This window comes from Pinus tabuliformis, chromosome J (assembly GCF_031772625.1).
Source record: "Pinus tabuliformis cultivar Carrire ecotype Pingquan chromosome J, CPIR1, whole genome shotgun sequence".
NCBI lineage: Eukaryota > Viridiplantae > Streptophyta > Pinopsida > Pinales > Pinaceae > Pinus > Pinus tabuliformis.
This window is the reverse complement of record NC_142295.1, coordinates 202,312,510-202,600,867: the sequence shown is the minus strand read 5'-3', so window position 1 is coordinate 202,600,867 and position 288,358 is coordinate 202,312,510. Positions and strand designations below refer to the sequence as shown.

The 288,358-nt window shown below is 36.6% G+C and overlaps 1 long non-coding RNA gene across 1 annotated transcript; it reads left to right on the top strand.

Moving 5' to 3' along the window:
* The first annotated feature begins 103,518 nt into the window (after window positions 1-103,518).
* On the top strand, window positions 103,519-107,113 carry LOC149226372 (uncharacterized). The gene is made up of 3 exons (XR_016247025.1): window positions 103,519-103,598; window positions 103,771-104,115; window positions 106,143-107,113. It is a non-coding gene; the product is annotated as an uncharacterized LOC149226372 (long non-coding RNA).
* Window positions 107,114-288,358: the final 181,245 nt, after the last annotated feature.

Here is a 288,358-nt window from a genome sequence, read left to right as displayed (position 1 = left end):
TTTTGAGACCTTTGACTGTGATTCACATGTGTGTTGACTCAAGTGAGCATTTTATGGGCTAAAGCAACCACCTCGTGATTGGTACACCAAGATCGATAGCTACTTCACTGGGTTGGGCTTCACCAAAAACGAAGGAGATGCGAACCTGTACCACATTGTGGTGGAAGGTAAATTGTTGACCATTGTTTTATGTGTCAACAATTTGATTTTGACTGGTGATGATAAGCTGATCAAGTATTGCAAGGAGGATCTTGCAAGAGAGTTTGAGATGAAGGACTTGGGGCTCATGCATTACATTCAGGGCATGGAAGTATGGCAAAGTGATGGGGAATTTTTTTCTCTCAGGGTAGGTATGCCAACGAGATACTAAAAAGGTTCCACATGGAGAGAAGTAAACCCATGGAGACTCCTCTAACATGTAACTCGAGGAAGGAGGATGCTACTTCGAGTGCAGCAGTGGAAGCTACCATTTACAGGAAGCTTGTGGTTTCACTCATGTATTTGGTGAACATGTGACTGGATATGTGCTATGCAGTTAACCAACTTAGTCAAGAGATGGTTAGGCCTACCAAGCTGTATTGGTTAGGCCTACCGATGTTGATTGAGTAGGGAGCCCATCGAAAAGGAAGATCACATCAAGAGGGATCTTTAGTATTGGGTCAACATCTGTTTCTTGGTACAACAAGAAATAGATATCGGTTGCACTCAGCTCGGTAGAGGCAGCGTACATGGCTGTAAGACAAGTAGCACGTGAGTCCATTTGAATGAGGAATATTTTGGTTGTTTTGTTTGGTCAGCAGATGGATCCAATTGTGATTCACTGTGATAATTAGAGTTGTATCAAACTCTTTGAAAATATAGTTTTTCATGATTGGTCCAAGCATATTGATATCTGATATCATCATCTTTGAGATTGTGTATTGAGGCATATTATGTTGTTGGAGTACATTCCCACAAAGGAGCACGATGCTGACATTTTGACAAAGGTATTGTCAAAATGTAAATACTAGTTTCACAGAGACATGATCGAGGTAGCTAATAATCCCTTTCTTGTTGAGAGGGAGTGTTGAGAAACGTTCATAAGAAATTCCAGTTTAATTTGTCCTTGAATTAAATTGTGAATTAAAATCTAATTCTATTCTCATAGCAACATGTAAATATTTAGTTAAGTTTAATTGGCTTAATTAACTTAGGAATTTCGAGTTGGAAGTCTTTTTGTAGTCATGTATGTGTGATCTATAAATTTTAGGGGTACAGGATGGTTTTATTTGAGTTGTAATTAGATAACTCAGTTTGATGATTTATAGTCAGCTAAACTAGTTCTAACTTTTGGAGGAACTAGTAGAGGTATAGTAGTGAGTTGGTGCACTAGTGCATCCTCAATGATACTCCAACTAACAGGAGATTCACTTAAGAGAAACTCATGCATGTCAGTCCAGAGAAATACCTAGTTGAGACTAGAGTGTAGGGACAATGTACTATCAATTATATGATTTTCCGAGTTGCACAGATCATGCATGCAATCAATTATGGACCTAAATTTGGATTGTTTTGTTTTGGAAGAAGGATTTTCCAATTAAATATGAGCTGATGCTCTCAAGAAATTCACAAGGAAATAGGGGCTTGGAAGGAAACATAATTAGCTAAGTGTTGGCTAGAGTGGGCTTGTGAGGCAGAGAGTTGAATATACTTGTGTAGGGATTGTTCTAGTGAGAACAAGCATTTTCATCTTGGAATTCTGATTAATGCAATATAGATATTCTGGGTTTTGAGAAGTTGCTTTCCCCAGAGAAATATTGTGTTATGTGTCATTGATTATCTTCCTCTTGCTGATTATGTTTTTCATCAATCTAGTTTGGCTTCCACTGAAGAGTAGAGTAGATTCTTGTGTTATGTTTTAGTATATCACATGAGCTATTGGATTTACAAGTAAAAATATACATAACCAAAGTTGGGCTAAAAAGAACTCTTTAAAAAGGCTTGGTAATATTACTTAAATCAATCTGAGGAAAATGTCAAATTGGCACTCAAGGGATTGCAGAGGGCAGAAGTGAGATTAATTCAAATCCAAAGTCAAGAGCCAAGAAAAACTGGAAAAATCTAAAAACAATCATCCACAAAAATCAAATCATAAGATAAACAATACTCAACTTAAACAAGTAGAAGAATGATCTTGACATAAGAAATTATGTTTTTTTTTAGAAGAATGTCAAGCATGTTGATGTTGTCTTTATTAGTAAGTTAGTTATTATTTAAATAAGTTTCTAATCTAATTGGCAGTTGTGAAAGAAAATTGCTTATAAAATTTTAAACAAGGTTAATTTCCATTTATAAGTTTAGCTTCCAAACAAAATATAAATTCTTCATAATTAATCTTTTATAATAAATGAAAGATTTAGAAATGAGAATGAAAATTGCCCTGAATGCGTTTTGGCAATTGTCCTCATTAAATTTTTCACAACTTCTTTATTGATCTTCCAAATTATTCCAAAGAAAACCTGCTGGAAGACAAACAAACATAAGGAAGAAACAACTAAAGGAAAGGAAGAACAATCTGAAATAAAAAAAAATCAGATAATGCATACCTTTGGAAGAATTTGGTAATAATTTTACCTCATTTATCTTCATCTTCTTCCATGTATTTTTTAAGAATGTTTAAAATCATCTTTTATTCAATCTAAAAAACATTAACAAAAAGAAATCTAATCTATCCCTAATCCTAATCTAAAAAGTAGATTAAGACTAGGTGAAATCAAACTTCTAGTGTAACCATGCTCTCAACTTTATTTCTGCATGCATGCAAACAACAAATGTTAGCAAAAATAAAACTGTAGTTGAAACATTAAAACAAAAATGAAACACACTACGTACTTTTAAAATTGAAAAAATAAAAATAAAAATAAAAATATTTACAAAATACTTCTCTTGAAACTCTTCCAAATATTTTTCTATAGGATCATCAAGATAAGGATGTGATTCAGATGTTTGAAAAGAATTCAAAGAAGGAGGAAAAAACAAACCAATATTAAATGTTAAATCTTTCCAAATGAAAGGTAGCTGTAAAGGAAAAGAAAAATCATAAATCTTCTTTTCAAAAGAATCGGGTGGATAGAAATGAGGAAGATTTCTAAAAAGAATGCATGGTTGGTGAAAATGTATAGATGTACTCTCGAGTGTTATCATTCATGTAAATGGATTTGGAAATCTGAAATCAACTGGCCAATCATAAGATAGAACCTCAACCTAAGAAGAAATTCAAATAGATGATTGAAATTTTGAAATTGATTATTGCATGTACTAATTAATGCATTTGACAAGAGTGTGGAACTTTGTTGCTCAAGATGCCAATGTACTATGTGCAAAAGATAAAAAATAAAATTGAACAAAGAAAGAAATTGAAAAGAAAGAGAGAAAGGTAATTTGTAACATAGAAAGAAATTGAAAGTGTAGTGGAAGCACTTTGGGCCCGAAGTGCTTCCACTACACTTTAAATTTCTCTATGGCTATGTTTCTGAGAATGAGATGCTTCCACTGCAATATGCACTAAGGCTCCAACTAGAATTCTCCTTCTTTCTCCACCTGCAATACAGACCAATCAATTACATAATCAACATCCCTTATATACCTCTTAAGCAATGAAACATGGAAAACATCATGGAATTCCACTCTTGCTGGAAGTGCAAGTCAATAGGCCACTAGTCCAATCCTCTCAAGGATCTCAAAAGGCCCACAATACTGTGGTGCCAACTTGGCACATGATCTGATCCTCAAAGATCTCTTCATGGGCTTGATGTGCAAATAAACATCCTCCCCAACCTAAAAATTCTTGAATTCTCTGTGCTAGTCCACATAACCCTTCTGTCTATCATGTGATTCCTTTAGGTTCTTCTTTATAACCTACATTTCCTACTCCATGTTTGCCAGCATATCGGATCCAATAAGTACCATGTTCACTAAATCACTCTAGCTGATGGGAGTATTACAACTCCTCCCATACAGTGCCTTGAAAGGACTCGTCCTCAACGACTCCTCATAACCATTTTTGTATGCAAACCCAATCAATAGAAGATACTCCTCCCATTTTCTCCATTGGTGCATCACGTACATCCTCAGCATATCCTCCAAGATCCTGTTGACCCTCTCCATTTGTCCATCTATCTATGGATGATAGGCTGTATTGAAGACCAACTCTGTGCCCAAACCTACAAATAGTTGCTTCCAAAACTTGGAAGTGAAATTCGCATAATTATTTGACATGATATTCTTCGGAACACCATGTAATATGAGGATATCCTTGATAAACACATATGCCACCTCACTAGTTGAATATGTAGTCTTCACTGGAATGAAGTGAGCTACCTTGCTCAACCTATCAACCACGACCATAATAGAATCATGTTTTCTCACTGTCTTTGGAAGACCTGTAATGAAATCCATGGAAATGACCTCCCATTTCCATTCTGGAGTCAAAATAGGTTGTATCAGACAACTTGGATGCTTACATTCTACCTTTACCAACTGACAATCCAAACATCTAGCCACGAAATCTTCAACTTCCTTCTTCAAATCAAGCCAATAGTAGAATTTCTTCACGCCGTCAATGTCTTTTGATATACTGGGTGACCTGAGTATGGCTTCACATGAAACTCCCTCAAGATAAGCTTCTTGAGCTCACTGCAATTCAACACATAGATCTTTTCCCTGAATCTCACCAAACCATCTACAGTGGGACGATAATCTGCAAGTTGATCACCTGTGCCTATACTTTGCTGTAACCTATGCATAATCTCCATATACCTATCATCCCACTATCCTACATGAAAGATCCTATCCTGTAACTATGTCCCATAATAGCTCATAACTACTATATGATTCACCTGTACCTTCATGCTAAGAGAATCTGCAACCCGATTCTCCTTTCCCTTAATGTATTTAATATCGAAGTCAAATTCACTAAGGGTAGCCAACCATCTATCTTGTCTGACATTTAGATTCGACTAGTCGAACAAATATCTCAACCCACTATGATCGCTCATCAATACAAATCTCCTACCAAGAAGAGAATGCTTCTACATCTTCAAGGCGTGAATAATAACTGCCAACTCAAGATCAAAAGTCACGTAGTTCTACTCATGCTTGTTAAACTTCCTAGACTCATAACACATTACCTATCCCTCCTACATGAGGATGCCACTGAGTCCTCTTTTACATGCATTTGTACACACTACAAACTCCTTATCCAGATCTACAAGGACTGGAGCTTTGGTCAACAGTTGCTTCAGCTACTCAAAACGAGTTGCACATTCTTCTATCCATTCAAACTTCTTACCTTTCCTTTGCAAGGATTTCATAGGACATGGAGTGCGTGAGAAGTTCTTGATGAAACTCCTGTAGTAACCCGCCAATCCCATGAATGATCTCACCTCATGCACATTCTTATGAGCTGTCCACTCCATGATGGCCCTTATCTATTCTGGATCTACTGTTATGCCTTCCGTGGAAACAACATGTCCCAAGTAATGCACCTCTATCTGAAAGAAGCTGCACATGCTAAGATTGGTATACAACTTATGCTCTCTTAGAAATCTCAATACTACTTCTAAATGCTCGGCATGCTCTTCTTCATTCTTGGAGTATATCAAGATGTCATCAATGAATACAATAACAAACTTGTCCAAATAAGGATGCAACACACTATTCATCAAACACATAAATGTAGTTGGGGCATTAGTCAAACCGAATGGAACTACAACAAACTCATAATGCCCATACCTGGTCCTGAATGCGGTCTTGTAGATATCCTCTTCCTTGATGCATACCTGATGGTATCTTGATCTCAAGTCAATATTAGAGAACACTATTGCTCCCTTCAACTGATCAAATAAATCATCAATCCTCGATAATGGGTACTTGTTCTTGATCGTTACCTTGTTCAACTGCCTGTAATCAATGCACAATTTGAGAGTACCATCTTTCTTCTTTACGAACAACATTGGTGCACCCCAAGGCGATACAATTGGCCTACTGTATCGCTTGTTAAGCATCTCCTTTAACTGCATTTTCCTCTCTTCTAGCTCTGGAGCACTCATCTTGTAAGGTTCCTTCGATACTAGTGCTTCCCCTGGTACTAACTCGATGGAGAAATATACTTCCTTGTGAGGAGGTAAATCTGAAATCTCTGCTGGAAACACATCCTAATACTACTACAATATAGGGTACCTCTTCAAGATTTTTGCATCCTCAACATATTTACCCTTGTCACTAGATATATGTACTACAAACATCACACAACCTTTTCTGGAACTACTCTTAGTTTGCATAGAGGTAACCATCCTTACTGATGTTGCCTTCTTCTTACCCTGCAAAATTCTCTGCTCTCCATTATCATCCAAGCACTCAATGGATTTTTCATAACAATCCACTCTGGTCCTGTGAAGGTATAACCAATCCATACCCAAAATCATGTTAAATGATCCCAATGGTAGTACATTCAAATGTGCTACTATAGGCATACCATTTAAATCAAATGCACAAGATCTTACCCAATGGTAAACTCTCTTCTTTTTACCTATAGCCAACTACACCGACCAAGATTCTGCATGCAATTCTTTTCTCAAACCACACTTATCCACTAGGTAAAGATTAATATAACTATAATTAGATCCATGATTAATCAAAATAGATACAACTTGATCACAAATCTTACCATCCATTTCAATGATAAATGCATGATGATCCACCTGCCTATTGTCCACATCTGCATAAATCCGAGGAATGATATGGCCAACATCCCCAACTGTATGCACCTCCTGAGCACTATAGATCTGGGGTCTACCACCTTGATACTGTGGACAATCCCTCTTACAATGATCCTTGCCACATATCCATCACTACAATGGTGATCTACCATCGCCACTAGTTTGCTGCTCTCCATGTCCCTTCTCAACTATATTGAACTTCTTATAAGGGATTACATTTTCGTTCTCACTTGCATCTTGAGGTCTTCCTCACTTTGGTGGCCATTTTCCTTTAAATTTATCATTTCCTTTCAAGTCATGCTTATGCGCAACTTTGCGCTTCGACCACAAAATGTTTCAGCTTTTAGATGGCCTCCTCAAATGATCTAGGCTTATCAAACTCAATCTGGAATCTGTATGCAACTGGAAGTCCACTGATGAATCTCTAAACCTAACCCTTCTCCTCCTTGAGGTAAGGAACATATCTTAACAACTCCAAGAACCTGCTAGTATACTCATCATCTATCATGGAACCCATCTGCAACTCAGAAAATGCCTTATCTTTGTCATCATAGTACATTGCTGACAAATAATTCTTCTTTAAGAGCCTCTCAAATTCATTCCAAGTCAAGTCATATTCTCGAATACCTTTAATATTCTTCACATCCTCCCACCAGATATCTTCCTTCCCTTTAAGACTGAAAGTGGTTATCTTCGCTTTCATGATTTTTGAATAATCATGCAATCTAAAGAACTTCCTCAGACCAAGCAACCGTGCCTCTGCATCCTGTGATTTCTTCATCTCTCCATCGAATGTAGGTGTCTTTTCTTTATTAAATTCAACTGAAAAATATCCCTTGTCACTCCTCTTGTAAGGATGATAACGATGACGTCATAATGTTTGTCAGAACCATAACTAGAATATTACATGTGTCTATCACCCCTCCTATCTAGAGTATCCAAGGACCTACCATCTTTGATTGTTTCCTCTCCATCCAACTTGTATTCACCATGAGACCTACTATCATATGCCCCATTAGTTATGTCCACTTGCTCATGGCTGATCCAAAGTGGTCCTTGTCACTGCAATTCTGACAAACTCTAAAGTATGACTGCATTAATCTTTGCTTGTTTCTCTTGTTCCTGTATGATTCTGTCATTGTCTTCCTTGCAACTCCTTATTTATGCCTTTAAGCTTCTCAGTGTCTTTGCCAAATCAGAAGAATTCCCAATACCACACTGCTCATCTGATCCATAGGGGAGTTTTAGAAACTATAGTCTACCATCTTGCTAGTCATCTTTGATATTCTTCCTACAAGGTATATCACGTCAGCTAAACCAAATCACAATAAACCAATAGACCTTAGCATAATTCGGGGAGGATACCTCGTCTGCAAGATCAACCAGTCAGTGTAATACATGTATAACATAATCATGAAAACATATAGAAATATAACAAATAAGCATGTAACCATATAACCATCATTCAAGCTAGAGTCCATTCATCAATTCATGACCATATCAACTACACATACCATGACCTCATGCATGACAACAACCACCACATCACTGTACACTTGACCACATGTGAACACTAACGTGCATAAACAACATGTAATCAATTATACACTCATGAAGACAAAGTTCACAACAATAACATCCTGCTTCACATGGCGACATCACTACAACCATGACCAACACCATGAATATGAAAAAACATATAGACGACAAGGATGATTAACATATGTGCAACCGACATGAATGCATGACAAACACATGACCCATCTAGCCCAAGGGGTGAACCATGCTCTGATACCAATCTATAATACCCTCCTCCCACATCTATCCAAGTAATTGGCTAGCCAGGGTAAACATGCAATGAGAAGTTACTAGTATATGATTCAACCTCCTAAGTGACCTTAAGGAAGTGGAATCAACAAAAACACACCATACAAAACTTCCACATCAGCAACAAGACTCCCAAGAACCATCCCAACCAATTAGGTAGCCATCCCCTTGGTCCCACTGATATTTTAGATCACTAAACACCTGGATGCTCCCTTGAGATGGACAAGGGTGCATCTGAGGACATCTGGATGCATGCACAACATGGGTATGCCAACATCCCAGGACTTTCCTACTCAGACTTGTGTCTGTGACTCCAATATTTGTGCCACTTTTAAAGCCCAGATCTAGGACACTGCCTAGAAACCCCTGTATCTTTCAGAATCCATAAATTACATAATGACAAGACTTACGAATAAAAAACTAACTCTAGGACTAGGGTTGACCATCCCCAACAGGGACCGACATTCTATCAAACACTTGGCATCAATGTAATCTATAGGAAATGAATACAAGTCAGAGCATAAATGACTAATAACTCATATGGAAGTTGAAAAGAAGGAACACCACACTCTTTCCTTAACTATTTTGACATCAACTAGGTCTTGCATCCATTATCGTTTTAGTTACAAGTAAATACATGGAATAACCATGATAATAACCAATCATATAACCATGCTTATAACCAACATTAAACCATGAAAATAAAAATGAGATATTAACCGTTAAATCCTTATATTAAAAAGTGAAAAAGCAATAGGACTTAGCTTTTATTAATCATAGGAAAAGTAAATCAGGTTTGGGACTTCAACGTACCACCCGACCGTAGACATCATTGAACCAAATCTTTCTTTTAGCTAGTCACCCCCGTGCCATATTCTAAGCATGAATGTCAGATCTCATGGATAAACCAATCCAAAAAAAATCAAGGGAATGCATAAGTTAAACCACCTCCACCTTCACCAAACCGTGATCTCACCAAAATCGGCCTTTGGGAATTTTCTTAAGACCACCTCCGCCCCAGATTCCAAAACCATTGGGAAATTCCAAATCTCAACACTGAGACAACAATCCCATAACAACATGGCTACCTAAAAAAAGGAAAGGCTAGGCTAAAATCGACTGCCATAACCTGACAAAACCATGCCACTGCAACAAGAGAACCATATCCCAACGTGCAAAGCCATGCATGTCAAAGCCCGCTAGGAAATCACACATGCAATATGTTACCTGCAAGTATTCCTATTGAAGATGTTTGATCCTACTCTTCCTTGCTTGATCTTTTCTTTCCTTCCTTTCCTTTACTTGCTTTTTCCTTTCTCCAAAGCTAAAGTGCTCCAAGAAAACTCTAAGTGTCCAAAAGTGAGAGAGAGAGAGAGAGATTAATGAGAGAGCTCCAAGCCTAAAGTAACAAAAGGTTACAAACTGATCCTTAGAAGCCTTTTTATCAATTAGGCCTCCATTTTCTTCATTTTCCATTTTTTGCCTTCAATTTCCTCCTCACATGCAACATGTGACCTTTCACCTTACTTTTCTCCTATATTCCTTTATTTTCATCAATAAATGTGCCAAAAAATGTCTTTTTTCCTTTTTAATGCCTTAGCCATTGCCTTTGCCAATTTCCTTTATCCATAAACACATCTAGTGATGCTCACTAGGATATCTTTTTTGAACATTCAACTTGGAATAAGTGTCCCTTAAACATGGTCTTATTTTTGCCTTTATTAAATTTTATTACATGAACTTTTAACCAGGGGTTGTTACAATGCCAATGCAAAGAGATTTTTCTTTTCAATTCCACTTAATTCTCAAATATGATGAAAACTAAGATGCATGCCTAATCATTGATAAAATAAAACTTTCCAGAACGATGACTAAAACACCAATTCATTCAAGCACCCAATGATCAAACAAATCATTTTTCTAATGACCTAATGGTAAGAAAAAATTAAAATATAAACAAATCCTTATCACTGGAACTTGAAACCAAAAGAAAACCAAATGCAGGCTTCTGAGAGACCACAAGACACTCAGGGACTCAAGGAAGAGTAGCTGGAACAAAGTTGGAAAAAGAGAAATTCAGAAAAAATCAAATTTGTGATGAACAGGGACCAATGCAAGTCATAAAGGGGCACTGGTGCTCTACAATGCAGGCATAAAGAAGGTTCATGAGTGTTGCAATACTCTATCACAAGACTAGAGGGAGCGCTGATACGCAGATGCAAGGTTCTGACATAAAAATTGTAATTGAAACTCAATGAAAGGTCTTCCTAGGTCTTTTCTCAATTGAGTAAGACAATGAAGGCCTGAAGAAGAGATAAAACAAGCACTAGGGACAAGGAAACCACTAAGGGAATACACCGCTCCCCAGTATGGTCACCAATGTTTTAGAAAGAATCTACGAATGCAGACAAAAGTATCTTCCCTAGACTGGGTGGCCTAGTATAAAACAACAGAATACAAAGAAACTAATGTTTTCCTTAAAGCAAAAGGACAACGAGATGAAGCCTACCTGGAATCTAAATATTTTTCAATTATTGGTTTCCTTGTCATAATATCTCCAATTTTTCCTACCAATTGAATTTTTTTAATGTATTTTTCTTTTCTTTTTGGTTTCTTCATACAAAACTCCTTTCTTGTGTTTACAAAGATAGGTATTTCCTTTATAGCTTGAAGAATGAAATGTTGATGCAAATATTTTTCAACTCATCTAGTATATTATAATCAGGTATAATTATTTGCCTCTCTATTCCTTTATTGATTTGAAGTCTCTCAGGAAAGGGAGGTTTTTTAAAGGAAACAAAGGGCCTTTTAGCTAGAGGAACCATAAGAGTTAATTTTATTTGGTTTTCATCCATTTGTGTAGGAATATCTTCTTTTAGAGTGATCTTTTCCTAATCAAGAGATGACTGTTCAAGAATTTTCTCCTCTTTATATTCTTGGATTACAATTGGGGGTGTTTTTTTTGCAAAACTCAACCAAATCTAAGTTGGACATCATTTAAATCCAGTGGAGCTAGCATAAAGGGTTGAAAAGCTTGAGCCTCAACATTATAGATTGGTTGTTGTTGAGTTGTTTTATTATTGGGATTGGGGAATGGTCATGTAAGTAGTTGATTAGATTTCGGAGGAAATGAATTGGATGGTAGTAGAAGTGGTTGACTCGAGGGAAATTGAGGTTGGAATTGTGGTTGGATAGATTATGATGGTTGGGGTGGAGAGTAATACTGATGTTGGTCTTGGAGATATGATTGTTAGAAAGCTTGCGGATACTCGGGATTCCTACCATTTGCCATACTTGTGACCAAGATGGATTTGTTGGTTGAGGTGGCCAAGTTTTCCATGGTAAGGGTTTATTACAATTACTTTGTGGTTGTTCATAAGAATGATACTACGCATTGGGATCTTGTTCCATACCTGCTTTTCGAGTCTGCTAAGTTTATCTAGGAGAAACATAGTAAAGTGGTTCTATTTGACTTGTCCCAACTTCTTCTTGGAAAGCAAATTTAAGTCTAGGTATTGAAGGTCACTACTTTGTATCATAATTTTCTACACATATGACATAACTTTCCACGTTGTTAAGAGGACATTCTCATAATGCATTTTTTTCCTATATCTAGGATGGAAAATAGATAAAGCAACATTTTTATCTTTTTGCTTTTTTTGCTCTCTTAGCACATCTATTTGTTCACTAAGATTCCCAAGAATGCCAATTTTGAAATTATCAAGAAAATTACCAATTTTTGTTCTACTTACCATTCCATATGCAAATTTTCTTACCCTTGATATAATTGGGTCTCTCAGATTTCGGCCATATTTTGATTTTCTTCTTAAAATGTGTTTGCATAATTCATAAATATCTTGAAATGACAATTGGGAAACATCTCCTTTATCCACAAAGTTAATAAGATCAATACGTTCATCCCTTATAGCTTTTAGTAAGAGAGTTTATAATGTTTGAAATCCTAAGTTATGAAATTTAGCTCTTTTAACGTTATAAGAAAATCTCTCTACTAAATCTTCAAGACTTTCATCCTCTTTTTGGGTCATTTTTAACACTTCATCCCTAAGGTCACGATGTATACAATAATCCTTGTATTTTTCTAAAAATATTATTTTCATATCATCCCATGTCCTTATAGAGTTTGTTCCTAGACCCATGAACCATTTAAGAGGCCCATATTTTAATATAGTAGGAAACAATTTCAAATTTTTAGTATAAGTAAATAGGCATAGGATCTACATAATACCTCAAACTCATTTTTTTTTTAAATGGATCCCCAGTTGCTATGCCAAGAAATTTAGGGATAATAGATGGAGAGATGTTTTTCATGGTGAAAATGGTATATGTATCTGTAATAGGGGACCCAAAAGGATTTTTATCTTCAAGAAAACCTCCATATTTTCCTTTTCCTCCTCTTCCACCACCTCGACCACCACCTCTACCACCTCCGTGTCCTTATCCTCTACCTCCACCAATTCATGGTCCTTCTCCATTATGTACTTCTCCTTGATCTGCCATTTTAGATTCCTTATAGCTTATATAGGGTTCAATGAGAGGGTTTCCCTCAACTAATTCCTCTTCCTCTAGTTATTCTACTAATGGTTGTTCTAGAGAGGTTTCCTCTTCTTCTTCTTCCTCTTCACTAGGTATGTCTAACTCTTGTCCAATGAGTTTTTCACTTGTTGAAGAAAGGAATATGAATCCTTCAGTTTGGAATGTAGGTTATTCTACCACAACTTTAATAGATGAAGTCAGTGATTCCCTAGGTTGAATTTTTGACCTATGAACTTCAGGAAGTCTTGGTCTACCTATAAATGATGTAATGCATGTATCAAAAGATGGTGTGGCACTACGTGGTCTAGTGGGGGTGGTTGGTGGTGTGGCACTGTGTCCTCTACTTACAATTCTACCCCTATAATCTTGTTCTTTACAGATGCATCCTAAATGATTTTGATATGAATTAATCATGCATATAAAGAATGAATGCAACTACAATGAAATGAAAATTGTGACAAATTTAGTTTAGAAATAACCCCACAATTGTGATGTGTAGGTTCTTACCTCCTATCTTACCACTCTTTCTAAGAAAAGTTGTATAAACAAAAAGGCATTCTAAATTAAAAGTGAACACCTCTGTATACTTCCCCAACAACGGTGCCAAAAATGTTGGATAATTTAATTTTTGATTAAATTACTTACATTGAACCATTAATCTAGAGTTTGTGATCTTGTAAATTATACTTGCACTATATATGCCATACTATCAACTTTTAATTGAAATAAAACTATTCTAATTTCAAGATGAAAGTTAAACCTATTTATGATGATAACTCAGTAACCAGACACACATGCTCTATCTTAGAGGCCACAATTAAATTGAAAACTTGAAAATTAAATGAATTCAAAGTAAAATATGCTAATGTGAAAGCTTCAAAATCTATTCTATGGAACAAGGAAATGAAATATTATTCTATTGAAATTTGAAAGACAAAATTACTCTACTATGCTTTGAAAATAAATCTAAACTATTGACTTTGGAAAAGAAACCTATTCTATGAAACCTTGAAGCAAATTTAATCTATGAGGCTTGAAATAAAGTCTAAACTATCAAACTTCTGAAAGCAGAACTAATCTACCAAACTTGGAATTGAAACTATTCTAGAAAGCAGTAACCAAAGGGAAAGGAAATATCGACAGAAATTTGAGTGCACAAGAGATTACTAGTTTGCATGTCATGAACAGAGCTAGTCATAAGCATCTGACCATAAATATGAGACTAAGCTCAAAATTCAATTCAAGGTATACCTTTTTGATGTTTTTGGTTTATTGTCAAGTGCTTGACCTGTAACAAAACAAAAAGAAATGAGTAAAGTTCTAATTTTAAAATAGAGCATTCCAATAACAGTGAATATCTAAATGAAATTGATCTAAATGCAGAGTGAAGGAAAATTCAATACATTGATACCAATCTCACATGTCCTCAGGGGGCCATCCTAATGAGTGCAAGGTGTTAAAACCTTAGATCACGAGACTTGAATCACAAATACAATCATAGATATGCCATGAACAAATCTTGTAATACTTGAAGTCTAAAAAAATAGTTCACAATAGGAAATGATAATAACAATAATTCTGAACTTAATTGGTTGTCTTTCACTTTCATACTGAAGTGTTTTTATAATTCCTTCAAAATTAACAATTTGAGGAAATACTGCATATACACTAGAACTAGAATCAACATCTAAGCTTCTAAATCAAAATAGGAATTTTTCTTCTCATGATTTAATAATGAAGGAGAAAATCATGAGAATAATGTTATTGACACATCATCAACTTAAATCATGGTCTTTAGATCTTGATCGCTTGCTATTGTCCATGCTCACTTGATTGTAGAGTCAGTCTCTTGATACTCTGTGAAAAACAAGTATTCCATTGCCCTGTTGACCATAAGTTTGACTAATGAGATATGCTTATCCTGTGAGCTTCCATCTGTAACCATTAGGTGGACATCCATGTTGATGAAATTTGACAACTTCTCATGTGTCCTTCTATGTTCTCTAACATGTGGGAACTTGATAAAATTTGGGATTGGTTGCTGAAATTCAATATAGTTGTAGCAAGTGCACATTTCGGTAGCTGTAGTATAGTTTAAAATAGTTTTGTAAAGAAAAAATATATTTTGAGCTAATGATGGATGATTACCTTTTCAACGTAACTTGCATAACTTGAATGAATTTTAATTCGTGTATGAGATGGGATGTAGTGAAAATGTGTAGAAAAATGGGTGGAAAAAGGAATGATGAATTGTCAAAAGGAGGACAATTTAGAGGTTTAATAAGGACCATATTTACTGACTTAACCTAGTTTGGAAAAACAAGGTTTGAAACCTTTCAGGAGAATTTGAAGGCATAAAACAATGGTTTTCAAGGGTAATTTTTTTTATCTTTAGTGTGAAACCTCTTTATCCTATTCTACAAACAAATACCTTTCTAACTAGACAAAAATCACGTCAATCAGAGTCCATATGCAAAAGCTATGTCACTTAGAAGTTGACCTTCCTGTTCTCACCACCATAATTTGAGAGGATGCCATGTCATACCCCAATATGCATTAAAACTGGGCTAGCCATGTAATTATGATGAAGAAAACTCTAGAAGAGTTTATTTTGTAACTTTGGTTAAGAGTTGAGGTAGTTAAACCTAACCACTAGTAGGCTATCAGGTTGTGTTATAATCAGACTACTAGGAGGAAAAGGGATTCCATTATTTTAAGTGTATTTGTTGCATAGATGAGAAAAAATAGTTGAGATGGGTAGGAGATAGATCACACAAAGAGGATTTTTGTATTGTATTAGCCCATGGGCTATAGACCATACTTATTTATACTCACAACCATTTTTTTTAGAGAAAGAGAGCAGAGAAACCTCACCTATCCTTGGTCATATCTTATGTCAAATATGTGTGTGACATTTTATTTCACCGCTCTCTATGCTCTACATAATTTTAATCACATGCATACACTATTAACAATAATATATAGAACATAAATCTAAAAAGAAATAAAATTGTATTATTGTATAATTTTAGATTTTGAATATAATTTTATCATATTTGTTATGAAAAATATCCAGTGGAATATCCATGACAATTTTTGGATCAAAATTGTTGAGATCATTCTAATATTTTGAATGCTTCTTCACATTTTTCAATCCAAACAAACTTCTTAATCTTTCTTTGGAGTTCAGTGATGGGGGTTGCTATCTTTGAAAACCCCTCAACAATTTGTGATAATAAGAAACCAAGCCCATAAAGCTATGTAATGTGTGAACATTGGTCCGTGTTAGCCACTTCATGACAGCCTCATCCAGGTCTACTACGATACCTCCCTCATATATAATGTGTCGAAGATAGTGAATTTTTTATTGTTAAAAGGAGAACTTTGATAACTTTCCATATAACTAGTTCTATCTCAGACACTGTAAAACTAGTCTTAAGTCTTAACGTGGACCGTTGGATCATATACTTGATCAATGACGGATATTAATTCGCATCGAAATGTTTCATTGATGGGTGAACTAACCTCGGGCACAAGCGATCGTCGATTGTGATTAGTGGAGTGATCGCATCACAACATTCAATGATGTTTTATCGGCGGAGGAATAATGCGACATGTGAAGGAAGCGGATCCGACAAAGTTATAGATGCAGGTTTATAATATTTGAGGTCCGGCTTAAGTGTTCGGAGCGGGTTTTCCCATGTATTCCATGTGTTTTGATAAAGTTATGTTGTTCTGGGTTTAAAGAAGAAAGCACGCAAATAACGCTTCCGATAGTGTTATATGGGCACAGTTTACAAGTCCAGCGTTATTGCAAATCGAAAGTGGAAGGGTTCATGAGTAGTGTGACCACAGAGAGCGATATCCGATTGCGATAAAGGCATACATTGATAATTGTGCAGAGGCCGTATGATGGGTGGAAAAGGTATGTTTTATAATGAATTTCTATTATAAAGGGTTTGTAATGGATTAAAGCGCTGATAGAAGGTTTTTATGGGTTGAGTCGAATATAACTATAGATAAGTGTGGGATTGGTTATGTATGCGGGCTTAAGGTTTAATGGAGGTTTAAGGTGTGGCATTAAGGATAATAGAGGGGCCTTAAAACCATTATTCAATTAAGAAGATTTGACTCGGTTTCTGAGTTAAAATTCCTGGGGATATTGGAATTCTGTGTATTCGCATGTTTCCTGCGTCATTTGTGGTATCAGAGCTAGCTCAATGCTCTGTAAAGAATGGTTTGGAAATTGAATTGTAGTCTCAGCATATGCATAATTTTCACTGAAGTGAATTTGATACAGATGGGGATCAGACTACAAAGGACACTGATATCAGAATGGGGGAAGCAGTGAATCTCTGATGAAGGTCTGGTAAGAATGTTTATTTTGATGGTTTTGCAGAGATGTGTTTTGAACATCTAAAGAGCAACAAGGAATTGAAATTTCAAAGGAGAAGATGTTTTCCTTTCAGGAAAATGAAATTTCTGTGTAAGTTGGTTGCATGATTGATTTTATTTAAAAGGTAAATTGGAGTGAAAGGTTTAGAATTTAAAGTTAAATTGAAGAGTGAATGAAGATTGCTCAAATTATTGTTGAAGGCAATGATATCGATGATTGAAAGAACAAAGATTGGGTTTAATAGGATTGAAAGAAGAACCACTACAAGGAATGAATTTTGGAATTTATAGAAGCAAGACATGATTTGCTTACAAACAGGTTATTAGAAGGAATTGGTAGTGTCTATCATGAATTGGTAAATATAATTGAAATTCAGATCTAATCTTAATTTATCTTGAAAGCTGAAGAGTCCATTGTGAAAAGTAAGAGGAAAAATAGTTGTTGACTGTATGAAGGCTTTTGAATGGAAATTTTAAATGAAATAGTGAACAGATGAATCATTTGGCAAAGATTTAACTGATGGAATGGGAATTAGTTTTAAGACATCTTTGAAGAAATATTGCAGGTTTGAAAGGTACTTTGATGTATCTTGAGACAAGATTGTGCAGGTCAGTGGAAGCAGTGGAATTGCTGAAAATGAGTTGTACCAGCATCATAGCATATGAGCTATGTTAAAGAAGATAGAGCAAGAAGAACTCTCAGATGAGTAAAGGTGATAGTACCCGATAGTAAATGAAATTACTGAATGAAAGAAGGAGGTGAGAAATTGAAGATGCAGAGCCTAAAGCAAGGAGTGTTCTAGAGAAGCTGAGAAAAACTTCCAACTGTGGTTGGTAGAAGTTGTTGAGGCAGCTCCACAATTGTGATTGTGGATAGGGGATAACAATTCCAGCAAGAGGAGCGCTGGGTAGAATTGTTAGTCAGTGAAAGGTTCGAGGAAAGAACCAATAGGTGCCAAAAGGCTAAACTCAGGAAAGTTTGGTGAGGCATGAAGGAGACTTGTTACCAATGAAAAAGGCTAGTTGTAGCTCACTAGTGAACAAGGAAAGTTCACCAGAGGAAGAAATGGAATTGACTATTGATAGTCATGATAGGGGTACAGAGGAAAGTCACAAGATAGAGGAAAAAGAGTGTTGAAGCAATTGGGCTCAAAGGAATGAGTAAAGAAGAAAGGAACATAGAGTTGGCTGAGATGAAGGCAAAACTCAGTCGTTTGAAGAAGCTGGTATTGAAAGGAATTAGAGAAAAATGGAAACAAGGATTTTATGTGGGAAGAAGAGTTAAATGGCCTGTCAGAGAGTTGTTTGCTGAGAAATTAATACTCCGAACAGTTGAGGATGAAGGAGTAGAATACATCTGTGAACCAGAGAAAGGATCTCTCCTTGGGGAAGGAGACAGTGAAGACAGTGATGATAGTGATGAAGAACTGATCTATGCAGATCAGAATGAGAGAAATGTGTTGGTGAAAGAGGCAAAGGCAAGAAAAACACAAAAGGAGATGCATAAAGACTTTCAAGACTTCAATTGGTGGAGTAAATTAAAAGGTATGGCTGAATGGTTGTGTCTTCTCTTAGTGAAAACTTATTGGATCATATTTGAAGGAATTTTAGCATGGATAGAAGATCAATGGGAAATGGAAACAGGAAAGGAAACAAATGCATTGCAGATTTATGAAGTGAAGAGAAGGAAAGCTGACACAGAGAACTTAGTTGAAGAAGTTAAGTCAAGGAAATCTTTGAAAGATCAAAGTCTTATCATAGAAGAGGAGGAGACATTGTTGTCTTATTTGGATAAACTGAGTGTTGGAGGAAGTTGTGTAGAACAGAAAGGTATTCTACAAAATTATGATGAAGTTGCCAAGCATAGTCAGGAAGTTGCAGTCCCAGAAGTTTTCTTTAATGAGGAAGAAGTCAAAGATGTTCAGGAAGAATTTGTCAATAACTTAGTGAACTATCAGAATAGTTCAGAGAAGCATGAGGAGCTGATCACTGAGGCTCTAAATGAAGGGCCTTGTATTTTTGAAAGTGACATGTTGTGTATGTTTTCAGGTTTGATAGGTGATGAACAGAAATTGGACAATGTGCTTATGCATGTTGATGAAGAAGTGAGATTACTGGAAGAGATGGCTGAAACAGAAAGATATTTTGAGCATGTATTTAATAATCTTGAGAATGATGGTATTGACAGGGAAATTGTCATGATTAAAGAAGCTGAAGATAAGAAAATGAAAGTTTGTGATGATAACCAGAATGAAATATCTTTAGTAGAGAATCAAAATGAAAGTATTATAGAAATTGTGAAGGAATATATGATGATGTTGACAGATGCAGAAGTTCAAGAATTCTGTGATTTTAAAGTGGATTATTTTTATGAATCTATAAACCATGAAGAAGCTTTAGAAAACCAAAATTTTGTTTCTGTTGTAGGAGAAGATAAAACAACATCATTTTGTTGCAATGGTATAAGTATAGAAGATGAAAGGATACTTCACAATGATATGCTCCAAGAAATCCTAGCTATTGAATTGTTGAATGATAGTCTTGTGTTAGAACAAGGAACACCGTATAATACAGAGGAAAGTATGGAAATGAAAATTGATGAAAATTTCATAACTTATGCAGAAGGACAGTATAAATATTTGATGGAAAAATTACCTATGGAAAGTAAAAACCATATTTATTTTGAATCTGACAATTATGATGGAAATTCTGTTTTATACAGGAAGGAGGAGTCATATGCAAATGACATGCTTATTGAATATGAAGGAATTTGTATTTTTCTGGGAAGGTTATTAGATGAACCTGATAACATAGAGGAAAGGATTATCTTTAATGATAATGGAAGGGAAGCTGTAGAATACAAACAACAGTTTGTAAATGATAGAGATGAAGAAGAATTGGACAAATTTTTTATAATTTGTATGGTAAAGGAGAATGTACAGTAGACAGATGTCAAAGGAGTTTAGTTAAGAACAAATGGTAAGGAGGAAATTGAGAAATTGTGGAAGATGAAGTCGGTGAAGAAGAGGGAGAACAAGAAAGAGAAATTAACAAAAGAAATTTGTATCAGTAAGGAAAGAGGACAGCATCAAAATAAGATTTGGAATCCTAGAGGAATAGAAGTGACAGTGGCAGAAGAATTGAATCAGTGGCATGATGAAAGTGATGACCAGTTACATAGTAAAGTTTGGGATATTGGATGATTAGCAGAAGAAACACATGACCAAGAGGTCATGAAAGCTTTCAACTTTGGGAGTCTGATGCAGGATAATTCAGGCCTAGTCAGCAATGTGATGGCATGATCACATGTTGTGACTAGCAAAGGGTTGGAAAACAAGATTTTAGTTAATCTTATTTATTTAAATGTGTGAGAGTGTTTATTTATTATCGAATATGAGAAAAATGGTATAGTGGATGAGTGGTCCTCCCTCTGTGGAGATCAGGCCAAACAGTTAGATTTATTTGGTTTGAATAGGATATGAGGAATTTGAAAGCTTGATTTAGTGTTTGTTTAGAAAAGAGTGGAGTTGAAGATATTCTTTAGGAGAGAGTGAGAGACTTCTGGATCTAAACCAAAATTGGTTCATGAATCGATTCTTGTATAAAATATGATTTATTTTCATAATTCAGAAGCTAGCGAGAGAAAGGATAGAGAGGTTCGCTAAGTTAGAGTCGAGTAAGAGAAAGAAAGGATTCAAGATAGAACATGGTCCTTTTATTACTGTAGTCAAGCCAGAGGGAGAGACTCTGTAAATATTACTATATTGAATAAATGTTTCAGTGTGTGTGTGTTAATGGGTCGTTTGTATTGAAATTCTTTGCTTTTCTTTGCACATTTGCCTGCAGAACAAACTAAGCATTCTTCTCTGTTTTTACGCCCTGAAGTTATAAATCGTAGTGTTCAAAGTATAATTGAGGTCCTTAGTGTAAAGAAAAATGTTTGAGCCGCTTTTAAAACCAATCATCGATCCAAGAGTAAATAGAGGAACCATTGAAGAAACAACGAAAAAAACTGAAAGTATAGAGGCGGATGAAAGGATAAAGGGAAGGCACAATGGCCATTGGATCTCTAAGATAAATGGACCAGATCTAATCGAGCTGTGCAGAGCCACTTTATCACATCGGCGAAATTCATGTGTATGCGGCAGACTTCAGGCCTTAAGCCTATGCGATGAGCGATAGCCGATCTATCACATCGGCGGAATTTTGTGTAGATGGACCGGACCCTAACCACTTGCCAACTTCGATTGTGACATTACAATATAATGTGGATCATTGGATCATATACTTGATTAATGACAGAGATTAATTCACATTGGAATGTTTCATTGATGGGTGAACTAACCTTAGGCATAAGCGATTGTCGATTGCGATCAGTGGAGTGATCGCATCACAACATTCAATGATGTTTTATCAGCGGAGGAGTAATGTGACATGCGAAGGAAGCAGACTTGAAAAAGTTCTAGATGCGGGTTTATAATATTTGAGGTCTAGCTTAAGTGTTTGGAGAGGGATTTCCCATGTATTCCATGTGTTTCAATAAAGTTATGATGTTCTAGGTTTAAAGAAGAAAGCACGCAAATAACGTTTCCGATAGTGTTATATGGGCATAATTTACAAGTCTGGTGTTATCGCAAATCAGAAGTGGAAGGGTTCATGAGTAGTGTGACTGCGGAGAGTGATACCTGATTGCGATAAAGACATACATTAATAATTGTGCAGAGGTCGTATGATGGGTGGAAAAGGTATGTTTTATAATTAATTTCTATTATAAAGGGTTTGTAATGGATTAAAGCGCTGATAGAAGGTTTTTATGTGTTGAGTCGAATATAACTATAGATAAGTGTGGGATTGGTTATGTATGTGAGCTTAAGGTTTAATGGAGCTTTAAGGTGTGGCTTTAAGGATAATAGAGGGGCCTTAAAACCATTATTCAATTAAGAAGATTTGACTCGGTTTCTGAGTTAAAATTCCAGAGGATATTGGATTGATGTGTATTCGCCTGTTTCCTGCTTCACTCAAGTACAATGGACTAATGCTTAGTTTGGTGATTGTTCATTTCTACATGGATCTAATGAGCCTTCCCCAGATATCCCCTATGGATTTTGTTTAAAATGTGTTCGAATTACTTGTTTTCTAAGGGAAATCCCTCCCAAAATTTTGACCTTCACAAGTCCAACACCCCTTCTTAAGACCTTAGCTCCTATTACCGGTTGAATTGGGGGCTAGTCTGGAACCTTTTTTAGTAAGATATAGACAATTGTGCTATTGCATAGGAAGACACTGTGATGGTTGATGATCCTGTTGAGATACAATGTGTGGCTATTAAGCTAGATACTACTATGGTGTTATTCGATTTACTATTGACTAGTTTTGATGAATGTGTACCAGTCATTTTTGAAAATTTTTGTGGTCCATATTGTTCCCACTAGACACTCCTTACCCTATGGGTTTTGATGGCCTACTTGGTCTACTATTCAATATATCTTCCTAAATAATGATGGTCTATTGAATTGTCTCGTGCAAGGTACCTATTTAAAAGAATATTCCTAGAATTGAACAATTGTGAAAATTTATATATTTATCCAATGCAGTATACCTTGTTACACACAAAAGAGGTGAAATAACAATATATTAATATAAATTTAAATTTGAATGCACGAAAAAATTCCAATACAACACCATATCATGTTCATATGAACCCAAATTACCTCAATACATGTAAAATTCAGAGGTAGTTATAAAATTTTTTCACTTGAGATAGAAGAATAATAATAAGCATAAATCTAAAATTTAGATGGCAATTAATGGAAAGTAAGGGCATATAAATCTAATAAACAAAATAAATAAATCCTAGACATCACTATGGAAAATATAAGAGGAAAACCAATGAACACGATGAATGAAGTGTAAAATTACAACACTAACTTAATTTCCACATCAATAAGAATTCTTCGTTCCTTAATTGACTAGTTTATATTTGTTACACCCAATTATATATTGAATTGGTTTTCATTAATATAGAACCACGATTTAATTCTTTTCCTAATTTGAGTTTAAAATCTTAACAATATTGAGAAAATGCAAATTTAATTTGTGGTAAAATCATGTCTACTTCTAGAATTTTACTAAAATCCTTAATAGTTCACTTCTAGAAGCCTTAATTTGGTTTTGGAAAATGAGGATTCATAAGACTCTTAGGCCCCTAAGAATGATGCTCATGCATCTAAAATTTTACTTTTGTAGTTTTACATGGGGGCTTCACTAAATGAACCTATGACATATCATGTGTGTTTATGGTATACTAAACAATACCCTTAATTTGATTACATAATGGAAAAAAACTCTAAAAATCACATTATTTAACCCCATACCAATACAAACCTATTGACAATGATCTATTCTACCAAAATGTAAGGGGATCTCCCCAATGTAAGGTCCCAACTAGACCTCACATCGTTTGATGTACAAATCCCATCTGGCTATATAGTCCGGCCACCATTGGAAAGGTTTCAAGGATATGCCTTGATTACAATCACACACAAGAGATCACAACACCTCTTTGGGGAGAAAGTATGTAAGCTTTGTGATACACCCATTGTAAGGTGCACAAGGGAAATTCGACAACTGGTAAAGGAAAACAAGCCTTTGGTTAGAGAACTAATAGTACTATCCTAAAGGGGGACCCGGAAAGGAAGTGAAAGGCTTGTTGATTACCTGCAGATTAGTCGACATAATAAATAACAATAATGAATGCATAACCACACTTATTCAATGATAACCATAGCCAAGAAGTGAATTAGATCATTAAACTTAGTATGTAAATAAGACAACATATACCGCAAATATAAAAAGAATAATCCTACAATATCTACAATACATGTATGCAGAAGTGACAACTCATAGAAAGATCCCAAGTACAAGGTTACATAGATGAAACACTATATCCAGCAATGGAACATGGAGCCACAACTTGCTTCTCTAAAGAGTGATCTATCTCCTATGCACTGCAAGAGAAGCAAAACAAGAATCCCATAATCCAAGCCATTATCTTGAGTTATGAGGAGCTATTTATAACTAATGACAATGACCTTTGAGATTCCCCATGACTCTTCAACTCATCCAACTTTTCATATTCTATACATGAATCTCTAAATTACATATGTGGCCATTCACATTCCACATGTGTCCCTTCAACTTCATTACATACCATTTATTACAAAAGATAAACTACATACGAGACAATGGATATATAAGACAAAACATATAATAGAACAAAGTATGGAGCTCATTGGTGATGTAAGTGTGCTATGTGCTGAACTCCATTGAGATGACTTTAATCTAAACTGGAAAGTTCCCTACATAACACATCTTCACCTCTAGTGCTTCTATCAATAGGTCTTAGAGTTTGACTGTACATTATTCCATAGCCAATTGAGTTTCATATAAGCTTTGACTAGTGCGATGGCATATTGCAGAATAATGTCTTTGGTGATCTCCAAGCCTTCCTATTCCGATGCTTGCTTGATCTATTCAATGTACTGCTTGATCTCCTAGAATATTATTTCCCTGCCTCTGATTTCTTCAAGTGATCCTATTGAGGGCATGCCATGTTTATGTGCTAGAGACTCGAAACCATTGTGCAGTCGATTATAAGTCGTAATAGTGTTAATTGACTATTCTCCAAGAGGCATGTATTTATAATGGTGTTTTTCAACTGAAATTTGTCTATATAAGAGACAATCCTACCTTTTCTTTCCAAATGTTGCAGACCATCCAAATACTTGGTAGCCCATTCCTGAAGCTGGTCAATTGCTTTGTTTTCCACTTTCAGGATTTTACCAATTCTTGTTCTTTCTTTTGAATTCCAGTGAGAGGATCCACCAATTTTTATATAAGGGTCATCTCATCATATAACAGTGCCATGGTGTCTTCTGTTGGCTCTAGTTCCTTCTTCATGGCTTACTACCATTCTGCGGTGTTGAAGCTTTATGAAGATAACATTTGCTTCTCTACCAGAAGATGTTTCGCCTATTGCTTCACCATAAATAGTTCTCTCCTTAATTTAGCATTCTCATTCAACATATATTCAAAGTTATCTTGTGTTGTTGTAGCGAAAACAACATTTGGCACGATGATTTCCCTAGGATTCCTTATGGTATTGGCAGTTATCACCCTCTCTGTAGACACCAAGATTGGATTATGAGGATTATTTTGAGAGCATCTATGCCTCTGCTACATGATTCTCTTCTTGAGCTGATCAAACATGACACTGCACACATCCATGACTGTTTCTACAGGTGGAGGTGTGGTTCCCATTTCTCCAAATGGAAGATGACGAACTATGAGAAGAGTTTCTTTTGGAGAACCTGGTGTTTGGTCAATTTTATCACTTCCTAAAGCAACTAAATCACAATCATTAATTATCAACCAGGGTAAGTACTTTTATTTCAAAGGCGTCTGCACTATCTGTGATGATAGATGTAACAACTAGGTAAATTAGAAGAAACATTGTTGAACACGCTTGAAGAAATTACAACTCTTGCAGAATGGAAATATACACTTGCAGGAAATAAAAGACACACTGCAGAAATGAAACACATTCAGCAAGGAAAGAATCCACACTTCATAAAAATTTTAGAATAAATATAGGCGTGCCATACACTATCAGCTAAAGATATAACAAGAATTAAATAACATGGAATTGATTAACATGTGTAACAACGCACAATAAATATTAAATCAGAAGTGTATCTATCCCACAATGAACATGTACAACAAAAATAATAAATCCACACTTAACACATGAAAGAAACAAATATCCTATCAAATTTTCGATCCTTGCTAAAGAAGAGGGCCCTTCCTCCCTAGCAGGGTGCAGGAGTAATACAAAAACTTAGTTAAGAATTCAACACAAATTTTGCAGTAACATCACCAAATATATGCTTGTATTAAAAATAGTTCAAGAGTACAAGACCAAAATGTCGGTGTTACCTCTGTTTTATCCCCCTTCACATGAGACTAAGCTCTTTTATAAAGTCTTTACAAAGCCCCAAAATTAGGAAAATGAATCAGTCATGAGAATCTAAGATTATCATGCTAATTAAGGTAACATAAATAATAGAAAGATATAAATTGTTATAATTTGGTTTTAATAAATATTTGTTGTGGTTACACAACTCTTGTTTAGACACAATTCTAACCACTCAGATCTTCTTACATTCCCGCATGAATTACTTTATGCATCCCTTGACAACTGTCCTTGAAAATGGTGGCTACAGTCTTGAAAATTCACAGTGTAACAACAACTTTGTGGTGTTACAATAGAAAATGGAAAACCCAGGGTGTAACATCAACTCACACCGTGTAACAACAAAAGCTCTTCAGACATGGCTATCAGTGGTTATGGCAACACCTGAAAGAAAAACATTCAAAAGAACTCTTAGAAAATACCCTAGTTAGTTATCCCAAAGAAAGCACCATTTCATTCAATACTTAGCAAAAAATAACATAATAATATGTCAAAGAGAAATATTGCTTCTTTATGAGAGAGAGTAACATTGTACTAGGGAAATTATACATTCAATGAGGAAAAATTGCAAAAAATGGGGAAAAGGATGTCTGGAATATCCTTAAATATTTCACCCAACACATGGTTCATCATCCATGGATTGGATGGTATCTTCTTCCTCCAACTCTTCTTCTATCTCCTGAATCAACTTCTCTTCTTCTAGTCTCTATGCTTCTTCTTCCTCCTGACACTGCTTTTGTTTTTCTTCGTCTATTCTTCTCCTTTCCTCCTCTTCTTCTTATTTATTCTAGAGAAATTTATCTTGCTTCCTCTTCTCCTCTTCTTCTGCTTCTCTCCTTTCCTGTTCAGCTTGAGCAACTCCTATGTTCAAAGGATAAGCTTTCCATTTTTGGCTACTTTCTCCTTTCGAATCATACTTGATCCTCTTCCTAGGAGCTACACTCTTTTCTTGAGGGGTTATATGTTCTCTCTCCTTCACCTGCATATCTTGAGCTGATTGATCCTTGGATGAACTAGTCTCCATACCTGGATGCGTCTTCCTAACCGCATTGTACTAGTTCTTCACCTTATCATTTCTATGGTAGACATTGATGAATATTCCCAATTGAAACTGATCCTTTAAAAATTCTTCCTACACACTCTCTTGGGATAATATCCATGAAAGTATTTAGTTGTGAAGTGCAAGTGATCCAACTCTTGTATTTATATTGTTGTTGCCTTGTGGCTCTTCAACTCATACAATTTGATCCTCAAAGGGAAGATAGGCCAAGGGGTTTCCTCCTCCTATGAAGGACTCATGACAATCCCTTGTCCAACTGATATGCTACTTCTTGTGTGACCACCTTATTGGTCACATATTGCTGCATGAGATAAGGAGATATCTGACATCTAAAACATTGAATGTATGTGCCCTAAGGCATTGCAAACCAATCCACGATATCTTGTATTTACTCCTTCACCAAATCAGTCATTCAAGGAGGACCAATCTCGAATATCATATAAAATATAACTGCAAAGAAGTCTTCAACCAATCTATTGTATGCACCTATGAAGCTTGATTCTAGAACACTCTAAGAATCATGTTCAAGTACACTACGGATGGGTGGGGATGAAACTTAGCAATCTCTCAAAACCATGATTTAATGACATCGCTTGTGTTGAGGTTGGCCCAAATTATATAGAAGTCATTATTTGCGTATTATGTGGGCCTAAGAATCTTATAATAAGTCTACATATCTTCTCCATAATAAATGGCAAGCTGACCACCGATTTCACTATGAAGCACAAGATGCGAGTCATCCATGTGTGTGATAATCCACTCAATCACTTCAACGCAAGGGATGACTGGGAATCTGCATGAGATCATATGCATCCTAGACCTCTTGATATTGATGTATACTAGAAAGTCCTCCAAATTATCAACAAAATTTTCTACATGAATGTGTCTCTAATCCCGCCCCATGTGACCTCATTAGACTTATCAATGAAGCACTATGTGTCTTCATATATGGGAATGGTTGGCTTTGTCACTTCAATAAATTCCTCAGTGTTTTCTTTTGAGGCTTCTTTGGAGGCCACTTTATGTGTAGCGGGAGGCATGGCTCCAAGAGATGATGAAAGAGTGACAATACTTGTATCACGAAAACCTATTTATGGTAGCACACATGACGACAATATTAGCTTTATGAAATCCTAACTATGAAACAATATCTTAGCAATTCATATTCAAAAATCCATTAGATGTAACTAAAAATGTAAATCTATCAATGACAAGACATAGCTACATGCATGGGTAAAAAATATACATGCAAACAAGGAGGGAACACTTTTAAAGCATGAAGGGGGTTCAAGGGTCATTTGGGGCTTTGTAGTGTTCTCATGCACTCACGCAAGAGAAGGAAAACCTCAAGGGAACACTAGTGCACTCTGAAGAGCTGAAGGAATGAGTCCTTGGGCCTTTAAGGTACACTCACGTGCTCAAAGAGAAAGATATGGTGCATTGAGGCACTCTGTAGAGACAAAGGGTCAAAGCTTCGGGCATTTAGGCCTTCAAGGTACGCTCATGTGCTCAAGGGAAATGAGGGAGCACTGGCGCATGCTAAAGGGATGAAGGGAAAACAATCAAGTCTTCAGGGTGTACTCATTTGCTCAAGGAGGGTGCAATTCTTTGTGATGAATGAGTGCACTCAAGAGGAAAAATTGAATTTTCTAGGTGCAATTTTCAGAGCTAATCGGGCTTCGGGTTCCAGAAGTACGTTCTTCTAGAGAATGGCTTAAGGACAAGTCTAGCAGCAAGATTTTATGATAGAAATGAGAAGAAGAAAGATCTACAAGATTTTATGGATGTTGTCGCAATCATGATTAGAATATGAAGGGTCAAGGAACATGCAAAGTTTCAACATGCGACAACAAATTAACACTTGTAGAGGTAATATTGAATAACAATGCTAGTAAATAAATTGGAAAACAAAGAAACACATGTAAGGAAGGAAAGATCAATAGTGAAATCATGAAAGGAAATCACTAGATTAAACATGAAAAAATTATTTATAACACAGATCGACAAAGAGTTTCTTGATCCACAGATGTGTGCCCAACCTAGACGAGAATGATTATGAGAATGAATGATTAGCTAGGTTAATTTAAAAGAGATTACATGCAAAACTATCTCATGCATGCTCACCAATTTTTTATGATTGAATGAGTTAGTTTAGTGGTCTCCTATTTCCTAGGAGTGCACCCACATGCAACAAGGAAGTTCATGCACGCATTCAAGAAGGGTGCATGTCTTCAACATGAAGGAATGCACTCAAGGAGGGTCCACTTGTTAAGAATGAAGTAGTGCACTCAAGAAGGGTGCACCTCTTTAGCCTGAAGGAGTGTACTCAACACAAGAGCATGTCTTCGTTAACTTGAAGTGTGTTTTTCCTTAGAAGGCAATTTTCTTTCCTTTGTGTGCTTTTTGTTTTGCTTTTCGAGTGTGTGCATGGTGAAAAGGCTAGTTTCTCAGTCAAGAAAATTCATGATTCCACCTAACCATGGGCTAGAAAACAAAAGCACTTCTAGGGGTTAGGTGACAAAACTTAGGAAACATTGAGTTAGGAGGAAGCAATAGTAGGAGAAAAAATAATAATAACAAAACAAGAAACATGACAACACTAAGGGGATTGAAACGACAACTCATGTAGGCTCCAAAATTGACTTAGGAAAAAAATTTGGAGGGTGTCTCTCGTAGTGACAACACTTGGAGACACACTGGGAGAACCATAACTTCTATGAAATCATTTCATTTAGGCACAAAGTCTCAATTCTCGAAGAAGTATTGATTCAATCGGCAAGTTACCTTGGCTCCCCATTTTACCCTGTTAAAGATGTAGTTTTCCCTGTTCCATTACTCGGCATAGCACAACATAAAGTAAGTAAGTAAGAGTAATATAGAGTGACAAGTTAAAACAATCAAAGTATGAGTTTTAAATCTCTAACATTGCTTTGCTGCCATCATTCCTAGATAGTACCCTGACGAAGTTGCTTCAGAAACAAAAACATTGCTTCCCTACCAATTAGCATGGACACTACCTCAGTGAAGTCGCTTGCTTCACCTCCCTATGCAAGAAGCCTTTCTCTTCTTTCACCCTTTATTATTTTTCTTTATTTTCATATGCCTATGCATCGGCACTTATTATTTTCAATGGGCGGAAGAGGGATCCTAACTTGTTGAGAGAACAAAAGAGGTTGCTCCTTTAGAGACAAGTTTAATACTTTTGATGCGTTTTTCGCTAAAAGTTTTCCCCTTATATTACTCTACTCAGATAGATGGGCAAGACCACACTATTCATAAATAGGACCGAGTGTAGGAATGATAATCCTAAATGGATATGGGCATCATGGTTTGGTTATAGCTTCCTAGTTGAAGGATCATATTTTCCATCTGAAAATCATTGAATTAAAAGATGTTAACCAAAAAAGGAAGAGAGTACAGATAAGCCAAGGGTTGTGTGTTATGACAACTTGCCTTTCCAAAAATATTAGCCACATCATCTTGAATGTCAAAACCAACTTTATTCAAGGACAATTGAAACCGAAAAAATGGAGCGAGGAAAAAAAAACAAAACATGAATGTAATGCATCTAACTAAATGAAACCTATCCTATCCTAAACTAAATAGTACATGGTCAAATCATATGAAATGGAACTTCCAATGTAGCCATAAAAGTTTCTCTTGACCTTTGGGTCGAAAGATGTGATTGTGTAAAACCCAAATAAAATGTAGTATAGTGAATAGTATAAACATTAGAAACACACAAATTGACACATAGAAATAGGACATGCAATCAAAATGTTGTATCACACTTGAATGCTCTATCAAACAAGAGACTATAGAATAGCAGTAATTACTAGGTCCATCACCATAAAAGACTTGATAAAGCGCATGCAAGTACATGCCATGAGACGGTCTTGATTGGTAAGATTCCTCGAGGGAATCTGCAATAGGATCATGGAAAAAACCTTTAGGGAAACTTTGATAAGAAATATTGATCAAAGATAGATCCATATTGTAAGTGACATTAATAGGTTAACCACAAACCATGTTGTCATGCGAGTTGAAATCTTCGATGGATGATACAGAAGGTAGGTCAAATTGAATGATCTTACATTCATCAAGATCACTCTTTTTTTCAAATCACAAATTAAATATTTGCTTGAGGTGGGTTGTATATATTGGAGTTCCAGAGTCACATTAAAATTTCTTCCTTGAGGGTTTAAAAATTTTATGTGAAGAAAACGAGCATCCGTCAAGAGAGAGTTGACATCCCATGAGATTCCATTAACAACGAGGTCTTGTGAGAGAATCTTAAACTGACTGAAATAAAAAATGTCGTCAAGGCATTAGGAACCTGACATAACCATTAATGTAGGCTGACATGCCCTACTCACCTAACTTGACTTTGAATTCTAAGAAAACACGGTCAACTTCTTATTGAAACAAGGGTCATGATTCAAATCATGAGATTCAAAAGGAAATTGAGATTGACGAGACAAATTTTTGAGATTAACACAAAAATATTCAATGATAAGCATGTCATATTCTTGATCAAAAGGTGTCATACCTGAAAAAAAATCTTCAACGATTGCATTAGACTCGATTTGAAACTTTTGTGAATCCAAATCTTCTTGCGGGAACATAGATTCCATTATGATACTTAAACAATCATCACCATACAGTTCAGAAAAAAGGAAATCATCAGGGTCATTGTTATCCAAGGATTCAACATGATTAATGGGTTGAGGGTCTACGAGAGGAGTATCAAGATTCAAAGATGAATGATTGATAAGACGAGAGAAATAATCATCAGGATAAAGATTTGAAAGAAAAATCAATTCTTCATTAGAAAATGGATCTTCCAATTTTCTAATCGTTTGAGGTTCAAAACACATAACATCAAAAGGAGGGGGACACAGAATAAAAGGCAAATATGATTGTTCCTCAGGATGCTGAAATTAATTTGGATCGAGAGGAAATGATGAATCCGATTCAAAATATTTCCTTGAGATCATAACTAGGAAATGAAACTTTTCATCCAAAAATTGCAAGTCCACATCCTCATTCGGAAATGCATAAGACAGATGAAGGAACTGGTCAGCAAAATGCTCAAGAAATTCATTTGATTTCATTATAAGGTGATCAATTTCATTAAGAACATCTTGATATTCATATTTGTCAAAAATGTGACGAAGCTCATTAACTAATTATTTAAATGATGAGATAGAAGCAATGCATAAAGAATAACACGATTGCTTTGCATGACCATCTAATGTAAGGGTAAACAACCTCCATTTTTAACTATTTGTCTTCCAGTCTTTCTGTTGTTTCTTCCTCCCGGGACTGCCTTTGTTGTTCCTCTTCTATTCTTCTCCTTTCCTCTTCTTCTTCCTATTTCTTCCTGAAAAACTAATCTTGCTTCCTCTTCTCCTCTTCTTTTGCTTCTCTCCTTTCTTGTTAAGCTTGAGAAACTCCTGTGTTCAAAGGATCAACTTTCGATTTTCAACTGCTTTCTCCTGTCGAATCATAACTGATCCTCTTCCAAGGAGATACACTCTTTGCGTGAGGGGTTATCTGTTCCCCCCCGTGCACCTGTATATCTTGCTCTGGTGGATCATGGGGTGAACTAGTCTCCATCCATGGACGTGTCTTCCTAACTGCATTATACCAGTTCTTCACCTTCACATCTTCTACCATAGACATTGATGAATATCCCCAATTGAAATCGATCCTTTGGCAATGCTTCTTGCACACTCTCTTGGGATCATATCCATGAAAGTATTTAGTTGTGAAGTGAAAGTGATCCAGCTCTTGTATTTCTAATGTTGTTGCCTTTTGGATTTTCAACTCATACAATCTGATCCTCAAAGGGAAGATGGGCCAAGGGGCTTTCTTCCTTCCATGAAGGACTCCTAACAATCCCTTGTCCAATTGATATGCTACTTCATGCATGACCACCTTATTGGTTACATATAGTGACATGAGATGAGGGAATATCTGAAATCCAAAACATTGAATGTATGTGCCCTCAGCTGCTGCAAACCAATCCACGATATCTTATTGTGACTCCTTCACGTGATCGGTCATGCAAGGAGGATTGATCTCGAATATCATATGGAATATAATTGAAAATAAGTGTTTAGCCAATCTGTCGTATGCACCTCTAATGCTTGTTTCTAGCAACACTTTGTAGTGAAAGTAAATTGGGAGCTTGTTCTAAGGGGTCCAATTCCAATACATTGTTGGGAACACATATTGTGCACAAATTCCATTTAAAAGAAATGCAAAAATGTAGAATTCTGGTGCCTAATTCGCCTTGAAAGATGATTTTGTTAGACCCACATGATGTAATGACAATATATCTGCCCAATTGAAGAATTTATCATGGGTAACCACCATATTGAGCATATATATATCCAATTTTCCTCAAACATCTTAGCATTCTTGTGCCCATGCAACCGTCAGCACATGGAAATAAAGTACTCATATACATATATGAGAATCCTGGTCAAGTACACTATGGGTGGATGGTGATGAAACTTAGTCGGCTCTCAACACCATGAATTAATGACATCACTTGCATCAAGATTGACCCATCTTGTGTAGAAGTCATTATTTGCATATTTTGTGGGCCTAAGCATCTTATATTAGGTTTTCGTATCTTCTCCATAATAGGTGATGAGCTAACCAACAATTTCACTACAAAACACAAGATGAGAGTCATTTATGTGTGTGATAATCCACTCAATCACTTCCGCACAAGGGGTGACTGGGAATCTACATGTGATCCTATGCATCTTGGACTTTTTGATATTGATGTATACTTGCAATTTCTCCAAGTTCCCAGGAAAATTTTTCTGCATGAATGTGTCACTTATGCCACCCCATGTGACTTTAGTAAACTTATCAATGAAGCACTGTGTGTTTGCATATATGGGAATGGTTTGCTTTGTCACTTCAAAAACTTCCTTAGTGCTTGCTTTTGAGGCTTCTTTGGAGGCGACTTTACACGTAGCAGGAGGCATGGCTCCAACATATGAGAAAAGAGTGATAATACTAATATCTCAAACACCTGTTTGTGGTAGCACACTCATGACAACAAGATTAGCTTTATGAAATAATAACTATGTAGCAATATCTTAGCAAATCATATTCAAAGAGCCATTAGATGTAACTGAGAATGTAAATATATCAATGACAACACATAGCTACATGCATGGGAAAAAAAATCCACATGAAAACAAGGAGGGTGCACTTTCAAAGCACGAAGGGGTTCAAGGGTCATTCGAAGCTTTGTAGTTCGGTCATGTGCTCAAGCAAGAGAAGGAAAACCTCAAGGGCGCACTAGCGCATTTCAAAGAGATGAAGGAATGAGTCTTTGGGCCTTCAAGCCTTCAAGGTGTACTCATGTGCTCAAAGAGATAGAGAGGGTGCACTGGCGCACTTCGAAGAGATGAAGGGTCGAAGCTTCCAGCCTTTAGGGTTCGCTATTGTGCTCAAAGATAAGGAGGGTGCACTAGTGCATGCCAAAGGAATGAAGGGAAAACATTCAAGCCTTCATGGTGCAGTCATACACTCAAGGAGGGCGTAGTTCTTCGTGATGAAGGAGTGCACTGAAGAGGTAAACTTGTCTTTTCTGGGCACAATTTTCAGAGTTGATCAAGTTTCTAGTTCCATAAGTGGGCTCTACCAAAGAATGGCTTAAGGACAAGTCGAACAATAAGATTTTATGATAGAAATGAGAAGAAGAAGGATCTACAAGCTTTTATGGATGCTTTCACAATGATGATTAGAATATGAAGGGTCAAGGAACATGCAAAGTTTAAACCTATGGCAACAAAATGATACTCGTAAAGGCAATATTGAATAAAAATGCTAGTAAATAAATTGAAAAACAAAGAAAATATAGTAAGGAAAGAAATATTGACTGTGAAATCATGAAAGGAAATCAATAGATTCAACATGCAAAACTTACTTGTAATGCAGATCGATGAAGAGTTTCTTGATCCACAGATGTGCACCCAACCCAGATGAGAATGATTATGAGAATGAATGATTATCTAGGTTAATTTAAAAGAGATTACATGTAAAACTGTCTCATGCATGCTCGCTACTTGTCGATGAGTGAGTGAGTTAGTTTAGTGGGCTCCTATTTCCTAGTAGTGTATCCATATGCAACAAGGAAGCTCATGCTTGCATTCAAGAATGACACGTCTTTAGCACGAAGGAATGTGCTCAAGGAGGGCACACTTGTTAAGCATGAAGGAGTGCACTCAAGGAAGGCACACTTCTTTAGCCCAAAGGAGTGTGCTCAACACAAGAGCATGTCTTCATCAACTTGAAGTGCACTTTTGCCTTCAAGGGCATTTTTCTTTATTTTTGTGTGATTTTGAGTGCTTTTCGAGTGTGTATATGGTTAAAAGGTTAGTTTATAAGTCAAGAAAAATCACGAGTCCACCTAACCATGGGCTAGATAACACAAGCACTTATAGGGGTTAGGTGACGACACTTAGGAATCATTGAATTAAGAGGATATGACACTAGGAGAAAACATAAGAATAACAAAACAAACAACATGATGACACTAAGGGGCTTGAAACAACAGTACATGTAAGCTCCAAAATTGACTTAGGCCAAAATTTTGGAGGGTCATTGTCAAAATTATAATAGAATCCAATACAACTTCCTAATTTAAAAAACCCTTACTTTCATTAAATATTATAGGTATCCATTTTTTCATTAATTTTTTTTACCTCTTTATATTTTTTCATTAACTTTGAGTTGCATTTTTTTATACCTACTAATATAAAGACCCCTTACCCCTATTATATGCTCAATATATTATGTCATTTTTTCCTCAATATATATCCTCTAATATGAACACACGTGGTACTATATTTCTCCCCTAGTGAAGCCCACATATATTTTCGATTTGACCCTAATTCAACTTTCCCACTCATCCTTTTTGGGTCTGGATAGATGATAGTAATGTCCAATCCTTTTGTTAAGTTTCCCCACATTTGCAGCCTACGGTGTAGTGGTAAGGAAAATGTGTAGTTACTTATATACATAATCTTGAGTTAGATATATATTCCTTTTAAGAAGCTTACCAGAATGGGGAGCTCATCTTTAAATATTTAACTCAACTTAGATTAAGCTGCAAAATATAGCTATATTGCATAATAATTGTGAAATAAGTTATATTTGATCATGTCTAAAAGTGTATTTTGCAACCCGTATAAGGGAAATCATATCGTTTTTAATAAATGGAACTAGGATCAAGCTGATGGGTGTTACACTAAATTATGGTTCTTATTTCCCCCCAACCATACCTATCACCACAGCAAAATTTGAGCGACCTCTCTTGCAACACGAAGACTTTGTATATGCCCAAGAAGTCCTCGTCCTCAAGTTTTGGCCTTCAGAATTTGAAAACCATGTCACATTCAACTGTTTAGATGTGTGCCTTCCCATTGGCCTTCAGGCTTTAGTGGTCGTTGGCCTATAGGTCTTGGGATTTTTCCGGTTGTCTTGTCATGAGAACTTCTCGGATTTCAGCCTCCTCACTTTTTCGCGAACAACCGAGATAGTCGACCGTTGCATTGACACCCCAATCCTGAGATGGGATCTTAACCTCGAATCTTACTGTAAGTGACGGGACGGGATACATCACAGAAAATTGACATATCCTGATATCAGGATCTTACCATGTTGAGGAGACTCAGAGTTATGGTATCAGCTGAGATGTATCATCCGGAGATGATATCAACTGAGTCCTATCGACCCGCAACTGTATCGACTCGAAATGGTATTGATCGGTCCTGACGTGATTCCAGCCTGAATTGATATTGATTGGGTTGACGTTGGCCTGAATTGATATCAGCTAGGGTGATGTCGGCCCAATATGATATCGCCCGGGGAGTATCAACTTGAAATGACATTGGCCTATTTGCCTTTGGGCTACGCCCGACTCCCGAGTGACCAGGATATCGTCTTCAGCTATGCAGGTCATTTCCCTATCATCCTTCGAATGTGCCTGGTCATAGGTCTATTGACCTTCATATGACTATTATAAATTGATAGGAATTCGATCAGATATTTTCGTCAATCGAAAGAGGTCAATTGCTGGAATGGTTTTGGAGAAGGGTTCTAATATTATAATTGTACAAATCTAAATTCATTTTTGAGTGCGCTTAATGGTTAAGAGCGTGTGTTTCCTCTTAAGAGGTCACATGAAGGGGTAGAGTATGTATGTTTTCGTAAATTTCGCAGTTAAACGTTGCGCGGAGGTGGGTCCTTTGTCCCACAAACAAGGGGGTCTCATACACCAATTTGGTGTTTGGCTTGGTTGTGACCTTAAAATTAGATAATAATAATACTAATTTTAAATTATCATTGATTGAATAATTTTTTAAAATTTCATTGTTAAGTCCCTCCTAAATCAATGAGAATAAGAGTTGATAGAATTAATGGAGAATAGGCTCTTATGGTTACGTAGTTGTGATTTTCCTTTTCTTAGTTATTCAGTTCCTATTATTCAGGGATATGATTTGCTGTCCCTAACAAATTGTATCTATTTATTATTGGAGATTAATGTGAAGTTTGTGTGGCGTTTTGCTTGAAGGAGCTCCTGGTGATCCGCACCTATGAGCTCCTCTTGTGTTGGTTTGCCATTTCATGTCTTCCCTGTGCAACTCTTGACATGGTATCAGAGTTGCAGGACTGTTAATCTTGTAAATTGAGTGAGGGCACGACTGTAGCGGAGTCGTCGCGAGATTTGGGTGGACAAGTGCAATGACCACACTCTAACACTTCAACCGTTCGTATTTTGGAAGCTCGATGCGAGCTTTGGATGGAGCATTGCAAGTCCGAGCTATAAAGCTGCAACTAGCTTTGCGACTTCCCTGTGGATAAAAACACCGACTGTGCACTGCACAAAAGGCTGCATGGAGGCCTGCGTGGAAGCCGAGGAGGCTGGACTTGCCCGAGGTGTGGCTATTGTGGTCAGCATGGAGCATGGTTAGCGTTTGACTGTGCGTTGAGCAATCTATTGTTACCTGTTGCAAGTGAGGATGTCAATTTATCTACGTGTACCTGCAGTGAGTTGTTCACTGGTGTGAAGACGGAAGAACTGAAGAGCACAAAGGTAGCGTAAGTGTGGCTTTTTGAAGCTGTGGTAAACACACCCCCGTTTTATAATTGAAATTTGATAAGGAGTAGCATGTTTCATAATTGGAGACGAGGCACCGTGGAGATTGTTTGAAAGCGCACAGTGAAGCCCTGAACTACGCAGAGGTGAGAGTGTGGAGATCGTGGAAATCGAGAGGTGACCTACAACATGAAGCTACACAGGAGATTCAGTGAGCGTGAATTCCGTAGAGGTGTGCAGAGGGTGTGAAAACTGAATGTGCCATTTTTTTTAATACTGGCTGTGGTGGCCCCTTTAACTTAATTAAAGTTTTTTTGTCCCTAAATCTTTAATTAAAAAAAATGGAGTTTCTTTAAATTGAAGAGCTCTGTATTATTTTTTTTGAAGGGATTATTATTTGATATTAAGGGGGCATTTTCCTTTAGAAAAAGAAGAAGAGGAATTTGGGGTCAACATTTTTTTTGGAGATCTGGGGTTCGTTTAAATTATTGAAGATTTTATTCATTCAAGATGAATAATCAAATTGTTGAAGCTTATTTCAATGAGAGTAATAAGCTTGATGGTTCCAATTACACTAATTGGAAGTTTAAGCTCCAGACTCTGCTTGAGGGACATAATGCTTATGGCATTGCCACCGGTGATGAGGTCAAGCCGACTGCTGTCACTAGTGGATCAAATACAACAATTAAAGACTGGGTAAAAAGGGAGATGAAGGCAAAGGTTCTCCTCAAGTTATCAGTCAAAGATTGCATTATCCCTCACATTCGGGAGTGCAAGACAATGAATGATATATGAACGATTCTAAAAGAAATGTACAAGATCAAGAACACCAACTGAACTTTGTAGCTCAAGAAGAAGATTCTCTCTGCCAAGATGGAGGAGAATGAGTCTGTTTCTTCATTCATATCCCGGATAAAGGAGGTTAAAGATAAACTAATTGATATCAGTCACACTGTGGCGAATGATGATCTGGTGACAATTACCATGAACAGCATGACAGATGATTATCAGATGTTTATAATGGGATTGAATGCAAGAGAAAAGCCTCCAGGCTTTGAAGAGCTCACTGGGATCTTGCTACAAGAAGAAGAAAGGAGGTTGTCTCTCAAACCTCAAAATCCAGATCTTGCATTGATGACAAAGTTCAAGCCAAAAGGGAAAGAAGTGGTTGATCACAGGAAAGACAACATATCACAAAAAGGGACACCACAAGGTATGACCTTGCATAAACATGACTCTGCTTCTAAATTCTTTTATTATGGTAAGACAGGCCATATTGCTAAATTTTTCCATAAGAAAAAGGCAGATGGGAAGAGGTACAAGTAGAGAAGACATGCAGGTCATTTGGCTGATGCAGATTAGAACCAGGATGTCAGATTATTTATGGTTGAAGCTGCACTAGCCACTAAGGAGGATGAATCAGATATTTGGTTCATAGATTCTGGAGCCTCCTCACATATGACAGGTTAATAGCAATGGCTCAGAAATTTTAGAGAATCCAACACTAGAGTAAAAGTATACCTTAGAGATAATAGAGGGTACGGGATCAAGGGAAATGGAGATGTCCTTGTCACTCTGCCTGATGGAAAGATCAGGAATATATCTGATGTGTGGTATGTACCTGGTATTAAGAAGAACCTGATTTCTGTACCAAAAATTGCAGATCAGGATCTCAAGGTAGAATTATTTAAATCTTATTGTATTATTAAAGACTTGTTGGGCCGGATGAAGCCTATTGCTACAGGTATTCGTATAGGAGGACTCTACAAACATGATGTGAAGAGTACACCACAACAAGCATTGATGTCATCGGATAAGTCTGCTGAAAATTTGTGGCACATCAATTTCAGTGACCTTCTTCTGTTGCAGAACAAAGGTATGCTAGATGGTCTTCCTATTTTGAAAAAGTTGCATATTGATTGTGAAGCATGTGCATTCGGTAAACAACATAGAGATGAATTTCCTACTGTTAAAGATAGGAAACAGAGGGATACACTCGAACTTGTACACACTGATTTATGTGGGCCTATGTAGACAAGATCGTTAGGTGGGGCCTACTGTTTTCTAATCTTTGTTGATGATTGTACAAGATTCACATGTGTGTATTTTCTTAGACAGAAAAGTCATGCCTTTGAGTATTTCAAGCAGTTCAGGAACATAATTGAGAAGCAGACAGGAAGGTTCATCAGGATTCTTCGATCAGATCAAGGTGGTGAACTCAAGAAAGGGAATTTCAACAAATACTGCAAAGAGCATGGGATACAACAGCAGTTTACAACACCTTACACTCCTCAATAGAATGGAGTAGTTGAGAGAAAAATATAACATTGGTGGAGTGTGCTCGCAGTATGTTGAAAGGTAAGAATCTAACTAATGGCTTTTGGGCAGAAGCTGTCAATACTACAATATATTTAAAGAATAGGAGTCCCACTAAAAGTCTTGATTATAAAACTCCTTTTGAAGCGTTGTTTGGCTTCAAGCCTGCAATAAGTCACCTTAGAGTATTTGGTTGTAAAGCTTTTGCGCATGTTCCCAAAGAGAACAGGAAGAAGTTAGATTCAAAGGCCATTAAATGTACCTTCATTAGATACTGCAGTGAGTATAAGGCTTATAAATTGTTTGATCCTTCTACTCACAAGGTGTTTGTTAGTAGAGACATAGTATTCCATGAACAGGTTGATGATGGAAATCCTATTCAAAACAATGAAGAATGGCATGTACCCTTACTTTCAGATGAGGATGTTGAAACAGGGATCAGTCAACAACAACAGCAGCAGTAGTAGCAGGAGGATAAAGAGGAGGAAATTGAGTTCAGTCCACAAAGAGAAGAATAGAGTAGAATAGTTGACACCCTACCACTCAGGAGATCTAGCAAGCCAAAACAATTACTAGCTCAGTATAGGGATTGTGCACTCATGACTGGTATGTTAAACATTGCAGAACCTTCTAATTTTCATGAAGCTAGTAAGAGTTGTGAATGGAAGGAAGCAATGAAGGAGGAATATGAATCTATTATTAAGAATAATACTTGGGATCTAGTAAAGCTTCCTCATGGTAAACAACCCATAGGTTGTAGATGGCTATTTAAGTTGAAATTTAAAGCAGATGGGTCTATTGATAAGTATAAAGCAAGGTTGGTTGCAAAGGGGTATTCCCAGAAAGAAGGTATTGACTTTGAGGAAACATTTGCCCCTGTTGCAAAATTAAATACTATTAGATTGATTATTGCTTTAGCCACTAAGCATCATTGGAAAATACATCAATTAGATGTTAAATCTTCTTTCTTAAATGGTGATTTAAAAGAAGAAGTATACTTAGTGTAGCCTAAGGGGTTTGTTAAGAAGGGAGAAGAGCATTTAGTATGTAGATTAAAGAAAGCTTTATATGGTTTAAAACAGGCTCCTAGATCCTGGTACAACAAAATTGATTCATTTTTCCTCATGCATGGTTATAAACGGAGCAAAAATGATCCTAATTTGTATACTGTGTTTAATGATGAGGGGCAGATAGTGTTGATTTATTTATATGTAGATGATCTGATCATGACAGGGAGTGTAGACAATCTCATTGAATAAATCAAGCAGTAATTATCACATAAGTTTGAGATGAAGGACCTTGGAGAAATGCATTACTGTTTGGGTCTAGAAGTTTGGAGAGATTCAAGCCAAACTTTCTTGTCCCAGGGTAAGTATGCTATGAGTTTGTTGATAAATTCAAAATGGATGAGTGCAAGGTTGCATTTGTGCCTTTACAACAGAAAAACAAACTTCAGGTGAATGATGGTTCGAAATATGCAGATGCAACATTGTACAGACAGTTAGTTGGTAGTCTTATCTATTTGACTACAATGAGAACAGATCTAGCTTATGCAATGAGTGTTTTGAGTCAGTTCACGACTCAACCTTATGAGAACCATTGGCTTGTAGTGAAAGGAGTACTGAGGTATCTGCAAGGAACTTCAAACTTTGGTATTTTGTATTCCGACTCATTTGATGTTAGCTTGACAGGTTATAGAGACTCCAATTGGGCGTGAAATTTAAATGATAGAAAATCAATTACAGGGTACGCCTTTAGCATTGGGTCCGGGGTCATCTCTTGGTGTAGCAAGAAGTAGCATACTATATCCTTATCCTCAGCAGAAGCAGGATATCAAGCTATGTGTGCAGCAGCATGTGAGGCAGTTTGGTTGCGCAGACTTCTCCAAGATGTAGGGGAAGAACAGATAGAAGCTACAGTTATCAATTGTGATAATCAAAGTTCTATCAAACCGGCTTACAATCCTGTGTTTCATAAAAAAACTAAGAATATAGACACTCAATTTCATTTTGTTAGGGAAAAGGTGTAGTCCAAAAAGATTTGTGTTGAATATTGTAATTCTTGTGATAATATGGCTGATATATTTACTAAGCCTCTGGGAATATTGAAGTTTAAGTTGTTTAGGGACATATTAGGTGTGTTTAAGAACCCTTTCTCCATTAAGGGGGAGTGTTAGAATTAATGGAGAATAGGCTCTTATGGTTACGTAGTTGTGATTTTCCTTTTCTTAGTTATTCAGTTCCTATTATTCAGGGATATGATTTGTTGTCCCTAACAAATTGTATCTATTTATTATTGGAGATTAATGTGAAGTGTGTGTGGCATTTTTCTTAAAGGAGCTCCTGGTGATCCGCACCTGTGAGCTCCTCTTGTGTTGGTTTGCCATTTCATGTCTTCCCTGTGCAACTCTTGACAGGAGTTTGGAAGAGAGACTCACTCAAAGAAAGTGTGTTATATTCCTTTTATGTGATCAAAATATGAAGTGGACTTATAGGCTCTGATCTATAATTACTATTTTTGATTGGAATTTAGGTGAATAATCAATTAGGTGAGATCGATGGCATATTTTACTACCACGGGAAATTTTACAATAAGATCCAACTTATGGGAAAATTTTACATACTAACCTTTATGGGACATTTCACTCATTGGTTTGATGCTATGATTTTGCACTATGGATTTGGGTAATAAGATTTAAGTTGTAAAATTTAATCATGTTTATAATGGTGGATTTGATACAAGGATTCAAACGAGAACTAGGAACAAATTCATCAATTTTCTTTATTCTAATGGTTAGCTTATTTTTATTTGTACATCATTAATATTAGTGATGTTTGGAATCCATTATGACTCATTTTGTCAACAAATTAGACAAATCAATTTATAAAAACCTTGATTGTACATATAACTTCTTACTGGTGCAATTTTTAGTAGTGACAACAAAGAAAGTTTTGATTTAGGAATTGGAGTTATACAAGCTATTAGACATGAATCTTCAGGCCCAAATTTACCCTTTGATAGATATTTATTGTGAAGTTACTTAAGATATCGAAATTTATTAACAATGAATCAGGGATTTAGGATTCAATCTCTTGGTGGGAATACAATCAATAACATTTTATTGTTGTATAATCACCATTCTGCACTCTAAATTACTTTACAGAGTAAATTTTAAGGATAAATAAGATAGCGCCACAATAAAGGGGCACATTTACAACTAGTTTGTATAAGATGTCATAATATGTTGAAAAAAACACCTTCTCCTCACCAGGGTATTAACACCTAACAATCGTGTATCCATCTATTTATATATTTTTTTGGAGGGAAGACTAATGACACTACAAATCATAGTTGATAATATGAAGTTTATTATTTCTCGAGTTGTGTTACCCACTTGGTGATAATATGAAGTTTATTATTTATCGAGTTGTGTTAACCACTCGGTGTAATGATTTTCAATAGACAATGTTGTATTTTAACCTTTTCATTAGAGTGGCCCAATTAAAGTGTTTTGTGTTCATGTTTTCTAAGCTTTTCACCTGGAACTAACAAGGGCTAGTCTCATCCTTTGGTAAAGGTTATGTGTGTGGCACCTTGATAAAGGCAAAGCTTATTCATTAGTACCATGAGAGAAGGGAATTTAAGAGAAAAACTAAAAAGGTAGAGCCATGGTTTCATTGCAAAGTAACAATCCTATAAGGAACAAAATAACATAAAGCATATCACAAAGGTTATTTATAGATTGATTTGCATATCAAAAAGGTTATTTATAGATTGATTTGTATATCATGGATAATTAGCAGATCCCCTTTGTACTTATAAAGTAAACTCAAGAATACACTACAATGAGTTTTATTCATAATTTAACAACATCAAATCAATGAATATTCGAGGCTAAATTAGAATGTGCCTATCAATTGATCTAGCTATTTTCTAGATTTGTTTGACCATGGAATAAATGCCCCCTTCTAAAGGATTTGTTGTGATATACACTAACAATTGTGGATTATGTACTTAAATTTGCAATAGAAATTCAACACAAAAAAGTTTAATTAGAAGCTTATCATGTCACTCATGGAGATTAAACTTCAAAGGGCCTACATGTCCTAGAATTTGAATTGACACTCTAATACCAAGTGTAGTAACTTTCCTAAATATGCACTTTATTTTTATTTTTTTTAAATAATAAACATATTATTGATACACATAATTCCATGCCCATTTTTTTATCAGCAAAATAATTTATGCATACCAAGGTCACAAAATTATAAAAAAAATAATAAGTAGTAGTAAATTTTCTTTGAAATTTAATTCATTCATTCAATAATAATAACCAAAATAATGGATTACATATAAATAAATAAGTGTACATATACCAATAGCCAAGGATTTTGCAACTACACAACATTTCTTTAACCACTACAATCCAGTAATTTATTACAACCAATAATAATACATATAGGAGAACATTTTCTAAAACCATTAATGCCATGCACCAAGCAGATGGAACAAGTCAAATCTGTTGATTCCTTGCACTCTTTTGATGTAGTCCTTGTATACATGTGAAAATTCTATGTCCTGACTAAATGTTATTGACTCACCAGTTGACTTCCCAGCATTTCCATAAGTAATCTTCTTCTTTGTAGACCCCCAAGTTGCGATGGGGATATATGGAAGAAGAAGCAAACACTAGCAAGTAGAGGAGAGCACTTTATCTCAATATTTCACACTCACGGAGTCTCCACTTGTATCAAACTCACCATAGATCTCAATAGTAACTCTAAGTACACATTAACATTACAATAGTTATCCAATAGTGGGGTTAAAGAGGATTTATTTCTCATAGCTTCATCCTTCTTTTATAGAAGGTTTTAGTGATGAAACTTGTCACTTCATCCAAAAATAATTGTTTTTATTAATCCAATATTATGATTATTAATCTATCCATGAGTTAGCACCTCATCCAAGCTATTATAAATTTATTTTTTGAACTTCTTATTAAAAATGTTATTTTTGTCGCCCCCACATGTCTCCATATTTCTTCTCCTAGCTTTCCCTGAATCCCAATTTATACTCCCCATTTTTTTCATTAACTTAAGTCAATAGGCAGGTCTTAGATATTTTCCCCCAACTACCCCCTAATTTTTCTCAAGTTAAAATCATATTTGGATATTTTTTACTGTTATTCTCTTGCCACATGGAGGTTCTCTCATGGAATTCCATTTCTCAAATTTTAAATTATTTTTCTTTAATTTCATGCACAACCTTCTTTTCTTAATGAGAGTAAATTCCCATTGGATTAATGTTTCTTATTTAAATCTATGCCCCCTTTTCCCTTAGCTATTAGAATAATTTAGTTAATTAGGATTTATTTAACTATACATTATATATTTAAGATTTTCCAAGAGTGGGGAGGATAGGGTTACTTATTTAGTTCAAATTTTATAATTATACTTATTCTCCATTTCCCCAAAGTTTGCTTTTTATTTTAGTTTTCAAATCCACTTGCTAGGGAAAATTTGAAGGATATAAATTTATCTTAACGTTTAGAAAAATTGGTGACTATTAATAGTCCTTAATTTGGAAACTATAAGATATTTGGAAACAATTTTGTAAATATATTCAAGTTTCTAATGATTTAATATGGAATCTCTAAAATTTTGATGATTCTTAAGGTAAGATAATTTTATCCTATAAAACTTGGGTGAATCATTCCAGGAAAAAATAGATTGGCAATTTTTGTTTTGGAAAAAAACATGAAAAATTATCCCATCTACAAATTTTAGCCCCTAAAATTTTCTATGCCTATTTCTTACATTGAGTGTATTAGTTCTTATAATTACACGTGCATGAAACATTATTTACATTCCACTTTCCCTCATGCTAAGGGTGCCAAATAAGTTGTTCCCATCAAGAAATTCCTTTCAAATTTCCAAGGGTGCCATGTTGCTTTCCCTTCAGGCATTTGTCACTAGAGGGGAAACTAGGCACAATGATGGGGACAACTTTCATCTCTTTTATCACCCTCTATGACAAGACTAATGGTGTTCGGGATCAAGGAATCCACCTTTATGTGCACCCCATAGTAAATACTTCTGAGAAACTCAATCTGGGGACTACCCTCATGGCATCATGAGATTTAGGGTGAAGGAATCCCAATACCTTCTAGCCAAATTCGTGGTGGGAGTTATAGCAGGTGGAATTAGGGACATTATCCCACCCCTCCCGTAAAGTTACATCTATCTTGTATAGCCCCATCACCCATGTGTGATTCATTTAAACAAGAAACTAACTTGCGCCTACAACCACTATCATGACATTAGTAATCATAATATAATTTTAGTAAAAAATTAAATAAAAATGTCAATATTATGTGTTATATGTCATTTTTTCACATCTGGACAATAGGCATTCAACTGGATCAATCAGCATCCTTTGACCTCCTTCTCATCATCATAGCACAAATCCCTAAGAATGACTCATTCTTATCCTTGAGTTTCTTCCTGAAAACACCTTTCTTTAGTCATTTTAAGGACCAACGCTCCCTAGCCTCCTACTGGATAGCGTTGACAACCAGGTTGCTCCATTATGGATTGCGTTGATCATCTACAGGTTGCTCCACTATGCACCTACGTTGGTTCTAGAAATTTAGGAAAAAGACAGAGAATCACGAAGCCTCTTTTTCTAGAAGCTTCCAGGATCTATTGTAACCATTTACCTCAGATATAAGTCTCGAATCCTATCCTATCCTACCTTGGAGTTTTCATCCCTTATCCCTTGATCTCATCCTCCTATCAAGAGTGGATCTCAAGCCCTAATGGTTAAAAGGATAAGAATTCATGAACTATCTCCTTCACCTATATATTTACGACCATCTATAGGTAAGGGGTTGGATTTTCGAGAGTGACTCTACCCTTATGATGATGATGTGATAGATATCTTCCCATGTATTAGGGTGATTAGAGGTTCACTTTGTGACAAGGAAAGGCCAAGTCAACTTGGAGGAGCTCTTTTATAGGATCAACACCTATTTTTTGTTGTAACTCACTCCATTTATATTAATGCAAAGAGTTCTTTTTTTCCTATATATGATGTTATGGTTTCATATATTTCAATACCATGTTGATCTATTGAATAAAGTGATTAGTTAATTCTACATAGATTTTGTGGATCGTTGGCTTGTGTTATCTGACTGTGTAGGTTCTAATAATAATGATTGGAGCTAGGATTCGAACATTCAAGCCAAAGAAGGAGCGAAACATACTACAGATTCTAGGTAGGATTCATCTTGCTATCTATTTATTTTAAGGAAAACATTGGTTCCTTTGTCTTTCTATTGTTCTAGGTCAATCCACCAGGCCTAGGGAAGATACTTTTTCCTGCAGTTGTAGATTCCGCATAAAACATTCACGACCATACATGGGAATGATGTATTCCCTTGGTGGTTTCTTTGTCCATTGTGTTTGTCTTACCTCTTTTCACTACCGTCATTGTCTTATCTAGTCAAGAACAAACCTAGACTAATCCAACCTCTGGTCCTATGACAAAGCATTGCACCTTAGTCTATCTTTCTCTGTGCTTGTGCTGCATAGCATTGGCACCTTCTCTGCACCTGGGTTGGCCCTTGTTCATTCAAAAGTTTTTCTTTTCTCTGATTGTCTCTCTGATCCAACCTTGATTCTTACTGCTCTTCCTTGAGTCTTTGTGTGTCTTGTGGTTGCTCTAAAGCCTCCATTTGGTTTTGTTTTGTCTTGATACCTTTGGTAAGGATTCTTTTGAATATTTTCCTTTTTTCTTATAATAAGGTTGTTTGCAAACTGATTGTGTTTGGTCATTGAGTGCTTAGATGAATTGGTGTTCTAGTCATCATTCTAAAAAGCTTATTTGAATAAGTGATTAAACTTTTCATCTTAGTTTTATTCATTTTTGAGAAATAAGAGACTTGAAAAGGAAAATCTTTGCATTGGAATTTAGAGTTGTGTATGTGCATTCAAATTGGAACAGTTGGATTGAAAAGGGAATTGCATTTTTCATATTGTTTGTTGCATACTCCTTGTCTCTTCCCTTAAATAGATTTTCATTGAACGAGAAATATTCCATTTCCTCTTGCTAGTTTGCATTTTAGAATATTCAGGTGACATTTGTGGTGAGCCATAAAACTGAAACTTAATTGAAGATAAACAGTAAAATTTATTGAGTCAACCTAAGGAGCATTTGTAACATTAACGCAAACATTTAGAGGTCTAGGCTAGAGACGTGCTTCGACATTGTTAAATGTAGGAGATGTCATTGTTTTCTAATGTTGTATCCCGGGGGTGAAATCTCATTCCATGTACGTGAGTGTATATGATCATTCTCCACGTACCTTTGGGTATATTATTCAATGCTCCATGCACATAAAGTATATGGGAATGATCTCATCAAACAGTTATGCATTAGACAACACTACTACAGACTGTACTCCTAGGTACCGTCAAGTATATTTTGGGAGTCCCCTATAGGTTGCTATCCTTTCCATAGGTAACTAAGTCAATAATTTTGTATATCGTAATACACCAAACACAACATTCAGAGAGATTTGTTGTTTTACGTTAAGTCCTTGGTTCACTAAGGTGTATATTGTAGTTGACGGTTGCTTGGTAATCTTTTATGCCTAGATTACCCTCTTTTTGATTTATTTTTGTGTTAATTTCTAAAATTGACTATCCAACATGGAAGAAAAAATCCCTCACTCCATCATTCACGTAGAATCCAAAATAAGCCTCCACTTCCACCAAATGGTACCCCTGGTCGTGGTCAGAAGCATAAGAAGATGTGAACTACTGAATCGGGAAACTCAGACACTGCTTCTAGTCATCTTTCTGAATCTAATCAATTAGGATCATCTTTCCCTTTGAGTACTAAACCCGAGATCACCTCTACTCTTGCTGGTGAATCTGACACAATCGAAACTAAAGCCCCTGAGTTAGATACTTTACTTCCTAAGGTTGTTGAATCTGATGAACCTCAACCATCTTCACCTGTTACTTCAGGTCCTTCTCCTTCTCTTCATTTGTCTTAGGAAGAACCTCCAACTATATATCTTGTACCCGGAAATGAACTTCTTTCGTATGTACTTGTGAGTATTGAAGAGATTACCCAAGAAAAGCCTCGTTTGTCTACTCCTATTCATTGGAGTGGACTTCATTTTTATCAAAATGATCCTCTTCCTCCTCTTCAGACTCCGATACAAAATACTTTACCTGATTTTTTTGACTTACCTACATATTTCTCTTGGAAATATTCACTGGGATTGTTAACCATGACTAGATCTAATTTGATCTCCCAACCCATGTCCACCACTATGGTTGAGACATCAAATGTTGATTCCTAATCTATGTTTGCAACATAATTAGAGGCACATCCGTATGGTGGCCTGTCTATCCCACCTGGCTATTAGTCTTTATATGGTACCTTCTCTGGTGTAGCCTCTAGTCCTTGGACTTCTCCCATGTCATCCACTTTGGTAATTCCATCTGGTACTTCTCTTGTGAACGCTACACAACCTGGTCCTCGTCTGCCTACACCTATGATTGGAGAGAAGGTTGGCCCTTATGTTAGTGGGAAATGTTATCTTCAACAACCTAACTCTCCTTATGTTGGGTACCCTCCATCTGGATCACAGTTGCCTCCATCATCCCCTCCTCTTATGGTAGGGAGGGAAACCTATTGTTGGTATACCTCAAGTTGGTTATAATCCTCATCCTGGAATGATTACTAGTGTTTGGAAACCTACTTTTCCCATCCAACCTAGTTCGTTTTGGGACCAATTTTTGAATCCTCAACCTGTTCCACCTTCATCTCAAATTCCTACCCATCCATTTGTACCTCAACAAGTTCAAATACATGTAATTCAACCTTCACAAGTTGTCATTGCATCTCAACCTATTCTATCGCTATCTAGTACCCCTCAAGTTCCACTTACCCAGCCTTTACAAGGTAGCTTAGAGTCTCAACAACTTGGGTAAGGTACTCCTCAAATTTCGAAAAGACATAATGTGTATAGTATGGCACAATCCCAATCGAACCCACCTTATGTCAGGATGGTGCAGAATCCTGCAGGGCAACAATAAAAACCTTATCAAGGTGTTCCTCAAGTGCCTTTTCAAGGCAAACATATCCAAACTCAACCATTCCAACCTTTGCAAGGTTATCCTTGTGCTGGTCAACAAGGTTACACATATGTTGGTTAATATAATCCTCCTTATTTTGTTACCCAAGCGCCTCTTTACTAGAACCCTCCTTATTCGAGAATGCAAGTACCTATTTCTCACGCTATTCCTTCTTATCTAGGCTATCCTCCACTGGATTTTAATTGGTAATTACCCTTCGTGGAAAATCTCAAATTTCCATATTTGAATCAGCTTACCAACAATCCCATTTCTCATTCACCTTGGTGGCTGATAATTCCCACCAACTTGCCATCCGATATCCCAAAATTCAATGGGAATCCTGGAGAAAACCAATTGACCCATGTCATGATGTATCATCTGTGGTGTTGTTTGAACTCCCTTAATGATGATTCCATACGATTACATATTTTTCAATGTACTCTTACAGATGCCACAACTAAATGGTACAATGAGTTACCTAGAGCTTCGTTTCATGATTTTAGTTCCTTGGCTGCCACCTTCCTTACACATTTCTAGTTATCCATCCAATACGAAACTGGAACAAAACTCCTGACCATTTTCAAACAAAATAAAGCCACTCACATTTCAGATCACATTCATGGGTGGCGGTGTCATCGCCGATTGGTTAAGAACTATCTTCCAGATCAATTTCTAGTGGAATGGTTTATTAAATCCGTGTTTCCATATATCACAAAGGATGTAGCTAAAGGCAGAGTCATGACTAAAGAGAAAGTAATTGCTCATGCCAGTATTTGGACCTCATCTATACCCAAACTGGAACGCTCTATGAAAATATACTAGATACTCCGAGAGATTTTAATGTTATTCCTTGCACTCTTAGTAAATAATCTCATGTTGTTGATGGCATCATTGGTTTTGCCAATTCACGGAGAGTGAGAAAACCATTTAGTAATGCTCTTTTTGTTTCTGCCCAAAAATCTTCGTCCAATCCTCCTGCAACTTCTTCTTCTGAGATAAATTTCGTTTCATCTAAAAAAGGAAAATCTCAACAACAACCAGGAAGCAAGAAGAAAAGAAATAGTAAAAAGAATAAAGATTATTCACCATAGGATAAACAAAAAAAGCAGTCATCTGATGAGAAATGAAAGCCTCTTTACCCATGCTTTATCTACAACGAGGAGCACTTTACTCATGACTATCCTCACCACGCTGAAGTGAATCAGTTCTTGAAATCTTCCACTTCTCCCACTGTGTTGACTGACCCATTTCCAAATCAGGAGACCCATATGGTTGCTTGGGACCCATCTTCCTCTAACATGGTTTTAACGCTCTGCTCCACGAAGCATAAATCCAATGTTATGGTGGCTACTTGGAACAAGGACTATGGTAATGTGAATTCTTCAAATGGTCAGGCTACTGATCAACTTGGCAATTCGGTATCACCCCATCCGATCCTCCTCCACCCGTGATTCCTATGGAGTTGACTATTAAGCCTCCAAAGGGCATTGTTGATAAGTTTTCTTTCAACCATCGTGCTAGGAATGCTCAAAATTATAATGTAGTTGAGGACTTGGCTCAATCTCCATTAGCTATGTCGACCCTCGAGGTGTTGCAAAACTCCCCTACCTAGAAAAAGGTTTCTTTTTCTTCATCTATTAGATGTGTAGATCCATTGAATTCCAACCTAGTTGTTTTCAGTCATGAAAACTATACTCCTCGCCTTCCATCTCAATTGGCTTTTATCATTAAAGTTATCATCCATGGTAAGAACATTCATCACTCTATTGTGGAAGAGGGATCCTTGACCTACATTATATTTATGCCTTGTTGGAAAGAAATTTGTTCACCTCAACTGAGTCAGTCACTTACCACATTGAAGGCTTTTGACGGGAGAACATATAAGCCTTGTGGTATTCTGAATTCCTTACGAGTTGAATTAGGGGGAAAAACTGTATCCATAGAAGTGGAATTTTGTTGACGAGTCTCTTGATTATAATCTTCTATTGTGTCATACATGGGTTTATACCATGGCTGTAAACCTCTTGATTATAATCTTCTATTGTGTCATACATGGGTTTATACCATGGCCGTAGTTGTTTCAACTTATTTCTGTATGATCACCTTCCTCATAAGGGCGAGATTTTGGCCATTGACCAACTCACCTTTTTTTCCTTTAATTCTCATGTTACAGGAAGTGTCCTGCTTGTAGGAGAAACTCTACATTCTATCAGCATATAGGGGTTGGATTGTTGAGGGATTCCCCACTCATGTGAACCTTTTTTCTTCCTCCTCATCCTCTTCCTGACAGCTCATCTACGGTTTCTTACATCAATATGATATCATCTTCTACTTTCCAGGTCGATCCATGGATCGTCGCAGATGAAACTAGCATCCATAGTTTTGGCGACCGAATGTCGCTTAGCCCTATTGAACTAGATTACAAAGCTATCAATTCAGGTTGTGTGGCTCATAACTTTTCCTTGATCAATTAGGTTGATTGATCATTGGATTATGGAACGTCTTCTGACCCATTCTACTATGTATTCTCTACCAATGAGAGAATCATGGAGTTCATGATTCTAGATGATGTGTCATGGGAAGAACATCACAATCGTTCCTCCTTACCAGATTCCATCGAGGATAATCTCAATGATGTGTATCTACCCAATTTCGTCGAATCCTTTATGATTTATGTTTCTATCCATGAAGTTGATTTAGAGAAGAATCTCTCAAATATCGAAGAGATGATACCTCTTGATATCTATGTTAAACTGGGTATTGTAAAAAATCTACACATTGGTGCATCTTTCTCTCCATCCGAGATTGAGACTTATAAAGCCCTATTTCAGGAGTTTTGTGATGTCTTTGCCTGGAATTATGAAGAAATTCCAGGTATCAACCCAAATATCGTGGTGCACGAGATTAAAATGTATCCCGATGCTAAACCAGTCTGGTAGTACCTCCATCTAGTCCATCCAAAGAATGTTTCCGAGATAAAGAGTGAAGTTGAAAAACTCCTTCGTGCTGGTTTCATCTACCCCATTCCTCTCACTGATTGGGTGTCAAATATTGTCCCTGTCATGAAGAAATAGGGGAAAATCCATGTATGTGTCGATTATTGGGATGTGAATCGTGCTTGTCCAAAGGACAATTACTCAACCTCATTCATCAAACATATTGTTGATGATTGTGCCAGTTGTGAAATCTATTCGTTCATGGATGGTTTCTCCGGATATAATCAAATCAACATTCTCCTAGCGCATGAACCTAAGACTTCATTTATTTGTCCCTGGGGTACATTCGCCTACCAGAAACTCCAATGTGGTCTGAAGACTACTAGGGCCACATTTCAATGGGAAATGAATTGCACTTTTCATGATATTAAACATATCATGCAACCGTATTTTGATGATCTCCTTGCTCATTCCAAGTATCAGACACATCACCCGATGCATCTCAGGGCTATTTTCGTACAATGTAGACACTATAATATTCGACTAAATCCACAAAAATGTGTGTTCTATGTTATTTCTGGTCAGATTCTTGGTTTTTTTGTTTTGAAACATGGAATCCATATCAATCCTTTGAAAGAATAGGAAATCATTGAATTTCCTGTAACTTCTTCACTTGTTCAGTTACAACAACTTCAAGGGAAAGCTAAGTTCTTGCAACGTTTCGTCCCAAATTACACTAAGTTAACCAAAGGATTTACTCACCTGCTTAAGAAAGGGGTTCCCTTCCATTGGGATTTTGTAGCTCAAAAAGCGTTTGATGCCCTAAAAGGTGTTCTAATTCGGGCATCTTTATTATATCCCCGGGAGTACCAAAGTGATCATTTCCTGTATCTTCTGACCCATTCTACTATGTATTCTCTACCAATGAGAGAATCACGGAGTTCATGATTCTAGATGATGTGTCATGGGAAGAACATCACAATCATTCCTCCTTACCAGATTCCATCGAGGATAATCTCAATGATGTGTATCTACCCAATTTCATCGAATCCTTTATGATTTATGTTTCTATCCATGAAGTCGATTTAGAGAAGGACCTCTCAAATATCGAAGAGATGATACCTCTTGATATCTATGTTAAATTGGGTATTGTAAAAAATCTACACATTGGTGCATCTTGCTCTCCATCCGAGATCGAGACTTATAAAGCCCTATTTCAGGAGTTTCGTGATGTATTTGCCTGGAATTATGAAGAAATTCCAGGTATCAACCCAAACATCGTGGTGCACGAGATTAAAACGTATCTCGATGCTAAACCATTCTAGTAGTACCTCCATCTAGTCCATCCAAAGAATGTTTCCGAGATAAAGAGTGAAGTTGAAAAACTCCTTCGTGCTGGTTTCATCAACCCCATTCCTCTCATTGATTGGGTGTCAAATATTGCCCCTGTCATCAAGAAATAGGGGACAATCCATGTATGTGTCCATTATTGGGATGTGAATCGTGCTTGTCCAAAGGACAATTACTCAACCTCATTCAACAAACATATTGTTGATGATTGTGCCAGTTGTGAAATCTATTCGTTCATGGATGGTTTCTTCGGATATAATCAAATCAACATTCTCCTAGCCAATGAACCTAAGACTTCATTTATTTGTCCCTGGGGTACATTCACCTACCAGAAACTCCGATGTGGTCTGAAGACTACTGGGGCCACATTTCAATGGGAAATGGATTGCACTTTTCATGATATTAAACATATCATGCAACCGTATTTTGATGATCTCCTTGCTCATTCCAAGTATCAAACACATCACCCGATGCATCTCAGGGATATTTTCGTACAATGTAGACACTATAATATTCAACTAAATCCACACAGATGTGTGTTCTACGTTATTTCTGGTCAGATTCTTGGTTTTTTTGTTTTGAAACATGGAATCCATATCGATCCTTTGAAAGAACAGGAAATCATTGAATTTCCTGTACCTTCTTCACTTGTTCAGTTACAACGACTTCAAGGGAAAGCTAAGTTCCTGCGACGTTTTGTCCCAAATTACACTAAGTTAACCAAAGGATTTACTCACCTGCTTAAGAAAGGGGTTCCCTTCCATTGGGATAATGTAGCTCAAAAAGCGTTTGATGCCCTAAAAGGTGTTCTAATTCGGGTGTCTTTATTATATCCCCGGGAGTACCAAAGTGATCATTTCTTGTATCCTGCTACTTCCATTTCTACTATAGCTATGTTATTGGTCCAAGAAGACGACGTAGGGACAAAAAAGTCCATTTATTATCTGATGTAGAATCTCAATGATAGCGAGATCATGTATACCCATGTAGAAAAGTTAGCTTTGGTGGTCATTCAAGTCGTTCAAAGGTTCCACCATTACATTTTTCTCCAGAAAACTACGATAGTTTCATATTGAAACCCTATGAGATAAATTTTGTCACGTCAATTTCTTGGGGGGAGGAATAATCTAAATGGATCGTCATACTGTAAGAGTTTAACATGGAATTCATAAATTCCAAGTTGAAGAAATCCTTAGTTTTTGTTGAGCTTATATGTGACCTTCCTTCCCCTGATTCTGAATCGATATCTGGTGATTCTATCCTTGACGAGTCATTATTTATGATTTCATCATCTGACCCATGGTATGGAGACATTGTGATTTATCTCCAGACCCAAAATTTCCGGTTTGATACCTCGTGCTCCGAGCAATGACATATTGGATACGAAGCCAAGAATTACATCATCATTGGTGGCACTCTTTATAGACAGGGTATTGATACGATTTTACAAAGGTGCCTCACGCATGAGGAGGTTGAAAAAGACCTGAATGAATCCCACTTGGTGGAATGTGGGTGTCATTAACTGGCTACACTATTGTGCAAAAGATCTTATGCGTTGGTTACTTTTGGCATACCATTTTTTGAGATTGTATTCTTGCTGTACAAAAGTGTTATGCATGCCAAATTTATGATCGTAAGACTTGTGCTTTGCCCCCTCCATTGCATCCCGTTATCACCGTTAGTCCATCTACAAAATGGGGTATCAACTTCATGACATGTTATCCTCACTCAACTAGGGGACATGGTTATATAATTATCGTAGTAGATTATTTTACTAAGTGGGTAGAAGCGATGCCTACATTTAACAATAATGGTGAAATGGCTGCATACTTATTTTTCAATCACATCATCACATAGTTTGGTGTTCCACAAGACATAGTTATGGATCATGGAAATTATTTCTAGAATCATATGATAACTAAACTAACTGTTAAGATGAGAATTTCCCATGAAAGTTCCACTCCCTACTATCCTCAGACTAATGGAAAAGTTGAGGCTATCAATAAAGTTCTTAAAACTATGCTTCAATGTATTGTAGGGGTCCATAAAAAAAATGGAATCTGCTCCTTTATGCTTCCTTGTGGGCATACTAAACCTCAATAAGGACTACTACTAGATTTACAGCCATTCAGTTGGTTGATTGTCTGGAAGTAATCCTTCTAATCGAATGCAAGATTCCATTGTTGAACCTAGATGTCAAACTTCTTCCTGTCACTTTTGTAGAAGAGTAACGTCTTTTACACTTGACTTGATTATATGAGACGTGGTGTGATGCTGCTATAGCTAATAAAGCTCATAAATGACGTATCAATGCATAATACGACAATAGTATCAAGGCTCATGTATTCTTAGAAGGAGACCTTGTTCTTTTATATGACCAAGAATCTAATAAGTTAGGCTAAAGAAAGTTCAAACCTATGTGGCCAGATCCATATGTTTTCAAGTGTGTCCTTGCAAATGGGGTCTATGAGTTAGTCGATTTCGATGGGATTCCACTAGCGCAACCTAAGAATGGGTTGTACTATAAGAAATACTATTCTTGATCTCATGTGTAGTAAAACTATATACATATTGTCTATAGGTTTGTTGAGTGTGTTTGCGGTGTGTCACTTTAGAGTTTCCTAAATTTTATGTTGATTCATTTTATGTTTGGTTCACAGATGTTGGCACCCCTTGAACCATACTTTGGTTATGCTGATGGTGCTAGTCATAGTAATTAGAAACTATCCTCCGCAACATGGGATATCTTTGCTCCAAGTGGAAAGTTAGTGAGTCTACAAGGGATTTATATTTGTATTAGTTGCTGAGTATAGCGCAGTGGTCGAGCTACTGTCTGATGTTATTTCACATGGTATCCGTCGTTTAGTCGTGAGAGTTGACTCACAACTTGTGGTACTACAAATCGCTAATATTTATTTAGTTAGAAGTCCTACCATATTGCGTATGTTTTTAAGGGTTTTCCTTCATTGATTTCATATAATATGAACACATTTCTAGACATATGAATATATTGACAGATGTTCTTGCTAATCATGTTTTAGATAGAAATTGCAATGAATGTATATAAATTTCAATACACATCACATAATTGAAACTATTATAGGAACACGGAAAAAATATATATATAAAGTTTTGTTTGACAAAATTTGTGCCTGAGACACATATGGCCACACGGCCCATATACAAAACTACATGCAAATATCTAAGTATACTAATAAAATTTCTCATGATAACAAGCCACTTCATGAGATATGTTGCGTAGTAGCCGACCAATATGGCTAGGCACTCTAATGGTCTGTTGTTGAATTCATAAGGGAAGCTAGTCTATCCCAGTCTCATCTATCTTGTGAGTCAACCCCTCTATGTGACGCTCCACCTCAGTTAGGATCTTGGCTACATTTAGATCCCATAGCGCATCCCATCCTACTGCAACAACCTCTTTTGGTTCTACTACTGCATATGGATTTTATCCTACATGAAAAATATATGAAGCACCTATCAGTCGAACATGCATAATATATGCATGAAAAATCAATAGTTTAAGTCTCAGAAACATAAAAAGACACAAAAAAATTGTAAAAATTTAAAAAATTCAAATGGTCAAAACATCTTACCTATAAAATCCCATTTCTCACCCTCAGTAAGCATGAGCTCAGGATCATCACGAAAATCTATCCTTGTGTATGGATAATCATTGACCATAATGAACTATCTGTGCAACCACCCAAAGAGGCTAGTGAGAAGTTGATTGTCAACAATCCTGCATGTTGGAACATACGATCTATCTACCTCCTCATCCGTGGTGCCCTCGGATCAATGGGATCAAGCGTAATCTGCTAAGGCTGAAGTAGTAGAATCTGTTCTAGGGAAAAAGCGACTAAGATAGAGCTGTATCCAAAATTTTTCAACTTTTCCTCTCTTTATTTAGTAAGTTGTCCTTCCATATTGACCAATACTCCGTCACTCCAGTTGAACACAGTTGGCTCTAAGCACTCCCCATGGTACTGCATGTATGATCTGTTGGCCACGTGTAGTGTTGAGCTACTCGCCAATCTAGAAATAATGAACAAGATCGTTATTAAGGGAAATCTGGTTACATATTTTATACTGATCTTCCCATCTCTAGTTGGTTTGGATTGAGGTCTATAATAAGTAATGATATAGTCTTTCACTGTTTCTCCACCCCTTCTTCCACCTACGAGAGATATGGAGGCACCTCTCCTGGATAAACTGGTCAAAAAATATATGTCATCTACTATGATCTCGATAAGATGTTCTCCAAATATGAATGGTCGTGCTTTCACATCCCATGCATGAACAATATATTCTAGTAGCTCCATCTGTTGCCTCATACCAGGAAGCCAAAATAATTTCAACAATCCACAATCCTTTAGTGCCTAGATGGTAGCAGGATCATTAGATGCATTTAAATCATGTTCTTCATGTTCTCTTTCTCTCCAAATGAAATCCATTTTATGCTAATGAAGACCTAAAACATAAAAGGGAGACTCATTAGGATCCTTTCTATGCAAAAAAACTCATAAAATTTGAAGGGAAACTAGCAAAAAAATTTGGGATTTGCACCCAACATACCCCCAAGGAAGGAGACAGAGGATTGTACCCATGCCTAAAGTTTATCTTAACTTAGGTGCAAAGCAGTTTTCGATTCCCTCAGCCTGCGTTGGTCCTAGGGAGAAATTTTAGAACCTCAGGGCCCTCAAAAATACCAAAAATTTACATGAAATCATAAAATGAGACCATGAATTGAAAGAAAAAGATCTTAGACACTACATGGAAGTGACGACACCTAAAACAATCCACCAGATTGAGTGCAATCATCTACAGAAGATCGAGGGAAAATAGTATCCATAACTCTCACTATTGAAGGTAAATGTTAAATGGTAGATATGAATAGTCATTTTGGATATTTATGGATGTTTATTCCATTATTTTATTCACATTTAATGTTTTGACTTAGTAACAAGCTATTTTTACCATGAAACATGTATGTTTAATACTTTTATGATGTTTTGAGCAAGTCGATAACTATTTTATGAATTTTTCCATGTTTTGAACAGATCATTTTGACCAAGGAGTATACTTTTATAACTTTTCCGACTCCGTAAAATTACGAAAAAGGAACCCCCTAGAGTCTTCTTTTAGCTCTTTTTAGACTCCCAAAATATGAAAATATTGTTGAGAACTTGTCGTTTCGAACTTGTAAAAGTAAATGAAAAGACATCTACTCAGTATAAGTTTAACCCTTTTCGGGACTGAGATAGTCTAAATACGAAAAAGGAATACCTTAGTTGAACATGGCTGAGAGGTTCTCTTGGGTATTATTTTCTACCTTTTCAGACCTGAGGGACTATCTACGAAAAGGAACATCTGGAGTTTTATTTTTCGCCTCCTTTTTCAAACTATCTAAACATGAAAAAGATGATGAGTTATACCTTTGCTAGACTTGTTAAAACCTGAAACAACTATGGATTTGTCATTCGTGATCGGACTGAACCACTTCTTCTTTGGTTTTGTTAAGTATTCTCAGAGGGATTCATTCGAAGGATGAACTTATAGATCAAGAATATGCTATCTTCCTCAAGCTTGTTAAAAAATAAAGAGGTACTGACCAGTATGGTTGGGGAAATTGGGAAAATAGAGTACTGCATTTTGCTAATGGTAGTGAGTCTCTCTTGAACACGACACTCTTCCACCTCATTTCCATGGCTGTTGGGTTGGGAAATATTCTTGTCTTTTGGTTTATCATATCATTTAAAAGCCTCTGCTTTTGGTTTTGGGTCAATGCTTCCAACTCTATTTAGTGTCACCACTGCGTTAAAAAGAAGTCATTAAGTTAATATATTCTATAATACTCTTAAGACTTTATTCCATGTATGCCTTTCCTGATCCAGTTTCGTATCAACATCATTCTGATCATTCTGTCTCAAATCATCATACTTGTTTCATGTCATTGATGGGGGATACATTAAGGCCCTCTTGTGACAGGTTGCTTCTTGTCGACATCAGCTCATTATCTAGGAAGTTGACTTAAAAACACCCCTTGGTACCTTGGTTATTGCATACATCAATGGAAAGTTTCCTCATTCTCGGTAACATGTTTACATCATTGGCCTTTGACTGAAAGATTCTGTGTGCTATTCGATATCAACTCATTTATTCACACCATGCAGATTGTAGAGTACCTTTAGAGCCATTAACATCATTGGTGGTTTCTCTTGCATCTGTTAACAACTCACATCATTGGATAGTAATAAGATGGTATCTACCACATTTGAATTCAGATCATTCATTCACATGGTTACACTCATACATTGGTTGGTCATGTGAACGAGATAGGAGACCCTAGATCTAGTTTCATCCATTTTAGCCGTGATTTAAGGAGTAATACAAGATCATAATGTATGATGGCTATAATCATACAAGCAGTCATCCAGTCATGGGTCCACCATCAGTCATATGTGGACATGTATTTTGATCATTGTACATGTAACTTTAGCTTATGTGTTGAGCATGGGTATGCCTCCCTCAGCAAAGATATCATGATATAAATGCATTGTAATAGATAATTATCTTGCCGATTGTTCTTGATCTCAACTTGTCACAAGGTAAAGCACTTCAATCATCAACTATTATTTCTGAATCTACGCTTTAAGGGGCAATTTGTTATAGGTCATTTTTTCACATCTGGTCAATAGGGCTTAAACTAGATCAATCAACATCCTTTGAACTCCTTCTCATCATCTAAGCATGACTCATTCTTATCCCTAACTTTTTTCCTAAAGACACCTTGTTCAGTCATTTTAAGTACCAACACTCCCTAGCCTCCTACTCGAAAACGTTGACAACCATGTTGCTCCACTATGGACTGCGTTGATCACCTATAGGTTTCTCCACTATGCACCTGTGTTGGTTCTAGAAATTTGGGAAAAGAGAGAGAATCCAGATGCCTCTTATTTAGAAGCTTCCAAGATCTGTTGTAACCATTTACCTCAAATAAAAGTCTCGAATCCTATCCTATTCTACCTTGGATTTTTCATCCCTTACCCCCTCATCTCATCCTCCCATCAAGAGTGGATCTCAAGCCCTAATTGGTAAGAGGATAAGAATTCATTAACTACCTCCTTCACCTATATATTTACTGCCATCGATGGGAAATGGGTTGGATTTTGGAGAGTGATTCTACCCTTATGCTGTTGATGTGAGAGACATCTTCCCATGCATTAGGGCGATTAGAGGTGCACTTTGTGAAAAGGAAAGGACAAGTCAACTTGGAGGAGCTCTTTTATAGGATCAACACCTATTTTTGGTTGTAACTCACTCCATTTCTATTAATGCAAAGAGTTCTTTGTTTTCCTATATATGATGTTATGGTTTCATATATTTAAATACCATGTTGATCTATTGAGTAAAGTGATTAGATGATGCTACATAGATTCTGTGAATCGTTGGCTTGTGTTATTGGACTATAAAGGTTCTAATAATAGTGATTGGAGCTAAGATTGGAGCATTCAAGCCAAACAAGGAGCGAAGCATGCTACAAATACTAGGTAGGCTTCATCCCGTTATCTATTTACTTTAAGGAAAACATTAGTGCCTTTTCCTTTATATTTTTCTAGGTCAGTCCACCAGGTCTATGGAAGATACTTTTGTTTGTAATCATAGATTTCACATAACATTATGCAATCAATCAAACCAAATGTCATTGAATCATCACATAGAGGTCCATCTGTGTGACCCTTTCTACACTCAATAATCATCACTAACATATACTCATAATGTTAATTATTGATAATTGCACATGCTTAATTAACATTATTCCATAATCATCAACATAATCACTAATTTTAACCAAGAAGCTAGTCCTCAAAATATGTAAACAAGATCAGATATAATGAATTCATCAACGTGATTAAACATAGTCATCACATAGATCAATCAAATCCATCATCAAAACCAAATAACATCAAATTGGTACATCTCAATTATCATCACATCCACTAAGAATGAAAGTAAAATAATCATATCCTCGACCTAAGGTCCTCAAAGAATAATGTATAAGGATATATCAAGGTGAGTCAACCAAAGTGGGGCACTAAAATATTTGTTTATCATCTTTAGAGATGGTTCCTTGGATTCTTGCGGTTGATAAATTTGCCCCTAGGGACCGCACTTCACACAAGTCTATCATTCTCTCATTGTTTTTCCCCAGGTTGGGGGAACCCCTATCCACCACTGGTTCTTATCTCATTAAATTCTATTACTATGCCACATTTGAGGGCTTAGTTTTTCCATGGGGTGGAATGTTACCAAGAATGATGGCACACTCATGTGCAAGTGATGGTTGAAAGTTATTTTGCATGGTTTTTATAACTCATTGCTCAACTTATTCAAGATGAAATCATCAAGTTGAGAAAGAAATGGAAAACCAAAGACGCGCCCTCAAAGACACCAAAGTAGTAGTAGAAGTTGTTGACTGGGTTCCTAATGTTAGGCACACTCGTGGGAATATATCTATATATATATATATATATATATATATAGATATGAAAATTATTAGCACCTCAAGTTCCTTCTTGGTAGGGTCTTGTTGGAAAAAAAGAGAGCATGGGGGAATTATCCTCTCTTTGGATCACATGCAATGATAAATGATAGTTCTAGATCATAGTTTAGGATGCATCAAGAAATATATGGGTATCCCTCATGAATCATACTATTCTAAGGAAACAAAAAGAAACCCATTCTAGTTAAAGCCACACATTCAAATATATCCTCTTAATTGTCTCTTTGTTTCTTGTCCTTATCTCTCTATGTTTTAGTTTTGTGTTTCTTAGTCTAAAAAGCACTTGGGAGGTTCTAGTTCTAACATATATTTTATTATTTTTGATGTTATAGGCAACAACTTGTCTTCTACAATTTTGAAAATAATGATTTTTTTTGTCTGCTATGGTCTTCCCAATGACCAACTAAGTTTGAACGTGGCTTAGAATGTACTCCTTAATTTTAGGCAACATAAATTGTTTACTGAAGAAAAAAATGATGATTAATAATAAAATATTAAATATATAAATATTAATGCCATATCAAGTTATTAAACAAACTAACAATAATAAACATTGATACTTTAATTTAAAAATGGAACAAAAATACTATATAATATAAGAAGAATAAATAGTTTATAAAATATAAGTTATAGAATTTGAAATTAAAATAAGGTTTTAATAACATATTAATAATTAAATTAACATATTAAGATATTAAGAAGTATTTATGATATTGTTAATGGGTCTTTCTGTTAACAACAAATAGATTTACTTTAAGGTACTCTGTATTATAGGTCATCGATTCAAATTCCTTAAATTATTCGACCAAAAATATTATAAGTTAATATAAACTATTGATATAATTAATTTATTAATTATAATAAAAGTTAATACAATATTTTTAAAATATAATTAAATATTGTATATATATATATATATATATATATATATTAAAATAATAGATATTTTTTGTGAGTTAAATATTTGTATTGCCCAATATCAAAGATTTCCATTCTAGGCATAACATTTCCATGTTGGTGTACAACTCAGAAACTTGACCATACATGAAACTTCAATTGTTGATTGAGGATTAACATTAAAACTACAAAACCAAGGAATCCTAAGATACCTATGCCTAAGAGGACTACTAGGCTTCAAAAGTGGGATCACCTTGAGGGTGACATTATGTTATTGGATTGGCTTGATGTGAGGAATAATTCTCATGTCTGTGAAAAGGTACGAATTCCCAGAAAATCATAGTGCCAAGAAAATGACCACTAATGTCAGTATGGGAAGAAGAAAAAACTTGGTTGGGCTATCCTTTCTCATCTAGACGCGAGGCAAGAAGAAAAGCTAAGCCACTGAAAAATACCTAAAATATGACACTAAATAGGGATCCTATGATGAGTTGTAGCTAGCCGAGCAAGAGGGGAGGCCCCATGAAGAAGTATAAATTTGAATTTCCAAGGAGACCCATTGTCGATGTCATTCATACCCATGAATGCAATGAAAGTCCTTGTGTAGTGTGTAGAGTCCCCTTGAGATAGCCATTGATGTATAGATGATTGGAAATATTGTGTTTATCATGCCAATTAATAAGAGTTATACTATTGGTCATGGAAAGCCTCTACAAATCTCTTTAAATACCCTTTGCAAAAATAACTAGACTCGGTAATGGATGTAGAGTAGGTACACCGGGTGGTGCATTGTGGCATCCATAAGAATTTCATGCAAGAATTAAAATGTCTCTCGGGGTGGGGAGGGGGGCATATTTCCACATCCCCTTGGTTCTTGTCCTAGTGGGGCAGTGGAAAAATGCTCCCCGCCTTTGCTATAATGGTCACCCCATCTTGGGATAAATTATATATATTTATCTCTCTCTCTCTCTCTCTCTCTCTTTCTCGCTCTCTCGATATATATATATATATATATATATGAATGAGTGCATTCCGCTTAGTGGAATCTGTAACTTTGTACATATAGTTTTGTTGTAGCTGCTACAAAACCCTTCAAAAATTTTTGTGCACTCGAATTTTGGAGCTTTTCGTGGATCTTACAATCAGTCATTCCATAGTCACTTCTTGGTTAGCAGATGCTTTTGAGATCCCTTCTTGGACTGAAAGTGTTGAAGTCGCTTACTCACACATGCTTAGTCTGTAACAAGTGCATGAGCACATTCTTTTATGCAAGCATGGAAATGCATAGCACTCTCTTATCAAGATTGTACCTATGCGATGTCCAATCCATGTCAATAGTTAGTGCACAATGACAACAAAAATTTCTCACATTGTAACTGCATTTATACTTCTATTTCAGTGATTTTTTCACACACTCCCATGCACTTTTGTTTTTGCGAGTGTTTCTTTCTTTTTTTTCAGTTTTCACTTTTGCTTGCTTTCTCTCTAACTAGTGTCATTTTCATGTTATATTTTCTCTGACATGTGTTTTTTCACCGTTGTTCATGTATAGCAAGTGTCATTCACATATTTTATCTTCATATAGTAAATGTCATCTTTTGGCATGGGAATTGCCCCTTATCATGCAAAGTGGAGTTTTGGTTTGTTTCAAGATGTAATATTTGTGAGAATGAGTTTTTATTATCATGTAGGAATGTTTCACACTCATTTCCAAAGATTCATGTACTGTCACACAAGTGTCGTCATTATCATCGCAAAGTCTATCTTCAGTGTCACACTTGTCGTAAGTTGCCGCAAAGGTTGTCATACTAAGGGAAGTATGTGTTCATATGTTCTCTATGATATATATTGTGTTGCCAAGTATCTAAGTGTGTGATAACTATCAATTTGTATCACTGTTCACATTGGTTTCACTAATGCCGCACTTAGCCAAATTTCGGAAAGTTTCCAACGACTTAGCCTCATCTAGCCCTCCTGAACCGCACATTGTGCAGTCTCAACCCTTAAGAAACAACCTTGTCTCTTGGAACTATGCAATCTGCAAGCCTAAATCCTAGAACTGTGCAACCATCCAGTCCCCTCTATCTTCCAGAACTGTGCAGATGGCTGAACTAGTGCCCAACCCCTCAGCCTAGCTCACTTAACTCTCAAACTACGCAATATTCTTCCTCAACCTAGTTTGAACTACGCATTGTGCAATCTTAGAGACCAAGATCTACCCATGAATTCCTAAGTTGCAAAACTGTGTAGTCACTGGGCCTTTCCCTTGGCCCACCACTAGTTCTGTCTCAGTTAGAGGATCTTCATGCAACATCTTTGATAGGAGTTTATCAAATTGATGTCGCCTTGTCATGAGTTGATTGCAAACACAGGAACTCTACCATGTTATGGCAAGATGATAAATAAGGAGATGGAAAAGAAAGACATGTTAGATGACAACTAAGGAGCCAAGAACAAAGGATGATCATCAGGAAACAAGACGAAGGAACACTAGAATATGATCAAGGCCACATGAAGACCCCATCTAATTTACAACATTTTGGAGGATAGATATGAGAAGAAAAGAGAATATCTGATGAAGTTTAAGTAATAAGAACAAATTATCATTGCCACATCATTATGTCTTCAATGTCATGTATTGTCGCAAACATTGAAACTCATTTCATGTATTTTCTTTAAGTGTTTTGGTCCCGTCTCCAATGTAGGAAAAGTGCCGTCTTATGATATTCTGGTTGTTGCACAACGTGTAAAAATCCTATTATGATGGTTTCAAGAGTCTACCTTGGTGTATCTGTATTTTCCTAACCATGTAAATACTGATCACACTCATTCACAAAGTTTTGAGGACTATCCCACAAGTGTCATCATAGTCCTCGTAAAGTGTACCTTACGTGTCTCACTTGTCATAGTTGGTCATAATGTGGTCACACGAAGGGAAATGTGTTTTTCATGTGTTATGGATGATCTATGTTGCTATGTCATCAAGTATTCTAAGTGTGATATCACATTCAAAGTCTTATCACTATTCACATTAGTCTAACCAGTCTTACACTTAGTCATATCTTAAAAGGTTTCTCGACCAAGCAACATGGGTTCACCCGACTTCCTTGAACTGCGCATTACACAGCTCCGGTCCTCTAGCTGATACCTTTCCCCTTGACACAACGTAATTTTTAGTTCCTGTCTCCTAGGACTGCTGCACTGTGTAGTTTCTGTTCTTAAGCTCTGTCCTTGACCTCTAGGATTGCACAATCATTCCTCCCAGCTCAACATTCATTGTGCACTGCGCAATCACAAGCTTCAAGCTCATCCCCCAAGCCTATGAATTACATAATTGTGTAGTATCTCAGTCTCCCTTGCCTCCTGAAACTATGCATTATGACCTCTCACTGTCCATCCCCTCAACCTACCTCACTGACACCTAGGACTACACAAATTTTTCCCTCGGTCTGGCCTAAAATATGCACTACGTAGTCTCAGTGATCAAGCCTCACCCCTAGCTACTTGAACTGCACAATTGTACAGTCACTGATCCCTCTCTCCTGACTTGTCACCCGATCTTGGCTCAGTTAATGGATCCAAATACACTATCTTAGACTAGGGGGTTTTAAGACTGATTTCATCTCCCCATGAGTGAATTGTAGATGTAGGTACTCTCTCACACCATGATAGGATGATGAAGAAGGATAAGTAGAAAGGAAATATGCTAAAAGACATATCTGCAGCTGGAAATGCAAGTTGATCAATCGAGACAAATTAAAGGGACACAAATTTGCGAACACAATCCAAGACTTGAGATCATAAAAGACTCCTTATCACCAAGCCATGAGGATGTGGAAGGAAAACACATTCTCAAGTAGATATCAAAGACACATAAACAATAGTGGTGTGACATTGCCACATCGTCAAGCCGTCCATGTGTTACACAACATTTTGTCACTGTCCCTATACTCCCCATTCCTTGATCTTGGAGGACCCCTACAGTGAACCCCGCATGCTTTGCCTTCATGAAGAAACTCCCATTGTGTCCCTCTTCATGAGCAGATCACTTCCATTTTACACCATTTCCCTTGAAACTTCTGTTTTTCCCAGTTTACAAGATCGATGCTAATGGCCTTCTTCTTGTATTATTTATAACCCTGTTGATCTCACTGGGTCAAGCAATGTCCAGTACCAACAGGTTCAGAATCCACTGGCCTATCTAGATCGAGCAATGTTCAGTATCAGCGACCCTATGGGGCTCAGGTCTAATACCAAAATCCTTACATTCCATATGGTTCTCAAGGATTGGTTAATCAACCTTACACCCCCCAATCTTGGCAGTACATCTAGCCTGGCTATGGCCAGATTCAGTTTGGTAATTTCCTGGGCACTATTCAAGTACTCTTGAAACAACAAGGACAACCTTTACAACAACCAAAACAACCCTTGTTCCCTCAAGGGAAACCTTTGTTGCAGCAAGGGCTCTCTGCACAACAGCAAGGGCAAATTATCCCGCAACAAGGTCACCTGCAACAACTACAAGGTCAATCCTTACAACAGTTGCAGCAAGCCGCACAATAGCAGATGCAATATGCCCCACACACCTCTCAACCCATATCCTCGCAGGGCCAACCTTTGCAACCCCAGGGACAAATTTTGCAACCGCAAGGTCAACCCTTGCAACAACAAAACCAACCAGAGCAACAAAAACCCTTGTATACATACCAACAAGGTCAACCTTTGCAGGGGTAGGGTCAAGGTCAAGTCCTGCAACAGCAGGCCCGAAACCCTCTTATCCTAGGTAAACAAGTCCAGAATCCTGTCAGCCAAGGGCACTAGGTACAAAACCCCTACGTCCAAAGGCAAAGCTAAAGCTGATGCCCCAAAATAGGGTCCTCCCAAATCATCTACTGGTGAATCTTCGCAACGGAAACCTAAGTATCCCCGCCTCATTTGCAAGGAGGATCACTACACCAAGGATTGTCCTTGACGATCTGAAGTTAGTTGCCTACTCAAAGGGACCCCTGCTGTCCTTAAAGAGCCATTTCCATCTCAACAGACCCAAATGGTAGACCAACCCTGATCTTCTTCCTCTGGATCTCAAGTGTTCATGATGAGCACACCTATTAATGTGGCTACCTAGTCAAAAGATTATCAAACTTCAGCTCCAACAACTGGGAAAGAAAAAGAAGTTGCACCTTCTTCTTCTACCCTGAGTTCTGGCCCTTTGCAAATTGAGTGCCCTAACCCTGATTTCGCTACGCGGCCATCCTCTCAAGGTGTGATGCAGAAATCCTTGTATAATCCTAACGTCTGAGCCGCTCAACACTACAATATTGTTGAGGACTTGGCTCAGGCACCGTCAGCCATGTCGGCTCTCTAGGTACTCTAAAGCTACCAATCGCAGTGAAAATATTTGCTGTCGACTATCAAGGGCATCAATCCCACTGATTCTAATTTGATATGTTTCTATCTGGAGAACCTTGTTCCACAACTCCCTCATCAGATTGTCTTCCTTATTCAGGTAGTCATTAATGAGAAGACCATCCACGACACTGTCATCGATGAAGGTGCTTCCACCTGCATCATGTCAACTGCATGTTGGAAGGCTATTGGTTTCCCTACACTGAACCAGTGTCTGAACACTTTGGAAGCTTTCAATGGGCGCGATTCGTGACCCTTCAGTGTCTTACCTAACCTTGCCATCACCTGGAAGGCAAGACAATGTAGGTCAAAGTAGAAATTGTTGACCTCAATCTCAATTATAATATTCTACTCCACTAAAGTTGGACTTATGGCATGCATGCCGTGGCCTCCTCCTTGTTTTGCATGATCTATTTTCCCCATCAAGGGAAAATTGTCACTATCGATTAGCTGTCTTTCTTTACCTCTTCCTCCTCAGATGGCAATGTTCCATAGGTTAAGCACTCTGGTGCTCCCTATGAGAGTTTGGGGGTAGGTCTCTTCAAAGATTTTTCCTTAATGGGAACTTTTTCACTCCCACCTCCTCATGTTGCCTTTGTTAACATGGTCTTGGTCAAATTTGATCCTTGGGTCATACCTGCACTCCGGTAACACTCCGGTGTCCTTCTGTGTTGATTGATTACCCGAGTCCCAGCATGGATTCATACCTCAAAAAGTACTATGCTTAGGTCATTTTGCATGGTTACTTATGTACATTAGTGTGTGATTCATTTTTGTACAGCGTGGTTTCTGTGTGATAGTTTTCAAACAAATTTCCTATTTACTATGCTTTTTTGCTTTGCAGATGTCTGCAACTCCTCATGTTGGTTTTGCTGATGGTGCTTGCCGTAGTACTCAGAACCTATCATCCGTGGCATGGGCTATATATGACCCTAACGCTGAGTTGATTGACCTTCAAGGTATCTGCCTAAGTCATACAACCAACAACATTTCCAAATACATTGTGGTCATCGAACTGTTGTCAGAAGCCATTGCTCTGGGCATCAGAGAATTGGTTGTGAACATGGATTCACAGCTTGTCGTCCTTCAAATAAACGAGCAATATTTCGTAAGGAACCCTCAAATATTACAAATGTATCTCCATATCCATCTAATGGAAAGACATTTTGATTATATTACATATCATCATATTCCTAGATGCATGAATACATTGACAGATGCATTAGCTAATTACGTGTGGGATAGACATATATGAAACATGTAAAAGATAAGGCAAACCATTTGTACCATAATAGACAGGAAAATAAAACATATATATATATATATATATATATATATATATATATATATCATGAGAATTTTTGATACATCAGAACCCCAAAAAATAATATGTGTGTCTACAATAACATCAGTGGCTCGTAGACCTCATACATCCGTGGCACGCAGGCCTAAAAAACATGTAAGTGATGGACCTAGGAACTAATCAGCATGCTGGTCATGATAGCACAAGACAGCTCATGCAACGCGACTCTGCACTTGGTAGATCTAATCTGAGACCCCCATCGTGTGCCTCTGGTATCATGAGAATTTTTGATACATTAGAACCCCAAAAAATAATATGTGTGTCTACAATAACATCAGCGGCTCGCAGGCCTCATACATCCGTGGCACGCAGGCCTAAAAAACATGTAAGTGCTGGACCTAGGAACTAATCAGCATGGTGGTCATGATAGCACAAGACAGCTCATGCAACGCGACTCTGCACTCGGTAGATCTAATATGAGACTCCCATCGTGTGCCTCTGGTACCGACGGGGCATGTCTCCTATTCGAGCATACTCCGGGATACCATGAGTTAACCCCTCAAGGTTCCTCGTGATCTCCTCCTCATTGTCACTCCATTCCTGATAAGGGGCAACAACATCAATAGGGCGGGGGATGCACCTGGCTATCGGGGACATCTTGGCTAGCCGCTCTAGTCCAACATTTTCATAAACAAGAGAAATGTTATAAGCATGCATATACCAAAAATAATTAAAAAACCTCAAAATTAAAAATTTGACTTTTTACCTTCGTCATCGAAGTCCTCTCCGTCTGGTAAGGGCATATCTAGATCTCCACAAAAATTAGTGCTGCTGTATGGCCAATCCTCCACAACGATCTTTTATCGTCGTAGCCATGAGAAGAATGCAGTTCGGTATGACATGTGCTAACCCCCAATGATCCTAGGCATCAAACGACTCCAGCTGGCCATCCGCGGATCGCGTGGCGCAGGAGGATCTACCTTAGTCAACTGATATTGGAACAATGGCACTCATTCCAAAAACAAGGTCACAAGTACAAATCCGAAACCAAATTGCTTCATATTCCATGCCTTGGCCTTGGAAAACTGGCGCTTAATGTTCATCTTCATGGCCTTTGCCCAGTTGAAGATCATAGGAGCTGTGCAGTCAATAGCGTAAAGGAAATTCTACTTGTTAGTCTCATGTTTCGCCTAGGACCCTACCACTCTGTTGATGGTCAACAGAAGCACCGTCAGTGTCAAATCCCACACACTGGAAATTTCTATCTTCCCACTCTTGGATTTCAAGGCCTCAGGGCAGTGTTTGGCAAGCAGGGAAGATATGCTTGCCCTGATTGGACGTGACCCATACAAGTTCATTGGCTCACCTCTGTGAGATAGTCCAATAATGAAGTAGATATCTGAAGTTGTCAACTCTAGCTCCTAGTCCCCAATGACAAAAATCTCTCGATTAATGTCCCAAAGGCTTATCAGGTATCGAAGCAACTTGGGCTGGGCCCGCATCCCTAGTGTAAGGAAGAATTTGAGGATCTCGCAAGCCCTCAAAGCCTCTAGGCAATTTGGATCATTCATTACTTGGGTGTCAACATCTTCATGTTCCCTTTCCTTCAAATCCACCATTTTCGGCGATTCTCTCCTACAAGAGCCATTAATCTAAGTCAATAGTCATCCTTGACACATAAAATTCAATGTTAAACGGTCAGTTTTTGAGAACATAAGGTTTTTCCCTATCCACGGTGCTAACGTGCCTGTTTTAAAAACAGTTGCACCGATCAGTGCGGATGGCTTTGCAAATCACCCTCGGCCAGTGTGATTCCATGCCCAGAAATCGTGCCGACCGAGGGCAAAAGATATTTTCAAAAACCTCCCTAAAAATTAAAAGAAAAAGGCTAAAAACAGAAATAAATAGCATGAAAATGGAGCTCAGGGCTTCGACTATTACCTGGAACTGATGGCTCGTCGATTGACCTCCTGGATCTCCTGAAATCTCCTTAGGAACAATTAGGGAAAAAGTGGGTAAAAAGTCTTCACAACAAAGGTAAAATGGTAAATGGTAAAAATATATTTACTTTTTCCCTTTTTATTCATTTTTTCATGAAAATATCAGGTTTTGTAAATATTTTTGACCTATTTTGCCTCAAGGACTCGATAATACACTTTGCCTTACTTGTGCAACAATAGGTGATGGATGTTCAACGATGATGATGAGTCACGTTTCAGCTCTTTTCTCAACTTGTTAAACTCATATGAAAATATTGCCGAGTATTTTTTCCCTTTTTGACTCGTTAAAGAGAATAAAAATGGGGGGTCCGCTTTTAGCTCTTTTCCGACCCTTTAAAAGTGAAAAGATGGCCGAGCCCTTGTCATTTCAAAATCGTTAATGGATGTGAAATGTAGTGTGCCCAGTTTAATTTTACCCCTTTTTCGGGTTGGGAGGCACTATTTACGAAAAAGGTACTCCTTGACTGGAATGGTCAAGTGGTTCTCTCAAGTATTGTTTTCTACCTTTTCAAGCTCGAGAGACACAAATGTATGAAAAGGGACCATGTGGAGTTTTCTTTTACGTGCACTTTTCAAACTCTCTAAACGTGAAAAAGATACTGAGTTACACCTTTGTCAGACTCGTTAAACTATTAAATGACATCGGATTCGTCACCATGACGAACATGAGCTTCTCCTTCCTAGGGCTCATTAAACTTACTAGGTCGGATTTGTCCTAAGGATGAACTTATAGTGCAAGCATATGTTATCCCCTTCAAGCTTGTGATTAAAAAATAATTGGGGTACTCACCAAAAATGGTGGGGGAAAATTTGGAAATCTATCAGTCGTGTTGGTAGCTCACTCTTGAACATGACACTCTTCGCTTCGTGTCGGGTTGGGACATCCTCCTCTGTATCGTTGACCTTCCAGGGTTGGGCCATTCATTTTTTCCTTCCATTTGATCTCTGCTACGTTATCATGACCATCGATCCTATGGATCCAAAAGCTACCTAACTTCCAGTTGTGTCGTCGATATGTTTAAGAGTTTTCCTTCTACAGTTACACTTACCTCTGATTCTCTGTATCATCCAAAATCATTTTGCATCCTCTCATCTCACGTCAATGATATGGGATTCATTATGGCCCTCCCTTGACATGGTCCATTTCCATCGACTTCAGCTCATTATCCGAGAAGTTGACCGAGGGACCCCCTTCCAGTACCTTAGAGCTTGCATTCCCTAATGGTAAGTTCTTCGCACTCGATGACAAGTTCACATCATTGGCTTTTGATCGAGTGATTTCACGGGTGTTCGACTTCAGTTCTTGTATTCACATTCTGTGGATTGTTTTGATAGTACCTTGAGGACCATTGTCATTATTGGTGGTTTCTCTCACGCTTGTTAGTAGTTTACATCATTGACTGGTAATCAAGAAAATTTCTAGCATGTTCAACGTCAACACATCCATTCGCATGCTAGGATCTGTACTTTGATTGGGTTGTGTTGGAGCATAAGACCTTGGACTCATATCACAAAAAGTCTAGGTTACGAAGTGGTGTGACATGGTTATGATGATATAGATGTCTCTATCAGATGGATGGCTGTGACTAGACCATGAGTTATCATATGTGTGTAGGTTTTAACCTCGTACATAAATTACCTACATACAAATTCTAAAACACAGAAAATAAACAATGCGAGAGCATAACACATAAAACACATATACATAGAGATTTTCCCCTGGATCCCAAAACCGGGACTACCAGCTTGATTTTTCATTATGTTCCTTTCAATGTTACATTACATATTTATACATGCCAAAGCATCCAATACCATGGACCGAAAACCATCGCGTCCAAAACCATGGACCGAAAACCATCACATCCAAAACCATGGGCAGAAAATCATGAACAAAACCATAGGTAGGTCTGTCCAACCTAACATAGGGTCCAAAACCAAAATTTTCCAGGGCGTTGCCCCGAACCCCATAGAGTGGGGTTACCTGCACCCCTCAAACCCCGTGTGACTCCCCCCACTACACAATTAGGGCAACGAAGGGGGGGCTTCGGCCCCCTTCTAACCCCCCGGTTAACTACGTGGGCTAGTCATGGAAAGAATATAACACAACCCAACATTCTCCCAGTTGTTGTTTTCTTTCCACAGGGAGCCACAAGAGAGCTTAGTCATTTATCCAATCCTGCAACACCCATTGTTTCTCTACACCAAGAGAACTTCTTAGAACTCACAGATTTTGTCAGTGCATCTGTAGTATTCTTCAAAGTGTCCACCTTTACCAGCAACACCTTTTTGTCTTCTATCATATCCCTCACAAAGTGATACTGAACATCAATGTGCTTTGTCTTTGAATGATATGCAGGGTTCTTTACCAAGAAAATTGCACTTTGGCTGTCACAGTCTATCCTTATAGCTCCCTGTACTAACCCCATACTTGAACACAATCTCTGCAACCAAACTACTTCCTTACTTACATGAGTGGCTACCATGTATTCTGCCTCTGTAGTTGATAGTGCCACTACAGATTGTTTCTTACTCATCCAACTGGCTGCACCTCCAAATAGGTTAAACACATACCCACTTGTAGATCTTCTCTAATCCAGATCTCCAGCCCAGTCTGCATCAACAAAGCCACGAATATCCAACACTCTATCCAATCCTAGTCTTCCTTGGTAGCACAAACCATAATCACTAGTGCCATGCAAATACCTAAAAACCCGCTTCACTGCTATCCAGTGCTGCTTCCCTGGTTTTGACATAAACCTGCTCAATACTCCCACTGCATGTGCAATGTTTGGTCTAGTACATACCATCGCATACATCAGGCTACCGATTACACTTGCATATGGAACACGGGACATGTCCTCTTCCTCTTCTTGTGTCTTGGGACACTATTCAACAGATAACTTTACACCTACAAGAATAGGAACTTCACCAGTTTACTATCCTGCATATTAAACCTCTGCAATATTGTCTTGACATACTTCCTCTAGTTTAACCAGAGCTTCATATTTGTCCAATCTCTTTTTATTTCCATGCCCAAAATATAGTTTGCAGCACCAATATCTTTCATGTCGAATTTGGCAGGCAAATGGGTCTTCAAATCCTGGATAATTTCTTTGTCCTTTCCAACCAGCAACATATCATCCACATACAAGACCAGATAAATAACACGGTCACCAATTAATTTAAAATACACACAGTGATCTGCTTTGCTTCTAGTGAAGCCAAGTCTTCGTATAAATGTATCAAAATTCTAATACCACATCCTTGGTGACTGTTTTAACCCATATAGAGACTTCTTTAACTTGCATACCAGTTCTTTCTTACCCTTCACCGCAAAGCCTTCAGGTTGCTTCATGTAGATCTCCTCTTCCAGATCCCCGTGAAGAAATGTTGTCTTCACATCCATCTGTTCTATCTCAAAATCAAAAGTAGAAGCAACAGATAAAAGTAATCTAATAGAAGTTACCTTAGCAACAAGAGAAAAAATATCATCAAAATCAATTCCTGGCACCTAGGAATAACCTTTTGCTACCAACTGAGCTTTGTATTTCTCCACCTTTCCTTCTACATTTGTCTTCTTCTTGAACACCCATTTGTTGCCAATGGGTTTCCTTCCAGCCGGCAACTCCACCAGATCCCAAGCCTCATTTTTGTGCAAAGATGCCATTTCATCAATCATGGCCTCTTTCCAGAGTTTTCCATCCTCTGGATCTACTACTTCCTTCACAGTTCTAGGATCATCATCAGTAATAGATAAGGAAAAATTTGAACAGAAAGCAGATGGACTATACCTTTCTAGCCGCCTTCTTTCTCGAACTGATCTTCTCACACCTGGAGTTTGTGGCTCTTCATATTTTGATTCCTCCTCTGCTGTAGAGTCTGATTCTTCCTTCTTTAGCTCAAACTCTATCTTATCAGGTTCCTTTGGTTGGACTTCATGTTTAATATCATCTTTTACATCTCTGAACACCACATCTCCGCTGTACACAACCTTCCTTATTACTGGGTTCCAAAGCTTATAACCCTTTAAACCATCCTTATACCCAATAAAGATGTACTTTTCAGATTTACAATTCAACTTGGTTCATTTCTCCTTTAGAACATGTACATATGCATCACATCCAAATACCCTCAGATGTGAAAGAGAGGGTTTCTTACCAGTCCATACCTCTTGTGGAGTCTTATCCTCCAACGCTGATGAAGTTGATCTGTTGACCAGGTAACATGCTGTCTCCACCGCCTCTGCCCGGAATTCCTATCCTAACCCGACACCACTGAGCATGCTTCTTGCCCTTTCCATCAACATCTTGTTCATTCTTTCTACAACTCCATTTTTCTCAGGTGTGTATGGAGTAGTCTTCTTCCGTGTTATATCACACTTCTTATAGAATTCTTCAAATTTCTTACTACAAAACTCTCCACCGTTATTTTTCCTCAACACCTTTATCTTCTTCTCTGTTTGGTTTTCCACCAGAGCCTTAAATTCTTTAAACCTATCAAATATTTTAGATTTCTTCTTAAGGAAATATATCCATGTATTCCTTGAGAAGTCATCTATAAAGGATACATAGTACACAGACTTACCCAGTGATGGAACCTTCACAGGTCCAAACACATCACTGTGCACAAGCTCTAATATATGTTTCGCCCTCTTACTACCAGAGGGGAAACTCACCCGATTTTGCTTTTCGTATACATAATTTTCACAGAAATCAAAATCCAGAGAGCTATTACTCATACCTTCTACCATACCTTTAACATGAAGTATTCGAAGGCCCTTCTCTCCAATATGTCCAAGCCTTTGATGCCACAGCATGGTCTTCTCTCCAGAGACCACTAGATTTTCTACTCGACTTTTAGGAACCATAGAAATGTTGCACCCATCAACAACAGTGCTACCTTGCAGCTTGTACAGAGTTCCAATTCGAACTCCCTGCATCAATACTAGCGCCCCTGAACCATCTTGTAGGTATCCTTCTCGAACATTGTTTTTACACCCGCATCATCGAGCTTGCTTACAGAAATCAGATTTCTGGCTAATGCAGGAATATGCAGAACACCTGGAAGTGTTCTAACCCTTCCACCTTGCAACTTCAACTTTAATTTTCCGCGACCAACGATTCTAGCCTTCCTATCATCCCTCGAGAAGATATCACCACCATCATATTTCTCATACTCGCAGAACCACTCTCTATGGGGAGTGAAGTGAAAGGATGCACCTGAGTCAATCAACCATGCCTCGTGATCTACATGTGTACTTGAAGAAGACAAGTACACATCCCCACCTCCATCTCAGGTGGTTTTCACCTCTGCATAAGGAGCATCATCAGATCCCTTTCCTTTATCAGGAGCTTTATATTTACAGTCCCTTTTGTAGTGCCCTTCCCTTTTACATTTCTAGCACACCACCTTTACAGGTTTTCTTGGAGATTTAGATCTCCCTCTAGATTTAGATCTCCCACTCGATGAATTATTTTTGTTTTTGTTCTGGGACCGCCCTCGTACAAACAAGGCATCACCATTTTGGCTCTCCGCATTTTTCCATCTCATCTCCTCCGTCAGCAAGGATGAGACTATTTCATCAAATTGCAAGGCAGTTGTATTGCTACCTATTGCAATAACTAGACTATCCCACGAATTTGGTAGAGAACATAACAAACTGATGCACTTATCTTGATATGAAATTTTGATATCAAGAGATGATAACTGACTTACCACAATATTAAATGCATTCAGATGCTCTGTCATCGAGTCTCCATCTTTCATCCTCAGGTTATACAACTTTTTTCATAGGAACAATTTATTCACCAGAGACTTAGATTGGTATAAAGTCCCTAACTTGTCCCACAAAGTCTTCGCCGTAGCTTCCCATGATACGTTCAACAACATTGAATCTGAGAAACACAATTGTATTGTGATCTTTGCCTTCCAATCTAACTTCTTCCATTCTTCATTGGACACTCCCGTTGGTTTAGTACTTGGATCTACCACGATCCACTGATCTTTATCCACCAATAGATCCTCCATCTTGAGTTTCCATAACTCAAAACTTTGACCATTAAATTTTTCGATCTCTATCTTTCCACTACTCGCCATCTTCTTTCACCACCAGAATCGATCCCACAAATCTCCCACTGGACAGGGTCTACCAAAGGCCCGAGTGAAACCCCTCAACAACAATGGCGTCCCCTTGAAGCCAAAACAGCTCTGATACCAAATGTAGGTTTTAACCCCATGCAGAAATTACCTGCATACGAATTCTAAAACACAGAAAATAAATAATGTGAGAACATAACACATAAAACACATATACACATAGATTTTCCCCTGGATCCCAAAACCGGGACTACTAGCTTTATTTTTCATTATTTTCCTTTCAATGTCACAATACATATTTATACATGCCGAAGCATCCAATACCTTGGACAAAAAACCATCGCATCCAAAACCATGGATGAAAAACCATTGCATCCAAAATCATGTGTGAAAAATCACGCACAAAACCATAGGTAGGTCCACCCAACCTAACATAGGGTCCAAAACCAAAATTTTCCAGGGTGCTGCCCTGAACCCCATAGAGTGGGGTTACCTACACCCCTCAAACCCCCTGTGACTCCCCCCACTACGCAATCGGCGCAACGAAAGGGGGGCTCCGGCCCCCTTCTAACCCCCTAGTTAACTACGTGGGCTAGTCGTGGAAAGAATATAACACAACCCAACAATGTGATCCTTCTCATTATTGGATGGCTACAACCATACCTTGGTTTCATTATGATCCTCCTTGATAGATGACTACGCCCATACCTAGATCTATTTACATGATCATTCTCTGGATGGCTGCGTTCATGCCAGGATTCATGTATCATTTGACAGATATCTCAGTCTATGTATATGTATTTGTACTTGCTTGTAGGTTTTCTGATGGGAAACCGGTTCCCTGCACTAATTTATAAAGCATTTCATCCCTCACTCTAGTTCGGCCTTCATGCTTTAGGGGGCATCTGCTACACAACATTTTGTCACTGTCCTTGTACTCCCCGTTCCTTGATCCTAAAGGACCTCTACAGTGAACCCCACATGCTTTTCCTTCATGAATAAACTCCCATTGTGTCCCTCTTCATGAGCAGATCATTTCCATTTTGCACCATTTCCCCTAAAATTTCTGTTTTTCCTAGTTTACAAGATCGGCGCTAATGGCCTTTGTCTCCACTGCACGAATATGCAAAGATCAGAACTACTTCTCACACAAACTGGAACGACTGGGTTGTGTCTCAGTCACGCCAGTTCTGTTATGGAAAGTTTTTAAATTTAGAGCTGAAGCTTCTAGCTTTAGAAGCTCCGTAACAAAAGTCTGGTAAATGGTTTGGCCGGATTGGGTTGAGGATGATAGTTTGGGTTCCTTTCCCCTATAATGATGGAACTACCCCAAGCGATAAGTCCTTCTCTCATGAGAAGAGGATCCATCTCCCATCCATATTTCCTATATAAACCTCCCTTCTTCCCAAGCACAAAATAGTCACAGTTGATAGTTTTGGCCGAGTGTGAGTGTTATAGTTGCAAGTGTTGATGCTATTTTGGAGTAGACAAGTAAGCTATTACTAGTTGTAGCTATCTAGTTGTGTGAGGGAGAAGTGTGTTTTTGGAGTGAAGCCTAAAGGGAAGAGCTTTAAAACTATTATTGTTTGAAGCCTCGTGGAATGATAGCAGAAGTGTGTGGGAACCTGGTCTTGTCAGAGGAAGACTGCAACGTCAAGACAAACGGTTGTAATCTCTCTTTGATATTAATAAATGCAACTATCGATTGATTTCCTAGATGTTTTGTAATATTACATATCCATATCTTAATGTTTCTTGACTTGTTAAGTAGGTTGAATTGCAATTTGTATGCTATTATTGTTTACTTGTTACAAGAGCTTGAATAAGGAAGTGAGAGATTGCTGGAGCGAGCAAGTGAGGACATCATCAAATAGAATAAATGACTAAGAGGTAGTCGCTCTTGATTCTAACCTAAAGAAATCTTCCATAGAATGTATCTGTTGTGGCTAGACCCATCATCAAGCTAGAGGAATTCGTTCGTGTCCATACTATAATATTACTTCACCACACCATGTCAGCGATGTCATGTCATGTCATGAGTTGTCATAGGTCACATCATCATTGTGGATCATGTATATTCAAAATGTATTATAAAGTGGAAGTCCAAGGGACACACATGGAATATGAAGAGTCACATAGTCAAACAGTCATGAGGGAAGTCAAACAGTCATGAGGGTAGTCAAAGAGTCACAAGGAGGGTGAACCATCACCCCTTGGTTATATATACACCCTCATTGTATGAGCAAAGGATTTTTCACCTTGGATCCCCTTGCAAGGCATTAGAGAGATCAACTAGTTCTTTGAGGAGCAAGGAGTGGCTCCAATTCTCCACTACTGGGGCTAGTGATGTACATTAAATGTTTCTTGGAATGTTTACTTAATAACATAAGTCTTCAAGGGCAACACATTCTTCATGCATGGACTGTGAATGTCTGTAATACTATTCTGCGATTTGTATTTCATGTTTTCTTTCACATGTGCTAAGATAATTGAACTATTTAGGTTATTTTAGTAATTATCTTATTGAGAGTGTGTTGTAATGATTGTTTTCATTGTTCCATCCTCGTGGACTATTCCGCAGGATATTAAAAATATATTTCTTTATTTGTTGGTTGTAATGATTGTTGCATCTGCTGTGGACTATTCCACTGGATGTTAGATGGTCCCTTCTGGCTCATGTGTGTCTCTTCTTGGGTGGTACTATTACATCTCACTTAGAGGCTCACTCTTCTCCCCCCTATGTAGTAGAAGAACCTTGACATAGTTGCAACTAAACACTCACCAGGCACACCTTCTTGCTTTTCGAAGACACCATTGCATCCCTCTCTCGTGTTTATAGTTAGAGCCAAGGAATATATTTGAGATATATGGAAACCAGGATGATATTCCGTATGGAGCTCCTACACCAAAAGGTTTGAGGTCTAATTAGGAATTCAAATCGGGGAGACCCCTTGGTTGATGGATTTGCAGCACCATCAATAGGTTTCCACTATTTCACTAGGTGGAAAAAAAATTCATAAATGCCACAAGGACTAACTTACAATGTGTCTTCGAAGACTTGGACCCATGTAGCTAGGGAAACAAAACATGTTCCATACCACTCCAGCTAATTTCCTTCGACAATCATACTAATAAATGTTAATACTAAAAGATGAATGAATTTTTATTCCTTGTATTGAAAGGATGGATACCTCTCAACTTGTATATTTTTATTTTCACTACGTCGATTCACCTTAGATTTCCTACCACCGTCAATTGGTCCAATTGAGACACTTATTTTGGAAAATTGTTTAGAAATTTTTGGGTGATCAACTTTGATACTTTATTCCCTCCCATATTCAACATGATGATCACCAAACAAAACTAATCAACTACACATTAGCCGTAATAGTAAATCCAAATATTTTGTAATTCAAACATTGTATAAATTATCTTTATCTAATAAAAAAACTACTACAAATTGAATCAACACACCTATAAAACCATACACAAACTTCCATAAAAAAAAAAACCTAAAAAATCCCCAATATTAAATGAAACTATGAGGGGGTCAGACCAATCATCGTTGAAGAATAAATATAACCATTAAGATGGAGATAAAATAATTTAAATATTTAACTACATTAACTATTCTTGAACGGATGTATATGAACTGAATTGTACCTTTTGTTACTTTATACCATATTTTTGTCTAATACTAAAAAGGAAATAATACAATTTGAAACAACACACCTTTGAAAAATGTCAAAACTTCTATAAGGAAACACCAGAAGCTAGTATGAAGCCTTGGAGGTCGAAGAAATGAAGTATCCTGGGAGGCTGTGAGGTGGTGAGGTGGCGAGTTGATAGTAGTTTTCTCAAGAAGGTGAGACCAGGGCATCTTTATCTCTAAAATTGCATGGTTTTACATCATTCTTAGCCAAGAAGGTCTCGAAGAAGGAGTCTTTGCAAATTAATTTGAAGACAGGAGGGAGTCACCCTTCTTTCTGAAATATCCTTGTGGGCAAGGGTATACTGCATGGAGGAAATAAGCTCCCACAATGGATCCCATCTAATTTCATATCATTAGCTATGTTGGGTGATAAGTGGAAAATGGTATTAAGATCAAATTGCATTCCTAAAGTTGCACATGACCCTAGGTTCACCATCCCTACTAATTATTTGGAGGATCAAAGAAAGAACACGAGATATTATCCATTTATTTGTAAATTTATTGATAGTTGGCCTATATAGAAGGAACTGGAGGACTGGATTCAGTAAAATTGGAAACCAAAGGGAGAAGGGGACCTTGGTCTCGGACATAAAGGTTATTTCATTATAATTTTCTCAAATCTGGAAGACAAGGACTTTTTTTTGAAGGAGTACTATACTTATTCAATAATGCGGGGCTCTACATCAGGCACTGTGAAGCATGTTCCAATCCAGATAAAGAGGAATTCAAGGCTTTGTCAGTCTAGGTAAGGTTATACTCTCTTATAGTACATTTTGGATCCCATAAATTCTTGAAGGGGGGAAATATGTCTTATGACCAAATATTTGTATGCATGAATATCGCTGATCCCTTGCCAGAATCCATAGATCTTGATTACGAGGGAGAAATATAAACAAAACCCCTAGATTATGAACATGTGTCATTCAAATGTAGACTATGTCATGAGCATGGAAAACTCTTCATAGATTGTCCAATACAAAGGAAACAACAATAAATGGGGGACAAAGTAGATTATGAGGGTTTTACTAGGGCAACTCAAAGAAAACGTAGTCAGAAGAATAGAAATTTGGGGAGTGTACAGGATAGGAAAGATTCCAATCCCTTTTTCCTACTTGAGAATATGAAAGAAGATAGTAGCAAAAAAGTAGATATAAATATGGAGGACCTTACCCCAGTTAATACAAGTGAGAACAATGTTCTCAAAATAAAACTAGAGGATGATGATAACCCAAAAGATGATTTTGACTTATACTCCCTTCCTAGCTTTGCGAAGGTCACCCCCTTGTTGCCGCAAGAGGAGACAAGATTATTGGAGGAATAAAGGAAGTTATTACTTATGGCTCATAAATGGGCACAACAAGACTTGGATACATTATGACCTAGTGCAAGAGAAGATTATTCAAAAGCTTATTTAGCATGGAAAACAAAAAAAAGAAACTTGATCGAGGATCCAGTTGCATGATCTTTTCAAAATTTCAATGATAAGGGAAAACAAATCCTCTTAAAGGATCTAATAAGAGAGCGGAAAAAGAAAGTGAGTAAACCCAATAAAGAAGCAAGATAAATCACCAACTAGACTCTTTCTCTGACTGAAAGAAAAATGACCCCCAAAAATCCATCATCATGAGGATACTATCTTGGAATGTTAGAGGACTTAATAGTAAAGGAAAACAAAGAAATTTGTGAGAATGGATAAACAAAGAGAAACCTGCTATTTTTTTAGTTTAGGAAACAAAACTAGGATGAGAGAAAAGGTCACAAATAGAAGACTTAGTTTGGAAAGGAAGTTAGCAAATGACTGTTGAAGCTAAAGGAAATGAAGGAGGACTAGTAGTTTGGTGGAATATTAATGTGGTAGTCTTTAAATATTGGCTAGATTCCAATAGAATCCTCTCTGACACCTTTAAATATAATGGTACCAAAGAGGAATTGGCATTGACGATAATCTATGGTCCCTCCATTACTAGGGAGAAGACGATCTTTTTGGAAACATTTAAAAACTTCACAAATCTAATAGATAATAACCTCTAGGTGGTTGGTAGATATTTTAATCTCATTAGATCTCTACAGGAAAATAAAGGTGACATTCATAAGTTAGACCTAGTTTTGACAATCTCCAATGAATACATAAAGGAAATACACCTTGTATATATATCCAATAATAATAAAACCTACACCTGGAATAACTGTTGTGGAGGGAAACATCAAATTGCTTGTCATTTAGACCATTTCCTGGTATCAAAACAAATAATCCAAGGATATATTTACCTAGAAGCATCAATATTGTCATGCATGGGGTCAAATTGCTGGCCAATAAGCCTTGACATAGATATCCAGGAAACAACTCTCAATAGCCTATTTTGTTTTGAAATATTTTGGCTTAAGGACATTGGTTTGGTTGAATGGATGTAGAAATGGTGTTCTAAAATGGATATTCAAGGGGAGAATTATATGCATACATTTCACCTTAAATTAAAATCCTTAAAGCAATGAATTAAACATTGGAACAAACAAAGTTTTGGAAACATCTTCATGGAAAAATATCCTTGGAGAGGAAAATTTCAGACATACAACAAAATTACCATACAAGGATGGTGTGTAGAGATTCTAAAATAAGAGGCAATCACTTTACAAAATTTGGAGAAAAGAAGAAAACAAGAATACTTGCTCTGGAAACAAAAATTCAGAATCCAGTGGTTGAAAAATGGGGAAAGAAACACCAAATTATTTCATAATGCACTGGTCTAGTAATATCAACATAATCAAAGGAAAGGATGGGGAAAGAAAGCTATAACATTGTGAGATTGAGCAGGAACTGGTTAACTACTTCCAGGAATTGTATACAAAATCCAACAAAGAGAGAAACCACTCCATAGAAACAGTGATACAACATATTCCCCCGATTCATTTATTGTAGGTTTTAACCCCATACAGAAATTACTTGCATACGAATTCTAAGAACATAAAATAAACAAATGCGAGAGCATAACACATAAAACATATACACAGAGATTTCCCCTGGATCCAAAAACCAAGACTACTAGCTTGATTTTTCATTATGTTCTTTTCAATGTTACAATAAATATTTATACATGCCGAAGCATCCAATACCATGGACCGATAACCATTGCATCCAAAACCATGGATTGAAACTATCGCGTCCAAAACTATGGACTGAAAACCATCACATCCAAAACCATGTACGAAAACCATGCACAAAAACCATAGGCAGGTCCACCCAACCTAATATAGGGTCCAAAAAAAAATTCCTCGGGGCGTTGCCCCAGACCCCGTAGAGGGAGGCTACCCACCCCCCTCAAATGCCCTAGACAGGAGGGGTCGCCAGCCCTCCGGTACGCAATCGGCGCAACAAAGGGGGGGCTCTTCCCCCCCTCTAACCCCCCAGTTAACTACATAGGCTAGTCGTGGAAAGAATATGAAACAACCCAACATTTATGAGGAACAAAAGGCAGCACTAATGAGTCCAATATCCTTTTAAAAGGTAGAATTTGTAGTGATTAATATTCCCAAGAAAAAGGGTCCTTGTCTAGATGGGTTTACAACTGATTTCTCTCAGGAATTCTGGGGCTTCTTGGGGGAGGAAATTCATGAATTAGTGGAGGAATCAAGACATAAATGATCAATTATTCCGACGATAAACAAACCTTTTTTACATTGGCTTCAAAACTAGGTCATTATGATAATCCAGATGGATTCAAACTGATTTCTCTCTGTAATGTATTGTATAAAATAATCTCCTTGATAATAGTAAACAATTTGAAACCAAGCCTCCCTGTCTTAGCTTCTCCAAATAAAACTGGTTTTGTGAAATAGAGATAGATAAAAAATGGTGTCATTGTGGTGCAGGAGATTATCAATTCCTTAAGATAATCCAAATGTCCTAGTATGATTATTAAATAAGATATTTAAAAGGGATATGATTGGCTCAGTTGGAACTACTTATATTATGTCCTGCAAGCTTTTGGATTCTTTGAGAAATGTATCTACCAGATAGGATCCTTGGTTTCATCAACTTTTATCTCTATCCTTATAAATGGTGTTCCTTTTTATACCTTCTAACCTTCACGAGGGATTAAACAAGGTGAGACCCTTTGTCGCCCTTTCTTTTCATACTAGTGATGGAGGGCCTAGTTTGTCTGTTTTCCAAAGCTACTCACTCATGATTTCTTCATGGTCTTTGCTTATATGGCAAGGATATGTCTATTTCACATCAGAAATTTGTAGAAAACGTAATACTCTTTGCATTTCCTACTTGGCAAGAGATAATGTGAAAACTAGACAATAGTGATCAACAATAGTAAGTCAAACATTTTCTTCCTCAATTATCTAGATAATGTGAAAACTAGACTGGCTAGATCCTATAGTTTTAGGAAAGCCTAGTTACCAGCCAAATATCTAGGAGTGCCCTAGTACTACACCATATAATAGCTACAACTTGGGAGTATCTTATTGAGAATTCAATTAAGAAATTGGGTGTTTAGATCACTTAATTTCTCCAACAAGATAGTATTAGTCAAAGTGATCTTATAGGCTCTTCCAACCTACCATCTCTCCTTAATGCCCATTCCAATCACAGTGTCTCAAAAATTAAGTTTTATTTAAAAAAAATTTCTCTGGGGAGGGACATGTAAAAATAGGAAATGGTCCTTCTTGAGTTGGAGTAAATTTATCTCACCTAAAAAAATTGGAGGATTGGGTATTCATGATCCTTATCTAGTTAGCCAAGCATGTGCCATAAAGCTCTAGTGGCTTTAGGTTAAGGGAGGTTCTCAACTGTGAAAGAAAAATGGATCAAAAATTATATGCCATAGTCTATGTTGATGAACATATTAAGATTCAAAGGCTGCATCAAGGGTTCTAGTATATGGAATTAGGAGAAAAGCTTTAAAATCATTATAGATGAATGTTCTTTTTGGGAGATAAAAGGAGGAAAAAAATGCTTACTTCTGGGAGGAATTGTGGTAGCAAAACCCACCATTATTAGAAAATTCATAGCTATTTCAAATCAAGAAATTTACGCAATCCCAAAGAGCTCTGGAGGTGGGTGACTATTGGAAGTATTCTCAAAATGAGCCACAATGGAGGGAATGGAAGGAAAATGATGATTGGAGTAACTCTAATATAGATCAAAATTGGGAAGCTTTTAAATGTTTATTGGTTAATAGGAGGATACATATGTCCCAGCAATAGGAGATTCTACGTTGGGGCCATAAAGCTATTGGGACATTCACTTTGAAAGAAGCGTATGGAATACTATTAACAACACATCATTGTGGAAGAATTTTTGGAAAAATTCTGGATGGTCAAATATTGCAACCTTCCTATGGAAAATTGTGTGGATACATGCACTAACTTGGGATTGTTTTAGAAGAGATGGTTATGAAGGCATATCCTTTTGTGCATTATGTCAATAGGAAGAAGAAAAATTATATCATATATTAATCCACTGCCCTATCGTGGTGAGAATCTGGCACTATGTTAAAAAATTGTTTAAGAGCTCGCTACCAAATAGAACAAACACTACTTGGTGGATATAACAGTGGTTTGAACGATGGTACAAGAACCCATTAGTTGAAAAGGCATGGAACCTCACATTGGGATTTACATGAAGGAACATATGGAAGGAATGGAATGCAAAAATCTTTCAAGGAAAATCAAGACCGTTAAAGAACATTTAGGAAACGATCCTAAAAAATATAAGGGAAACAATTATAGATTCATTTTCTTCATGGGATGAATACCAAACAAATGACCTTGAGCTTGCTATCTTGAATAGAATATATATTTCACATGAAATGTAGAAATCTAGTCCTACTATGGATTATGTACACAAGGAGCTCGGATTTAGTTATTTTATATACCCTTCGTTAGGTTTTGTTTAGTTAATTTTCTATGAAGCTTCAAAAGGTAACATAGGTCTAGAAGGATGTGGGGGGATTCTTAGGGACGATTACTCAGATCTACTTCATGTTTATTCATTCTCCCATGGAATCTCCACCAATAACATGAGATAATTTGAGGCATTAGAGAGAGGTCTATGTATAGTATAGGGATAAGGTTATCGTCTAATCCAAGTCCATGGCGATTCCAAATTGGTTATACAAACAATATCCAAGTTACTTCAAGTTTTTCATCAGACTCACTTATACATATTTGGCACCTTCAAGCAGTGATTAGTAGCATAAAATAACTTCTAGCTCATTATTATTTTATCGTACCCATTCACACACAACGGGTAGATAACCACATAGTGAATGCGCTAGAAAAATAGAGCTGTAGGAATGAACACCTCGCTTTAGATGGACCATGGTTGGTGTTGGAAGGAAAAAATGAAGTGGAGGAACTAAAGGATTACATTTTATAAGATAAAATAAGTGCAGGAACTCCAACCCTCGATGGGGGTGATTTGCGGCAATGTCACCAAGTTTCCCATAACCTCTAGTGATGGGAAAAAATTACCGTCATTCATCTTCTTCTGGTAAATAGCCCTGACAGTGTATTTATCTGGGAAGAGAGAAGTCATTATGAGAATGTGCAATGCTTGGATGGATAAAAATTGGCGGACTTCGAAAGTGATGCACGAGGTTACACTTGGAGGACGAGGATTGAAGTGTGGCAAGACATCATCCCTTTCAGAGGTATCTATAAGCTCACCCTCATGTGCCTTAAATGCACACCCCATGGTCGTTCTATCCCTGCGTGTGATATCATTATTTTATACTTTATCACCTTTTTTGTTATGGTCATGGGAATTCCCACTTAGGCCTGATTAGAGATCCCTATGCTTCAATATGAAAAGATGAGAGTGCTCATTAATGAGAAAATAATGGCTCTTGGCCTCCCAATGAAACCAAGTTGTTTCCCAGGCCACATATGGCCATCAAGGGACTCGCCCGTCATGTTTGAGACACAATATATTTGCATGGTGAAAGTTGTAGGGTGGAGTAGAGAGGGGTGTCAAAAAACACTTGCAGATACATCTCTTCTATCTCATAGTGAGAAAGACATCAAGAGAAGTTGTTTCAAGGTCATATTTCTTACAGCCTATAGGCGACACAATGAAGGTATTATTCCTTGTTAATTTTCCTTTTACATCTAATTCAGGTCTTGGGTTTGTGCTTATCTGGTCTAACATTTACATTCATTTGGAAATTGAGTTGGTCATATTATTATCAATGGTGTTTTCATAGTTATGCTTTGGTAGATCGTGGTCTTCTAAGTTCTTACATTAACTGTCTTGGGTCATTCTAGTTAGGGTTAATTATCACAATTCTTCTCACTGGTTGGTCTACCATTGTCATTATTTAGTTAGGTTGGTTTTTGTCGTTCAAGTTGATGAAGTTCCTATAAGTTTTTTTTCCTCTCAGTCATAAAGGGTCTCATAGTCAGGCTGATATTATTTTGTTGGGTTAATGTTTTTCTTACTCTTTATTCACAACTTTGAGTTTGATCCCTCCTTCGAACTTGTCGTAGTTCTTCCATTGATGGCTCTTAAGAATTTGGACCTCGCTGGGATTTCTTTCCACTATTTCATCTTGGTTTCGAGGGTTTGGTACTTTGGTACATTTTCAATATGGCTTTAAAAATGGGTTTTATAGTCTCATAACTACACTCTGTCTAGTCCAACTTATTGTCTCCAATTATACAAGTCACTATTATTTCCCGTCACATTTTCTCACCTATTGCTACTCTACAGAGAGTCATCTTATCACAAGTAGTAAGATTGTATACTATATGATTTGTATTTCAATGGCACCATGATTACGAGCCTCAAGTCGTGGGGGAGGATCCTCGAGGCCCTCCTCACATCACAAAAGACTATTTGGATGGGAATCTATCACTAACTATTTTGATGTAGCGCATTTGGAAGTTTGAAAAGAAATTCTTTAGTTAGAAGCAAAGGAATTTGTTGATCAAGTAGATTTTTTGGATATGGATATTGGAGGGAGAAGTCTCAAATGGATCCCAAATCCAGGGAAGTTTCATAGGAGAAGGATACACTTCCTCCACTCCATTACTCACCACTCGTAAATGGAAACCTTACTCAGTATGGTGATAAGAGATAAACACATCAACAATTATAAACTCTTTGTAGGATAAGAAGACATTAAGTGAATCCTCAGAGACATCAGGTACAATTTGGATGACATAGTAGCTCAATTTTCTAGCATTGAATGCCACATCTTCTCTAATTTTGACATTGAATCCAATAAGAAACAAGAGGTACCTTAGGTCATCAATGCACCAACTTAAGGAACTCCTCAAGCCAACTCATCTACATCCTCCTGTGATAATTTTGGACTAAGATGTGCAACTCTTCCTTCCTTCCTTAATTTTGGACATACATTCCTTTTGTTTAGTTTTGTCAAATCTAGCCTTGAAAATCTTGTCTTTAGATTACATATATGGCATTGGACAATATCATTTTTGCTATTTTTTTTTGATATTATCCTTGATATTTCTGAATTTAGACTTCTATGATCCATAATGTTTAGAGAGAGAACTTTTTCGGATTGAGATCATCCTTGAGATTAAAGTTTTTGTGTGAAAGATGGTATAAGGATACTTTTTTTGTAGTAGATTGGAATGGATACTCTTTAAGAGTAAGATTTTGACTCTTATCTATCCCTGTGGTATACAGGTACTATTGACATTCATTGCAAAAATTGTTTTCAGCTAACCAACTTACAAAAGAACAAAAATTTTTGCAGCCATATTTCAAGCCACAGAAACCCTCAAAGCTAAATTATACCCCATCAAATGGATAGTTATCAAAATTAGCTTTCTAATGGTATATGGAACTCCTCAAATGTACTCTGGATCAAAGTTTAGAGGAGATTGAAGTCACCTTTTGAAAACCAAAAAACAAGGAGAAAATGCCTAAGGGTAAAATCCCAGGTCCCGTCATATTAGTGATCCTTCCTATTGGTGGTCCCACACATTAGTGATCCCACATATCGGTGGTCCCGCACATTGGCGATCCCACATATCAAAGGTCTAGGGAATCAGAGCATCAAGAGATCAATGCATTGCAATCAATGATCAAACATGTTACAACATTTTAATGTTGCGGTATCACATGAAGTTCTGATTGCGATTAAATTCGCCAGGATTGAGCCTCCAATGTTAAAGCATTGGGAAAGTCCAAAGAAGCATTTACAAAGGAATTTAGTCACAAAACCAAAAGAGTGTGGGCCTTTTCTCTCTCCTCTAAGGGGCCACGTGGTTGAATAAGATTGGCTCCAATAAGGGACACATGGTGGCTGATGTCACCTTGACGTGGCAGTATGGTGGACATGTGACATGATGATCTGGCATTTTTAGGGTCCTATGGGGACATATCTAGGGGAAATGTGTCACCACATGGCAGTAATGATGTCACGCATCAGAGATAAGAGATTAGGGGTTGTAGCATGTTGTGCCTCAAAAGGACATCACTGATTGAAAACATATGATTGGGGGCTTCGATCTGAGGGCTGGCCTACAGTCCCGAGGAGCACCAAAGGACCAAGGGTTAAGAAAAAAAGGTGATTGTAGTTTGACGATCAACAAAGTGAAGTGTTGTGCGCCAAAGTTAAATCACTAATTGAAAACCTCTGATATAGGGGCTGGCCTATGGTCATGGAAAGAGTCGAAGAACTAAGAGCTAAGTGAAAACGCTGATTGGAGTTTGCTGTTTCATGAAGCCTATTTAGTGTGAAGTCCCGATTTGCTGAGCTCCGATATTTTTCTAAGCACCCGATCATATGATGAAAAAGCACTGAAAGGGCTAAAAAAAATGGGGGGCTAAAGGGATCAGAACTCACTATTTCACAATGATTTTAGTGTTAAGTTCCCATACTCGAGAATCCATGATATCACACCAAGGTTATTTTATGAGGCGTGTTGCATTCTGATAACCTGGTACAGAGCTTTGAAGGCGTCTGGGTTGGAAAATGTAGTATTAAATGAAGGCATGGAGTAGTGGTAAATCAATATGAGGCTCAAGGAAGACTTAATGCCCCAGCATGGAGCTCCACTAAGTCATACAATGTAAGACTTCCAAATCGATCTCTACTTCCACTCCGTGACAAGCCAACACAGTTGATCATTACCAAATCCAGAGAGTGGTGAATCCAGACAGTTATGGTCAAAGCAACAAGCAGAATGGCCGGATCATTGAGGTAGACATGTGGCTTGAGTAGAGGCCATAACAGGGGTGTCTGAGAGATATTTTCTTCCCATCATCATTCTGTTTTATTTTTTCTTATTATTCTGTAATTTCTATATTTTTAAGAAAAGAACCAAATCCGAATCAAATCATTTTGGGCAAAAACCTTCACACACCGAGACAACTGGAGTTCAAGCTATGATATTTCATAATTGTTTTCCAAAGCTTCCCCTCTCCTTATAAATAGAGGGAAGAAAAAATTAATACAGGTTCCAGAATTCTGCTCTCTCAGTGGTCCAAATTTTGTGATTTCATTTTGGTTCTAATTGCCTGTTCATGAGCGACTCGAGCGATGTATGTCTATATGTAATGGAGTCGTATATTGGACTCATTTTGAGGATTAATGAAACTCTTTAGGGATTCCAATCATGGATGTCAGTAACATGTTTTCCACTTTATAAATCTCATTTCATTTATGTTTCTCTTATGGTTATATGTATGCTGCTAAGTAGTATCAATACTTGTGTTATTTAAAGATTTACTTATGTACCATTAATAGCACATATTTACATATGTTGATTAGTGATAAGTGTATCCATGAGATATAGAACATGAAACCTTAATTCGCGCTTTGCAATTCCTATCATTCCATCTCTTCTGCTTTCCATCCTTCTTCTGAAACATTGCTGCTTAGGATTCTGTCTTGTTTACATCCCTATGCATATATTTCCTTCTTTTCTCTCCTCCTCTTCACCTTTACTACAACTTCAATATTGAGCTGCTCATTGTTGTGTGTTGGTCATCAAAACAAGATCAACTTGATTCACCCCCTATATTTGGATCCATGTATCTACTTGGGTTCACCTTGATGAAAGACTATTGAACCAAGCCACCCTTTATTATCTTTCCAAACTATGTGACTATAGGAGTGCAACAGAAACCCCTCACTGATAATATTCCATGCACTCCTATATCTAGGATGTCCTAGACACTGATCTACAATCAACCTAGAGGTTGCCTGTAGGAATATTTCTATATCTCTTGAAGCACTTGTGCTATAGGTGCTAGAAAAAATGACAACATCTTTTTGACGCCATTGTCGTGGAAAAAATTAGAATATTTCTCCCTAGGTATGACAAATCTTTACATTCTCTTTGTCAAGTGAGCAAGGGAAGTGTGGGTTGAAGATCTCTCATCTTGGCGACTCAACTGTCTGAATTTCATTATAAACACCTTGGTAACTCCATTGTCTAAATATTAATTATAAACATTGTGATGACTCTATTGTCAATACATGGAGGAGAAGATAGAAGAGATGGAGTGGTTAATAAAGAACTCCTTTTATAGACTGGTAAACTAGAGTTAGAAAGTATAATCTGACAAAACTTCCAAGCTTCTAATCTATTTTTAAATATCTAATACATAAGGCCTCCCCTACAATATTTCAAGGGGAGAAGAAAGAACAAAAAGATCACACTCAACCTCCACTATATATAGAAAATGACCTAGAGAAACAGACGCTAGATGAAAATAAAATTCAGGGGAACTTATGTTCCCCTTTCTTTAATAAAAAAACAAGATCTCAGAGCATATGAAGAAGAGGAGGATGATATTGATGCAATGCTGAACGATGACGAGATTGATGATTACTGTAAATAGTTCATCGATCTCATGAAGTCTCAGATGCATAAGAAATACTATCTGTGGACATCCGGAAAGAGATCGAGAGGGAAAGATCAAAATGAAGGTACTCCTTCCCTAGATTGTCCTAAGCTAACTGATAAGGGAAAGTGGCCTTTAGATCCAAACTTCCTTAAGCATAAAGCCCTCAAAGAAGAGAAGTCACCCCTCCCCTCCAGGCCCATCTTGGATAAAGAAAAAGAGCCAAGTAGTGTCAGTGTCTGCCCCAACCAAGAAGATACTGGTCAACAAACTATTCAAGAAAATGAGGCAGCTGAAATTTTCTCTCATCAAGTCCATGATCCAGTAGCTGACTACATGGCATATTTCTTTGGCCTGCAATAGTATTCCTCAATTACAAGCCCAATTAGAAGTTTCATGGAGGATATTAAAAGATCTGAGCGTCAACAATCAAGTTGGTGGTAGATATCAAATTTTTTGTCAAAATAGTTTTTAGGGTGCATACTTGTTTTGATTTTTGAATTCCAACAACATGGAGGCATAAGGTCCAATACTTTGATGTTGGGCTGGTTTCATTGGAAGGTGGACTTAACATGGGTGAATTGATGCCCAATGCATAAGTAGGAGTTGTACATAAATAAGTTCACTAGCTGGGCATTTATTTTCAGTTGATAGAATTTACTTTTATGCATTTTAGTTACATGAGGAAAGGACCCCCAACAAATAAAGTTCCATGGAGATTTTTATGGTTTTATGGATTCATTATATTTTTAAATCCATGCCCAATGGTGAAGGCTACTGATTTGCAGGTTCTCAGTACCTTGCAAGCGAGGCGCTCTCCCCCATTGGAGCCAATGTTGTCACTCACTGCAAAATTTATTTTCAGTTGATCAATGTACAAAAGAACATAAAATTTTTTAGCCATATTTCAAGCCACATTAGCCCTCAAATCTAAATCATACCCTCCCCCAAATGGATAGTGCTCGGAATTATCTTTCCAACGGTATATGTAACTCCTCAAATGGACTCAGGAATCAAAAGTTAGAGCAGATTGAAGTTGCCCTTTTGAAAACCAGAAAACAAGGAGAAAATGCATAAGGGTAAAATCACGAGATCTGCCATATTGACGATCTCGAATATCGACAGTCCCACACATTGACGATCCTGCATATCAGTTGTCCCATACATCGGTGATCCTCCATATCAAAGGTCCAAGGCATAAGAGCATCAATCGATCGACGCATCACAATCAACGATCAAATAGGTGACAGCCTTTTAAAGTTCTGATTGCGATTAAATTCACTGGGATTGAGCCTCAAGTGTTAAAGCATTGGGAAAGTCCAAAGAAGCATTTACAAAGGAATTCAATCACAAAACCAGAAGAGGGCGGGCCTTTTCTCTCTCCTCTATGGGGCCACGTGAATGAATAAGAATGGTTTCGATAAGGGACACATGGTGGCTGACGTCACCTTGACATGATAGTACAATGGACACGTGGCATGCTGATCTGGCATTTTTAGGGTCTTATGGGGACATATCCAGGTGACATGTGTCACCACTTATGAACCGCCACGTGGCAGTAATGATGTCACGCATCAGAGATTGAAAGTTGCAGCGTGTTGTGCCTTGAAAGAAAATTGTTGATTGCAAACCTCTGGTTGGGGGGATCCAATATGGGGGCTAGCCTACAGTTACGAGGAGCATCGAAGGACCAAGGGTTAAGCAGTAAAGGTTATCGGAGTTCGACGATCGGTGAAGTGAAGTGTTGTGCACCAAAGTTAAATCACCGATTGAAAACCTCCGATATAGGGGCTATCCTATGGTTATGGGAAGAGCCCAAGAACCAAGAGTGAAGCAAAAAAGGTGATCAACATGCACTGTTTCATTAGTCTGTTTAGTGTAGAGTCCCAATTTTCTGAGCTCTCATATTTAGCTAAGCACTCGGTCATAGCCCTAGTCATATGATGAAAAAGTACTGAAAGGGATCAAAGCAAAAGGGGCCTAAAGAGATCGGAACTCGCTGTTTCGTAATGTTTTGTAGTGTTAAGAGCCCATACTGGAGAATCCTCAATATCACACGATGGTTATTTTATGAGGCATGTTGCATTCTAATAACATGGTACAAATCTTTGAAGGCGTATGGGTTGGCAACTGGAGTATTAAAAAATATTTAAAAAAACGGAACCGGTGACCGGACTGGTCCACCTAATGAACCAAGTTTCAAACTAGAACCAGTCGAATCGGGATTGGTCAGGACTAAATGAGCCAATTTTAGAAAAATACATTAAATACTTAATTTTTAATGAAAAAAAACTATTTTTAAGAATTAAAACCATGATTCCAAGCCAATAGAGACAAAATATGCAAAGTTTTCTCATTTATATGCCATGTAAAGGTGAATATATCAAAATGGTACTAAGTGAAATACATATCAGTGACAAAATACATATGCAATGAGGCTCTAAATTGCCTATAAAGTCCAAAAACAATGCTGCAAGCTATGAGGCCATTGACCTACTACAAGTCTACAGTGCACACATGATCAATCATTAAATTCATCACCACTACTAGAGATAGGATCATCATTAGGAGATATATAGACATCATCTGATTCAGAGTCTGAGGATGCCTCAGCCTGATCTGCAACCTCAGTAGTGATGCCACCAATAACAAAAGTAGTGGACCTAATGGAAGCACGAGTTTGTCGATCTACACGACTAGTTCCTTCCATTGGTTCTTTTCCTTTCCTTAATGCCGCTACTGATCCTAGTTTTGATGCTGTCACCAAATATGCTTCATCCCCTGCTAATGCCATGTCGATATCAAAATGAGCATCAAACATAAGATATTTTGTCTCCTCCAACCATTATGATGTTGGATAAATATTTTCCAACACAATGAGATCTAGACCAGGTGTTTTGTTCATCATTTGGTTCCTCCTTAATCGAAGGTTGTATTGCATGAAGATAAGATCATTTAACCATTTTTGTTCCAAACAGTTTCTCTTCTTCGTGTGTATGCACTCAAAAACAGACCAATTGTGCTCACAACCTGAAGCACTACAAGTTTGGCTTAGGACTTTAATTGCAAACTTTTGTAATTGAGGACACTGGCTGCCAAATGAATCCCACCGATGTGCTACAAAGAAAAAGACATTAATTAGTAACTTAGTTCATTTCATTACTTAATTACAAATTACAAGTATTTATAGATAATTTGAATTATAATTTGTAAACAATTTATCTTGAAAAGAAAAACAAATTGGAAATTGGAATTGCTTACCTGGTTGATCCACATCCCTTGCCATCTTTTCCAAGTTTTTGCCAAAGGTACCAGTTTCCATACTGAAAATAGTAAGTTGTCTATGTATTTCCAACTGGTTTGCATGGCTAGGGACTATGCACTCCAAGCAATGAATCAATCCACCTCTGACCTCCCCATATTGCAGATCTCCTAGCTAAGCTTTATAATGATACTTTGGGTTCAAAAAATACCCAGCTGCATGTATAGGATGATGGAGTTGATTGTTCCATCTGTTATCAATGATCTCCCATATACAGCCATATTTAGCTAACCTGTCCTTGTAAGCTACCCATATCTGCTCCTTTTCCTGATCCATAGCCTCATAAATGTAGCGCATGGCCAATTTTTCCCCATCCACCATCCTTAACACCTTAACAAGGGGCTCGATAATTTTCACAAGCTCTACAAACCTTTTCCAGAAATAATTGTCAAACACTTTCTTTTTGGTGTCTTTTCCATCTTGTCTACGAGCCCGCCAAGATTCAATCCAATCATTAGAAGAAAACATTCTCTGCATGTTTTTATGTTGACCATTGAGACATTGCAACGTGAGGAAGTGAGTTGCAAATGTCGTAATTGCAAGCCTAACAAGCTTTTTGCCACTAGTGTTTTTCCTCATTAGGTTCAATACCCATGAGTGGTTGTAAATGTATTTTGTAATGCACTTGGCATGCTCTACATTTTGTTTTACCCAATCCACTTTGCCTATGTCCTCAAGCATGAGGTCTATGCAATGTGCAGCACATGGAGTCCAAAATATGGTCCTATATTTGGACTCAAGCATATTTCCAGCAAGAACATAGTTTGAGGCATTATCGATGATGACCTGCACAACATTTTGCTCCCCAACTTCCTGAATAATGTCATCCAAAAGCTCAAATAGAAGGGTTGCATCCTTCACCTTATCAGATGCATCAAAGGATCTAAAAAACATGGTTCCTTGAGGGCAAGAAATAAGGAAATTAATGATAGTGCAGTTCTTTCCATCGCTTCATCCATCTGACATGATGGAACAACCTATTTTGAGCCATGAATCTTTATACTTAGCCAAACACTCATCAATGGAAGAAATATCTTTTTCCAAAAGAGCTCCCCTCAAGTCATGGATACTAGGGCCTTTGAAGCCCTTTCCTGCAACTATAATAGAGTCCCACATAGCTTGGTAATAAGGTGAGCGAGCAACATTAAATGGGATATATGAATCATACCACCACCTAGCAATGTATTGATGAGAAGTTTCTTTGCATTGTTTTTTCCAATGTTGATCCAAAGTGGGTTGACGATTTGGCTGGGAGGAAGTGGGATTAGAGGAGGCAATGTTGGCAAGGGATGAGAAATAACTTTGGATGTTTGTTCTCTTTGTTCCTTTTGATAGTTGGCCAAAAGAAGGATGAACATAGTGAAAGGGGTCATTGGTGGAAGGGATAAAAGAGGAGTCTTGAATCTCACAATCATCATACCCACTCTCTTTCATGGCTTCTAATAATTCCCTCTTCCTTGCAATTTTATCCTGGATGGCCTTCTCCCTAGCCTTATCCTAACGAAACTTTTCAAGCTTGGAAATGTATTCTTCCCTAATAAGACCTAACACTACATTTGGTGCATCACATGGCTTTACTTGGCCTCTTACCTTGGCCAAATGTTGTTTCAATCTAAGAATATGCCCACCTCCAATAGGTTTATGGCATAATTTGCATATCATTTTTCCATCAATCATATCACAATGAGCCCATGCACTGTCCTTTCCTTTTGGAGCCATGTTTGCTTGAAATAATTACAATTTGCAAAGAAATCTGCCGTTTAAAAAAAATTGCAACTAAGAAACATGGAAAACCAAAGCTAAATTAAGGAAAACAAATGCACATGTAGCCTAGAACTAGAGATTTGATAGCATAGATGATAGAATGTAGAAGTTTATAACACAAAAAAATTTAATACATGGACAACAGTCAAATGAGGAATTTTCAAGTGAAAATCCTTACCTAGAAATGCAAACTAGCTTCCTTAGCCTCCTCTTGAAGATGCCAACTCCACTGACAGCTCCAAGCTATCTCCAAAATAGCTCCATATCCAACTCCAAGCCTCTAAGGTGACTACTCCAAAAAAAACTCAACACTCTCCAAGCTCCCAAGCAAACTCACAAATACTCCAAATGAGATGTGTGAGACAAATGAGAGGGAGAAGGGTCTTTTAAAGGCTTGGAGAGGGTGTTTTTGGAGGGAAAGGACCCTTACTTTCCCTCCAAAACACCCTAATCACCTTGGAAAAGTCGCTGTTTGGGTCCTCCGTGATTGTGGAAGCTAATCGACCGGTTTAGGATGGAACTGGTCGGTTTGACCACAAACCGACCGTTTCCATCCTAAACTGGCCAGCTAGGACTGGTTAGGGCAAAAAAATGGCAAAATTATGGGTCAAATCGGGTTTCTCAGCCGATTTGATCCGGTGGGCTTGCTAACCTACTAGTTTGACTGGTTACCGGTTCAAACTGACCGATTTTTAAAACACTGGTATTAAATGAAGGCATGGAGTGGTGGTAAATTAGTATGGGGCTCAGGAAAGACTTAATGCCTCAACATGGAGCTCCATTATGTGACAAGACAACATAGTTGATCGCTACCAAATCCAAAGAGTGGTGAAGCCAGAGAGTTAAGGTGAAAGCGACAGGCAGATTGGCCAAATCATTGAGGCAGAGACGTGACCTGAGTAGAGGCCATAACAGGGGTGTCTGGGATATATTTTCCTCCCATCATCATTTTGTTTTTCTTTTTCTTATTATTCTGTAATTTCTATATTTTATAGAACGAAATTAAATCTGAATCAAATCATTTTGGGCAACAACCTTCACATGCCGAGACAGCTGGAGCTCAAGTTGTGATATTTTGTAATTATTTTCCAAAGCTTCCCCTCTCCTTATAAATAGAGGGAAGAAAGACTTAATACATGTTTCAGAATTCTACACCCACAGTGGTCCAAATTCTGTGATTCCACTTTGGTTCTAATTGCTTGTTCATGAGGGACTCGAGCGATGTATGGCTAAATGTAATGGACTGGTATATTGGACTCATTTTGAGGATTAATGAAACTCTTTGGTGATTCCAATAATGGTTGTAAGAAGTATGTTTTTCCCTCTATAAATCTCATTTCATGTATGTTTCTCTTCTACTGAAATTGTGTAATGAAGTTGTCGGTCTCATTCTCTCATGGCTATACATATGTTGCTAAGTAGTAATAGTGCCTCTGTTATTTAAAGATTACTTATGTAATTTTAAGAGTACAAATTTACATATGCTGATTAGTGATAAGTGTATCCATGAGCTATAGAACATGAATCCTTAGTTCACACTCTGCAATTCCCGTCATTCCATCTCTTCTGCTTTCCATCCTTCTGCTGAGACATTGTTGCTTAGTATTCTGCCTTGTTTACAACCGTATACATCTATTTCCTTCATTTCTCTCCTCCTCTTCACCTTTACTACAACTTCAATACTAAGCTGCTCATTGTTGTGTGTCAGCCATCAAAACAAGACATTCCTCTTTGAGATTAGCCCGATTCACCTCATGTATTTGGATCCATGTATTTGCTTGAGTTCATCTTGATGAAAGACTATTGAACCAAGCCCCCCTTTATTATCTTTCCAAACTACGTGGCAATTGGAGTGCAATAGAAACCCCTCACTGATAATCTTCCATGCACTCCTCTATCTAAGATGTCCTAGGCACTGGTCTATAATCAACCCAGAGACTGTCTCTACGAGGCTTTTTATATGTCCTGAATCACTTGTGCTACAAGTGCTAGAAAAAGCGACAACAAGTACAAAAATTTATTTTAAAGACTTATACTCTGCAGGATACATATCTGAAAATGTAAACTTTGATGAGATGTAAAAGTTTTTTTGATATCAATAGAAATCTAATGACAAATTTACAAAAAAAACCTTACCATCTCAACCACCATTGTTAAAAAACAAATCTAACCCAGAAAATGGATATAAAATAATATAAATGTTTAACCACATTTGAGTGTTCTTTACCTTATTTATATGAATTGAATTGTATAATCATTTATAAATATATTATAAAGAAAATAAGTATTCATATGCCCTCTAGAGCATAGTTAATGTACTATGATGTTTTTGTCAGCGTCTTTGTTTTATTCTCTAATGAGTATTTACGACAATGACAAATCCACATTGAATTGTATAATCATTTATAGATATATTATAAAGAAAATAAGTATTCATATGCTCTCTATAGAATAGTTAATGTACTAGGATGTTTTTGTCAGCATCTTTGTTTTATTCTAAAGAAAATAAGTATTCATATGCCCTCTAGAGCATAGTTAATGTACTATGATGTTTTTGTCAGCATCTTTGTTTTATTCTCCAGTAAGTATTTACGATAAGGACAAATCCACCCCATAATTATTAACAATAAGATGTTATATATATATATATATATATATATATATATATATTTCAAGATTATAACCTAATTTATATATATATTTCAAAATTACAAAATAGCAAGCCTCGAACGTAAATTTTATAACTATTTTATATAGTTCCATGGAACACAATTACAAATTTAGCTTCGGATATTGAGATTCCAATTTCCCACGATTCTTCTCACTTTTTATCTTTACCATTGGAATAGCATCACGTAAAAGCTTGGTGTTTTACGCGTGTCACAACTCCTCCCATGGAAGAAAGCATTTCGTACAATATGTCGAGAATCGTCATCGTCTCTCTTCCTACTTTCTGCGTGCCATAGCTTATGCTTCGCAGCCATCACTATTAAGAACGAATAATTTCTGCTCGCAAAATGGCCTTCTCATTTATTCCCACTGTCGATTCCAATGATATATATATACATCGGAGGTGGGAGTGTTTTAACTCTGCTGTAGGGTTGTCGCAGTCTAAGGAGGTGGAGGAGTTGTTCAGAAAATTATGGAAATTTTTGTTAAATTTAGAGAAAATCTTGTAAGTATTTTTGTAAATTCAAGTTATAGTTGTTAAATTTCAAAATTTTAGTTGTTTTAGACATGTTTGATGGTGGTGAATCCATTTCCATTATTAAAACACGATTCAAACACTGGCTCTACAAGATTTTTTGATATTTTTTGTCCAAATTCTAACTACTTTTGATCTTCAGAGCAATTCCTCCACCTCCATAAACGACTCAGGACTCATTCCTCAGTATGATATTAAAGCGAAGCTCTGCGCTGAAAAAGGCAGCGATCTGGCCTTGCCTGGTATACATGAGAAGTGTTGCAGGGAGATGTAAAGTGGGTTACTCAGCCAAGAATGACTTGCCCGCGTAACGTGACCCACTGATTCGTAGAATGACCACCAATTGAGATTACTAAGTTCGGTTAAGTTCGTTTAATGTGGGCAAGTCATGGCTTGGTGCAGCATCCCGCTCTACATACATGGTTCCGGAGCAAAATAACGCAGGGCAAAAAGAGGCAGGGCAATGTGGGATCAGTTCATTGCGCAGGTATATATGTTTATATGTTTTACAGTTCAGTTTAATATGAATGAACGGAAAAGATTGAAAATTGCGCAGGTATATATGTTTATATGTTTTACAGTTCAGTTTAATATGAATGAACGAAAAAGATTAAATTTTTTTTAAAAGAAATTATTTTTGTAGCGTAAAATATAACATGTAATTTTTCATTGTTTAAATTGTATTTTTAAATATTATATAGATTAGATGAAGTTAAATATTTATTTGTACATTTTTACTTCAGATTACTTTATATGAAATTATATTATGTCATATGGAAAACCAACTAAACATGTATAACAAATTCATTTTTTGAGAAGAGTTTTGGGTGAAAATCACATCATAATTCATTTAGCAGTTTTCGAATCAAATATAGCGGTTATTGGTCAAATTTAGTCTTTGGATGATCTACTCTCTTTATTTATCCTGCAGCCATGAGCTGGTTCTTCAACTTATCCTCACGATGAACCACACTTGTTAGTTCCAAACACAACAAATAAATTATGATGTGATTTTTGCCAAAAATTCTTCTCAAAAATTTGATATGAAACAAAAAAAAAAAGTTAAATTCAACAATATTCGTTTTTGTGTTTCGTTTTATTAAAAAAAACCTTTCAACTCCACTATAAACACTATCATATCATATTAAAGTGTGAAATAAACACCTGGACTTAATAAATATTATATATTTTGAAAAAATAAGGATTCCTCCTGTTTACTTTTGGAGCGGTTGCAACTTCAGTTTTTTTCAGTACATTTGGTTTTCCTTTGAGTTATATGATCCGTTATATTCCTCCCGTGTATATTTTGAAAAACTAGGGATTCCTCCTATTTAGTTTTGGAGCGGATGCAAATTTCCGTTTTTCTCTACTGTATTGGATTGGATTTAAATTTGGTTTACCTTCAATTATTTGCTCCGTTGGAAGAAAATACTTTCAATTGTTTTGGCACCTAAATTTGGAGTCAACCTGACAAAATAATGGTACTGGAAAAGTATGAATTTACGTGCCCTCTGTATAGATATAATCAGAACATAGTTTTGTTTACTGTTATCATGAATCATTTTTAGTTCGGGATATTTGAAATGTAAGTTGGATTAGTTTTAAAATTATCATAATATTCAAAAATAATGGTTTAGTAGTTAAATTTATGTAAATTGAAACATTAGGTTTATATATTAATTTAATATTTAGATTAGTATGATTTATTTATTTATTTTAGTGGAGAAATCAGTTATTGGCTTCGCTTCATATTTTTAATATGAGTCAGTTTAGGCTATTACCACTATATCTTTGCCTCTATCACTCAGGTTTACCGTAGTTTGAATCTTGGATCTCTTAATATGAGTATTAAAATACTTCAGATCATGTCATTGCTAATTAAACTGTTTACCAAGACAAATTAATATGACTTTTAAAATTATATTATTACATTAGTAATATATAATAGATTTATTTTATAACTAAAGTAAAAAAGGCTATTTTTAATTTTATGAAAAGACAAATTAATATGACTTTTAAAATTATATTATTACATTAGTAATATATAATAGATTTATTTTATAACTAAAGTAAAAAATGCTATTTTTAATTTTATGAAAAAAATTAGGCCTAAATCATATGATAATATATTTGTTCATACCTTTCGAACCAACTGAGTGTGGTTCATGGTCATGACAAGTTGATAAACCACACTAGTTGGTTGCGTCGACAAATGTATTATCATGTGATTTACTCCAAATTTTTTTCATAAACTTGATAGATCCCAAAAACCTCAATTCAGTTATTTTCAATTATAAAATATATTAATTATAAAAATATATTATTTTAAATTAAACATTATTAATAATATTTAATCATCATCCATAAAACAAATTAATAACAAATATATTTACTATATATTATACTTAATTATTAGTATATTTTTTCTTAATTACGTCGTAAGGCGTTTCCCTATGAAACCAACTCCTTCGCTGATTATGTGTCCTCTGTTTGTGCTTTTGGATCTTTTGTTAGACGATTAGCTTCTGCTCGGCCATTGATTTGAATTGCAAACCGTTTTGGCAACAACCTTTTGGACGTGGGTAAGAAGGGGCATGCAGAGTCGCTTTCCAATGGAGATATTTGAGCCGCCTCGTGGCGTCGCTGCACAGTGGGAAAGTCGAAAAGTCGAATGCCAGACGAACCTCACCGCCTGAAGTCGAACCATGAAATCTTTGGCGGATCTATAATTGGCCATGATGTCAAGGGGTCTAAGTGCATGTAGCAGGAAAATCATTTGTAAATATATTTTCAGGCATAACAAAGCACACCGCCGACTACAAATGGTTAAGTCCAGATGGAATTCCCTGGGAAAAAAGAGATTGTTGTCTGCCAAAGCCAGACTCTACAAGCCTAATGTTGCTTCCAATAATTCTAGTAGACACATGACTAGAGTAAACCCCGGCCTTCGGGTGATCACAGGCACAGGGTCACCTGGTAATTGCGATGAAGAAGTAGGAGGCACCGTCGCTTCTTGTATGCAGATTATCAAGAGGCTCGTGCTAGGAAGCCGCAGACGACCGTTTTTCTAAAAGAAGCTTTGGAGTACATCGTCGCGCTTAAAATGCAGGCTCAGGTCATGCACCCATTGGCCGACTACTATTCAAATTCGTATGCTGATGCTGTGGCCATGCCTCGATAGGAGGTTGCATGATCGAATCTCGGTTGCATAAATAAAGATGAAAGGCATATTACATGCATCAGCTGCTACCTCGATAGGAGGTCGTGAGATCGAATCTCGGCACAAATAAAGATGAAAGGCGTATTATAGGCATCAGCTGCTGGTATAATGTGTATTTGTTGAAGTATGAACTCAGACTTAGAATTTGGTTTTAATTAATTCTTCAAGAAGTTATTTCATTTATGGGATATTTTCGAGATATATAATTCAGTGAGATTCAGTATGCTATCCGACAATTTTATTTCACAGCCTGTATCTGGGCAGACTGTGAAAATGTATCCAAGAACAGTTTTCTGGAATAACAATAAATTTAAAAACACAGAAATCAAATTGCCTCTTTTTTTTTTTTTTTTTTTTAAATGTTAAATTTAAACTAACATTAGAATTTTTTATTTAGTTTAAAAAAAAGAAGCTATATTTGCATTATTTTAATGATTTTTAATTTTTCTTTAATTATTATATTTGCATTATTTTAATGATTTCTAATTTTTCTTTATGAAATTAAAGTTAATGAAACAAAAGAATTTCTTATTTTGTTTCTTAAAAAAAAGAATTTCTTATTTTTTTGTTATATTGGCACTATTTTAATGATTTATATATATTTAAGAATTTCTTATTTAATTTCTTAAAACAAGAATTGTTTTATTTTTAGTTATATTTGCATTATTTTAATGATTTTTTTTTTATGAAATTAAAATTACTAAAACGAAAGAATTTCTTATTTTGTTTCTAAAAAATAAAAATAATTTTTTATTTTTAGTTATATTTGCACTATTTTAATGATTTATATATAGTTTTTATGAAAAATTTACTAGTGAAATATTCAGATTCATTATGTTCTAAATATTCACACTCTCAGCATTTTTCTTTATTTTCAATGCTATTTAAACTAACAATAAATCAAACTCATTATTTAAATGTTAAATTTAAATTAACATTAAATTGTCTCTCAAAATCAATAATTTAAACTAACATTACCAAAATTAAATCCATTTTAACTAACATTAAATCCAATTTTAAAATAATTTAAACTAACATTAAATCCGATTTTAAAATAATTTAAACTAATATCTCTCTCTCTCTCTCTCTCTCTCTCTCTCTCTCTCTATATATATATATATATATATATATAATGTAATTAAAATTACTAGTGAAATAGTGAGATTAATTATGCTTTAGAAAAAAATGCTTTATTAAAAAAAACAATTAGCATTGGAGGAAAAAAAAATGCTTAATAATTTTAAAGGAGAAACATAAAATATTCTTTGAAACCTCACTCCAACTAAACCTTAAAGCCCTACTTAATTCCAAGACACCCAATATTCTTTGAAATTGTTGGCATTATGATTCTGGTATGGCTCTATGTTACAGATGTTGTACTTGATGGCAACACCCTCTAGTGGCAATGCTCTGATCAGGCTCTCAAAATGTTGGAAATTAAGAGGTACGCAGGTGAATGGTTCAAAAGGTGCGTACCCGCAGGTATGCCGGCCAGGAAGTGCGTTCATACACGCAGGTCACCCATTCAGAAGGTGCGTACCCCCAGTTCACTTACTTCAAGGCAGAGAAGCGCGTTCACGTGGGGTTTCCTATGTTTGGCCCGTGGTATTTAGCCCGCCGTTCTTGATTCTATGGTTTTGGCCCGTGGTATAGGATCTATTTTAGCCCCGGTTTGGATCCCTTGTATTGGTTATTGATGGTTTTGCCCCATGGTGTGAATAAGGGCTTGACTATAAATAGGGAAGGAGATCACTTGGCTAAGGCATCTTTTGCAAATTGAATATCTTAAGATCTGAAATATTGGGTTATTGTTTTAAAAGCTTGATCTATATAAAAGTGAAGTTGAAAGTGAATCTATGAAGGGTGATCTCTCGAGCGCATGATCAGATCTGAGCATCTGACTATCTGTGGCACACTGGGGGACTGCCAATTCGGCCCTAATAAGAGGTACGCAGGTGATTAACGGTGCAAGTGCGTGGGTACGCAGAGCAGAAGAAGGAGAAGTGCGTGGGTACGCAGAGCAGAAGAAGGCGTAGTGCGTGGGTACGCAGCGCGACAGAGGTTCAGGTGCGTAGGCACAGGGAAAGTACGCGGTGCTTCAGAAGCCGCAGGTGCATAGGTACGCGGCGTGATAGCATCTGTGGGTGCGTGGCTACAGTAGCAGTACGCGGCGCGATAGCATCTGTGGGTGCGTGCCTACAGTAACAATACGCAGCGTGATTGAAGAAACAGTGCGTGGGTATGCGGTGCAGCAGAAGGCTCTCTGCGGGTATACGCAGGGGAGCAGAAGGTGAAGTGCGTAGCCACGCAGGCCAGAGAAAGAAAAACTGCGTATTTGTATTAAGGCATTTATTTGACTGACTTTTCTTTGTTGATAAGGTGTTCTGGGTTTAGTTTACTGTTACTATTGATCTGGTTACTGCAGTTGACTGGGTGATTTACTTGTACTTAATGATCATTTGATGTTCATGGATCCAGTTTGAAAACTTATGAAAAGTGGTCCTTGAAAGAAAAGAAGTAGGGGGGTTGTAGCTCCCTTCCAGGAGATACTGGAAAATGAGAGAGAGTTGTAGCTCTCTGCAGGTTGCAGCCTGTGTACTGGTAAAGGACTGCACCAGTACAAAACCATTGTAAAAGGAGTTTCTAATTTGAAAGAATATAGAGACATATTGTAGCAGGTGGTTTTCACCCACATTGGGTTTCCACCTTATATTTGGTGTTCTTTGGTGTGACTATCTGTTTTTCTTGTTCATGCTCATTATTTTATGGTACTGACATGCAAAAATAATTCAAAGTATAAATAAGGAATATTTATTATAAGAACTTGATAATACTGATTCACCCCCCCTCTCAGTATTATTTCCAACAATTGGTATCAGAGCAGGTCCTTCAGAGAAGCTTGATCGCTTGAAGGAAGATCATTAATCATGAGCAACTACGAGAGGGAAGCATCCATCAGGCCACCAATCTTTGATGGGACAAACTTCAATTATTGGAAGGTAAGAGTTACTGCCTATCTTCAATCTCTTGGTACAGAAGTTTGGGATATCATAGATACAGGCTACACTTTTCCTTGAGCTACTCCTACAGATTTGGCCGAGAAGAAGAAATATGAAACAAATGCTAAAGCAGTCAATACTCTGCTAGGATGCTTATCTCAAACAGAATTTGTAAAGGTTATGCAATATAAATCCGCAAAGGAAATATGGGACAAGATTGTCTTGAGCTACGAAGGAGATGAACAGGTAAAGCGTGCTAAACTTCAAACCCTCAGGATTCAGTATGAGAATCTCAGAATGTATAATGATGAAAGTGTGGCTAACTATTTTCTTCGGGTAGACGAGATTGTTAATTGCATGAAAATCTTGGGTGAAGAAATAAAAGAGGCTATTGTGGTTGAAAAAGTTTTAAGATCATTGTCCCCCAAGTTTGAATCTAAAGTGTCTGCAATAGAAGAAAAAGAAAATCTACGAATTCTTACTATGTCTCAGCTACACGGAATTCTAACTGCTTATGAAATGAGAAAGGGAGGTCCATCAGACAGGAGAGAAGCTGCTTTCAAGGCTTCAGGCAAAGGAGACTATTATGAAGCAAGTCACGTGCCAGAAGAAGAAGAAGAATCAAATTTTGTCAGAAATCTTCAACGGGGTACTGGAAGGTTCAGAGGTAAGTTACCTTTTAAATGTTTTGCTTGTGGAAGAGTAGGTCATTATGCTGCGAAATGTCCTCATAAGGATAAGATTGACAAAGGAAAGGAACCTACTAGATGGAGCAAGAAACAGAATGCAAATAAGAAAAGCTACTACACTCATGAAGATAGTGATGGTCTATCAAATAGTGATGAAGATGAACGAGGTAATGACTATAAACTCTTAATGGCATTTGAAGATGATGATTACATGGATTCTATAGATGTGGATAGCTTTCATGAAGAAATTTCTAGACTCAAGACATGTATAGAAGAAAAGAATATGATCATTGATACTCTACAATTTCAGATTGATGAAAAAGAAAAATATCTTGAAAAGTTAGAAGGTGAAATTGTTGGTCTTAGAAAAGAGATTGAGAAAACAAAGGCTATTAATCTTAAGTTTGTCAAAGGATCTGAAACTCTGGATGAGATCATCAATGTACAACGTTCTCCACTAAACAAGACAGGTCTGGGGTATAATGGAGAAACTTCTCAAGCATCCACCTCAAAGAGTTATCTTGATGCAGCAAGAAGGAATGAACAAAAGCACAATGGAGATCACCAGGTAAAGCAGGGACCAATTACAAACAAAGATTATCAGGTAAACCAGGGGCAATCCATCTTAAGGATGAACAAAAGCTACAACCAGCCACAGGTAAAATCCTCTCAATTTGCTTCAAGAATGAATGACAATAGAAATTACAATCGTTTGGCCGGAAGATTTGATAACCGCAGAAGTTTCTTCAATGGACAATGCTTCTCTTGCCATAAATTTGGTCACGGAGCAGCTCAATGTGTTGCATATAAAACGATCATGACTAGAGAAGCTCAAAAACAAAGAAGTATGACCGGGATTACAAAAGGGACCTATAACAACTTTTCGGTTCTTGAAAATGAAGTTGAATGTTCTATTTGCAATAACTTTGGTCATGAAGATTCTGAATGCAGGAGCAGGTTTCAGCAGACAAAGGAACAAGCCTCAAGCACCAAAACATGGAGAATAAAGGAACCACAAACAAAAAGATGTGGGATAGCATTTTATGCAGAGGGACAGGAAAATCTATGGTACATTGATAGTGGATGTTCGAAGCATATGACAGGTGATAAAGAAAAACTTGAATCATATTCTGCTTTAGAAAAGGGAAAGAAAGTTTCTTTTGGAAATGATACTCCTGCAGCTATGAAAGGAAAAGGCACTGCTCAGTTAAAAGAAAAGGTCAAAGCTGGAAATGTTTTGTATGTAGATGGATTGAAGCATAATCTTCTGAGTGTCAACCAGATGTGTGATGAAGGAACCGAGGTGATATTTAGAACAAATGGATGTCTTGTTCGTGATCTTGATACAGGTAAAATGGTGATCAAAGGAAAAAGAACTCCAAATAATCTATACATATTTGAAGAAGGACAACAACAATGCTATCTAAGCAAGGATGATGAACACTGGTTATGGCACCGGAGGTTGGGGCATCTAAGCTTTTCACAAATAAGGAAAGCATGCAAATATCAGGCAGTTCGCAGTCTTCCAGATATCAAAATTCCAGACAACACCATATGCAAGTCATGTCAGTTTGGAAAGCAAACCAGAACTAACTTTCCAGAGAAGGAAGGATCAGCTAGCATGCCTCTTGAGCTTGTACATACAGATGTATGTGGACCATTCAGGAAAAGGACACCTCGAGGAGAAGAATACTTGATATTATTCATTGACGATTTCTCCAGGTTTGTCTGGTTAGGACTTGTGAAGCACAAAGATGAAGCATTCGAAAAATTCAAATCCTTTAAAGCCTTGGTTGAAAATGAATCAGGATACAAAATTAAGTGCCTCAGATCCGACAGAGGTGGGGAGTTTACCTCAAACGAATTTTTCGATTTCTGTGAAGAACATGGGATAAGAAGAGAATTCTCTACAGCTAGAACTCCTCAGCAAAATGGAGTAGTGGAAAGAATGAACAGAACAGTCCAACAAATGGCTTATGCTATGCTTGATGAGTCTGGAACTCCCGCAACTTTCTGGGGTGAAGCTGCATATGCTGCGGTTGTTATTCTCAACAAAACAAATGTCCGGGTGAACAACACTCAAACTCCTCATGAGCTCTGGTATGGTGAGACCCCTTCGGTAAAGCACTTCAAAATCTTTGGGAGCAAATGCTATATTAAGAATACTGATGAGCAACTTGGCAAACTTGAACCTAGAGCATATGAAGGCATTCTTCTTGGTTATTCTCCACACAGCAAAGCATACAAGTGCTACAATAAAAGACTTGGAAGAATTGTTGACAGCATTGATGTAGTGGTTGATGAGAAGGGATACATTCCTAGGTAAGTAAATCATGAAGATATCGAAGAAGATGAAGACTACCCTCAAAGACAGAATGCTGAAGAAGAAGAACCTCAAGAAGAACCAGAGGAGCAGATAAGGATAGAAGAGAAGACTCCATCCAGATATGTTCAGAAGAATCATCCAGAATCTCAGATTTTGGGGCAGAAAGAAGCAGGTGTACAAACAAGAAGAACAGTTGCAGAAGCTTCAAGCTATTTGGCATTACTCTCTTCCACTGAACCACAAAATGTGAAAGAGGCATGCAAAGATGAATGTTGGGTGAAAGAAATGGATGAAGAACTTGAGCAGATCAAAAAGAACAACACTTGGGAGCTGTTTCCTAGACCAAAGGATAAGAATGTTATAGGGACAAAATGGGTCTTCAAAAATAAATTGAATGAAAATGGAGAAGTAATTAGAAACAAGGCCAGACTTGTTTGTAAAGGGTATGCGCAGCAAGAAGGAATAGATTTTGAAGAAACCTTTGCTCCTGTTGCAAGACTTGAGGCCATCTGAATGTTCCTTGCTCTCTCAAGCTTTCAAAACTTCAAAGTATTTCAAATGGACGTGAAATCAGCCTTTCTGAATGGAGACTTGGAAGAAGAAGTATACATTGAGCAACCAGATGGTTTCATTCTTGGAAATGATCCAAATCTTGTATGCAGATTGAAAAAGGCTCTCTATGGTCTCAAACAAGCTCCAAAGGCTTGGTACTATCGTTTGGACAAATATCTTCATCAACAAGGTTTTTCAAAAGGATCAGCAGACATCAATCTTTATATAAAAGTTAAAAATGACAAATTGCTAATACTTGTTGTGTATGTAGATGACATTATCTTTGGCAGCAATGAAGAAGCTATGAGTCAAAGCTTTTCCTTGGTGAGGCAGAAAGAATTCGAAATGTCCTTGCTGGGAGAACTGACATATTTTCTTGGTTTGCAAATCCAACAAAAAGAAGGAGGGATCTTTTTGTCTCAAACCAAGTATCTCAAGCAGATTTTGAAGAAATATGGCATGGAAGATGAAAAACCAGTATGTACACCCATGGTCACAGGATGTAGCCTCAGTGCAAATGATGAATCAGCAGCAGTGCATCAACCAACCTACAGATCTATGATTGGAAGTCTACTTTATTTGACAGGTACCCGACCAGACATCATGCATGTAGTGGGAATAGTTGGAAGATTTCAAGCAAATCCGAAGGAAACTCATCTTCAGGCAGTGAAGAGAATCTTCAAATATCTTCAAGGGACTCAAAATTATGGCTTATGGTATCCTAGAGATACAGATCTCACACTTCATGCTTATACAAATGCAGATTGGGCAGGAAGCGTGGATGACAGGAAGAGCACAAGTGGTGGTGCGTTCTTTATGGGTTCCGGATTAGTATCTTGGTTCAACAAGAAACAGAGTTCGATTGCCTTGTCTACAGCTGAAGCAGAATATGTTGCTGCTGCATCTTGCTGCACTCAACTCCTTTGGATGATGCAGACCTTGCAGGACTTTCAAATCACTTGTACACCACCTATCTCCATCTTATGTGATAACACAAGTGCAATCAGCATTTCAAAGAACCCAGTCATGCATTCAAAGACCAAGCACATACCGATCAAGTATCATTTTCTCCGGGAACAAGTACTTGAACAAAAGGTCAAGTTGGAGTATGTTCCTTCTAAGGAACAAGTTGCTGATATACTCACCAAACCATTGCCCAGGGAGACCTTTGAATACCTCAGGCAAAAGCTGGGGGTTGTTGATGCATCATCTTGTTGAATCTCTTCTGATGGTTGGTTGTACGCAAGGCTCATCTGGGGCATATGCGTACATGTGCTGGGTTGCGGATTGGTTGAAGATCGAATGGCACAGGTTCAAGGGGAGCATATAATGCATTGTTGGAATTATGGAGGACGTACAGAAGGAGATCATGGATGCTGGTCTGAATATTGCTGCAATATGTCTCTATCTCTTTCATGGTCATTTATGGTGTTTGGTGGATTATGGTTCTTCTTTGCAGATCTGGTTTATAGTCAGGGGGAGCATGTTCTTAGGGGGAGCATAACCCTTTGCCCTTGATGTCAAAGGGGGAGAATGACGTTGAGGATCTTGAGGTTTCCATCAAGTCCAAAGGGGGAGATTGTTGGCATTATGATTCTGGTATGGCTCTATGTTACAGATGTTGTACTTGATGGCAACACCCTCAAGTGGCAATGCTCTGATCAGGCTCTCAAAATGTTGGAAATTAAGAGGTACGCAGGTGAATGGTTCAAAAGGTGCGTACCCACAGGTACGACGGCCAGGAAGTGCGTTCATACATGCAGGTCACCCGTTCAGAAGGTGCGTACCCCCAGTTCACTTACTTCAAGGCAGAGAAGCGCGTTCACGTGGGGTTTCCTATGTTTGGCCCGTGGTATTTAGCTTGCCGTTCTTGATTCTATGGCTTTGGCCCGTGGTATAGGATCTATTTTAGCCCCGGTTTGGATCCCTTGTATTGGTTATTGATGGTTTTTCCCCATGGTGTGAATAAGGGCTTGACTATAAATAGGGAAGGAGATCACTTGGCTAAGGCATCTTTTGCAAATTGAATATCTTAAGATCTGAAATATTGGGTTATTGTTTTAAAAGCTTGATCTATATAAAAGTGAAGTTGAAAGCGAATCTATGAAGGGTGATCTCTCGAGCGCATGATCAGATCTGAGCATCTGACTATCTGTGGCACACTGGGGGACTGCCAATTCGGCCCTAATCAGAGGTACGCAGGTGATTAACGGTGCAAGTGCGTGGGTACGCAGAGTAGAAGAAGGAGAAGTGCGTGGGTACGCAGAGCAGAAGAAGGCGCAGTGCGTGGGTATGCAGCGCGACAGAGGTTCAGGTGCGTAGGCATAGGGAAAGTACGCGGCGCTTCAGAAGCCGCAGGTGCGTAGGTACGTGGCGCGATAGCATCTGTGGGTGCGTGGCTACAGTAGCAGTACGCGGCGTGATAGCATCTGTGGGTGTGTGCCTACAGTAACAGTACGTAGCGTGATTGAAGAAACAGTGCGTGGGTACGCGGTGCAGCAGAAGGCTCTCTGCGGGTATACGCAGGGGAGTAGAAGGTGAAGTGCATAGCCACGCAGGCCAGAGAAAGAAAAACTGCGTATCTATATTAAGGCATTTATTTGACTCACTTTTCTTTGTTGATAAGGTGTTCTAGGTTTAGTTTACTGTTACTATTGATCTGGTTACTGCAGTTGACTGGGTGATTTACTTGTACTTGATGATCATTTGATGTTCATGGATCCAGTTTGAAAATTTATGAAAAGTGGTCCTTGAAAGAAAAGAAGTAGGGGGGTTGTAGCTCCCTTCCAGGAGAGACTGGAAAACGAGAGAGAGTTGTAGCTCTCTGCAGGTTGCAGCCTGCGTATTGGTAAAGGACTGCACCAGTACAAAACCATTGTAAAATGAGTTTCTAATTTGAAAGAAGATAGAGACATATTGCAGCAGGTGGTTTTCACCCACATTGGGTTTCCACCTTATATCTGGTGTTCTTTGGTGTGACTATCTGTTTTTCTTGTTCATGCTCATTATTTTATGGTACTGACATGCAAAAATAATTCAAAGTATAAATAAGGAAGATTTATTATAAGAACTTGATGATACTGATTCACCCCCCCTCTCAGTATTATTTCCAACAGAAACCTCACTCCAACTAAAATTTAAAGACCTATTCTTTGAAACGTCACCTAATATTAGAGCCCTACGTCATCCATGAAATGATAATTATCATCTAATGCATATAAGTGTGCACAAATATAGAAATCAAATTGTTTTTTTTTTTTAAATGTTAAATTTAAACTAACATTAGAATTTCTTATTTAGTTTCTTAAAAAAAAAAATTATATTTGCACTATTTTAATGATTTATAATTTTTTTTATGAAATTAAAGTTACTGAAACATAAGAATTTCTTATTTTGTTTCTTAAAAAAAAAAAGAATTTCTTATTTTTTGTTATATTGGCACTATTTTAAAATACCTTTTTCACTACCTATATGGATTTATCACTCTAAAATATTTGAGGGCATTTGCTTGCCCTATTTTCCAAAAATTCAACCAAAATTTATACCTAAAAAAACTGCAAAACTTATCTCAAGTATACTAATGAGATAATGCAATTGTCTTATTTTCAACTATGAGAATCCACATGATGCAAATTGGAAATGTCTATATGAAGGACATCTCAAGCACCCTTTGTCTAATTTGGCAGCCCACCCCTTACCACTAGAATCTCAAGCACAACATCCTAAGTGAATTTGTTTAATTACTACGTATATGTTTGTAAAATTAATGTATAAAGGACATTTTGTGAATCTTAGATTACAACACACTACCATGGAGTTAGAAAATAATCAAATTAATTAATTAAATAAAATAAAATAACATTTATTAATTAATTCAAATATAAATGTAAATTTTAATTCATTTCAATATATTATAACTCTCATCTTTTTTTGAGTTAAAATCAAGTATAAAATTCAATTATAGTTGTAAATTTTTAATTTTAAAATGAGTTATAGAATTTAGTTAATATTGTAAATTAAAATTGTGGATGCTTGGCCACATTGCATAAAAGAACTGGTAAGTAGTTTCTTTGCACTCTATCTAGCTTACAAGTTTTGAATCTTAGTTCTTGTTTGGCATAACGTTCATTTCCGAGTCAAATGGGAAAGCTCAAGAATCTAAAGCAACTCAAATTGGATGCATGCCACAGTCTAGCTGAGCTTCCAAAATAAATTTCTCAAGTCACTTCATTAAACACTCTCATCTTGCCCTTAATGGAGTCTATTTGTGCAATGACTGTGGAGTATCTTTCAAAGCTCTCCAATCTTACATAGTTGACCACAAAAGTGGTAAAATCAGAAAATAAAGTGGATACATAGGTCACTTGGTTGGAGATGAGAAATTCAATATTAGAATATGATCATGATGCATATGAAGATAGAGGTTGTGTAGCACTTGAGCATGTTATCCTTATCTATTTTTGTTACCAAAGGTATCGTGGTGCATTGAAGACAAGGAGAAGCCTCAAATGGTTGATGTTTGTCCAGGGAGGTCCACTAAGTATTCTAGTATACACTTATAGACAAATGGAAATAGCCACAAAAATCTTCTTCAGTGAATTGAGATTGGGTACAGGAGGTTTCATCACATTATATGTAGGAAAGCTTCAAGAAAACATATTGTTGTAGCGAAGAAGATAATACATAAAGATACTCAGTGAATGGAATAGGTCCTCAAAAAAATCAGGCTTCTATCAATTGTACATCACCCAAATCTGGTTAGACTATTAGGTTGTTGCCTTCAAAGCAATGAACCCATTCTTGTCTATAAATTTATGCCCAATGGCACACTCTACCAGTGTTTACATAAGGAAATAGGAAAAGGCCTTTCATGGAGGGAAACATTATCAGTGGCTGTAGAAACTGCTTGCGCTCTTGCTTACGTTCATTCAGGCCTAATTCCTCCAATTTATCACAGGGACATGAAATCAAGCAATATTATGATTGATTATGGTTTCAATGCCAAGGTTTCAGATTTTGGGTTGTGTAGGATTGTTCAAACAGAAGCCTCACACATTTCTAGTGCACATCACAGCAATTTCAGTTATCTAGATCCCCTGTATCATGAGAATTACCACCTCACTGATAAGAGTGATGTTTACAGCTGCGGGGTGGTGTTGGTAGAGAACATAACTGCACTGAAATTAGTGGATTTCTCGCGTAAGAAGAATGAGATCAACCTCCTTGCAATAAAAAAAATTGGTAAATTGGTGTGTATTACATTCAACATTAAGATTTCCTTTTTCATTTCTTTAAAGTTTATGGAAAGCACTGATACTTCCTTCCAAAGGAGCGAGACAAACATTGACACAGAGCTTTATCAACCTTTAAGATGAAGTTTTAATAATCTGTCTGATCCCTACCAAGAGAAATGTTTTCTAAATTGTGCAGAATTTCTTGGAGATAAATAAATTCTTGTGGAGACGCTAGTGCAAATGTGGGACACTAAAGAGTTGCTCAACGAGGCAGGGATGCCTTATTTGGTACTTCCTTCCAAAGGAGCCAGACGAACATTGACACAAAACTTTATCAACCTTTAAGATGGAGTTTTAATAATCTCTCTGATCCCCACCGAGAGAAATGTTTTCTAAATTGTGCAGAATTTCTTGGAGATAAATAAATTCTTGTGGAGACATTGATGGAAATGTGGGATAGTGAAGAGTTTCTCAACGGGGCATGGATGCCTTATTTAGTGGATGTTGGGCGACATCGCATAAAAGAACTGGTAAGTAGGTGCCTACTGGAGTGTGTGGAATATATTGTTGATGATGACGATCATACTGTGGAGTATTTAAAGATTCATGAAGCTCTCTGTGACATGGTGATTTACATAGGCATCCAGGAGAAATGCTTTTTTAGTAGGCCAAAAGTTTCATAACTTTCCCCGTGAAAGAGATACAAGGGATTGCAACCTGATATGAGTTGGCCATAATGTTATTAAGGATCTTCTACCTTATTTGAAATGTTCAAAGTTTGAGAGCTTGGTATTGGAATCTAATGCTAATTTGGAAGAGATTTCAAAAGGATTTTTCTCATACATCAAGTCTTTAAAGGTTTTGGATTTATCATGCACATCCATAGGAACATAGCAGTCATAGTTCAATAACTTCAGTAGCTTGAGTTTCTTAACTCGGCCAGGTGCACAAACTTGTTGATTTTCCAAATATTCTTTGCGCTCTATCTAGCCTTCAAGTTTTGAATGTTAGTTCTTGTTTGGCATATTGTTCATTTCCCAGTCAAATGGGAAAGCTCAAGAATCTAAAGCAACTTAAATTGGATGCATGCTATAGTCTAAATGAGAACCCAAAAAATATTTCTCAAGTCACTTCATTAAACACTCTCATCTTGCCATTAATGGAGTCTATTTGTACAATGAGTGTGGAGGATCTTTCAAAGATCTCCAATCTTACGTAGGTGACCACAAAAGTGGTAAAATTAGAAAATAAAGTGGATACAGAGTTAACTAGGTTGGAGATGAGAAATTCAATACTAGAATATGATCACGATGCAGATGCAGATAGAGGTTGTGTAGCACATGATCATGTTATCCTTCTCTATTGTTGTTACGAAAGGTATTGTGGTGCATTGAAGACAAGGAGAAGCCACAAATGGTTGATTTCTATCCAGGGAGGTCCACTAAATATTCCAGTCTACACCTACACATAAATGGAAATAGCCACAAAAATCTTCTCTAGTGAATTGAGATTGGGTACAGGAGGTTTCGGCATAGTCTATGTAGGAAATCTTTAGGGAAAATGTAATTTTACAGTGAAGAAGATAAATCATAAAGATACTTAGTGAATGGAATAGGTCCTCAATGAAATTAGGCTTTTTTCAACTGTATATCACCCAAATCTGGTTAGAATATTAGGTTGTTTCCTTGAAAACAATGAACCCATTCTTGTCTATAAATTTATGCCCTATGGCATACTCTATCAGCATTTACATAAGGAAATCAGAAAAGGCCTTTCATGGAGGGCAAGAGTATCAGTGGCCGCAGAAACTACTCGCGCTCTTTCTTACCTTCATTGAGGCCTAAATCCTCCAATTTATCACAGGGACATGAAATCAAGCAACATTATGCTTGATTATGGTTTCAATGCCAAGGTTGCAGATTTTGGGTTGTGCAGGATTGTTCAAACAGAAGCCTCACACATTCCTAGTGCACCTCAGGGCACTTTCGGTTATCTAGATCCCCTGTATCATGAGAAATACCACCTAACTTATAAGAGTGATGTTTACAGCTTCAAGTTGGTGTTAAGATGGAGTTTAATAATCTGTCTGATCCCCACCCAAAAATATGTTTTCTAAATTATGCAGAATTTCTTGGAGATAAATAAATTATTATGGAGATGTTGGTGCAAATGTGGGACACTGAAGAGTTTCTCAATGGGGTAGGGTTGCCTTATTTGGTACTTCCTTCCAAAGGAGCAAGACGAACATTGACACAGAGCTTTATCAGCCTTTAAGATGGAGTTTTGATAATTTGTTTGATCCCCACCCAAAGAAATGTTTTCTAAATTGTGAAGAATTTCTTGGAGATAAATAAGTTCTTGTGCAGACGTTGGTGCAAATGTGGGACACTAAAGAGTTTCTCAACGGGGTAGGGATGCCTTATTTAGTGGATGCGTAGTGACATCACATAAAAGAACTGGTAAGTAGGTGCCTACTGGAGTGTGTGGAATATATTGTTGATGATGACTATCATACTGTGGAGTATTTAAAAATTCATGAAGCTCTCTGTGGCATGGCGATTTACATAGGAAGCTAGGAGAAATGCTTTTTTCAGTAGGTCAAAAGTTGCAAAACTTTCTCGGTGAAAGAGATACAAGGGATTACACCTGGATATTAGTTGTCCATAAAGCTATTAAGGATCTTATAACTTATTTGAAATTTTCGAAATTTGAGAGCTTGGTATTGGTCTCTAATACTAATTTGGAAGAGATTTCGAAAGGATTTTTCTTAAACATCAAGTCTCTGAAGGTTTTGGATTTAGCACATCCATAGGAACATAACCAATTAGAGTGCAACAACTTCAGAAACTTAAGTTTCTTAACTCGGCTAGGTGCACCAAACTTGTTGATTTGCCAGAGATTCTTTGCACTCTATCTAGCCTTAAAGTTTTGAATCTTAGTTCTTGTTTGGCATAGCGTTCATTTCCTAGTCAAATGGGAAAGCTCAAGAATCTAAATCAACTAAAATTGGATGCATGCTACAGTATAAATGAGCTTCCAAAAAACATTTCTCAAGTCACTTCATTAAACACTCTCATCTTGCCATTAATGGAGTCTATTTGTGCAATGAGTGTGGAGGATCTTTCAAAGCTCTCCAATCTTACATAGTTGACCACAAAAGTGGTAAAATCATAAAATAAAGTGGATACAGAGGTCACTTGCTTGGATATGAGAAATTTAATATTAGAATATGATCATGATGCAGATATAGATAGAGGTTGTGTAGCACCTGAGCGTGTTATCCTTCTCTACTGTTGTTACCAAAGGTATCATGGTCCATTGAAGATAAGGAGAAGCCTCAAACGGTTGATGTCTGTCCAGGGAGGTCCACAAAATATTCCAATCCACACCTACAGACAAATGTAAATAGCCACAAAAATCTTCTCCGGTGAATTGAGATTGGGTATAGGAGGCTTTGGCATAGTCTATGCAAGAAAGCTTGAGGGAACACGTACTGTTGCAGTGAAGAAGATAAGGTATAAAGATACTCAATGAATGGAATAGGTCCTCAATGAAATCAAGCTTCTGTCAACTGTACATCACCCAAATTTGGTTAGACTCTTAAGCTGTTGCCTTCAAAACAATAAACCCATTCTTGTCTATAAATTTATACCTAATAGCACACGTTATGAGTGTTTACATAAGGAAATAGGAAGAGATATTTCATGGAGAGCAAGAGTATGAGTGGCCGCAGAAACTACTCGTGCTCTTGCTTACCTTCATTCAAGCCTAAATCCTCCAATTTATCACAGGGACGTGAAATCAAGCAACATTATGCTTGATTATGGCTTCAATGCGAAGGTTGCAGATTTTGGGTTGTGCAGGATTGTTCAAACAGAAGCCTCACACATTTCCAGTGCACCTCAGGGCACTTTCGGTTATCTAGATCCCCTGTATCATGAGAATTACCACTTCACTGATAAGATTGATGTTTATAGCTTCGTGGTGGTGTTGGTAGTCACATAACTGCACTGAAAGTAGTAGATTTCTTATGTAAGAAGAGGATTTCTTATGTAAGAAGAACGAGATCAACCTCCTTGTAATAACAAAAATTGGTAAATTGGTGTGTATTACATTTAACATTAAGATTTCTTTTTTCATTTCTTTTCTCATTCAAATTTGGCAATAGTTAGATCACATAACATATCACATTTTTTTCATCTATGCTCTTCTTCCATATGCACTACCGACTTACGGCGTTTCTTTGCAGCCTTTGGTACAAATGCTAGTTATAAATAATGATAATATTAAAAAAGATAACCGCGATTCCGCCTCTACTTTAAACTAAGCTCAATTGACTACATATATTTTATTTTATGTTTTGTAATATATATAGTTTTTATTAGTTAAAATTTATTATTTATTAAATTATTTTTTTTATACATATTTATTAATTAATATATATAATATCCCTTGCATATATAAAACTATAGTATAGACCATTTTTTTATTTAACTTTTAATATTTATTTATTGAATTTTGAAAAATATATTTTCTTCGTCTTTTAATTTATGATGTTGGATTTTTCTTGGAATAATCATTTGACGATTTTTTATATATATAATTTGAAAAAACGTGTTGGGATTTTTTTTGGAATAATCATTTGACGAATGGTTGTATATATATAATTTAAAAAAAAACGTGTTGGATAAGTATGTTCTTGGGATACTCGTTAAAAAATATATAAAATAAAAATAAAAAAAGGTCAGTCTCCATTAATATCGTAATCAACGTCCGTTGAAGAATACCGTCGATGCCTTTCATGCGCTCATTCTCTTCGATTATCATGAGAAAGGAGCGAATCCTCAGGAAAAGAAACAACATGAATTCGATTCGAGGGAAAAGAAACATGATTTAACCGTAATGGGGACCTTCTCACTACTCATAGAGGTGGATGCCACAATGCATCCTTTTCAAAATAATTATGAACTATTTATTGCCCTAGTATGTTTTGGATGACATTTAACGGTTCTACCAAAAAGTGTTTTCTTTGGTACTAGTTTAATGCATGGTAATGTATGGAGTTTTATCAAATCTTGGTTGGGAATGTTAAATTTTCCTTCGTTAGTGCACATTCTAATATTTTCCAGCCTTCCCATTCATATTAGTAATATTAGTAATTTTAGGAGGGGGCTAGCATTAATGTGAGATGGTGTTACCACTTTATATGAGAGAAATATTGATTTTCACTTGTCAAGATAGTTATGACGAGTTTTATGGTTTTTTTTATGTGAAAGATATTTTTTTCCATCTAGTACAACCTTTTTTCATTTTTGCTATGCTATTTAAGTGGCTCTCCAACAAGCCTCTTCGTTCTTGATTTATTCTGTTCTCTATCACATGAACTTTAATGATTTGGTCTAGAGAATTCTTCTTTTTCCTTTTCTATAATTTTGTTGTGCTTGCTTCCTCAGGCCTCTTACAACCTTGAAGAGGTTGGATTCCAAAGATAATTTCATATCTTCTAGTCTTATGAGTTTTATTCTTCCCATTTGTTCCTAGCCTATATGTATTGGTTCCCTAATTTCCCCCAACATCCCTCTACTCCAATACTTAGGCTAGGTAGCGTCGACCCTTTTTTAGGTTAACCTACATTGTCAACTAGCTTGTTTCTAGAGAGGAGTGACATACCTTTGATAGCAGGATGGATTTCATGCCTAATAACTAGTTGGGAGCTCACCACTTTGGTATTGTGAGCACACTACTTAATAGATCCACGAAAAGATTAAACACGTGGAAAGATAAATATCTGAAGAGCATCACTATTTTGCTAATATTGAAATGTCATTTGAGATTATTGACTAGGTACCCGATATGGGAAACACCCAAGGCTAATACAACTTATACACATACATAATAAACATTTATTGGTAGTTGAAGTTTTCATTGGGAAGAGAGCTTCTTGAAAGGAATGAAGCTAAACAAGAAATTTTGTAATGTTATATGACATATAACTAACTATGAGCTCCCTAGATGGTAGACTTGGTTGAGTAGAGACATAATTGGGCATCCCACCTAACCCTAACTTTTCACTCAATAATAATAAAGAACCCATTCTAGTGGAAGTCTATGAAGCTTATAAGTCAAAACCATTGTCTCTGTGTAATTCTCTTTTTCGTTTTTCCCCCTTTATATTTTTGTTTTTACACTTTAAAAATAATCTTATAAACTTAGTATATCACCCTAATTTTTTTATAGTCTAAATAAACATAAATAAACTTTTTATCTAATTATTGTTAGAATTGAAATTTTATTTTTAATTAAATTTCCTTATTAATAAATTAAGACAAACACACTATTGTTATGTACACTAATATATATATATATATATATATATATATACTTTTTCTATTATAAAATATATGGGTTATAAAAGAAATTTTACTTAATTATATTTAATGATAATATTTAAAAAAATTATAAGAAATATGGCGCATAATATTTCTATAAAATTTATGTTTTGATTTATTTTTCTAGGAAAGGATTATAGGATTAGTTTTGAAATCTCCATTTTTCTTTTAAACATTTTATTTCAGTTTAAAAATATGGAAAATTATTTTATTATTTATTAATTAAGTTTCTATTATAGATAAACTTATTTATTTATTAAATTTTATTTATATATAAATATAATACATTTTATTTATTTAAATTTTATTATTTATTTATAAAATTGGGAAAAGATTATATATATATATATATATATATATAATTTACATCTATTTTGTTATATAATTTTAGTTATTTAAATTTTAATATTACATTTTTATCAATTAATTTTATTTTCTTAATTTCATATATATATATATATAATTAAAAAAAATTCATTTTTATTTTTTTAAGTTATAATTTAGATTTTTATTAATTAATTTTCGTATTTATAATATACATATTTGTTATTGGGTAGTGTTGATGAGTGCTATTGTTTCACGTGGTTACTGATTTTGTGTTAGGGTTTTAGACTTTTGTCACCAATATTTTGGCTCCATGGTGTCCCCATCGAGGGGGTGGGACAATGAACCCTCCTACAAGAATGCGATAGCAAGCTGCAATAACTCTCTTCCTTTGTGCAGACAATTCTCAGCAGTAGGTTGAGGAAAAACCATTGACCCAACAATAATGCAACAAAACCCTTCAGGCTTTGGAAAAATTCAAGCTCTTGTCATGAATCTAGCATTAACACACTCCTCTGCCCAAACCAGTGGTGCATGCAGAACTCTAGAAAAAGATTCTCTGCTCATGGAAATCCCCCCCTTAAAAGCTAGGGGTGGTAGTTGAGAACATGAGGGAGCACGCCATCATCTACAAATTTGTTGGTCCTTGGCCAACAAAAAGAACATTAGTCAACTGGATCCATAGAAATTAGACTCTCAAAGGTGATTTGGTTTTAAAGTTGGGATCTTGTGGCTTCTTTTATAGTCATTCTCAAGAACATTGAAGATTGGGACAAAATATTTGAAGGAGGTCCCTATTTTATGAATTTTGCAGGACTCTTCATTAAACCCTAGGCTCCCCATTTTAACCTTGAGAAGGAATATTTTTCTCTCCTGTTGGTTTGGACCCGATCATACTCTCTTTTGCGGGAATATTGGGACCCTGATATTATGGCTCACATTGGCAATAAGTTGGGAAACTTTGTGATGCTCTCTGAAATAACCAAGAGATATAGATACATGTCCCATGCATGCAAATGCATTTACATGGATCAGGGCACATATGAAGGGTATTTCATTGTAGTAAACAAATGAAAGAGATCAAATAGAAGAAAAGGGGAAACCACCAAGCGAGAACATAGGATTCAGAGACCACTAGGGTTAATCCCCAAGATAAGAATCCTTACAAAGTTCTATAGAAAGTAAGTGAAGAAAATTCCCAAAAAATAGAAGATCCAAAAGGGCACATCTACAACCTGGCTTTTAGCTGGAGAGAAATGAACAGGAAAATCTCAGGAAGATATCCAACTAGAAGATGCAAACTTCGAAATGGACCTCCTTCCACAGGATCTTCTAGCACCATTGGAAGAAGAATACTTTGAAGATCGAGAGTTGCAAGATCTAAATGTCTAACAAATTGTTAAGGAGTGACAAAATAACGATCCAACAACCATTCCAAAAGAGCAAGTGTAGTTGGTTACAAGAGCATATCCATGGCATCAAGATAATATTCTTCACAATTCCAGTAACTCAGGTAACACCTAAACCCACTCCATGTCTTTAAATTTGCAGGGCATCAAATATAACACTTCCTTAGACCAGACAATCATAGCTAAATAACCTAAGAATAAAGGTGGAAAATCCAAGGGCCAAATGCTTCAAGACCCGGGAGACTATGTAGTGAATTTAGGAAGAGTTGCTCTAATGGAAACCCTATTTTATCCTATTCCCAAATCCAACCAATGAAATTCATCTCATGGAACATTAGGGGCCTGAAAGGTGTTGAAGAAAATGTAACTAGGTTCAGTTTTCACACGGTTTTCATTATGACTTGTAATTATAATATTATGTAAAATAAAAAGTATTATTCCTTGCATCATGGGTTTAATGAACAAGATGTATTTACCATAGGTCAAAGACTACTTCTTGATTTCTTTAGGATTTTATGTCTCATCATAAGTATTATAAAAGTCATAAGGTCAAAGCATTACCCTCCAAGAAAAAGTGTCACTATCCTCATGCAAGTTGGCTCTACAAAAAGACAGTGATCTCCTTGATGATATGTCGACATACCTTTAAGGCACTCATGTCAGCCTAATGTATCATAGATGATCTATATACATAAGGAGTGATGTTGAGTCAATGAATAAGCCTTCGGATCATTCATGATAGTCAATGAAGATTGTACACATACAAAGTGATATCTTGGTGAAGGGATCAAGGGTAATATCAAGCTCTCATAAGTCTATCTCGAGGGTCTATACAATGATAACTCTTAGAATTTTGAACATTACTATTGAAGGATTGTATATATATATATATATATATATATATACAGTGGTTTTGTTTGGTATAGCCCTCGGTGGTGGGTTGTATCATCATTATCTTAAACAAAGAGCATGAAGGACTATCTCAAAGACAGTAACATAAATGAAGAAACTTATTTCTGACCGAGGATCTGTGGCAGCCGAAGAAAGAAGAAGCTAAGGACTGTGACTACATAACGAAGAAACAAGGAGAACGAGAACTAAAGAAGGACAATGATATCAAGACTATGTATTGCAGGCGAAACAATGAAGAGGATAATGACAAACATATTGGAGGTAATATTGTGTCAATTTTGTCAAGGGTCTTCGTATTCATCAACTAATCATCTATGAGAAGAGATTGAAGGTTTTTCCTCTCAAGAGGAGAGGCTTTAGCCCTGACTTAATAGCCTAAACATTTTTTCACTATCTTATTGTTTTGGTTTCTATTTGATGTACTGAACACACACAATAATAAGGATATAAGATAATAGAAGAAGATGTACACAAGTAGTAATCAAGTAAGAGAATTTGTAATAAACAAAATGCCCTTAAATTCTCAACATGGTATTAGAGCTATGGTTCAGTCAAGGGAAGTCAATACAGTGATAATAGGACACCTAATGTAAGGATCAGTCCTCTTGTGGAATTATCATCTCAACATGTATTTAATCATCTCATATCAAGTCATAGTCCTTGTGACTACAATGTGGACCTTTATAACAGGATGACATATCTTATTGCAGACCTAACAAGGTGAAGGAGGAGAATAAATTGTCTTGACATTTATGTGATCACAACACAATCACAGTTTCGACTTCCTCATGATCATAGTCCTCAACAGAGTCATATAAAACACATTCACTATAATCGGGGATGGAGAAATACACCTCATCATATGTACAATCTCTAGATCCCAGTTCTTCGATAGGTAATACAATAAGGATCTCTGAGTAGGCAAAAAGTACATTAGATGATCTAAATGATCTCACAAGTTCTCTCTCGAGAAACTAAACACAATTATATCGCAGTGTACCCTTGGCATAAACTATACTTTCAAAAACTTAGGCAGATAGTCTCTCTATACAGTTCCTCTCTACACAAATACATCACTATCTTGATACAATGTCATAAAAATATACTTGTGACAGTATTGGATCTTGAACAACATGTTGCTCAGATCAGAACATAAGTCTCCCTACATCACTATGATAGTTTGAATAATGCTCGATGAAGTTGTTCGCTGATGAACTCCAAGGAATACTGAGTGTGATAAATTCCATTTGTGGGATAGTAGTATCACTAGCATGTCAACAAAATGCTCAAATACCTTAAAGATGAATTAGGAGTCAAAATGATCTCAAGGTCACGAAGTAGTTTCAATAATGTCAAAGTCATGGTGCTAGAAGGTCTCCAAGGAAGACTTGATAAAAGGATACTAGTGATGGGAAGCTCAAGCAAAGGAAGCATCAAGGTGAATATCTCCTCTTCACATGCCAAGTAAGTATCTTTCATGTTTAATTAATTTTTGTTTTAATGACTTTTTTTTGCAAGGAAATCTAAATGCTGGAGGAAATTCATAGTCCTAATGGAAAAGGTCCTTGCATAGAATAAGGAGGATTTTCATAATCCTCATGGAAAAATAGAAGTCATTGATGTTTATGGAAATATATCTGAGATTGAAGAAGTGATTGAAAGCATCAAGAGACTCATAGGATTCATATGAAATCGCTCAAAGGTCCTCCCATGCCTATGTAGAAGAAGATGAGACATAAAGTATATGAAATGCTAGAATATATATTCTCCGAAAATTGAGTAAAGAAGGTCACATCACTTATGGATATAAAAAATAAATGGTATCTAAGAACAAAGGAATATCAAGAGATCTCAATTAGGAGGTCTATGAAAGATGATAAGAATAAGGTTACCTCATTCAACAATCTGAGGTATCTATGCTACATAGAGAAAGACAATATAAGACTCAATGCTAGGAAAAAAGGTAGATAAAATCTCATATCGTCGAAAAGATGGAGGAAGCTGAAGAAAACGGCCAAAAAAAGAGGGAGCAACAAATCTCTCACAAAATGGGGTCCTACGATAAGTTCCTAAATCTTTAGATATGATAAGATTAAGATGCATTGTAGTATCATGAAAGCATTAAAAATAAGAGCTCATGGAATCACCATGGGAATCATGAAGAACACAATCCATGATAGTCAAACATGAAGGACATAACTCTTGGAAACCTCATTAGACATTGAAGGAAAGAAAGAAGTCATCCAGGACAAGTCTCATCATACATCAAGTCAAAAGGAAACATATGCCAGGTGAGGATATACAAGATCCTCAATATTCTTTGATAGAATCCTAATCGGAGGATTCACTAATCTAGAGAGAAAGCAAGTGTTTCATCAAGAACTCCAACTCATGGAATTCATGGATGATGTCATGGTGACATAAGAAAAGAAGCAGAAACAGATCAAGGGGTTGAAGTCACTTCAATTAAGGAAGCTTCTAGAAGGAGCCTACATGACCTAATGGTAAAATAAGGTATGCATACTTATGTTTAAACTTTATAATGTCATGTCATATCACTGCAGATAATGTGGATCGTTACTTCTATATTAAGAAGAATGATTGAGGAAAAAGGATCTCCTCCTACGAAAGGATGGAGAAAGGCATAAGTCACACTAGATGAAATCAACATAATATGCCCTCATATAAAGTATGAGGTGGCTGACTACGATTACAAAACTCTAATTAGAAACCTTGAAGAATGAAATGTATGAGAAAGGAAGAGATCGTGAGCTATGCAACCATGATGAAAGCAATCAACATCCAAACACCAAGAAGAGTTGACTAGGAAATCTCCCGAAAAGATATGAAGACTCTAATGGAAGTCTGGAAAAGATAGAAACCCTTGAAAACATATATATTTGGGAAGATGTATCAACTTGAATGTAGGATGTTTATATCTACAGAAAGATGTCATGATGAAGAGCCACCTACTAAGGTACAACTTGATTTAATGATATTTTGATTTCTTGAATAATATTTGGATAAGTTCATGCATGACTACTTACAAGTACAACTAGCTTTCATGTGATGAATATAAGAAGCATGATGAGAAAGAATTAGTCGTATGAGGAAGGTTCCAAATATGAAGAAGGCCACTTTCCATGAAGAGAGGAATGACATGATGAACTAAGGAGGAAAGTAATCGATGATTGTTTCCCTACAAGGAAGAAGATCAACTTATTGTCATGACATCAAGGAGAGAAGTTGATCAAGAAGCTGAAGGACCCATGAAGAAGAAGTTGTTGATGTATAGAAGAGTCCCTTATTAAGAGGAAGATTTGACAAATCCCTGATTAAGAGGGAGACTGTATTGAGTCATTCCTGATTAAAAGGGAGTGATAGATGTGTTTTTCATTTGATGTGTCATGCACTAGACCAGAACTAACAACCGTAAGTCTTAGTGAAGGCAATGAATGGAAATGTAGAAACATGATAGACACAACGTTCTTGTCTTCACCTGGGAAGAAAGAATGGAGGATTGGGTAATCATTTGGAATCTGATGCTCTTTGAGGATGTGTAGTGCATCCAAGATAAAAGTAGGCAAGAGGACCGATATTATTTGAGGGTTGGGAACCCAAGATAAGAATAGTCCTAGAAGGTCATACTTAGTGAACACTTGGGTGGGTATGTACCTTGAGAGACAATGATAAAGGTGTCTATAATCATTGGTCTCACTAGCATTGTGCTCTGATCTACTCAGAGATAGAGTTGTTAGTCAAGGCCTTGCTATGTGACAATGTTGGTTATAATATTGCTATACTGGTGGATTACTAGTCTGAATATTCTTATGAGATATATTTAGTATTGAGAAATGCCATGTACCATTTAATGAATACCTCCCTAGCTAAGAGGGAGTGTTGAAGAAAATGTAACTAGGTTCGGTTTTCATTATGACTTGTATTATAATATTGTGTAAAAGAAAAATTATTTTTCCTTGCATCATGGGTTTCATGAGAAAGATGTATTTACCATAGGCCAAAGATTTCTTCTTGATGTCTTTAGGCTTTTATGTCTCATCATAAGTATTATAAAAGTCATAAGGTCAAAATATTATGCTCCAAGAACAAGTGTCATTATCCTCATGCAAGTCGGCTCTACAAAAAGACAATGATCTCCTTGATGATATGCTAGCCTACCTTTAAGGCACTCATGTCGGCCTAATGTATCATAGATGATATATATATATATATATATATATATATATATATATAGGGAGTGACATTGAGTCAATGAAAAAGTCTTCCGATGATTGATGATAGTCAACAAATATTGTATGCATAGACAATGATATCTCGGTGAACTGATAAAGAGTAATATCAAGCTCTCAGAAGTCTATCTTGGAGGTCTATACCTTGATAACTCTTAGAAGTTTGAAAATTACTATTGAAGGACTATCTCTCTCTCTCTCTCTCTCTCTCTCTCTCTCTCTCTCTCTCTATATATATATATATATATATATAGTGACTGTGTTCGGTATAGCCCTCGGTGGTGGGTTGTCTCATCATTATATTAAACAAAGAGCATGAAGTACTGTCTCAAAGATAGTAAAATAAATTAATCAACTTATTTATGAGAAAATATCTATGGAAACTGAAGAAAGAAGGGCCCAATGATTGTGACTAGACAACGAAGAAATAAGGGGACCGATAACTAAAGGAGGACAATGATATCAAGACTATGGATTGTAGGCAAAACAATGCAGAGGATAGTGACAAACATCCTGGAGGTAATTGTGTGTCAATTTTGTTAAGGGTCTTGGTATTTGTCAAATAAACATCTATAAGAAGATATTGAAGGCTTTTCCTCTCAAGAGGAGAGGTTTTAGCCCTGGGTTAAAATCCTAAACATTGTGTCATTGTCTTATTGTTTTGGTTTCTATTTGATGTAATGAACACACACAATAATAAGGATCTAAGATGCTAGAAGAAGATGTACACAAGTAGTAATCAAGTAAGAGAATTTGTAATAAACAAAATTCCCTTAAATTCTAAATAAAATGAAAGTCAAAGATGCAACTCCTCAAATCCAAAATTTTTAAGGAACACCCTGATACCCTTCTTTTGTAGGAAACAAAATGCTCTTTTGAAACCCTCTCTAAAATTATTCCTTCCTTCTGGAAATCTTGCAGCTTCATTTCTCAAAGTGCATCTGGCACCCCAGGTGGCCTAGCCATACTCTCAAACCCCTCCACTATTATTCTAAGGGACTCTTTTTATTTTGCTAGAATCCTTTCTACCCACTTCCAACCCATTGGTTCTGCTAAATCTGGCATCATTTCAAATGTCTATGGCCTTAACTTGACTTTAGAGAAAATATCCTTTATCTGTAATATTTCTTTTGCTTCTTGTCTTATCATTCCCCTTCCATGGCTCCTAGGAGGGGACTTAAATATAATTATATCCCTTTAGGAAAACCAATGAGGTATTCGTAAGTTAGAAGAGAAGATGAACCTATTTAATTCCTTCATTGAAGATGATAAATTAGTGGAGTTGTTCACTATCAATGGCTCTTTTACATGGAACAATAGAAGGAGTGGTGAATATCATGTGGATTAAATATTAGATCACTTCTTGAACTCAAAATCCCTAATTTTATCAAGACTCAACATGGAAGAAACCATTCTTCCTAGTGTATCGAATCATTGGCCATTCTCATTATGCATGAACTAGTCATGCTCCCCCCAAAACAAGTCTTTCATATTTGAAATCTTTTGGCTTCTCCATCCTAATTTTATTTCAAATATGGAGATGTGGTGGAATGAACCAACACAAATCTAAGGTAACATCATGTTTCTCTTTTAGCAATTCCTTAAGTACAGCAAGAAAAAATTAAAAGCCTAGAATGTAAATGATTTTGATAACATCTTCCAAGAGAAGAAACAACTTGAAAAGGAAATGGAAAAAACTCAGTAGCAAATCATCCAAGATGGGAGGATTGAAGACTTGGTAGCAAAGGAAACAATTATTAACCTTCAGTTTGAAGAAAGATCAAAACATGAAGAGCTCCCTTATAGACAAAAATCTAGAGTAAAGTGGTTGAAGGAGGGGAAAAAAATACCAGGTTCTTCCACAACTCAATGATTAGCGATAAATAGTGAAACAGGATCCACTGCATCAAAAACTTGCAAAATCACCTAGTGGAAGATCATCAAGAAATATGATAAACTCTTCTTCAATATTTCTGAAATCTCCTTTCGAAGTCGATTTTGGATCGATGTCCTGCTACAAAGGAAATTATAAGCCATATTTCACACTTGGTGACCATGGAATAGAATAATATTCTTCTCAAATATATTTCACTCAAGGAAGTTGAAGAAATCATCATTAGCATACCAAAAGGTAAAGCACCTAGACTCGACGGCTTCACAGGGGAATTATTTTAGGCTTGTTGGGAAATTTTAGGGCTTGATACTTGGAGAATGGTGGAAGAATGTAGATTATTAACTTCGTTTATTAATTCCTTTTAATCCACCTTCATCTCTCTCATTCCTAAGTCAAGCACAACATCTTCCCCCATTTATTTTATGCTCATCACCCTTTGCAATGTGATCTATAAAATATTTTCCAAAACCATAACCAATTGTCTCAAGCTTCTTATCCCATAGTTCATCTCCACAGAGAAGATAGGCTATGTGGAGGGAAGAAAAATCATTAACAAAATTATCCTTTCCCAAAATAATATTCACTCCCTACGCTCGACTAAAATGCCAGGTATTCTCATCAAGTTGGAAATGTCGAAATCCTTCAACAAAGTTGGAAACTTATTTTCCATATTCTCACTTCTTTTAGATTTCATGAAAAATGGGTCTTCTAGGTGATGGCCTTGATCACCAAAGTATTTTTCTTAGTTTTAATTAATAGCTTTCCATCCCAGACCTTCAATCCTCCCAAAGGCATCAAGCATGGTTACCCAATCTCTGTTATAGACATTTTTGTGCCTTGCAGCTCCAAGCATGTAATGTACATAAACCAAGGGCTCCTAAGTCCCTAAAAGTGTTGTTCTAACCCCTAAAGGAACAAGGTCAACAAATTACAGCTTCTCCCAGAAGTTCTCCACTAGAAACTGCTCAGAATAAGTCAAAAAAAGATCATTTCAGCTGCTACACTGGCTAGGTGCGTTGCATAGCACCTAAACACACTAGTTGGGTGCGTTGCAATGCACCTAAATGCACTATGAGGGTGCGTTGGGTGAGAAATGACAAATGGCAGTGTCATTCCGCGAGGTGGAGAGACAATGGAAGCTTCCAGAATCTTGTCCTATGACACTTGCCTCACTGAATTCAACAAAGGATTAGTAAGAGGCCTTCAGTCTCCAAGTGGAAGCAAGAACTGACAGAGAGAAGACACTAATCAAATCACAAGCTGACTCATCCTCCTTGCGTACGTCTATATATGGATCCCTCATCCCAGAGATCCAGAGGTTGGAATTTTGCACATTGTAAGGAATTGCTGTTGGTTTTGAGATAGATATCAGAGTATTGGGTGATTTATGCTTTGTTGGAGGTGAAGAGGGGCTTCTTTGCTAGGAGGTTGATGCTGGGTCAGGAATCATTGGTTGTAACTCCTCCTGGATCTTCTTGTATATCAATAAAAACTATTTGAGTTTTTCCTCCATGCTTTTGTATCATTGATGCTTGTTACATTTGTATGGTTAGCTTAAATCTGATCCTAAGCTGTTTATGAATATAGATCCATGTCTTTGTATAGTTTTCTTCTTCTGTGATCTTACAGGTACTTGGTGAAGCTGGGCAAGTAAGGGAGCAAGTAGCTGGAAGCTGTCAAAGAAGAGAGGGATTGGATCAAAGGATTAGCGCAAGACATAGGTCGGTTCTTTCTATCCCCCTCTATCTTTAATTCATAAAGGAAATACAAAAGTAGTTTTTCTCTGTTTGTTTCTAAGGCAGCTGTCACACCTTAGTGGGATAGAGCAGTTCTAAATAGACACTTTTCCCGGTAACAAAATGGTGACTCCACTGGGGATGATTGTCTAATTAGTTTGTTTGTGTATCTCTTTGTTGTTTGTTTCATAAACTTATAAGTAGCATTCGAACTGCATTTGCCATAACAAATGCAAAGTAGACATCTGCTGCTTCAATCCATTCACTAGATTTTTTATGATTTGAACAGCTGATTCACGAATGATCTGATTTCCCTTGTGATAGCTCTTAGACCCTCCTTAGATCTACCCCTGATTGTGCATTACTGATTTCTTTTACTCGGCCAAAAACCAAAGACTAAACTGCAAATCGTGACCCAGAACCCGGATAGATTCTCGTTTCTGGCCCAGCGCAGGTACTGTTAAGAGTTCCTGCATTTTAGCGCACTTCCCGAAAGGGCAAGCTGCGCTGCAATCCAGTTTCTCTGTGTTACAGGTGCGCTGATCAGACTAGCCCTGTGCAGCTGAGGTTCTTGTGCTTCATTTTTTCCAGTTTTGTCTCTGAATTTTGCAGCCTGTGATCAGTATATGTCTGTTTAAAAACCCCTTTTCCTTGCTGATATTCCACCTCCTTTGTACAAAAGAACTGTAGATGTTTTTGTGTGTTTGTTGCGTCGTTTACAGTTTTCCATTACAAAAGTAGAATAGTCGTACTGTCGTCCTTTGATTTAGATCTGTCGCAAGTGTCGATTTCGATCATAGGAGAAAGTTTGATTGCTGTTGATGGTCGATTATACTTTTACTATTGCCTTTGGTCTGAATTTGTAATTTTCTAGTGTCAAAAATGAGTATTCATTTCAAAATCGTAAAGTGTCGTAATCGTCTTTATCTTTTTATTTCGAAAAGAAGCTTGTTTGTGTTTGTCGCTTGAAAGCAAATTCAGATTTGTACATCAACTTTCTTTTCAGCATCAATACTAAGAAAGTCGAAAACAAATACATGCATGTGCATTTGCATATTGACAGTCTATTTGGCTTGATTTAGGAAAGTGCATTTACAGTGTGCTCTTTGCCCTTTGTGAAAAGATTGTGTCTTTCTTTTCCTCTAGTAGCTAGGATTTTCATTGCACAAAAGAGATAAAAGTTTGTTTATCATCTTTAGATTGCATTTTAGGAATTAAATCTACATCTCGTGGTGAACCCAAAAGGCAAACTTCATAAGAAAGATCAACTTAAAATAAATTCAATGAATCTAACAACGCTTTGGAATTTAACGCACAACATTTAGAGGTCTAGGCTAGAGACGTATTCCAGCGTCGTAAAGCCTGGTAACTGTTGTCCTCACTAATGGTTGGGTGATTCCTCCACTTTGAGACGATAAATGCCAGTACGGACTTGTGCTCCCACGTACCGTCGAGTATATGTTGGGAGACCCCTATAGGCTTAAATCCTTTATCCATAGGAAGCCGTTTCTGCCGCCCTATCGATCGCAATGCACTGAACACAACATTCGGGAAGATTGACTGCCGTACCGTAAAAAGTATTCTGCAGTTTTGCGATTGGTTTGGTACTCCCTCTACCTAGATCTCCAGAGCAGTCCCTTTCATTCCTTTTCAGACTCCTTAACGGAAAAGGTCCATCTGAGCACTTGTCACTTCGGGCTCATTAAAAATCGAAGGAGACTAGAGTCATCTTTTGTTTTTTCTCGACTCTTAAAAATTGAAAAAACAAGTTGTGTCAAAGCTTCTAAAATTTATTTTAAACGGAATAATCATCACCTTTCCCTCGTTGGTCTTCGAAGTTAGTCTCCCTTCATCGCAAGTTCTTGTAGAATCGCTAGAAAATATTTTGGATATACTAGATATGTCTGAACAACCGTCGACATCCAGGATTGTGTCGTCCGACACAACAGTGGCACAGCCTCCTACTGCTACTCCAACGATGTTCAATGGTATACCATCTGTCCCGGCAAGTTATCAACAACAAGCCGGAGTCCAATCAGGGACTGTTTCGACGACATGGTCAGTTCCTATTTCTTCATCCGGATTATCATCTGGTATTTCTTATGTTGAAACTCAACAAATTGATCCAATGTGTCTTTAAAGTCCAATCTACCCTTTAAGTACTAGATTTCCACCATATGGAGGGCAGTATGCCTTTTCATTGTTCCCTCCCAGAGAACAACCATATGCGAGTTTACAACAAACTTCAGGTCAAACTGGAATTACATCCAGCGGTTGGGTACCAATACTGCCTCAGCAACCAAGGGTTGTATATTCAATGCAACCAGTCCATCCTGTGTCGAATATTCCCACTATACCTACTACGGTGACTGCGTCGCAAGTACAAGCGCTACCTGTTGTCAACCCCAAGTTTCTCAGGTTGCAATACAACAACCTCTTGTCTCGACGACTCAATCACAAACTCAGGTTAGTGCCTCCTTATTTGGAGCGACTCAGGCTCAAACAAGTACTATGACTCCTCATCTTGGTCAATCATCCAGTATTGGACAACAGCAAATGGTCCAACAACCAGGACTGGTTCAATCTCAACAACCGCAATTCCAGCAATCATATCAAGGACCTGAGCAACAAGTCTTTGTAAGTAATGGGCAACTGCATTTCCAAAGCAGTTATCAACAACCATACTATAATGGTTATGCCCATCAACCTTGTCAAAGTTTCCAGCATCAAATACATTATGCTGGTATGCAAAGACCCACTGCTCAGGCGATTCCATCTTATCCTGGGTATGCTTCACCTAACCTGAATCAATAGTTGCCCTTTGTAGCAACTCTAGAATTACCAGATCTAAACCGGCTGACGAATGATCCAATTGCTTATGCCCCTTGGTGGCCAGCGATTCCGCATAAACTTCCGTCAGATATTCCTAAATTTAATGGAAATCCGGGTGAAGACCCGTCGAATCATGTGATGACATTTCATCTGTGGTGTTCATCAAATACCCTAAACGATGATTCGGTTAGGCTTCGCCTTTTTTACAGGACATTAATTGGTCCGGCAGAAAAATGGTATATCGAATTACCAGAGCTTCGTTTGACAACTTCAGTATCCTAGCCACAACCTTTTTAACCCATTTTCAGTTACCGATAAGGTACGAAACGGGAACAGAACTTCTTACCAATTTCAAGCAGACAACAACCACTCACATATCTGATCATATTCATGAGTGGCGACGTCGTCGTAGAATGGTAAAAATGTATGTTCCTGATCAGCTTTTAGCTGAATGGTTTATTAAGTCGTTATTGCCTTCCATCACGGAAGATGTGGCAAAGGGGGGAGTCGTAACAGAAGAGCAAGTTATTTCTCGTGCGCAATATCTGGACTTGATTTACACTCAGTCCGGCACGCTCTATGATAAAATACCTGACGCCCCTAGATCAGAATTCTCAATTCCTCCTCCTTCTAAATCAAACAATGAATCTCATGCCAGCGATGGTGTGATTGGCACAACAGACACGAAATCGATAAAGGCTACATCCAAAAAAGCCCGTAAGATTTCAGGTCAAAATGCAAAATATGAACTTCTTGCCTCGGAAGTAAATGCCGTGTCGACTGACAAAGGAAAACAACTGAAGCAACTAGGGGGCAAGAAGAAAAAGAAAGGGAGAAAAAAGAAGCAGGATGAGTCATCTCTTGAAAAATCTTCTGCAAACCCTTCTGGGCAAAGGAAACCCCCTGCAGGGTGTCATATATGTGATGAGGATCATTGGACGAGAGATTTTCCACATATAGCTGAAGTTAAGAAACTATTTAAGAGTTCAAAAACCTCAGCGGTATTGACTGATCCGTTTCCAAACCCGGGAACCAAATTGGTTGCTAATCAAAATGCTTCCCAATCCCAAGTGCTTATGTTGTCTATCTCAAAGCAGCAAAATGATGCTTTGACAAGGAATAAAGATTACGGGAATCCACAGATGTGGAATAACAAGGATAATGAACAACCTAGTAGTTCGACAACAACTTTGATTGAAGTTGTGCCACCCATCATTCCTGAACAAATGATAAAGTCACCAAAGGGAGTAGTACACAAATCGACATTTAATCCTCGTGCAAAAATAGCACAGAATTATAATATAATAGAGGACCTGGCCCAATCGCCGTCCGCTATGTCGACAATTGATGTACCGCAAAATTGCCTCTCTTAAAAGCAGGATCTATTATTAGTAGTAGGTGGGATTGACCCAACAGATTCCAATCTTGTATCCTTTAATCACAAAGGATATGACCCTCAGTTACCAGCTCAACTAGCTTTCCTTATTCAAGTGAAAGCCCTCAACCAAACTGTTCATCGAACAATTATTGATGAGGGGGCATCTACATGTATTATGTCGATGAGTTGCTGGAAAAATTTAGGCTCACCACCCTTGTCGCGATCTTCAACAATGTTAAAAGCATTTGATGGACGATCATACACTCCATACGGGATTTTAAGTAACTTGAAAGTTGAACTAGGGGGCAAAACAATAGAAATTGATGTTGAAGTAATCGACGGAAACCTCGATTACAACATCCTACTGGGAAGGCCCTGGATATATGCCATGGCCGCAGTTGTGTCGACCTACTTCAGGAAGATTGCATTTCCCTTCCAAGGAGGAATTACAATCGTCGACCAACAAACATTTCTCCCCAACAGTGCACAAGTTACGGGAAGCATTCCAATGATCCATGGAAGCAACCATTCGCTTCAAAATATTGGAGTAGGCCTCCTAAAAGACCCTGCCTTAATGGGTACTTTTGCCCTACCGCCTCCGAGTAATTTGGCGGAAGTGGCCACAGTGGAAACCTACAATATGAAATCTTCTATATCTAATGGATTCGGAAGATTCCTGAACATTTTGTCAGCATGGATCATCGCCATTTTAGAAATATTGTAGCAATCAATTTTCTTGGCCTGGGGGGCAACCCCAAATCAACGCTCATCGAGTGTTTGGATAGATAGGTCTAAGGAATATGGCACCTCTTCAAATCCTTCGTCACATGTACATTCTACAAATGAAGGAATCATTCAATCAATGATGAAAGAAGAGGCACCATGGGAAGATTACCACCATCACTCCCATCTTCCGGATTACCACGAAGATTATTCCAGCAACCTTAATCATCCTTCAGTTTTTGATTTTCTATCAAATACTGTAAATACGGTGGATGTCGAGGATGGTTCTTATCTCGTGTCGACCTCGTTAAAAAATGAAACAAGGATTCATGAGGATAGTTCTTTTAAAGTGTCAACCTCATTAAAAAATGAAACAAATCCCCTCTCCAAATCTCAAAGGTAAACCTTCATTCCAACCACAGAGTTGAATGTAATGAAGCTTGGGGGGCATGCACCTCGATTTGCGTTATTATGCTGGGGGCATGCAAACTTATCACGAGCAGTGTTACTGTAGGGTTCAAGCTCATTAAAAAATAAACCCGCCATGAGCAGTGTTACTGCAGGGTTCAAGCTCGTTAAAACATAAACCCGCTTCGAGCAGTGTTACTGCAAGGTTCAAGCTCGTTAAAAAATAAACCCGCATCGAGCAAATGTTTCCACTCGCATTTAAGCTCGTTAAAAAATGAACTATTCCGCGGTAAATAACCACCGTGAATGTAGTACTTCAGCCATTAAAGCCTTGGTCGTGTTTGCACTGTCACCTCCACTTTTTTATTGGCCGATCATTCACCTCCACTTGATTGTTTACCCATTTTGAGGAACAGCTGCGAAGAGTGATTTCACTAGCCATCCTTGTGACACTGCCGTGATTGGAAAATTCCAAACCTTACCTGGAATCAGCTGCTACCCGTTTTATCACTCGTTCCTCAAAAGATGAGTCTTCTTTAAGCTCTTTTCAACTGACTCGTAAAAGATGAAAAGATTGCCGAGTCCTTGGCCTTCCAGCTCGTTAAAGGGACAGGAAGTGCTATCCATCATCTAGATTTTAATCTTTTTGGACCTGAGGGATTATTGCACAAAACGATCGAGCGCTTGTTTTGTTTGGCTCGTTAAAACTATCGAAAATTCATCCCTTCTGTATTGTTTTATACTTTTTCGGACTTAAGGGATTAGATGACAAAAAAGGAATTTTGGAGTTACCTTTACGTACCTTTTCAGACTCTCTAAAATTGAAAAGGAGCGAGTTATCCTTGTCGTTAAACTCGTTAAAAAGATTAATAGCGACAAACTTGTCTTTAGACGAGAACGAGTTTCACTATCGCTAGGCTCGTTAAAACATAGCGATGGGTTTGCCCGAAGGGAAAATTATAGGACAAGCATATGTTATCCTCCTCAAGCTTGACAAAAATAAAGAGGTACTGGTCAACAATGACTGGGGAAAAATTGGGAAGAAAACTCAAAGAATCTTTATTGGTAGCAAGTCGCTCTTGAACATGACACTTCCACTCCGTGCCCGAGTCGGGTTGGGTTGTTTCATTCACCGGCCACATCGCCATGGTCACACCATACCATCCACATTTGGGGTTAATGCTACCAATCCATCACATCAGTGTCGCAGACATGTTCAAGAGAAGTCATCCAGAGAAGCCACCTGTGTCCCACCCACTACCATACATTATACTCCATTTTTTCATGACCGCCACCCTGAACCGTATATCATCAGATCGTTTTCACCTCCATCAAAATCATTTGCTCCATTCCGTGTCATTGATGTGGGATTCATTAAGGCCCTCCTGTGACGGATCACTTCTTGTCGACATCAGCTCATTATCCAAGAAGTTGGTCTAGGAACACCCCATTCAGTACTTTGAAGCTTGCATGCCTCAATGGCAAGTTTCTCACTTCCGGCGACAGGTTTACATCAATGACCTTCGACCGAAAGATTTTGCGTGTTCAACACCAAGTCCTTTATTCACACCACGTGAATTGTACTGCAGTACCTTGAGGATCATTTTCATTATCGGTGATTCCTCTCGCGCTTGTTAACAGTTTACATCATTGACTGGTAATCAAGCGATATCTTTCCCCTTACATTTTTCTCCTACTTATAGAAGGCCTGGGTTGATTCTTTAAAGCCTATCTACATCAAGCTGAACTAAAATAAATTCCCCTTGGTAATTGCCTTCAAATATCCACTCATTGATAGTTTTTCGATGACACACTACTTATGGGTATTCCCGCAAAAAAATTAGTAAAGGAATTTAAAATGATTTTGGAAAGTTTCTCAGATGCATTTGGAACCTCCATCAATAATTATGAATCTCAAATTTTCTTTCTCAATACTCTTTCAAAAAATTAGGTCAACATCTTTAGGCTCTTTGGCTATGAAAAGAACTCCATTCTAACCAATTACCTTGGATCCCCTTTTACCCATAGTCCCATGCGCCAAACTATCTAGGAACCCCTAGTCGGGAAACTAGAAGCTAAGCTCTTGCACTGAACTTTCTGAGCTCACAACCTAGCAAGGCATTTCATTGTGCTTAAATTAATGCTACAATCCATGCCAATGTACCTTCTTCCAATCCTTGGCTCCAAAAATTATCCTAAAAAAATAAGAAACATTCAACAAAATTTCCTATTGGGAGGGGAAAAGCTAGAAAGAAAATCGACCCTTGTAGCTTGGGAAAAATGATTTTTTCCCATGTCCCTGGGCAACCTTGTCTTATGATACCCTAGTATTCTAAGCCATGATCTAAGTGCGAAGACCTAGTGGGAATGGATCAAAACACCTTTAGCTTTGTGGGGTAATATGTGGACTAATAAATATTCCAAGGGTGTCCTTATTTCTCCGTTGATACACATCTTTGTAGCACCATTCAGATCGCCTGTATGGAACACAACTTGGAAAAATAGATTTCTAATACAAAACCATTTCTTCTAAGAGATAAGAAATGGTCAATCAGCCCTATTTTGGGAGGATTCATGGAACGAATGGCCCAATTTATGTTCTCTGGTAGATGGAGGTCATATTAAAGAAAATTTCATGCAAAAGGGACTCAAGGTTGTAGTGCATTACTAAGACCATCTTGGCCCATATTCTCCCTAGAGAAAGTGGAAGATTCCTTGAGAGTAGGAAATACAATCCTACCTAGAGGAGGCTTGTATTATTTCCATAATTTTAGCTAAAAGAAGCCTTGAAACTCAAGAAGAGGAAGATGTTCTCAAGTGAAGATATGGTATCACTGGAAAAATTAATTTAAAAGAAGCTTATCACATCCTTACAAGCCACAATATGGGGATAAGAGTCAGAAATGGAAACACCTCTTGAAGCGAAAACATTGGCCCAAAATCACACTATTTTTATGGATTGTTCTTAAAAATAGAACATTAACCTTGGATAAGCTTCTAAAAATAGGCTTTGTTGGCCTCTTTTTCTATCATTTATGCTTTACCTAAGGGAATATTTGAACCATCTCTTCATCTCCTACTCTTTCTTCTCTAGACTATGGGACAAACTAGCCCAGATTTTTCATCAATATGATCTTCACAACTCCAACATCATTGCCACCCTAGAAAGTTGGAGAGAATCACCTTTCACCTACCCCATTCTCAATAGAGCATGATAGATAATACGTGACTTCATATCCTAAAATATATGGAAAGAGCATAATTCTTGCATCTTCAAAAGTAAAACTTCTTCCCAAGACTTTACTTGTAATCAAGTCTTGAAAATGTTGTAGGAAACCATAGCCTCTTAGAACTGGTCCCCCCAATACTAGGATTTCCCCCAAGATGAAAGCGTCTTTCTCCATAATCTGGGTATCTCTCCCTGTCCCCCCCTTATTTCTCCCACCTCCCACTATCCAAGATTCATCTCCCCCTCCTCTTGCCCCCCCCTGTAGGGATTTGTAAAAGTAAACTTTGATGGAGCTTCGAATGGAAACCCGGGGCTAGCAAGTTTTAGTGGAGCTTTCTAGGGTTCCCATGGAAAGATAATCAGACTCTATGCCAGAAGACTGAAAATTAAAACCAACAATGAGGCATAATTATGGGGCTTGGAACTGAGTCTTTTCATAGCCTGAAATAATGGTTACAATTGACAAGTTATTCAAGGGGACTCACTTCTCATCATTTTCATCCTCAAAAAATGTAATATTTCTCCTCATTATCTAAGGTCTCTAGCAGCTAAATAATTGAAGTACATGTGTCAAAAGTGGCTTTACTTCTGCATCGGATCCAAGCCCTCAAGTTAAGACATGTTCATCGTTCCAGTAATAAATTGGTAGATATCATGAAAACAATGGCCTTCAAATTTCAACTCCTATTCTAGACATTATATGGATGCATTAAATATCAGATCAACTCAAGATGTCCTTTTCAACTATCGCAGAGTATGATCTCTCTTTAGCAGAGCAGGATTTACCCCATAACACATGTTAATTTGTAGTCAATGAAGGCTAGAGTGTCACATGAAGTCCCTACATTCAATGTAGTACTGAGGGTGGATTATGTGTGTGGTATCCTACTAATGTTAACACCCTACAACTATGCCTCTTCATGCCTTTTACTTCATGATGGGATCCTCAGGGTCATGTATCACTTGTTTATGGCACTAAGGCAATTGGAGTGCTTGTCTCTCTATTTCCTACACCTTTCGACTGGTGGTTCACATAGCGTATCTACTCTGTTAGAGAGAGGAATTAGCTATGCTTTTGCATCTGGGGACGTGTTTGTCTTCCTTAGGGGATTTCATGCATGTTGTGGATACCATTCAAGCTCTGAAGGGGACATTTCATAAGGTTCTATCCATCATTCTCATGGAAATAATACTCTTGGTGGAGACAACGCTGGGTTACTCTATTTCTAGATGGAATTGGGAGCTATCTATTTGAATTACTAGTAGCATTAAGGTGAGTCCACATTGGGCATGCATCGAGGGAGAAATGGGCGTTCCTTGTAGTGAAGGAACAAAGCCGACAAGGAAATTGAAGGTAAGGAGGAAGCCTACACCTACTAAGGAGCTTCAAGAAGTCAAGGAAATTGTGCTACATCAAACATTGGTGAACATTATGCTTGCTAAAGGGCATTTGATCGTGGGGATCTCTCTTCCTATAAACTATTGGCTTGTTGGGGCGACTTTTAAGGAGTGTGGTTTAAGCCACAATAAATGCAAATGAATGCAAGTCTAGATTCATAAATTCTATGTTCCTTTGGCATGTACTTTCTATCTCAGTAGTGAATGGCAACCTCGTTAATTAGATTTTGTTTTTACTATCTTTTTTGGGGTCATGTTTATATCAGCTCTTGGAAGTTGAAGTTAAAATGTGTCACTAAGCAACAAATAATGCCTGACGTCTAGTAATTTTTCTAGTAAAATGTAAATTCTTCACAAATTTTTTTCTTTTCATAAATCAGCTTAATCTTATTTGGATCCTTTATAAAAAAAATTAAAGGCCTTCATGCATGAGGCTTCATTAGGGATCAATACCATATCACGCATGTTTATATTGATGGATATATAAGGATGACATAATATATTGGAGGATATAAAGGGGGTAAAGGGTTTTTATATTCGTAGCTATAAAAAATGGAGTTCAAAGTTAATGAAAAAATATAAAGGGTATAAAAAATGTTAATGAAAAAATGGATACCTATAATATCCAGTGAAAGTAGAGGCTTTTTAAATTGGGAAGGTGTATTGGGTTTGTATTGGTAGGAGGTTAAATAATGTGATTTTTAGAGGTATTTTCCAATATGTATTCAAATTAAGCGTATTGTTTAGTGTGCCATGAATGCACATGACATATTAGAGGTTCATTTAGTGAAGCCCCTGTGCCTTCATGTTCCACCTAACCATAAACTAAACAAACATTGGCCCCCCTGAGTTATCCCAAACTGTCAGGAAAACTAGCACATAACAAAGTCATTTCCAAATAAAATTTACCTTCTGAAACCTTAACAACGTCCTACTAAATATTTGGGTTCAACTAGTCTTTCTCACCCACTAGTATTACTTCTCAAGAATCTATATTTATCTCCCATAAAACTTCATTTTCACAATTCCACATTATGGAATTGATTTCCAACCATATTTTCTTTTTGGTTTGTAATATGTAGTTCTTCTCTTTTATCCCAGAAGAAACTCATAGAAGGAGGATTTCATTGTTTTATTTTTTCCTTTCTAGGCACAACTAACTCCAACTCTTTTTCCTGATAGACAATGGTTAATATATCAATGTTAGGCTCTAACTTTTCCATAAGACAATTAACAACTTAAAATAATTTCCTAATGTAACCAACACTCCCACATTTACCCAATTTCACTAGCTTACCAGGGTAAACATAAGAGGAAGAGCTATTATGACATGAACCAACCTCCTAGGTCCCATTAAGGAAGTGGGGTAGACTGCTAAAGACAAACTGAGATTTCATGACATCCTACAGAGGATATAGGTCACTCATAGGCTGAGTAACCACCCATGGTGGCCAAATCCTGAGTTGGACTGGACAACTGTTTCTCTAACCTGGGTCCTCAAATGCACCCATAACAATGCCTCCATGTGGTTTGGAGCCTCCAACCACATGCACAAGACTACATCCATGTGGTTGCAACCCAAAATTTCCAGTTAGGAGCATAGAGTCTCAAGATCTAAGTGTATATTCCAAGCCAGCCTCTAGACCACTACCCACAACTTCCTGTAATTTCTCAAAATCAGTAATGAGATGGAAAAAATACTAGAAACACAAATTTGAAGGAAAAAATTGACATAGACTGCCTAGAACGTGAGATACATTTCATCAAACACATGGAAAAATGTAAGCTACAGGTCATGAATGCATATATGATCATAAAAGTATGTGATTCATATGAGAATCAACGAGAAGGACCTATGCCCTCTCCACATAGTTCTAGTAACTCTTGTTAGTCCATTCATCCATCAACCGATCAATATTTAAACAATTCATGACATGAGCCATAAAATATATACATCACATAACAACATATAATCATAAAACAACTAGCATATAAACCATGGTATCTAAGCCATAATATAACCAACACACTACCAATAAATATACATGAATCAAATAAAAGAATAGCTCATATCAAAATAGGAAAATACCAACCAAGTTAGGGACTTTCATGTACCACCTGACCATATATTGGGTTGAACCAAATATCTCTTTAAACCAATAACCCCCATGCCATATTCCAATTGGAATGTGGGATCTCATGGAATAAGCCATACAAAACCGAACCAGGGCTTCCAAAGGTTGAATCAACTCAACCCCCAGCCAGTGATTCCACCTAGTGGCCTGAGATCACTAACAACAACCGAATTAGTCCTTACCCAAGCTGTCTAGGGCTCCAGGAAATAGTAACTCAACCATAGCCTTCTAGGGCTCTAGAGATTTTTTCCGACCCAACTCCAAAACTACTAACTGAACCCACTAAGGGCTCCAAACCATTTTTCCAACCTAGGCTCTAGGACTAGTAACTCAACCCAAGTTGTTCTAGGGCTTCTAGAGAATTTGTTCCAACCCACATCCATAAGGAATTACAAGTACCAACTAGAAAACAAATCATTGGAAAAACCCATAACACCATTGTTATCGAGGAAATGGAAAGGCTAGGAAAAACCATTGTCAATCTAGGCAATCCTCCACGACAATGATAGATCATAACCAGGTAATAACATGCATATACCATGCATCCCTAATCAACAAGGAAAACCACACATGCAACCTATTACCTGCAAAGAAATCTAGCTGCAACTGCTAATCCACATGTTCCCTTGCACTTTCCTACTTTCCTTTGCCTTCTTTCTCCAAATACAATGAAAACTAGAGTGCTCCAATGATGCTCCAAGATTTATTTAAGTGTGAAAGAGTATGAGAGAGAGAGACAATAAACAAGAGCTCAAATCTAAAACTAACAAAAAGTTGTGAACTGATCCTTAGAAGCCTTTTTATCATTGAGCCTTGTATTTTCTTTATTTTCCTCTATTTTTCCTTCAACTTCTTCCCCGTGAAATTATGTGAATTTTCATCTCCCTTTTCTGGAAAGAATTCTCCTTCTGAATCCACCTGCATTATAGACTAGTCAATCACATGATCATTATCTTTCACATAATTCTTAAGAAATGACACATGGAAAACATTATGGGATTTTACTGTCAGAGGCAGTGCAAGTCAGTAGGCCACTGGTCCAATCATCTCAAGGATCTTGAAAGGCCCACAATATCAAGGTGTTAGCTTGGCACATGATCCAATCCTCAAGGATCTCTTCTTGGGATGGATGTACAAGTACACATGTTACCCAACATGAAACTCCTTATACACCATGTGCTTATCTGCGTAAATCTCCTGCCTATCTCGTGCCACCTTTAGATTCTTCTTGATAACCCACATTTTATGTTCCTTCTCTACCAAAATGTATGGCTTAATCAATACCCTATTCACTAGACCACTCTAACTTATAGGAGTATTACAAATCCACCCGTAAAGTGCCTCAAATAGACTCATGCTTAGTTACTTCTAATAACCATTGTTGTAAGAAAACTCAACCAGTGGAAGATACCCTTCCCACTTCTGTTGCTAATTCATAACATGTATTCTTAACATGTATTCTAGATTCATATTGGCCCTCTATGTTTTTCCATCTATCTAAGGATGGTAAGTTGTATTGAAGGCCAACTTTGTCTCGAGACCTACAAGTAACTTTCTCCAGAACCTAGAAGTGAACTTGGCATCTTGTAACATCACTATATCCTTGATGAAGACCCAGCCTACCTCACTAGTTGAATGAGTAGACTTCACTAGAATGAAGTGAGCTACCTTAGTCAACCTGTCAACAAAAACCATAATAGAATCATGTTGTCTAGATGTCCTCGGTAAAATTATAATTAAGTCCATGGAAATGACCTCCCATTTCCACTATGGAATTGGTATCAACTACAATAGACCACCTCAATACTTACACTACTTTTACTTGTTGACAATCCAAACATCTCGTAACAAACTCAACCACCTCTTTCTTTAAGTTCGATCAATGGTAGAAATTTTTTATTGTTGTCAATGTCTTGTGATATCCTAGGTGACTTGAATATGACTTATCATGAAATTCCCTCAAGATAATCTTCTTAAGCCCACTATTATCCAACACATAGATCATGTCCCTAAATATGACCAAACTATTTTCTATGATATGATTGTCCGCATATTTTTCACATGTCCCCTACTTTTGTAACCTATGATTAAGTTCCATGTACCTGTCATCATATCATCTTGCCTGTAAGATTTGATCTTGTAAATCTGTCCCATACAAACTCATAGCTGCTATGTGATTTACCTATACCCTTATGCTAAGAGCATCTGAAACCCTGTTCTATTTAGCCTTAATGTACCTGATCTCGAAGTAAAATTCACTAAGTGTATCTGACCACCTAGCTTGCCAAGCATTTAGATTAGGTCATTCAAACAAGTACATTAGCCCACTGTAATCACTCATCAAGATGAACCTCCTAGAAAAAAAGATAATTCTCCACATATTTAATACATGGATGATCACTGAAAACTCAATATCATGCATCATGTAGTTCTTCTCACGCTCATTTAGTTTCTTTGACTCATAGCATACTACTTATGTCTTTTACATCAGGACTCCACCATGTCCTCTCTTGCAAGCATCTGCACATACCACGAACTCTTTATCTAGATTTGAAATCTTTTGAAATGAAGAATTTGTAAGCAACTTCTTCAACTACTTAGAACTAGCTGCACATTCCTCTCTCCATTCAAATTTCTTCTATTTCATTGCAAGGATGTAATAGGATAGGAAATCCGTGAGAATTTCCTGATGAGTCACCTATAATAACTTGATAATCCCATAAATGATCTCACTTCATCCACATTCCTAGGAGTTTCCCATTATATGACAACTCTAATCTTTTCCGGGTCCACTACTATACCTTCCTTGGAAACCATATGCCCCAAATAATGAACTTCTGTTTGAAAGAAATTGAATTTACTAAGTTTGGAATACAATTGATGTTCTCTTAACAATCTCAATACTACTGATGGGCTGCCAAATTAGAAAAAAATTAAGGCCCATCTAAACTTTCTTAGGCACATGAAGGCTATATTAAACCTCTCCTTATACACTTAATAATGATTTTTTATATTTAATATGTTCATTAAGAAGGTTTAGAGATAATTGCATATCTGTGCCTAATATTATTTATTTTTGTAGAATATTGTGATAATATTGGGCAAATTATGAAGATTTGGGGGAGGAGATAATTTAGGTACTTGCTCCCTACTATAGGAGGATCAACATTGGATAATAAATAAACAATATATTATGAAATTATTGCACTAATTCTGGATCTCCAATGATTGAGAAGATCTAGTAATGTGTTCCTTGTCATTTAATGCAAATTGCTAGTGTTGGGAACCAGATCCATTGTTTGAAGGATTTTGGAGGGAAAAGCTTCCTCCTTTCAAGGAGAATGCTTCCTCATCTTTTTGTATAAGTACCAATTCGAATTTTCCTCTAAGGGTTGGTTTTTCTTAGTCTTCTTGTGGAGAAAACTTGTATTTTTGTAGCTCCACTTTCATTTCTAGCAAGGATGTACCTAGATTGATTCAAATAATGAAGATTTGTACCATTTTTAACTTCTAAAGCTTGGTATCCTTCATAAGACTCTGATTATACTTGGGCTTGGCCATCCTAGGAGCCTCAAAAGCCCTTTATATAATTTATTTTTCTTCTTTTTACTTCTTATTCACATGCATCTCTTGTTCTTGTTTTTCCTATTTCTGCATTTAGTATTGATGATTTTTTGTTGTAGGATAGGGTTAAATGGTTGAAGTGAGCTCTTTTTTAGGATCAAAATCATTTTTTCATCTTTGGAAAACTTTTAAAGGTCATAGTAACCATTGAGCTACATGAATTAGTTTTCTTATTCACAAATCTAAAATATTTTGGAAGTCTCTCGTAGAAAATAGTAGTAATTTTCTGCTATTTATTAGAAAATTCTAATGATCTTGATTTTAGTTTATTACACTTGAATTAGATCATAAAAAATTTCAAGTTAATAAAAAAATTTACCCTACATTTTCACTTGATTTGGTTAGTCATTTCATAGGTTAACTAGCTCACTAGTTCTCACATTTCTAGATCTTAGTCTAGTAATTTTCTGTTATTTTTTAGCATGTGTTAGCAGGGGTATTTCTGAGTGATTCCACTTGGAATGGATACCTAATACATCCTTCTCAATAAAAAAAAATTCCCATCCCATTTGGATTTGATTTACTTGGTCATTCGGTGAATTATATCTTGTGTAGAAAACCTGTAACTTCCTGTAGCAAACACTATAACTTCCTGTAGCACTCCTCTAACACATGTAAACTTGACCAAATTTGCTCAAAAATATTGGTTTTTGTCTCTTAGGGTTGAATCATAACCCCTAGGCTCTAAATCTATGATTGAGGAAGAATAAAACACCAATTAGGACATGCCTTTTTAAAAAGTAGATTAGGCCTATTTATTTGAATTCATGCTCTTAGGATTTCAATTACAAATTGTTGTTCTTGCTTAGGATTAATCTATTTTCAAACTAAAATTTCCATTTATGCTATTAGTTTGGGACTTTATTTCACTTCATCCACTCCATTACATCATGACAGTGAAAGAAGGACACATTGTATGCTGCACATATACTGTTGATACCTCTTAAGTTTGTATGAACCCCAAGTTGATAATTAAAGTTGGTAGTCTTGGGAGTTGCAACATTCTTGTTGTAATATTGAGGCTCATAAATTGCTGCTACGTGTTCTGCATGTTCTTCCTCATTCTTAAAATATATCAATATGTTATGAATTAATACAATCACATACTTTTCTGTATAAGGATGCAACACACTATTCATCAAACACATGAATGTAGCTAGAGTATTAGTCAAACCAAAAGGAACCACAAAAAACTCCTAATGTCCATACTTGGTTCGAAAAGAAGTATTGTAGATGTACTCTTATTTGATGTGTAACTAATGATACCTGATCTGAAGTCGATCCTTGATAACGGTATTTCCCCTTTCAACTCATCAAACAAGTCATCAATCCATGACAAAGGGTACATGTTCTTAATCATCACCTTTTTCAACTACCTGTAATCAATAAACAACTTGATAGTACCATCCTTATTCTTCATAAACAATATTGGTGCACCCCAAGGTGACACACTTGGCCTAATGTATCCCAAGTTCAACTTCAGTTCTACAAACTTCAGAGTGATAATCCTATATGGTGCCTTAGATGTTGGTGCTTCTCTCGATGTCAACTAAAAGAAAAGTCCACTTCCATGTGAGGTAGTAACTCTGAAATATCTGTTGGAAATACATCTTGAAACTATTATAAAACCGAGTACCTCTTGAAGACCTCAATTTCCTCAACATCCTTACCTTTGTCACTAGAAATATGAATTTCAAACAATACACATCCTTTCCTACTATTTCACTTGGCTTACATAGTTGTAAGCATTCTCCCTGATTTAGGCTTCTTCTTACCCTATACAATTCTCTTCTCACCATCATCATCCAAACATTCAATAACTTTATCATATAAATCCACCTTAGTCCTATGAATGTACAACCAATCCATACCCAATAACATATTGTAACATCCCAATAGAAGCACATTTATCGGTGTTGATGTAGACATATGATTGGTTTAATTGCGAGTTAAATCCCTATCATTAATTGTCAACCCGGGGTTTGTAGAACTAATGACGTATACCTATACTATTTGTACTAGGTGGTTATTAATTAGAATACATTAATCTAATGAAGTTAAAACTAATTACCAAATAAGTTAAATCAATCTAATCCAAACCAAACCAAACATAAATAAATTGAAATCGCACTTGCATAAAGGAAATCACACTTGCTTGAAATTGAAATCGCACTTGTAGAATTGACATCACACTCACACTTGCATAAATGAAATCACACCACACTTGCGTATATGAAATCACACTTGCAGAATTGAAATCACACCACAGTTGCGTAAATGAAATTACATTGCACTTGCATAAATGAAATCAAACTTACAGAATTGAAATCACACTTGCTGAATTGAAATCACATCACGCATGCTGAAATGAAATGAAATAACATAACTATACTATGTTACCAATATGTACAAAGATGTGAAAACTGTGGTTGATGGGGGCCCTCCATTCCTCAACAAGCACACTGAAAAACTATCATCACATCATGGAGATTAAAGTGACAGTATGTATTTCATAAAATAAAGTTACAAGACATTACAAGAATTCTCTCTCCTCACTTTACAAATCACATGTTTGATGGAACTTGGAAACTCCAACTAGCAATGAATCAACTAGGTACCTCTAACCTCTAACCATTAGCTGCTTATAATTTATAACTAACAACCCTTTGTATGAACAATGCACTCCTGTTTATACAAATATTGAGGATAATTATACAATAAATGTAGATCCTTAGATCTCTCCTAAATCCACTTTTATCTCTTGTGGACAACTAGTGTCCTAAAAAATGTAAGATAAAAATCCTTTCAAAATCCTCTCATCCATGATTCTTCTCCTTTGAATGCGCATAGTTAATGATCCACATCTTCTACAATTATTCCACAAATCCTCATGAGTTGGAATTTGAAATTCGAACTTTTGGTTGGGTGGCCAAGTAGTACCCTTCTAGAATCTTCTAAGTAGCCCTAGAATATCACAAAACTAATAACACTTTTACATATATATGAAAATATGCTAATTTGCTAACATTTAATCACAGATTCACTTATAATATTTAAAACAAATGACTTGGAAAATAATGAGGATTAACCCATTTGATTATGAACGTGGTTACTTAATGTAAGTTTATGGGGCTATAAAGTTATGAAATGAGGATAAAATGATGGAAATGAAAGTGAAAGTGGATGACATTTTGGAGGCCCAATATACCCTCCAACTGAAGATGTTGCATGTCCTCATGCAACTATTGCATTGGTTCTTTTTATCGTAAGTTTATTTGCTTGAAATGTTTCACTTCTATATGATCTTTGTCTTTGTATTGATTCTATTTTAACTCTGCATAATCATACCATTTGACAATTTTATTCTTTTTACAAAGTGTACTTTTGAAAGATATTTGATTGCAACATATATTTTTTATGGTTGGTTCTTGTGTGACAACCAAAATTTTATGAGTATTGGTTCTAGTGTAACAATACTTTTGTTATTTTTGTTGCATCAAAGTACTTTAAAACATTGAGAATTACTTTTTAAGTCCGATAGAGACTATCATCCATTTAATGTGCTCATAAATTGGTCATTGTAAAACATGTAAAATTTTGGAATCAAAATACAATAATAGTTGATTTGGGAAAAATATGTTGGTTAGGATGAAATGAAATGTGACATGTGACATGAAATATGACTATGAATTGATATCCTTCCCCCCAACTAAAGGTGTTTTCATTTTTTTGCAAATGAGAAAGGGAAAATGAATGCAATGAGGGATTTTCCAATATCACAATTTTAGGATTTAAGGAATTACATGATTAAATATTAGAAAATTACATACCTTCACTTACCTAAAATGTGGACACGTTATGTATATCGAAGAGTGTGGCTGTTGCTTCTGAATCGTTGAATATGAAGTAAAAGAATCTAATCTGCTTTTTCTTTCTCTTGGTTGTATGATTTGAGGATGAGATTGGAATCTTTATTGCTATTGCTACTGAATTGAGTCCTACTGGAAACTACTGAAAACACATACTCTTCTCTTATTCCCACTTAGTGGCATAATTCTTCTCTATGTGAATAGATGTATCGATGTCAAACATAGAAACAAAATTATTGAATTACTCATCATTAATGAATGTCATTAACCAAAAGGAGACTACTCACCATTGATGTCAATGAGAGTCAAGATGCCTAAGTATATCTTACTAGGTATGAATAGATGTGTCGTAGTTGATTCACCCAGAATATTTGACAAATAGGGGACATTGATGTATTCCCACTATTTTTTGGCGAGAGAACTTGCCATTAAGACATGCAAGCCTCAAGGTACTTGAAAGATATCTAGTATTGATCCCAAATGATGTGTTGGAGTTGCTGGGTCAAGACTTTTTAGAAGGGAGTCCTTAATGAATCCTCCATCATCTAACGCAAGTATACAATAATAATTTGAAGGACTATAAATGAAGAATTTTCAGTGAAGCAAGGTTTATTTGACAAAAAGGAAAAAGAAAATGGGGTGAGTCAACTTTGTAAGGGAACTAAATGACTTTATTTTTGGGTTAAGAGTGAGCGAAAATGAGGCAGGAAAATATGCAGATTATAAAGGGAAATGAGTTTTTGGTAGTAGGGAGATGGAAATTTATAGACCAACTGCAGACTTAGAATGAGTAGAAATGGTAAAATTGGTATGTGTTTAGTAGTAATGGTGTAGTTTATCTGAATTTACATTGAATGATCATGCTCTTTTGAAAGAAACTTGGTCTTTAAAAAGGTACTCCTGCATATAGTGCTCTTCTTTCATTATCTCGGAACCTACAAAAACTTAGCAATTGATGCGATAAAATGTAATACTATCAAAAGAGAGAGATGATTAGTCCCTCTTCATTTTATATATACAAAACAAAACTTAGAAATAATACTAATAAAAAAAATTCAAGGACAGAAAATTAAATGCACTTTTACCCAATCAGTACCATGGATCACCTGTTATTGTTTTGTTAGTGACTTCTTCATTGTATTTCTAACCAATTTTGAGCTTGAGACCTCTTCTCCACACACTTTAATGCTCCATCAATAGACCAAAAACCAAATCTGCATAATCTACTGAATTGTGTCGATTCTGTGGCTACCAAAAATCTAGATCGTTGCATTGCCTTGCTTCTTTTACAACTTGCATTTAGACTTAGATGGTGGTTTGTCAGTTATTACAATTGGGTTTTTAATATTTGTAGGTTTTTATGAAATTCTAAGTCCATAACTACATTTTTTATTTTTCTCTAGCGCTCCACCCTTGTCCATTATCCCGCGGATCAAGAAAATGCTAAAACTTAAAAATTCTTAGATCAACTTGAAACTAGCGCCAATGCATAGATCTCGTCACCTTGAATCCAACACAATTCATTTCACCGAAATCTGACTTTGGATGCTCCTGGAATTACATTCTGTTCATTTTGGGAAACAACTAAAAAAAATGAATTTTTGAGTTGCAGGAATGCCTAGTTAGCAGTTTGTATGTTGACTGGGTTAGGATGTGGCAAGTTTGATTGTTTCTCATTGACCAATGTATGGTTGAAACTTGGCACTGTTTTACTGGTTGACATGTGGTTGGCTTTTTATTGGTCAACAGGTTGTGATGGTGGCCCAATGAGGGAGTGCCATGTGGACCAACCAATGGTTGCCACATGGCATCCTCATGGTGAACCAAAATTTTTGTAAGGTAGAACAAACTCCACACAACTCAAAGCCATGACCTCTCATTTACAAACATACCTCTTTACCAATCCGCCTACCCATTATTTCTTACTAACCAAAGTTTCAAAATTGTATTTAACGTGTGATGGGCACATTTGGGGAAAGGGGTCAGGGCTAAGCCCTAGCCCCTAGCTCACCAACACCATAGAACCATAAGCAGGGGCCAAGGGCTAGGCCTTAGCTCGGCTCATGGTCCCATGCATTTTCCATATAACCAGTGCTAAGGATTGCAGTTACCAACGGAAAAATGAAAGGGGTTAGCCCCAAGGCACATGGTGCCATATGACCATAAGTGCATAAGAGGAATAGGGCCAGAGATCCGTTGGCCCTCGAACTAGAATCTTAGGCACCTAACATGGTCATATGGTGCCACATGACCATAATATTTGGAACTGGGGGCTAAATGTGGATTTTAACAGTCTTACAATTTTGACCGCAAATTAGGAGTATAGGCAAGGTTTAAGTGTTTTTTTTGCATTCAGGGCGCATAGGCGGGGTTTGGGTCAAATTCTAGGATTATTAACAGCAAAATTGAGTAGAAACTTAAAACAATGATACTTTACTCAATTTTTGGCCAAATGAGGTGCAAAAAGAGTAAAAACATGGGTTTTTGACATAGATGGATCCATTGGAGACATCAGTTTTGTTGCTTGAACTTTCTAAAAGCCTGTAATTATACTTTTGATAATGAATTTAGATCTCTTATCCAATTTTTATTGCAAAATTTAAAAAATAACTTTATTCAATTTTGTTTTTTGATCTTTCAGGTCGCAGAGAGTGTAACAATATATAATATTGAAACTCTTTATTAAAAAAAAATAAATCAAAAGGATTTGATTTCTAATTTCAAATTGTGGCACTCAAAACTCTATTTGTCTCCTTCTTCTCAAATATTCCTTCTCTTTCTACATATTCCTACAAATGATTAGTGATCTGGGTGGCTCTTACTACACCACCAATAAATAAAATTGCAAATAAAATGAAATCTAACTTAAAACCTATCTTTTTTTTTAAACACAACACCAAACTTGGTTTTTTATTCATTGATTCTACCCTACTCTAATCTACTGGAAATAGAAAATTTGTTTCAAGTGTATGGATATTTCTAGTGTAACCATGTGCGTAATAGGAGTAAAAAGATATTCATGATTAGTTTTGAAAAATATGCATTAAAACACATCAAAGCATGAAAAACTAGTTTTTTTGATAATACAATCAAGAAATAAGGAAGAATGGAAGAGTGATGTGACTTGATCCTTGATTGGAACCATCTTTCAATAAGGCCATGACATTCTCGATTCTTTTCTTGGTTTAGATCACATTGAATATCCTCCTTTATTATGCATTCCTCAATCTTAGATTATAGTGGTTTCTCCCCATCGAAAGTATTGCATGATTGGATTTCAGAGATCTGTGGTTTGAGCTTTTTGAATTTTTGACCGGAGAACCCACAGTAATGGAATTTTTACACCAACGTTTCGAATCCCAAATGGGATCCATCATCAGGGTAAGAGAAAGATGATAAAAGAAGAGCCAGATGGAAGAAATAAATATGAAAAGAGGAATGAAAAGAAACACGAAGATCCTCTTGTTGAGGTGGAGAGATAGACAAGTTTCTGTATGTAGTTAAAATAAACTCTTTATGAGAGGAAGATATCCCATCTATTGCTAACATTTGAGAATGTTCTAGGAAGGACATTTTTCAAAATCTTGATTATCTGTGAATTACTCTATTTGGTTGATAATTCCTATCATGCACACAGATTAGTACAAATTTTTGAAAAATTATTTAAATTTAATATGAAAAATTATTTTAATATGATTTTAACAATGAGTTATGTTATAAATCTCCAATAAGTTGTGATCCATAGAACATGAGAGGTGTTGGATTGACAGCGGGAGCAGGAGGGCAATTTTTGAGCTAGGGTTACAGTTTTGAAGAGTTTGGTCTCCATGGAAGGTCGTAAAGGAGGGAGCTCCACTCCCTCCTACAAGCAGGTAGTGGCCAGCAGAGGAAAAAAACCAATAGAAGAGGATAGAGATCCTTCAGCTGAGAGGCAAAGAAACAGAGAAAAGGAGCAGGAGGGCTCTAAATCTAAGGAGAATAATAACACTAAAGAAAGAAAGGAAGAAGACAAGGAACAAGGCACAAAATACAAAACTCAAAAGGGACCATGCAAACCCAAGACTATTATCACTCCTAGAGTTGTTTTGAATGATCCTACTCTACATGCGCATAGGGATCACATGTAGACTTATGCAATAATTTGTAAGTTCATGGGTTTATGGCCCACTGAAAAAGCATTACAAACTTGGATTAAATACCACTGGAAACCAAAAGGAAGCATAGAACTACATCTTGGGTCAAAGGGATTCTTTACTGTAGTCTTTGCAAACATTGAAGATAAGGATAGAGTGTTTGAAGGAGGGCCCTACTTTTATGCAGCAACAGGCCTGTATATGTGACCTTGGATCATGAATTTTGTCCCAGAACGTGAAACTTTTACCTCGGTCTCGGTTTGGGTAAGACTCTACTCTCTACCTTTGGATTACTAGCAACTGGAATCACTATCTGCCATAGGAAATAAGTTAGGATGTTTTCTCAAAGCTTCTGAGGCCACTAGAAGGGGAAAATACACATCCTTTGCAAGAATATGTGTGGAGATGGATCTTTCTAGAGCTCTGCCGATGAGGTAATATTGGAAGTGTTTGATGAAGAATGGGTAGAAACAGTGGATTATGAGCACATCCCATTCAGGTGTCGTAAATTTCATGAGCATGGGCACCTATTCAGAGATTGCCCTCTCAGTAAAACTGAAAATAATAGTAAAACCAATACAATGAAAGACACTGAAAGCTTTCACAAAGTGGTCCAGAAAGGAAAAGGGATCAAGAGGGGATCAAAGACACATCAAAATGAAACGCAACAAGCTAGTCAAAATAGGTTTAAAGCACTAGAAGAGGAAGAGGGGATAATGAAAGCAGATTAGGCCAAGGGAGGTAGTCTAGTGAACGAGGAGAACAGAGAAGAGGATGAGAAAACACAAAACATTAATAAACAGAAAGAAGAAATGATGAGTAACAGAGAATTGGAGATGGATTTGGAAATGACACAGAGTGAGATGGAAATGGAAGACCACGAACTACAGGAGATCCTTGAGAAAGAGAATCTAGATCTAGAAGGATTCTTGAAACAAGGAATCAGGGATGAAGTGGATTCGTTACCTCCATAGGAGTTCAATAGATTTCAACAGCTGTTCTTATGGAAAACTCATTCCATATGGCTAGAAAAGCAAGGGAATCATGAAAGGTAGGGTAGAGAAGGTGTGAAAGCTAGGAAAACCACACCGGGCTTGGCACCTAGATACCTAGGAAAGAAAAGAGGCGAGAAAAACAAAATGAGCTTTTGATGGAATGTGGAAAGCTAATGATAGACTTAGGTAAGATGAAAGACCTATCCAGTTACTCCTTTACAAATATTTAATAATGAAGTTCACTTCATGGAATATTAGAGGCCTAGGCAGTAAAAGAAAACAAAGATTACTTAGTAATAGAATGAAATAAGTAGCATCAGATGTAATCTTCATCCAGGAAACTAAATGTTCCATTCAGAAAATAAAAGAGATTCACAGTAAATGGCTCAATAAATTTGATTTTCTGGAAGTCAAAATAGAGAATACAGTAGGTGGCATTCTCATGCTTTGGAACCCTAAAAAAATTAACATTATAGGTGCAGAGGTAGCCAGGGATTATCTATCAGTTGTCATACAACCAGTGGGAGATAAGGAAGTCTACCAGGTCACGAATGTGTATGGTCCCCAAAGAATGGATGGCAAACTCAAGATTTTAGATTCCCTACAGGAGCTCAGGGAAAGACATGCAAGTATCCCTTGGATCTTGGGGGGTGATTTCAATATGATCAAATCTTTGTCGGAGAAAAAAGGGGGCACCAGAACTCTAAATAAAGATTCTTGTGCTTTCCAATCCTTCATAGACAATATGAAGTTAGTGGATATTGTTATGAGTAATGGTACCTTTACTTGGAACAATAAAAGAGGAGGAGAGTCTCAGGTGGCTTCCAAATTAGATAGATTCATTATCTCAGAGGATCTTATGCTCAAGGACAAGGACATAGTTGCAAGAGTTATCCCCTTTGGAGGCTCTGATCACTGGCCAGTGCAACTGGAAATTCAAGGCATTGGTACCCCCAAGAATAGACCTTTCAGATTTGAAAACATCTAGCTTTCCCACCCAGATTTCGTCAACAACATAGCCATCTAGTGGGCTGAAGAATTAAACATTTAGGGCACAAGCATGTTCCTACTTCAAAAAAGACTAAAACATATCAAACTCAGGCTCAAGGAGGGGAACAAGAAGGAGTTTGGTAATATTTTTGAAGGAAAAAAATTTGTGGAGGGAAAAATGCAGGAACTCAACCAAACCCTTATTAGGGAGGGTTTTGATAAGGATAGAAATGAGTAGGCAACCAAATATCAACAAGAATGGGAGAACTTCTATAAACAAGAGGAGATTTTTTGGAGGCAAAAATCCAGAGTGCAATGGCTAAAAGAAGGAGAACGTAACACCATATTTTTCCACAGATCCACTGTGGCGAGCAGAGCTCACAACAAGATTTCTTCTATCAAGGATGAAGGAGGTAATCTTCTTCATTCTCATGAGGAAATAGAAGTAGTGCTGGTTCAGCGCTTTCATGGTATTGCTTAGGAATCCTATTCAGATAAAGAACAATCCATTAGGGTCATATCAAGACATATACCTAAGCTGGTTTCCAAAGAGGACAATTTCAACCTTAACAAACTAGTGGTGGAAGAGGAGATCAGTGAGGTCCTAAAACAAATGCAAAATGGTAAGGCACCAGGTCTGAATGGTTTCAATGTTGATTTCTTCAAAGCTTGCTAGAATATTGTAAAACATGACGTTCTGAATGTAGTGGAAGACTCTAGGAGGGAAAAAACCATTCTGAAGGCGCTTAATACCACCTTTATTGCCCTGATCCCTAAACAAGATTTAGCTCTAACTCCTGATAAGTTCAGACCCATTGCCTTGTGCAATGTTGTCTACAAGATAATATCCAAGGTTGTGGCCAATAGACTCAAACCTCTTCTTCCCGTTCTGGTGTCGGGGGAACAATATGGATATGTGGAAGGTAGGAAAATCCTTGATAACATAATTCAAGCTCATGAGGTGGTGCACTCACTAACAATCAAGAGGAAAGCTGGAATGATCATGCAGTTGGATATAACCAAAGCTTATGATAAGCTGAATTGGAACTATATCAGAAAATTTCTCATGGATTTTGGGTTTGATCACAATTAGATAAGATGGGTAATGGCCCTAGTAACTTCTCCTAGTTTTTCAATTCTTGTTAATGGTTGTCCTTCGTAGAATTTTATTCCTTCAAGAGGCCTCAGGCAAGGAGATCCACTTTCTCCCTTCCTCTTCATTCTCATGATGGAAGGGTTGGGTAGATCTATCAAGCATTCTAAAGAAGTTGGTAAAGTCAAAGGTCTCCAACTTTCTGGAGATGGTCAAGCCTTAACACATCAACAATTTGTGGATGATACCATGCTACAGGGCATCCCCACGGTCAAAGAAGCTCTAGCTTATAAGCAAATCCTGAGAGACTTCGCTATGGCTTTAGGTATGGAAGTTAATATCTCCAAATATAAGATTTTTTTCTTTAATACTCACATTACTATTCAGAGAAATATTTCCAGAATTTTGGGCTTTCAAAAGGAAATCCTCCCTTCAAAATATTTGGGAGTCCCTCTAACAGCTAAACCTTTTCACAAGAGCATTTGGGAGCCAGTGATTAGCAAAATGCAAGATAAGATTAGGAAATGGACTATCAGATCTTTAAATTTAGCCAGTAGGTTGGTGCTAACCAAGGCTGTCCTTCAATCAATCCCAGTCTTCATTCTATCAGCTCTCTCAGCTCCCAAAGGTGTTCTGCAACAATTTAGAAATGTGCAAAGAGACTTTCTTTGGGGCAAGGAGGAAGAAAGAAAGAAATGGGCCTTGGTAGCATGGGAAAAAATCTGCAAACCCAAAAACTATGGAGGACTCAGTCTGGATGATCCTGAGATTCTAAGTAAGGCTTTAGGAGCTAAATTATGGTGGTGATGGGTTAAAGATCCTAAGGCTCAATGGGCAAAGATATGGAAAGAAAAATATGCACACATGTGGCAAAACAATGATCTAATAAGAATGTCAGGATATAATAAGGGCTCTCACATCTGGAATAATTCCTGGGATAACAGGGGCTTAGTCTAAGGAAATAGCTTCTAGAAAATCAAAGAAGGAAACCTTGCCCTATTCTGGGAGGACAGATGGAAACAAGAACCTATTTTGTTAAAGGAATACTTGAGAGTTTTGGGTTGAAACCAACAGTATCGGAAAATGGAGAACCTGGAGGAACTTTGATTTCAGGGCTGAAAGCCCCCTGAAGGCTAAAACAAAAACTCTAAAAAACATGTTAGAGCAAAGGAATATTTTGAAATCAGAGGGGCAAGATCAGCTAATATGGGGCAAAAAACATGAGGGTACCTTCAATCTCAAAGAAGTAAAACTCATTCTCCTTGACCTTAACTCACAAGCTCCAGATAAGACTTAGCAAGACCTATGGAGATATCAAGGTTGGATGAATATTAAACTCTTCATGTGGCTAGTTCAACATAAGAAAATATTGACCTAGGATAACATCAGGAAGACAGGTGTCCTGGGGCCTTCCAGATGTCAGCTCTGTGAAGCCCAAGAGGAAACTATGGAGCACCTTTTCAACAATTGCATCTTCACCTCTAGTTTGTGGGATTCTTTGGCTAGCATTTTCCAACAGACTGACAGGGACAAGGGGAGCATCATCAATACCCTAAACAGATGGAGAAGAACCTTTTCAGACAATGAGATTCTTAGCTCAGCATCGGCCATCACGCAAAGTTTCATTATTTGGAATGTCTGGAAAGAAAGTAACAACAGAATCTTCAAGAATGAAAAGAGGCCATCCCAATGCCTTTTTGAGTAGATCTTAAAACAAATCAAGGAAATGGTTGGCACTATTGTGCAAAATCTCCCTAAGAACCCTCCTTCAACAGCGGATTTGAGAACTCTTGGTGAACTGGGTTTGCAGGGACTTATACCTCAGGGATGGGATAGGAAAGTAATCTCCCTGGATTCTGAGCAAGATTTCTGGCATCCTCCGCCCAAGGGCTTTTAGAAATTCAACATTGATGGGGCTTCAAAGGGAAACTAGGGCTCCGCAGGTTACGGAGGTGTGTTAAGGGATGAGAAGGGTGAAGTCCTTTTCATCTTCTACTGTCATTTAGGAAGAGCCACCAATAACATGGTGGAATTGATGGCTATGGAGCAGTGTTTAGATTTTCTGAAACAGGACAACCTACAAAATGTGATAGTTGAAGCTGATTCACAGTTAATCAACGAATCATTCAAAAGGATTAGCTGGGGTACAAGGCCGGAAAAAGTCTCAAGGAACTGGCATCTAATCCAGGGCTTTCAATGGATTCAACAACACCTCCAGAGCCTTCGGACTGTTAGCTTTAGACATGTACGAAGATTGGAAAATAAATTGGCAGATATTCTTACCAATCAAGGGGTGATTAGCACAGAGAACAAGGTTGCATTTGGCTGGCATGAAATGCCTCAGAGTAGGTTAAAAGAAAAATGTTATGACCAGGCAGATGAAGACAGGATTGTGTTTTGGAGTAGGGCCATGGAGACGGAATCCAGTTGATTCAGGTGTTCTATGTTTCTTATATTTTCTACTTTTAGGTCTTTAGGGGGTTGCAACTCATTTTTTATCATTGTAACATGAGTTAGCACTGTTTTTGAGATTCCATTGGATACTTAGTCGGGCGGCCCTAGTTCTTCAAAGAAAGACTGGTTGGTAGGTGTTTCATCCTTCCTGGTTTCTGGTAGAGAAAATGAAATGATAGGCAGGATCTCAGGGACTCTCGATAACCGCAAAACCAGGGGTTTTTTGTCTGGGATCGGATTACTGGACCGGAAGCAGTTTTCAGGTGATCGTGGCCCTCACAAGCAGGAATTAGTATTGCCGAATTTGAAGCGATTCCATAAAGAGGGCTACACGTGGCGGTGGGGACAGCTAAAATACCGCCCTCATCGTACACTAATGTTCAATGAAATTATTCGGTGCGATTTGATCCTCAACCGTCAGATCATGCAAAGCGATTCAACGACCGAGATTGATCGTGAAGGTTATCGGTTTAGTTGGCGAGAAGCACTAATGTTTAGTTATATTAGTCGGTGTGAAATGATCCTCAACCATTGGATCATACGAATCAATTCGATGGTCGGGATTGATCATGCAGGTTATTGGTATAGTTGGCAAGATTTCCAGCAGCGAAAATCTACCTTCAATCCACTTTTGGAATGGAAAACCATGCACAAAGCTATTTCCAGGTGATCGTATGGCTCTTGAGCGGTAAATGGTTTTGGAGGATTGGAAGCAATCCTATTAGGCTTCCAACACGTGGCAAGGGGGTGGTAATGAATACCACTCCCCATCGTGCACTAACGTTCGGTCATCTTGGCAGCGCGATATTGCCCCTGGACGTTGGATCTCGCCGTCTAGATCTACGGTCAGAAATGACCGTGCTATTTTGTGGGGCCAAGTCTTTTTATCCACGAGTCTTATTGGGGTGTTTTTTTCCTCAATCAGTGGTTGGAGCGAGAAGTATGGATGGTGGCGACTGTTGTTGATTTTCCGGGAATTGGGATCTCAAAGTTACCACAGTTTCCCATGTGGTTGGAAAATCATTTTGTCCAACTTATTATATATTTTGAGAGTTTGGCGATGACTGTTGTAGGGGGGGGCATGTATATGGCAAGATGCCATTTGCTTTTCTCGAGTCCATGAAGATGGACGGTTTTTTGTATACTTTGTAACATTATTTTTGGATTAATGAAATAGAAGGATCATCTCTTGCTTCAACAAACAAAAAAAGATTTTAATATGATTTTAACCATGCATTTAAAAATGAATGCAACTATTATGAGTTTTCTAAGCTTTCAAAATAAACACCTATGTATACTTCCTTGACAATGGCACCAAAATGTTGGGTGATTTAATTGCGAGTTAAATCCCTGTCATTAATTGTGAACCCAAGGTTTGTAGAACTCACGAGGTATACTTGTACTATATGTACTATGTGGTTATTTATTAGAATAGATTAATCTAATGTAGTTAAAACCAATTACCAAACAAGTTAAGTCAATCTAATCCAAATCAAACCAAACATAAAGAAATTGAAATAACACTTGCATAAAGGAAATCACACTTGCTTGAAATTGAAATCACACTTGCAGAATTGAAATCACACTCACACTTGCATAAATGAAATCACACCACACTTGCATAAATGAAATCACACTTGTAGAATTGAAATCACACCACACTTGCACAAATTAAATCAAACCACACTTGCATAAATGAAATCACACTTGCTAAATTGAGATCACACCACACATGCTGAAATGAAATGAAATAACATAACTATACTATGTTACCAATATGTACAAAGATGTGAAAAATGTGGTTGATGGGGGCCTTCCATTCCTCAACAAGCATACTGAAAAACTATCATCACATCGTGGAGATCAAAGTGACAGTATGTATTTCATAAAATGAATTTACAAGATATTACAAGAATTCTCTCTCCTCACTTTACAAATCACATCTTGGATGGAACTTGGAATCTCCAACTAGCAATTAATCAACTAGCTACCTCTAACCTCTAACCACTAGCTACTTACAATTGACAACTAACAACCCTTTGTATGAAGGGTGCACTCCGATTTATACAAAAATTGAGGATAATTATACAATAAACATAGATCCTTAGATCTCTCCTAAATCTACTTTTATCTCTTGTGGTTACAACCAATCTCCTAAAAATGTAAGATACAAATCCTCTCGAAATCCTCTCATCCATGATTCTTCTCCTTTGAATGTACATAGTTAATGGTCCACATCTTCTACAATTATTCCACAAATCCTTATGAGTTGGAATTTGAAATTTGAATTTGTGTTGGGTGGCCAAGTAGGACCCTTCTAGAATCTTCTAAGTAGGCCTAAAATAACTCATAACACTTTTAGATATATATGAAAATATGCTAATTTCCTAACATTTAATCACAAATTCACTTATAATACTTGAAATAAATGACTTGGAAAATAATGATCATAAAACCATATGATTATGAAAATGGTTACTTATATAAGGTTATGGGGCTATAGAGTTATGAAATGAGGGTAAAATGACGGAAATGAAAGTGAAAGTGGATGAAATTTTTGAGGCCCAACACATACCATTCAACTCAAATTCACAAGCTCTTACCCAATGATCAACTATTTTCTTGGTCCCTATAGCCAAATGCACTAACCAAGGTTTTGCATGGACTTCTTTAATCAAACAACACATATCCATTAGGTTAGGATTAATATAACTATAGTTAGATCTTAGGTCAATCAAAATAGAAACAACTTGATCACCAAGCTTTCCTTCCATGTTGATAATAGATTCCTGATGATCAACCTAGCTATTATCTTATGTTGCATAAATCCGAGGAATACTTTGTCCAAAATACCCAAATATTTATGCCTCCTGAGCATTGTAAATATGAAGTCTGCCACCCTAATGTCGTAGACAATCTCTCCTACGATGATCATTTCCACAATTTCATCATTGTAAAGGCTGCTTTCCATCACCACTGTTTTTCTCCTTAGACTAAAATCCATATCCTTTGTTGGTTGCATTGAAATTATTATGTAATGTTGCATTATTTTTGCCATATTTATCCTATGATTTTCCTCTCTTCTTAACCCACTTTCCTTTATTCTTCTCATTACCTTTCCAATCCTTCTTAGACTTAGTATTGCACTTAATTTCTCATAAAACTACTTCAACTTTCTATTGGCTTTCTCTAGAGATCTAGGCTAATCAAAATCAATCTTTTCCTTGAATGATAAAGATAACCCACTACTGAATTTCTGAATCTTGGCCTTACCTTCCTTAAGGTAAGGAACATTTATAAACAAATCCAAAAATATGCTAGTATATTCCTCATTGGTTGTAGATCCCATCTTCAAATCATAAAAATCATTTTCCCTATCATCATAGTATCTTGCAGATAGATACTTTTTCCTAAAAATTCTCTCAAAATCATTCCAAGTCAACACCTCTTCTCAAATGCCTCTGAAATTCTTCACATCTTCCCACCAAATGTTTTTTTTTCCTTTGAGATTCAATGTAACTATCCTAAATTTCATATTCTATGATTAGTTATGCAATATGAAGAATTTTTGCATCCCAAGCAAACCAAGCTTCTATATCTCATGACTTCTTCATTCCTCCATCAAATGTAGGAGGTTTTACTTTCTTGAACTCCTTTGGGCAGTACTGCTTCTCACTCCTCCTATATGGATGGTGATGGTGATGACGATGTTATCTCTTTAAACCAGAACTAGAATAGAACCCATGGTCATTACCCCTCCTATGAGGTGTATCCAAAAACCTACTATTTCTAACTGTATCATTCCTTTCACATGTATCTTGACTGAGACCTGTTGCCATATGCCCCATTGGTCCTTTCTTCTTGTCCATGACTAATCCTAAGCAGTCCTTGTCTCTATAAATCTGACAAACTATGAAGGATCATTGCATTAAACTCTACTTATTTCTCCTATGCTCTAGCAAGCCTTTCTTGTGACTCAATTATTTTGTTATTATCTTCTTTACAACTTCTAATCTCTACTTTCAAACTTCTCAATGTGTCTGCTATGTTAAGGGAGTACTCGTCACCATGTTCTTCATATGATCTGTAGGGAGAATCACGTGACCTATAGTCCACCATTTTTCTTGTCATCTTTGGTCCTCTACTTCCTACAAAAGTATCATGTCAGATAAACCAAACATAAACATAATCAACATATCTTAGTGGAGTTCAGGGTAGGTTATCTCATCTATAAAATCAATCCGAATTAGCACAACATATGTATATATAATGAAATCCATATGTCAATCGACTCAACATCAACATCATCAACCTCTACATGACAACACAACTGCAACAATGACTATCACAATGCATGCATAAAGAACACATAGACAAATGGAATACATGCATGCCAGACAACATTCCACCCATCCAGTCCAAGTGTTTGAACCTCGGAGCTCTGATACCATTCTCTAACCACCCGTCCCACATTTACTCAGTTTCACTAGTTTACCTGGGTAAACATGAGAGGAAGAGCTACTATGACATGAACCAACCTCCTAGGTCCCATTGAAGAAATAGGGCCAACCACTAAATACAAATTGACATTTCTTGATATCCTACAGGGGCTACAGGTGACTCATAGGCTTAGTAACCACCCTAGGTGGCAAAAACCTGACTTGGACACCCTTTTCTTTGACCTAGGTCTTCAATCGCACTCATAGCAAGATTTCCATACAATTGGGATCCTCTAACCACATGCAGAACCCTGCATCCATGTCATTGCAACCTAAAATTCCCAGTTAGGAGCATGGACTAGGAGCATGCGGTCCAGAGATTTACTTTTAAACTCAATATTGAAAAAATAAAAATTTCTCCGTTTTACTTTTCGAAAGGATGCAAACTTCAGTCTTTCCTCTACATTTGGTTTTCCTTTTAGCTATATGCTCGGTTATATTCCTCCCGTGTATATTTGGAAAAATGAGGGATGCCTCCTATTTAGTTTTGGAGCGATGTAAATTTCCGTTTTTCTCTACTGTATTGGATTGGATTTAAATTTGGTTTACCTTCAGTTATTTGCTCCGTTGGAAGCAAATACTTTCAATAGTTTTGGCACCTAAATTTGGAGTCAAGCTGAAAAAACAATGGTACTGGAAAAGTATGAATTTACGTGCCCTTTGTATGGATATAATCAGAGCATAGTTTTGTTTACTGTTATCATAAATCATTTTTAGTTGCGGGATATTTGAAGTGTAAGTTGGATTAGTTTTAAAACTAATCATAATATTTAAAAATAATAGTTTAGCAGTCAAATCTACGAGAATGAAATATCAGATTTATATATTAATTTAATATTTAAATAGGTGTGATTTATTTATTTGTTTTATTGGAGGAATCAGTGATTGGGCTGACATCATATTTTTTAATATGAGTTATTTTAGGACACTATCACTATACCTCTATCTCTAACACAGTTTGAATCTTAGAACGCTTAATATACACAATATTTCAGATCATGTGATTGACAATTGAATTGTTACCTAAGAAACATTATCATGATTAATAATATACTAGCATAGATTCATTTTAAATATGGATCTAACATGAGCTGAGAGGGATCAAATTTTTTCAAATGATATATCATATATATACATAATTTATATTAAAATATTTTACATCAAATGTACATGGAGACATTTTTAACATTTTATCACCCAAATTAAAATGGTGTTTATTATTAATATATTTTTAAATATATGTCAATAAATTTTTATTAAAATATTTTATTGATAACCCACATTGAATTGAATGTCTTTTTATATACAACATTAACATGTTTTATTTTAACAATTTTTTTCGATATATAGATATATATGAAGTTGATATCAACATAAATTAGTTAACATATATCTTCAAATAATTTATTTAAATCTTTTGTTAAAATATATTTGAAAAATATAACATTTAAATATCTTCCTCGTACATTTTTTTATTTCTATTTATTTATTTTTTTATTATAGTCAATATTATTTCTCTATTTAGAATTTTTATTTTTATTTTTATTTTAAAAAGCACGGACAGACAAATTTACACATCACTTTGACGGACAAACTTACACATCACTCTTATATTGGGTTGTAGAATTATTAAGTTTCTCGGTTCAATAATGGATTTACTTTATCTTATGGTGATGATGAACCACATTAAATGATTAAAAACACATCAACAAAATTATGATGAGATAATTTTTACCAAAAAAATTTACTACTTTTCACGATATCAATCCATAAACCTAAATTCAATTAAAAAAACTAGTTTTAATTATAAAATATATTAACTATAAAAATATATTAATTATAAAAATATATTATTTTAAATTAAATATAATTAATAATATTTTATCATAAATAAATATATTTATTTAGTTATTATTATATTTTTTTCTTAAATATAAATAACATAATATTGAGAAGAATAACCACGACTCCACCCATCATCCAAAAGCTCAATTGAGTACATATATTTTATTTTATTGTATGTTTTGTAATATAACTAATTTTTATTCGTTAAAAAATTATTATTTATTAATTTTTTTATACATATTTATTAATTAAAATTTATAATATCCCTTACATATATAAAACTATTGTATAGATCATTATTTTGATTTAAATTTTAATATTTATTTATTGAATTTTGAAAAATATATTTTCTTCGGCTTTTTATTCGTGTTGTTGGATTTTTTTTGGAATAATCTTTTGACAAATTGTTTTATATATAAAAAAAACACGTGTTGGATAAGTATGTTAATGGAATAATTATTACCTATAAATTATTTTTACGGCCATGTCTTGACAAGTGTTTATATATTTTTTAGATTTATATTTTAGTATGTGTATGATTATTAACATAAAGAATAAAAATGTTATAATAATAAACTTTAATATATTCTTAATGTTTATTTTGTATATAGAAGTAACTTTTGTGTTTGCGGCTAAAACATTTTTAAAGAATTATAAATAATATAGAAGAAATTAAAAAATGTTTCATAGTTTATAATTTTAAAAAAGAAAATTTATTTTATTTTATTTTTTCACAAATGTATGTATTTGTTATATAAAAAAGAGAATGAACCATTTTGATGGGTTGTTTGGTTGGTCTTTTTGTTATAAGGTATAGATTCATTTTTTTTTTGGGTTTGTTAGGGTTTTTAATGTGTAAACAACTTTTATTATAATATTACGATTTATTTATATGTCAGGTTTAAAAAGCTATAAATAATTTTATTATAAATAATTTTATATAATATTTTTTCATATGATTTTTTTTTTTATGAAAAACTAAATTTTGTTATTTGTTTAGTAACTATTAATAATTAAATTAAAATTCTAAAAGTTTTATTTTAAAATAAACACAGTTATTAATATAATTGATTTATATTTTAATTTAATGATTATATTATTTTATCAATTAAAATATAATTAATTATGTTAATAGATGTGTTTATTTTGGAATAATTTTTTTTTTTTAATTTTAAATTAATTATCAATAATTATTAAGTTGATGATAGACATTTTACCTAAACAAAATATTCTAGTATATTCTTAATAATAATCCTAAACTAAAAATAAAAATTTATCTCCAAAATAATTATATCGTTTATAAATATAATATTTAATATTTTAAAAAATAAAATAATTTTTAAAACAATAAAATTCAATAAGAGCCACAAATATAAATATAAATATAACTAAGTGAGTGCCGATTAATATGGTAATCAACGTGGGTTGAAGAATACGGTCGATGCTCTCATTCTCTTCGATTATCATAAGAAAGGAGCGAATCCGCAGGAAAAGAAACAACATGAGTTCCATTTGAGGGAAAATAAATATGATTTAGTGATATAGATTTATTGGTTTTTGTTGTATTTTTCAATATTTTATATGGATGGGAGATTTATAGTAAGAATAAATATAAATGCTTTTTTGTTTTTAAATTAATTATGTTTATAGTTATTTTGGTTTTTTTTTTTAATAAATATTTATATGGTTTAAAGTAATTTTTTGATTTTGGTATGTTAAAAGGGATAGTATATATTTTTTTTATTTTTTTAGATGTTATCTTAATTTTAATATTTATATTTAGAAAGTAAGGAAGCATTTCATAATCTTTTTTAGTGACTATAAATTTTTAGTCTATGTAAAATCCAAGTTTAAGAGAAAATTTGAAACAATAAACTTAAGCAATTTTCATTATTTTCTTATTCTCTTATTAATGACTAATGAAAAACAAATTTCTTTTTTCACAATCTAAATATACATATGACATTCTTCATTATTTTCCCATGGAAATCAACCCCTTCCTTTTTTTGTAACTTTCATAGTTTTGACATGTCAACCCATTCCCTTCTATTCTAGAATCAAACTTGTTGCCACTTACACTACCTCTGAAGTTCAGTGTAAGTATACAAACCAAAAAACCACAGGAAGCTGCCAGCATCAGTTCACTGTGTATGTATAAATGTTTTATATGATGCAAACGTGGGGAATTCTTGCAATCAATGAGGGATTAGCGCACTTTGTAGGCATACATGTTCTATATTCTGCAAAGGTAGGGATGTGATGTCCCCAAATAGACTGTAAATATTTTATTTTACCACAGTAAGACAGATATACTGTAAATATTTTATTTTACCATAGTAAGGCAGATATACTGTAATATTTTATTTTATCACAGTAAGAAGCAAACTGGATAATTATGGTTGTTAAGTTAAACAACATTGTTAACTTTGAAATAGAAAATGTTTTGAATAAGCAGTCTTTGTAACTTCTCAAGAGGGGAAGTTGGAAAGGGGCAGTAGCCTGAAAAAACCCTAACTACCTCCCCTAACTGTGTGATTCTCCAAAAGAAAAGGAGTGGAGGGGAGGAAAAAACCATGCTAAAAGGTCAGACGGGAAGAGGGGAATAGATGCTAAGTCTGGTGATGACCAGATAGCATAGCACTGTGTGCAAATAGACTTGCAGAAGACAGAGGTCTTGCGAGTAAGCTTGGGGGGAGATTTGGTCTGGAGGACAAATCTCATGGATGGGTGGATAAAGAGCAGCAGATGAAAAGGTGACTTCTACCATTGAGTTCTCTCCTCTTAAAAGAACCAGGTATGCAGCACCTCCTTAAATCATTTTGTTGCTCAGTTGAATTTATGAATTCTTTATGTGTGAATGGAGAGAAGGGAGCCTTAACTCCAGAATACGATGTTTGAATGATTAGGAGAAAGAAACACATGAAACTATAAGAAAGAAACAGTTCTATCCTACTTACTGCTCAACCCTCAATATCATAAGAAATTAAAGACAGAACCAGTTTTAATTATTTATTGATCAACCCTAGGTCTCTGAGGAGCTACCATTAGAAAACAGTTCTGTTTATTTAATTGTCAACACCTGGTAAATTCTCTATAGTGATAAATGTTCGTAGAAAATTAAAGATTGAGAAGTTCTGTTATTTCATTTTCTGAAAAAGGTTAATTAAATAGAGTCGATTACCTTCTTTCCTAAACAAACTGCAGTAGAGAAATTTAAGTGTACACACTGAACTAGTTATTGCAAAACCCCCAAATAGCACAACTGTAATAATGTAAGCAGAGAGTGCAAATATAATTAACTCTCTAGCCCATAGTCAAGCAAAGAAAAGAACTGGTAGAGCTAGGGCAGAACTGACATTTACCAAGTAAGGAAACAAAAAGTAAAACACTGAGAAATTCATTCGGAGGTTCTTTACAAATTTCGAAAACCCTACTGTAAAATCATTAATGACAGAGCTGCGAGCCCGTAGTAGTTAACATTGTCAGAGTTACATACATGAACAAGTAAACAAATTTTCCAGAAACATAATGAATGATGAGGCTCTGCCATTCCAAACTATATACTAAACTTTACACAATAATTAAATCAGAGTCGAGCACATAGGAAGGCTCAGAGTATTTCAAGAAAATGACACAGAGGATGCACAACGCGTAATGCGCACAAGAAAAACATTGTAATCATATTTTCTCATAGATAAACACATAACAGTCCAATAATAAACATAAATACTCCTTAGGAAAGAAAGAAAAATGCGTAGTATCGACAGAAATGAGACTTAAATATAACAACCAACAGTCCATTAAAAGTTACATCAGAGAGTCTAATACTTCTTGTAGCTACCAGGACAAAACCGGAAAACTAGCCAGGAAATAGTTACATCTAAGCGACCATGGTTTCCAGGCCATAATCGACCGAAACCCTCAGTACAATCCATCAAAAACAAACTTACAGCACTCCTAATGCATATATAGAGATTCTCCATTATAAAGGAGTCTTTCCAGCAGTTGCCCAAAACCCTTAAACAAAAATACAAGAACTAGCACGAAGCTGGAGGAACATATCAGGTAGTCTGAAATTTATCGCGTATATATTTCTGTCTGTCATTGAGCATAGGACTGCCAATGGCTTACCCAGAAACCCTTGAGCGTAGAAGTCTAGTAAGGGAGCCATACTCTTCTAGGTCAGTTGTTCGAAACCCTCAAACTGACCACCCTTGTTCCTGCAAAAGAAAGCATGAGATTGTAACACCAGTTAGATCCGAGGTCATTAAACTATGTCGGAAATAACCAAATAGAAAATCAGAAGTCACAAAACCATCACCTAAGTTGCAGAACGGGAGTCAAACAGTATCCAGGGAGAAATTCCATGGTACTATCTCTGTTAACACCCAGCCGCATGATAAACCAGGCCAAGCATTCCAGCCAGAGAATCAAACCAGGTGCCAAGGAGCGAGGAAGCATACAGAAACAAAATACCAACAAACAAGCACGAACAAACTCCTGTATATCTCCTAGCCTTAGGAAGAAAGTATCAAAGACTACACCATTGATGTGATGAGAGCCCGAAGGCAACCGAAAGCCAAGGTATAGTCCTACTATGCCACATTTCCATGTACAGGTAGAGGGATTAAATGCCAGAATGAGTGGATAGCCTAGCTGGAGCAAGTGACTGTGGTGAACCTCAATAAAATCTAACCCAATTAAATGAGATCGTTAGCATAATCAATAAAGGAGTACACCCGGATCACACAAGAAGGCCAAATATCAGAACTATAGCATGTGAACGAAGTAATGTATTGAACTTCGATAATTGTACCATGACTTAATATTAAATGGATATGTGCATTACGTTATAGTTGTAATGTGTTAAATGGATATGTGCATACGTTATAGTTGTAATGTCTCAAATTTTATTTATTTTTTTGTAATTCTCTCTTTTTGTATATAATGTGCTTAGTTGGAGACGTGACAGTGGTATCAGAGCCCAGAGTACAAAACTGTGGCCTCTGGTAATTAATTATTATTTCCTGATATTTGTTGATGATTGTTAACTGACTGACGTATTAAGTATAGGACAACAACAATTTATGAGAAGAACTGAGAGTGTTCCACCAAGGAATATGGCTGGCCCAGGACCTGCGACATTCCCTAAAAATAATCTTGAAATATGGATACAGTTAGGAGAGGAGGCACGCAACACTAATCTTACAATATTTGAAACAGTTCAAGAATTAAAGAATGAGATGGCCCGTTTGCAGGAGGACAATGCAAGGCTAACCATGAAACAGGAAAAAATTATGAAAAGCCTGTCTGATAAGCAGAATCAATGCCAGCCAATTCCCAACCCTAAACAGGAACAAATGTCAGAAGAACAAGGTTACCACACAGAACTTGAAGGAACTGGAGGAGGGGAAGAAAATCGGGAAGAGAAATCGGATAACGCTTCAGAGCACCCCACATCAAAAAGGTAGCGAATAGAATTACAAGGGGAGTTTCGAAAAATAAAACTGCCACACTTCGATGGAGAGTTAGAAGAGGCAGCTGAGGCTTGGCTTATTAACATGAACAAGTACTTCCAACTATATGAATATGATCACAACCTAAAATCCCAGCTGGCCATCTTCCAACTGCAAGGAAAGGCCACCTTGTGGTGGGAAGAGGTTAAGATTGTGCGAGGGGTAAGCAAACAAAACATAACTTGGGAAAAGTTCCAAAAATATTTCAAGGAAAGATATTTGACTGAACGATTTTATGACGAGAAAGCCAAGGAATTTCACGATCTGTGGCTTGGGCAACAAACAATGGATGAGTTTATCACCTGATTTACCTCTTTACTCTAATATGTACCTTACATATGAGAGGAAAAGGCTAAGGTACAGTGATTCGTCAGTAGTTTACCTGTGGCAATGAGAGAAAGAATTGAGTTTGATAACCCAAAAATGATGGATGAGGTTATATGTAAGGCCAGGTTATGCTATCAGCAAAGTAAGCAGAAGGGAGAGCTTATAGGAAAGAGGTGGACTGACAAGAATGGTAACAAGATTTCTGTGGGCAATAAGGGAAATCGTGGCAGTATTAGCAAGGGGTTTTCCAAAGGGAAAAACAACAGAAATCTGCATAAAAACCAGCTCAAATTTAGACCACCTGCTGAATCTAGATTCAATGAGAAATCTAGTAAAGTTGATAATGAGGGGACAGCAAGACCCCCAGTGCAATGCTGGGGATGTGGAGGGCCTCATTACGTTAAAAACTGTCCTCATCGGAAAGGAACGGACCACGTTTCGCAGATCCACGAGGCATATATGGTGGGCGACGTGGCCTGGAGCATTCCGAAAATTAATGCCGCTCTCAAAGACCATCAGGCTGAATATCAGCCGATAATGGTGGAGTTTGAAGGTAAGATTTTTGATCACCTTGTATCTGTTTTAATTGATCCTGAAGCTACATTAAGTTATGTAATTCCAAAGGTTGTGGAATAGTGTAAATTACAATTTGTCAAGTTTAAAAACTCTTGGCTAGTATAGCTGGCAATAGGGGAAAAGAGACGTGTGTTAGCCAAGGTCAATGATTGGCCTCTTGAAATAGTAGGTTAGCCTTTGAAGGCAGATCTAAACATACTTCCCCTTGGGTCATATGATGTGTTGATAGGCATGGATTGGCTGGAAAAACGCTGTTCCATTATAAACTGTAAAACAAAAACAATCTACTACAAGAATGAATTGGGGGAGTAGCAGGTGATGAAAGGAATTCTGAGGCCAGTACAGATTCAGCCAATAACCGCTTCACAATTGGCAAAGTGTATCCAGAAAGGATGTCAGGTATATGCTATTCAGGTCAGTTATGCCAACTCAAAGGACAAGACTACCACCTTAGAAAGTATTCCAGTAGTTCAAGAGTTTGTAGATGTGTTCCTTGAAGAGATACTAGGACTGCCACCCAAGAGAGACATAGATTTCACTACTGAATTGGTGCCAGGAGCAGCCCCGGTGTCTCGAGCTCCTTATCGTATGAGCACACCGGAATTGACAGAGATAAAAATGTAGTTACAAGAGTTATTAGATAAAAACTATATCCGCCCCTGTGTGTCACCCTGGGGAGCTCCCATGCTATTCATCAAAAAGAAGGATGAAACCCTTCACATGTGCATGGACTACTGTCAACTGAATAAGTTGAAAATTAAGAACAAGTACCCGTTACCCTGTATTGATGAACTATTCGATCAGGTAAAAGGGGCTACTGTATTCTCAAAAATTGATTTTCGTTCGGGATACCATCAGATCAGAATCAAAGAGGAAGATATAGCCAAAACTTCCTTTAGGACTCGCTATGGGCACTACGAGTTCGTAGTATTACCCTTTGGGTTAACCAATGCCCCCGCGACCTTTATGTGCTTAATGAACAACATATTTCATTAGTATTTAGACAAATTTGTGTTAATTTTTATTGACGACATACTGATATACTCCTGAAGTATTGAGGAACACAAGGAACACCTTAGACTGGTATTGCAAACTCTCCGAGAACATCAATTATATGCCAAATATAGCAAGTGTGATTTATTTAAGGAACAAATTCAGTACTTAGGACATATTATTACTAAAGATGGAATTGCGGTGGATCCCGAGAAGATTAAGACCATAATGGAATGGCCAGTACCGAAGGACGTAGCAGATATAAGATCCTTTATGGGGTTAGTAGGTTACTATAGACGGTTTGTGGAAGGATTCTCCAGAGTGGCCTATCCTATCACCTCCCTGCAAAAAAAAGGGAAAATTTTTAAATGGACTGCTGAGTGCCAAAAAAGTTTTGAATAGCTCAAGCATCTGCTCACCACTACGCCTATATTAAGCATAGCAGATCCAGGTAAGGACTATGTGGTGTGCACAGATGCAAGTAAGGAAGGGGTAGGAGGAGTACTGATGCAGGAAGGTAAGGTAATCGCTTATGAGTCAAGGAAGTTAAAGGAACATGAGCAGAAATATTCTGCCTATGATTTGGAGTTGGCAGCTGTCATTCATGCTTTAAAGATGTGGCGTCACTATTTGATGGGCAGGAAGTTTCTGCTAATGACAGATCACCACAACCTGACTAGTTACTTTAATCAGCCTACCTTAAATGCTAGGTAGGCACGGTGGGTATATTTTCTGAGTGGATTTGATTTTGAGATTAAACATCTGAAAGGGAAAGAGAACTGGGTAGCAGACACTTTAAGTCGAAAGGTACATTTCCTCTACGAAATTTCTTGCAGCGAATGGCAAACTACCTTCGACGAAATGATTAAAGAGGTAGCAGATTATGATTTGAAATATCAACAAATAGGACATCAAGCTCAAAATCAAACCAACAACGAATATCAACAAGGTTATGTGATGGATGCTACCAGCCTATTGAGATATAAAAAAAGACTATATGTGCCCAACCAAGGTAACATTAAAGGTCTGATTTTAGATGAATTTCATAAGAGTCCCTATGCGGGACATACAGGGTACTAAAGACTGATTACTGCACTCCGGAAGGAGTACTATTGGCTTGGCATGAAGAAGGATGTAGCAGAATATTTGGCATGATGTTTGGAATGCCAACAAGTCAAAGTGGAACATCAGCACCCTGCGAGACTATTGCAGCCACTACCAATTCTGGAATGGAAGTGGGAAACCATCTTTATGGATTTTATAATAGGATTACCCAAATCTAAAAGAAACAACGACTCTATCATGGTGGTGGTAGACAAACTAAGAAAATCAACCCATTTATATCGGTACAATTCACTTTCAGAGCAGTACAGATTGCCAATATCTTCATGCAAAACATTTTTAGGCTACATGGGTTACCAAAAACCATAATTTCTGATCGCGATGTAAAATTTACATCAGCCTTATGGAGGACTCTATTTGAAGGGTTGGGGACTCAATTAAATTTCAGTACTGCCTATCACCCTCAAACAGACGGACAAACAAAACGGGTGAACCAAGTAGTGGAAGACATGCTGAGGTCATATGTAATGCAACAACCGTCGAAATGGGAAGATTATTTGCATTTGGTCGAATTTGCGTACAACAACAGCTATCATACTTCTTTGCAAATGAGCCCATTTGAAGTGTTGTATAGAAGAAAATGTCGCACACCCTCCAGTTGGGGGGGACCAGAAGACAAGCTATTGCTGGGGCCCGAAATGTTAAAAGAGATGGAAGAAATGGTCAAGAAGGTATGAAGAAACTTAAAGGCAACCCAAGATAGGCAAAATAATTTTGCTGATAGGAAGAGAAGTTTTAGAGAATATCAAGTAGGTGATCATGTGTATGTGAGAATATGAGCTAAAAAGAGTATGCTACAATGGAGTGGGTGCAGCAAACTGGCACCCCAGTTTTGTGGGCCATTTCAAATATTAGCAAGAGTTGGGCCAGGGGCATACCAACTCGCCCTACCAAGCCATATTCAGGTCCATAATGTCTTTCATGTGCCTATCTTAAAACGATACATTTATGATCCTAAGCATATAGTCAGTTGGCAAGACATCCAGGTAAAAAGGGTAACTTAGGTAGACCTAATAATTTTGATATTAAAGGAAAAACTGACGTAGGTTCTGTTTGTTTCAGGTCAATCCGGAAGGAGAATTCTCGATCAACCCACTGAATATACTCGAACGGAGAGAAGTAATGCTACAAAAATGATCCGTCACCCAGGTTTAAGTGTAATGGTAGCACTTTGGACCGGATGAGGCTACTTGCGAGGATGAACAACTCATGAAAGAAGCATATTTGGGTTTGTTTGTGATCGGAAAACATCGAGACGATGTTTGATTTCAGGGGGGGAAGATGTGATGTCCCCAGATAGACTGTAAATATTTTATTTTACCATAGTAAGACAGTTACGCTGTAAATATTTTATTTTACAATAGTAAGGCAGATATACTGTAGTATTTTATTTTATCACAATAAGAAGAAAACTGGATAATTATGGTTGTTAAGTTAAACAATGTTGTTAACTTTGAAATAGAAAATGTTTTGAATAAGCAGACTTTATAACTTCTCAAGAGGGGAAGTTGGAAAAGGGCAGTTTCCTAAAAAAACCCTAACTACCTCCCCTAACTGTGTGATGCTCCAAAAGAAAAGGAGTGGAGGGGAGGAAAAAACCATGTTGAAAGTTCATACGGGAAGAGGGGAAATGATGCTAAGTCTAGTGATGACCAGATAGCATAGCACTGTGTGCAAATAGACTTGCAGAGGACAGAGGTCTTGTGAGTAAGCTTGGGGGGGGATTTGGTCTGGATGACAAATCTCATGGATGGGTGGATAAAGAGCAGCAGATGAAAAAGGTGACTTCTACCATTGAGTTCTCTCCTCTTAAAATAACCAGGTATGTAGCACATCCTTAAATAATTTTGTTTCTGAGTTGAATGTATGAATTCTTTATGTGTGAATGGAGAGAGGGGAGCCTTATCTCCAGAATACGATGTTTGAATGATTAGGAGAAAGAAACACAGGAAACTATAAGAAAGAAACAGTTCTATCCTAATTACTGCTCAACCCTCAATATCATAATAAATTAAAGACAAAACCAATTTTAATTATTTATTGATCAACCCTAGGTCTCTGAGGAGCTACTGTTAGAAAACATATCTTCTTATTTAATTGTCAACACCTGGTAAATTCTCTATAGTGATAAATGTCCGCTGAAAATTAAAGACTGAGAATCTCTGTTATTTCATTCTCTGAAAAAAGTTAATTAAATAGAGCTGATTACCTTCTTTCCTAAACAAACTGCAGTAGAGAAATTTAAGTGTACACACTGAACCAGTTATCACAAAACCCACAAATAACACAACTGTAATAATGTAAGCAGAGAGTGAAAATATAATTAACTCTTTGGCCCATAAGCAAGCAATGAAAAGAACTAGTAGAGCTAGGGCAGAACTGACATTTACCAAGTAAGGAAACAAAAAGTAAAACACTGAGAAATTCATTCGAAGGTTCTTTACAAATTTCGAAAACCCTACTGTAAAATAATTAATGACAGAGCTGCGAGCCCGTAGTAGTTAACCTTGTCTGAGTTACATATATGTGCAAGTAAAACAAATTTTCCAGAAACATAATGAATGATGAGGCTCTGCCATTCCAAACTATATGCTAAAATTTACACGATAATTAAATCAAAGTTGAGCACATAGGAAGGCTCAAAGTATTTCCATAAAATGACACAAAGGATGCACAGTGTGTAGTGCGCACAAGAAAAACATTGTAATCATATTTTCACATAGATAAACACATAACAATCCAATAATAAACATAAATACTCCTCAAGAAAGAAAGAAAAACACGTAGTATCGATAGAAAGGACACTTAAATATAACAACCGACAATCCATTAAAAGTTACAGTAGAGAGTCCAATACTTCTGGTATCTACCAGGACAAAACCAGAAAACTAGTCGAGAAACAGTTACATCTAAGCGACCATGGTTTCTAGGCTGTAATTAACAGAAACCCTTAATACAATCCATCGAAAATAGACTTACAACACTCCTAATGCATATATAGAGATTCTCCATTACAGAGGAGTCTTTCTGGCAGTTGCCCAAAACCCTTAAACAAAAATACAAGAACTGGTGCAAAGATGGAGGAACATATTAGGTAGTTTGAAATTTATCGCATATATATTTCTGTTTGTCATTGAGCATATGACTACCGATGGCTTACCTGGAAACCCTTGAGCGTAGAAGTCTAGTAAGGGAGCCATACTCTTCTGGGCCAGCTGTTCGAAACCCTCGAACTGACCACCCTTGTTCCTGCAGAAGAAAGCATGAGATTGTAACACCAATCAGATCCGAGGTCATTAAACTATGGCAGAAATAACCAAATAGAAAATCAAAAGTCACAAAACCGTCACCTGAGTTGCAGAACGGGAGTCAAACAATATCCAGGGAGAAATTCCATGGTACTGTCTTTGTTAACAACTAGCCACATGATAAACCAGGCCAAGCATTCCAGCCAGAGAATCGAACCAGGTACCGAGGAGTGAGGAAGCATAAAGAAACAAAATACCAGCAAACAAGCACAAACAAACTCCTGTAGATCTCCCAGCCTTAGGATGAAAGTCTCAAAGACTACACGTTGATGCGATGAGAGCCCCAAGGTGACCAAAAGCCGAGGTACAGTCCTGCCATGCCATGTTTCCATGTACAGGCAGAGGGATTAAATGCCAGAATGAGTGGATATCCTAGCTAGAGCAAGTGACTATGGTGAACCTCGATAAAATCTAACCCAAATAAATGAGACCGTCAGCATAATCAGTAAAGGAGTACACCCGGATCGCATGGAAAGGCCAAATATTAGAACTATAGCATGTGAATGGAGTAATGTATTGAACTTCGATAACTGTACCATGACTTAATATTAAATGGATATGTGTATTACATTATAGTTGTAATGTCTTAAATGGATATGTGCATACGTTATAGCTGTAATGTCTTGAATTTTATTTATTTATTTGTAATTATCTCTTTTTGTATATAATGTGCTTAGTTGGAGACATGACAAGGGATTTCTCCTGTTTAGTTTTGGAGCAGATGCAAATTTCAGTTTTTCTCTACAGTATTGGATTGGATTTAAATTTGGTTTTCCTTATGCTCCGTTGTAAGGAAATACTTTCAATTTTTTTGGCACTCGAATTTGTGGTTGTAAAAGTATGCATTTACATGCCCTTTCCACTAAAATAATTAGAACATAGTTTTGTTTACTTATCATGAAGCATTTTTAGTTGTGGGGGTATTTCGAGAGTAAATTGGATAATTTTTCAAATTATCATATTTAAAAATAACAGTTTAGTATTTTTTTTAAGAAAGAAACGAATATTTAAATGGCAAGAAATTTAAAGATTTATATATTTATTTATACTGATGTGATTTTAAAATTAAATTATTACACACACACACACACACACACACACACACATATATATAAAATTGCCACTCTCTTACCAAGCACTCTAAAGGGTCCATGCATCCTTTTCAAACTAATCATGAATCACTTATTTCCCTAGCATGTTTTGAATGACATTTAACTATTCTACTAAAGAGTATTTTCTTAGTTAATAGTTTAATGTATGGTATTGTATGGCGTTTTATCAAATTTAAAATTTCTTTTGTAAATGCACATTCTAATTTTTTCTAGCCTTCCTATACATATTAGTAATTTTAGGAGGAGGCTAGCATTCATGTTATGGTGCTACCACTCTATATGAGAGAAACATTGATTTTCACCTGCCAATTGATGTTGTGTCCTCAAGTATCTGTGCACAGCCTCAATCTCCTCACATGTACACTCAAGCTCCCTAAGCTTGTCCTTTGTCAACTGAAAGTCGTATATGCCCATAGCATACCTGCAAAAATCCACTATACCAGCCGGATCTCTACCTTCATAATGCTCATCAACCACTGCCTCTGAAGTAGTACTCGGACTCCATCTTTTCGCAACTCCATTGTGAAGATCATCAGTAGAAGATGTCTCTGTCAAGTGCTTCAAGGTTCGTGAGATTGATCTCCCACTTACTTCATTCTTCATCGCTCTTGCAACGAAGTCAATCAACTTCCCTTCCTTCGTTGTTTGAGTCATACTCCCAAGTCCTCTTTGCTCCACATTCTCATGCTTCACATTTGGATCTTTGGGATACGAAGTCATAGAATTCATCCTCGGTCTATACCCCAAGCAACTCCTTCTATTCATCGGAACCATCATGGTTCTTCCTTTAGCTGTGATCAAGAAAATGTCCCGTTCCACCATTGGTATGGCTTGTGCAAGCCTCATGAAATCTTGCCCCAGCACCATAGAATGATCATGTTATGACGAGTTTTACTATTTTTTGTAGGAAGGATATTTTTTTCCCATCTAGTACAACATCAAGTAGTGACCTATGTTTCTTAATTTTTTCTTTGCTATTTAAATGGATCTCCAACAAGCCTCTTGGTTCTCGATTTTTTCTATTCTCTATCACATGACTTCGAGGGTTTGGTCTAGAGAATTCTTCTCTTTCCTTTTCTATATTCTTGTTGTGCTGGTTTTGTCTAGATTTTTTTCTCTTTCCTTTTCTATAGTCTTGTTGTGCTTGCTTCCCTCGGGTCTCCTACAACATTGGAGATGTTGGATTCCCAAGATAGTTTCATGTATCTTATAGTCTTATAAGTTGTATTCCTCCCATTTGTTCTTGGCCTATATGTACTTCTTCCCTAATTTCTCCCAACATCTCTCTACTCCAAGTATTTCTTCCCTAATTTCTTCCAACATCCCTCTACTCCAATACTCAGGCTAGGTAGCATCAACCCTTTTTTGGGTCAACATACATTGTCAACTAGCTTATTTCTAGAGAGGAGTGACATACCTTTGAGAGTAGGATGGATTTCATGCCTAGTAACTAGTTGGGAGCTCGCCACTCAGGTATTGTGAGCACACTCCTTAATAGATCACGAAGAGATTTAACACTTGGAAAGATAAATAGCTTAAGAGCATCACTATTTCGCTAACATTGAAATGTATGAGATTGTTGACTAGGTACTTGATAAGGGAAATGACCAAGGCTAATGCAACTTATACACATACATAATAGACATTTATTGGTAGGTGAAATTGTCACTAGGAAGAGAGATTCTTGAAAGGAATGAAGCTAAAGAGGAAATTTTGTAATTTTGTATGACATGTAAGACTATGAGTTCCCTAGGTTGCACACTTGGTTGAATAGAGACATAATTGGGCATCCCACCTAAGCCTATTTCTTCTCTCCATAATAATAAGGAACCCATTCTAATGGAGGTCTATGAAGCTTATAAGTCAAAACCATTGTCTCTGTGTAATTCTCTTTTTGGTTTTTTTCCTCTATATTTTTGTTTTTACACTTTTAAAATAATCTTATCTAATAAATAAAAATTTTATCTAATTATTATGAGAAAATCCCATTTATATGTAGATAATGCCATGAATATGGTCCCCTGTTCAGAGATTGTACAAAAAATCAAAGGGAGCAACGAGGTGGTGGAGCCATGCAAGAAGATCATGGCAAATTTGAAGGGGATTTCATTGCAGTAAAAAACTGAAAGATATCAAATAGAAGAAAAGGAGAAACCATCAAGAGAGAACATAGGATTCAGAGACCACCAGGTTTAATCCACAAGATCAGATTCATTAAAAATTTCTATAGCAAGTAAGCGAAGAAAATTCAGAAAAAATAGAAGATCCAAAAGGCATATCTACAACCTTTCTTTTAGATGGAGAGAAATCAACAGGAAAAACTCAGGAAGGTATCCAACTGGAAGATGCAAACTTCGAAATGGACCTCCTTCCATAGGATTTTCCAGCGCCAATGGAAGAAGAAGACTTTGAAGATCTAGAGTTGCAAGATCTAAATGTCCAACAAATTGTTGAGGAGTGAAAAAATAAAGATCCGACAGCCATTCGAGAAGAGAAGGTGTAGTTGGTAACAAGAGCATATCTATGGCATCAAGATAATATTCTTCATAATTCCAGTAACTCAAGCAACTCCTAAACCCACTCCATGTCTTTACATTTGTAGGGCATCAAATGTAACACTTCCTCAGACCAGACAATCATAGCTAAAGAATGTAAGAAGAAAGGTTGAAAATCCAAGGGCCAAATGATTCAAGGCCCGAGAGACTATCTAGTGAATTTAGTAAGAGTTTCTCTAATGGAAACTATTAGCCCTGAGATGAAGCACTGCTATTTTCAAGGCTAAAGGAAGGAAATGGTCTGTTTCGCTGTCATGGATAGGTTCCCACACGATCCATCACCCCACTTTTCTCACTCATCCACTCCCATTCTCGTCTATCAAAACACACTTTCGCCTTGGCCCTACATACATTAACCCATTTTTCCCCAAAAACCTTCCTTTTCACCCATACGTTCCCTTTGCACATTTCTTGAGGTCATCCATTACCTTCGTGTCCCCCCTGCCGTCGATCTTCCCACCAATCCGATAGCCCGCACTTCACCCAGCCGACGTGACATGCTCGATCAATCAGCACCGTTAGATCACTCCCACAAAATCTAACAACTGTCGCGCATATTGCTCGGGCAACAAGTGAGAGGGATACCCACCTGATAAAGGCAGTTTCCTCTCTCTCCTCCGCTGCTACGTGGCGCTCGATGAATGGAATCGGGCGGGCTCCAACCTTTACCGCTTACTGCCTGATAGAAACCGTTTCCACTCAAATGAAACTGCTCCCTTGTGTTATCTTTTGAGCACCTCCTCCACCTGATAGCCGTTCGATCTACCCATCCAAGATCTGATGGCTCGGGCTTATTCCGCTCCTACCACGACTTCAGGCCTCTGGCGATTGATCTCCTCCATCCATCTCTCTCGATCCAACAACCTTCGTTCATGATCACCTCAGTTTGTCCTCCGCCACCCAACCAACATCCTGACTATTGATCAATCCCATCCAATGACCCATATGCCCCTGTACCCCACTTCCCATTAGTCACCCAGGGAGGAAAGTTGTTGGCTCTGTCAGTGTTTGTGACATTCGGACAGTTTAACTGAAATAACAGAATACATGGCCAAAAGGGGAAAAAACAATAGCACGATGTAGCTGAAATAACAAAAATGATCGCAGAACATGACAGCATGTTCGAGCCACCTGACAACGCAGCGAAATTACTAGAATTTGATTACCATGTTTGTTAGAAACAGAGCCCCTATTCTTATGTTTTTCTAGTTATGGCATCAAGTAGTTAGAAGCTACAGGGGATAGATTAAGACATCTCGAGCTCTAGAGAGCCCGAGAGCATTGTAAAAAGCCTATAAATGGCTGAAAGATAGAAGGAATAAGCGTTCAACTTTTGGAGACTATGGATACTCTGTTCCTCTCAATGTCTCATCTTCATTCTAGTAATACAAGCTTCTTTTGCTGTTATATGTTCAATTTCCATCTTCTCCTCTGTTCTAAGCTTGCACTTGAATAGGTTATTCATATTTTCTTCTGTTTCTAATGCCAGATAACTGTCATCTTATCTCTGCATTGATAAATTAGATTTGCAAGCTTCATTTACTTTCTATAGCTAGCCATTCATATGTGTTTATGTATGCATCTACTGGTATGGTTAGTATTCTCTATCTATCCATTGAATCTATAAACTATTGAGCATTAGTGGTCTAAAGCCTTATCAAGCTGAGGGTGCTCATGCATGTCTGGAGTGAAAACAAAGTTGAAACAGTTATTTGACTTGATCCAAACCCCAATCCATTCCAATAGTTCAGAGAAAAATATTGAAGATTTGTATGTTACCATGCATCTTCGAGCTACAACTTAGGAGAGTTTCCTGGAGTGCTAACATAATTGGCGCCACTATCGGGGAGAGGAGACTGAAGCTCAGCTTCCCTGGGGGACGACAAAGATCCAACTTTGATGATAGACAAAATTTGGACACTATTTTGGTTGTAGTCATCTATCTAGCCACTCTACTAAAGGATGAAATGCTTGGCGACTCCACTCCATAGTGTTGGCTCAGTTTGTGAGGCATACTTGGAGAAATCGTCAGAAGCCACAAGCTGACCCAGTACCTGACCCTGAAAGAATCATCAAGGAAAGAAAAGCGTTGCAAAAAGGAGCATCAAGTTCAGGTAGCTCTAAACAATATTCTATATCTCTTCAAGAAAATCATGTAATAGAACAAATACATGTTGAGAGTATAGCTTCTAATACTAGTAGTGAAGAAAAAATCTCAGAGATCCATAGAGCTCCTTATTCTTTAGGTTCTTCTTTTGTTGTAAGCCCAAAGGAAACCTCCCCTCCTATCCATCATACTCCTTTAGTCCTATCAGTCACTCCTCAACCCTCTGTCATTTAGACTTCCAGTACCCTTGTAGCCACCACAGCTATGGCAGGACCACAAGCACCTACCAAAATGGAAATAATCATAGCTGCTAGGTATGGACCTCTAGTACTGCCCACTCCTTTAAATACCATGCCTACTGAAGAATATCAAAAGTATATGCCTAAGTTCACTCGGACTGAAGGTGTTACACCTAAGGAGCATCTTGAATCATTCTATAGCTATGCTAATAACCTGGACATTAGTGTAGATGATGTGTGGATGAGAGACTTTGTCCAAAGCCTAGATGGAGAGGCTAGAAAATGGTTCAGAGAACTGACCCCAAGGTCTATAACAGATATTGAGGCTTTAGATGATGTATTCTTGAAGCATTGGGGGGATAAGAAGGATCTACTCTACTACCACACCGAGTTTGGAAATTTAAAGAGGGAAAATGGTGAGTTGTTGTCTGATTTTAATAAGAGGTTTAACCGCATGTAAAGCAAGATACCAGCTGAAGTAAAACTCACTACTACCTCTGCTAAACTCACGTATGCCAATGCCTTTGATTGTGACTTCTGTCTACTGTTGAGGGAGAGATGATGTGATACCTTGGCTCATATGCAGGATGCAGCCTTGGAAGTAGAATCAAACATCATGGTTGTAGAGAAGCTCAAGGGGAATGTTGATAGAAGGAGATAGAGGGGCGAATATTCATCATCTTCAGATCCCAAGATAGATAAAATGACCAAGATGATAGAGTCATTAGCCTCTGAAATCTCCAAACTAAAGGTTGAGGAAAACCCTGGGAAAGGGAGAGTTTCTAATACCTTCGGTCCTAGAAATCCAAATCCATATAGAAGAGCTAATGAGCAGTTGCAGATTCTGCAAAGAAGCAAAGATGCCAATGAAGACCAAAGGGTGAAGACCCCTTTTCAAAATGTAGTCATGGAAGAAGAGAAGTTTGAATAAGATGATGAGATCCATTGTATGGAAGACGAAGGCAGTGCCTCCTTTTTGACCCTAGCTACCTATGAAAAGTCATTATTCAATGACCAGATTAGCCAAGAGTGGGATGGTGAAGTTGTTCCGCAAACTGATGATTGGCATAGATATGATCTGAGGTCGAAGATGAGTAATTCCATGGAAGCTCATGTTTAGAAAGCTGTTGTCCCTGCAACACAACAAGCTAATAAGCAGAAATGACCGGCATTTGATCCCATCATCCTCAAAGCTCTAGCTCACGAGGTAAGAGGCCTTGACAAGTCTCCTTCTCCTTTCAGTTTTGAATCAGAAATTCAGAAGCTAAGAATACCTATACCTCTAATTGAACTAGTGAAGAATGAGTCCTTCAAAAGATCTATCCCCGAGGCCCTTGAGCATAAAGCCATCCAAGCCTCCACTGACTATGTAAATCTGCAAGATGACAAACCAGTTGTTGTTCTCAACCCAATGATTGAAAATTATGATGACACACTCCATCATTCTATGTATCTTTGACTATTCATGACAAAATCCTTCACAACTGCCTTCTGGACATAGGAGCCAGCCATAATCTAATGCCTAAGGCTGTCATGGATGAATTGGGTCTTGAAATTACCAAGCCTTATCATGACCAATTTTCTTTTGACTCTAGAAATGTGAAATGTGTGGGATTAATCAAAGATCTAGCCATCACCTTGTCTCAGCTGCCCATGAAGAGCATGATGATGGATATTGTGGTAGCCGATGTACCCCCAAAGTTTGTCATGTTTCTTTCCAGAGGTTGGATCAAGAAATTAGGTGGAACATTGCAAAATGATCTGTCCTATGCTACTGTCCTAGTTTTTGGAGGTCAGAGTAGGATATTATATAGAGAAGCCCAGTTGGCTTATATCATTAGTGATGAAAGGAATCTCACTAATCATCCCATATATGTTGTTGACACTGATTTTGGAGCCTGTATTCTTCAGATTGAAGAATCCCAATTGGCCTCCATGCAGCTTAGGGCACTGGTTTGCCAGATCACAGAGGAAGAAGGCCCACAAATTTGGGACATGTTCTTTGATGGAGCATGCTCTAAGGAAGTTGCAGGGGCAAGTGTAGTCCTTGTGTCCCCCACACAAGAATGCATTCATTTATCTTTCAAGTTAACTTTTCAGGCCACAAATAACATTGCAGACTACGAAGCCTTGATATTGGGCTTAAACGCTGCTAAAGAAATGGTCATCAAAGGTCTGAAGGTGTTTGGAGATGTAGACCTTATCATTCAGCAGGTGAATAAAAGTTTCCAAGAAAAGCATCCAAGGTTAAAAGCATACAGAGATGAGGTATGGAAGCTCAAGGGTTATTTTAATAGTTTCAACATTTCTTACATCCCTAGAATGAAGAACCAGCTTGTTGATTCCCTTGTTGTGTCTGCTAGCATGTTTATTCCTCCTTTGCCTCCTAGATTGACTTATGAAGTTCAGGTGAAATATAGACCATCTATGCCTGACAATGTAAAATACTGGAAATTTTTTGAAGATGATGATGAAATTAATAGGTTTTTACAAGTCATTGATGAATTTTTTGAAATGCACATTGACCAAGAAAACGAAACCATTGAAGAATGCAACTAGTCCGAGCTAAAGGATGAAATTGGTCAGGACAACATTGTTCAGCTGCCTAGTAACCATATACCAAAAGGATTGGTGCCTCTAGAGAAGCTGTTTGATCATAATGATGTACCTCATAAGCTTGCCAAAAAAGAAAATGAGTCTGTAGTTCATAGACATAATGTAGGGAGTCCAGACCATCCAAAGTACATAAATCTGTCCACCCACTTGTCTTCTACCCAAAGTTCTAAGTATTGCACCTTGATGAAACAATTTGCTGATATTTTTTCTTGGGAGTACAATGATCTTAAGACTTATGACACCAACATCATTCATCATAAGATTCCACTGGAGAAGAACACCATCCCTTTTAAGTAGAAGTTAAGACCTATCATCCCTCTCTTATTGCCTTTGATTGAAAAGGAAATTAAGAAGCTATTAGACGCCAAGACCATAGTTCCTGTTGACACCTAATCATCAGGATTGGGTGAATATAATGTAAATTAATAAATAGTTAATATGAATAGTCATCAGGAGATGAAGTGAATAGTCTCTCCCTCATGTATATAATGAAGACCTAGGTAAAGAAATAAGATATACGAATCATTTTTCTTTGAAGAGTTACTGCCTGGCCTAACATGGTATTAGAGCGAAGTTCCCAAAATAGTTGTAACTCCCTTCTGCCTACTGCTCTCTGTCCTCTGCCCCTGTGGAGTTTTCCTACTGAGCTCTTTGTTCATTGTCTACTGTGCTCTTTGTCCTCTCTGTCTATTGTGCAGTCTATCTACTATTTTTACTGCCTAAATTCAGAAAGCGTTGAGAGAGGGACGGCTTCAGAACTGGAATATTGTCTGAAGACGTTTTGGTGGAATATTTTCTTGCTGCATGGCCTCAAGAGCCATCGTGAGGCTGTCATTTTTTTTTTCTTGCATCAATGTTGCAGTAAATGCCATCCCAGTGAAATTTCCTACCTGGAAATGTTTTCAGGTAAAAGACAAATACTGATCGCTGGCACGCTGAGTAAATTGAGGTCTGAAGAACGCCGCTCTAGAACGCTGCATTGAACTATTGATTTGTATGCTGCTCTTGTTGAAGAACCCTGGTATTATAATGCTATTTTAGCATTTTAAGAAACGCTGGTATTATAAATTGGTACGCTGCTCCTATTTTGAAGAACCGTGGTATTATAATGCTGTTTTGACATTACTTTCCTGAGAAGAAACTACTTATGATATTTTGCACCCTCAGCTTCTTACGTTGTATTGGATACCTGAGCTCGTGTGCACCGGATAAAATAAGTGGTTGGTGAATTGTTGACAGCGTCCATCCTGGTTGATTAGTGAAAGGATCACGAATATCTAAGTTAAGTAATGATGTGCAGGAGGTAATGCACACCTGAATCTGCTGCGTGAATGATGTTGGTATATATGTTGAGTTTTTTTGGCTATACGAATGTTGATATGATTAATACCATATGTTGAACGCTGCCCATATATATTAGTCTGTTGTATTTAAGTTGTTGGCGAATTTTATGTGACTGGAATATTGCTTGCTGGCTAATTTTATGGTGAATATGCTTTGATGGCAACTCGGAGGTCGCGTGTTCAATCCACGGTATGAATTAATGTTGGATTCATAATTTCTACCTTGAATTCTTCTCATGAAGTGCGAAGTTCTTCTTATGATGTGCTGGTCTGACCTGTCTTGAAGAAAAATGGTGAATTGTTGGGCTAGTTAACACTATCTCTTTGCATTGAATGCATGCGCTATATTTGATATTAAAAAAAAAATGCCATCAAACCTTGGTTTCAGTCTATAGATTGGGATTCTTTGTGCTATATATGACGTGCATGACATGCCATGGTATAATAAGTGGAATATATATTGCATTATATATGAATATTGTGCAGTTGATTCCATTTTGTAAAGACATAGCAAATTACTATTAGTGTTTTGCTACGAATATTGTAATTATTTTTTGGGCTCAGTTTAAATTTCATAATGGAGAAGTTTGTTGAAAAAGAGAATGGTTTGGAAAAGAAGACAACTCTTCTTGCACATAGAGATAATAATATTGCTCAAAATGCTTCTAGAGGAAGAGCTGGAAGAGATTTCAGAGGCGGGGGGCAGACACTCTCAAGGAGAAAATGCAGATTTGCACTGCATACGCTGCAAAAGAAATGGATCACATGACGCCTCTACATGCAAGTTACCTTGGGACAAAATTGAGCAGAAAAGAAATCAAACCAAAGGTAAAACTGATGATACAAACAAAGATAAAGCACCTGAAACCACTCACTATGTTGTGGCACAATGTAATGTTAGAGTAAATGAAGATTTATTTAATGCTTCACTTGCTTCTTGGAAAAATGATTGGTTGCTTGATTCAGGAGCAACCTACCACATGACTTATAGAAAAGATTTTTTTGAAGAATTTACTAACAATGTTGATGGAGTAGTATACTTTGCAGACCAATCAAAAATCAATCCATCAGGGCTTGGCACAATCACGATTAAACTGCTTGGTCTTCCAGATTTTCTTCTGCATCATGTTCTATATCTCCCATAGCTCAAGAGAAACTTGTTGTCCTTGGTTCACATCCACCAGCAAGGTCACTCCATTCATATGTTTGATGGCAAGCTTGAGGTAAGAAAAGCATCTGACCACTCACTTGTTATGAGGGGAATAGAAGAAGAAAGGCTTATCAAGCTGCAAGGTACCTCTGCTCGTGCACAACATTTCTCATACAATTCTCATCCTGAAGAAGGTACACTTCCATCAAGTTTATCATGGCATGCTAGATTTTGACATTTGAACTATGACAGCCTCCGCTTGTTGAAGAAAAATGGTGTTGCTGGTTTGCCTACGATTCCTAGGAAACTTAAGCAATGTGATGCTTGCATTCTAGGAAAGCATAGCAAACAGTCTTTTCATTATTCACATTCAAGAGCAAAGAATGAAAAGGACAATCTTAAATATGGTACGATCCATGCTCTTCTTAAGAAATGTAAAGATAATGTTTTGGGCTGATGCTATTATATGTGTTGCATATATAAAGAATAGATGTCCATCTAATGCTATAAGAAACAAGACTCCATATGAAATGTGGTATGGACATGTTCCTTGGGTAAAACATCTTAGGTTCTTTGGTTCCACCTGTTATGCCTTGATACCAAAAGTACATAGAAACAAACTTGGTGCTAGAAGTCGTAAGTGTATCTTTCTGGGGTATTCAAACACCTCCAAAGCATACTGTCTCTATGATGAAGTAAATAAGAAGTTTGTTGTATCTAGAGATGTAATTTTTCTTGAATCATCCAAAACTGACAATGTTGTTGAGTGGAAACTTGATCACTTGGATAGATTCGCAAAAGCAAAATCATTTCAAGAATTTGATAATTAGATTCCACATCTTGAAGGGGGGATTCCTATACTAGATCAACATGTGGAATCTTCTTTTGAAGAACACTCTCCCCTGCATGAAACTCCAACAATGAATGATGCTTTAAGTGATGTGATTGATAGAATTGGGAGACTCAATCTTGATTCAGTCCCAACTCAATCAATGGAGCAGCCTAGACCATCTGAGAAAGGTCCCCCAAAGTGGCTGACAAAGACACTTGAAAGTGTTCATCCTGATGAGGTTGGAAAGACAGGAACTAGAAATTCAAACCAGTAAAATGGAGGTGATGTAGATGACTCTAATTCACCTATTGATATGGATGTTTCTTATGATTGTGAATTGAACTTGTCTACAGATTTTGAACCAACTTCCTTCAAAGAAGCTACTTCTCATGATGAATGGAAAGAAGTGATGCAAAAGGAGTATGGTGCCCTCATAAAGAATGGCACTTGGAAGCTCGTCGATCCTCCATTAGGAACCAAACCAATTGGCTGCAAGTGGGTCTACAAGAACAAGTATAAAGCTGATGGCTCACTTGACAAGCACAAAGCTAGGCTTGTGGCAAAAGGTTTTACACAGAAGGAAGGGGTCGATTATGAGGAGACTTTTGCCCCCACAACAAAATGGGCTACCAACCAGACACTCTTTGCCCTAGCAGCTCAGAACGGTTGGAAAGTCCATGAAATGGATGTAAAAACTAATTTCTTGAATGGAGATCTAAAAGAGAATGTTTTTATGTCCCAGCCTAAAGGATTTGCTGTGAAAGGACATGAACATAAAGTATGCAAACTGGTGAAGTCCTTGTATGGCCTCAAACAAGCACCGCGAGCCTGGTATGAAAAACTAAATGAGCATCTTCTGAAACACAATTTCAAACATTATGATTTTGATGATTAAACTTTATTTATCAATAAAGTTGGCAAAACAGTTGTATATCTTGTGCTATATGTAGATGATCTTTTAATGATAGGGAACCATGAAAGCTACATTGCATCCATAAAGAAGGAATTTGGGAAAAGTTTTGAAATGACTAATTTGGGCTATGTTCATTACTATCTTGGTATTGAAGTCTTGGTATTGAAGTAACCCAACATCTGAAGTCCATATTTCTTTCTCAAAATAAATACATTAGAGATCTATTGAACACGTTTGGCATGATAGAATGCAATACTCTTACTACTCCAATGGAACAAAACTTAAAGCTCACATCTATTGAAGGAAAAGAATTTGAGGATGCAACGAAGTATAGATAGCTTGTAGGAAGTCTCAACTACCTAACTACTACCAGGCCAAACATTTCGTTTGCTATTGGAATCCTCTCCAGGTTTATGCAAAAGCCTCGTGAGGGACATTGGTCTGCTACAAAAAGAGTTCTAAGGTACTTGAAGGGAACTCAAGACTTTGGAATCAAGTATACACAGGTGGACGACTTCAGCTTGACTGGATACTCTGATTCAGACTTCGATGGAGACAAAGAAACTGGGGCATCTACTTTAGGATATGTTATGAGTCTTGGATTAGGAGCTATCTCCTGGAGATCACGCAAACAATCAGTTCCAGTAGATTCCACAATAGAAGCAAAATACGTGGCAGCAGCTGAAGCAACAAAAGAAATTGTGTGGCTCAGGAAAATTCTTGAAGATTTGCAGGTAAAACAAGTACAATCAACTCCACTCATGATTGACAATACCTCTGCAATAAAGTTGGCCAAGAACCAAAAGTTCCATGATCGAACAAAGCACATCAATACTAAATATCATCTGATTCGACATCATGTTGAGGCCAAAAAAATCCATCTCCGTCATTGTTCCACTAATGAGCAAATTGCAGACATCTTCACCAAAGCTCTTGGAAGAGAAAAACTTGAACAACTCAGAATGATGCTTCGACTCACCAACATCCCTTCAAATTAAGGGGGGAATGTTGACACCTAATCATCAGGCTTGGGTGAATATAATGTAAATAAATAAATAGGTAATATGAATAGCCATCAGGAGATGAAGTGAACAGTCTCTCCTTCATGTATATAATTAAGACCTACCTAAAGAAATAAGATATACGAATAATTTTTTCTTTGAGGAGTTACTGCCTGGCCTGACTGTTCCCCTAAGGTATTCAAAGTGGATAGCTAACCTTGTGGTAGTAAGAAAGGAGAATGGAGAAATGCTCTGTGTTGACTTCAGGAATCTAAAGAAATGCTCTAAAAAAGACAACTACCCCTTGCATAAGATGGAACATTTGCTGCAAAAAGTTTCAGGGGCTAGAGTCATGTTTTTCTTAGATGGATTTTCAGGTTACAATCAGATTGTTGTACATCTAGAAGATCAGGAAAAGATCGCCATCACTACTCCTTGGGGAAATTTCATGTACTCCAAGATGCCTTTTGGACTGATGAATGTTGGGGCTGCTTTTCTGAGGGCCATGGACATAGCCTTTGTGGGAGAGAAGGACAAGTTTGTCCTTATTTACCTTGATAACATAACAGTCTTTTCTAGCAGTCACAAGGACCATTTGCAGCATTTGGAGAAGGTGTTTCTAAAGTGCAGATGGTTTGGAATTTATGTGAGCCCAAAGAAGTCACAGTTTTCTCTAGAAGAAGGCAAACTTCTAGGACATATTATTTCTGCTGAAGGTGTGAATATTGATCCAACAAGAGTGCAAGCAATTCAGACATTGTCCATCCCAAGATCAAAGAGGGGCATTCAGTTTTCCTGTGTAACATCACCTTTGTTAGGAGGTTTATTCCAAACTTTGCAGAGCTAGTGAAGCACATCACTTCCATGCTGAAGAAAGGATCATAAATAAAATGGACAGATGCTGCAAGGAGCTCTTTTGAAGCCATCAAACAAACTATCATGGAAGCTCCCACTCTAATTAGCCTAGATTACACCAAGGAGTTTTATATCTTCTCTTTTGCCTCTTATGATACAATTGCAGTAGTTCTATTGCAGAAAAATGATGAAGGTGTAGAGCACCCTGTGGCCTTTTTCAGCAAAACTCTGAGGGATGATGAACTAAGGCATGACCTTATTGAAAAACAAGCGTATGCTTTCATAAAATCTTTAAAGGCATTTAGAATTTATATTCTTCATTCCAAAGTGATTGCGTATGTACCTTCAGCCTCAGTAAACGATGTCCTAACTCGGCTAGATATTGATGGATAAAGAGCTAAATGGATTGCAAAAATCATAGAGTTGAACATAGAGGTGAAGCCCACCAGGCTTGTCAAAGGCCAGGGCTTGGCTAAGCTTATGGCTAAGGAAAATTGTAGTTTGCTAGACATAAATTGCATGGGTTCAAATTTAGTTGGCGAGTAGACAGAGGAAGAAACAGAAGAGCAAGAGCAGAATCAGCCTTTGGTTGAAAATCTAGCCACCTGTGAATGGTATTCTAGTGTAGTTCATTTTTTGTAGAAGCTAGAAGTCCCTCCAGGGCTTAGCTCAAGTCAAGCCCGAGCCATTAAGCTCAGATTAGCCAAATTATGCATTAATAAAAACATGCTTTATTGGAGAGATCCATTAGGGATCGTCTTGAGATGTCTAGACAAAGGGTAATCTGTGGAAGTCATGCAACAGTTCCATTCTAGCATCTGTGGAGGGCATCATTATTGGAAAACCACAGCCCACAAGATCTTGAGAGCTGGGTATTATTGGCCTACTTTTTTCTCTGATGTGTTTTCTTTTGTGAGTTCTTGTGACAAATGTTAGAGGTTTGCATGAAGACAATAGCTAAAATCCTTGCCCTTGAAGCCAGTACATGTCAATGGTCCCTTCCATCAGTGGGGCTTGGAATTTATAGGTGAGATCAATCCACATTCCAGTGGCCAACACAAATGGATCTTTGTATCCACTGAGTATTTCACCAAATGGATTGAGGCTGTACCCACTAAGAATGCTAATCATTAGGTTGTCATAAAGTTCTTGAATGAGAATATTTTCACTAGATTTGGTTGCCCAACCAAACTAGTCACTGATAATGTAATAGCTTTAGGGCAAAATAATTGGTGGACATGTGCGAATCCATGGGCATTCAATTGGTGCATTCTACCTCATATTATCCTCAAGGCAATGGCCTGGCAGAGTCATCTAACAAGAGTCTTGTAAGGATAATCAAAAAACTGTTGGAGGACAATAAAAGGAGCTAGGATTCCAAGTTGAAGTTTGCATTGTGGGCTGATAGAGTTACCAACAAGAAGTCCATAGGAAATTCTCCATTTAAGCTGGTTTATGGTGCTGATGCTGTTTTTCCTATCCAACTGATTCTCCCTGTGGCCAAATTCTTGAAAAAAGAGCAGGATGAAGAGAATGACATGGTGAGGAGAATGAGTAACTTGGTTGAATTACAGCAGACCAGAGAACAACTGGTTGAGAAGTCAAGAATTCATCAGAGGAGGATCAAAGAAACCTTTGATAGAAAAGAAAAAATGGACAGTTTTTATGTTGGTGACTGGGTTCTAAAATGGGATGCACTAAAGGAAAAGAAGGGAAACCATGGTAAATTTGATGCCTTATGGATAGGACTGTTTGTCATTGCTCAAGTTCAGATGAACAATACTTTCATTCTGCACAATTTGGAGGGGGAGGTGTCTTTGAGGGCCTAGTCAATGGGCAGTTTTTGAAACTTTAATTCATGTGAGGCTTTAAGGCCTTAATATTGTAATAGTTTTTTTCAGTTTTTGTTTTTATGCAAATAAACTCCCTGCCCAATGGAACACTAGGAGATAAGTTTGTTTTGATTGTTACTGGAAAGGCAATGGTCTGCAGTTCTTGAAACCTCACAGGGAGGCTTTCATCCCCAGAAGGGGCCAATGTTAGCCTTGAGATGCACTGCTCCTATTTTGAAGGCTAAAAGAAAGAAATGGTCTGTTTCATTGTCGTGGATAGGTTCCCACACGGTCCATCACCCCACTTTTCTCACTCATCCACTCCCATTCTCGTCTAACAAAACCCACTTTCGCCTTGGCCCTACGTAAATTAACCAATTTTTCCCTAAAAACCTTCCTTTTCACCCATACGTTCCCTTTGCACATTTCTCGAGGTCATCCCGTACCTCTGTGTCCCCCTGCCATTGATCTTCCCACTGATCCGATGACCTGCACTTCACTCGGCCGACGTGACATGCTCGATCAATCAGCACCATTAGATCACTTCCGCAAGATCTAACAGCTATCATGCATATCGCTCAGGCAACAAGTGAGAGGGATACCCTCCTAATAAAGGCAGTTTCCTCTCTCTCTTCTGCTGCTACGTGGTGCCCAATGAATGGAATCAGGTGAGCTCCGACCTTTCTCGCTTACCACCCAATTGACTGCTTGATAGAAACCACTTCCGCTCAAATGAAACCGTTCCCTAGCATTATCTTTTGAGCACCTCCTTAGCCTGATCGCCATTCAATCTACCCATCCAAGATCTGACAACTCAGGCTTATTCCACTCCTGGCACGACTTCACGCCTCTGGTGATTGATCTCCTCTGTCCATCTTTCCTGATCTAACAACCTTCATTCATGATCACCTCATTTTGTCCTCTGCCGCTCGACCAACATCCTGACCATTGATCCATCCCATCTAATGGTCCATATGCCCCTGTACCCCACTTCCCATCAGTCACTCGGGGAGGAAAGTTGTTGGCTCTATCAGTGTTTGTGATAGTTGGACAATTGAACTGAAATAACAGAATACATGGCCAAAAGGGGAAAAAACTACAGCACGATGCAGCCGAACTAACAAAAATGATCGTGGAACATCATAGTGTGTGTGAGCCACCTAACAGCACAGTGAAATTACCAGAATTTGATTACCATGTTTGTTATAAACAGATCCCCTATGCTCATGTTTGTCTGGTTATGGCATCAAGAAGCTAGAAGCCAGAGGGTATAGATTAAGACATCTTGAGCCCTAGAGAGCCCGGGAGCACTGTAAAAAGCCTATAAATGGCTGAAAGATAGAAGGAATAAGCGTTCAACTTTTGGAGACTCTGGATACTCCATTCCTCTCAGCATCTCATATTCATTGTTCAGAAACTCTTCGGCAAAATCACATAACAAATCTTTTGTCGACGCGTTTCGAACCAACCAGTGTGGTTCATCGTCAGGACAAGTTGAAGGACCAATCCGGCTTAGCTTGAATAAATAGAGCGTGCAGAGACTCCAATGGCTATATTGCCAACGGTTAATTTTTAACCTAAGGATCAAAGTCAAATTACTAATATAATAAATTCATATTATTCCTAGAAATTAGCTAAATTAGGTAAATAATGTATTCATATAATTTATTTTTATTAAAAATTAATTCATATAATATAACCCATATTTATTATTCAAATGTAATGGTCAAATTAATAAATCATCTTTATTAAATAATCCTTATTTATTATAATTCCAACATTATTAAATATAAACAAATAGTCCTAAATAACTATAATTTTTAGAATTTCGTTTCATTAGGTAATTTTATATTTATTCAATAATTATTCTAATCTAATGGTCATTATATTATATTATTTATATTGAAATTAAACACTAAGTTATAATTAATAATTTATATCTATTAAATAATCTATATAAATTTAATCATTTATAATTCCAATGTTATTAAAGCAAATAAATAGTATTCCTGTAAATATAATAATTTAAAGTACAAGTGATAAATGTATATCTCTAACTCCTACTATTGGTATATCATATATTTATAAATAATGATATACCAATAGAGAGGCCCTTGAGATTGAGAAGAGGCCGACCAATCTTAATAGGGATGATGGCTGGAAGATTAGCAGTTGCTGGGTCCCAGCCTTGTCCTCCTAGCCTCCTCATTTCCCTTTCGTTTGTCGTGGAGTTCTGTCCTCCCTCTCCCTAAGTTTTGTTGTTGGGTGGTTGGTCCCTCCTTTCTTCCCGGGTTTGCTCCCCGTTATTCCTATTATATTCTTCGGTTGAGTCCTAGTATTATAGGGGGTATGTGTTATGAATTAGTTATAAATTAAATTTAGGGCTAATTATTGTATTATCCTTATCTCGTTTATGATACCATTAGGTATATGATAAATAGATTAGATTTTTGTTCCTTAATTTCAATCTTGTATACATTCATATCTAATTATACTATTGAAATTCCCTTTAACTATTGTCTTATATATCTCCCTTTTAATCCTTATGAGCATTAATATATTTACCTAATAACATAGTTAATAATCTTATAACAAATTACTGAATATCGACTATTTAATGAATATATATTATTAATTTGATTTTGAGAGGAGGCCTAATTTTACCAATGGACCATTAGGTTTAAATGGTAAATAGGATATCATACTCCAATAGTAGTAGTCAGAGATATACTTTTATTAATAATCATGTACTTTTAATTTATTATATTTACAAGAATACTATTTATTTGCTTTAATAACATAAGAATTATAAATTATTAAATTTATATAGATTATTTAATAAATATAAATTATTAATTATAACTTATTGTTTAATTTCAACAAAAATAAAATAATATTATTTACCAATGGACCATTAGATTTATTTAATATAAATTATTAATTTAATTATGAGAGGAGGCCTAAATTTACCAATGAACCATTAGGTTTAAATGGTAAATAAGAAATCATTATTTATAAATATATGATATACCAATAGTAGTAGTTAGAGATATACATTTATTAATAATCATGTACTTTAAATTATTATATTTACAAGAATACTATTTATTTGCTTTAATAACATTGGAATTATAAATGATTAAATTTATATAGGTTATTTAATAGATATAAATTATTAATTATAACTTATTTTCAATATAAATAATATAATATAATGACCATTAGATTAGAATAATTATTGAATAAATATAAAATTACCTAATGAAACGAAATTCTAAAAATTATAGTTATTTAGGACTATTTGTTTATATTTAATAATGTTGGAATTATAATAAATAAGGATTATTTAATAAAGATGATTTATTAATTTGACCATTACATTTGAATAATCAATATGGGTTATATTATATGAATTAATTTGTAATAAAAATAAATTATATGAATACATTATTTACCTGATTTAGCTAATTTCTAGGAATAATAAGAATTTATTATATTAGTAATTTGACTTTGATCCTTAGGTTAAAAATTAACCGTTGGCAATATAGCCGTTGGAGTCTCTGCACGCTCTATTTATTCAAGCTAAGCCGGATTGGTCCTTCAACTTGTCCTGACGATGAACCACACTGGTTGGTTCGAAACGCGTCGACAAAAGATTTGTTATGTGATTTTGCCGAAGAGTTTCTGAACAATGCTATGGATCACAGAAGTCTAAATTCCTTAATAATCTCATATTCATTCGAGTAATACAAGCTTCTTTTGCTGTTATATGTTCAATGTCCATCTTCTCCTCTATTCTAAGCTTGCACTTGAATAGGTTATTCATGTTTTCTTCTGTGTCTAATGCTAGATAACTGTCATCTTATCTCTACGTTGATAAATTAGATTTTCAAGCTTCATTTAATTTCTGTAGCTAGTCATTCATATGTGTTTATGTATGCATCTACTGGTATGGTTAGTATTCTCCATCTATCCATTGAATCTATAAACTATTGCGAATTAGTGGTCTAAAGCCTTATCAAGCTGAGGGTGTTCATGCATGTCTTGAGTGAAAACAGAGTTGAAATAGTCATCTGACTTGATCCAATCACAAATCCATTCCAATAGTTCAGAGAACAATATTGAAGATTTATATGTTACTTGGCATCTCCGAGCTACAACCTAGGAGAGTTTCCTGGAGTGCTAACAGAAACCCTATCTTATCCTATTCCCAAATCCAACCAATGAAAGGTGTTGAAGAAAATGTAACTAGGTTTGATTTTCATTAACTTGTAATTATAATATTACGTAAAAGAAAATTATTATTCCTTGCATCATGGGTTTCATGAGCAAGATGCATTTACCATAGGTCAAAGACTTCTTCTTGATGTATTTAGTATTTATGTCTCATCATAAGTATTATAAAAGTCATGAGGTCAATAGATTACGCTCCAAGAAAAAGTGTCACTATCCTTGTGCAAGTCAACTCTACAAAAAGATAATGATCTCCTTGATGATATGTCGGCCTACAATATCATAGATGATATATATAAGGAGTGACATTGAGTCAATGAACAATTCTTCAAATCATTCATGATAGTCAATGAAGATCGTATGCATACACAGTGATATCTTGGTGAAGTGATCAACGGTAATATCAAGCTCTCAGAAGGCTATCTCGGAGATCTATGCAGTGATAACTCTCGAAGTCTAAACATTACTATTGAAGGACTTTCTATATATATATATATATATATATATATATATATATATATGTATATATATCTATATACACATACATACATACATATATATATATATATATATATATATATATACACACACATATACATATAGTGATTGTGTTCGGTATAGCCCTCGATGTTGGGTTGTCTCATTATTATATTAAATAAAGAGCATGAAGGACTATCTCAAAGATATTAACATAAATGAAGCAACTCATTTTTGAGCGAATATCTGTGGCAGCCGAAGAAATAAGGAGCCTAGGAATGTGACTAGACAACGAAGAAACAAGGAGATCGAGAACTGAAGGAGGACAATGATATGAAGACTATGGATTGCAGGACAAACAGTGCAAAGGATAGTGAAAAATATCTTGGAGGTAATCTTGTGTCAATTTTGTCAAGGGTCTTGGTATTCATCAACTAAACATCTATAAGAAGAAATTGAAGGGTTTTCCTCTCAAGAGGAGAGGTTTAAGCCCTGGCTTAAAATCCTAAACATTGTGTCACTGTCTTATTGTTTTTGTTGCTATTTGATGTACCGAATACACACAATAATAAGGATCTAAGATAATAGAAGAAGATGTACACAAGTAGTAATGAAGTAAGAGAATTTGTAATAAATAAATTCCCTTAAATTCTCAACATGGTATCAGAGCTATGGTTTAGTCAAGGGAAATCAATACAATGATATTAGGATTCATAATGCAAGGATCAATCCTCTTGTGGCATTATCATCTCAGAATACATTCAACCTTCTCGGATCAAGTCATAGTCTCGTGAATACAATGTGGAACTTTATAACTAGATGGCATATCGTAGTGCGGACTTAACAAGGTGAAGGAGGAGAATACACTGTCTCGGAATTTCTGTGATCACAACAAAATCACAGTCTCAACTTCCTCATGATCACAACCCTCAACATTCATATAAAATGCAGTCACTATAATCATGGATGTAGTAGTACACCTCAGCATATGTACAATCTCTAGATTCCATTTCTTTGATAGGTAATATGATAAGGATCTCTAAGTAGGTAGAAAACAAAATGGATGATCTAAATGATCTCACAAGTTCTCTCTCGACAAACTAAACACAATGATAGCCCAATGTACCCTCGGAATAAACTATACTTGCAGAAACTCAGGAAAATAGTCTCTCTATAAAACACCTCTCTACACAAAGACATCACTGTCTTGGTACAGTGTCATAACAATATACTTGTCATAGTCTCGGATCTTGAACAACATGATGCTCAGACCAAAACATAAGTCTCCCTGCATCACTATGATAGTTTGAATAATGCTCGATGAAGGTGTTTGCTGATGCACTCTGAGGAATACAAACTGTGATAAATTCCACTTGTGGGATAGTAGTATCACTAGCATGTCAACAATATGCTCAAATACCTTAAAGATGAATTAGGAGTGAAAATGATCTCAAGGTCATGAAGTAGTTTCAGTAATGTCAATGGCATGGTGCTAGAAGGTCTCCAAGGAAGACTTGATAAAAGGATACTAGTGATGGGAAACTCAAGCAAAGGAAGCATCAAGGTGAAGATCTCCTCTTCACATTCCAAGTAAGTATCTTTCATGTTTAACTAATTTTTGGTTTAATGACTTTGTTTTGCAAGGAAATAGAAATACTGGAGGAAAGTCATAGTCCTCATGGAAAAGGTCCTTGCATAGAATAAGGAGGATTGTCATAATCCTCATAGGAAGAAAAAAGTCTTTGATGTATATGGAAAGATCTCTAAAGGTCAAGTAGTGCTTGAAAGCATTAAGAGACTCATAGGATTCATATGAAATCACTCAAAGGTCCTCCCATGCCTATGCAGCAGAAGAGGAGACAGAAAGAGATATATAAAATGCTTGAAGATATATTCTTTGAAATTGTAGTAAAGAAGGTCACATCACTTAGACCTATACAAAAGCATTGGTATAGAAGAATAAAGGAATATCTTCAAGAGATCTTAATTAGGGGATCTAGGAAATATGATAAGTAGAAGGTTACCTCATTCAACAATTTGAGGTCTTTATGCTACATAGAGAAAGACACTATAAGACTCAATGCCACGGAAAGAATGTGGATAGAATCTCATATCATTGGAAGGATGGAGGAAGATGAAGATAAAGGCCAAAGAAAGAGGGAGCAACAAATCTCATACAAAAGGGGTCCTACCACAAGTTCCTAAATATTTAGATATGACCATAGGATTAAGATGCATCATAGCATCATGAAAGTATTAGGAGCAAGAACTCGTGGCATAAACATGGAAATCATGAAGAACAAAATCCACGACAGTCAAACATGAAGGACATAACTCTTGGAAACCTCATTAGACATTGAAGGAAAGAAAGAAGTCATCCAGGACAAGTCTCATCATAGATCAAGTCAAAAGAAAACATTTGCCAGATGAGGATATACAAGATCCTAAGGATTCTCTGATAGAATCATAATTAGAGGATTCACTAATATAGAGAGAAATAAAGTGTTTCATCAAGAAATCCAACTCATGGAATTCATGGATGATGTCATGCTGACATAAGAAAAGAAGTAGAAGCAGATAAAGGGGTTGAAGTCACTTCAATGAAGGAAGCTACTGGAAGGAACCTAGATGACCTAATGGTAAAATAAGGTATGTATACTTATGTTTAAATTTTATAATTTCATGTCGTATGGTTGCAAATAATTTGGATCATTACTTCTATCTTAAGAAGCATGATCTAGGCAAAATGATCTCCTCCTCTTAAAGGATGCAGAAAGGCATAAGTCACACTAGATGAAATCTATATAATATGTCCTCATATAAAGTATGAGGTGGTTGAATACGATTACAAAACTCTGATTAGAAACCCTGAAGAATGAAATGTATGAGAAAGTAAGAGATCGTGAGATATGCAACCATGATGAAAGAAATCAACATCAAAAGACCAAGAATATTTGACTAGGAAATATCTTGAAAAGATATGAAGACTCTGATGGAAGTCTAGAGAAAATAGAAACCCTTAACAACATATATCTTTGGGAAGATGTGTCAACAAGAATGAAGGATGTAGATATCTACAGAAATATGTCATGATGAAGAGCCACCTAGTAAGCTACAATTTGATTTAATGATATTTTGATTTCTTGAATAATTTTTGGATAAGTTCATGCAGGGCTACTTACAAGTACAGCTAGCATTCATGTGATGAATGGAAGAAGTGTGATGAGAAGGAAGTAGTCATATGATGAAGGTTCCAGATATGAATAATACCACTTTCCATGAAGAAAGGAATGACATGATGAACTAACGAGGAAAGTGATCGATGACTGTTGCCCTACAAGGAAGAAGATCAAATTATTTTCAAGACATCAAGGAGAGAAGTTGATCAAGTAGTTGAATGATCCATGAAGAATAAGTTGCTGATGTATAGAAGAGTCCCTTGTTAAGAGGGAGGTCTGATAAATCCCTAATTAAGAGGGAGCCTGGATTGAGTCACTGTTGATTAAAAGGGAGTGATAGATGTGTTTTTCATTTCATATGTCATGCACTATACTAGGACTAACAACCATAAGTCTTAGTGAAGGCCATGAATGGAAATTTAAGAGTAGGCAAGAGGAATCATATTATTTGAGGGCTGGGAACCCAAGATAAGAATAGTCTTAGAAGGTCATACTCAGTGAACACCTGAGTGGGTATGCACCCTGAGAGACAATGATGAAGGTGTCTATAATCATTGGCCTCACCAACATTGTGCTCTGCTCTATTCAGAGATAGAGCTATTAGTCAAGGCCTTTCTATGTGACAATGTTGGTTATAATGATGCTATATAGATGGATTACTAGTCCGACTCTTCTTATGAGATATCTCTAGTATTGAGAATATCCATTTACCATTTAATTAATACATCTCTAGTTAAGAGGGAGTGTTGAAGAAAATGTAATTAGGTTCGGTTTTCATTATGACTTGTAATTATAATGTTATGTAAAAGAAAAATTATTATTCCTTGCATCATGGGTTTCATGAGGAAGATGTGTTTACCATAGGTCAAATACTTCTTCTTGATGTCTTTAGGATTTTATGTCTCATCATAACTATTATAAAAGTCATAAGGTCAAAATATTACGCTCCAAGAACAATTGTCACTATCATCATGCAAGTCAGCTCTACAAAAAGACAATGATCTCCTTGATGATATGTCAGCCTACCTTTAAGGCACTCATGTCAACCTAGTGTGCATAGATGATCTATATATATAAGGAGTGACATTGAGTCAATTAACAAGTCTTTGGATCATTCATGATAGTCAACGAAGATTGTATGCATACACAATGATATCTCTGTGAAGTGATCAAGGGTAATATCAAGCTCTCAGAAGTCTATCTTGGAGGTATGAACATTACTATTGAAGAACTGCATATATATATATATATATATATATATATATATATATATATATATATATATATATATATATATATATATATATATATATATATATATATATATAGTAATGACATTCGGTATAGCTGTCGTTGGTGGGATGTCTCATCATTATCTTAAACAAAGAGCATGAAGGATTGTCTCAAAGATAGCAACATAAATGAAGAAAATTATTTCTGAGTAAATATTTGTGGTAGCCAAAGAAACAAGGAGCCGAGCACTGTGACTCGGAAACGAAGAAACAAGGAGGCCGAGAACTGAAGGAGGACAATGATATCAAGATTATGGATTGTGGGTCAAATAGTGCAGAGGACAGTGAAAAAAATCTTTGAGGTAATCTTGCGTCAATTTTTTCAAGGGTCTTGGTATTCGTCAACTAAACATCTATAAGAAGAGATTGAAGGGTTTTCCTCTCAAGAGGAGAGGTTTTAGCCCTGGCTTAAAAGCCTAAACATTGTGTCACCATCTTATTGTTTTGGTTGCTATTTGATGTATTGAACACACACAATAATAAGGATCTAAGATAATAGAAGAATATGTACACAAGTAGTAATCAAGTAAGAGAATTTGTAATAAAAAAAATTCCCTTAAATTTTCAACAAAAGGAAAATAAAAGATACAACTCCTTAAATCCAAAAGTTTTAAGGAATGCCTTGATACCCTTCTTTTGCAGGAAACCAAATGCTCTTTTGAAAACCTCTCTAAGATTATTCCTTCCTTCTGTAAATCTTGCAACTTCATTTCTCAAAGTGCATCTAGCACCCTAGGTGGCCTGGCCATACTCTGAAACGCCTTCACTGCTACTCTAAGAGACTCTTTTTCTTTGCCTAGAATCCTTTCCACCCACTTCCAACCCATTGGTTCTGCTAAATCTGGCATCGTTTCAAATGTCTATGGTCCTAACTTGAATTTAGAAAAAACATCCTTTATCTGTAATATTTCTTCTATTGCCTGGCTTATCATTCCCTTTCCATGGCTCCTGGGATGGTTCTTCAATTTACTTGTATCCCTTCAGGAAAACCAAGGAGGTATTAGTAAGTTAGAAGAAAAGGTAAGCCTCTCTAATTCCTTCATTGAAGATAATAATTTAGTGGACTTGTTCACTATCAATGGCTCTTTTACATGGAAGAATAGAAGGGGTGGTGAAGATCACATGGATTAATATTAGATCACTTCTTCACCTTAAAATCTCTAATTTTATCAAGAATCAACATGGAAAAAGCCATTCTTCCTAGCCATGGATTGAATCATTGGCCAATCTCATTATGCATGAACTAGTCATTCTCCCCCCAAAACAAGCCTTTCATATTTGAAAGCTGTTAGCTTATCCATCCTAATTTTATTTCAAATATGGAGATGTGGTGCAACGAATCAACACAAATCTATTGTAACATCATGTTTCTATTTTAGCAATGTCTCAAGTACATAAAGGAAAAATTAAAAGCCTAGAATGTAAATGATTTTGGTAACATCTTCGAAGAGAAGCAACAACTTCAAAAGGAAATGGAAGAAGCTAAGTAGAAAATCATCCAATATGGGAGGATTGAGGACTTGGTAGTAAAGGAAACAATTATTAACCTTCAGCTGGAAGAAAGATCGAAACATGAAGAGATCCTTTATAAACAAAAATCTAGAGTAAAGTGGTTGAAGGAGGGAAAAAAAAATACCAAGTTCTTACACAACTCAATGATCAACTATAAACATCAAAACAAGATCCACCACATCAAAAACTTGTAGAATCACCTAGTGGAATATCATCAAGAAATATCAAAAGCTCTTCATCATTTCCAAAATCTCCTTCTGAAGTCTATTCTAGATCGACGTCCTGCTATAAAGGAAATTATAATCCATATTCCACACTTGGTGAACATGGAGAAGAATATTGTTCTTCTCCAATATATTTCACTCAAGTAATTTGAGGAATTCATCATGAGCATACCAAAATTTAAAGCACCTAGACTTGATGGCTTCACAACAAAATTATTTTAGGCCTCCTAGGAAGTTCTAGGGCTCGATACTTGGAGAGTGGTGGAAGAATGTAGATTCTTAGCTTCCTTTCTTAGTTCCTTTGAATCCACCTTCATCTCTCTCATTTCTAATTCAATCACAACATCTTTCCCCATTGATTTTAGGCTCATCAGCCTTTGCAATTGATCTATAAAATCATTTCCAAAACCATACACAATTATCTCAAGCTTATTATCCCATAGCTCATCTCCCTAGAGCAGATATGCTATTTGGAGGGAAGAAAAATCCTTAACAACATTCTCCTTTCCCAAAATAATATTCACTCCCTATGCTCTACTAAAATGTCAGGTATGCTCATCAAGTTGGACATGTCGAAAGGCTTCGACAAAGTGAGTTGGAAATTTATTTTCCATATTCTCACTACTTTTGGATTTCATGAAAAATGGGTCTTCTAGGTGATGGACTTGATCACCAAAGTATTTTTATCATTTTTAATTAATGTATCTCCATCCCAGACCTTCAATCCTTTTAGAGGCATTAGGCATGGTGATCTAATCTCCCCTCACATTTTTCTCCTAGTTGCAGAAGGCCTGGGTTTCTACTTCAAAGCCTATCTATATCAAGATGAACTAAAAGAAATCGCCCTTGTTAATACCCTTCAAATATTCACTCATCAACAATTTGTTGATGACACACTACTTATGGGTATTCCCACAACAAAAGAAGAAAATGAATTTAAAAGAATTTTGGAAACTTTCTCAGACGCATCTGGAACGTCCATCAATAATGATAAATCTCAAATTTTATTTTTCAATACTCCTCTAGAAAATTGGGTCAACATATCTAGAATCTCTGGCTTTCAAAAGAGCTCCCTTATAACCAATTATGTTCTATCCCCCCTCACCCACAATCCCTTGTGCCAAAATATCTAGGAACCCCTAGTAAGGAAACTAGAAGCTAAGCTCTCACACTATACCTTCCGAGCTCTCAACCTAGCAAGGTGCTTCATTCTACTTAAATTAATGCTGTAATTGATGGCAATGTATCCACTTCAAACCCTTGCTACTCCAAAAATCATCCTAAAAAAAATAAGAAACATTCAATGAAATTTCAAATGGGGAGGGGAAAAGATGGAAAGAATTTTGACCCTTGTAGCTTGGGAAAAACTTTGTTTTCCCAAGTCCCTAGGTGACCTTGGCTTAAGATACCTTGGTATTATAAGACATGATCTAAGTGTGAAGGCATAGTGGGAATGGATCAAAACACCTTTAACTTTGTGGAGTAATATGTGGACCAATAAATTTTCCAAGTGTGTCCCTATTTCTCATCTTATATGCATCTCGTAGCAGCATCCAGATCGCATGTATGGAACACAACTTGGAAAAATAGATTTCTAATAAAAAACCATTTCTTCTAAGAGATAAGAAATGGCCAATCAACCCTACTTTTGGAGGATTCATGGAACGAATGGCCCAAGTTATGTTGTCTGGTAGATGAAAGTCATATTAAAAAAAAATTCATGCAAAAAGGACTCAGGGTTGCAGTGCATTACTGAGACCATCTTGGCCCATCTTCTCCCTAGATAAAGTGGAAGATTTCACGGGAGCAGGAAATACAAGCCTACCTAGAGGAGGCTTGTATTATTTCCATAATTTTAGCCAAAAGAAGCCTTTAAACTCAAGAAGAAGAAGATGTTCTCAGGTTAAGATATGGTCTCACTGGAAACTTTAATTTAAAAGAATCTTATCACATCCTTATAAAGCCACAACATGGGGATCAAAGTGAGAAACGAAAACACCTCTGGAAGGAAAAAAAGTGGCCCAAAATCACACTCTTTTTATGGCTTGTTCTTAAAAATAGAACATTAACCTTGGATAAGCTTCTAAAGATAAGCTTTGTTGGTCTTTCTGTCTATCATTTATGATTTACCTAAGGGAATATTTGAACCATATCTTCATCTCCTGCTCTTTCTTCTCTAGACTATGGGACAAAATAGCCCAAACTTTTCGTCAATATGATCTTCATAGCTCCAACATCATTGCCACCCTAGAAATTGGAGATACTCTCCTTTCACCTCCCCCATTCTCAATAGAGCATGACAACTAATACCTGACTTCATATCCTAAAATATATGGAAATAGCATAATTCTTGCATCTTCAAAAGTAAAACATCTTCACAAGACTTTACATGGAATCAACCCTTGAAAATGTTGAAGGAATCCATAGCCTCTGTTATGCTCTTAACCTGCAAAATAATACCCAGATACAGAATATGCGAAGAAAAGATACCCAGAACATAGAATATGCGAAGAAAAGATACCCAGAACACAGAATAGCAATGATTTTATTATTCAAAGAGCAATGTTCACATGCCTCTTCGAGGGGGCGACCTCCAATAGAGCAGAGCTCGATTACAAAATAAGACACGATGCTCTTCGCAGGGAGTCTCTATCCTTTATATATGACTCATACATGCAATACCACAGGCCAATACCGTGGGTTTTAATAATACCATCTATCTAATACTACGGCCCATTTACAACTAACTGTGGTCTCGTCATTAATTGTGGGTTAACCACTTACAAATATTAATATGGGCTTTATTGACTCTTGACTATGACGTGATCCCATGACATAAATAAGGGGGTTAGGGTGGGACCCTAACATGCCCTCCCCCTTAAGACTAGCCTTTTCCTCAAGGCTGGAGCTGCGGAAACTACTGAAGAATAGTGGCTGGTTCCCAAGTTGCATCTTCTAGAGAGGTGTCTTTCCATTTTATGAGGACTTCCTTAATCATGCGGCCGCGCAGGTGCTTGTCTCGTGTGTCTAGAACCTGTTCGGGTTGAAGCCAGATTGACCCTTCTTCGTCCAATTCAGGTAGACTGGTTTGAAATCGACAATTGTTCCCAATCACTTTCTTGAGGCACGATACATGGAAAACTGGATGGATTTTTACCGTAGGTGGCAAAGCCAACTTGTAAGACACTTCTCCAATGCGCTGAAGTACTTGGTATGGTCCGTAGAATTTTGGAGAGAGCTTTTGACAACCCTTGTCTTTGAGTGATGTTTGCTTATATGGTTGCAGCCTCAAAAAGACCTGATCCCCTTCTTGAAATTGGCGCTCTGAGTGATGTTGGTCGGCCTGTTGCTTCATGCGGTTCTGAGCTTGATGAAGATTCTCGCGAAGATGGGCGAGCATGGTTGCACGGTGTTGTAGGAGTTGATCCACTGCTTGTACTTTGGAGCACCCCTTGAGATAAGAAGTAGGGGAAGGCGGAAGTTGACCATAGACTGCTTCATAGGGAGTCATTTTGGTGGTGGCATGATAGTTGGTGTTATACCACCATTCAGCTAGAGGTAACCACTGTGCCCAAAGGTGTTGCTTTTCTGAAGTGAAACACCTAAGGTAGGTTTCTAGACATTTGTTGACGGCTTCGGTTTGACCATCTGTTTGCGGATGATATGAAGTACTGAGTTTGAGTTGAGTGCCTTGTATTCTGAAGAGTTCCTGCCAAAAATTGCTGGTGAAGATCGGGTCGCGGTCGGACACTATAGAAGTGGGCATGCCATGTAATTTGAAGATCTGATCCATGAAAGATTGAGCAACCAAAGTTGGTGTAAACAGGTGGGGTAGGGCGCAGAAATGAGCATACTTCGACAGTCGGTCCACAACCACCATGATGACTGACTTGTTCCTTGACTTTGGAAGACCTGTAATGAAATCCATAGAAACCTCCGTCCAAATTGATGCCGGAATGGGCAATAGTTGTAATGTGCCTGGTGTGTTGACGGTTTCCCCTTTGTGGCGTTGATAGACCTCACATTCTGCTACAAAAGTAAGGATGTCCTTTTTCATGCCTGTCCAAAAGAATGATCTTCTGGTGCGAGCATACGTCTTCTGAAAGCCCGAATGTCCTGCAATGGGAGATGAGTGCAATTCTGCCAAAATGCGACTTTTGAGGGTGGATGTTGGTGATATTACGACTCTATCCTTGTAGCGAAGAATATCATTCTGCCACGAGTAGCCCTTGCTGGAATTAGGATCTACCTGCAATTGAGAAATGAGTTGGGAGAGCCCTGGGTGTGGAAACCATTCCCTGCGAGCCTCTTCAATCCAGTCTGGAATGGGAAGGGAAATTGCGAGCAGAGTACTTTCCTCCTCAAATTGGTGCGATAATGCATCTGCTACATTGTTGTCTTTCCCTTTCTTGTAAATGATCTCATAATCATATCCCAGCATTTTGGCTAACCATTTATTTTGTTGTGGGGAGGATAGGCGTTGCTCCAAAAAATATTTAAGACTGTGATGATCTGTGCGGATTTGGAAACGTCGCCCCAATAAGTAAGGTCGCCAGGTCTCGACTGCATGTAAGATGGCCATCATTTCCTTCTCGTAGGTAGATTGGCCCAGATTCCTCCCACTGAGTTGTTGGCTTGTGAAGGCCAATGGTCACCCTTCCTGCATTAAGACCGCCCCAATACCTGTACCCGAAGCATCACATTCAATGACAAAGGATTTGGTGAAGTCAGGTAGTGCTGAGACTGGAGTGGAACACATGGCGTTTTTGAGAGCGGTAAATGCCTGTTGTGCTTCCTCGTTCCAGAAGAAGGAATTTTTCTTTAGGAGTTGAGTGAGGGGCTTCGCTATGCAGCCATAGTTGCGGACAAATTTACGATAATAGCCTGTGAGACCCAAAAATCCTCTCAAGCTCTTCAAGGTCTTAGGTTGAGGCCATTCTTGCATTGCCTGGATCTTTTTGGGGTCCACCTTGACACCTTCACGCCCCACAATGTGGCCCAAATACTCAACTTCTTCCATGCCAAACGAACACTTAGACATCTTGACAAATAATTTATGCTTGCGGAGCAGTTTCAAGAGTAGATCTACATGCTGAAGATGTGCCGCCCAAGTGCCACTATAGATGAGAATGTCATCGAAGAAGACAAGGACAAATTTTCTGAGATATGGTTTGAGGATGTGATTCATAAGACTCTGAAAAGTAGAAGGGGCATTACAGAGACCAAATGGCATGACCAGGAACTCATAATGGCCTTCATGAGTTTTGAAAGCCGTCTTGGGAATGTCAACTTCCTTCATGCGAATTTGGTGGTAGCCGGAGCGAAGATCCAACTTAGTGAAGAATTGAGCCCCATTGAGTTCGTCTAGAAAATCGTCAACCATCGGGATGGGAAATTTATCTTTGACTGTCAACTTGTTGAGGGCCCTGAAGTCGGGACACATCCGCCACTCCCCATCTTTCTTCAGGACCATGACCACTGGGGATGAATAAGGACTAATGTTGGGACGAATGACACCTGCTTCCAACAATTCCTGGATGATTTTTTCTATTTCATTCTTTTGGGTGAACGGATATCTGTATGGCCGCACATTTGGGGGTTGGGCCCCTGGAACCAAGGTGATGCTATGATCATGTTCCCCTCGCGAGGGTGGAAGCTCATGAGGCTTGTCAAAGACCATCCGATGGTTATTTAAAATCTGCTGCATCTCAGGAAGAATTGGCAGAGACATGGTTTCGATTACCTGGATGGCATTAAATTGAGCTACCACTCAATGATGGCCCTTTTTTAACAATTTTTCCATCCTATGAGAGCTGATGATAGAGGGGGCTCCCGCCTGGAGTCCACGGAGGGTATGTGTGGAGTTGTTATGCTTAAAACTCATATATAACTCCTGGAAATCCATTGTGATTGGCCCAAGAGTGCGGAGCCATTCAGCGCCTAGGACAATGTTGCAACCCCCCATGTGTATGGCAAACATGTGGGTTTTCAACTGATAATCCCCCATTTGAAGTTTGACATTTTCACCGCGGCCTTCACATTTCATTGTGCCCCCATATGCAATTTGGACTTGGAAGTTAGAAATTGCCCGTACAAAACAATGCGCTGCTTCGGCGATTTTTTGATGGATGAAATTATGGGTACTTCCACTATCAATCAAGACTACTACTGGGCGATGTTTAAGAAAACCCCTGATTTTGAGAGTTTGAGGGGAAGAAATTCCTACCAACGCATTTAGCGAAATAACTGGTTCGTCAGATACAATCTCCTTTTGGTTGTCTTCTTCGATCACCTCCGTTTCCTCAAGTGGTGGATCTTCCTTGGTGGAGCTGTAGTCAGTGGCATCTATTTGAAAAATCTTGGGCTCCTTGCATTTATGACCCGGGGAATATTTTTCATCACAGTAGTAACATAGTCCTTGCTTCCTTCTTTCGGCCATTTCCGCAGGTGACACCTTTTGAACCTTAAGTGTCTGAGTCGTGTGGGGAGCTTGTGGGGGACGACCTTTAGCGGGGAAGTTGGGGCAGCTGGATTAGGCTGTTAATGCACGTTCCACCTTACGAGCTACCTGGCAAGCCTCTGTCCACGTGGGAGGGTGGTGGAGTAGAACTTGAGCTTTGATGGCTTCTTTAAGACCGCTGATAAAAAATTCCATGTAGAACTCATCTGTGAGACCCTTAGTGCGGAAGGCTAAGGCTTCAAAAGCGGTAATATATTCATCCACTGTACCCGTCTGTCGGAGCTTAGTGAGACGCCCCAAAAAAGAGTCTTCCTGTTCAAAGCGATTTCGAAGAGCTTTGGTAAATTGGGCCCAATTCTGAAAAGCTCCATTGCAACGCTGATGCCATTCCCCCCATTGCCATCGTTCATTGTCCAAGTACATGGTCCCCACCATAAGCTTAGTCCCCTCATCTAGGATATGATTCAATTGGAAATACTGCTCCATTTGTGCTAGCCATGCAGACATGTGAGAACCGTCAAATTTATGCATATCCAACTTGGGAGGTCGCTGACTGGGTGGTGGATGGGTGTGCCAGACGTGAGGAGAGTAGCTAGACTCACCCTCATGGTATTCATGGCCCTTATACGCCGCCTCGTGGGCGGGCTCCTTGCCCTTCAAGAGTGCTAGCTATACCTGGAGACTTATTCCACGAATCTCAGCTTCGATGTTGTCCATCTTAGTTTGGATGGAGGTCACAATGTCTTCAATTTTGTCCATCCTTTCATTGGCCATCGCTTGAGCGCGAGTTTCTACCATACACCAACCTGATGAAAAATTGGGACCGCCTAAATTTTTTTTACTAATAAATTGAATGGTACCACCTTGCTCAGCTCGTCGTCCTGATTCTGATGGGCTAGATCACCAATAAGCGCCCCGGAAGATCTCAGACTCGTTTTTTTTGGAAAACTCCTGACGGAGTTTTACTCCTTCTTGATCAATACTGCAGTCGCCAATTCCTCAAAATGTCAATGCTGCCAAAATTCCTGCGAAAAGTATTCCCTTGTATAGGAACCCTGCACAACAACTCCGATCTGGTGGATCTGAGAGATCTGAATGGTGGAACAACTGCTGCTGCGGATCTGATGGAGCTGCGGGACTGATGTCTACTGCTGCAGCACGTATTTGCACACGCGGATCTGATGTGTGATCCTTGATAGAAAAAGGAGCTATGGTCTAGAGGAGTGTCAGGTGCTACAGGTCGCAATATACATAAGGGTCTGACAGTAGTACTTGGCCCAATGTTTCAGGGCTCTAACTAAGGAGGATCGACCGTACCCTTAGCCGTACAACCTGACTACCCTATCGTACGGGCGAGTAATCTCTCCGAGTGTTGTTCTCGGTGTACTGTAGCCACAAGACGGCCGAAGGTTTATCTATGGCGAGGTTTCAAGGGAGCCTAGGGGGCTTCCTATATACCCAGAGGGTACGTGGAAGACAGTCCGTGTGCGGTTCTGTCTAATGCGCTACTACTCGAAGGGGTACCCACAGGGGTTACAAGGGAGTCCAACAGACGTGACCACCTCTTGTATTTCCTGCATGCATGCCTCCCCAAATCCACAGGTTTATGCGCTTAATGACAGATCCCGTGGTTTAAAGACGCCGGAACACGTCTCTAGCCAAAAAAAGTTTGCTAAAAATTGGAGATCCCACCGAGCCTTGGAAAGTTCTCTGATACCACTTGTTATGCTCTTAACCTGCAAAATAATACCCAGATACAAAATATGCGAAGAAAAGATACCCAGAACACAGAATAGCAATGATTTTATTATTCAAAGAGCAATGTTCACATGCCTCTTCGAGGGGGCAACCTCCAATAGAGCAGAGCTCGATTACAAAATAAGACACGATGCTCCTCGCAGGGAGTCTCTATCCTTTATATATGACTCATACATGCAATACCATGGGCCAATACCGTGGGTTTTAATAATACCATCTATCTAATACTACGGCCCATTTGCAACTAATTGTGGTCCCGTCATTAATTGCGGGTTAACCACTTACAAATATTAATATGGGCTTTATTGACTCTTGACTATGACGTGATCCCATGACATAAATAAGGGGGTTAGGGTGGGACCCTAACAGCCTCCTAGAATTGGTCCCCCCAATACTACGATTGTCCACAAGATGAAAGCACCATTCTCCATCATCTTGGTATCTCTCCCTGTCCCCCCCATCTTTCTTCCATCTCTCACAATCCAAGATTTATCTCCCCATCCTCTTGGTCCCCCCTTTGTAGGGATTTGTAAAACTAAACTTTGATGGAGCTTCGAAAGCCAACCCGGGGCCAACAAGTTTTAGTTGAGCTTTCTGGGATTGCCATGGAAAAATCATCAAACTTTATGCCATAAGGCTGAAGATTAAAACCAACAATGAGGCATAATTACAAAGCTTGGAATAGGGACTTTCCGTAGCCTGAAGCAATGGTTATAATCAATAAGTTATTAAAGGGGAGTCATTGCTCGTCATTTCCATCCTAAAGAAAATGTAATCTAGCTCCTCACTATCTAAGGTCTCTAGCAGCTAGAGAATTGAATTGAATGTTTCATAAGTGGCTTTACTTCTGCATCAGATCCAAGCCATCATGTTAACACATGTTCATCATTCCAGTAATAAATTGGTAGATCTCATGGAAAGCCATGGCCTTGAAATTTCGACTCCTATGGTCTACCTTATATGGCTGCATTCAATCTCAAAGAAACTAAAGATGTCCTTTTAAGCTATTGTAGAGTAGGATCTCTATTTAGTAGAGCATGATTTATCCCATAATGCATGATACTGTGTAGCAAATGAAGGCAAGATTACCTTACACATGGGTTGTCGCATGAAGGCCATGTTTTCAATGTAGTATTGAGGGTGAATTCTGTGTGTGGTTTCTTGCTAATGTTAACACCCTGAAACTATGCCTCGTCATGCCTTTTGCTTCATGATGGGAGTCTTAGGGTCGTGCATCACTTGTTGATGGCACCAAGGAAATTGGAGTGCTTGTCTCTCTATATCCTACACCTTTCGGCCGGTGGTTCACATAGTGTACCTACTCTATTAGAGAGAGGAATTAGCCATGGCTATGCATCTAGGGATGTGTTTGTCTTGCCTAAGGGATTTCATGCATGTTGGGGATAACATTCAAGCTCCAAAGGGGACAATTCATAAGGTTATAGCAATCATTCTCATGGAAATCATACTCTTGGTGGAGACAACCCTGGGTTACTCTATTTCTAGATGGAATTAGGAGCTATCTCTAAGAATTACTAGTATCATTAAGGTGAGTCAACACTGGGCATGCATTGAGGGAGAAGTGTAGATTCCTTGTAGTGAAGGAACCAAGCCGACAGGGGAATTGAACATAAGGAGGAAGCCTACACCTACTAAGGAGCTTCGGGAAGTCAAGGAAATTGTGCTACATTGAGCGTTGGTGAACATTCTTCTTGCTACAGGGTATTGGCTCATGGGGATCTCTCTTCCTCTAAATTATTGGCTTGTTAGGGATACTTTTAAGGAGTGTGGTTTAAGCTGCAATACATGCAAAAGAATTCAAGTCTAGATTCATAAATACTATGTTCCTTTGGCATGCACTTTCTGTCTCCATACTGAATGACATCCTGGTTAATTAGATTTTGTATTTACTATCTTTTTTGGGGTCATGTTTATATCAGCTCTTGGAAGATGAAGTTCAAATGTGTCAGTAAGCATCAAATAATGCCTGTTAGGTCCTTCTGCATGTCTGATAAGTTGGTTTTCATGAGTTTTTGTAATCTAAAAAAGCTGAACTTGCACTACTGGTCAGACTTGTCTTCTAATTGACTAGTTTCTATGTTGAAATCCCAATGTAAATTTTATCTGACTTAATAGAATGGTGAGCTCTAAATATAAAAAATATACATATTTCTTAATTAAAGTTACATAGATTCTATGTTATGTTTTTTAGGGTGCACACACACATAACTTTGATATATATATATAATGTTTTGTAGTATCAGAATTTATCATTATTTATATTTTAATATCTATTTATTAAATTTTGAAAAAAATATTTTCCTTCTCTCTCTATATATATAGTTAATTACTAAAAATTAATTATAATATATATGATTTGTATATATTATAATATATCGGTTATAAACAAGTATGTTAAAGGATTATTTGAAAAAAGTATGTTATGCAAGTATTATATTAGAATAGTTATCTTGAATTTATGTTGATGATATTATTCTTATAATCATGCATTTCTATAATTTTGATAGTTAATTAAAAAATATTTCATATTTATACTTAGTATGAGTATGAATATTTACACTAAAAAAATAAAATATATGATAATCAAATTCAAAAATAAAAGTTATGCTAATTTCATGTATGAGAACAATAAATTGGAGAAAGTGACCTCACACAAAATCTTTACCACAAATTAGTATTGAAGTTTGGGTTTCCGGTGTCTCAAAATAATCATGGAGAAATACAGAGGAAATAAAAAAGCATTTGATAACTTCAAATTTTAAAATTAAAAACAATATACCTTATCTTATCCTCTTCATAAAATCATATTTTTGTATACATGGCTATGACTACATATCTAATATACCACGATAAGATAAGGGACATTAAATAAAAGAAGTTCATTTAAGATTGATACAAACCTCATTATATACCACCCACACCTTAACAGGGGTTGGCTTAAAAATATTAATCTGTATTTAAATCATTTCACGATCAACAAATAGGCCAACATTTAAAATAATAATAATGAAGATAATATTATATAAATAAATAAATAAATAAATATCGTTGTGCAATAAGAAAATAAAATATAGGAAAAAATGATAACATAATATTATATAGGGATGATCACTCCTAATCCTAAAAAATGAAAAGTATTTATATGTTTGGGCTAGTATAAAGAAAATCATATTTTTTTTTAAATAAAAATATTAAATTTTTTTTTTTTTTTATATTAATTGATGTAAACCAAGAAGATTTGGAGATTTCTGTCAAGGGAACCCTAGCATCCTCCTTAGGTTCAAATAATATTAACATACAAGACTAGGGGTTTTGTGAAAACTATGAGTATAGACTCCATGGTGTTACCTCTAACCTATTTGATTTTTTATTGTTCCAACAACTTGTTTCTCTAGAGTAGATATATGAAACACACACACACACACTCACACATTTATTTATTTATTAAGAAATTCCTTCTAGATACCCTTGTGCTAAAACTTTGAACACTTCTTAATTACTACATCAGGAAAACATTAGTCAATAAATATTTCCTTTACTAATCACATACATCTTCCACTACTTCTGCTACTCAATTATATTTTTTCCTGTAAATCACAGAGTTAGATTTCCAATCATTTTTCAATTCTTTTTTTTTTAAATATAAATAGACTTGTATACTTGTAATATTACATACATTCTATTTGTATTCTTCTCCTGCAAAATACACAATTATCATATATATTAATTTTTCTAGTAAAATGAAAATTCTTCTCAAATATTTTTCTTTCCATAAATCAACCTAATCTTATTTGGATCCATTATGAGAAAATTAGAAGCCTTCATGCACGAGGCTTTACTAGGGGAGAAATACCATACCATGCACATTCATATTGAGGGATACATATTGAGGAAAACATGGCATAATATATTGGGGGATATAAAGGGGGTAGAGGATTTTTATATTGGTAGGTATAAAAAATGGAGCTCAGAGTTAATGAAAAAATATAAAGGGGTATAAAAAATGTTAATGAAAAATGGATACCTACAATATCTAGTGAAAGTAGGGGATTTTCAAATTGGGAAGGTGTATTGGGTTCGTATTGGTAGGAGGTTAAAGAATGTGATTTTTAGAGGTATTTTCCAATATGTATTCAAATTAAGCATATTGTTTATTTTGCCACAAATGCATATGATATGTTAGAGGTTTCTTTAGTGAAGCCCCTATGCCTTCATGTCCCACATAACCATGAACTAAACAAACATTGGCTCCCATCAAGCTATCCCAAATTGTTAGGAAAACTAGAACATAACAAGAGTCATTTCCATATAACATTTTCCTTCTAAACACTTACCAATTTCCTACTAAATCTTTGGGTTTAACTAGCCTTTCTCACCCACAGGTATTACTTCTCAAGAATCTATCTTTATCTCCCACAAACTTTCATTTTCATGGTTCCACATTATGGAATTTATCTCCAACCATATTTTCTTTGTGTTTTGTAAGATTTATTTCCTCTCTTTCCTCCCAGAAGAAACTCACAGAAGGAGGATTTCATTGTTATATTTTTTCCTTTCTAGGAACAATCAACTCCAACTATTTTTCTTGATAGATAGGGATTAATATCTCAATATTAGCCTCTAAAGTTTCCATAAGAGGATTAAAAAATTAAAACAATTTCCTAATGTAACCACCCCTCCCACATTTACCCAGTTTTAGTCGCTTATGAGGGTAAACATAAGAGAAAGAGCTACTATGACATGACCCAACCTCCTATGTCCCATTGAGGAAGTGGGCTTGACTATTAAAGACAAAATGACATCCTACAGAGGATAAAGGTCACTCATAGGCTGAGTGAGGTGGCCAAATCCTGAGTTGGACACCCTTTTCTCTAACCTGGATCCTCAACTGCACCCATAACAAGGCCTCCATGGAGTTGGGAGCCTCTAACCACATGCACAAGATGAACTTCATGTGGGTGCAACCCAAAATTTCCAGTTAGGAGCATGCAGTCTAGAGATCTGAGCCTATAGTCCAGGTTAGCCTCCAGACCACTACCTCGAAGTTCCTGTAATTTCTCAGAATCAATAATGAGATGGAAAAAATGCTAGACACACAAATTTGAAGGTAAAACATGACATAGACTGTCTAGAACGTGACATACATTTCGTCAAACACATGGAAAGAATGTAAGCTACAGGTCATCAACACATATATGATCATAAAAGTATGTGATTCATCTAAGAATCACCAAGAAGGACCTATACCTTCTCCACATAGTTGTAGTGACTCTTGTTGTCCATTCATCCATCAACAGATAAATAGTTAAACAATTCATGACATGAGCCATAGAATATATACATCACATAACAACATATAATCATAAAATAACTAGCATATAAGCCATGGTATCTAAGCCATAATATCACCAACACAATGCCAATAAATTTACATGAATCAAATGAATAATAGTTCATATTAAAATAGGAAAATACCAACCAAGTCAGGGACTTTCATGTACCACCAACCATAGATTGGGTTGAACCAAACATATCTTTCAACCAATCACCCTCGTTCCATATTCCAAGTGCGAATGTGGTATCTCATGGAATAAACCATACAAAATGAAACCAGGGCTTCCAGAGGCCTTACCAACTCAACCCTCAACCAATGATTCCACCTCATGGCCGGAGATCACTAACAACAACCATATTAGTTTCTATCCAAGCTATCAAGGGCTCTAGGAACTAGTAACTCAACCCATAGCTTTCTAGGTCTCTAGGAACTAGTAACTCAATGCATAGCCTTCGAGGGCTCCAAAGCTTTTTTCCAACCCAACTCCAGAACTAGTAACTCAACCCACTAAGGGCTCTAGAGAATTTTTCCAACTTAGGCTCTAGGACTAGTAACTCAACCCAAGATGTTCTAGGGCTTCCAAAGAATTTGTTCCAATCCAAAACAATAAGGAATTACAAGCACCAATTAGAAAACAAATCATTGGAAAAACCCATAACACCATGGTTGTCAATCTACGGAATCCTTGATTCCAATGATAGATCATAACCATGTAATAACATGGATATACCATGCATCCCTAATCAAAAAGGAAAATCACACATGGAACCTCTTACCTACAATGAAATTCAGCTGTAGTTGCTGATCCACATGTTCCCTCGCACTTTCCTACTTTCCTTTGCCTTCTTTCTCCAAATCGAATGAAAAATAGAGTGCTTTAATAATGCTCTAAGATTTATTTAAGTGTGCAAGACTATGAGAGAGAGACAGATTAAAAGAGAGCTCAAATCTAAAAATAACAAAAAGATGTGAACTGATCCTCAGAAACATTTTTATCATTGAGGCCTTTATTTTCTTTATTTTCTTCTATTTTTCCTTCAACTTCCTCATAATGAAATTATGTGAATTGTCATCTCCCTTTTCTGCCAAGAATTCTCCTTCCAGCTCCACCTGCAATATAGACTAGTCAATCACATGATCAACATCTTTCACATAATTCTTAAGCAATGACACATGGAAAGCATTATGGAAATTCACTTTCGGAGGAAGTGCAAGCTGGTTGGTCACTGGTCCAATCCTCTCAAGGACCTCGAAAGGGACGCAATATCAAGGTGCTAGATTGGCACATGATCCAATCCTCAAGGAGCTCTTCTTGCGATGGATATGCAAGTAAACATGTTCCCCAACCTGAAACTCCTTATATACCATGTTCTTATCTACATAATTCTTCTTCCTCTCTTGTGCCACCTGTTAGCGCTTGAAATTTCACCTCAGGCTAAGAAAGGTAAACTCCAAGGCAACATCAAACCACTTAGCCTCGTAGCTAGCCCTACGGGGCAGGAGAGGGCTCTCTCTGGTCTATCTCGATAAAGATCTTCAATGGGCAAGATAACCAATAGGGTGACACTAATTTTAGGCTAGTAAACTGATCAAAGGGTTGATTTGGGATTTTTAGGGTTTTTGGTGGCAAATTGAGGAGGTGGCAATTTTGGGTGCGGGGATTGGACACAGTTTCTGCAGGGGGTTCTTTGGGGCAAGGTAGGAGACAATATTGATGCCTTAGATTGAGGTGAATGGATGAGAAAGACAGGTGAGGAGCTAAGGAGAGCAAACAATAACTTTGAATTCTCCTTAAACAGTAGAAAACATTGAAATTAAACAAACTTAAAAGCATAGCATGACAGTCATGAATTCTACTTTAACACTTCATTTGTTTAATGTGCAGAAGGAAAAGAAAGGAAATGATTCACATAACACACTTACAAGTACATAGAGAAACACACCATCAATACATGTAACCACAAGAATCCCAAAAAGGACTGCAAAACCCTAGTCTTCCTTAGCCAAAAATTGCAGAGATACAGTGAATAATACAATGATAGCTTCTCCCTCAAGAGTCCAACCTTCCAACCCCTGAAAATGACTAAGAAAATACATAATATAGGCAAGCTAACACCTTTCCTTGCCTCTAGGGTTCGAGCTCATCCTTCTAGGAGCTGTTTCAACCAATTCTAAACTGAGCACTAAAATCTAGGCAGTCAAAACAACTTGCCTCTATAAGCTAGGAAACCAATTCATTCATTAAATGTTTGCTATTTCATGAATGAATCTTCTAGAATAGGTAAATAAGTGTAAAAGTGTCATAAATTTACATCATTTACAACAAGAAGGATAAAAATCAACTCCACAAAGTCAAACACAGTCAAAACTGCGTTTTGCTGAGCTGTACACTGAAATTTTGAGAAATTTGCCTGATAGGTCGCGCGCCATTCCCTGACGGGTCGCGCGCCTTTGAGGGCACTTTTGGGGCACTTCTAGGTGTCCAAATTGGGAAAGAGTAGGCCTGTTGGAAAGGTCTATGAGTCTACCTTCCAACCCAACTGGAATTTCTGAATTTGGTGGTCATTTGACCCTCCAAAATTGCAATCTCTCAAGACTGCTTTCTGTGTCTCAAAAATGTGGCAGAAAGTCATTTTTTGCTTGTTTTTTGACTTTCTGGAGGCCCAAAACTTCATAAAATCACTTGGCAATGGATGAGCATATGTAACGTTTCATGACAAATCTGGAAATGCTGAGTTTTTGCAAAATGGAGTTGCCAAGAGAAAGGGTCGCGCGGGGGGTGGGACCCGTTAAAAGGACAAAACCTGTAAATTGCCTGAAAAAACCAAAATTGACCCAAAATGTTCAAAATTTCTTGGTATTTGTGCTGTGGCTGAGCTATTTAGTGCCTTGCTCCTTCAAAGAAGCCTCGACTAAAATGTGGAGGGGATCGGGCCTTTTTCTCCTTTTTTATGCCTTGGCCAACCGCCTTTGAAACATCTTCATCTTCGCCTTGCACACGTGCATCCGCGCCCAATAATGGTTCTTCATGTTTCTCAACAATTTCTTATCTTGGTTGGCCTTAGCCAACAGCCTCTCCAAGTGAGCATTGAGCTGGATAAGCATAGACTCTCGCTCAGCGGGCAATAGATCACCGAGTCTTCTTCTATTCAAGATGCTGTCTCCACGAATCCTCCACAACTCATCAAGAGCTTGCTCATCTTCCAACTGCTTGTTGCGCTACTCTAGATATGAGATTGTCCCTTGTGCTCCCTCTAATCTCCTCTGCAATGCATCATTTTCAGCTCTAAGGTGCTGAATGATCTCCTTCGACTCTAGGCTAGGAGAACTGACATCAAGATCAATAAGCTCTATATCTAGAACACCTGATGGTCCCTCATCAATCCTGGGCTGTTTGCCCCTCTCTGATACCTGTGTTGTTGAAGAAAGCGAGGCCCCTTCCACCTGATGTGGAGATAACACTCGTTGAGCTGATGAAGAAGGCGAGACCCCTTCCACCTTTGTGAGGTCTCCTCTATACCTCAAACTCTGAAGCTGATGCCTGGTCATCACTTTGCTCATAATTGCTTTCGGTTTCTGACATTGTTTAAGGAGCAAAGTGGCTGAAATGTACTGCTGTTTCTGCTTGGTAAAATGCTGATTAAAATGCTGTTTCAAGGGGACAAGGAGCACAAGGGGAATGTTAGGGGAGGGACACTTTTAAAGCGGAAAAGGGAATAAATATATAAAACAGGGATTTTGGGAAAATCATTGCATATACACCATTATACAAACTTATTAACATGGATATTATTAGAGGTAGGGTTAGGGTTTGATTTTTACTTGTTAGGGAAGAGGGGTAGGGTTTAGGGCTTTTCACTAATTTTGCAAGGGAAATTTACATGGAATGTCAAGGAAAAAGAAATGGGAATGGGGAAAAAATGATTACAAGGGAATACCTTAAAACAGCATAAAACCCTAGCCATTTTTTACAATTTTAAACCACAGCCACATGGAGCTTTTCTCTTGCAAATATAGATCTTTAAAAATGCAATCATGATTTCCTTTGACCATAACAAGCAACAATTTTTAAGTTGGAGGGCCTACCTTAGGCAATTCGGCGATTTTGGTGGTTCCTTGGATGAATTTGCAGGAAGTTTGATAAGGAGGGCGCTGACGGGTCGCGCGCCTCACCCAACGGGTCACGCGCCACTGACGGGTCACGCCCGTTTAAAAATTGCACTGTCGGAGGGTGCCTGACGGGTCGCGCACCTGGTCTGACGGGTCGTGCGCCACTGCAACTCACAAATTTGCCTCGAACTCACTTGCAATCACTTTCTCAATGACTTGGATGCACAATGAGGCTCGATCGAGGGAGATTGGGCTTTAATAACCTTTATTTGAATTAATTTCATGCCCAAACCCACTTTATAATGTTTTTTTTTGACACTTTATAAACTTGATGTTTTTGGTTTCCTTTTGTCCTGAAATTGACTAATTTGATGTTTTTGCTCGATACTTTTTGCAGGGATAACATCTGAGGGATCTTGGCAAGGGAGCCAGGGTTACATGCTGTCCTTTGAAGCCTTTTGAAATTTTACCATTTTTTACAAAATTTTGAAAAATGACCTTGGCTTTAAAAACAGGGTTTTTAAATCCAAGGTGAAATTTAACTGTACAAGATAGAAATTTTCGAAGAAACACTTTGAAAAACATCCCTCTGGCTTGTTGGGCACTTATTGACCTTCAGAGACAATGACCTTGAAGACAAACTTGACCAAAACCCTAGACCTAGAATTTGACTTCAAGACAAGACAAGTAAGCTTGAAAGAGTCTAAGGACTGAAACAACCTTGATCCAGCAATGCCAAGAGGGGGACAAAGGCACCAGCTCCTCCATCAGGGTTATGGCATGCCTAATGGAATGCAGAAAATGACACTGATGAGACACCTACTTATGCAAATGCAAAGAGCTTCGATCGCTGATGGAGGGCTACTAGACCGACTCTAACACCACCTTTAAATTATTCTTGATAATCCACATTTCATGTTCTATCTCTACCAACATGTCCGATCCAATCAATACCCTATTCACTGCATCACTCCAATTGATAGGAGTATTACAAATCCACCCGTAAAGCGTCTCAAACAAACTCATCCTCAGTGACTCTTGATACCCATTTTTGTAAGCAAACTCAACCAGTGGAAGATACTCTTCCCACTTCTGTTGCTTATTCATAACATACATTATCAACATGTCTTATAGAATCCTGTTCACCCTCTCTATTTGTCCATATGTTTGAGGATGGTAAGTTGTAATGAAGGCCAATTCTGTCCCGAGACCTGCAAATAACTTTTTCCATAACCTGGAAGTGAACTCGGCATCTCTATTTGACACAATGTTCCTAGGAATACCATGTAACATCACTATCTCCCTGATGAAGACCTAGGCTACCTCACTAGCTGAATGATTAGATTTCACTAGAATGAAGTGAGCTACCTTAGTCAACCTATCAACCACAACCATAATAGGATCACGTTTTCTATATGTCCTTGGTAGACCTATAATGAAGTCCATGGAAATGACCTCCCATTTCCACTCTGGAATTGGTATTAGCTACAATAGACGACCTTGATACTTACACTGCTTTTATTTTTTGACAATCCAAACATCTCACAACAAACTCAGCCACCTCTTTCTTCAATTTTGGCCAATGGTAGAAAATTTTAATCATTGTCAATGTCTTATGATATCCTGGGTGACCGGAATACGACTTGTCATGAAATTCCCTCAAGATAAGCTTCTTGAGTCCAATGTTGTCTGACACATAGATCCTGTCTCTAAATCTAACCAAACCATTTGCTATGATATGATTGTCTTCATCTTCTTCACATGTCCCCTACTTCTATAACCTATGATTAAGCTCCTTGTACCTATCATCCTATCATCTTGCCTGTAAGATATGATCCTGTAAATCTGTCCCATATGAACTCATAGCTGGTATGTGATTTACCTGTACCCTTATGCTAAGAGCATATGCAACCTTGCTTTCTTTACCCTTAATGTACTTGATCTCGAATTCAAACTCACTAAGTGTATCTAACCACCTATCTTACTTGACATTTAGATTAGGTTGGTCAAACAAGTACCTTAGCCCATTGTAATCACTCATCAAGATGAACCTCCTGCCAAGAAGCTAATGCTCCACATATTTAATGCATGGATGATTGCTGCCAACTCAATATTATGTGTCATGTAGTTTTTCTCGCACTCATTCAGTTTCTTTGAATCATATCATACTACTTATCCCTCCTGCATCAGGACTCCACCATGTCCACTCTTACAAGCATTTTCACATACCACGAACTCTTTATCTAGATTTGAAATATTTAGAACTGAAGCATTTGTAAGCAGGTGCTTCAACTTCTCAAACCTAGCTACACATTCCTCTGTCCATTCAAATTTCTTCTATTTTCGCTGCAAGGATGTAATAGGATATGCAATTCGTGAGAAGTTCGTGATGAGTCACCGGTAATAACTTGATAACCCCATAAATGATCTGACCTCATCCACATTCCTAGGAGTTTCCCATTCCATGATAGATCTAACCTTTCCGGGTCCATTGCTATAGGCCTTGGAAACCATATGCCCCAAATAATGAAATTCTATCTAAAAGAAACTGAATTTACTAAGTTTGGAATACAACTGATGTTCTCTTAGAAATCTCAATACTGTTGATGGGCCTCCAAATTAGACAAAAATTAAGGGCCATCTAACCTTTCTTAGGCACATGAAGGATATATTAAACCTTCCTTCTACATTTAATAATGCCTTTTTAGCTTTAATATGTTCATTAGGAAGGTTTAGAGATAATTGCATATTTGTGCCTAATATTATTTATTTTTATAGAATATTGTGAGAATATTGGGAAAATTATGAAGATTTGGAGGAGGAGATAATTTAGGGACTTGCTCCCTACTACAGGAGGATCAATATTGGATAATAAATCAACAAGATATTATGAAATTATTGCACAAATTCTGGAGCTCCAATGATTGAGAAAATCTATGAATGTGTTCCCTCTCATTTAATCCAAATTCCTAGTGTTGGGAACCACTATTTGAGGGATTTTGGAGGGGAAATATTCCTCCTTTCATGGACAATTCTTCCTCATCATTTTGTATAAGTACCAATTCGATTTTTCCTCTAAGGGTTGGTTTTTATTAGTCTTCTTGTGGAAAAAACTTGTATTTTTGCAGCTCCACTTTCATTTCCAGCAGGGATGTACTTAGATTGATTCAAATAATGAAGATTTGTGCCATTTTTAGCTTCTAAATCTTGGTAACCTTCATAGGACTCTGAGTATCCTTGGGGTTTCCATCCCAGGAGCCTTAGATCCCTTTTGTATAATTTACTTTTCTTATTTTCACTTCCTATTCACATGCATATCTTGTTCTTGTTTTTCCTATTTCTACATTTAGTATTGAAGATTTATTTTTATAGGATTAGGTTAAATGGTTGAAGTGAGTTCCTTTGTAGCATCACAAGCATGAATTCATCCTTGGAACAAATTTTAAAGTTCATAGTAATCATTGAGCTACTTGGATTAGTTTGCTTATTCACAAATCTAAAATATTCTGGAAGTCCGTTGTAGCAAATAGTAGTAATTTTCTGCTATTTTTTAGAACAAGCTAATGAGCTTCATTTGAGTTTATTCCACTTGAACTAGATCATAAAAAAATTCAAGTTAATAAAAGAACTTACCCCATTGCATTTGTACTTTATTAGGTTAGTCATTTGATAGGTTAACTAGCTCACTAGTTCTCGAATTTCTAGATTTTAGACTAGTAATTTTCTGCTATTTTTTAGCACGTGTTAACAGGTGTATTTCTGAGTGATTCCACTTGGAATGTAGACCTAAGACATCTTATTCAATAACAAAATTTGTACCATCCCATTTTGATGTTATTTACTTGGTCATTCAGTGAATTATATCTTCCCGTAGAAAACTTGTAACTCTGTAGCAAACACTGTAACTTCCTATAACACTCCTCTAGCACGTGTAAACTTGACCATATTTTCTCAAAAATCTTGGTTTTTGTCTCTTAGGGTTGAATCATAACCCTTAGGCTCTAAATCTGTGATTGAGGAAGAATAAAACACCAAATAGGACACGCCTTTTTAAAAATTAGATTAGGCCTATTTATTTGAATTCATGCTCTTAGGATTTCAATTACAATTTGTTGTTCTTGCCTAGGATTAATATCTTTTCAAAGTAAAATTTCCATTTATGCAATTAGTTTATGATTTTATTTCATTAAATTCATTGCATTACATCATGACAGTGAAAGGACACATTGTATGTTGCACATATAGTGTCGATACCTCTTAAGTTTGTATGAACCCTGGGTTGATAATTAAAGTTGGTAGCCTTGTGAGTTGCAATATTCTTGCTGCAATATTGAGGCTCACCAACCGCTGCTATGTGTTCTGCATGATCTTCCTCATTCTTATAATATATCAATATGTCATCAATGAATACAATAAAAAAATTGTCCAGATAAGGATGCAAAACACTATTCATCAAACACATGCATAGAGTTGTAGCATTAGTTAAACCAAAAGGAACCACAACAAACTCATAATGGCCATACCTGGTCTAGAAAGAAGTATTATAGATGTCCTCTTCTTTGATGCATAATAACGATATCTGGATCTCAAGTTGATCTTTGAGAACACTATTGCTCCTTTCAACTCATCAAACAAGTCATCAATCCACGACAAAGGGTACCTGTTCTTAATCATCACCTTTTTCAACTACCTGTAATCAATACACAGCCTGAAAGTACCATTCTTCTTCTTCATAAACAATATTGGTGCACCCCAAGGTGACACACTAGGCCTAATGTATCCCTTTTCAAGCATTTCGTTCAATTGCAACTTCAGTTCTACCAACTTTGGAGTGCTAATCCTATATGGTGCCTTGAATGTTGGTGCTTCTCTCGACATCAACTCAACAAAAAAGTCCACTTCCCTATGAGGTGGTAACTCTGAAATATTTGTTGGAAATACATCTTGAAACTATTGCAAAACCGAGTACCTCTTCAAGACCTCAATTTCCTCAACATCCTTATACTTTTTCACTCGAAATATTAAATACAAACAATGCACATCCTTTCCTGCTATTGCACTTGGCTTGCATAGTTGTAACCATTCTCACTGATGTAAGTATCTTCTTACCTTGCAAAATTCTCTTCTCTCCATCATCATCCAAGCATTCAATAGCCTTTTCATAGAAATCCACCTTAGTCATGTGAATGGACAACCAATACATACCCAATAACATATTATAATATCCCAATAGAAGCACATTTAGAGGTGTTGATCTAGACATACTATTGGGTGATTTAATTGCGAGTTAAATACCTGTGATTAATTTTCAACCTAGGGTTCGTAGAACAAACGAGGTATACCTCTACTATATGTACTAGGTGGTTATTTATTAGAAAAGATTAATCTAATGAAGTTAAAAATAATTACCAAACAATTTAAATCAATCTAATCCAAACCAAACCAAACATAAAGAAATTGAAATCGCACTTGTATAAAGGAGATCACACTTGTCTAAAATTGAAATCACACTTGCAGGATTGAAATCACATTCACACTTGCATAAATGAAATCACACTACACTTGCATAAATGAAATCACACTTGTAGAAATGAATCACACCACACTTTCATAAATGAAATTACACCACACTTGCATAAATGAAATAAGACTTGCATAATTGAAATCACACTTGCTGAATTGAAACCACACCACACATGCTGAAATGAAATGAAATAACATAACTATACTATGTTACCATTATGTACAAATATGTGAATATTGTGGTTGATGGGGGCCCTCCATTCCTCAGCAAGCATACTAAACAACTATCGTCACATCGTGGAGATCAAAGTGACAATATGTATTTCATAAAATCAAGTTACAAGATATTACACGAATTCTGTCTCTTCACTTTACAAATCACATTTTGGATGGAAGTTGGAATCTCCAACTAGAAACTAATCAACTAGCTACTTACAATTGACAACTAACAACCCTTTGTATGAAGGGTGCATTCATATTTATACAAAAATTGAGGATAATTATACAATAAATATAGATGCTTTGATCTCTTTTAAATCCACTTTTATCTCTCGTGGTTACTACCAATCTCCTAAAGATGTAAGATACAAATCCTCTCAAAATCTTCTCATCCATGATTCTTCTCCTTTGGATGTGCATAGTTAATGATCCACATCTTCTAAACTTATTCCACAAATCCTTATGAGTTGGAATTTGAAATTCGAATTTGTGGTTGGGTGGCCAATTAGGACCCTTTTAGAATCTTCCAAGTAGGCCTAGAATATCACAAAACTCGTAATACTTTTAGATATATATGAAAATATGTTAATTTCCTAACATTTAATTACAAATTCGCTTATGATACTTAAAATAAATGACTTGGACAATAACGATGATAAACCCATATGACTATGAAAATGGTTACTTAATGTAATGTTATGGGGCTATAAAGTTATGGAATGAGGGTAAAATGATGGAAATGAAAGTGAAAGTGGATGACATTTTGGAGGCCCAACATACCCCCCAATTGAAGATGTTTCATGTCCTCATGCAACTATTCCATTGATTCCTTTAATCGTAAGTTTATCTTATTGAAATGTTTTGCTTCTATATGAGATCTTGCTTTGTATTGATTCTCTTTTAACTTTGCATAATCATATCATTTGACAATTTTATCCTTTCTGCAAAATGTACTTTTGAAAGATATTTGATTGTAACATATATATTTTTATGGTTGGTACTTGTGTGACAACCAAAATTATACGAGTATCGGTTCCTGTGTAACAATACTTTTGTTATTTTTGTTGCATCAAAATACTTGAAACATTGAGATTTACTTTTTAAGTCCCATAGAGACTGTGAGCCATTTAATGTGCTCATCAATTTTTCATTGCAAAACATATAAACATTTGGAATCAAAATGCAATAATAGTTGATTTGGGAAAAATATGTTGGTTAGGGTGAAATGAAATGTGACATGTGAAATGAAATATCAATATGAATTGATATCCCTTCCCCCCCAACTAAACGTGTTTTCAGTTTTTGGAAAATGAGAAAGGGAATATGAATGTTGTGAGGGATTTTCCAATATTACAATTTTAACATTTAAGAAATTACATGATTAAAGATTAGAAAATTACATACCTTCACTTACCTGAAAAGTGGACAAGTTATGTATATCGAAGAGTGTGGATGCTACTGCTGGATCATGGAATATGAAGTAAAAGAATATGAAATTATTTTTCTTTCTCTTGGTTGTATGAATTGAGGATGATATTGGAATATTTATTGCTATTGCTGCTGAATTGAGTCCTACTGCAAACTACTGAAATCACACATACTTCACTCATTCCCACTCAGTTGCATAATTTTTATCTATGTGAATACATGTGTCGATGTCGAACATGTAGAAAATAAATTGTTGGGTTACTGGCCATTAATGATTTCCATTTAACAACACGAGACTACTCACCATTGATGTCAATGAGAGTCAAGATGCCTAAGTACATCTTACTAGGTACGAACAGATGTGTCGTAGTCAAGACACCTGGAAGATTCGATAAACAGGGGACATTGATGTATTCCCACTATTTATTGGCGAGAGAATTTGCCATTAAGGCATGCAAGCTTCAAGGTACTTGAAATATCTCTAGTCTTGATCCCAGATGATGTCTCAGAGTTGATGGGTCAAGACTTGTTAGAAGGGATTCCTTCCTGAATCCACACGACTTGAACCACGACCTCTCATTTACAAACATACCTCTTTATCAATCCACCTACTCATTATTTATTACTAACCAAAGTTTCGAAATTGTATATAACATGTGATGGGCACGCATTTGGGGAAAGGGCCTAAGGCTAAGCCATAGCCCCTGCCAGGGAAAATTTTAAGAACCCCCCCTAAATTTATAAATATAAGAAATGGGCGAATCTCCATGGTATATAAGAAAAATTGAAGGCGATTTTATCAATAATATAATATGTATATATAATTTTTTGGCGAATCTCTCACCAGGCATGGCGAATATTTTACACAATTATAAAATCTTGTAAGATCTTGGCGAGTCTTTCACTAAATAATAAAACTTTGTAAAGTCCTAGTGAATCTTAGCATAGGCTACATGCTAGTTTAATTCCCCCATTTAAATAGGCTACATTCCAGGTGAATACCATGGGTCAATACCATGTGCCATTTTGGTGAATACCATGGGTCAATACCATGTGCCATTTTTATTTTTATTAATTCTAATATTAGGGTTAATAATGGTTTTTTGCATGGTATTAATAACAATCTAGTCCATGGTATTTGTCCCATAGTATTTTGGCCATAGGTTTCACCTAAATATAACCCATTTTTTGAGTGTTCGTAATATAAGGTGACTTATGGAGTAAATATAAAAAAATGTTTTATTTGTTTACCATACCTCTCGTTTATTTATATTTTTATTAATTTACCATACCTTTTTTACAAGTATGGTATTTGGCCCATAGGATTCACTTAAATAAAACCTCTTTCTTGAGCCTTCATAAATAGAACGAGGGTTATGGACTAAATATAAAAAGAGGTTTTATTTATTTACGATACGTCTAGTTTATTTATATTTTTATTTATTTACCATACCTTTTGAGTAAGTATAAAAAGACATTTTATTTATTTACCATACCTCCACTTTACTTATATTTTTATTTGTTTACACCCTTACATGTATATAAGGTGACTTATAGAGTAAATATAAAAAATGTTTTATTTATTTACCATACCTCTCATTTATTTATATTTTTATTAATTTACCATACCTCTTTTATAAATATGGTATTTGGCCCATAGGATTCACTTAAATAAAACCTATTCTTGAAAATGGGCGAATGGATTCACTTAAATAAAACCTATTCTTGAAAATGGGCGAATGGAAGGTTGTAAGTCCTAATTTCAAGGGCTAAATTTACCTTTTTTACCCTCTCCCTTAAAATAAGGTGGGCTATTTGAGGTGATTTGTAAAAATGTACTATGATACAAAATATTCGCCCACTAAAAATTTAAAACCCCTTAATTTCGCCAAAGGGCGAACATTCGCCCCTAAAATTATCCTTGGCCCCTGGCCCTCTAGTGCCATAGAACCATAAGCGGGGGTCAAGGGCTAGGCCTTAGCTTGGCCCACGATCCCATGCATCTGCCATATAACCAGTGCTAAGGACTATAGGTGCCAGCACAAAAATGAAAGGAAAGGCCCTAAGGCATAGGGTGCTATATGACCACGAGTGCAACATAGGAATAGGGCTAGAAATACTTTGGCCCTCGACCCAGAATGTTAGGCACCTAATGTGTTTGTGTGGTGTTTCAAGAACATAATATTTAGAACTGGTGGCTAAATGTGGATTTTAACTATCTTACAATTTTGATTGTGGGTTGGGAATATAGGCCAGGTTTATGTGTTGTTTCTGCGTTTGGGGTGCACAGGCTAGGTTTGGGTCAAATTGTAGGATTATTAACAATAGAATTGGGTAGAAACTTAAAACAATTATATGTTACTCAATTGTTTTCCAAATGAGGTGCAAAAAGGGTCAAAACAGGTGTTTTTGACAGTGATGGATTGATTGGAGACATTAGTTTTGTTGTTTTAGATTTCTAAATGAGTATAATTATACTTTTGATTATGAATTTAGATCTCTTATCTAATTTTTATTGAAAAATTTTAAAACTAATTTTGTTCAATTTTGTTTTCTAATCTTCCAGGTCGCAGAGAGTGCAAGAAGAGAGCATACTCAACAATATTGAAACTCTTTATTCAAAAACAAAGAAAAACAATTCAATTTCTAACTTCAAATTGTGGCTCTCAAAACTCTATTTGTCTCATTCTTCTCAAATATTCCTTCTCTTTCTACATCTTCCTGCAAATGATTAGTGAGTTGGGTGGCTCTTACTGCACCACCAATAAATAAAATTGCAAATAAAATGAAATCTAACTTAAACACTCTTTTTGTTTGTTTGTTTAAAACACAACGCCAAACTTGGTTTTTTATTCATTGATTCTACTCTATTCTACTCTATTGTAATTAGAAAATTTGTTTCAAGTGTAGGCATATTTTCAGTGTAACCATGTGGGTAATAGGAGTAAAAAGATATTCATTCTTAGTTTCGAAAAATATGCATTAAAACACATCAAAGCATGAAAAACCAGTTGTTTTGATAATAAAATCAAGAAGTAAGGAAGAATGGAAGAGTGATATGACTTGATCCTTGACTGGAACCATCTTTCAATAAGGCCATGACATTCATGATTCCTTTCTTGGTTTATATCACATTGAATATCAATCTTTATTATGTATTCCTCAATCTTAGATTCTAGTGGTTTCTCCCCATCAAAAGCATTGCAAGATTGTTTAATCTCTTCAATAGTTTGATAAGAGGAATCAAAATATACTTGAATATCCTCTTGTGGAGGTGGATAGATAGACAAGTTTCTATATGTAGTTAAAATAATCTCTTCCTGAGAGGCAAATATACCAACTATTGCTAAGATTTGAGAAAGTTCTTGGAAGTACATTCTTCAAACTCTTGATTGTCTGTGAATTACTCCAACTAGTTGATAATTCTTGTCATGCACACAAATTAGTACAAAGTTTTGAAAAATTATTAAAATATAATATGAAAAATGATTTTAATATGATTTTAACCATGCATTTAAAAATGAATGCAACTATAATGAGTTGTCTAAACTTTCAAAATAAACACCTATGTATACCTCCCTGACAATGACACCAAAATGTTGGTTGATTTAATTGCTAGTTAAATCCCTGTCATTAATTGTGAACCCGGGGTTTGTAGAACTGATGAGGTATACCTGTATTATATGTACTAGGTGGTTATTTATTAGAATATACTAGTCTAATGTAGTTAAAACTAATTACCAAACAAGTTAAATCAATCTAATCCAAACCAAACCAACCCAAACATAATTTGAAATCACACTTGCATAAAGGAAATCACACTTGCTTGAAATTGAAATCACACTTACAGAATTGAAATCACACTCACACTTGCATAAACAAAATCACACCACACTTGCATAAATGAAATCACACTTCCAGAATTGAAATCACACCACACTTGCATAAATTAAATCATGCCACACTTGCATAAATGAAATCACACTTGCAGAATTGAAATCACACTTGTTGAATTGAAATCACACCACACATGCTGAAATGAAATGAAATAACATAAGTATATTATGTTACCAATATGTACAAAGAGGTGAAAACTATGGTTGATGGGGGCCCTCCATTCCTCAACAAGCACACTAAACAATTATCATCACATCATGGAGATCAAAGTGGCAGTATGAATTTCATAAAATGAAGCTACAAGATATTACAAGAATTCTCTCTCCTCACTTTACAAATCACATCTTGGATGGAACTTGGAATCTCCAACTAGCAATTAATCAACTAGCTACCTCTAACCTCTAACCACTATTTACCTACAATTGACAACTAACAACCCTTTGTATGAAGGGTGCACTCCTATTTATACAAAAAATTAGGATAATTATACAATAAATATAGATCCTTAGATCTCTCCTAAATATACTTTTATCTCTTGTGGTTACAACCAATCTCCTAAAAATGTAATATACAAATCCTCTCAGAATTCTCTCATCCATGATTCTTCTCCTTTGTATGTGTTATGAAACCAACTCACAAAAAGATAGAAAAGATAGGTCAATGCCTTAGAATTTAGCCTCTTCGAGGAGGCAACCTCCTTTACATTACACAAATGAACAATTCTTGGATGACACAAATGACAAAACCTCCTTTCTATATATAGTAGTCTAAGGGGTCACAATATAACCAAGCCGTCGTAACAATATTAATATAAAGGCACAAAAATAACAATAGTGTGATTCTATGGGGCACAATAATAACAATAAGGGATACAATGACAATAGTAATGGGGGAATCACTAGTGTTATAGGGACCTAACATGCCCCTCTCCTTCAAAAAAGTGTTGTCATCAATGCTTGAGTAGTTTTGGATGCTTTTGTATAAAATTCTCATCTTCCCATGTGGAATCTTCAACGAGCAAGTTCTTCCACTTGATGAGATACTTTGAAATTGATCGATTTTGTAGCTGTCGAGTTCTTGTTTCTTTGACTACTTCAGGTTCCAATATGATTTTTCCTTCCTCATCAAGTTTTGGAAATACTATTTGAAGTAGAATCTTGTCACCTATAACCTTCTTTAAGCATGAAACATGGAAAACTGGGTGCACTCGGGAAGCTGCGGGAAGCTCCAATTTGTATGCCATAGTACCTATCTTTTGCAACACTTTGTACGGACCATAATACTTTGGTGATAATTTATCATCCTTCTTAGATTTCTTGAGGGATATTTGTTTATATGGTTGTAGCCATAGGAATACCCAATCACCTACATCAAAACTTCTTTTGCTGCGATGTTGATCTGCCTGCTGTTTCATTCTATTCTGCGCCAAGGTGAGGTTATCCTTTAAGAGTTGGAGAACTTGTTGCTGATGCTCAATGTGATCTTCCACTACTTGAACCTTAGAATTTTCTCTTAAATATGATGTGATGGATGGTGGATGATATCCATAAAGTGCCATAAATAGGGTCATTTTTGTTGCAGTATCGAAGGAAGTGTTATACCACCATTAAGATAGAGGCAACCATTTGACCCATTGTGTTTGTTTATCATATACAAAGCAACGAAGATATCCTTCCAAACATTTGTTTACTATCTTAGTTTGCCCATCGGATTGAGGATGATAATATGAGCTATGAACTAACTGAGTACCAAGACAAGAAAAATATTCTGTCCAAAAATTTCCAGTGAAAATGGGATCTCTGTCACTTACAATAATCTTTGGTTTCCATGTAGCTTTTGAATTGTTTCCATAAATGTAGTAGAAACTGTACTCTCTTTAAATGGATGAGATAATGCACAAAAGTGTGCAGACTTGGTAAGTTTGTCAACTACCACCATGATAACACTCTTTCCTTCAGACTTGGGTAATCTTGTGATAAAATCCATTGAAACCTCCTCCCAACGTTGGATTGGAATCGATAAAGGTTGTAATAGTCCTGGGGTCTTAATTGTTTCAAATTTATTTTCTTGGAAAACCAAACATTACACCACAAACTTCTGAATATCCGATTTAAGGACATCCCAAAAAAAATCCTTCTTAGCCCTGTGGTAGGTTTTTACAAATCCTGAGTGCCCTCCTAAGGGAGAGGTGTACAATTCCCTAAGAATCTTTTGTTTGAGTTGGGAATTCTTACATATGTATAATCGATCCTTGTACCATAACGAATCATTTTTCCAGCTAAATGTATTAGATGTATTGGGATCTTGTTGTATCTTTTGAATGAGTGCCCACACTTCCTCGTTATTCTTCCATTCATCCCTTGCTTTGTTTATCCAATCTGGTTAGATAATAGAAATGGCGCAAAGAAATGCTTCCACATCCTCATCCTTCTTGAAAGTGCATCTGCCACAAAATTTTGCTTCCCTTTTTTGTAGATGATTTCAAAGTCATAGCCCAACATCTTTGTGACCCATTTTTGTTTCTCTTCCGAAGATAATATTTGTTCTAAAACGTATTTAAGACTATCATGATCTGTTTTTACCTTGAAGTGTCTTCCCATTAGGTAGGGTCACCATTTCTTAAGTGCATGTAGTATTGCCAGCATTTCCTTCTCATAAATAGCTTTGTGTAAATACTTTCCTTTGATTGAACGACTTTCGAAAGAAATGGATCTTTCTTCTTGCATTAAAACAACACCAATTCCATTTCCTAAGGCATCACATTCCACAATAAAGGTTTTTGTGAAGTCCAGTGTAGTTAAGACTAGTGCTTGGCACATTGCCTCTTTAAGATGTTCAAAGGCCTTTGTTGCTTCTAGAGTCCATGAGAATGCATCTTTCTTCAATAATGTTGTTAGAGGTGTTACTATTCTAACACAATCCTTAACAAACTTGCAATAATACCCTGTCAACCTGAGAAATCCTCGTAGATGCTTTATGGATGTGGGGATTTTCCATTCCTTAATGGTTATAATTTTGCTAGGGTCTACCTTAACACCTTCATGAGATACAATATGACCTAGATATTCCACCTCTTGTACTCCAAAGAAACATTTGGAGATTTTTGCATATAATTGTTTCTCCTCCAATAGTTTGAGCACCATGTCAACATGTTGGACATGATCCTTCCAAGACTTTCTATAGATTAGTATATCATAAAAAAATACTAACACAAATTTTCTAAGGAAGGGTTTGAAAATGGAATTCATCAAACCTTGAAATGTAGAAGGTGCATTAGTAAGACCAAAAGGCATGACCAAAAATTCATAATGACCCTCATGAGGTCTAAATGTTGTTTTTGGAATGACTTCAGTCTTCATTCTGATTTGATGATATCTTGAACAAAGATCCAACTTGGTGAAGTAAATTGATCCGTCAAATTCATCCAATAATTCATAAATGACAGGAATGGGAAATTTATCTTTAATACTGAGCTTATTGAGCTCCCTATAATCTGGACACATCCGACATGATCCATCCTTCCTGTGAACCAATACTATTGGAGTAGAGAAAGAACTTTGACTAGGTTGGATTATACCAACCTCTAACATTTTTGCAACCATAAGTTCAATTTCACTCTTTTGGACATAGGGATATACGGAAGGCTTGATGTTTGAATGAACACTTCCTGGAATCAAATTGATAGCATGATCATGAACACAAATAGGTGAGAGGCGTTTGGGAGTCTCAAATACCTTGGAATGATTGTCCAAGATTTTTTGAAGATCTGGAGAAATGGATGATTTTGATGTGGGAACCTCTAGTGAACATAATTGTACAATTATGCCTCGTTGTTCTTTCTTTAGAATATTTATAATTCCATTAGAGTTGATTATCTTTCCCGGTTTCCCTCCCCTTAATTCAACTTCCTTTCCTTCTACAGAGAATTTCATGAAAAGTTCTTGAAAATTAAAAGCTATTGTACACAAGGATTGTAGCCATTGGACTCCTAGTACAACATCAACACCACCCATTGGAATGGAAAGAATTGGGCTATTTAATACATATTCTCCCATGGATAGCTTAATATTATGGCACTTTCTTATGAAATTTATGGTTCCTCCACTTGCAACCATCACTTGACACTCTAGTGCCAGATATAGGAAGCAATTCAATTCCTTGGCTATCTTACAATGAATAAAATTATTGGTACTTCCCGAATCAATCAACACTATTACCTTTTTCTTCTTCATATGCCCTTCCATCTTGATAGTTTGAGGAGTGGTAATTCCAGCCAATGCATTACAAGATACAATCATATTCATTTCTTCTTTTTCTAGGGTTTGTTCCTGGTGTATATCCTCCTCTTTTGACATTTCTTGTTCCTTTTCTTCCTCCTCTTCACAATCTATGTAAAATAATTTCTTCTCAGCACACTTATGACCTTTAGTGTATTTTCTATCACAACTGTAACAAAGTCCCTTTTCTCTTTTTTCTTCTAATTGTTGTGGTGTCAACATTGTAGGTTGTGGATGGCTAGGGGAAACAACACTACCATCTTTATGATTGTGAGTGGTAGGCTTCCTTGTTGCCATAATTTTGCTTTCCATTTTTCTTGCGAACATGAATGTCTTCTCCAATGAATCTTGTTCCCAAAGGCAAACTTCATGTTGGATGTTATCTTTTAAAGTCCCTATGAACACATCAATCCTATGTTCCTTTCTTATATCTTTTACCCTTATATTCAATTATTGGAAGTCCTCAATGTGCTCCATCATTGAACACTTTTGTTTGAGATTTATCAATTGGCTAAAAAAAGTGTTGCTTTTTGTATCCTCATAATGTGCTATCATTTCATCTGTAAAAATAGCCCAAGTGACAATTTGTTTATGAGAGAAAAGCCATTGATACCATACAAATTTATTTGGTTCAAAATATAAAGTTGCAACACATACCTTTTGTGTGTTTTGCACATTATGGAGATCGAAAAATTGCTCCATCTGTAGTATCCATGTTCCAGGATCCTTGCCATCAAACTTCCTCATATCGATATTTGGAACATGGTGATTCTTTGATCCAACGTTAAATTCTATGAAATCATGATTAACATTTATTTTTTTCTCATCATGAGCTTCCTTTACTACCCTTTCGCCATTAGTAAGCATTTCTTGTAGAAAATTTGTCAAATTGGTCTTCAAATCTTCCATGTTTGTCTTCAAACCTATCTTCAAATCATCCATCTTAGCTTCCATGCCATCCATCTTAGCTTCTACGCTATCCATCTTAGCTTCCATGTCATTCATCTTAGCTTCTACGCCTTTATTTAAAGCATCCATCTTAGCTTCCACACCTTTCTTTAAACCATCCATCTTAACTTCCACGCCATACATCTTAGCTTCTACATCTTTCTTTAAATCATCCATCTTAAATTCTGTTACTTTTTGTGCGAGTGACATTTGTTGCACTTGGTCTCGTAATTTTGATATATCATGTTTCATTTCTTCCTCTTCTTCATGCGCCATGCTAGAGCTTTCAGGTTGCTTACTAGTTGTTTCTATTTTCTTTTTTCTGGGCATCAATTCATGATAATAATTATTCACTGTGCTCTTTGAATTCCTTCAAACTAATTTTTCAAACCAAGCTTATGCAAAAATTTAAAAAAAAATTACAAACCCTTTTTTTCACTTTTAGGAGCTTGATATTGAATCTGATGTATTTCTGTAATTTTGGATCTCCAAGGTCTGAAATTTATTCTTGTGGTAACCCTCTGAGTAATATTTCTAACTCCACAAGTCTGATCAATATTGGATTCTCCAATGAAGAGTTATTCCAAATCTCCCATGATGACCTAAGTATAGACTTGTTCATTAGAGCGAAAATGTATGACTTTCCATGGGTCACTGTTTCAACCTTAGGTTTTGAAAATGGTACCCAAAAAACTACAGTTCGTCCTCTTTCTACGACTTCTTACGAAAATTCAATCTGATGCTCAGAGAGAAAGTTATGAGGATTTTCCCAAGATGACCTATTTAGAGCAGTGAAACCCTAGAATCCAAAGCTTTGATGCCAAATGTTATGAAACCAGCTCAAAAAAAGATAGAAAATATAGATCAATGCCTTAGAATTCAGCCTCTTCGAGGGGGAAACCTCCTTTACATTACACAAATGAACAATTCTTGGATGATACAAATGAAAAAATCTCCTTTCTATATATAGGAGTCTAAGGGGTCACAATATAACCAAGCCGACCTAACAATAATAATATAAAGGCATAAAAATAACAATAGTGAGATTCTATGGAGCACAATAATAACAATAAGGGATACAACGACAATAGTAATGGGGGAATCACTAGTATTATAGGGACCTAACAGAATGTGCATAGTTAATGATCCACATCTTCTACAATTTTTCCACAAATCCTCATGAGTTGGAATTTGAAATTCGAATTTATGGCTAGGTGGCCAAGTAGGACCCTTCTAGAATCTTCCAAGTAGGCCTACAATATCACAAAACTCATAACACTTTTAGATATATATGCAAATATGTTAATTTGTAACATTTAATCACAAATTCACTTATAATACTTAAAATAAATGACTTGGAAAATAATGATGATAAACCGATATGATTATGAAATGGTTACTTAATGTAAGGTTATGGGGCTACAGAGTTATGGAATGAGGGTAAAATGATGGAAATGAAAGTGAAAGTGGATGACATTTTGGAGGCCCAACACATACCGTTCAACTCAAATGCACAAGCTCTTACCCAATAATCAACTATTTTCTTGGTCCCTATAGCCAAATTCACTAACCAAGATTTTACGTGCACTTCTTTATTCAAACGACACCTACCCATTAGGTCAATACTAATATAATGATAGTTAGATCTCACGTCGATCAAAATAGAAACAAATTGATCACCAAGCTGTCCTTCCATCTTGATAATAGATGCCTGATGATCAACCTACCTATTATCTAATGCTGCATAAATATGATGAATACTCTATCCAAAATACCCAAATATCTATGCCACATTAGCATTGTAAATCTATAGTCTACAACCCTAATTTTGTGGAAAATCTCTCCTATGATGATCCTTTACACAAGTTCATCACTGTAAATGCTTCTTTCCATCAAGCTTGTTCTCCTCCTTAGACTGAAAATCGTATCCTTTGTCAGTTGCATTGAACTTATTATGTAATGTTGCATTCTCCTTGTCATATGTATCTTATGGTTTTGCTCTCTTCTTAACCCACTTTCCTTTATTCTTCTCATTACCTTTCCAATCATGGTTAGTCTTAGTCTTGCACTTAAATTTCTCATTAAAGTTCTTCAACTTTCTAATGGCTTCCTCCAACAACTAGGCTCATCAAAATCAATCTCATCCTTAAATGGTATTGATAACCCACTACTGAGTCTCTGAATCACTGCCTTATCTTCCTTAAGGTAAGGCACATTTCTAAACAAATCCAAAAATATGGTAGTATATTCCTCATCGGTCATAGATACCATCTTCAAATCATAGAACTCCTTTTCCCTGTCATCATAGTATCTCACATATGGATAATTCTTCCTAAAAAGTCTCTCAAAATCAGTCCAAGTTAACTCCTCTTCTCGAATCCCTCTAAAATTCTTCACATCTTCCAACCAAATGTTTTTTTTCCTTTGAGACTCAATGTAGCTATCCCGACTTTCATATTCTCTGATTAGTCATGTAATATGAAGCAATTATTCATCCCAAGAAACCAAGATTCTATACCCTGTGACTTCTTCATTCCTTCATCAAATGTAGGAGGTGTTTCTTTCTTGAACTCCTCTGGGAAGTACTGCATCTCACTCCTCCTATATGGATGGTGACGGTGATGATGATGTTATTTCTTTAAACTAGAACTAGAATAGAACCCAAGGTCATTACCCCTCCTGTCAGGTGTATCCAAAAACATCCTATCTCTGACTCTATCATCCCTTTCAAACTTGTATCCCAACTAAGACATGCTACCATATGCCCCATTGGTCCTTTCCTCCTATCCATGACTAATCCTAAGCGGTCCGTCTCTATAAATCTGACAAACTATGAAGGATCACTGCATTAAACTCTACCTATTTCTCCTATTCTCTAGCAAGCCTTTCTTGTGACTCAATTATTCTATCATTATCTTCCTTACAACTTATAATCTCTACTTTCAAACTTCTCAATGTGTTTGCTATATCAAGGGAGTACTCACCACCATGTTATTCATATGATCTGTAGGGAGAATCACGTGAACTATAGCCCACCATTTTTCTTGTCATCTTTGATCCTTTACTTGCTGCAAAAGTATCATGTTAGATAAAATAAACATAAACATAATCAACATACCCCAGTGGAGTTTAGGGTAGGCTATCCTGTCTCTAAAATCAATCCGATTAGCACAACATATGTATATATAATGAAATCTACATGTCAATTGACTCAACATCAACATCATCAACCTCTACATGACAACACAACTGCAACAATGACCATCACAATGCATGCATAAATAACACATAGAAAAATGACATACATGCATGGAAAACAACATTCCACCCACCCAGTCCAAGTGTTTGAACCTCGGAGATCTGATACCATTCTCTAACCACCCCTCCCACATTTACTCAGTTTCACTAGCTTGCTAGGTTAAACATGAGAGGAAGAGCTACTATGACATGACCCAACCTCCTAGGTCCCATTGAGGAGGTGTGGTCAACTACTAAAGTCAAATTGAAATTTCCTGACAGCCTACAGGGGCTACAAGTCACTCATAGGTTGAGTAACCACCGCAAGTGGAAAAAAACTAAGTTGGACACCCTTTTCTCTAACCTGGGTCCTCAATGACACCCACAACAAGGCTTCCATGTAGTTGGGATTGTCCAACCACATGCACAAGCCTGCATCCATGTCATTGCAACCCAAACATTCCATTTAGGAGCATGCAGTCTCGATATTTGAGCCTAGATTCCAGGTCATCCTCTAGACCACTACCCAAAACTTCTTGTAAATTCTCAATATCAACAATGACATGGAAACAATACTATACACACAAATTTGAAGGAAAAACTTGACCTAGACTTCCTAGAACATGAAACACATATCATCAAACACATGAAAAACATGTAAGCTACAAGTCATGAATGCATATATGATCATAAAATTATGAGATTCATCTAAGAATCACCAAGAAGGCCCTATTTCCTCTACACATAGTTCCAATAATACTTGTTAGTCCATTCATCAATCAACCAATGAATAGTTACACAATTCATGACATGATCCATAGAAGATATACATCACATAACATCATATAATAATAAAATAACCAGCATATAAACCATGGTATCTCAACCATAATATCACCAACAGGTTGCTAATAAATATACATGAATCACAATAGAAGAATAGCTTGTATTAACATAAGAAAATACCAACTAAGTTAGTGACTTATACATACCACCTGACCATATATTGGGCTGAACTAATTCTCTCTTTCATCCAATCACCCCTGCACCTATTCCAAGTGTGAATGTGGGATCTCATGGAATAAATGAAAGGAAACCAAACAATGGCTTCCATAGGCCAAACCACCTCAACCCTTAACCAATGATTCCACCTCATGGTTATACATCACTATCACCAACCAAATTGGTCTCTAGAAAAGTTGTCCAGAGCTCCGTGAACTAGTAACCCACACCACAACCATCTAGGGCTCTAGAGCATTTGTCCAACCCAACTCCAAGACTACTAACTCAACCCACCAAGGGCATTAAAGCATTCATACAACCTAGGCTCCGGGACTAGTAATTCAACCCAAGATGTTTCAGGGATTCCAAAGCATTTGTTCGAAATCACAACCATAAGGAATTACAAGCACCAACCAGAAAACAAATCAATGGAGAAACCCTAAACACCATGACTATTTAGGAAATGGTAAGGCTAGGAAAAACTACTGTCAATCCATGAAATCCTCCATACCAGTGATAGATCATAACCATATAATAACATGCATATACCATGAATCCATAACCAATAAGTAAAATCATACATCCAACTTGTTACCTGCAAAGAAATCTAGTTGTAGCTAATAATCCACTGTTAGCCTCACTCTCATATGTTAAAACAATTCTAAGTCCAAATAATTAAATTAATTAAAATAATGAAAGTTAGGATTTAATCCTACCTTTCTAGATTGAGTTTGTTCCTCATGGTTAGGAGTCAGTTTAGGCTTAGTTGGTTGTGAGATTCTCTCCAACTAGTTAGGCTCCTAGATTAGTGCATTGTCGAGATATTTTCTCAAACATAGTGTCCAAGATAGATGTACTATCTTGAGACAAACTTCCTCATGTATTTATTTGTACTATTATCATTCTTTGTACATTACAATGAGAGTGTGAGGAATATAATACAGTGAGGCTCTAGCCTTTTCGCTATGTCTGATTTGTGTATATGTCTATTGTGTATTTTATTAATGTTTTATTAGTTGTTTTAATTTCCTACATGTGGTATCAGAGCAGTGTTTTTTGAGGACTTGTTCCAGTGAGTTATGTGGGTGGATGAGGCCCAGGGAGTCTTGTGCATGTCTAGAGTGTTGGACTACTCATATTCAAAGTGGAGCATTTTCTCTCATATCCATTGTTGATCTGGGGACAGGTATTAGAGGGATGAGTGTGAATTGGCTACCCTGTAGATCTGCGTTCGGATGCCTGGATACATTGTTGTCGAACAATTCTTTGAGTCAGGAGTCAGAATTAAGAGTGACGTGTTCTGTTGTAGTTATAATTCAGCATCATCAATTATGTGTGGCCCTACTTGTACTAATACAAGCTCATCGATGCGGGGCAGCAGCGACACAGCCCGGTCCCAGACGTTCCTGGCATGGTTTACGAAGCGGTGCTTCATCTCCACCTCGGCATAGCGAAGCCACAGAGTAGGGTTTCGGTAATCGACTTCCAGGGCCCTTTCCCACACCGACCTCGCACGGGCGAAGTCCTTCTGACTCTCCTCCCACTGAGCGTATTTCACCCACACGCTCGTGTTCCATCTCACTCTCCTGATCAGGTCTTCGAATTCCTTCCTCTTTCGGAGCCGGTAATCCGCGAGCTCGCTCTCGTCAGTGATCTTCTGCTTCGGAGGTCAGATTTCAGCCTCCTGTCGTTCCCGGGCCTCCCTCAAGATTTGTTCCGCGGTTATCTGAATGGGTGCAGGGGTTTTATTTTTCACCCTAGTGGGCCGAGCCAGCTTAACCTCAGTTTCCTTCTTTGTCAAAAACCCTAATGATGGGTCTGCCTCTTTAGTCGCCATCTCCTCTTAGACACAAAAATCTGCCTCAATGAAGCATAAAAGCTGATAGCTTGTAGACTTGAATGTAAAAATACACAAGAGGTATTTAATAATAATAATCTATTATATATAAAAAGGTATTAGGTGTCCTTTCATGAATGGGCATGTCTTTTAGACATGCCTTTTCACTTAACTTAATGACTATTTAACCTAATTAATATTTAATTATTTAATATTTATATTTATTTTATTTAATTACTTGTTATGGATTATATTCATAACATGGCCCCTTGAGAAGCTTTGTCCTCAAAGATATATTGTTGGCAATTGTCTTTGTGATTGTCGCCTCGGCATATGGAAAGTGGAAGGTCTCCGTCACTGGTGGCTCAGTGTCTATAATTCGCTAATAACTCTATTTTGAGTCCAAGTTTGTCTTATTTTTTCCCTCCCCCCCCAAACCCCCCCCTTTTTTAAATAAGTTATAGTATTATTATTTTTTGAAATAAGTTATATGTAGAAATTCCCACTGTAGGTCAATAGATTATGCAATAGACTAAAGCAAAATACAAGATCTACTTCTACAACACTTTGCAGAAGCTTAATCGAATTGAGCAAGATCAAGAGAAAACATGTAACTAAGAATGAGAAATCAATCACACATAACACAGAAGAAATAACTCAGGGAAAGCCTCAGCCTAAAACCGAAATCACTGTATTATCATACAAGTGGAAATCTTGTTCAAGTTACAAAAAGAATCAGCTCTCAAGCTATCCTGCTCTCTCTCCAATCAAACAATACAGCTCACAGACTGAAAAGACAGTATATGTCCTCCTCAAGCCCTCCAAGCCTCCTATTTCCTTGTGCAGTATTTCTTGGGGTCCAGTGATGCCACATGTGTCAATTGGCCTCATCACACTCACAAAACTTGAAGAAGTAACTGCGCAATCCTTAAGGGAATAATTCCTTTTGCATGCAAGGGATATTCACAATGGAATATTCTAGCAACTGATAGTACACTGTCTCTTCGTTTGATCTCAACTGGGTCTCTATCTAAACTGACATGCATGAGTTATTTATGAGAGAATATTCAGTTATCTGAAGTGCAGCGATTACATGCATGCATGCATTAACTAACTGAACTTACATTAATTCAACAAATTGTTTGAATTAATCTAATTAGACTTGATTCAGTTAACTGAGCCAAGTAATTACAACTCAATATTACAACTCATCCTTATCTCTTTAACTGATAGATAAATTCCTCAATTAATGAAGAAACTGTTGCATGTCCCCACATAGACTTCATGTTTGATTTTCTACAACTAATTAACTCATGGTGAATTAATTAATTAATTACAAACATCTGCTAAGATCAAATTCGAATTTTACTTCTCTATTTTAGTTCAGGGACTAACTAAAATAGGAAGGTATCTCAAAATGCTATTTATAGCAGTACTAAATTTAGCACTTCAATATTTAGCATTTCTTCTTGCTATTTTCAACACTCCCTCTCAACAAGAAAGAGATTATCAGTAACCCCAATCCTATCTCTGTGGAACTCAAACTTGTATTTTGACAATGCCTTTGTAGAAATTTTGAATAATTTAGCACATATTCAATGGAGATTATCCTGATCATGTACTATTGTAGAAAACATACATAATACATAAGCTCCTCTACGTTGATCATCAATATAGCAGCATCAATAACAATAAAACATCAAGAGCATTCACACATTAACACAGTATGTATCCTGGGGAAAGCATCTCGCTAAAAACCCCAACTATCTGTATATTAATGATTGAGTCATGTAACATTACACAGCATAATACTTCTCACAAGTATCTCCACCTCTGTTACACACAATACAGCTTAGATCTGATCTCCAAATCTCTTCCACTGCTTGCCTGCCTCCACTGCTCAATACCTGCTCAAGAACTGATGAGAATGGCTTACCAAACTCGTTTTTCACCTGCAAAATAGTCAGTCACACTTTGTTGGACGTGAGCACAAGCTATAATGTGGGAAAATATGTGAGCAAACTCATTGGCATACTCAATCCCTTGATTGTGCAAGATCTGGTGCACAACTATAGTCACAACTGATAGCAATCTGATTGTCTACCACTTGTCCCTGTTGAACTGAACATGCACTGACATGCAACTGAGTTAACTGATGTATTCATTAGTTGTATTATGAGTTAATAACTTGTGAATTAATTAATAACTAATTCACCCAACTCATCTCTAGTCTATTTGCTAGTTAGACTAAATACAACCAGTTTAACAAAGCTAAACTGAACACAACTCCATCAACTCCACAATCAACTCCACCAAACTCAACTGATTGAGTTCTAACTGAAGTCATGCATGCAACAAATCAACTGACTCATAACAAAAGTGTATTTCCTTCTGACAGCTGCATGTGCCACCTCTGTAGCTCAAACTGAAGTGCTCCAAGAGAATAAGATTAAGTTTATAGTCCAAATATTATTGTGAGATAATAATATTTGACTTTTCTATTTTTGACAGCCAGTCTAAAAATAGACTTTGATCACTCACACTGTGATCACTCACACTTTCATCAAAAATAGAAGTCCATATATTTTTTCCCAACTTGATCAATCATCCATAAACAACAACCTGCAATCCATAGACATGATCCATATGTCTAAAAATAGACATAGTCTAAAAATAGACTTGTGCCAAAAATAGCCTGCGGGCCCACTTAGTGAAGGCGACTCTTTTCACTAAGCTCCATCATCTTGTTGCAATCTCAACACTCCCTCTCGACAAGATATGGATTATTAGCAACCCCTATCCTGCCTCGGTGGTACTCGAATTTGCTCCTGGTGAGAGCCTTCATCAGAATATCAGCATCCTGATCCTCCATTGGAATGTACGAAAGTAACATGATCCTCCGCTGCACACAATCTCTGATATGATGGTACCTGATGTCATCCATTGAGCTCCCTACCCAATTTGCATCCTCCTGTCTGTACCAAGATCCATATCCCGATGTGCCTCTCAAGTAGCGTAATACATGCTTGCCCGCCTTCCAGAAGAGCTTGGTAGGCTTAACCATAGCTTGTGAAAGCTGGTTAACTGCATAGCATATGTCAGGTCGTGTATTGACCAAATACATCAGTGACCCCACCAACTGTCGATAAACAGTGGCATCCACTTCTTCTCCCGAAGTGGCATCCTCCTTCCTCCAACCTCCAGGAAGAGGAGTATCAACAAGCTTGCAGCCATGCATGTTGAACTTCTCGAGTATCTCCCGAGCATACTTACCCTGAGAAACAAACAGTCCACCACTACACTGCCATATTTCCAATCCTAGGAAATAGTGAAGGAGGCCCAAATCCTCCATCTCAAACTCTGTAGCAAGATCCTTCTTGCATGACAGTATCAACAGCTCATCACCCGTTAGAATCAAATCATCAACATACAGTACAATGATAAGCAACTTACCCAACACCATAATCTGGTATAGGTTCAGATCCGCCTCGCTCTTGGAGAATCCAAGTCCTGTGAAATAGCTGTCTATCCGTGTGTACCAAGCGCGTGGTGCTTGCTTCAACCCATACAATGCTCTCTTAAGCCTGCACACATGCGACTCGCTGCTGAAGAATTCAAAGCCTTCGGGTTGCTCAATGTATAGCTCCTCCTCAATGACTCCGTTGAGGAACACAGTCTTCACATCCATCTGATGAATGTGCCATCCCATCTGCGCTGAGAGAGCAAGAATCGTCCGTATGGAAGAATACCTTGCGACAGGTGCAAAGGTCTCCTCATAATCGATCCCCTCAATCTGTGAAAAGCCTCGGGCAACAAATCTTGCCTTGTACTTCTCCACACTTCCGTTAGCTGCCTGCTTAGCTTTGTAGATCCATCTCGAACCCACCACTGATTTCCCTTCCGGTCTAGGAACAATCTCCCATGCACTGTTTCTGACAATAGAATCATACTCTTCCACCATGGCGTCTACCCATGCGGGATCCTCCACAGCTTCCTCGAAAGAGGATGGCTCAATCACAACACACTTGCTCATAAGAGCCATGTATCCAGTGTACCGATCAGGTGACTGTCTCTGCCTGCGTTGGGCTGTAGGTGGTCCTACAACTTTCTCTGCATCTTGATCCAGTCGCTCAGCTTCTGTCAAGCGCTTTTTCCCTCTGATGGTTGGCGCTGCATGAGTGGTCTCTTCCACTCCATGAACCTCGTCTTGTGGCTGATCCACATCCTGAAGCTCATCCTTAGGAACTAATAGCTCCTCATTTGCATGCAAGTGTAGCTCCCTCTCAAGCGAACACTTCATGGCTTTCTCCTCCTAAAAGTTTATATCCCGTCGCACAACAGTTTTACCACTTTCTGGCAAATACACACGATAGTTGTGGGGCGTATCAGTGTACCCCACAAATATCCCAACCTCTGCGGTCGGCTCCAACTTCTTCCTGGCATCCTTCATCACATGCATGTAAACGTTAGCACCAAAAATCCTCAAATGAGAAAGATCAGGCTTCTTACCAGAATAAGTCTCCTCAGGTGTACTCATGCCAAGTATCCTATGAGGACAACGGTTTTGCACATAAACTGCTGTATTGCATGCTTCCGCCCACAAGTGAAGGGGTAGGCCCTGATCATGCAACATTGCCCATGCAACACCCACAATCGTTCTGTTCTTCCGCTTAGCTACCCCGTTCTGCTGTGGGTTATGGGGAGCTATGAGCTCTCTATGAATCCCTTCTATCTTGCAGAAATCCTTGAACTCGTCCGAGATGTATTCACCACCATTATCGCTCCTAAGAGCCCTCACCTTCTTCCCCGACTCCTTCTCGACCAGTGCTTTGAATTCACAGAACTTTGAATATGTCTCGCTCTTCTTCTGCATGAAGAAGATCCAGCACTTACGAGAGAAATCATCAACAAAAATCACATAATACCTGTGTTTTGCTGTCAAAGCAACTGATAAAGGTCCACACACGTCTGTGTGAATTCTCTCAAGGATCGTCGTGGCGTGACTATCCTTCTTGTGAAAGGTGGCTTTCACAAACTTCCCCAAAGTACACCCCTTGCACTGATCTGACTGTGCAAGTGTGCCTTTAGGAAGCCCTGTAGTGATCTGCTGCAGTATCTTCAAGGCTCCATGGTGAAGGTGACCCAATCTCCTGTGCCACAACTCGCCATCATCCCGGCTCACCAATCCTTCTGCCTTGCCTGCCATTGCTGCGCATCCATCTACATGCAACTGATAAAGGTTCCTCACTCGAACCCCTATCTTCCGGGTCTCACCAGTTGTCTTGCTGCGCAGGAAGGTATTTCCCTCGCTAAAAACAACATCATACCCCTTGTCTTCTAACATCGCCACTGAGATGAGATTCTTCTTCAATCCTGGAACATGCATGACTTCCTTCAATACAAAGGGTTTACCAGACTCCCTCTCAAAGGAAATGATACCGATACCGGTCGCACTGTATCTACCATCATTGCCCATCTCGATGTGCACTCCAAGATCTTTGTCCTCCAGATCAGAGAACAAATCTCTATCTCCCGTCATGTGAAAAGACGCACCACTGTCCAAGAACCACACTGATCCCATCACACTTGAAACCAAGCATGCGATCAATGAAAAATCAAGCTCAAACTGAGAATCTAAGGCCTCTCCCCCTGCTGAAGATCCAGCAGCCTGCTTGTTCTTCTTCTTCTGCGGACAATTAGTGGCATAGTGTCCATGCTGGTGACAGTGAAAACACTTCACCTTGGACATATCCTGCTTCTTGCCTTTCGCACCGGAATGAGAAGCTTTCTTGTTCTTCCCCTTCTTTGCTTTGGCAGACAAAGCGCAATTCTCTTCATCAGATACCTTTGATGAAGATCCATTCTCACCTTTATTGTTACTGAGTTTATCCTTGAGCGCCAGGTTGCTCTTGCTTTGGAATAACATTTGCAATCCGTTGAAAAACATTTCAACAACACTACTGCAAATTTGATTTTCCACCAGCTCCAAACTCAACCACCTCCGATCTAAAATTCGTGAGAACACAATATTTCTCGTACAGCGATTGACTGTATGGGCATTCACCGGATATCTCACCTTCCAAAAGAAGGATGAATCTAGAGGCTACCTGGCCCGATTACAGACTCTGCCTGAAGAAATAGAATGTAAACACTTCCTGAATAGTAGATCTGATGATCAACAGCTCTGATACCATGTAGAAATTTTGAATAATTTAACACAAATTCAATGGAGATTATCCTGATCATGTACTATTGTGGAAAACATACACAATACATAAGCTCCTCTATGTTGATCATCAATATAGCAGCATCAATAACAATAAAACATCAAGAGCATTCACACATTAACACAGTATGTATCGTGGGGAAAGCATCTCGCTAAAAACCCTAACTATCTGTATATTAATGATTGAGTCATGTAACATTACACAGCATAATACTTCTCACAAGTATCTCCACCTCTATTACACACAATACAGCTCAGATCTGATCTCCAAATCTCTTCCACTGCTTGCTTGCCTCCACTGCTCAATACTTGCTCAAGAACTGATGAGAATGGCTTACCAAACTCATTTTTCACCTGCAAAATAGTCACTCACACTTTTTTGGACGTGAGCACAAGCTATAATGTGGGAAAATACGTGAGAAAACTCATTGGCATACTCAATCCCTTGATTGTGCAAGATCTGGTGCACAACTATAGTCACAACTAATAGCAATCTGATTCTCTACCACATGTCCCTGTTGAACTGAACATGCACTGACATGCAACTGAGTTAACTGATGTATTCATGAGTTGTATTATGAGTTAATAACTTGTGAATTAATTAATAACTAATTCACCCAACTCATCTCTAGTCTATTTGCTAGTTAGACTAAATACAACCAGTTTAACAAAGCTAAACTGAACACAACTCCATCAACTCCACAATCAACTCCACCAAACTCAACTGATTGAGTTCTAACTGAAGTCATGCATGCAACAACTCAACTGACTCATAAGAAAAGCGTATTTCCTTCTGACAGCTGCATGTGCCACCTCTGTAGCTCAAACTGAAGTGCTCCAAGAGAATAAGATTAAGTTTATAGTCCAAATATTATTGTGAGATAATAATATTTGACTTTTCTATTTTTGACAGCCAGTCTAAAAATAGACTTTTATCACTCACACTGTGATCACTCACACTTTCATCAAAAATAGAAGTCCATCTATTTTTTCCCAACTTGATCAATCATCCATAAACAGCAACCTGCAATCCATAGACATGATCCATATGTCTAAAAATAGACTTGCGCCAAAAATAGCCTGCAGGCCCACTTAGTGAAGGCGACTCTTTTCACTAAGCTCCATCATCTTGTTGCAATCTCAACGGCCTTAGTCAAAATATCTACATCTTGTTCCTCGGTGAAAACATACATCAACAACATGATCCTCTTGAGAACAGTCTCGAAGATGGTGATACCAGATATCAATGTGCTTGGACCTGTCATGAAAAACTAGATTCTCAGCGAATTTGATAGAACTCTAGTTATCGCAGTAGATCACTATACGATCCATCCTCTGACCAAAAAATCCCACTAGAATCTTTCGTATCCAAATGGACTCACATGCAACCTGACTAGCAGCCATGTATTCAACCTCTGTTGTGCTAAGTGCAACTAATCTCTATTTCCTGTTGTACTAGGAAGCTGCAGCTGAACCAAGGTTAAAGATTCCTCTAGAAGTGCTCTTCTGGTCTGATGGACTCCCTGCCCAATCCAAATCTGTGAAGCCCTGAAGCTTCACTCCCTTTGTTCATATGTACTGCAATTTGAACTGAGATGTGCCTCTGAGGTATCTCAGCACATGCTTTGCTGCCTTCCAAAACAGCTTGGTACGCTGAACCATAGCTTGACTCAACTGGTTCACCAAAAAGCATAAGTCGGGTCATGTATTCACCAGATACATAAGTGAACCCACCAGTTGCTGATAAACAGTAGCAACTACTACCTCACTTGAAGTAGCATCCTCCTTCCTCCATTTCCCAGCTAGAGGAGTCTGCATGGGCTTGCACTTCTCCATGTGAAAGCCCCTGAGTATCTCATTGGTATACTTTTCTTTAGACACAAATACTTCACCATCTTTCTGCCACACCTCCATGCCTAGAAAGTAGTGCATAAGAACCATGTCTTTCATTTCAAACTCTCTTGCAAGGTCCTCCTTGCAATATTGTATCAGCTGATCATCACCTGTCAAAATCAGATCATCAACATAAAGAACAATGATCGATGGTTTACCTTCTACCATGATGTGGTAAAGGATCGCATCTGCTTCAATCTTGGTGAAGCCCAACCCGGTGAAATAGTTGTCGATCATAGTGTACAAAGTACGGCGTGCTTACTTCAGCCCATACAAAGCCCTCTTGAGTCTGCACACATGCGACTCATAATCGAAGGTCTCAAAACCTTCTAGCTGCTTAATGTACACCTCCTCCCCAATCTTCCCATTGACGAATCTTGTCTTCACGTCCATCTGGTGGATCTTCCACCCCATCTGAGCTGATAGTTCCAACATCGATCTAATCGATGAGTACCTTGTTATGGGAGCAAAAGTCAAATCATAGTTAATCCCCTCGACCTGTTAGAAACCTCGAGCAACAAACCTTGCCTTATGTTTCACAACACTGCCATCAGCTCCCTGCTTTACATTGTAAAGCTACCTGGAACTCACCACTGACTTACCCTGAGGTCTTGGGACAACATCCCACACACTATTCCGAATGATAGAGTCATACTCCTCTACCATTTCATCAACCTAGAGTGGTTGTTGTACTGCCTCCATGAATGAAGAAGGTTTGGTATCTACACACTCCCCAACTAGGGCCATGTACCCAGTGTACCGCTCGGGTGACCTCCTCTATCTGTGTTGAGAAGATGGCTGTCCCACATTCTCCCACGCATCCAGCATCAACCTATCAGCTTCCCTTGATAATTTCCACCCATCTCTGGAAGTCTCTGCATGAGTGGATGTCTCTACTCCCAAATCCTCTACATGCGGCTGCTCCGCATCAATCTGAGGCTCCTCCTCCTTAGGAACTGAAATTTCCTCCTCTCCATGCAACTTGAGCTCCCTCTCAAGTGATAAGCACATGGCTTCCTGCTCATCAAACTATAGATCCTTGCGTACCACTGTCCTCTGAGTGGTAGGTAGGTACACCCGATAGTTGTGGGGTGTATCTGTGTACCCCACAAGTATTCCAACCTTAGCTATTGGGTCTAGCTTCTTCCTGGCATCGTTGGTCACATGACAGTAAACTAATGATTCAAATATTCAGAAGTTACTTACATTAGGTCGCTTCCAGGGAAAGGCCTCCATAGGTGTCTTCATCCCCAGTATATGGTGTGAACTTTTGTTCTACAAGTATACTGTTGTATTGCTTGCCTTAGCCCAAAAATGTAGTGGTAGGCTTTGGTCATGCAACATCGCTCAAGCTACTCCCACAATCGATTTGTTCTTCCTTTCGGCCACCCCATTCTACTGTGGCTTACGGGGTGCCGTCAATTCTCGTTTAATTCCTTATGCAGCGCAGAAGTCTTTAAATTTTTGGGAGACATAATCTCCACCATTGTCACTATGTAAGGCTTTTATTTTCTTTCTAGATTCTTTCTCTGCCAAGGCTTTAAACTCATAAAACCGCAAGAAGGTCTAATCCTTCTTTTGCATACAATAGATCCAACATCTATGAGAAAAAGCATCAATAAAAATAACATAGTACCTTTGTTTAGCGGTGGAGGCTGTAGAGAAAGGTCCACAAAAATCTGTGTGAACTCACTCTAGGATTGCTCCAGCTTTACTGTCTCGATCCAGAAAGGAATATTTCGCATACTTACACAAGGTATAACCTTTTCACGTATTTTTCTGCTTAAGTTTTCCCTTGGGTAATCTGGTAGAAATCTGCTGCATGATCTTCAGGGCTCCATGGTGCAAGTGGCCCAGTCTTCTATGCCATAGCTCGCCAACATCTTGCTCTGCACCATCTCAGCTTTGGAACTCAATGTAGCATAATCGTCTACCTTCAACTTGTAGAGATTCTTTACTCAAATATCAATTCTCTTTGTTTGTCCAGTACCGATACGCCTCAAGAATACCTTTCCTTTACTAAAGACTACATCATAGCCTTTATCTTCTAGTATAGCAACAAACACAAGATTCTTCTTCAGACCTGGTACATAATTTGCATCAACCAAGGTGGGGGGAGCTCCATGCTCCCTCTAAAACACAACCGTACCTTCACCTGAAATACAGTACTTTCCATCATCGCCCATCTCGATCCGCATCTGGAGATCCTTCTCCTCCAAGGTACTGAAAAGATTCTTGTCACCTGACATGTGGAATGAAGCTCCACTATCCAGGTACCACACACATCCCACCATGGATGAAACCATGCATGCAATAAGCAAGAAATCCAGCTCAAACTGTGAGGCTAGTGCCTCACCATCAGATCCCTTCGAGGAACCCTTCTTGGATTTCTTCTATGGACAATTTGTAGCATAATGGCACACTTCATGACAATGAAAGCATCGCGCTTTTGATTTGTCAATCTTCTTCCCACGATGGGAAGAACCGGATTTGGAATGGGACACCTTCCCTTTCCCTTTCCTCTCCTTACTCACTAAGGCTAGATTTTCCTCATCATATTGCTTCGATGAGGATCCATCTTTGGTGCTTCTTCTTATTTCCTCCTGCATCAGATCCAACCAAAGTCGTTCCCAATCTGGCAGTTTTTCTCTTCCATTAACCAAGTCTTGGTAGCTATGCCAGCTCTTAGGAAGACTGAGGAGTGCAAGACTCACCATGTCATCGTCAGCGGTCGTGATCCCTACACTTCCATGCTCATCCCTATAGGTGGTGAGTTTGTTCAAATATGTAGAGATCGTGTTGCCCTTTTTACACTTGATCTTACAAAGCTTGTCTTTTAGCGCCAGCTTTCTCTTATTGTTGTTGTTCTAATATAGATCTTTCAATGTTTTCCACATCGAAAATGGTGTCTGCTTCCCATGGAGGCTCGAAACAATGTGGTCTCGAACTCCCCCCAGCAGGATTCTCCTTGCTCTAGCCACACATTTCTTCCATTCCGCCAGTTGAGTAGCATCAGTCAGCTTGGGGAATTCTTGATCAATGAAGTCCTTTAGACCATTATCCTCTAATATTGCCTCCATGCAATCCTTCGAGGCAATATAATTCGAGCTTCCATCAAGGGCATACTCGAGTCTTAAACCACTGAATGCCATTCGTGAAATTGAGATGTTATAAGAACTTGATTTCTATATTCAGGAACCTCAAACTTCGAACTTCTCCCTTCTTGTATACTCTTCTTCATCTTGATCACCTTTGCTCTGATACCATGTAGAAATTCCCACTATAGATCAATAGATTATGCAATAGACTAAAGCCAAATACAAGATCTACTTCTACAACACTTTGCGGAAGCTTAATTGAATTGAGCAAGATCAAGAGAACACATATAACTAAGAATGAGAAATCAATCACACATAACACAGAAGAAATAACCTCGGGAAAGCCTCAGCCTAAAACCCCAATCTTTGTATTATCATACAAGTGGAAATCTTGTTTAAGTTACAAAAGAATCAACACTCAAGCTATCCTGCTCTCTCTACAATCAAACAATACATCTCACAGACTGAATAGACATAATATATGTCCTCCTCAAGCCCTCCAAGCCTCCTATTTCCTTGTACAGTTTTTCTTGGGGTCCAGTGATGCCACATGTGTGAATTGGCCTCATCCCACTCACAAAACCTAAAGAAGTAACTGCGCAATCCCCAAGGAAATAATTCCTTCTACATGCAAGGGGTGTTCACAATGGAATATTCTAGTAGCTGATAGTATACTGTCCCTCCATCTGATCTCAACTAGGTCTCTGTCTGAATTGACATGCATGAGTTATTTATGAGAGAATATTCAGTTATCTGAAGTGCAGCAGTTACATGCATGCATGCATTAACTAATTGAACTTACATTAATTCAACAAACTATTTGAATTAATCTAACTGGACTTGACTTAGTTAACTGAGCCAACTAATTACAACTCAATATTACAACTCATCCTTATCTCTTTAACTAATGGATAAACTCCTCAATTAATGGAGAAATTGTTGCATGTTCCCACATAAACTTCATGTTTGATTTTCTACAACTAATTAACTCATGGTGAATTAATTAATTATTTTACAAACAATTGCTAAGATCAAATTCGATTTTTACTTTTCTATTTTAGTTTAAAGACTAACTAAAATAGGAAGGTATCCCGAAATGCTATTTATAGTAGTACTAAATTTAGCACTTCTATATTTAGCATTTCTTGTTGTTATTTTCAACATTATATATGTATATATATTTAATAATTTTTTATTTTTTTTTAATAATAATGTTTTTGTTTTTTTAATATAATAATTATATATTTATAAATTATATATATTATATAAAGTATATATATTATATAACTTATACCTATATAATATAATTTTTTGTTGTTGTTGTGAATTAATCACTATTGATCGATCACGTCAATACGACGGAATGGGCCATTCATGTTGTTTGACCCTTCACCCATTCACGTTGCTTGACGGCATGGAGGATCATCGTTCTTTTCTTCAGGCGTATTTTTTTTGTTCGTTCTTTCTTTCTTGTGGGGTAGAGTGATTGCTGCGGGGTCTTCGGCAACAGGTTTTCGATAACAAATTCTCGGTGGTTTTGATGCAACATGTGTGCAGGGGTGCACAAAGCGGAAGTCGGACATGGAAGCGGGCTATTGTGGGGCAGGAAGAGTGGAAAAATGGGAGCACAAAAATGAATACAGCGGGGTCTATGATTGACACCATGGTTACTGATGTAGTGCAATTGACGCAGTTTAGTGATCAGGATGCGGGGAAAACAACGATTGGTTACGTGGTTGACCAGGTCAGTAAAACGTGGACCGATGATTTCTTGTGGACCGAAAATGGATATGATGTGGAAGCATTGCAGTTTAATTAATAATTATGACAACATTCCAAGATCACGGCTGAGTTTGATGATGGCTGTGGAGTTTCTTGTCGGCTGTTGGTTATTGAAACTGTGGTCTATGAAGGATGTGGTCGGAGGCACAACGAAGAGAGCTTAGGTGCAGCGTTGACAGGGAAGAGAAAAAGGGTGTCAGTGTAGAGCCTAAATGGTCTTATTAACATATCGAGGCACAACACGTTTTCTTCTTTAGAATTATGGGATTTCATGCCTTGAGTATGAGACTTTTGTATATTGTACACAATGCACCATAATCTTACTCTTATACCAGCCACTACTCGAATGTTTTTTGATGACTCAACCAAGCATAGCTCACCTTGTTCATAATTCCTTTTCTACTTACATAATGTGGCATTGCTTGGCAAAGTTCAGTCACTGACCTAAAACCAGCGGATATAATATCCTTCCCAAATATTTTATTGCAGATATTCAGAAAATCAGATTCACTTTGACCTCCCAGCAAAAAAAAATGGATGGATCAAAACTATATGGACTCTATACTGTATTCTAGCATGAAATTGTGGTACTGGATCTAAATATTGTTGAAACTCTCCATGCAAGGAATCCCGGCTCAAACTCTGGATCTCATTCAAGAAGATATTTTCAGTGTCCTTGTCCTGATTAGCATCCTCCAAAGAGCATGAGGGACCAATAATTGCACATCCCCTTGTCATGAAGTTGTTTCTTACATCTTCCATGTCGTTGTGCACATCATTCGTTACATGATCAAGATTAATGCTACCCACATCACTATACTCATCACTGTCACAATTGCCATTGTACTCATGACAATCTCCACTGAAAACAGAACTTTTAGACTTATCATCTCTAGTTTTCATTATCATCCCAATTAAACCCTCAAAAGGATTTTTTTCATACTCTACATCATAGGTACTTAGGAGTGTTGGCCTTACATCTACTCAAAAAACCTTAATGTCTGGCAAATGTGGTTGCAAATCACTTAGTGTAGCTGAACCATTTGTCATATTTTCCATGAAGGTGTAATTGTTGTTGTCCTTTTTATCACCTAGGTTTTGAGGTAATGAAAAACCAGAATTACAAATCTTCATCAAATTTAATGGCTGAAATGAACTTCTTGGAGGGAGAAACTTTTTAATTGCATTTTTAAACTTCATTGGTTGTAGTAGTCATTTTTGTGAAATTGGAAACATTGACCTTCTTATTAAAGGTGGCCTTGCTGGTTTGTGCTAAAAAACATCATTACAACTATCTTTACCATTATAATATTTAAGATCATCTTCATCTTTAATATCTTCTTCATTCTTTTCATAATCTCAAATTGACATAACCTCTTTCAGATCTCTTGTAGAATGTGGTGATTCTTCATCAAAAGTATTACCCTCTTCTTTTTTTTCATATTCCTATCTGGATTCAGATTTTGAGTGGTCTTTTTCTTTAGTTTTCACATAAGTACTTTTACTATCCTTCTCATCACAGCCGTTGTTTAGATTTTCTTCATATGGATCTCTGTCACTATGACCAAGTTTATTTTCACCTCTATTAAAAGTAGTGTTTTGTGCCTTATTCTCATCATTTTGATCATGGTTTTCTTCCTTATTATTGATTTCCTTTCGACATTCATTAACTTCTTCAATTGATTTTTCTAATCGCTGAAATGCTTCTTGAATACTAAACTGCTTGACATAATCAGGAGTGAACGTAATGGCACATTTTGCGGCAGACTCACATCATTATATCGTGCGCCATGGCTCTGATACCACTGAAGCATAAAAACTGATAGCTTGTAGACTTGAAAGTAAAAATACATAAGAGGTATTTAATAATAATAATTTATTATATATAAAAATGTATATGTGATGAATGTTTACGATGAGGACCCACATTTATATACCTAAGCAGGTGTCCTTTCATGAATGGGCATGTCTTTTAGACATGCCTTTTCGCTTAACTTAATGACTATTTAACCTAATTAATATTTATATTTATTTTATTTAATTACTTGTTATGAATTATATTCATAACACTCAATTTGCCTAGCCTAGCAAAAATACTTACAAACTCTTCAATCTGCTCCCTCTACAACGAAGCAGACTGATACAAATCTATCTTGGAAAATTGTTTGTTGAGGAGATGCCTCCTCTCTATATTCTTTAGGCCAAATTTTTCAAATGTCTTTAATGTTCATGCCTCATATGTAGAATCTACATCGCCTCAAGATCAAATGTCTTCTTTGTTAAAAACTGTGTAACAACGAGAGTATGATAAACCTTGTATTGAAAATCAATGTTACATTGAGCTCACGCAATGGAGTTTTCGAGAAATCAAATGCTTTGAATGTGGATCTTTTGGAGGTCCAATATAAAGGCCATCAACATCGCTGAGAAGAATCAGAAGATTAGCCTTTAATTCAAGAGCCAAGAGAGCAGCAAGACTATCATTATCCCAAGAAATTCCACAAGAATCCTGATATGGAGCTTTAATTCTGTTGATCACATCCTTTTCATTCAAAATAGGAACTACTTAGTGTTCGAGCAATATGTTTACTATTTCATTGAGTTGGATTATAAACTCTCTCCGAAGAATTATATTTTATGGTGCGTAATTGATCTCTCAACCAATTACATACATAAGCATATGATGGTGTATGCTTTATAGTTTTTACATGAACATTTGAAATGTGAAGTCACTTTTTTATAAAGTGATTTTAGAAAACCCATAAAATTATTTTTTTAATGGAAAGTATGTAAAAGCATGATCATAAAGGATTTTTAAATAGTGATCATCATTTTTTATGGAGGGATAAGAGTGGTATGTAATAGTGAGGGCATATTTTGTATTTGGAGTGATAAGTGAATTTTTTTACAGAGAGTCATTGTAGTACTCCAAAGTAATATTTTACTTTGAGAGAGATTGAGTAAGTGAACATCCAGATTTTGAAGACAAATTTCCTCAAGGATGAAAGGTTGATGTACTCAAATACTTAATAAAGACATATTTTTTATGGTGTTGAAGTGTCCTAGATCCGCTCGAAATTCAATAAGGGGATCTTAGGTACACCTTCTGTAGTGATAGATTGTGCATGTTTTGTGTCTAGTTTTGACACTACAATTATCTTATGTAACACACACAAGGAGTCTAAAGAAAGTGAATGAAATAAGCACATTAATCAAAGCACCTGAAATTAAGAAGCTGCAATGAGCATTCAATCAAGCACAAACAATCACATGCATTTGTGCAACTACAACACATAATCAATGTTGGCAACATCAACATTCTACATCAACATCAAATTCATGCAAGGAAATCAAGTTAATGCAACTAAAAACTCAAGCATTCCAAGGAAAAGTCTACATCAACATTCAACGACAATTAGTCATTGTATAACTTGCAAATAAAATTTTTTTTTTGTAAGTCAGCTTGTAATCAAAGTCAAATTGAGTTGAATTGTAAGGGTTCATTCTCAGTCGAAACCGACACCCAAATTGTGAATTTATAGGATGTAAAGTGAGTCAATTCTCCTCAATTGAGTTAATTCTCTTCAAGTGAGTCAATATCTGTTGAACTTGTCATTGTAAACATTGGGTGCATTTTCGATAGTATTCGACACCCTTATTTTGATCAATCAAGAGTGTGAGTTCAAGCAAGTGCAAATTTCACAACATCAAGCGAGCCAGTACAAGCGAGCGTGTCAAAATTCATAATGGGTAAAGGAGGAAAATGTCTTCAAAGTGCAGAACACCCACTTGTTCCCTTGCGCTTTCCTGCTTTCCTTTGCCTTCTTTCTCCAAATCCAATGAAAACTAAAGTGCTCCAAGCATGCTCCAACAATTCTCCAAGATTTCTCTAAGTTTGCAATAGTACGAGAGAGAGAATAGAAGAGAGGTCCATGCTAAAATTGAGGAAATGTTGTGAATTGATCCTCATAAGCCTTTTTATTATTGAGGCCTTTATTTTATTCATTTTCCTCTATTCTTTTTCAACTTCATCCTCATGCAATTTTGTGAATTTCCATTTCCCTTTAATCCTATTTTCCATTATTTCATAAATAAAATGTTAGTTAATGCCACTTTTCCTTTGCCAATGTCTTTGCCAATTTCCAGAACAATTTATTAATCATAAGTGATCACCATCACTATGCGTTTTCCCAACATTCAGCACGGAATAAATGTCTCATGATCTTGGTTGTTATTTTTACTTACATAGGAAATCAACTAGGGACTGTTACACCTAATTTTATTTTTATCAATACTATTTAATTTATATAATTCGTCATGTGTCATTTAATTCATACAGCCAAGAACTAAATAGCATAAAATAAAATAAGTCATATAGTCATTTTATCTAGATGTATTACACTTTCTCTATACATTTAAAAGTGATATTGAAATAAATTCGTTAGTATAGATATTGAAATAGTTTATTTAGGTTTTCTATTGAAATAATTCTAAAAAGTGTAAGAATTATATAGAAAAATTGAAATTATAAAACTTTTTATTTAATTACTCTAAAGTTAATGTAAAAGACTAAAACGAATCATATATATTAGTTTCTTTTTAGTAGCATTTATTTATTTCATTTATTTAAAAAATATTTTATTTTCATCTTTAAGTGCCAACTTTAAATTAAGCATGAAAGAAATAAACATCTCCTTTAAATTACAGAATGCATCTCTTAACCAAGTATGTTACTATATTATTGATATAAAGTAAATTAAATATAAGTATATAGATTTTTATAATTTGAAACTATATAGGTTGTTGTTACTTTGGAATAACCAATATATAAATTTCAAAATATAATTAAAATTTACTATTATATATTATTATTAATATAATTATATATTATCGATAAAATATAATGTACTAGCACAGCCATATTTAGCAATGTGATTGATAAACGCCAATAGGTGTATATGAAAAACAGATATAAAACCACATTTTCCAATGTGGTTGATATATGCTGATAGGCTTATATCAACCACATTAATAATTATTATGGGTATTTAGGATTATTAATAACTATATAAGTATTATCAACTAGATTTAGAATTATTAATAACTATATAAATATTAATAAGAAGATTATTTCTATATATTATTATATAAATATTATACTAATATTATAATAATAATATAAACTCCTAATATATATTAATTAATAATAAGAATAGCTCATAATAATATTAAATTAACATTATATTATTTAAATAATCTAATAATATAAAATTATAAAAAAATAATAACAATTATATTGTATTATTATTATAATAATAAAATATAATAATAATAATAATATTTGATTGTAATATTATAATAATAATATATTATTATAGTAATATACAAATATAATTATTATAATAATATACAAATATAATAATAATAATAATAATAATATAATCAATATTATTATAATATTATTAGGAGTTTTTATTATTATTATAATATTAATATAATAATATATAAAAATAATCTGGTTAATATTTATATTTATTAATAATATTTGATTATAATATTATATTATTATTATATTATTATAAAAATATACAAATATAATTATGATGATGATGATGATGGTTAACATCCACTGAGACCAAATTATTTATTTTGATTTAAGATTTTATTCCTATGCTCAAAAAGGTTGGAGAGAAGCCTCCCGAGCTCACTATAATTTTGACATTGTAAAAGGCTAGGAAGGTCAGTATTGTAACAAAGATTGTGAAACTGAGATCTAATGTGGTTGTACGCGGGGCACTCTAAGAGGAAGTGGTTTTCATCCTCGATGTTCCTATTCTCACATATATGGCAGATCCTTTCCATCCATGGCATTTTAGGAACTACCCAATGACCTGTTTCACTATGGAGCTCATGAGAATTCATTCTAATCTTTGCTATATTAATTTTCTTCTTTGAGCTAGTTAAAATAGAGAGATACTTTTGATCTTCTAGGGTGGGGTTGATGACCTTCTTATAATAACTTAATTTTCTTTTAGCCGCTAAATCTTTCTCACACCACATTTTTTCTTTGAACTTAGAAGTAACAATATCTTTAATGTTATTTATGTTTTGCAATGCATCATTTTCGTTGATCTCCCAATAGTTTAACCAGGCCCTTGTGTCTTTATGCCACCCTCGATTGAGCCTTAGGTGGTTTTGGCTAGAATTTAAAGCTAGCTTAGGAAGTCTATGATCGTCTATGTTATTGAGTTTGTGCTTGTACAACAGAAACCTAAGCATAGCTAGGCTCTCAATAGGGGAAAGACCTGCTTCTATAAGGAGAATAGGATAGGGTGTATTACTTTTAATTTTCAGGTTATAAGTTATAAAACACTTCTGGATTTGCTCAATCTTTCTCCATGATTCTATGGAGATGCTGCAACCCCAAACCTCACAGCCATATAAGATAACAGGAGTGACTAAAGTTTCAAAGAGGAACTTCATTTTATCCCACATTACGAGGTTTTCTATTTTACAACTATTTTCAAGACCAAAATAAGCTTTCCACCCCCCATTAATCCTTTTCTCAATGCTATGGTTCCAGTTGAGCTTGTGATGAATATCAATTCCTAGGTACTTGTAAGAATACACTTCCTCCAAGTTATTATTATCATACATAAAATTAGCGTAAGTATCCTTCTTGGATTTCATAATCATAACTTTCGTTTTGTCAGTGTTAACAGTCATACCCATGGTAGTGCAGAAATCCTTAAGAAGCCTGAGTTGCTTATCAAGATCAGATGGGCACCTTGCCAAAAGAACAATATCGTCAGCATAAAGAAGAAGGATGACGACTATAATACTAATGTAATCAATATTATTATAATAAGAACAATAAAGACCAATTATTTGTTATTTATGATAATTAATAACTATACAAATAATAGCAACTATATTCTTATATATTTATATATTTATGATTATTATATTAATATTATTGTAATAATATAAACTCATATTATTATTATTATTATGCTTTAGTATTTTTAATATTTATCTTAGGGTTTGTATACATAGGGTTAATTATTATCAGTATTTAGGATTATTAATAACTATATAGGAGTATTAATAACTATATAAATATTAACAACTATTTATATATATTACTGTATAAATATTATAATAATTATATGAACTCCTAATATATATTAATTAATAATAAAAATAGCTCATAATAATATTAGATTATCATTATATTATTTAAATAATCTAAAAATATAAAATTATAAAAAAATAATAACAATTATATTGTATAGTAATAATAATAACTGATTATAATATTATAATAATATTATATTATTATTATATTATTATAATAATATACAAATATAATTATTATTATAGTAATAATATAATTAATATTATTATAATAAGAACAATAGAGACCAATTATTTATTATTTATGATAATTATTAACTATTCAAATAATAACAGCTATATTCTTATATAATTATATATTTATGATCATTATATTAATATTATTAGAGAAATATAAACTCATAATAATAATATTATTATTATTATTATTAGGCTTTAGTATTTTTAATATTTATCTTAGGGTTTGTATACATAAGGTTAATTATTATCAGTATTTAGGATTATTAATAACTATATAAATATTATCAAACAGATTTAGGATTATTAATAACTATATAGCTATCCTGCTCTCTCTGCAATTAAACAATACAACTCACAGACCGAATAGTCATAGTATATGTTCTCCTCAAGCCCTCCAAGCCTCCTATTTCCTTGCACAGTTTTTCTTGGGGTCCAGTAATGCCACATGTGTGAATTGGCCTCATCACACTCACAAAACTTGAAGAAGTAACTGCGCAATCCTTAAGGAAATAATTCCTTCTGCATGCAAGGGATATTCACAATGGAATATTCTAGCAACTGATAGTACACTGTCCCTCCATCTGATCTCAACTGGGTCTCTGTCTGAACTGACATGCATGAGTTATTTATGAGAGAATATTCAGTTATCTGAAGTGCAATAGTTACATGCATGCATGCATCAACTAACTGAACTTACATTAATTCAACAAAATGTTTGAATTAATCTAATTGGACTTGACTCAGTTAACTAAGCCAACTAATTACAACTCAATATTATAACTCATTCTTATCTCTTTAACTGATGGATAAATTCCTCAATTAATGAAGAAACTGTTGCATGTCCCCACATAGACTTCATGTTTGATTTTCTACAACTAATTAACTCATGGTGAATTAATTAATTATTTTACAAACATTTGCTAAGATCAAATTCAAATTTTACTTCTCTATTTTAGTTCAAGGACTAACTAAAATAGGAAAGTATCCTGAAATGCTATTTATAGCAGTACTAAATTTAGCACTTCTATATTTAGCATTTCTTGTTGCTATTTTCAACACTCCCTCTCAACAAGAAAGAGATTATCAGTAACCCCAATCCTGTCTCTGTGGAACTCGAACTTGTATTTTGACAATGCCTTAGTCAAAATATCTGCATCTTGTTCCTCGGTCGAAACATACAGTAACAACATGATCCTCTTGACCACATAGTCTCAAAGATGGTGATATCGGATATCAATGTGCTTGGACCTATCATGAAAATTTGGATTCTCAGAGAGTTTGATAGAACTCTGGTTATCGCAGTAGATCAATGTAGGATCCATCCTCTGACCAAACAATCCCACTAGAATCTTCCGTATCCAAATGGACTCACATGCAACCTGACTAGCAGCCATGTACTTAGCCTCTACTGCGCTAAGTGCAACTGATCTCTATTTCCTGCTGTACTAGGAAACTGCAGCTGAGCCAAGGTTGAATATTCCTCTAGAAGTGCTCTTCTAGTCTAATGGACTCCCTACCCAATCCACATTTTTGAAGCCCTGAAGCTTCACTCCCTTTGTTCGTATGTACCACAATCTGAACTAAGATGTGCCTTTGAGGTTTCTCAGCACATGCTTCGCTGCCTTCCAAAACAGCTTGGTAGGCTGAACCATAGCTTGACTCAACTGGCTCACTGCAAAGCATAAGTCGGGTCATGTGTTCACCAGATACATAAGTGAACCCACTAGCTACCGATAAACAGTGGCAACTACTACCTCACTTGAAGTAGCATCCTCCTTCCTCCAGTTCCTAGCCTGAGGAGTCTGCATGGGCTTACACTTCTCCATGTGAAAGCCCCTGAGTATCTCATTGGCATACTTTCCTTGAGACACAAATACTTCACCATCTTTCTGCCACACCTCCATGCCTAGAAAGTAGTGCATAAGACCCATGTCTTTCATTTCAAACTCTCTTGCAAGGTCCTCCTTGCAAAACTGTATCGGCTGATCATCACCTGTCAAAATCAGATCATCAACATAAAGAACAATGATCAATGGTTTACCTTCTACCATGATGTGGTAAAGGTTCACATCTGGTTCACTCTTGGTGAAGCCCAACCCAGTGAAATAGCTGTCGATCCTAGTGTACAAAGCATGGGGTGCTTGCTTCAGCCCATACAAAGCCCTCTTGAGTTTGCACACATGTGACCCACGATCGAAGGTCTTGAAACCTTCTGGCCACTCAATGTACACCTCCTCCTCAATCTTCCCATTGAGGAATGTTGTCTTCACATCCATCTGGTGGATCTTCCACCCCATCTGAGCTGATAGTGAAAACATCGATCTAATCGATGAGTACCTGGCTATGGGAGCAAAGGTCTCATCGTAGTCGATCCCCTCGACCTGTGAGAAACCCCAAGCAACAAACCTTGCCTTATGTTTCTCAACACTGCCATCAGCTACCTGCTTTACTTTGTAAAGCTACCTGGAACTCACCATTGACTTACCCTGAGGTCTTGGGATAACATCCCACACACTATTCCGAATGATAGAGTCATACTCCTCTACCATTTCATCAACCTAGACTAGTTGCTATACTGCCTCCACGAATGAAGAAGGTTTGGTATCTACACACTCCCCAACCAGGGCCATGTACCCAATGTACTGCTCGGGTGACCTCCTTTGTCTATGTTGAGAAGATGGCTGTCCCACATTCTCCCACACATACAGCATCAACTTGTCAGCTTCCCTTGAGCATTTTCGCTCATCTATGGAAGCCTCAGTATGAGTGGATGTCTCCACTCCCGGATCCTCTGCATGCAGCTGCTCCACATCAATCTGAGGCTCCTCCTCCTTAGGAACTGAAATTTCATCCTCTACATGAAACTTGAGCTCCCTCTCATGTGATAAGCACATGGCTTCATACTCGTCGAACTTCAGATCCCTGCATACCACTGTCCTCTGAGTGGTAGGTAGGTACACCTAATAGTTGTGGGGTGTATCTGTGTACCCCACAAGTATTCCCAACTCAGCTGTTGGGTCTAGCTTCTTCCTGACATCTTTGGTCACATGACAGTAAACTAATGATCCAAAAATTTGGAAGTGACTTACATCAGGTCGCTTCCCATAAAAGGCCTCCATAGGTGTCTTCATCCCCAGTATACGGTGTGGACTTCTGTTCTGCAAGTATACTACTGTATTGCATGCCTCATCCCACAAATGCAATGGTAGGCTTTGGTCATGCAACATCGCTCAATCTGCTCTCACAATCGTTTTGTTCTTCCTTTCAGCCACCCCATTCTGTTGTGGGTTATGGGGTGCTGTTAATTCCCGTTTAATTCCTTCTGCAGTGTAGAAGTCTTTAAACTGTTGGGAGACATACTCTCCACCATTGTCGCTACGCAAGGCTTTTATTTTCTTTCTAGATTCTTTCTCTGCCAAGGCTTTCAACTCATAAAACCGCAAGAAGGTCTGATCCTTCTTTTGCATAAAGTAGATCCATCATCTACGAGAAAAATCATCAATAAAAATAACATAGAACCTTTCTTTAGTGGTGGAGGCTATAGAGAAAGGTCCACAAACATCTACGTGAACTTGCTCCAGGATTGCTCCAGCTCTACTGTCTCGATCCAGAAAGGAAGATTTTGCATAATTACACGAGGTATAACCTTTTCATGTATTCGTCTGCTCAAGTTTTCCCTTGGGTAATCTGGTAGAAATCTGCTGCATGATCTTTAGGGCTCCATGGTGCAAGTGGCCCAGTCTTCTATGCCATAGCTCGCCAACATCTTGACTCTGCACCATATTAGCTTTGGAACTCAATGCATCACATTCATCTACCTCCAACTTGTAAAGATTCTTTACTCGAATCCCAATTCACTTTGTTTGTCCAATACTGATATGCCTCAGGAATACCTTTCCTTTACTAAAGACTACATCATAGCCTTTATCTTCTAGCGTAGCGACAGACACAAGATTCTTCTTTAGACCTGGTACATACTTTACATCAGTCAGGGTGAGGGGAGCTCCATGCTCCATCTGAAACACAATCGTACTTTCACCTAAAACACGGTACTTTCCATCATCGCCCATCTCGATCCACATCTGGAGATCCTTCTCCTCCAAGGTATTGAAAAGTTTCTTGTCACCTAACATGTGGAATGAAGCTCCACTATCCAGGTACCACACACATCCCACCATGGATGAAACCATGCATGCGATAAGCGAGAAATCTAGCTCAAACTGTGAGGCCAATGCCTCACCATCAAATCCCTTCGAGGAACCCTTCTTGGATTTCTTTTGTGGACAATTTGTAGCATAATGGACCACTTCATGACAACAAAATCATCTCACTTTTGATTTGTCAATCTTCTTCCCACCATGGGAACAACCGGATTTGGGATGGGATGCCTTCCCTTTCCCTTTCCTCACGTTACTCACTAAGGCTATATTTTCCTCATCATCTTGCTTTGATGAGGATCCATCTCTGGTCCTTCTTCTTATTTCCTCCTGCATCAAATCTGACCAAAGTCGTTCCCAATCTGGCAGTTTTTCTCTTCCATTAATCGAGTCTTGGTAGCTATGCCAGCTCTCAGGAAGACTGAGGATTGTAAGACTCACCATGTCATCATCAGCAGTTGTGATCCCTACACTTCCATGCTCATCCCTGTAGGTGGTGAGCTTGTTTAGATATGTAGAGATCGTGTTACCCTTTTCACACTTGATCTTACGAAGCTTGTCTTTCAGCGCCAACTTTCTCTGATTGTTGTTGTTCTGATATAGATCTCTCAATGTTTTCCACATTGAAAATGATGTCTCCTTCCCATGGAGGCTCGAGACAATGTGATCTCGAACTCCCTCCAGTAGGATTCTCCTTACTCTAGCCACACATTTTTTCCATTCCGCCAATTGAGTAGCATCAGTCGGCTTGTGGACTTGTTGATAAATGAAGTCCTTTAGACCATTATCCTCTAATACTGCCTCCATGCGATCCTTCCAGGCCATATAATTCGAGTTTCCATCAAGCGCATACTCGAGTCTTAAACCGTTGAACGCCATTGGTGAAATTAAGATGTGATAAGAACTTGATTTCTATATTCAAGAACCTCAAACTTCGAACTTCTCCCTTCTTATATACTATTTTTTGCCTTGATCACCTTTGCTCTGATACCATGTAGAAATTCCCACTGTAGATCAACAAATTATGCAATAAACTAAAGCAAAATACAAGATCTACTTCTACAACACTTTGTGGAAGCTTAATGAAATTGAGCAAGACCAAGATAACACATATAAATGAGAATGAGAAATCAATTACACATAACACAGAAGAAATAACCCAGGGAAAGCCTCAGCCTAAAACTCCAATCTCTGTATTATCATACAAGTGGAAATCTTGTTCAGGTTACAAAAGAATCAGCACGCAAGCTATCCCGCTCTCTCTGCAATCAAACAATACAGCTCATAGACTGAATAGACATAGTATATGTCCTCCTCAAGCCCTCCAAGACTCCTATTTCCTTGCGCGATTTTTCTTGGGGTCTAGCGATGCCACATGTGTGAATTGGCCTCATCACACTCACAAAAGCTAAAGAAGTAACTACGCAATCCCCAAGGAAATAATTCCTTCTGCATGCAAGGATATTCACAATTGAATATTCTAGCAACTGATAGTACATTGTCCCTCCATCTGATCTCAGTTGAGTCTCTATTTGAACTGACATGCATGAGTTATTTATGAGAGAATATTCAGTTATCTAAAGGGTAAAAGTTACATGCATGCATGCATTAACTAACTGAAATTACATTAATTCAACAAACTGTTTGAATTAATCTAACTAGACTTGACTTAGTTAACTGAGCCAACTAATTACAACTCAATATTACAACTCATCCTTATCTCTTTAACTAATGGATAAATTCTTCAATTAATGACGACACTGTTGCATGTCCCCACATAGACTTCATGTTTTATTTTCTACAACTAATTAACTCATGGTGAATTAATTAATTATTTTACAAACAACTGCTAATATCAAATTCAAATTTTACTTCTCTATTTTAGTTCAGGGACTAACTAAAATAGGAAGGTATCCTGGAATGCTATTTATAGCAGTACTAAATTTAACATTTCTTGTTGTTATTTTCAAGATTATATATATATATATATATATATAAGATTTTTTCTATTTTTTTTAAATAATAATGTTTTTGTTTTTTTGTTTTTTAATATAATAATTATATATTTATAAATTATATATATTATATAATTATAAATTATATGAAGTATATATATTATATAACTTGTACCTATATAATATAATTTTTTTGTTGTTGTTGTGAATTAATCACTATATGGATCGATCACATCAATACAACGGAACGAGCCATTCACGTTGTTTGACCCTTCACCCATTCACGTCGCTTGACAACATGGAGGATCATTATTCTTTTCTTCAGGCGTATTTTTTTGTTTGTTCTTTCTTTCTTGTGATGTAGACTGACTGCTGCGGGGTCTTTGGCAGCAGGTTTTTGATAACAAATTCTTGGTGGTTTTGATGCAACATGTGTGCAGGGGTGCACAAAGCAGAAGTTGGACATGGAAGCGGGCTATTTTGGGGCAAGAAAAGTGGAAAAACGGGAGCACAGAAATGAATACAACGGGGTTGATGATTGACACCATGGTTACTAACTTAGTGCAATTGACGCAGTGCGAGGATCAAGACACATGAAAACAATGATTGGTTACGTGGTTGACCAGGTTAGTAAAACGTGGACGGATGATCGCTTGTGGACCAAAAATGGATATGATGTGGAAGCATTGTGGTTTAATTAATAATTCTGACCACATTCCAAGATCGTGGCTGAGTTTGATGATGGCTATGGAGTTTCTTGTCAGCTGTCAGTTGTTGAAACTATGGTCTATGGAAGGATGTGGTCAGAGGCACAATGAACAGAGCTCGGGTGCTGTGTCGATAGGGAAGAGAAAAACGGTGTCGGTGTAAAGCCTGAATGGTCTTATTAACATATCGAGGCACAACACGTTTTCCTCTTTAGAATTATGGGATTTCATGCCTTGAGTATGAGACTTTTATATATTGTACACAATGCACCATAATCTTGCTCTTATATCGACCACTGCTCGAATATTTTTTGATGACTCAACCAAGCATAGCTCTCCTTGTTCATCAATTCCTTTTCTAGTTACAAAATGTGCATTGCTTGGCAGAGTTCATTCACTGACCTAAAACTAGCAGATATAATATCCTTCCCAAATATTTTATTGTAGATATTCAGAAAAGAAGATTCACTTTGACCCCCAGCAAAAAACTGGATGGATCAAAACTATACGGACTCTATACTGTATTCTAGCATGAAATTGTGGTACTAGATCTAAATACTGTTGAAACTCTCCATGCAAGGAATCCCGGCTCAAACTCTGGATCTCATTCAAGAAGATATTTTCAGTGTCCATGTCACGATTAGCATCCTCCAAAGAGCATGAGGGACCAATAATTGCACATCCCCTTGTCATGAAGTTGTTTTTTTCATCTTCCATGTCGCTGTCCACATCACTCGTTACACGATCAAGATTAATGCTACCCACATCACTATACTCATCACTGTCACAGTCATCACTGTACTCATGACAATCTCCACTGAAGATAGAACTTTCAGACTTTTCATCTCTAGTTTTCATTATCATCCCAATTAAACCCGCAAAAGGATTTTTTTCATACTCTACATCATAGGTACTTAGGAGTGTTTGTCTTACACCTACTAAAAAACCCTTACTGTCTCGAAAATGTGGTTGCAAATCACTTAGTGTGGCTGAACCATTTGTTATATTTTCCATGAAGGTGTAACCCTTGTTGTCCTTTTTATCACCTAGATTTTGAAGTAATGAAATATCAGAGTTACAAATCTTCATCCAATTTAATGGTTGAAATGAACTTCTTTGAGGGAGAAACCTTTTAATTGCATTTTTAAAATTCATCGCTTGTAGAGGTCTTTTTTGTGAAATTGGAAACATTGACCTTCTTACTAAAGGCGGCCTTGCTAGTTGCTACTGAAAAACATCATTACAACTATCTTTACCATTATAATATTTAAGATCATCTTCATCTTTAAGATCATCTTCATTCTTATCATAATTTGAAATTGACATAACCTCTTTCGGATCTCTTGTAGAATGTGGTGATTCTTCATCAAAAGGATTACCCTCTTCTTTTTTTCATATTCCTACTTGGATTCAGATTTTGAGTGGTCTTTTTCTTTAGTTTTCACATAACTACTTTTACTATCCTTCTCATCACAACCATTGTTTAGATTTTCTTCATGTGGATCTCTGTCACTATGACCAAGTTTATTTCTACCTTTATTAAAAGTAGTGTTTTGTGCCTTATTCTCATCATTTTGATCATGGTTTTCTTCCTTATTATTGATTTCCTTTTGACATTCATTAACTTCTGAAATTGATTATTCTAATCGCTGAAATGCTTCTTGAATAATAAACTGCTTGATGCGATCAGGATGTGAACATAATGGCACATTGTGCGGCGAACAACGTTCAAAGACTCGCATCATTATATTGTGCGCCATGGCTCTGATACCACTGAAGCATAAAAACTGATAGCTTGTAGACTTGAATGTAAAAATACATAAGAGGTATTTAATAATAATAATTTATTATATATAAAAATGTATATGTGATGAATGTTTACAATGAGGACCCACATTTATATACCTAAGCAGGTGTCCTTTCGTGAATGGGCATGTCTTTTAGACATGCCTTTTCACTTAACTTAATGACTATTTAACCTAATTAATATTTAATTATTTAATATTTATATTTATTTTATTTAATTACTTGTTATGAATTATATTCATAACACTCAATTTTCCTAGCCTATCAAAAATACTTACAAAATATTCAATCTACTCCCTCTACAACAAAGCAGACTGATACAAATCTGTCCTGGAAAACTGTTTGTTGAGGAGGCGCCTGCTCTCTATATTATTTAGCCCAAATTTTTCAAATGTCTTTAATATTCATGCCTCATATGTAGAATCTACATCGCCTCGAGATCGAATGTCATCTCCGTTGAAAATTGTGTAACAACGAGAGTTACGATAGACCTTGTATTGAAAATCAATGTTACATTGGGTTTCACACAATGGAGTTGTCGAGAAATCAAATTATTTGAATGTGGATCTTTTGGAGGTCCAGTATAAAGGCCATCGACCTCACTGAGAAGAATCAAAAGATCAACCTTTAATTCAAGAGCCAAGAGAGCAACAAGACTGTCATTATCCCAGGAAATTCCACAAGAATCCTAATAAGGAGCTTTTATTCTGCTGATCACATCATTTTCATTCAATATAGGAACTACTCGGTGTTCGAACAATATGTTTATTGTTTCATTGAGTTGGATTATAAACTCTCTCCAATGAATTATAATTTATGGTGCGTAATTGATCTCTCAACCAATTACATGCATAAGCATATGATGGTGTGTGCTTTATAGTTTTTACATGAACATTTGAAATGTCGAGTCACTTTTTTATAAAGTGATTTTAGAAAACCCATAAAATTATTTTTTTAATGGCAAGTATGTAAAAGCATGATCATAAAGGCTTTTTAAACAGTGATCATCATTTTTTACGGAGGGATAAGAGTGGTATGCAATAGTGAGGGCATATTTTGTATTTGGAGTGATAACTGATTTTTTTTTAGAGAAAGTCATTGTAGTACTCCAAAGTAATATTTTACTTTGAGAGAGATTGAGTAAGTGAACATCTAGATTTTGAAGACAATTTTCCTCAAGGATGAAAGGTTGATGTACTCAAATACTTAATAAAGACATATTTTTTGTGGTGTTGAAGTGTCCTAGATTCACCCGAAATTCAATAAGGGGATCTTAGGTACACCTTCTGTAGTGATTGATTGTGCATGTTTTGTTTCTGGTTTTGACACTACAATTATCATATGTAACACACACAAGGAGTCTAAAGCAAATGAATGAAATAAGCACATTAATCAAAGCACCTGAAATTAAGAAGCTACAATGAGCATTCAATCAAGCACAAACAATCACATGCATTTGTGCAACTACAACACATAATCAAAGTTGGCAACATCAACATTCTACATCAACATCAAATTCACGCAAGGAAATCAAGCGAATGCAACTAAAAACTCAAGCATTCCAAGGCAAAGTCTACATCAACATTCAGCGACAATTAGTCATTGTATAACTTGCAAATAAATTTATTTTTTTGTAAGTGAGCTTGTAATCAAAGTCAAATTGAGTTGAATTGTAAGCGTGCATTCTCAGTCGAAACTGACACCCAAATTGTGAATATATAGGATGTAAAGTGAGTCAATTCTCCTCAACTGAGTTAATTCTCTTCAAGTGAGTCAATATCTTTTGAACTTGTCATTGTAAACATTGGTTGCATTTTTGATAGTATTCGACACCCTTATTTTGATCAATCAAGAGTGTGAGTTCAAGCAAGTGAAAATTTCACAACATCAAGCGAGCCAGTACAAGCGAGTGTGTCAAAATTCATAATGGGTAAAGGAGGAAAATGTCTTCAAAGTGCAGAATGCCCACTTGTTCCCTTGCACTTTCCTACTTTCCTTTTCCTTCTTTCTCCAAATAGAATGAAAACTAAAGTGCTCCAAGCATGCTCCAACAATTCTCCAAGATTTCTCCAAGTTTGCAATAGTATGAGAGAGAGAATAGAAGAGAGGTCCATGCTAAAATTGAGGAAATGTTGTGAATTTATCCTCAGAAGCCTTTTTATTATTGAGGCCTCTATTTTCTTCATTTTCCTCTATTTTTTTTTTCAACTTCATCCTCATGCAATTCTGTGACCTTCCATTTCCCTTTAATCCTATTTTCCATTATTTCATAAATAAAATGTTAGTTAATGCCACTTTTCCTTTGCCAATGTCTTTGCCAATTTACAGAACAATTTATTAATCACAAGTGATCCCCATCATTATGTATTTTCCCAACATTCAACACAGAATAAATGTCTCATGATCTTGGTTGTTATTTTTACTTACATAGAAAATCAACCAGGGACTGTTACACCTAATTTTATTTTTATCAATAATTTTTAATTTATATCATTCATCACATGTCATTTAATTCCTACAACCAAAAATTAAATAACATAAAATAAAATAAGTCATATAGTCATTTCTCTAGGTGTATTACACATTCTCTATACACTTAAAAGTGATATTGAAATTAATTTGTTAGTATATATATTGAAATAGTTTATTTAAGTGTTTTATTGAAATAATTCTAAAAAGTGTAAGAATTATATAGCAAAAAACGAAATTATAAAACATTTTTATTTAATTACTTTATCTCTGAAGTTAATGTAAAAGACCGAAATATTTTTACCACATTTTTTTTTGTTCCAAACATATATATTCATTTCTTTTTAGGTAGCATTTATTTATTTAATTTATTTAAAAAATATTTCATTTTCATCTTTAAGTGCCAACTTTAAATTAAGCATGAAAGAAATAAACATCTCCTTTAAATTAGAGAATGCATCTCTTAACCGAATATGTTACTATATTATTGATATAAAGTAAATTAAATATAAGTATATAGATTTTTATAATTTGAAATTATATAGGTTGTTGTTACTTTGGAATAACCAATATATAAACACCAACGTAATGTTTCAAAATATAATTAAAATTTATTATAATATATTATTATTAATATAATTATATATTATCGATAAATATTAATAAATATTTTAAAATACAATGTACTATCACAATCACATTTAGCAACGTGATTGATAAACGCGGATAGGTGTATATGAAAAACATATATACAACCACATTTTCCAATGTAGTTGATATAAGCCAATAAGCTTATATCAACCACATTAATAATTATTATGGATATTTAGGATTATTAATAACTACATAAATATTATCAACTAGATTTAGAATTATTAATAACTATATAAATATTAACAACCAGATTATTTCTATATATTATTATATAAATATTATATAAATATTATAATAATAATAATATAAACTCCTAATAATATTATAATAATATTGATTATATTATTATAATTATAATATTGATTATTATTATAATTATTATATATTTGTATATTATTATAATAATATAATAATAATATATTATTATTATAATATTATAATCAAATATTATTATTATTATTATTATTATATAATATAATTTAATTTAATTTAATTTAATTTAATTTAATTGCTATTATTTTTTTTATAATTTTATATTATTAGATTATTTAAATAATATAATGATAATCTAATAATATTAGATTATCATTATATTATTTAAATAATCTAATAATATAAAATTATAAAAAAATAATAACAATTATATTATATTATATTATATAATATAATAATAATAATAATAATAATAATAATAGATTATAATAATATAATAATAATATATTATTATTATATTATTATAATAATATAAAAATATATAATAATAATAATATAATCAATATTATTATAATAAGAACAATAAAGAACAATTGTTTATTATTTATGATAATTAATAACTATACAAATAATAGCAACTATATTTTTATATAATTATATATTTATAATTATTATATTAATATTATTGTAATAATATAAAATCTTATTATTATTCTTCTTCTTCTTAGGCTTTAGTATTTTTAATGTTTATCTTAGGGTTTGTATACATAGGGTTAATTATTATCAGCGTTTAGGATTATTAATAACTATATTAATAACTATATAAGGTTATTAATAACTATATAAATATTAACAACTATATAAGTATTATAATAATTATATGAACTCCTAATATATATTAATTAATAATAAGAATAGCTCATAACAATATTAGATTATCATTATATTATTTAAATAATCTAAAAATATAAAATTATAAAAAAATAATAACAATTATATTGTATTATAATAATAATAATAATAATCATAAGAATAGAAGATTATAATATTATAATAATATTATATTATTACTATATTATTATAATAATATACCAATATAATTATTATTATAATAATAATATAATCAATATTATTATAATAATATAAACTCATAATAATAATAATAATAATAATAATAATAGGCTTTAGTATTTTTAGTATTTATCTTAAGGTTTCTATACATAGGGTTAATTATTATCAGTGTTTAGGATTATTAATAACTATACAAATATTAACAACTAGATTATTTGTATATACTACTGTATAAATATTATATTAATATTATAATAATTATATAAACTCCTAATATATAGTAATTAATAATAAGAATAGCTCATGATAATATTAAATTATCATTGTATTACTTAAGTAATCTAATAATATAAAATTATAAAAAATAACAATAACAATAACAATAACAATAACAATAACAATAATAATAATAATAGATTATAATATTATAATAATATTATATTGCCCATGGGGCTTTGGATTGACGGTGAATGGGTGCGCTGTTAAGGCACTCCTTGCGATAGGTCACCGGTTCAAATCCCCCGTGGGTACTTAGGTCAGTCTTAACTAGAAAAAAATAAAAAATAATAATATTATATTATTATTATAATATTAATATAATATTTATATCATAATATATAGAAATAATCTGGTTGTTAATATTTATATAGTTATTAATAATATCTGATTATAATACTATAATAATATTATATTATTATTATATTATTATAATATAATAATATATTATATTATTATAGAAAGATCCATTCTTACTTTACCAAAAAAAAAAACAATAAAGACCAATTATTTATTATTTATGATAATTAATAACTATACAAATAATAGCAACTATATTCTTATCTAATTATATATTTATGATTATTATATTAATATTATTATAATAATAGCCCACGGGGCTTTGGATTACGGTGAATGGGTGCGCTGTTAAGGCACTCCTTGCGATAGGTCACCGGTTCAAATCCCCGTGGGTACTTAGGTTAGTCTTAACAAGCAAAAAAAATAAAATATTATTATAATAATATAAACTCATAATAATATTTATTTTTTTTTCTGAATTGAGACTAATTCTATTAAGAAAAGACATATGGTACAAACAGAGCTTTCAAAGAAGCGAAGCTAAGGAGCAAGGGAGCCGGAAATGATATGAAATCAACCTCGGTCCCAAAGAGCAAACACGGCATGAGCAAAAGAGAACAGAGAGAACAGAAAAAACGAGCTGGTCTAGGGAGTCTACCCAGCATGGGCAGAATCTTCCAATCTACATTTTTTCCCCTTCTTTTTACTGACTTTGACCCAACCAATTTGATCTGGCTGGACCGGAACTACTTATAGACAGATCTGAGCTGAAGGAGGAGACTCCTTATCTGAATCAGAAGGCGAAGACTCATGAGTACGTTTCTGCGAGAATAAAGGCGCAGAAGGATCCTTGGCGCAGGCAGAGGGAGAGTCCTCTGGTTGCTCCAGATTCTCCTCTTCCACTTCAATGTCCTCCTCATCAGAGCTAGAGGACTCTATGTCATCCATAGGGGGACGATCACAAGGTTTCCAACTTTTGGATTTGGATTTGCGAGTGAAATTCTTCTTTTTGTCGAGGAACGCTGCACATGAGTTCTGGAGATGCCCCGTTTGATGGCAGTGGCGACACCTGAAGGCTGTATTCTCATAGTCCAAAGTTTGCGTCCAATGGAAGTCCCCGACTTTGAGGATGATCTGATCCGGCAACCCTTTGCTAATGTCTATTTCTGCACAAATTCTGCCGTAGGTATAAATTCCTTTCTCCCCCCTTGAAGTATCTGATGCCAGGAAGCATCCTAGGGTGTTCCCGATTCCTTGAAAGACAGCAAAATGCCAAAGATGCGCAGGGAGATTTGGAAGCCTGACCCAGATAGGGAGCTTTGAGATGACTGCAGTGGAGGGGTCAAAGTCTGGGAACCAGGGGGAGAGGAAAAGTCCCGCTGAACCCCAGAACCACGGGCCCCCCGTTAAGGCTTTCTGGTAATCTTCATTGAAGGCTAAGACTACAATAAAGAAGCCTTTCGAGCAGAAGAAGACTTTGCAGTTATATAAACTTATAATAATATTAGTATTATTAATTATTATTATTATTCTTAGGCTTTAGTATTTTTAATATTTATCTTAGGGTTTGTATACATAGGGTTAATTATTATTAGTATTTAGGATTATTAATAACTATATAAATATTAACAACTATATTATTTATATATATTACTGTATAAATATTATAATAATTATATGAACTCCTAAAATATATTAATTAATAATAAGAATAACTCATAATAATATTAGAGAGGAATAGAAGAATATAGAGGAATGAGATGGATCGTTGAATCCATTTGAAGAACCAAGTAATGTGGTGAAAGGAGATTTTTGGGGGTTAGTTAAAATCCCCTTTGTCTAGAAATATTCAATCCTTGACCTATGGGTTATGGGCCCACAAGTCTATCGGAAGCTTTTAAATATGTGGTTAACCCTTTACATCGGAACCACTTAACTATCGAGAGCATTAATCTTTCGCTTTTCCTTTAGAAAAACCCCGGGACAATAAAATATCGAAATACATAGGAATCGATGGGAAAACCCCGCCGGAACACATAGCCAGATCTCAAAAACATTATACCTGCAACTATAATTATCATCGGGTCTGACTCTCCCTTCAAAGCCTTATCACTACGCTCCTCTGATCTCTGCCCTCTCTGATCTCCGATCGGCTTCATCGGTGGTCGGCGTATCAGCCATCACAACATCGCAGTATCGCTATTTCGGCCCACGGCCAGTTTCGATAATACCAAGGCTTCCCGCCGATGCGATAAAGCGATGCGATCGCAATCAAAAGTCCTTAAAGCCCGAGACTCGCCCCTTTGTAAAACAATCCGCTGATGCGATATTGCCTTACAAACCCGATAAGGGTATAGGTTCCCGTCGATAAAGTTTCAAGTCCAAATTTCGGATCCAATTGTGTTTTTATCTAAATCTTAGTGTAACTTGGATTTACGCTCGTGGAACCAAACTATGCAAAAAAATTTCGCTGATGCGATATTTCTCTTTGCTCCTCAGCAACATCATCTGGACCATTGATCCATGTGATCAAATGGCTCCTACGCATTCTCATCCGGTTCTCCCTTAACTTAATCTTGCTTGGTTTTTGATGGATTTCTGTGTTAAACATAGTTCTCTTCCACACCTGCATTCACACTATTATCATTCGATACATAGTTAACTCGATTATCTTTGGATCGCCATCAACCCCACAGTGATCGATGGTCGATCAACATACTTACAAATAGGATTCAAGAAGATACATAGATACATACAACTCACATATTTCTATTAAGTATAGAAGATTTAACTCCTTAGAGAGTTAAAAAATTCCTGGGGATAATAGAATTTGTGCATGATCTGTATACATTATGTGTATTCGCCCATTTCCTGCGTCCAATAACTATATAAATATTATCAAACACATTTAAGATTATTAATAACTATATAAACAACTATATAGGATTATTAATAACTATATAAACCCAAATGAATAATAAACCTAAGGGAGTAATACTAAAACCCCAAGGGAATATGAACCCAAGGGAACAATATTAAGCCCAAGGGACTAATATTATAAACCCAATATTCGTAAACCCAAATATAAATATTACAAAAACTAAAATAAACATGTTTTATTTTCATGGTGGGACAATCTTTGTCAAAATGTGACATTCAAGCATGGGACTAATATTATAAACCCAACATTCGTAAACCAAAATATAATTACTACAAACACTAAAATAAACATGGTTTATTTTGATAGTGAGACAATTCTTGTCACAATGCGACATTCAACCATGATTGACCATGTTTGGCTATGATTGACAATGGTTTACAATGATTGATATTATAAACGAAAGGGAATAATAAACCCAAGGGATTAATACTAAAACCCCAAGGGATTATGAACCTAATGGAATAATATTAAACCCAAGGGCCTAATGCTATAGACCCAATAATCGTAAACCCAAATGTAAATATTACAAAGACCAAAATAAACATGATTTATTTTCATGGTGAGACAATATTTGTCAAAATGGGACATTCAACCACGGGATTAACATGGTAAACCCAAATATAAATATTACAAACACTAAAATAAACATGGTTTATTTTCATGGTCAGAAAATCATTGTCAAAATGTGACATTCAACCATGGGACTAATATTAAAAACCCAAATTTGGTAAACCTAAATATAAATACTACAAACACTAAAATAAACATGATTTATTTTGACGGTGACACAATCCTTGTCACAATGCGAGAATCAACCATGGTTGACCATGATTGATATTATAAACCTAAGGGAATACTAAACCCAAGGGATTGATATTATAAACCCAAAGGAATATTAAA